The following is a 288,358-nucleotide window of genomic DNA, read 5'->3' on the forward strand; positions in this document are numbered from 1 at the left end:
ACTCTTAGTCATTCCTCCTTAATATCAGGTTTTCTACATATCACCATAAAGGGCTATGGTCCATAAGAAAAGTCTTGATTTAAATATGAATTATTATATGAGCATGTGTGTCTTATTGATTTCACAAAACGATGTCCGAATTCTTCTATTTCCCGAGCAAGATTGAGGGTAATACATGAATTCTTGCACAAATTGCGTAAAATCAGTATGACAGACATGTGAGTGTAATATTTTTGAATTACTGTATTCAACATAATAAGTTTCTAGGGCGCTCTGAAAATAAGAAAAAGGGGGCTCTTTTTAGCATATAATTTTGGTGAAAAAAAACAGATCGTAAATTTCTACGTTTGTGTACCTGAAATGATACAAAAGTCTGTGCATATTTTACATGACAGATATATTTTTTCAGAATTTAATAGCCCATAATTAAGGATGAATATAACAAACGAGTGTGCATTATACACGAATAATCACAGCAAATATCACAGTGGGCATATATTAGAGCGGGGCGCTTATTATGTCGAATACGGAACCCATTATTTCTTAATCCTATTGAGCCCCGCTCTAAAGAAGGTAGCCATCTTGTTTTTAGAAACCTGTTCAGAATATTGTTTTCCTTATTAAGAATTTAATGAAAGACTGATTTTTTGTGAGGAACGGATGAGGAGGTTCAGTAACGGCAGCTACCATGAAGTGATGTGAATGCTTGTATTATACTGACGAAAGCAATGCATCTTGACAAGAATGACTCAGCATACAGTTGCAGCACTAGCTGCAGTAATGATCCAACTGTTAGCATTATTTATTTACATGAAGGAAAAGGTCAATGGTGTCAAGAAATGGGTTAGATGCTTCATGGGTAATGTTGAGCATACAAGGTGTGACCATATAAGGTTGGATCATATAAGATGTGACCATATAAGGTCAGATCATATAAGATGTGACCATATAAGGTCGGATCATACAAGGTGTGACCATATAAGGTCGGATCATTCAAGGTGTGACCATATACGGTCGGATCATATTAGGAGTGACCATATAAGGTCGGATCATACAAGGTGTGACCATATAAGGTCGGATCATACAAGGTGTGACCATATAAGGTCATGTAAGGTAGACTGTCGTCTAAGGCGCCGTGACTCGCTGTGCAGAGTTGCGACCCTTAGGCACGCCAGAAACCTATGATTGTGGGTTCGAATGCCGGTTCGCCCCGATTATGTTGCTAGGTTTGTCAGCACCATACCCGTGCTCGTGGGTTTCACCGAATTGGTAAACGTCTTAAGACCTGCATCACTTCAGGCTTTCCTCCCACATTAAGTTGACACGCCGTGATATGACTGGAATGCTGTTAAAAGCGGCGTTAAACCAAACTCACTCACTCACTCACTTAATACTGATGATGTCACATAAACGATAACACCCGGATTACCAGCTGTATGTCACCGCACCCTGCCACTTGCTAATCTAGACATCAGCAGCCCTCTATATGTTACTCTGAACAACTTGGTGCATTTTAACATGTTGTATGTTGTATGAAGTGTCCAGTGTGAGGTTTTTGCCTCTCTGCAGCAGGTGTGGTATCGTGTTTGTCAACCGGCAGTCAGCGTGGTGTGAGATTGACCAGTTGCAAGACATGCCCTATTTTTGCTAGTCTGGTTTGTTTATTTATGTTTTTACTGTTTTGTGCATCTATGAAGTCTTTTCAGCAACACAGCCCTTATTATTATTATTTATATTATTATGATGATGATGATGATGATGATGATGATGATGATGATGATGATGATGATTAAATTAGTGATGAAAATTAACCACATACATCTACTAGCTCAAATTGGGATAACATACAGCAATACCCCAAAAATATTGGAAATTCTACTGGCCCTTAGGATACCTCGTTCACAAACATGGTCCAGGCAAGCGGGCTAGTTTTAATTTACATCCCTGTTTCGTCCCTATTGTCTTTGCAGACCGTGTCATCCCATCACTTGTTTTGGCTCACTTCCCGACTTGGGTACTGTGTGAGCCCCTTTTTTACAATCCTCGAACCCCTTTTTTAAAAAAAATCCCCTTTTTTACAATCCTCAAACTCCTGTTTACCTCCTCCATGATAAGGATGTAGGCGAGTTGAATATCTTGGCCCTGCTGTTCGAAGGTGTTGTGTTGCTGAGAAGGCCCCATGCATTGTCAGCCATGAGAGGCTTGCTTCCTATAAGACTGTGATATCTTCTGTTTTGTTATGTATATATTGTCAGATTCTTGTTTGTTATTTTATCATTAGTATGTGTATTCCAGCAATTGCAGCAGCAGTTAGGTGATGGCGGAGGCCAGTAATGTGTCGTCATGGTGATCTGTTACCATGGTTACATATGTTCCTACAATTCTGCTGTTAAGTGCTGGCAGCTTGCAGAAGTTATTGACAGTTTAAAGCACTGATCAACATGTTCGCGATAATTAATGGGTATGACAAATACTGTTCTTATTTTGTGTCAATTTTTTTAAGCATGGCATTCTTGCCAGATTGAAAGTGACATCTCTGAATGATGGAAGAGTTCGTTCGGATTATACATGTTAAATGATTATTGATGTACGAATGACGTCAGCCAGTCAACAGACTAATACATAATAAGACTTCTTTTATGATATTTTAAAGGAAGACTTTGTCCCCATCTATCATTTAGCAAAGTCTGCATTCAATCTCATCATAATCAACCTCTCTACTTGAAGACATAACAACCCTCCATGGAGTGTCGTGTCAGATGAACCCGGAGTAAGTTTTGACCAGGCAATTTCAGAGAAGGATTTGGAAGTTCTTGATCTAATTTTGATGTCTGCTCTCTGAAATGATTTTGCTTGATATTGCTACCACTTTGAGTGATTTTTGTGATTTTTAGCAATAAAATGTTCCAATGATGTACTCCATTTTTGGTTACATGACATGGCTCTCAGAAACAAGAGTGGTATATAATATCCACAACAATATAATGGTTTGGCCTTTATTATTGACATTTGGAACTTGATGTTTGACTTTGTTTTCAAGACAGAGAAATATTCCTATGATGTACTCCCTTTTTGGTTACATGACATGGCTCTCAGAAACAAGAGGGTTATATAATATCCACAACAATATAATGGTTTGGCCCTTATTATTGACATTTGGAACTTGATGTTTAACTCTCTTTTTTAAGATCGAGAAATCAGATATGCTGGTCTAAATATTTCACTTACTTCTACTGAAAATTTAGAAAGGGGAGCTAATTGAGATTGTTCACTATCCAATATATTAGAAAATATTGCCGTGGGCGCTTATTAGAGTGGGGCGCTTATTACGTCGAATACGGTATATTAATATTCTTACAGAGATTTTACTATAGAACAGTTAGTAATATTTCATTAGCAAAAAATATGATTGCGACTAGTTACTAATTGTGGACTATTGAGGTTTTGCTGATGTTTTTGTATGAATAAAGAAATGGCATTTGTCAAAAGAGATATTTGTGGCTTCGGACCAAAGACCACCAGCTCAGTGTATGTTGTAGATTCAGGTTGTGTTTGGTCATGTTTTCATCCTCCTGAGGCAAGGGATTATTATTCATGTTTCGGTGGACTTTTATAGTCAGTTGACGCCCTTGCCTTTGGAAGATGGTGTTATATAGCATGATAGCACCTGCTGCCTGACAGTCATAGACAGCAGGGTCTAAATAGTAGTTAACTTATTTTAGTATTCCATTAGTAGATTTGCCCAATACTCGTGTAATGTAGAAGTTGGAAAATGTATATAGGTGTTCCATATTTCTTATCCATAATAATTCAGGTACAATTCACTCATAATATCTTGTAGTTTTGTGTTGAGGCTGTCAGAGAATGGGTAACACTAGTTACCTCCCTTTACAGTACATTTTATGAGTTACCTCCCTTTATAGTAGATTTCAAATTTTGAAGTTCTTAGGTTTTTAATTTTTACCTGTTGCATTATTTAGAAACTTTCAGGAATGGTAGCATTGACTTTGATACTTTTTTAAAGAGTTTACCTTTGATTTTTGATGTGATCAGTATTATTATTATTCAGTATTAATCCTCAAGCACCGCCATATAGAGGTAAGCTTCACTGCCCATTGCGTCAGTAATGTCTAGACCACATGCAGAGATAATTACAAACGACTCCACCTTTTGCACTTCACTGTAATAGGTAATTAATGTTGGGTCAGGACCTTGGGCTATTCTCACATACCAGAACAAAGTGGAGCCCTTAATTTGCATGTCAAGTTCGAAGACCTTGGTTTAGTTAATTTATAAATATTTTGGCCTTAAACTCAATGAAGGCCTGACAAATTCAATATTTTTCAAAATTTGAACTCCCAAATTGACATTAACAAATTTTATGAGTGGCAGTGCTGCTGGTAGAGCAGGACATGCTTACCCTTATCTGTAACACCTGGTGTCATCACTGATTTTCAGTGATCCATTCATACTTTTTTCACCGCTATTTTGCCTTTGACGCCCGAATGGAATCTGTTTTAGTGGATAATTGAACCCGATTATTCTCTGGCGTTGACATTTTATGTTTTCTTATAAATAAAAAAATCAATTAAGTTAATCTAGTGCTGTTAGTCGATGGTTTGACATTTTTCTCTACAGATCTTTGTATACACCCAGAAATAATTGTAGGAGAGCATCAATTGTTGTTACAGTCAGAGTTTTGATTGCCCACTCAGGATATCTGGAGCAAGCAGTTAGTAAATGGTAGTGACTTCAATTAGAACTGTGTGTAAATGCAGGCATTAGACTTACATTTATTCCCAGAAATAAAGTCTTCATATTTGAATATATATATAATAAGAAACAAAATCCAAATAGAGCCCAGAACAATGCTTAGCACACACGATCATAGGTTTCTGGCGTGCCTAAGGGACGTAACTCTTCACAGCAAATTGCAGCGCCTTTGACAACTGGTCAACCCATGGCCCCCTTTTCAGTCAGAACTGTGTGTAACGTTAAGGTTACAGATGTGATATATTTAGGCTGTCTGTAGGTATAGGGATCAGTGCTGGATTGGAGAAAAATGAACAATGTGAATAACTGAATAAACAATATTTCTATAATAATCAACTTGTTGCGTCTTGTTTGCTTTAGCAGAATCATGACAATGGATAGATTGTCAACAATACTAATTTAGTGTTCTTACTTTTGCCTAGAGACCTTGTGTGCACAGCTATTCACTAAGGCGCCACGATTCGCTGTGTGTTCCTCCCTCAAGCCCGTAAGGGGGTGAGGACTGTGTGTATGTGTTGACCGACAGGAACTCCCAGAGACCGGAAGTCACGGAGGCACAAGCCAGAGAGACCGGCTTGGAGGTGTTTGTCGTCAGGATCAGCAATATTCCAACTGTATGAGGTCGGCCTGATGATAATCGAACAAACCAGTGATTGATAGTATGAGCAACTACACACGACGTCGGGGTACTTTGTCAAGCAATGAAATCACTGTCTGAGCGAGTTAGTTGGGTTTAACGCTGCTTTTAACAGTGTTTCATGTACATCACAGCGTGTTAGCTTAATGCGGCTTCCGCTTAATTGCTCTGTTTTTCCTCAATCTTGTCAATCAGTGTCAAAAGGGACAGAAAATTCAATAGTATGCATGATTTCATTGGATTTGTCAAAAAGGACAACATCAGGTTTGTTGGCCTGGATACGTCTGAGGCTGTATACGGGCCTATTCCAAAGGATTTTGTATGTTTCATTTTCCATGACGCCCTATACATATTCCGGGTCCGTACCATGGATGGACCTCACAACCACAAGCATGGCGAAGACGACAATAAAATGATCGAGCCACGCCATCATGTCGCTTAAGATAATGTGTTTGTGCCAAAGCTGGGCATCCACTGACAATGTGTTGGACAGTTTCATTAAAGTGTGAAGTGACTGGTCCTGGCAGCAAACAGAAAACGTTCTTTTTCACTTTTCAGGCCAGACGACTTCATCCAAGCAAAGGACTCAGCAGGATTGTTGATCTTCTCAGCACACTGCACATAGACTCGATGCAGTGGTCGTTCGTGAACACATACCCTCTCCTTGAAATACTGAGTCAGGGCTGACTTGATATGGCACTTCGCTTGGTTGACACTCATTTCTGTACCGTCCAGTAGTACAGAACCATCAACAAAACCAACACTGACATTGATTTTATGTCCCACATCCTTGGCTGGTTTTAGAAAAATGTGGAATGCCTTATTTTCATCACGAGTCTTGACATGCTTCACAAGATGATCATCAGACAAATAAATCCTTATTATTATTATGTGAACAATATGACATACCTACAAATGTAGACTCTGCTACAACCTGTGCTGGTGATGATTGCCGACAGCTGCATATCTTTTTTGCAAACACAGGGCATAACGGGAACAAGATATTTAGCATGAGAGAAAAGCGTTTTTATTACCACCGAATGTTTATGTCCTCGACATGAAAAATAAAGTTCCTCACCCAAGAATGTCCGAAATCGTGAGATGTGTATAACAGCCGGCAATCTGGGCAAAGAGAGGCAGCGAGTGAGAACAATTGTCTTGCTACATCAGTGCGTGTCAATTTGGGGGAGGAAAACCAGACGGAATGAGGGTCTTAGAAGCTTGCCACTTCAGTGAAGCCCACGATCATGAACGAGTCTAGGAACCTAATCACGTCGAATCTGAGATTCGAACCCAGAATCAGAGGTTTCATGCACACCAGGGACCACTTGCACAAAGCGATCTTAGCGCTAAGACGATCTTTACTCAAGTACTTTAACATACGCTTACAATAGTCGTAGCGCTAAGATCGCTTAGTGCAAGTGGGCCCTGAACTGCGGCTCCTCATACGACTTGGTCACCCCTGCCCCTAGAAAGAGCACATAGTTTTTATGACTGAATTATGTGGCCATAAACGCCAAGTGCCATTTTTTTAGTTGGCTGAATCCATATTTTTACCACGACAGGAAATATTAAAATCATCCACGAATAAAGATCCATCAATGGAATCGTTTAAAACCTTAGACAGGCTATTTATTTTTATACTAAACAGTGTGACAGACAAAAAACTGCTTTGTGGGACACCCTGATCCTGAGTATAATGACCAGGCAGGGTAGAACCCACACGGACCTGAAATTGTCTGTCAGTTAAAAACTTGGATACAAATTGAGGCAAACGGCCTCGCAATCCAAAGTCATGTAAATCTTTTAAAATGCCATGCTTCCATGTAGTGTCGTATGCTTTTTCCAGATCGAAAAAGATAGACACTGCATGCTGTTTGTTAACAATTGCATTCTTAACGAATGACTCCAATCTAACTAAATGGTCAATGGTACTGCGATTTTTACGGAATCCACATTGAATATTTGTAATTAAATTATTGGATTCTAAGTACCATGTTAATCTATTATTGACCATGCGTTCCATGGTTTTGCAAACGCAACTAGTCAAGGAAATTGGTCTATAATTTGATGGATCGGTATGATCCCGTCCAGGTTTCGGTATAGGAACAACAATGGCATCACGCCACGAAGAAGGAAATTTTCCAGATGTCCATATATCATCAAATATGAAAAGTAAGGTTTCCAAACATGATTCTGGTAAATGTTTTAAGAGTTGATAATGTATGTTATCAGCCCCTGAAGCAGTATCATGAGCTTGCCCAAGGGCAGTATGGAACTCATGACTTCATTATAACCTTCACCGTTATCTGAATTAAAATTAATAGGTTTCTTTTCCTGCTGCTTTTTATATTTTTGAAATTTAGGTACATAGTTAGACGAGGAGGAATGCTCAGCTAGAGTTTCACCCAGTTTGTTTGCAATATCAGATTTATCAGTTAACAACTGATCGCCATTTTTAAGATGATGTATGCTTGATTTATTACCCTTACCTTTAATTTTCTGAATCATGTTCTACACCTTGGACATCGGCGTACGTGAATTAATTTTGGACACATAATTTTGCCAAGATTGGCGTTTGTTTTGTTTAAAAGTACGCCTGGTTTTAGCATTGACAATTTTGAATTTATTTAGATTATGGGCCATAGGATGGCGTCGGAAGTACTTTTCAGCCTTTTTCCTTGCCTTCCTAGCTTGTTTGCAGTCGTTGGTAAACCATGGTTTACGAATGTGAGGATTTGCGGAGGACTTCGGGATACATTCTTCAGCTATTTTATTCAGTTCGTCAGAGAAAAGTTGTATAGGGTCGGGAACATTGAGAAACCTTTCAGGTTTTAGTGTGGTAGTACAAAGTATTTCATATGAAGCCCAGTTGGCCTTAGTAAAATTCCATCTCGATGACGGAGGTACATCAGATGGTGTCACAGATTTTAAGACGTTTTTTTCACAAAGGTCATCGTGGACTGACCATTCAAATTCACTTAGTAAATCAGAATCGACAATTGACAAGTCCAGACAAGAATACTTTCCAGTTGCAGGATGGAGATACGTTTCAGAACCATCATTGAAAATACGTAAGTCGTTATTAATGAAAAAATCCTCCAATAATTTACCTTTTGAATTGCTGTCATTACTACCCCAAAGTGGGTTATGGCCATTCAAATCTCCCATGAGAACACAGGGCTTAGGGAGTTGGTCATACAGTGCCTGAAGATCAGACTGCCGTAGAGAGTACGTTGGAGGGACATACAAAGAACACAAAGTAAAAACAATATTCAATGTTATTACGTACTGAAGAAGAAGTCTTTATTTGTACCAAGGCCACTGGCCCATATACAATACATACATTTGAAATAGTGTGGTACATGAAAAAAGGTAATGCCAGGTACAAATTTACAGGTTTACAGGCTTTTCATAATTACGTCTTCTTTCATAGCTGTAATACAGGTATTTACATAGTTTTCCAAGTAATTGTTTACACGAAGATGACAGTAGCGTTTTAAATTTATGCATATTTGGATTATTGCAAAATGTTGTTGGTAAATACAGATGTCTAATATCGTTGTAATATTCACATTCTAAAGTAAAATGATATTCATTCTCTATACTTGTTTCACATATGGGGCAGAGTCGTAAACGTAAGTCAATATCAGCCCATCTACCTTCGTTTACCTTAAGTCTTAGTAGCCCGGCTCTAAGCCTTATCAAAACATTTCGATATTTTATTTCAGTAATAATGGAAAGGTATTTTTCTGGTTCCAGGAGACTTTTAAATTCTTTATACAGAATGTACCTAGAACTAGCCTTGATAGTACTATTCCATGATTGGTAAAACATATTTATCAAAACGTTTTTAAAACTATTCATGAATGATGGTTTGTCGCCAACAGCTTGACTGAGCCAAACTACTCCGAATCCGTGAGAAAATAATATGGAACGAATAGAAGAAGCATAGTTATGACGACCACACTTGTCGTTATATACAAGCATATTATAAGATTTTCTTGGTATCCTATCTTCGTCCATTTCAATCAGTTTTAGCCAATACTTTACAGAACGACACACAGCATTTACATGTAATGGGTACCGACCGCATTCCCCATACACAATAGCATTTGGGGTTTGCAAACCAACGTTAAGAAACTTCTTACAAGCCATAATATGCACTTGTTCTATTTTTTCAAATCTGTCTACACCCCATATTTCCGCACCATATAAAAGAATAGGTTGAATCTGAGTATCAAATATTTTAAAGAAAACTGAAGTGTCAACAAAACCAATCTTCCGTAAATTGCGAAATATTTCCATTAAAGCTCGTTTACCCCTTGATGCTAGATCTGAAACACATTGGTTCATCTTTGATGTATATGAGAATACAAACCCAAGATATCTATAGGAGTTGGCGGTTGAAATACGTTTGCCTTTATAGAACCATTTCTCATGAACAGATAACCGCTGCTACTGCTACAGCCTGAAGAGGGGTATGGAGAGGAACAGGACTGTGAATGATGCCCTGTCTCACCATAACAGAAGATCCCCCAGTTGCTTTATCCCCTGTAGGGGAAAAGCCATGGTAGGAATCATATTGTCGTAAATCAAAATTATCTGTAGTTTTAAGGAACGTTTCTTGCTAACAAAAGGCCGATGGTTTAAAATCTTGAACTAAGAGCTGAAGGTCATTAAAACTGGTCCGAAGTCCTCTACAATTCCACTGGATTAAATTGGGAGAGCAACTCATGGCGGCTCAATTGGAGATCGTGAGCATGGAGAAGGTCCTTTACGCTGTAATGACAGCGATGGAGTGTCCTCCATATCTAAAGGTTCAAAGATTTTGAACCTCCAGAGGGAATGTCAAGGTTGAAGGCACCTTAATATGTTTAAGGGCCTTAGATTCTTTTTTCCTTTGTTGCTTTCTTTCTTTTCTGGTTTGGGTCGCATCCTTTTTTTGGTCACTTTTAAGGTACAGGTGGGGTATCAGGTAGAGATTGAGTGAGTGGGAGAGGTTCATTTGCCGGCAGACGTTCCGTTTGTGAAGGTGTTGAAGTGGATTGGGGGGAAGTGGTGATATCTTCAGCATCAATTTGAAACAACATGGTTCGTTCATTTGACACCCAGCTAATAGCTGTTTGGCATCCGTTATCCACTTTGATAGCAGAGGAGACAGCAGCAGAGGAGACTGCAGCAGAGTAGGTCAGTGGATGGGTGGAAGAGGTTGATTCAATCTGAAGCAGTTTCTTAGCATCTGAGAATGAGATATCATTAGTATATTTTAATTTGAGTATTTTTGTCTGAATCACAAAGGAAGGGCATGATTTAGATGACGACATGTGGTCACCACTGCAGTTTGAACATATCTACCGTCAGTGCTATCATGTTTCTTACTGCAGCGGGAGCAAACTGCTGAGTTGCGACAGGATTTAGCTCCATGCCCGAACTGCTGACATTTAAAACAACGGAGTGGATTTGGTATATACACATCCACTCCGATGTTGAAATATCCGGCCTTGATTGATGAAGGGATCCTTGAAAGGGCAAAAGTAAAAAAGGTACGTGTTTGTCTTCACAAATATTTCACCATCTTTTCTACTGAACCGTTTGACAGATGTAACACCCTGAGGCTTCATTTCTGCTACAATCTCCTCTTCCGACATGTCTGAGAGGCAATTTGCACGATCGCGTACAATGCCTCTACATGAATTCAGAGGTTTATGTGCTGAGACAACAATCTCTGTATTTGCAAAATGATGTGCTTGTAAAAATTTGAGAGATTGTTGTCTCTAGGCGCATTCCACAAGCAGGGAACCAGACCGGAGACGAATGACGTTTTTTACTGTACCACGTATCCCTTGGATAGATTTTGAAACCACAAAGGGGTTGATTCTGAGAGGCTCTCCATCAACTCCTTCGACAACCAGAAATCGTGGCCACGATTCTACATTAAGTAAAGATTCATCATCAGACGACACGACACTATCTGTATCGAGATGCCTTCTTTTCGTTTTTGAACGAGAACCAGTGAGCTGTGAGGTAGCCATTATGAAAGGAAAAGATTCGACACCCCTGTTCCCCACCCACCATGGAGCGTCAACAAGGACAGTGTTGAAGTGGAAACCGACTACCAACACCAGGGCTACAGGGGTGCTATACTCCAGCAAAAAAGATGCAGGTAGCTAAAAATGTCAAACAGGGTAAAAGTCAGGCTGGTTCTGCCCTAGACAGAAACCTTAAGACAAAAAGAACCCGGAGGTCAATAATGCCAGATTGGCCCATGAGCCACCGCCTTCTGGCATAGGACTCTAGGCAAAACATATTACAGAACATGATATTTAAGATTTGTAGATGTCCTGATCAAAACCATTGCATAACATTGGAACTAAGTTGTCCATGCATAGGGCATGGCGTGACCAGCCGATTGATAGAATCGGGCCCATTCTACCACCCGTCTAGGTGACGTTAGGGTCAAAGTGGTGTGTTGGGCAAAAGGTACACTGATCCTGGCTCCAGTGCCCTCAACCACCAGACTCCCTTCCTCCACCGACACAGGGGCGCAACCCACGGCAAACAGGCTGCCCACTTTGGTCGCCTCTTACGACCAGCAATGGGGTGCTGTGGAAATATTCTGCCCCGGTTCCACACGGGGGAAGAGCTATTAGCGCTACCCAGCACTCACCGCGAGGAGGTTGCTCTTCACGAGTGCCCACAGTGACAGAGACTATGATAGAGACAGAATGAGCGAAAATGAGAACGAAGGATACTGCATATCTCGTTTACTCAATGGCTATATAATCTGCAGTATTGCACACAACGCAGATCATATAGCTATGGAGTAAACGAGACATGCATTATCCCACACAACGCAGATCATATAGCTATGGAGTAAACGAGATATGCTTTAATCCACCTAACGCAGATCATATAGCCAGAGATTAAACGAGACATATAGTACCCTACACAACGCAGATCGATCATAAAGTTATGGAGTATACGAGACATGCAGTACCGCACACAACGCAGATCATATAGGCATTGAGTATACGAGACATGCAGTACCCCACACAACGCAGATCATATAGCCATCGAGTATACGAGACATGCAGTACCGCACACAAAGAAGATCATATAGGCATCGAGTATACGAGACATGCAGTACCGCACACAACGCAGATCATATAGGCATTGAGTATACGACAGCGCAGTACTCCCCACAGCGTAGTACTCCCCACAGCGTAGTACTCCCCACAGCGCAGATCATTTACGTATGGAGTACATGAGACATGCAATACCCCACACAACGCAGATCAAGCAACCTTTGTGTGATGAACCTGAATCGTGTCTAAGCAGTCATCACCGGTAACCTTACCAAAACATTCCTAGGCGATGGCAGGCACATTTCTATCATTACATATCTGTGTTTTTGGAAGACAGGTTGTTGTCAGTGTTCATGTAGTTACAAAAAGGGGCCTAAGCTCGGACAAGTTGTCTGTCGTAGCAAGTTTGTTTACAGTTGTACAAACACCACTGAATACTCTGATTGTATGATGTGTCAATTTGGCAGTAGACGATGGCTTCAGTTACCCAGAGATATTTCCATGTTTCACATATGGCACGAATTACTACGTTCAGATTTTGACTGAAAATGGACAACAGACTACGAAGCGATGCCACCTCCCATGCTCGCTCGAACTAGCACAAAGGTACACGTGTTTGATACAAGCATGGTGTCTGAAGCTAGCAAAAAGGTGTACGTGCTTGACACAGCCATGTTGGCTGGAGCTTTCACAAATGTATTCGTGCTGCCGCAACCATGTTGGCTGGAGCTTTCACAAATGTATTCGTGCTGCCGCAACCATTTTGGCTGGAGATTTCACAAATGTATTCGTGCTGACGCAACCATGTTGGCTGGAGCTAGCACAAATGTTCACGTGCTTGACACAACCATGTTGGTTGGAGCTAGCACAAATGTTCACGTGCTTGACACATCCATGTTGGTTGGAGCTAGCACAAATGTGTACGTGCTTGACACAACCATGTTGGCTGGAGCTTTCACAAAAGAATAGGGGGCACGGGTGGCCAAGTCGTCTAAGGCGCCGCGATTCGCTGTGCAGAGTTGCGTCCCTTGGGCACGCCAGAGACCTATGATTGTGGGTTCGAATCCCGGTTCGCCCCGATTATGTTTCTAGGTTTGTCAGCACCATACCCGTGCTTGTGGGTTTCACCGAACTGGTAAACGTCTGAGACTTGCATCACTTCGGGCTTTCCTCCCACATTAAGCTGACACGCCGCGATATAACTGGAATACTAATAAAAACGGCGTTAAACCAAACTCACTCACTCACTTGACAAAACCATGGTAGTGAAGCTGGCACAGGCAGGCTTTCTGAAACTACCATGATGTATATAGGCGCGTGACATAACCATGACGACTACAACAAGAAACAGACAAGGTAACAGTATGCGATGCATTTTATTGATCACTGACGTGAATGCCGACTGCTCTTGGTATACAGCTGCCCGATATATCTGCCACTTCATACCGTTAGGATGGACAATCAGATTCATTGACTGAAAGAACAAGGTGGGTCATAAGCTCATATAGTTCCATATGGACACAATACACATAGCAATAGCTTTACTCAGGGTGTAACCCGAAGCAACAGATCCACTCGCGATGAATACACTGACATCATCAAAATAGTTCAAGATCACAGAACACATACAGTGGAATCGCTCTAAATCGGTTTTTTGTTTTATGCGATCATGCACAGTAGAATCTGTCCAAACCGGATTTGCATGGGGTAATGAACGTTTTCCTGTTCTGAGATATCCTGATTAGTTATGTCCCTTGCTGTTTAAAAAAGTTAAAAGTTTAAAAAGAAACCACTTGATTTGAGCACATTTACATGGGATCTGATGAATGATTCGTAAGACTTTACTTGTGAGATATGAACGTAGGGACCGTACAATTGGTTCGGTTTTCACAGCAGTTCCGGGGGCGGTCGGGTAGCCTAGTGGTTAAAGCGTTCGCTCTTCACGCCGACGACCAGGGTTCGATTCCCCACATGGGTACAGTGTGTGAAGCCCATTTCTGGTGTCTCCCGCCGTGATATTGCTGGAATATTGCTAAAAGCGGCGTAAAACTATACTCACTCACTACAGCGGTTCGGATAAGATCTGTGTATACTCTAAAATGTTAGGAAATGTATTGAAAATGTTCTCTGATGTATATTGGTAGCCTAGTGGTTAAAGCGTTCGCTCTTCACGCCGAAGACCCGGGTTCGATTCCCCAAATGAGTACAATGTGTTAAGCCCATTTCTGGTCCCCATCACGGGGGCGCCGTGATATTGCTGGAATATTGCTTAATGCGGCGTAAAAATACTCACTAACTCACTCTGATGTATGCCAAGTGAGTGAGTGAGTATGGTTTTACGCCGCTTTTAGCAATATTCCAGCAATATCACGGCGGGGGACACCAGAAATGTACTTCACACATTGTACCCATATCGGGAATCGAACCCGGGTTTTCGGCGTGACGAGCGAACCCTTTATCCACTAGGCTACCCGACCGCCCCTGATGTATGCCAAGGGAGACTTAGCGATTGACCATTTGATTGTCCAAGAAAATGCTTAAACAAAACACAATGCTTCAGGCTGCCTCAATAAATATTGTTGCAAGATGTATTTTTTAAAAACATCTAGGCTCAAAGTTTTAATTAAAACAATAACTGGTTTTATTTGGTAGGGTCTTACGAAAAGCAAGAAATCTATTTGCTCTGGGTTTTACAGTCATATCAAACCTACCAAGTTCACATATCTTGTTATCCAGAATGTCAAGGATGGTGCTCAAGGCACCATAGCTTGTGGTCCTAACCACATTAGCCGAGTTTCCAGCTATGTTTCGCAGCTCTGTTATCTGGATTCTGTTTCCAACACCGATAGCGAACATGTTGATGTCGTCATCTCGAGCCAGAGCTGCTTCTGTGCGTGTTTTCTGTGGTTCATGGGAGTCACCGTCGGTCATTACAATGGCGATATGGGTAGCACTGGGTCGTCTGTGAGCCAACATTTGTTCCACTCGCATGAAGGCAATTCCGAGACCTGTGTCAGTTCGGCCGCCAGCTGCGAAGGGAACAGCAGATATGGCGTCCAGGACGCCCTGTTTGTTGTTGTGGGTGTTGAAGTAGAAGGCGGAGTTGTTATAGGTGCCGTGCGCAAAGGTGATGAGGGAAAAACGCGCCTGCTCTGGAGATACGTTGAACTTTCTGACAAAGTCCTTGGCGAACTGCAGACTCTGGTTGAAGATGGCATAACTCCCGATGCTCCGTGATGCATCAAGGATAAATGAGATGTCGATAGGCCTGTCTCGGCACACTGTGGAGGAAGTAATATTGTTACACATGGACATATATCGTCCGTTAAGATAAACCTGCAATTCCAACATGTCAGGTTTCTACTTTTAACTCGTGGTCACAATGATCAGTAATATTATGTGAGACATAGAAAATAATTGCAAATGGTGAGGTGAGAAGGGGTGAAATTGGGTTTAACGTCGCGTCTAAGATTATTGCACTTATATAGCGGTGTGTGTTTGTGTGTGTGTGTTTGTGTGTGTGTGGCTGCTTGTATTGGTCCGGACTGATGCCGAATTATAGTGCTAGCCCACAGAGATACCATGCCGCAGTTTAACATGAATACCCCACACAGACACAGTATACTGACTCCGAGCCGACCAGTCCTTGCTTTAGCCCCTTAATGCCGAGCGCAGACAGGGTAACAACAAGTACCATCTTTTAACGTCTTTTGGTATGACGCAGCCGGGGATCGAACCCCGGACCTTCCGCTCTCCGGGGGCGCTCCACTGAGGCGGTCAGCATATGCTTAGACTTACATCAGAGAAACAGAATGCGGATTACATTCCACGGGATTAAAATTTGAATCCCTTAAGTCTCGAACTCTGGATTTTCTGCATGAATTATAATCTAAGCAACTGATTAGAAAATCGTCAAATGTTCACCTACCCACCACTGGCGGATCAACTGCAAAATAACAATGTCATGACTTAGAAACAGTTTTGAAAGGCATATGTTCGCAGTCTAAATGTATAAATGACCAAGCATAACATTATCTTTGTGTTGAATTAGACAAGGCACGTAGCTGAATTTAGACAAGTTCATGAATTTATCAACTCGGTGGAAGTAAGGAAAACAATCTTAACCTCAACAACAATCAAGTCAACGTACCATGACATGTTTCGTTGGCAAGCTGTTCTTTGATGGTGTTCAGGGAATTGTAGTTGGAGACGGAGAACACGTTGCTCTCGTCGCCGGCAATGTTCCTCAGCTCCTGTCGGGACACACTGCCGACCCCTATGGCAATCATCTCCATCCCAGCCGCTCGGGTAAGGTTGGCTTCTCGATGTGTCTTCCTTCCTTCCTGGGAGTTGCCGTCAGTCAGCACGATACACACTTTCTTCACCCCAGCGCGGGCTTGAGGGAGGAACGTGTCCCTTACGTACTTGATTGCATTGCCGGTACCTGTGTTCCCAAATCTTTGCCGAATCGCAGTGATTCCTTGTTGCAAGCTGGCTAGGTTGGTGTGTTCAGCAAAACCAAAATCATCCTGCGTGAATACATTGTCAGCAAAGGCAACAGCAGCAACTCGTGCCTGATCCGGCCTGATGTTCAAAAGGGCAACAAACTCCTTCACGAATGTTATCCCCCTTGTAAAATCATCTCTACGTATGCTTGTTGAACCGTCGATGACAAAGGCTACGTCGAGTGGCGTGTGCCTGCATGCTGAAAGATATTAACGTGCCAGAATGTATGCGAGTACCGAAGCTAAACCGAGAAGGACATTAGAAACTCTCAGTTGATTTTATTAAATGTTTGATTTTCAATTGAAAATATCTGAAGGTAGCAATATTATTATATGAATGTTTGCATGATACACAACTGCTGTTGGCTATTTTTACATCATTTCTTTGACAATCAATAAATTTCTTTTTTCGGTTCAAATGTACAACATTTCAAACATGGTAGGGGTCACGTGGTTGCTAATTCATTTCTAACCCCTCCATTGAACAAATGTATTTTGACACAACATTACCCAACCGCAGATTACTTTGTACAAGCTGTTGTAGGAATGAGTGATATTTAAATAGACATAATTAGATTTAACAACTGCTGCGTTAATTTTCAATTACAAACAAAACAAAGTAGGTAGACTTTCTTTTATCCGTCAGTTTGTATCCGTCAAGCTATGAAGAAACATTCTCAAGCCTTTTAAACCAGGGATGACTGCATGGTGAGTGAGTGAGTCTGGTTTTACGCCGCCTTTAGCAATATACCAACAATATCACGGCAGGGAAAACTAAAAACGTCCTTCACACATTGTACCCATGTGGGGAATCGAACCAGGGTTTTCAGCGTGGCGTGCAAACACGTAACCCACTAGGCTACCCCACTGGGCTGGTGGTATCGGCAAGGATGCCAGAGCAGGCTGATACTTTAGTTAAGCCACACGTTGTTCCCACCCGTTCAACACGAGTACGGCCTTTAAGAAAAGTATGAGGTTCTGTAGAAACATGATTATATGATAGTTGGATGTTCCACAACTACAATAGTTTTATTCTTTTAAGCATTTTCGGATGGTTGTAAATGTGACATATATACAAAACATAGTGTATTTCTTCTACCATGTGTCAAGTATTGTAATACTCTCATTTTCAAACCAAAATTTACACGATATATATCTACATCACAACAAAGTCACCAAAGCAGAGGCAAAAGTACTGTATGAACAAGAAACCGTCGTTGATGGTGTTCAGGGAATTGTAGTTGGAGACGGTGAACACGTTGCTCTCGTCGCCGGGACACACTGCCGACCCCTATGGCAATCATCTCCATCCCAGCCGCTCGGGTAAGGTTGGCTTCTCGATGTGTCTTCCTTCCTTCCTGGGAGTTGCCGTCAGTCAGCACGACACACACTTTCTTCACCCCAGCGCGGGCTTGAGGGAGGAACGTGTCCCTTACGTACTTGATTGCCTTCTCGGTCTCTGTGTAACCGTCGTTGTCAAAAGGACGGTTGTGTAGTAATTTCAAATTTGGTTCAAATGCTCACCCTGGGCCTTATTCAGATACACTGGTTCATGTCGCCCCTTTCATATTTAGATCTATTCATAAGATCCAGAGAAACAACACACTATCTACAAGATTGTATGACAAGAGGATGGTTCAACATTCCAGTTATCAACTTTCCATTTCTATCGATCAATATTCCAACAGCTCCAGCCTTTGGTGCCCACATTTCACAACTTTTGAGGTACAGTCGAACACGTTCTTTCCAGGAAGATTTCAAAGAGTGGCATACGGCACTCGCTCCAAAGTTGTTGGATCAGGGTTACAGCATGACAGGCCTTAGAAAAGCTTTCAAAATTTTTATGGAGAGACCATTTGTGAATGTGACGAATCAGTTGCCAAAATGATGTCCGATGCAGTTCCCTATTTTGACTTGTACCACATGGGTTCGTGTTTTTCTCTGATGAACTTTTGACTTGCCTTTGCATGTGTTTTTATGGGTGCCACCTTTTTGGCATAAACACATGCTCATGACATAGTCGGAATCGTACAAAAGTTTCTGCTTTTATCTTGTGACTATAGAAATGGTTTTGTCCTTGTTTATTCGGAATGTGTAGGCGTCCCTATTGCTACTTACCGGGGTTGCAGAAGCTGTAAAATACAATGAATAACAAATATTCAGTGAGCACAGCAGTAGGTGTTTAAGTACTTATTACATCAGAAACAGCACTGACGTCTGACTCAAGAACAATTTCTCTAATTAGCCATAAAGAATGTTAATGTTCATCAAACAATATATTATACTTTTACGGAAGCGTAGTAGGGCCACGTTGAAATTTTTGTTTGTCTAAGTATCTCCTACGTAGGACTTATCTCCTACGTAGGACTTATTATCTCCTACGTAGGCCTTATTATCCCCTACGTAGGCCTTAGTATCTCCTACGTAGGACTTACTATCTCCTACGTAAGAGATAGTAAGTCCTACGTAGGAGATACTAAGGCCTACGTAGGAGATACTAAGTCCTACGAAGGAGATACTCAGACAAAAAAACATTTCACCGTGGCCCCACTACGCATCCGCATATTTTGATATAACCCGGAGGTAATATAGTTTTGTTTGTTTGTTTCCTTTTTAACGCCACACTCAGCAATATTCCAGCTATATGACGGCGGTGTGTAAATAATCGAGTCTGGACCAGACAATCCAGTGACTGACATCATGAGCACAGATCTACGCGACTGAGATACGATGACATGCGTCAACCAAGTCAGCGAGCCTGACCACCCGATCACGTAAGTCGCTTCTTACGACAAGCATAGTCGCTTTTTACGGCAAGCATGGGTTGCTGAAGACCTAATCTAACCTGATCTTCACAGGTGTTTTCGTACTCTTATTTGGCCGATAGGAAATGTCATGGAACCACCTCCAGAATTTGGAGGAAAAGAGTAAAAACGCCAAGGAAAAAGTCCTTAGTTTGTTGCGGTCGATAACGGAGGATCCATTTTTCTTGACAATACGTTCTCCGAAGCATATTAATCAAAAATGGGTAAATACAACAACAAAAGGGGGATAAACTCGCCTCAGAAGGAACTAGGGCATTATGGTGATCGAAAACCCTTTGGTCGAAATTTCAGGGAAGATAATTTGGGCGTTTGTGGCGAAATTACACCCCTGTGCTCCACTGTTACTCGGGGTCAGGGGAAATACAGGAAAGAAGAGGACATCTGGTACTCACTCTGTGCTTGTGGTGGTGCCCTGTTGCCAGGAGACGGCGACCTGGGAACATAAATTGTGTGGTCTTTGATAGCAATTTTAAAAATTGATTCCTGCAGACACCGGCCGTATTGATTTCAATTTCTGTATTCTCGATTACAACATTTCAAGGCTACTTTTTGTTCCTTAATCGGGTGGACGATCCCTTCATCGGGTGGACGATCCCTTCATCGGGAAGACGATCACTTCATCTGGTGGATGATGCCATTATCGTGTGGACGATCACTTCGTCGAGTGGATGATGCCTTTATCGGATGGACGATCACTTCATCGGGTGGATGATTTCTTTATAGGGTGGATGCTTTCTTTATAGGGTGGATGATCCCTTTATCGGGTGGACGATCACTTCGGCGGGTGGATGATGCCTTTATCGGATGGATGATCACTTCATCGGGTGGATGATTTCTTTTTTGGGTGGATGATCCCTTTATCGGGTGGACGATCACTTCGGCGGGTGGACGATCACTTCATCGGCTGGATGATCCCTTCATCGGGTGGACAAGAAGTAGCCTCGAAACATTATGAATCATTAATACAGAAGGTGACATCCAAAACATATATATATGCTGTGTTCAGAAGAGTTGAGAATCTGAATGAGTGAGTATGGTTTTATACCGCTTTGGCGATATTCCAGCAATATTACAACGGGGTAAACGAGACACATCGTTCCCATGTAGGGAAGTCGACACACAGGGAGATACAAGGCAGTCGACACCTAGATATTAACCATGCAGGGAACAGGAAACTATACTCACACAACCAGCAAGAATGATGAATGTTTCCCAGAGACCCATGGTCAGGTAGCTTGTGGCGGTGTCCAAGTGGTAGAGACGAGGCTTGGTCGAACAGAGAACGTTATAAGTCAGTAATATAGCATGTCATTGACAGCGAATGGGACTTCTCCCAGGAAGCGCTGCCTAGTCAAACCCACCCAAAACATTTCGGAGAATGTGAAGACTCCCCAACACTGCAGCCTTCTGTATTACCCAGATTGTCAGAAGGGCTGTATTCCATGAGATGGCAAATGACATTACATACTTAAATCCATCATATAATACATTATCATAAAAAAACGCAGTAAATTCATACGCCTTTACATCGAGGCTTGTTATCCATGATTATGAGAGCGTCTCCAGCTAACAAGTTAACGAGTGAAATGCGACCAAAATACTAAAATACATAGATACATACTGGACATAACCTCGGAGACATACCTACCAGTGGCAGAGTGAGTGAGTGAGTGAGCGGTTATATGTCATGGCTAGACACGGTCTGGTTCCCTGCCCTTTGCCTCCTCCACTTGAAGCTCGGCGAGGAACGCAAGGCTCTGGAGCCAGCAAACTAGTCTAATATCACGGTGTGTTGGCTAAGTGTGGGAGATCATCATCATATTGCCAACAGTCGTCAATGGTGTACACGACTTTGAAACTGAGGTAATCGGCGCTGGCTAGGTGTCATGTTTTCAGATGAGTCCCAATTCACTTTCCTCTTCCTTTGTAGGCGTGGTTGTGTCTGGCGAGGTCGAAATGAACGCCAAGCCAATGTTAACATGAGACCTCATGACAGATTTGCCGGTGGATTTGTTATGGTGTGGTGTTGCATCACCATAACTGAGCGAAACCCACCCCACATTGTGCAGGAAGGGTCACTGGACAGTACTATCGGTACAACATACACCCGTTTGCAAGGCGCGTACGTCGACGTTTTGTCTCTCAGGACGACAACGTCCGTGCTCACCGTGCACGAATCGTCAATGTCCACCTCCAGCAGCACATCATCCATAGAATGCCATGGCCAGCAATGAGCCCAGACCTTTTCCCCCACTGAACACGCCTGGGCATGATGGGGAGACGTGTGCGTCAAAGTAACAGGCCGTCGACTACGTTGGCTGAACGTGGCCAGGCGCTGCAAGAGGAGTGGAACAGACACCCTACTACCGCCATTGGGAGACCCGTACGCAGTAATACTCGTCGAGTGAATGAATGTTGACCAACCCGTGGCGGTATTACGCGCTACTGATCCAAAAACGTCAACTTTGAAATTTCCCATCTTACCCTCCGTTGGCGTCTACTATTATACATCACCACAACTCGCTCATCATTACCATACTATCACTGGAAACAAACATCAATACAATTACAATCTTATCTTACAATGTTAGAAATATATAGTTATTTCCGAGTGTCCCCTACTAAGGGTATATATTACCGCCATGTTCATGATTTATCCCAACGTGAAAAGTGAGATTCGAAGCATTTGATTATGGCCATAATGCCACGTGAGCTTCAAGACGACAATTTGTTTAAATGTTTAGACTTTGAACATCACGTACACGAAACGTCAATGGCACTATACAGCGCGCTTGAACGTTTCGCTGCAAGGAGCTGGAATTTCGCAGATTATGGAGGTAGGTTAATATATGTTCAAATGACAACAGACTGTAGTTGGGTGCATGGAAATTTACCAAAAAAATTTCAAGTACCTGGGCACGGGTAGCCAAGTAGTCTAAGGCGCCGCAATCAGATATTGCAGAACTGCGGTCCTTGGACCTATGATCGTGCGTTCGAATCCCAGTTCGTTCCTAGTATGTTTCTAGGTTTATCAGCACCATACCCGTGCTCGTGGTACCCGAAGTGGTAAACGTCTGAGACCTGCATCACAAAGGGTTTTCCTCCCACATCAAGCTGACACGCCATGCTATAACTAGCATACAGTTTAAAGCGGCGTTAAACCCAACTCACTCACTCACTCAAGTTTTTTACATACGAACAAACATAAAATGTCTTACCTACTGTCTGAACATCAACCAAGGTTCACAGTCAGAGGAATGAGAAATGAAGCTAAACTAAATATTGTTTATATAATGTGCATGGCAAAACCATTAACATTGTTACTTGCACGTAATTAAATTTGAAATGAAGATCTCACAAAGATTAGGCAGGAACTACTCATTATGAAAGTGTGACAATACGTTTGTAGATGCACCGGCTGCTGTTATTGTATAACCGAACATAATTTGATCTTGTCTTGATGGCAATCTCAGTTTTTGGCCAGTTTGCAAAATATCTGTGGTTGTAACAGCCGAAACTCGCTTAAATGCTTACTACTGAAAACACTGTAAAGTTAAGGTCCGACATACAACCAGTATCAAATCGAATAACCATGTTTAGCCACCATCAGACATGGGTGTATTCACTCTTTTGCCCGTCAGTCTAATTCACAACACTGAATGCCATTTCTCGCCTGCCTCGACGTATCCATCTAAAGGTTAGTGCGGTGTGTATGTTGTGTTGTGTTGTGTTGTGTTATGTTGTGTTGTGGTGCTTCATATGGTTGGTTAAGTAGATGATGTGTTGGAATACTAGCGTCAGACACTGGAAACATCTGTCCTGAAGATGAACAGGCCTCCGTAGAACATTCAGCTCTCTTGTGCTGAGATCCGGGTTATAACTGATCTTCAGCAACCCATGACTGTTTCCTGTGAAGATACGGGTTATTATTAGTCTTCAGCAACCCATGGTTGTCCCCCGTGAGGATAAGGGTTATTAGTAGTCTTCAACAACCCATACTTGTCACCCATTAAGATCCGGGTTAGAATTGGTCTTCAGCAACCCATGTTTGTCTTCCGTGAAGATCCTGGTTAGAATTGGTCTTCAGCAATCCATGCATGTCTCCCATGAAAATCCGTGTTAGAATTGGCCTTCGGCAACCCACGTTTGTCACCCGTAAAGATCCTGGTTAGAATTGGCCTTCAGCAACCCATGCTTGTCTTCCGTGAAGATCCTGGTTAGAATTGGCCTTCGGCAATCCATGCTTGTGTTCCGTGAAGATCCTGTTTAGAATTGGCCTTCGGCAACCCACGTTTGTCACCCGTGAAGATCCTGGTTAGAATTGGCCTTCAGCAACCCATGCTTGTCTTCCGTGAAGATCCTGGTTAGAATTGGCCTTCGGCAACCCATGCTTGTCTTCCGTGAAGATCCTGTTTAGAATTGGTCTTCAGCAACCCATGCTTGTCTTCCGTGAAGATCCTGGTTAGAATTGGCCTTCGGCAACCCATGCTTGTCTTCCGTGAAGATCCTGTTTAGAATTGGTCTTCAGCAACCCATGCTTATCTTCCGTGAAGATCCTGTTTAGAATTGGTCTGCAGCAACCCATACCTGTCTTCCGTGAAGATCCTGTTTAGAATTGGTCTTCAGCAACCCATGTCTATCTTACGTGAAGATCCTGGTTAGAATTGATCTGCAGCAACCCATGCTTGTCACCCGTGAAGATCCTGGTTAGAATAGGTCTTCAGTAACCCATACTTGTCTTCCGTGAAGATCCTGGTTAGAATTGGCCTTCGGCAACCCATGCTTGTCTTCCGTGAAGAGCCTGGTTAGAATTGGTCGTCAGCAACCATACTTGTCTTCCGTGAAGAACCATGTTAAAATTGGTCTTCAGCAACCCATGCTTGTGGTAACAAGCGACTAACGGGATCGGGCGGTCAGACTCGCGGACTGGGTTGATGCATGTCATCGTAACTAAGTTGCACAGATCGATACTCATGATGTCAATCACTTGATTGTCTTGCCCAGACACGACTATTTACAGATGGCCGTGATAAAGATGGAATACTGTTCGACGTTGAACAATAAACAATTATTAAGCTCTCTGCTTCACAGAACCAACGGCATAGAAAGTATTCCATTCCATTTCCGTTTGTAAACACACTAGTTTAATGCACAACAATATGTGAAACCACGTTAATACGGACGCTTCCGTTCCTTGCGAAATCGATGGATCGATCCCATGGCATCGTCATACCAAAATACATAAAATGGAAACAGTTGTTACCCTTCCTTCCGCTCGGAACTAAGGGGATAAAACAAGGCTGTGGCATCTTAGCTCAGTGGCCTAGCACTATGAAACCGGCATTTGTCCGGACTAGTACAAGCAGCCACACACACGCGCACGCACGAACGCACGTGCATGCACGCCTTATGAGTTTAAGAATCTTGAAGGTAATGTTAAACCCAATTTCAACCCAAGATTTGGCAATATCGTTCGGTTTAATAAATTTCCGTATTAAAGATGTAGCTAGACGTAGACTAACTGTGTTTCACTGGATATATACATATGATATATGTTGTAACATGTAACATATGTTGTGATATATTGTATGTTTTTCCTTATTATATATGCTCTTTCATTTAGTATGTTATCGTGATAACATGTTAGGAGAAGGTACAGTGAGCCAAGGTGATATGTACGCAACTCTAAAATGTTGCAAATAAATTTAATTTTAATCAACAGCAATTTGAAATTAGTACAACCACAAATGGTCTCTTTTTACATTGTTTTACAAATTATTAAATCAAATGTATAAACGTAGTTGCGTAGCAAATATAGAAACCATTTTAAACTTTCTTCTTGTGGATACAGCCTCAAATACATGTAGCTGGTCACTTGCTATTGCCGTGGACTATTATCATATTTCGTTCTTCCCCCTCCATTAACTAACACATCTTTCCTTTTGTCAAAATCGTAACGATAATATCAAGTATATCATTATCCCCCGCCCCAACGAAGTTGGCGGGGTATATTGAAATGGGTTATGTCCGTCCGTCCGTCCGTCCGTCCGTGCGTGTGTGCGTGCGTCCCGAAATCGCTTCCGGGGCATAACTCAGAAACCGTTAAATATTTCTCTACGAAACTTTGCATGTCTATCAGACTCACGCTGAACTGGTGCCTTTTGCTTTTTAGGAATTTTTTATTTTTTATTTTTTTACGTTTCCATGGCAACAAGTTGGACTTAGGTTCTATAAGGGTGGTGTTCATTTCCGGAGCGTAACTGTTCAATACTTTCTTAAAAACTTTGCATGTCTATCAGGCATATACTGAACAGGTGTCTTTTGCTATTTAGGAATTTTAGGAATTGGTATTGTTTATGTTTCCATGACAACATGTTGGATTTAAGTTTTAATATAGGGTGGGTTTACTAATTGAGTATAACAAATATACTGTTAAATATTTCCTTGCCAAACATTGCATGTCTATATATAAAGCACATACTGAACTGGTGCCATTGGATATTAAGGAGTTTTTGAAATTCATTGCAGCTATTGTGACATGGGCTAAGAGAAATGTTGGGGCAGTTACCTGGTTTGTGACCATAAAATGGGCGGGGCATATAGATGACTTCGTCGACTATACGCTTGTTACCTTTTGAAACTGTTTTGGTTAGTAGTGAGCACATTATTAGACAACAATCAAATAAACATCAGATCGTTTTCCCAGTGTGCTGTGGTTTCTGTGTGTGCTAACACTATTCTGTACAATAGGAGCGAAGGGCATGATGGCACTGCAGCTGTATCCAACATATGTCGACACTGAGTGAGTAAGTGAGTTGTGTTTAACGCCACTTTTAACAGTATTCCAGTTATATCACGGCGTGTCAGCTTGATGTGCGAGGAAAGCCCGAAGTGATGCAGGTCTCAGACGTTTACCACTTCGGTGAAACCCATGAGCACGGGTATGGTACTGACAAACCTAGAAACATAATCGGGGCGAACCGGGATTCGAACCCACAATCATAGGTTTCTGGCGTACCCAAGGGACGCAACTCTGCACAGCGAATCGGGGCGCCTTAGACGACTGGGCCACCCGTGCCCCCGATGACGACACTGAGTGAAGAACTACGCTAGTTACGTGTTCCAATAAGTGTCTGTTTGAACATCATTTCTGCTCTTCAAAATAAGGGGCGATTCTGATTGGTCAATCAGAGGTTATTGAATGACAATTAACCCCCTCTGATTTACACAGCCGATTTGACCACTGCACCACCGAGGAAGTTAACATTGTGTAACAACACTTTCAGTTATTGTCGGTAGGCATTATGAAATAATTACATGTACAATTATAAACCTCGATGTGTGTTACATTCCCATAGGGGAATTTAAATAGATACAAAAGAATTAGCTTCTGGCTCCCCGGCCTTCATCAGGCATACGATTTTGGCTTAGCAGGACATTATTCGAGATACCTTCATTGCTGTAACTGAATTAAGCTATGACGTCATTACTAACTGCGACCTACTTTTTTCATATTTTGGGGATGGAGTGTGAACATGCTGGCTGTCCTGAAAAAAAATCGTGAAAGAAAATGTTGGACTCACCTTTCAGAAAAAGAAAATTAATGTATGTTTTTGAGCAGTGGGCGAAAATATACTATACAAAAGGATATCTGGTTTTGAGTTGAAACTACAGGAAAATACACCAATGTCTGGCAACGAAAGTACGTGATTTATGTGGCGAGAATATTTCCGAAGACATCAAGCTCCCAAACACAACATTGTGAGAGTCATGAAGCACGTGACCTCGGACAGCACGTGCAAGTGCTGGTATGTCAGATTTACTATTGTCTCTCAGATGTTGTCAGATGCATATTGTGTATTTGGAACCAAACGCTAATAGACACTTTTTGGAACAACGTGAGTCGGGTTTGCATTGGTCGTCTATCAGAAGCACGCCTAGAAGAATTCATACTTGCCTGGAAAAAATCGCTGACTTTGGTGGCGATTAGGTGCCTCATTCTGGCAGTGTGGGTTCGAATCCCGTACTGGACTCAACCCAAAAAAGTACGAGAATCTATACTTTACAAGGAAAGTGTTATCCCAAAAATAACATTCGTTGCATTGGTAAATGATATTCACTGCTTTGCTCCGTGCATGATATAGCAACCACCACCTCCGCTAGGGGGCGCGCGCAACCTATCTCCTGCTTCCGGTTTCAAGCTGACCTGGCAGACGAAGCAATTTCATAGTGATGATGATAATACAACAACAACCGGTATTCCATCATGTGTTTTTTATTTACTGATTTACTACAGCAGAGTTTCAACATACCCTTGACGTATGTACATTATATACAAATTACATGTCTTTACATGTCTCAACGTGCAATTTCGGTCGACTAAAGGATCTGCAAATCATGTGTACCGCCAAGCGTCGACAGATATTTTGCAAATATTTTCATGTTTTAATCAAGATGGTCAAGTAATTTGATGCACTTCGCGGGGTAAGACTCGTCTATTACAATATATATCTTGATTATCGACCAGATCGTCGTGACTGGGCGCTGCCATTTTGATTGATGGCTGACAGGTATAGTGAGTGAGTGAATGAGTGAGTTGGGTTTACGCCGTTTTTAACAGTATTTCAGTTATATCACGCGTGTCAGCTTAATGTGGGAGGAAAGCCCGAAGTGATGCAGGTCTCAGACGTTTACCACTTCGGTGAAACCCACGAGCACGGGTATGGTGCTGACAAACCTAGAAACATAATCGGGGCGAACCGGGATTCGAGCCCACAATCATAGGTTTCTGGCGTGCCCAAGGGACGCAACTCTGCACAGCGAATCGCGGCGCCTTAGACGACTGGGCCACCCGTGCCCCCCTGACAGGTATAGACTGCACTTGGACCACCCTCAACCACAGCCAGCTGGCCGATCTTTTTGTCATCGACCGTATGCATCCGTGCTTACATTGAGTCCGCCATGGCAAATAATCTTGTTGGCATCACACATCAATATACTGATTCAAGGTCAAAGGCGATATATAAACTGATTGAATCGGAATCGTAAATCTACACCTATATATTTGTTAAAAGCCTTAAGATAAGTATAAACAATATATATTAAAGTAACCTTATAAAGGTGTCATTGGGAGAAAGAAAAGAAATGTGAAGGAGGCAAGTGAGACTAATGTCTACCCAAAGAAACTTTTGCAAATACTTATCGAAGAAACGCGAAAATATGTAAAATATGGTCAGTTTAAAATGGAAGTATGTACAAAATAACAATAAACTGCATGAGACACTACAGGAGACAAGTTATTTAATGTTGTCTGAGAGCGTCCAGACTCATCTGTCCGGCTGAAATGAGGAAATGGCGTGGGAATGATACTGCATGGAGACTGGGACGGGCACACGAAGCCTCAAGTCTCTCCCGTGTTTAATATTCCGTGTCCTAATGCTTGACAACAACACTGTTACTCTACCAGCCTTTAATATACTAGTTAAGTGAACACTCCTTTTAACGGACGTCTCTGTGTATTGTCCATTCATTCAGCAACGATCAGTGAAAAGGAACATAAACGTACATATATAATGTATAATTATGTTTCCAGGTACTTGGTAACCTTCATTTATGCCTTGGATGATGATCAGGATGTCAGTTGTAGAGGATGTCATCACTGCTGTCTCAGTTGCAGAGCTGTTGCTGTGTTAGTTGCAGAGCTGTTGCTTTCTTGTTTGCAGAGCTGTTGCTGTCTCAGTAGCAGAGCTGTTGCTGTGTTAGTTGCAGAGCTGTTGCTGTCTCAGTTGCAGAGCTGTTTCTTTCTTGTTGGCAGAGCTGTTGCTGTCCCAGTGGCAGGGCTGTTGCTGTCTCAGTTGCAGAGCTGTTTCTTTCTTGTTTTCAGAGTTGTTGCTGTCTCGGTTGCAGAGCTGTTGCTGTCTCAGTTGCAGAGCTGTTTCTTTCTTGTTTGCCGTGCTGTTGCTGTCCCAGTTGCAGAGCTGTTGCTTTCTTGGTTGCAGAGCTGTTGCGGTCTCGGTTCCAGAGCTGTTGCTGTCCCAGTTGCAGAGCTGTTGCTGTCTCAGTTGCAGAGCTGTTGGTGTGTTAGTTGCAGAGCTGTTGCTTTCTTGGTTGCAGAGCTATTGCTGTCTCGGTTCCAGAGCTGTTGCTGTCTCAGTTGCAGAGCTGTTGCTTTCTTGGTTGCAGAGATGTACAATGAGTTTGCCACTACGCATTCTCCATACCACAAGGCTGTATGAGTATCGTTATAATGCGGTCGTGTGTTCCCAATTGTAAGTTTCAGGGGACGTCTTAACCTGTGACTGAAAACAATAACATATGACATACATCGATAAAGAATCATATTTACAATTCCCTGAAATAGGTAAGCGGTCCGCAATATTTAATGTTATGGTATTGATAGATTGTTTGATAGACCTTACCTATATGATGAGGGATGACAAAGCAGACACAATTTATGGATAACAACTTCTTTATTTACTGTGAATGCGGCGTTTTTTGGTATAGATCCCAGATCGTTGTCGGGGCGGTCGGGTAGCTTAGTGGTTAAAGCGTTCGCTCGTAACGCCGAAGACCCGGGTTCGATTTCCGACATGGGTACAATGTGCGAAGACCATTTATGGTGTCCCCTGCCGTGATATTGCTGGAATATTGCTAAAAGCGGCGTAAAACCATACTTACTCACTTACTCAATTATACCGTTGTCAAGTAAGGCTGGTAGTGAATATATACAGACGTTAACAGTGACAACGATTGCATACCTGAGAGATTAACATGAGTAGGTTAATTACTGACAGCAGGAGGATAATACTGTAACAACATGATGGACAGAGAATACATGATGAGGAAGCCAGTTAAATAGGCTTCAGTATACATAAGTTGGTAGAGGATACATCACGCCCCATCAAAATGAAAGAGCTGCAAATTTAAACCATCAAATTGGACAGTAATTCAGCCACCTCGGACCATATCAGCAACTGCCCCTATCACAACATCAACGTCGAAAACGTCCACATTCTCTCCAACAACCTTCATGATTTTACTATAAGAAAAATAACTGAAGCAGTCCACATTCGCCACCACAAGCTTTCTATCAACAGAGACCGCCTCCGTGGTCTAGTGGTAGAGCGTCCGCCCGGAGAGAGGAAGCTCCGGGGTTCGATACCAAAAGACATTAAAAATGGTACTTGTTGTTACCCTGCCTGGCGCTCGGCATTAAGAGGCTAAAACAAGGACTGGGAGTCGGAGTCAGAATACTGTGTCTGAGTGGGGTATTCATGTTAAACTGAGTGGGCTAGCACTATAAAATCGGTATTAGTCCGGACTAGTACAAATAGTCACACACACGTGCATACACGTCGCTATGTAAGTGCAATAATATTGAACGCGACCTTGAACCCCATTTCACCTCATCTCATGTTAACATGTAATTTGTGCCTCACGTGATTATATAGCTAAAATATTGCTAAAAGCGGCCTAAAATCCTATTTACTCTCTCATTTACAATCCCCCATGCAGTCACCTAGCACATGTGTCCCTGGACGGATTACCTGTAGAAGTTTGAGATTTTCCTGGAGTAGGTTGACAAGAGTCTCCTGGACAGAGGTGAGTTTGTCCAGCCGGTGTAAGCTGCCTGCATACGCCTCTTCCAGCGTTGCCTAGAAACAGATACATACTAAGGCATGATTAATCACCACATATTTACAATTAATGGTTTAATGTTGCAATTGGAGCTAACACAACCCACTAAAGTACAAACATACCATGGGGCTTTCCTCGACTTCATCACAATGTGACGGTTGAATGTTTATAATATTTACATACAATTACGATCGTCGCGACCTTCTTCCACGATAATCTCTGCTACCCTACTTTAAGCGGACAGCTGAATGTTGTTCGTCAAGTAGTCCACGATAATCTCTGAGACCCTACAATTTAGGGAACAGTTAACTGATGTTCTATAAGTATTTCACAATAATCTCTGCGACCCTACAATTAGGGAAAGTTAACTGATGTTTTATAAGTATTCCACAATAATCTCTGCGATCCTTCAATTAGGGAACAGTTAACTAATGTTCTATAAGTATTCCACAATAATCTCTGCCACCCTGCAATTAGGGAACAGTTAACGGATGTTCTATAAGTATTGCACAATAATCTGTGCGATCCTTCAATTAGGGAACAGTTAACTGATGTTGTATAAGTATTCCACAATAATCTCTGCGACCCTACAATTAGGGAACAGTTAACTGATGTTCTTCAAGTAGTCCACGATAATCTCTGCCACCCTGCAATTAGGGAACAGTTAACTGATGTTTTATAAGTATTCCACAATAATCTCTGCGACCCTACAATTAGGGAACAGTTAACTGATGTTCTACAAGTATGCCACAATAATCGCTGCCACCCTACAATTAGGGAACAGTTAACTGATGTTCTATAAGTATTGCACAATAATCTGTGCGATCCTTCAATTAGGGAACAGTTAAATGATGTTGTATAAGTATTCCACAATAATCTCTGCGACCCTACAATTTAGGGAACAGTTAACTGATGTTCTATAAGTATTCCACAATAATCTCTGCGACCCTACAATTAGGGAACAGTTAACTGATGTTCTATAAGTATTCCACAATAATCTCTGCGACCCTACAATTAGGGAACAGTTAACTGATGTTCTGCAAGTATTCCACAATAATCTCTGCCACCCTACAATTAGGGAACAGTTAACTGATGTTCTATAACTATTCCACAATAATCTCTGCCACCCAACAATTAGGGAACAGTTAATTGATGTACTTTAAGTATTCCACAATAATCTCTTCGACCCTACAATTAGGTAACAGTTAACTGATGTACTTTAAGTACTCCACAATAATGTCTGCGACCCTACAATTAGGGAACAGTTAATTGATGTTCTATAAGTATTCCACAATAATCTCTGCCTCCCTACAATTAGGGAACAGTTAACTGATGTTCTACAAGTATTCCACGATAATTTCTGGGATCCTACAATAAGGAAACAATTGAAATAAGAGATTAAAATACTGTCTTTTCAATGTAGCGGATTTTACCGCGCTGAATTGAATTTGGAACCGAACACGCAGCGTGAGTGAGTGAGTGAGTATGAATTTACGCCGTTTTTAGCAATATTCCAGCAATATCACGGCGGGGGACACCAGAAACGGGCTTCACACATTGTACCCATGTCTGGATTCGAACCCGGGTCTTCGGCGTGACGAGCGAACGCTTTAACCACTAGGCTACCCGACCGTCCACACGCAGCGTGATATAATGCCACAGTCGAATATAGAAAAGTGCCAATTTCCAAGCTCTCTGTTGTCCAAAAACTTCCCTTTGAAGATTTCTATCGTCTTTTCTGCACGATAAGCATTGCACACATCTTTTGCATATTGCGGTAACCGCCACATTTTGTAACCATTAATTGTAGATATGATAATTAAAATATGCCCATCGAAAATGAATAGAAAAAGGACCATTCTATGAATACAAGCATGTGATGCAGTCATCAAATCGGCTGTTTCAATCAGAGGGGGTTTATTGTGATTTGACAACCCCTGATTGAACAATCAGAATCGAGTAATTTTCAAATTCATTGGAAAATGTTTAATCTTCCTACCATTTTGGTGTCCACGACCTTGGTGAGTTCCTCAACCTGACCACCCAGGCGGTGCATGTCGGCGAACGCCGAGTACGGTGACGTCACAGACAGACTTGAGCTGTGCCTATGCAGCATTGGGTTCAATCGGGCGTCGGTTATATCCACAGAGTGGCGTTTACTGGAGAAAGAAGAGGCAAAAGTGCCATCGTCCATGCATAACTTCATGTAACATGTGCATGCCAAACGTCGTTTCAACAGAATACGATATGGCCTTAAATTTACAATTACTGTGATTGAGACGAGGCCTTATCTGGGGTTGTATTGGTTAGTTTGATAGCCAAACACTTATATTGCATTAGTTACCGGTAGGTTGAAAAAGGTGTTGCCACTAACTAACAAGGTAATATTAGTAGATCAGTTTTCAAGGCTTAAACACAATAAAACATACAGGCAATTTCTTCTTCCTCCATTTTCTGATAAATGAGCTGATGCAACATCATCAAAACAGGAGCTGTCTTTCCTGTGAATAAAAGCAGTACACAACTTTATTGAGTTGATATTTCTAATACATTGGGTTTGCATAATGTCCATAATCGGTTGAAAACCATCATAAAAAATCACTTTTAATAAAATAGGATAAGACGAGGACGTGTTAGTTTAAACAAGAGTCCATGTTTTCCACTGAATTTTGGTTTTATCTTTTTGTTATTGATGTTAGTAAAAAAGAAATAAATGTCAGAAATGACCCTGTGAAAGCAGAGCAAAACAAAATGTCAAAATGTTCTAAATGCGACACCAGTGAAGATGTTATGCCAATCCGCACGCCTCTGTTTCTGATACTTTTGGATAAGTGATCAATTTCTTACACCAGATATTCAACTTTATCTGGAAAGCTTTCTTACTGATTCATGCTGAAGAAAGGAGCCAAACTATTTTATTGGAACCCATCGGGCCAAATTTAAATCTCCTCACCTCCAAAATGGTAGGTCAGTATTAATGGGCGTTACGATCGTCATATCACTATGCCCGCTTTCTAGAATGAGGCCCTGGTTGTTAAGAGAGAGAGAGAGAAAACTATGTCTTCACTGGCATCAGCGATAGAGGGCAATCTCAGTAAAATATAGTCTTTATTCCGATACGATACCTCACTCCAGAACATAGCGCGTCGGGAGAACTTTCTAATCAGCCAATCAGCGTAGAGGCTTTTATATTCGGTACGAGTGAGCGAAGCATTCAAACCATCATTTATGATTTCTATATCTCGAAAACGAATGTCTCTCGTAGTTCCGAAAGTAGAAAGTACAGCGGCGCCCATATAACCTTATCACATACATCCTGGCGTAATACAGCGCCCTGGTATCGGCACCCAAAAGAGAGTACCATAGGACTATTTAGGTTCTGTTTGGGTTTCGATTTAACCAAATCGAAATTTCAGAATCGAGTTGGTAAAGAACGAAGCCGAATCATTTCAGAAAGCTGACAGCTGACCAAATTGGCCTAAGGACCCATGCTGTCTTCCTTTAGATTGCTTGGTTAAAGTTCGCTCATTGTTGAACAAGCGTGACCTGTGGAGGTGCCTTCAGGCATACACCCAGAGGGGTATCGTATGAGAGTCAAAGAATTTGATTTTAATGAGGTTGCGAAAGAGGTTGAAGTTAGTATCTACCTTGGCGACAGTTGGCCAGAGTCACACGAAGTCTTATCTGCGTCGCAGGTGTAAGTGTTGATAGACTTAGCAGGAGGTGGGGTTAGTATACTGTAAGCTGGGTTAGAAGACGCCAGAGGGGGAGTAGAGATATGCGCAACGTAGTCCCTTGGCGGTGAACTCAGGCGAAGTGCGAGGCGAGAGTTATCTCTCATTATTAATTCTGAAGCAGAAGAGCTTTTGCATCTTGGTATGTCAAATTTCTTGACATTATCAACAGGAGGAGGAGTGTATTGTCTTTGTCTCAGAAGGTTCGCGCTCGGAGGGGGCGTGAACTCGCGCGAATTTGATTGTTTCGCGGAAGGAGGAGGCGTGAATTCTCTAGAACTACTTTTGTTGGCTGTTGGAGATGGAGTGCAATCTCTGGAAGATGAAAGGTTGCCCGGTAAAGGTGGAGGCGTGTATTCCTTCTGACTACGGAGTGTTTTCTCATCCGATATTTCTTTGGCTTTTAATTGTTTCAGCTTCCCTGCTTGGGTCAGGTCAATAATTTGGTTGTCTTTCGTGTCGGACAATTTGTCGTCTTCACTGTCAAAGGACTCCTGGTCATCAGTCCTCACTGCCATATAACCAGGCCGTTTCTTCGACTGAAGAGTACTTTTAAACACTTGGGATAGTTTAGACATTTTCACTGACCCCTGCGCATCCTTATCAGGAGCAATATCCTGAACGGAGGACGTCGGGTCCTCACTGGTCCCTCGGTTGTCCATAGTGATCCCGTCCTCACGTTTCTGCCTCTTAACCTTCCTATGAAATAAACGCCTTAAATTACCACAAACCGTTTCAAAAAGCCCACTACTTTGAGAATATTTCACTTCTGAATCAAAAGGACCATCTTCAGAATTAAACGAAAAGCCCATATTTTTCAAACTGTTCGCTTTACTGAACCTTGGAGATGAGGGCGACTGCTCGTGGCGCCTCAGTTTCGGGGACATACTCCGGATGGTCATGAGAAGGGAGTTCTTCACCCCGTGAAGCCCCTCTGCTGTGTCCTCCCGTTGTAGCGGCTTCACCTTCTGGCGATGGGCTTCTATCTCCCGAAGACGGCGTTGTCCATAGTCTCGGATGATCGACTGAAAGAAGGAGTGAGTGAGTTAGTTGGGTTTAACGACGCTTTTAATGTTATTCCAGTTACATCAAGGCGTGTCAGCATGATGTGGGAGAAAATCTCGAAGGTCTCAGACGTTTACGACTTTGGTGAAACTGATGCTGTCAAACCGAGAAACATGATCGGGGCAAACCTTGATTCGAACTACAATCACAGGTTTCTGGTGTTCACAAGGGACGTAACTCTGCACAGCGAATTGCTGCCCTTAGACGACTGGGCAAACCGCCCCCTACTGAAAGACGGGAGACGGGTAGACTGACGTTGCAAAACAACCGAATTTATTGTTCTTCGAAGTGTCAATTTTCTGACCATAAACAGATGTTTTGAGTGGTTACTTCAAGGCCCACCTTGCTGAGAATCTGCCGTATAACATAGCCCGGCAGGACCTCTACCCTAAGTGTGGGAAGAAGTAATTCCCACAACATGGACAAGTGAGATACAATGGGGGGCAAAGAAACCCCTCAGTTGATTTTTTTGTCTGATTTTCAGTTGCAACTGTCTTACGTTAGCGACATTCTATCCAAATAATTAAATGTAATTGTATTAGTCAACACTCAAAAAATACTTCAACATGTTTTTTTCTTTTATAAATATAAATTGATTTTAAACTTTTAAGGATAATTTTTTTTTTCGCAAAATAGACAACTGCTTATGGTTATCTTAGACATCTTGAAAATCAGTGCAATTGCTTTTTCGGCACAAATCTACAACATGTCAAACATGGCAGGGGCATGTGGTTGCTAATTCATTCCAAGCAAATTCAGTCTTCATTGAACCAATTTATTTTGTACGCAGACTTACCCAGCCACAGATTACATTTTACAAAATGTTGCAGGTAGGAGTGATGGTTAAATAGACATAATGAAATTTAACAACAATTCCTTAACTTTCAATTATTACAACAACAAAAAACTCAGTATGCATCCCGCCCCGCCCTAGGCTTAGTACATAACAATATGTATTGTCAACAACCATAACAATAATGACGACGATGATGATTATGATGATGACGAGCATAATAACGGGCGAACGGAAACAATATTTTCGAAAATGTAAAATTCCCCCTAAAACCAAAGCAAAATATTCTATATGGCTTAAGTCCAAATGATAAAATTGTTAAACCATTTTAAAGGGCTGAACTTGAAGTATTTAAAATCCAACAGTGTGTATTGCAGGATCAAACCTCGTATTAATAGTGTGAAGTGAGACTCCACATGTTTCAAACCAGTGTGTGCTCCACATCTATTTCAAGGATGGCGACAGAACAATGATTTTACCTCCGCATCAGGATGATCTTTTAAGGCCCCTAGTACATCTTCCCTGGACAGCACAAACAGCTCGGAGTAGCCAACAGAGCGAACGTCAGCTGTGCGTCTAGACGGGTAGACAGGGGGAGAGACAGTGAAACAAGTGAGTGAGTGAGTGAGTTGGGTTAACGCCGCTTTGAACAGTAGTTTCTAGTTACAGTAAAGTTCGGTTAAAACGAACTCAAAGGGACTACTAATTTTAGTTCGTTATAACCGTAGTTCGTTATAAGCATATATACAGTATAACAACAGCAAATAGTCGGGACCAAAAAAGTAAGTTCGTTATATCCGTCAGTTCGTTATAAGCGTGTTCGTTATAACCGTAGTTTACTGTACTAGTAAATCATGGCGTGTCAGCTTCAAGTGGGAAGAAAACCCGAAGTGATACAGGTCTCAGAAACCACTTGGTGAAATCACGAGCACGGATAAGGTGATGACAAACCAAGGGCGAACCGGGATTGGCTTATGTCTCGCCTAAGCACCATTTATTCACATTAAATAGACGGACGAACCTCCCGTGCCCATTTGCAGTATCAGAGCACCTTGGTGTATGGTCTTTATTAGAAATATGTTATTTTATTCCAGTATGTATCCTAATTTTTCTTTGACCGTACGAAACATCAGGATATACTCACACGGGCTAACTATTTGTTGTGTTCTTGTGCCAACCAAGCACTTTTCTGAAACTATGTAATGACATTTTGCAGTAGCCTTACGTTGTACAAATAATACCTGTTTATGCCGCCATCAAGATTGAGAATTCCTATTTCTCCAAAGAAGTCGCCCGCTGCCATTCGTTTCAGTACTGTGCCTGTTTCACTGGAACATAATAAACCATTTGTCTCACGCTGGCCTATAAATCAAACGTCATTTTCATCTCAATCAGAGGTCAAGGACTTCCTCTTTAAAGAATGAACGTGTTTCCTCTCAACGTAAGACTCGTCACGATATGGCTGAAATACTGCCGATGTGACGTTAAATATTAAATCACTCACTCACTCAACGTAAGAGTGAGTGAGTGAGTCTGTGAGTGGGGTTTATCGCCGCTTTGAGCATAATCCAGTCCGAAATAGCAGTATCAGAAACGGGCTTCACACATCGAGCATTCGGCGTGACGAGCGAACGCTTTAACCATCAAGTTACCCTAACGTTCTATCTTGAGAAAGATCATCGTGGTATATATTACATAATTGTAGTTCTGAAAAGACTCATAAACCGATATAAAATCGCAATCTGTTGACATAGCTGTATAATCCGCGAAAAAAAGTGCATGACACTCATACCTGATGACTTCGACAACGCCATCTGCAACAATGAACATCTCTCTGGCGACCTCCCCCCTCCGGCAGATGAGGTCCCCGGGGGTGAAGATGTATGCTCGCATTTTGAGGACAAGGTCGTGAAGAAACTCGGGCTGACATTCCTGGAAGATCGTCACCTAGACAACAATCATGAACCTAGTGAGTACAGACGTGACACGTCACCTAGACAACAATCATGAACCTAGTGAGTACATCCGTGAAACGTTACCTAGACAACAATCATGAACCTAGTGAGTACAGACGTGACACTTTACCAAGACAACAATCATGAACCTAGTGAGTACAGACGTGACACGTCACCTAGACAACAATCATGAACCTAGTGAGTACAGACGTGACACGTCACCTAGACAACAATCATGAACCTAGTGAGTACAGACGTGACACGTTACCTAGACAATAATCATGAACCTAGTGAATACAAACGTGACACGTCACCTTGACAACAATCATGAACCTAGTGAATACAGACGTGATACGTTACCTAGAAAACAATCATGAACATAGTGAATACAGACGTGACACGTTACCTAGAAAACAATTATGAACCTAGTGAATAAAGACGTGAAGCGTTACCTGGACAACAATCATAAACCTAGTGAATTCAGACGTGACACGTTACCTGGACAACAATCATGAACCTAGTGAATACAGACGTGACACGTTACCTAGACAACAATCATGAACCTAGTGAATTCAGACGTGACACGTTACCTAGACAACAATCATGAACCTAGTGAGTACAGACGTGACACGTCACCTAGACAACAATCATGAACCTAGTGAGTACAGACGTGACACATTACCTAGACAACAATCATGAACCTAGTGAGTACAGACGTGACACATTACCTAGACAACAATCATGAACCTAGTGAATACAGACGTGACACGTTACCTAGACAACAATCATGAACCTAGTGAATACAGACGTGACACTTTACCAAGACAACAATCATGAACCTAGTGAAGACAGATGTAACACGTTACCTAGACAACAGCCATGAACAAAGGAAAAAGCAGATGTGACATGTCACTGGACAACACTTTTGTTCATTAATTTATTTTATCATGCGTGCATGTTATTAATTTAAGACCGTTTATGTTCAGTAAATACAAGACAAGTTTCAGATAAGCTTTTCAAACGTTTTTTCCTGATTTTTACCCAGACGTCTAGATTACCCACCTTTTTCAGCGTTTCAAGATTGACATGTATGGCGAGTTCTGTTTTTAGCTTGTCTGGCAGAAGCCCAAGAGAGTTGATGTCGCAGCCGTTAAGGCGACCCCTGCAACAGGAAGAGGAAGTAACAACATGCATCCTAACATCCTCTCGAGGGAATTATTTAATGATATTTGACATACCTTGTTTCTAGTATACCCGGGGCGGTCGGGTAGCCAAGTGGTTAAAGCGTCCGCTCGTCACGCCGAAGACCCGGGTTCGATTCCCGACATGGGTACAATGTGTGAAGCCAATTTCTGGTGTCCCCCGCCGCGATATTGCTGGAATATTGCTAAAAACGGCGTAAAATCAAACTCACTCACTCACTCACTCACGCTAGTATGCCCCTTGGTATTTGGCTCGGTGATGCAGTGTTTATATCTTCACTACTGTTCACCTTCTACCGAGATATTTACATCAACTTCGAGTTGCTTTTCAGTATTTTGGCCTCTTGGCCCAGAGTGAAATTCAGTTCAACGTTCAACAATTCGCATCCTGAAATATGTAACGTCAACACAAGAAAATAATCAGTTTCCATCATCTAGAGAAACAGATTCCATAGGAGTGAGTGAGTGAGTATGGTACGCCGCTTTTAGCAATATTCCAGCAATATCATGGGCTTCACACATTGTACCCATGTCGGGAATCGAACCCGGGTCTTCGGCGTGACGAGTGAACGCTTTAACCACGAGACTATCCGACCGCCCCGATTCCATAGGACGTAAAAGGCAAAATAGTGATGAAAATTATATGATTGGATCACTGAAAATCATTGATGACACCAGGTGGGGCGTGAAAAGTGTAAGCACACCCTGCTCTATCCGTAGCACACACGTCATGCATAAGGAACACACCAAGAGACGTTATAATGATAATACTGTCATACTTAAACAGGTTGATTATGGACCACTGGATACTCTTAATGGCAGGAAGTATAAAATATGAATACTTTTCTAATTTGAGAAGTTAACACTGACATAACATGGGCGCAAATAAGAAACTTATCAATCAGCAGACTTACTTTTCAGGTACTTTACATGAACAATCACGAAACAATTTAAATATAAGCCTTTGCGTGTGTTTGTGCCAAATGGTTTGGTCAGGATAGGCTCACCTTTTCGCGAACACCTGGTATCATCACCATTTGATTGCGTGAGTGAGTGAGTGAGTATGGTTTTACGCCGCTTTTAGCAATATTCCAGCAATATCACGGCGGGGGACACCAGAGATGGGCTTCACACATTATACCCATGTCGGGAATCGAACCCGGGTCTTCGGCGTGACGAGCGAATGCTTTAACCACTAGGCTACCCGACCGCCCCATTTGTTTGCGATTTATTGACACATGCTTATGATACAGTCGGAATCGTACACTGGACTTTGTTCAAATCAAAGATTTATTATGATTCTGGAATGGGTTTTGTCGTTTTAATACATTGGCAGGTACTTAGAAGTTGGAAAAACATGAACATATAAAACGTTTATGGATAACAACTTTTGTATTGTTTATGAGGACGTTTCAGGGAAAATTCTTGTCTTTTCATCAGGTCATAACAGAGTAAACATATTCAGTTAATGTATATATACTACTCAAAAGAAGTTAAGGATCACCTGATTCTTTCATATTACTATAGTTAATCTCTCATATAATGACAGATTAACTTTACCATTATGAAAGAATCGGGTGATCCTTAACTTCTTTTGAGTAGTATACATGCTCATACGTTTACACAAGGTAGGATTGATGTATAGATAACAAGAGGAAACCAAAAGGTTTAACGAGTCAGAAGCCAACTAAGTACAGCGAAAGTGGAGTTTGGACTTTGGGTGTGATGAGCTGTCTCGGGTAGCACCATAACAATAAGAAAATCGAGATTGTCCATTGTACTGATGTCCATTGAGGGTACGGATTGGCTACATAAGAGAATCCTTTTTTGTTTTCGAATTCAAATTGCATGATGAATATCTACCTGGCACTTCATGATTACCCTAATCACACACAGACAATGCAATGTCCAAGATTGAAACAATTCATGAATTACTGCGTCTAGACGTGGCACGAAAATGGGCTTCTCCTTTAATCAGTTTAATTACTTTAATTTGTTTAATTATTTTAAGTTGAGGACATGCAATCTTCGGGTAACGCTCGCTTTCATCGAGTGTTTGAAGGGTGGAGACTTCTTTCGACTACAATTCACTCCGTCTACAGTCAGTTCGACCACAGTAATTTTGGTACGGTGGGGTGATTCGACTACACTCGGTTTGTCCCATCCTTTACTTGATGATGGACAGATCCAGATTCCATAATTCCAGAGACAAAAACCTAAATACAAGTCGAATTTGAAATAAGCCGAATAATTTGAAATACCTACTCATGTGCCAGGGATTTATACAGACCTTCTCAGGGGCCGATATTCGACCCCAAGTCTGAGGCAAATGTCAATACAAAATCCAAATTTCGAACTAAACATTTTCCAATTCATGTTACACTGTGTTAATATATAAAACTAATAACTAATGTTATGGCTTTGTAAAACTATGAACAGGTTTTAATGCTTTAAATTGATTTCGTTAATTTATATCACATGCAATCACAAATTACCTCTGAATTGAAGATGATATGAACTTTTAAAAAGTCCCAGGGGCATTCAAGTATTCAAGATAAATATATCCAACGCTTTCTCTCTGGTGCATAACTTTATTTTGATAGCACTGTAGACGAGAGCGGGCAACCCCATTGGAAGCATATTTCCAACACCTGAGACACTTTAAGAAAAATGCTTCAGCTTTTGCAATATCATCGTTTGAAGTCTTTGATAGGCATTTAGAAGTTAAAAGAAGAACATGAATATAGGACTTATGGATAGCAACTTCTCTTATATTTGTCCAGACGTTTCAGAGCTACTTCTTGCTCCTTCATCAGTTGAATGCTGAGTAGGTGCTCAGTTGCTATCCATACAAAATGTAATGTATTAATGTCATCGTTGTATTTCCCACCCTCATCTCATACCTTTCGTACCTCAATCATCATCAGTAATACCGCTTCTGTTGCTACTGAATTAATTCTACATCACACATTACTTCTCCAGCATTATTCGAATGAGTATACACTACTACTACCTGCACAACAACCGCCACTGTTGCCTCATCTACTACAACTACCCAGAGACTGTATATCAGACTGTACATCTGCTTGTGTGTCGGACTGTATGTCTGTGTGTCTGGTTGTGTGTCTGGTTGTGTATCTGATTGAATGTCTGTGTGTCTGGTTGTGTGTCTGATTGTGTGTCTGATTGAATGTCTGTGTGTCTGGTTGTGTGTCTGATTGAATGTCTGTGTGTCTGATTATGTGTCTGATTGTGTGTCTGATTGAATGTCTGTGTGTCTGATTATGTCACTGGTTGTGTGTCTGATTGAATGTCTGTGTGTCTGGTTGTATGTCTGATTGAATGTCTGTGTGTCTGATTAAGTGTCTGGTTGTGTGTCTGATTGTGTGTCTGATTGTGTGTCTGATTGAATGTCTGTGTGTCTGGTTGTGTGTCTGATTGAAAGTCTGTGTATCTGATTATGTGTCTGGTTGTGTGTCTGATTGAATGTCTGTATGTCTGATTATGTGTCTGGTTGTGTGTCTGATTGAAAGTCTGTGTATCTGATTATGTGTCTGGTTGTGTGTCTGATTGAATGTCTGTGTGTCTGATTATGTGTCTGGTTGTGTGTCTGATTGAATGTCTGTGTGTCTGGTTGTATGTCTGATTGAATGTCTGTGTGTCTGATTAAGTGTCTGGTTGTGTGTCTGATTGTGTGTCTGATTGTGTGTCTGATTGAATGTCTGTGTGTCTGGTTGTGTGTCTGATTGAAAGTCTGTGTATCTGATTATGTGTCTGGTTGTGTGTCTGATTGAATGTCTGTATGTCTGATTATGTGTCTGGTTGTGTGTCTGATTGAAAGTCTGTGTATCTGATTATGTGTCTGGTTGTGTGTCTGATTGAATGTCTGTGTGTCTGATTATGTGTCTGGTTGTGTGTCTGATTGAATGTCTGTGTGTCTGGTTGTATGTCTGATTGAATGTCTGTGTGTCTGATTAAGTGTCTGGTTGTGTGTCTGATTGTGTGTCTGATTGTGTGTCTGATTGAATGTCTGTGTGTCTGGTTGTGTGTCTGATTGAAAGTCTGTGTATCTGATTATGTGTCTGGTTGTGTGTCTGATTGAATGTCTGTATGTCTGATTATGTGTCTGGTTGTGTGTCTGATTGAAAGTCTGTGTATCTGATTATGTGTCTGGTTGTGTGTCTGATTGAATGTCTGTGTGTCTGATTATGTGTCTGGTTGTGTGTCTGATTGAATGTCTGTGTGTCTGGTTGTGTGTCTGATTGAATGTCTGTGGGTCTGATTAAGTGTCTGGTTGTGTGTCTGATTGAATGTCTGTGTGTCTGGTTGTGTGTCTGATTGAAGGTCTGTTTGTCTGATTAAGTGTCTGGTTGTGTGTCTGATTGAATGTCTGTGTGTCTGATTGTATGTCTGAGTGTGTGTCAAATTGTATGACCGATTCCGGGTATGTGTGTCTGATTGTATGTATGTGTGTCTGATTGTGTGTCTGATTCTATGACTGGTTGTATGTCTAATTATATGACCGATGACAATGACTACCTATGCAATTACATGTATATAAAACAAGTGAGTGAGTAAATCTGGTTTAACGCCGCATTGAATAGCATTACGTGTCACCTTGATGTGAGGGGAAAGCCCGAAGTAATATAGGCCTCAGATGTCTACCACTTCAATGACGCCCACGAGCACGGGTATGGAGCTGACGAACCTAGAAACGTCACCGGGATTCGAACCCACCAAGGTTTCTGGTGTGCCAAAGGGACGCAGCTGTGCACCGGGATTCGAATCCACCAAGGTTTCTGGTGTGCCAAAGGGACGCACCTGTGCACAGCGAAGTGCGACTGGGCTAGCTGTGGGATTCACCCAAGTGGTAAACGTCAAAGACCTGCATCACTTCGGACTGTCCTCCCATATTAATTTGACATAATAGTGATATATATATATATATATATCCAGTGATATAACTGGAATATGGCCAGAGCGTCGTTAAACCCAACTCACTCACTTCTATTAGCTTAAAATTGGGTGAGTGAGTTAAAATTTGACATCGCATCGGCAATATTGCAGCCATATTGCGATTATTAGCTTATAAAACTGACCAATATACAAATATATGAGTGAGTGAGTGAGTGAGTGTGGTTTTACGCCGCTTTTAGCCATATTCCAGCAATATCACGGCGGGGGCCAAGAAAACGGGTAAAATGACATAAAAAATATTTTCAAGAATAAGATTAAGTGAAACAACTGGAATACTGTTCAAACAGGCGTTAAACCTAACTCACTCTAACAAGTCAGGGTACGCACCTGGACCACACATAGTCGTACCAGCGTTGAACGCGTTTCTGCAGGTCTGGAGGTACGTTATGAGTTTGCATATACAGTTTAGCGCCATCCTGAAAATACAGACAAAACTCAATTAAAAAATGGTCAGAGTGTGCGAATATTCATAGTATAATGCAGATGTAAAACATATTTCCATATGCTCGCCTTAAAAACCGCTCAGTATTAACTTTTTAAATAACTCAGATGTAACATGCATTTCGTAACGAGAATTTTATCGGGGAAAGGAAAAATGATTAAAAATACCACGTTTAATTTACTATAAATAGACGACCCGATTTACATCGTGTGAAGACAGCTCGCACAATACAAAAACTCATTACCATTGAATTCTCTTTTCGTCTCTATCAAACCGAACTCTGAAACTATCTGTGGCTTTTTCCAAGCAGTCTGACAGATATAAACATAATACGATGTCAACCCGTAAGCAAAGCGTGTCAAACGATTTCTAATTCATTAGTACGGCCAATTACACTTAATCAGATAAAGTTTCTGAGACCGAATAGCTATCAAACGTTGCAATTAGTAGGTTCAGGTAGCAGTCTCAAGTCCGGTTAATCATCTAGGCTGACTCTTTGTGAGCTGTGACAGATCCTGGCTAAAGACATGAGCTGAAATATTAGTTCCTGGGTGTTAGTCCAATGGAGATCGATTGGTTGCCTACCATATCTGCGGTATAGACGTCAGAGATGGATTGACGCTAACTTTGCTCACAACACAAGAAGACCCTGGTCCCCGAATCTTTTCATAAAGGACAAATCTACAAAGTGAAATTGATGTGCATTCCATCACCCCTTATATACAGTAGAATTGCAAGACCATGTTCACTTGCAAACACAATTTACTTTGCTTAAGTCTGTCGTGTACAAATGTTAGCCGAGAACCTTGGTAATGATAAAACGTGCGCATTATGGAATCAAGCTCGTACTGTTCATATAACGCTTGAACTCCTTAATTACTGAGCTACCAACAACACTGTGACTATTATGAAGGAATCAAGGATATACATCATAATAAACCAGTATTGACATTCGCCGTGGAAAGCTGAGCTTCAAAGCCATCATTATCGACGAAAGCATCTACCTAATTATTGGAGTATATTCAGTCAATGCACACGATCCCGAGTGGCTGTTTAGGTCAATTCGTACAAAGGGAAATATCGCGAATAAGGCACGAGAAACCCTTGTATGCACAACCTTTATTGATAAACGTTTTCAACAGCGTTACACGCTGACTAACAACTGGTTGGAAGGTCGGCAGGTCGACAGAGCTCATCATCGCGAGAAAACCTTTGATTAAATTTCCTCTCCCTTCAAGAGCTTTCATATTGACAATGCGGGTTCCATGTGATTGCGCAAAGACAACTCGATACAGGGATGTATTCGCTGGATAGGAGGCCATTCATCATGGTGGGATCCAAACTGACAGCGTCCAGGCAGACCGACAGACCTTGGTCTCGTTTCCGTAACGACAGCAACTGCTCCTATAGTGTTCCAACGCCGGGCAAATGACTGGAAATAGCTATTGAATAATCCAGTAGACTTGAATAGTTTGGTTAGTGGGTCTAATGGTTTGATGGAGGTACCATTCATTTTGTCAGATTTAGGTCGAACTAACGTGTAGGTACACAGCGGGTATCCAATCATCCAATTAAGAATCAGCGTACTAGTGCTTGTATAAATGAGAAATGAAATGATCAGGGTCTGGCTGTGCGAGAAAACCCATCCCATCAGCCGATTGTCACAGGCAATGTCAAAAGCCTGTCTACGTTACAGTTGGTAAATTAATGTATAACCTATTCTCATATAAAGCTTTTGACCAAAACAAATCACAATGTTTTCCCAAAAGGTATTGGCTCATTTCTCCTTTCCATATTGTCATGAATATTGGATAAATCAAACTAACCAAGAAACTGAGGAAACAATGGAAGACAGTGTTGATGAGCAATGGAATGTCGGAAAGTTCCAGTACTTACCAGCAATCTCTCAAATTCCTGTCTGCTGGCATTTCTGTTTGTTATCACATTGCCGACCTGTCCTGAAATTAAGAAAATTATTAAGTTACAGAAGATGTACAAACACACGCACGCACGCACGCACACACAAAAACACACGCCTACATTATTCTCAGTAACTGTAGTAGTCTTGCTTTGTGTAAACTATATGTGACACGGTGCAGTTTCTCAGAGATGAACATGTTTCGAGAGTTCTGATGACATTACCAATCGTCATCAGATACAGATACAGAACAAGAAACAGAAAACCAACCAGACAAAAACTGTCTCTCCATACTTAATCAGCTTGGAAATGACATTTATATCAGATGCACGCTGTGATATACCTGGAATACTGTTCAAAGCGGCGTTAAGCTAATATAAATGAACCATAGACAGAGTAAACACATTGTTGCCTTGGCAGACACCAGACTCACCTACGATTGTAGCGAATATAAAGACTCCAATGAGGTAACTCACGATAACAAAAACATATCTGAAAACATAAAGAAACAACCAAAAGTCAGTGTTATGAGCAACACGTTTAAGTAAACATACATGACATAATGCAAGATGTAACAGCTGGTCTCAACGAGAGGGACTCAAGCTCCACTGTAAATAAATGGAAGGCCATGGAATACGACTCTTTAATAGAAGTATTTATTGTACATAAAAATCTTCAACATTTGGATCTGCACTGTTAGACTTGTCCTTAGTGCCTCCTATATGTCAGGTAATGTAAGGGACTAACATTTTGCAGATATCCTCAAAAACTGTTTCCCTTTATGCAGAATTAATGCCAATAATGCACACGTACGTACATGTATCATACTCTTCATTAGGAAAATGCTTGATGTGTCTGTTATACTTTCTGTAATTTGCAACTCCCTGCGTGAGTATTACATATCTAGGATTGTCAGCGCCATGCTCGTGGGTTTCACGAAAGAGGTAAACGTCTAAGAAATACATCACTTCGGCTTGTCCTGTCACATCAAGATGACATACCGTGTTCGAAGCAGAGTCAAATCAAATCACTCCCTTTTATGTGAGTTCCCTAGCCTATCTTAGCCATGATAATAGCAGTAATCATATTTTTGTGGAACAATCTGCAAAATGTTAATCCATTGATATGACCATTTTGACTATAGGATGCAGCGTAGAAATTCCTTAGTGGACAGGCAGGAGTGAGCGTGTACTATTATGTGTGTCAGTAATTGATTACGATAGAAAAGAGTTGTCTTCCTACGATAAATTCTGAAGTTGAGTTCATAACCAGGATGAAGGAAAACAATCATGCACGTTACCATTGACAACACCGACGTGTATAACAGACCACTCAATCACCATTACCACCAATACAACCAACACAACAACATCGAACTGACTTCTTTCAAGAATACATTGGCATCAATAGTTCGAATTCAAGTACTAAATAATGAACACCCAATACATTTCTTTTACCATGCTGATTGGATATCGATCATACAAACTACAGCCATACCAGAACATGCACCATACATCTCTGCCCACAAACACACATCTAATAAGCATGCTGCTCCTTCTTGCGATGACGAGGAGTGATGAGAGTCCTTCTTACCCAGCCACAAATGCCAAATGTCAAGAGTCGTAATTTTTGTTTCGAAAGTTAATGACAATAATGCTGTGTCTTGTATCTATCCTTATTCCGTTTAAACATTTGCACACTTTGACATATTTCAGGTATGACAGAAGAGTAGGTAAAATGTGTCCAAAAGGACGAGGGATACGGTTTTCGTTATATTTATACACTATGTGAACAGATAGACAAGACAACCAGTTGGTTTTGAGAAGAAGCACTATAAAGTCCTCTAGATGTGAGCTGGATTGTTGCTATCAATAAATTACGTCAACTGTGTACATTTCAGTGATTTTGGCACATCATAGCTATACAGATGTGACTGATGTTGCTAGACGACATTTTAAATTGAAAACAAAACATTATTAATTGACAGTCACCTTAATAACAAGTTTTTCCATTTGGAATTTGGAATGGAAATGAGTCACAATTGACCTTATCGGGTAAGCCGTTTGCATTAGTATATACTACGTATTCCGTCAATAAAGTAACTATATATTTAGAATTAGATATGACGTAAGATAGGCGACAATTAGGAAAGATATTCACACACAGTAAACTACGGTTATAACGAACTCAAAGGGACAACTATTGTTAGTTCGTAATAACCGTAGTTCGTTGTAAGCACATATACAGCATAATTACATCAAATAACCGGGACCAAAAATAAGTTCGTTATATCCGTCAGTTCGTTATAAGCGTGTTCGTTATAAACGTAGTTTACTGTATGTTTACTGTCTCAGACTATTGGACTGCAAGTTGTTTAGTTGATGGTTTGACAAAAAATGACAAAAAACAAGAACAATACGTCTTCGGCCTGTGCTGCCTTCTGTTTTAGATAAATAAACACTTTAGCAGGGAATATCAACCAAATATGTCGATGAAATGTCAGTGAATACAGGTTCTAATGAGTTGCTCGCGAAACTTGACGTGATGCGTTTGGAAATGTCATTACTTGTGGTAAAATGATCTTTTGTGTTCTACTTGGAGAAATTTTAGACTGTAAAACTGTATGGGCAGTGCGTTCTCACCTTCAGTGCGTCTCCGTAACCTGATTAGGACATATGTCAGGCTCTAACTACACTCTACTATAAGGGAGCAGTGTTTATAGGTGGGTAGATAGGTATTCAAATTACCAGTATTAATGCAAGTATAGCTATGGATATCAGATTATATCTACATTAAAATGTCACTTAGAAGACACTTTATGACAAGAATCTAAACATGTAGTTTTGTTTGAGGGGCTCATGTTTGGATATTCTAAATGTATGAGCTTTCGAACGTTGTTTCGAACGTTGTATAAGGTGAGGATGGTTGCTTAAACATTATCACGATAAAAGCTTTACACCCTGTGTCCTTGAATGTCAACAGTTCCATCAGTTACATAATTTGTTTTTAAAAGGGAATTTTATTTCAGCAAAGAAATACAGAATTGTCATATACAATGTGCTGGTAATATCGTTGCGGCTGCCAAGACTTTCTAGAAGTGGATGATATTCGTGCTGTGTTATAAAACATCACAAGGAAAGCGTAAAGGTTAGACTATTTACAAGAGGATACAATCCTCGATCTTTAGATCAGATATATACGACAGTACTTTCAGACCAATGAAAATATAAGCGAAAAAAACATTTCCATAATCATAAGAAATTTCTGCTGAAGCATGTTCAGTCTGCCGCGTTTTAATTAATCTGCAAGTCTCTTTTGGCAAGGCTGACAGATCGTGGAGTTATTTGACACATACATGTTGGCAGCTTGGAAGATTGGACGGGCGAAACTGAAAATGCACTAACGTAGCAGCACGTTATTTTAGAGGTGGAGCGTTGAAACAAAGGGAGGCACATGAATTGAATTAAATACGGAAATTCCCAAGGCCTTAACTTTCATCTGAGTATTCCATCTTAAAGAGAAGATATCCTCATCTGAATAACATAAACTACTCACAAGAAGTTAAGAATCACCCATTTCGTTCATATTACAATATTTAATGTCATGATAGATTAAATATAGTAATATAAAACGAATTCAGATTGTCCTTATCGTCAATAGAGTAGTATATGTGGCTACATACGCCTCTATTTATACTCTATTGCACATCGTAAACAAACCAGATACCTGTACCTTTGTATAGTGCAAGTATTACCTGTTTCTATGCGTTCAATCATGCGATCATAGTGACAGAAAGCATGTTGCGTGTGACCTTCCTATGAAGCTCAGAAGCAAATACATGCACACAGCTAGCGTATACATATACATGCACCATACATGCACATAGCGGGAATACGTGCAGATGCATGCATGGGGCATGATATGTGTAAAATGCATATATAAAACATGTATGCGTGTGAGTGAGTGTATTGCGTGTGAGCATTGATAAGGTGTATATACCATGCATGTATGCCTTTAAGAAGTTTATATAGCGCATTTATGCTTAAGGTGTAGATATGATGAAACTGATCTTGTTTTGTTTTGTGTTTCTTTTTTAATGTCACTATATTCCAGCTTTATGACGTCGGCCTGTAATTAAATATTGTGAGCGACGTCCCACGCTGTCGAGCTGCGAAGAATGAGTGAGTGAGTTGGGTTCAACGCCGCTCAAACATTTTTCCAGTTATATCACGGCGTGTCAGCTTAATGTGGGAGGAAAGCCCGATATGATGCAGGTCTCAGACGTTTACCACTTCGGTGAAACCCACGAGCACGGGTATGGTGCTGACGATCCGGGATTCGAACCCACAATCATAGGTTTCTGGCGTTCTAAAGGGACGCAACTCTGCACAGTGAATCCTTTCGCCTAAGACGACTGGGCCAGCTGTGCCCCCGAGCTGAACAAACATCCAGATAACAAACAACCAAGCCATCAAGCCTGATCTCAGATCTTTTTTGTCGCCTCTTATGGTTTCTGGGGGCATTTTCTAATCAGGAATCCCCACAAGAGGCAGTGTACGTGAGGTGGTGCGTGCAAAGTGTGTGCAGAGTGTATATATAATGCACGTGTGGGTAAGATGCACATATGATGCGTGCATGTGTGTAAGATGATATGGGTAAGTGGAAGGTACACGTGGGATGCATATTTATGTGTAATATGCACACATGATTCGTGCATGTGTGTAAGATGGTATATGGTTAAAATGTAAGTGGAAGGTATATGTGGGATGCATATTTATGTGTAATATGCACACATGATTCGTGCATGCATGTAAGATGGTATATGGTTAATATGTAAGTGGAAGGTATATGTGGGATGCATATTTATGTGTAATATGCACACATGATTCGTGCATGCGTGTAAAGCGGTATATGGTTAATATGTAAGTGGAAGGTATATGTGTGATGCATTTTTATGTGTAATATGCACATATATGATTCGTGCATGCCTGTAAGATGGTGTATGGTTAATATGTAAGTGGAAGGTATATGTGTGATGCATATTTATGTGTAATATGCACACATGATTCGTGCATGCGTGTAAGATGGTGTATGGTTAATATGTAATTGGAAGGTATATGTGTGATGCATATTTATGTGTTATATGCACACATGATTCATAACATGATTCAGATTTATGTGTAAGATGCACTATCAGATGCATTTATGTTTGCAAGGTGTGTATAAGGTGATTGTTCGCATGTGAAATGTAACTATGATACAAACATGCGGGTACACATATATTACATGCAATAGTGTAAGATGCATGTATGATGCATGCATATGTAAAGACACACACCTGGTGCGTGAGTGTTTTTAAGGTGTACATGTTTATATGATGCATGTTAAATGTACACATGTTCGTGAGCATACAAGAGAATGCATCAAATCGCTTGTGCATATGTATGTAAATGTATCGGAATATACCCATATATATACTCGGAATATATGCATCTAAAGTGAGTACGTATATTTTCAAGTTAGGACTGATACACTGTCGAATGCACCGAGGATGGGTGCATAGATGTGCATGTGTATTTGGTGCAAGTACATTTGTGTGGCCTTTTATGCTACATACCATGCATACACGTTTGCAGCATGTTTGCTGAATGACGGCTCGACTTTCAAAATACAACTATTTACCCTGAAGATTATTCTAATCGAAATACCCATAGTTTGCTAAAGCGGGGCTGCTCAAGTATCATCCATGGCCCATTCACAAAGTATCCTTTAAAAAGCGCAAAATCTTATTTATGCAAGTTGAAACTCCTTTGCGTGAAACCTTGTAACCAGGTGACACATTTTTTTCACAATTTCCTGCATACAAAATGCAACTAAATGTTCCGGCAATTTCAATAGTTGAACCAACACAGGGAGTAACCAAAGCATGACGACGTGCACAATGGTGAATGACAAGATGAAATGAGTGACAGAGACAGGTTTAACTACACAGTAGCGTGTCAGACACAAAGGGGCGTGGTCAACACAAAACTGCCGGCCCTGGGCGATCTCCCATTACTTACGCAACGTTTGACATTTGCCAGCTGCAACAAAAAAATTAGTGCTCAGCAACTCGGTACGGGCATAGTAGAGTTATCTAAGAGGGTTCTACAAGCTAAATCAGAGCTGGAAGAAGGGTGAGATCAATGCACCTATAGCTACACTTAATCAACACAGAACAGACACTAGCCCGGTAAAGACAGATTGTCACAGATGTTCATGTCACATCTTGTTAATTATTTATTACATATTGTTGTTTTCTTACACCAACGAAAACTGTTATCGTAAAGGTAAAAGATGCATTGATAGTGTCCTACAAATTGGCACAGACTACATTTATTATCAAACATTCAGATCAACGTCAGTTTGTTACCCTTCTTTTTGAATGACGATCTTGTAGGAAAGATTTATTCTTTTAAAAGGCTTCCAAATTTTACATACATTTATTATCATTTCATTCCAATTTTAAAGGATTCGGAAATCCTTGTATTTCGAAACCCTCGTTTGTCAACTAGTTGACCCATCTATGCAGTATTGATTCTGATAATACTTGTAGTGGTATATGTGTCGATGCACATGCTTAAAATATGAAAGGTGTATAAGAAAAAGTGCTTGGTCTACATCTTGGCATATATAAACTTTTATCCGTTATCAACTATGTGCATTATTCCATTCACTAGGAAACTACAACAAAAAGCGTTTAACTATTTTCATTCAGCCAGTACAACAGATATATTGGACTTTTGACAAGGTGTCGTTAGTTCATCAGATTAAATTTATTCTTTACCCATTTTATACTTACTATTTTAATGTAGTTTTCGCAATACAGTTACTGATGATATCACTCTATTTAATAAACATACATATTTATAATTTATAATGGACACTTGAATCAATCAAGAGGGTTATTTAAAAAACCCAAGCTGCAATGGAGTCATACATGTCATTTTTGTTGCGTGATATGAAACTGTAATATTATCATACAAAAATACTTTCAATTGATTCTGTTGGTTAGAGATTTCTGTTTTGATCGAAAAAACGTATATAGATAAATATATGCCTGTAACATACCCATGCAAGGAGAAGGGCACCAACTGACATAAACCAAGATGGCATAAGCACTATCAACGGTTAGTATCTATGAGCAAAGAAACACCAATATAAGAATCAGTTCGTCTTCTACGTAGCGGGCACACTGTGCAGGTCCTTGGGGAGTGAGTGACTGCGTCACAGACGAAGAAACGTAATGTAATCAGGTTAATGTAAATAATTCACCTGTTGGGACATAATCCACAGATCATCAACACTCCTGACGGAACAAAACGAATAGAAAGGTCATATGTTGAAATAACAGCCACATTATTTTGATATTACTTCACAACGCATGACCTCGTTTAATTGTGGAAATGTGGAAAATGTGGAAATGTACATGTATAGTTATTTTTAACGGAAGCGATATGCCTGTGGTGTCAGGTCTTCAGAATGAAAGTGAGGTGAGGTGAAATGGGGTTTAACGTCGCGTCCAAGATTATTGCACTTATATAGCGACGTGCATGCACATGTGTGTGTGTGTGGCTGCTTGTACTAGTCCAAACTGATGCCGATTTATAGTGCTAGCACACTGGGATGCCATGCCGCAGTTTAACATGAATACCCCACTCAGACACAGTATATTGACTCCGAGCCGTCCAGTCCCTGTTTTAGCCCCTTTATGCCGAGCGCCAGACAAGGTAACATCAAGTACCATCTTTACGTCTTTTGGTATGACGCGGCTGGATAGCGAACCCCGGACGTTCCGCTCTCCGGGCGGACGCTCTACCACTAGACCACGGAGGCGGTCTCTTCAGATTGAATGTTGATGCGACACTTTTATCTGTTTCTCGTTGTATTTGGATCTGTACGAAGACATATAGTGGATCATTCGACCATTGAGAAGTAATAATTAGTAGTTGGGATGCACTTTTTTGTTCTACTAATTTAACATAATGTCAATATGAATTGAATTTGAGCAACGGTTCATTGTTTTTGAACAAGGTACATTACAAGTCGGAACTTAAAATGTAGATATTTGGCATGCTAGGAAATGATAAACGGAACTATGGAAGTCAGGTTGAACTTTCATACTTGATTGTACCATTGGGTATGATCGACTGTATTCAACCCCTGTTAATCCGGACAGAACTGTTTCTAGTTTAACGAATCAAGGATAGGAAGCGGTATCCATGTAATTATATCTCCACGTTGCTACAGTAATATGCTGGCTTGTGGATTGTGTATCAACGAGGGTCGTGACATCGATGTTTCATTGTACGCATTCTTATTTCTAGTATGAATTTTGATATGTTGCAGAGAACAAACTTAACGCGCGCGTGCGTGGGTGTGTGGATGATCCCGCCAAGAGATAAGGCCACAGTTCAACATGAATACCCCACGCAGACACAGTATACTGACTCCCAGCCGACCATTCCTTGTTTTAACCCACTCATGCCGAGCGCCAGGCAGGGTAACAACAAGTACCATATTTTAACGTCTTTTGGTATGACGCGGGCGGGGATCAAACTTTGGACCCACCGCTCTCCGGGCGGACGCTCTACCAGTAGACCACGGAGGCGGTCTCCAGCTATATGACGTCACGCAGAATATGCTGTGCAAAGTTGCGTCCTTTGGGCACGTCTGCAACCTATGATTAGCGTCCGAATTTAATGTACCGTGGATCGAACCAACGACCTTCCGCTCTCCGGGCAGACGTTCTATCCACTACACTATCGGGACTAAGTGTACTTAAGGAACTGTGTTATGGTTCAAAGAGGTCAATTTCTTTGATATCATGTCACGAACAACCAAAATGTATCCATATATAAAAAATGGGGAAAAAATAAGATAAAAATAAATGTCAAAGGTCGTAGTTGTTTTTTGAATGTAAATTTGAAACTTTTTAATTGTAAAAATGTTTTTAATGGAATTAAGTGTTTTATTAATAAATAAAAACAATTGTATCAAATGTAAATAAATGTTGCCAATGTAAGACACTGTACTTGACATTGAATTTGTCTGTTCCACTAATTACATGTTATTTTCTAAATAATAAGGAAACATTCCCGTATCGAGTGCACGTACATACTGAGTTAAGCAAGCATCTAAGATATCAATTCCCAGGTCCTACACATATACATCATACATGAAATGAAGAAATTGATCTCATGCAATTACCATCCATATTATCGCTTTACTGCGGAATCATTAATATAGTTTTGAAGTACACAATGTAATGTCATGTAATCATGTGTAGGTTACAAAATAACATTTCGCACATGCTCATGCTTATAATATTTAAGGTTATATCTGAATTGTAATAATACAAAATAGCTTGGTTGATATTCATGTTTAAAGTGGAGTGTGAAAATGAAAGTATTGATAACACATACTGAAATAAAAGTTAGGGGACAAGAATATTTTTGGGGATATTTTCATGAAATTGTGTGCTCAGTCTACTGCAATAAATATCTCCCAAAATATTCTTAAATAAACTTCTTTTGTTCAGTATACTTAAGGGTGGAGAAGGCTCGAGTCAGGGGGCAGTCCTTGCAAGTCTGAAATAGGTCATTGTAATATCACTTAATCCTATACTAACGTTTTCTCATCCAGATCAATCTACCATTAAACGAGGGCGATGAGATAGCTTGGTGCTTAAAGCGTTCGCTCGTCACGCCGAAGACACGGGTTCGATTCCCCTCATGGGGACATTGTGTGAATCTCATTTCTGGTATCCCCCGCTGTGAATATTGCTAAAAGCTGCGTAAACCCGTACTCACACAGATATTAAAAAGCTAGCTTTATTACTGATAGAAATAATGCCTCAAGACACACACTACAGCATCTGGTTCCGCATTTATTCAGCTTTTATATGGCACGCGAGAAAGCTAGACATTAGCTGACTTAAGCATAAGAAATAGTTGGTGTCTAAGTGTTGAATTTTGAACGGCATACATTCTTACACACGTTTCATATAATCCACTGCCAATTATCCATCGAAAGAAACATTAGCAGCCATAACACAGCATTATTCCTATGTGTTAAACATACAATCATAATTACGCCCTGATGTTCAATAAACAACCTGTATATTCTGTTGATTAAAAGACACAACGTACACGCTATGTATTGATATAATATGAGTAGACATTCGTCCTATAGCATAATCTGTCATAAAATTTAGTTTATATTGTGTCAGTAATTACCGAACTACTATTCTGGTTTTATGTTTTGTGTTTAACACCGCACTCAACAGTATTCCAGCTATATGGCGGTGGTCTGTAAATAATCGAATCTGGACCAGACAATCCAGTAATTGGCATCATGAGCTTCGATCCACGCAATTGGGATACAATTACATGCAACAACCATATCAGCAAGCCTGATCACCCGATCCCGTTCGTCGCCTCTTACAACAAGCATGGGTTGCTGAAGACTTATTGTACCCTGGATCTTCACGGCTCTGGTTTTATGTAGTCAGACCACCAAGCTTTTTCGACAGTCTTGGTTACAAGGGGCCTTCTTACCCGGAATCTCCATGGGTGTCTGTCATGCTTGCATAACCCTTTTCGCGAACACCTGGTGTCATCACTGATTTTCAATGGTCTAAAATCTCATTTTCACAATTATTTTGCCTTTTAAGCCAGTCTGGTTCGGTGTATAAGCAAGACTGGTTATTAAGAAAAACGTACAACTTTATGGATAACAACTTCTGGTTTATTGCAAAAAGCGAAGGTTCGATGTAGATTCTACACCGTTACCAAGCTGGATAATGGTGTAAGAATCTACATCGAAACGTGACTAAATGCAATAACCCAGAAGTTGCTCTCCATAAAGTCGTACGTTTTTCTGACTCATTTTGCAAACATCTACAATGCCAATCAAACAGTTAGGACTGGTTATTCTCTCGCGTTAAAGTTTTACATTATCCTTCCAGGATGTACCAGTAGGTCAGTGTTCTGTCAGTTTACACACGCAGTATCTTTAATTATATACAATGTCAGTATTGTCTCAAGGTGTACCTACCAAGGTATCTTAACAGCATCACCGTGCACATGTCAGTATTTCGCATCATGTACGACGTCAATCATATTGCATTATGTACATGTACCACGTCAGTAGGATGTCTTAAGTGTACATGTTCTGCCACACGATACGTGGATAATGTCATATCTTCTGGTATTTGTATTAGCGATAAGGTTCGTGAAAATAATTTGTTTCTCATGGCCCATCTGTTCCTAATTTATTTATCACTTTTATGCACTGATTATTATGATGTGCCCCTGACTTAATACATTTTGCACCAGAGCTGCAGGAAACCTGGCCCAAAGACGACACCAGGTAGATAAATAGAGTCACAAGTTTTCTTTCACAAATGTGTAACCTATTTTAAAATGAATATAACAAGATAAAGTATCCCTACCCTGTCAATTTTGAAAAGTCAAGGAACACTATTTTTAAAAACCTCATAAAAACCTATACAAACATCTACACATCCATAAGCTCTTACGTATAAGCGCTTCAATGAGCATATTCTAATGGTTACATCTAATAGGTATAATGCATGCATGCAACCGTTTGCATTCAAGAACATTCATGCACGTATATTTAAATGTAAATGCAGCATCAAGAAAATGGCGTTTTTATAGTATGGTTCCGCGGAGTACTGTGTTTGATCCAGAAAAGATACCAAAGATTGCTTAATATTGGTAATAGAATAAACATAGAAATATTTCTGTATTGGAATGATCTATCTGCACGTTCAGCATGTAATATATAGATATAAGGCACATTACCCATCGGAAATCAACGCTCCTAAAAAATAGCCTACATACACCTCACGCCATACATACATCTTTTCCTATCCTTTAACAAAAATGTAACCAACTTTTTGACAACTGTTTACATGTATGTTCTAACCGTACCGTCAGGGGAATATTGTATTTGCTGCTCTCTGTACATATTGTGACATAGTACACATATAGTCAGCGTGACAGACAGACCTTTTATCTTCTTTCCTGTTGCAGACAAATAAACTTTTTAGGTAATTTCTTTAGATCCCCATATGCCGGGAGACAAATTTAAACTGGCCGGTCCATAATGAATGGTTACATACATTACTTGAGAGAACACAGAGAAGTATATAAAATGTAACTATATCCAAATTGTAATGTGAATCGTGAATATCATTCATGCAATACGGAGGTAGAGATGTTAGATACATGCATCACAGAAGAAAAAGAGGAGAAACGTGAATAATGCTCGATACTTACTCCCAGTTGGTATCTGGAGGTGGAAGGTCACCTATTGTTGTCAAGGTTAAGGTCGACCAGAAAAGCGAAGCTAAGTACTTCCGGGTCACTGACGCGTATTCCCCTTCGGGTCTTGGGTAGGACCATCCACCGACGAAACCTTCTGCTTCAGATATTAGGTAATAAAATGCTGCAAACCAGTGTGCGCCAAGGAATAACATATGTGACAAATTGGCCACACGGAAAAAATTGGGATAGGCTGACTTCGATTCCAGCATATGAATGAAACGGAAGGTTCTATACACTTTTAGGAATCTTGGGAATCGAACCATTGGGTGAATCCCTATATAAAACTGAATCAGATCCGTAGGTACAAGACATAATGTGTCAAAGTATATGGTGCGCGACTTCAAGTAACGCCTAGCTAGCTTTTTGGAATCGTAGACCATGAGTCCTTGATCTAGGTATCCTGTTCTAAATTGAACTAGGACGTCCAAAAGGTAAAGAAGATCTACGAAAGCATCCATGGTGAACCAACAATAATTGCATCCAGACTGAATTTCCCTGAAAGCTTCTCTGGCTATGCACGTCCACATGTTGTACAGAACGGCCACAGTCATCACACCGAGCCAATAAAACATAAACTTTCCGTCATGTTGAATAACAAAATGACGCCGAGACTTTGCCGGACGCCAATAACTTGGTTTTTTATCCTCGTCATCCGAACAATCATCCACTCGCTGATTCCTTGTAGAGAATTTCCTCAGAAACGAATCCTGTCTCTCCAATGCTCCTTTCTTTTTCTGGGTCTGCATCTCGCTCGACGCTTTAATCGTGGCCCGCAACCGACGCCAATTACTGTTATTCGGTAATATGCTTGCTCCTTTACGGGACAGTTTTTTAAGTCTTGATTTCTTACTGGAACTGCTTGAATCTGAACTAGACCTTTGGGACCGTGACGCCCCTTCCTCTTCAGGACTTCTGCAGGGGCCATTGGGCAAGTGTTCGGTCCCTTGGTCTTGAACGTTATGTAGGACAATTTCGTCCTGAGTTGACTGGTGATGATCAACCATCATCCTTTGGGGATGCAGGAAGACCAGCCATTGGCAAAGGTAGTCTTTGTTATATTCACACTTCTCTCGGCTTTAGATCTTCTAGACATTTCCCTAATGTGATCAAATTAGTACCTTTCAATCGCATTACACTGGAAGCAGCACTGGGAGCGGGTTGGTTTAATGCGTGTTTGTCTATAATTAACAACTTAAAGACGCACTGAACGTTAATCCTTCGAATATACTGGAGTCAGTCTTGAAACATCCTTGCTGTGAATGTACGTTTGCTAGGGTGCCGTGGTTAATTGCAGATATCCTGAAAAACAAACGAACGAATATGTATTAAATGTCTCTTATAACACAGGCAATAGCGATATATGGACAGATATGGATATGGGAATATTTTGGACTCGCTATATCCAGGTTTGATAGTGAGTGAGTATGGTTTTACGCCGCTTTTAGCAATATTTCAGCAATATCACGGCGGGGGACACCAGAAATGGGCTTCACACATTGTACCCATGTCGGGAATCGAACCCGGGTCTTCGGCGTGACGAGCGAACGCTTTAACCACCAGGCTACCCGACCGCCCCCCAGATTTAATAAACTGATAGGAAAGTAAAGTAAACATATATCTATATCCCTTCCTTTCACATCATGAGTAGGTACTAGTAGGTAAATGTGTGTCAAACGATCGCGTATGATTGCGACACTCGTTAACAACAAACAGCTGTAAACAATAAACACTTAACAACATATGTTGTTCTATGGAGATATACGCTTGTCCGGTGTATGAAAGTTCCCATGCAACAGCAGCTAGGATAAAGGGAGCATTTGCTTTTATTGAATAGCTTTGATTTCATAATATTCTATGACCAACTGTGCAACTCTTAATTTAGCCTTTAATACACTACGCTGTAGGATCCTGTCAATTTGTGACAGATGTGCCGATATCTGCATGATGTATATGGTGCTTATCATATCGTTCTGGTTGGGAAGAGTAAGAGCGAAATGAAGGAATATCCCCATACTGAGAATATACTCAAACATTTTAGAAAGGCAATTAGAAAGTTTGTCTTTATATAACCGAGTAATTATTATAATTTGAGTTGGAAATATTGATGAAAAGTGTTTATAATGTTTACATGTTGTATATATATGACATTAAACAAGTGATACGTAGACAAATAACTGCTGATTATAGCTGATGCGGCTAAAAGCAGTAATTACTCACTCACTCACTCACTCTCATTGTGTCACGTGACACTTTCCGCGATTTGTCCCTTATATTATAGTAGCATAAAGAAACTTAAAATCAAAATAACTTCAAATAATATTTGGAAATACGTTTACTTGTTTCAGCGATACCATACAACACTCCCTTTATTACATCATACAATTATATTATCGACCCTGATTATGCCACTACCAAGTAAATGAGAAATTCGCATTAAAGAAGTGGCATGGGTGCCACCTGGTAAAAGCGACAAAACCCTTCCATATCCAATAGAAATCTCTGCATAGAGCAGTCGACTGTACAATTCCGACTATATCATGAGTATGTGTTTATGAATCAATATCTAATAGTAATGATACCAGGTGTTTGTGAAAAGGTAGGCGTATCCTGTCCCACCGGTGGCACCCGTCACAAACACATGCAAAGGCAACTCAATTGTTCATCGGAAAAAATATGGGAATATATGGTACAAGTCAAAATAGAAAATTGCATCGGACATAATTTTTGCCACCGATGCGTCAAATTTGGAAATTTCCACCACATGTCTACCATAAAACTTTTTGAAAGCTTTACTGAGGCCTTGAACGTTGTAACCTTGATCAAACAACTTCTGAGCAAGAGTCGTATGGCGCTCTTTATGTCTCGAAATATATGTGGAGTTCCGAACTCTACGTTACCCAATACAAGAGCATTTAGTCAACTCGTCAACTGGGTTGATGTACGTGATAATATTTGCCACATGCTGGATAAAGGGGGCGTAACCAACAACTGTTTTTAGCTAGGTTTATACGAAAAAAGTTGAAATGAAAGTATATAGATCGAAATGAGCCTAGATTATTAAAAAATCACCCGATGATAAAATAAATGGAGTTAGCCACGTTTCCGGCCGGATGTTATAGGGTTTTGGGTATTCAATAGTCAGCTATTTGAAATGGGTATGACGAAAATCGTTTAAAGTAGTATTGAATCCTAGAAGGGACATTGTCGCGTTGTCGCATTGTGGCGCTTTGGTTAATTTTGACACTTTTTGCTTGTTTTTGTAAAGGCGACAATGCGACAACACGACGATGTCCCGCCTAGGATTCCATATTATTGACCAACCATGAATATTTAAACACAAGCCATGTGCTTACATGACGTTCCCTACGCTTCCATATTACTCTGACATGAACGAACACTTGTTTATAGATAAGCATGAGAGACACATTTCCTCGAAGTTGTATGGATATATGAGGACTGCCGTGGCCAGATAAAATTCTGATGGTAATCGACACCCAATTGCAAGCTATTGACATTTAAAACACATCTGAACAAACTCCTCAGTGCCAATATATAGATACCGATAAACAGAGTGAGTTGGGTTTAACGCCGCTTTGAGCAAGATTCCAGTTATATCTCGGCGTATGAGCTTGAAATGGGAGGAAAGCCCGAAGTGATGCAGGTCTCAGACGTTTACCACTTCAGTGAAACCCACAAATACGGGTTTGGTGCTGACAAACGCAGAACCATAAGCGGGGCGAACCGGGATTCGAACCCACGATCACAAATTTCTTGAATATCCAAGGGACATAACTCTACACATTGCGGCGCCTTAGACGAAAATGCCCCATGCCCCTGAATAAACAGAATATAATGTACAAAGTTATTTCCATAATCATAATCATCTCTGCTAAAAGTCAATTGTAAGATTCCGACTGTATCATAAGCACGCGTTTATGAATCACTGTCAAATAAGCTGCCTAATTGTGTTCCTCATAATATAGAATTTGACATCCATAAATTCTCTTCTTCACTATCAAATAGTTATGGCACCAGGTTGATCGAATCCTGTCCCGTCGTTTGCACCTGTCAAAGACAAAGGCAAGTAAAGCGTTCACCCGAACGTATACGGGAACATCGGTGGCACCCGTCACAAACACATGCAAAGGCAAGTCAACTGTTCACCCGAACGCATACGGGAACATATTGTACAAGTCAAAATAAGGTATTTGCATTGGACATAACTTTGGTCACTTATGAGTCAAACTTGGACAGGCATCCTTATGCCCAAAATGAAACCTTTTGAAGGATTTACAAAAGCCTTAAATGTAGTAACCCTGATCAAACAATTTTAACAAGAATATAGCAAGGAAAAGTTGACTATTGGACAGTTGAAGACATCCTCTTGTCATACAGTCTTGTGAAATGTTGTCACTCTGAACCATTTCCTAGATCTAAATATGGTGAGGTGAAATGGGGTTTAAGATTATTGCACTTATATAGTGACGTGCATGTACGTGTGTGTGTTTGGGTGGCTGCTTGTACTACTCCGGACTGATGCCGATTTATAGTGCTAGCTCACTGAGATACCATGCCGCAGTTTAACATGAATACCCCACTCCGACACAGTATACTGATTCCGAGCCGACCAGTCCTTGTTTTAGCCCCTTAATGCCGAGTGCCAGACAGGGTAACAACAAGTACCATCTTTTAACGTCTTTTGGTATGACGCGGCCGGGGATCGAACCCCGGACCCGCTCTCCGAGGCGGACGCTCTACCACTAGACCACAGAGGCGGTCAGATCTAAATATGAAACAGATAGGACGGTTCCATTGGTCTCTTTTATTAAACTACGCATTTCAGCGAGACATATACCGGAACCATAAAATGTTTAATGAACAAAACCAACAGAAAGTAAAAAGGATATCGTAAAACATAAACATTCAATAAACAAGGTGTTGAATTGATACAGACCTCATCATTGGGAATACAATGATAACAGTATACAGTGGCGTAATACACGAACATCAAAAACAGTTTCAAGGTCCTTTTGAATGATACGCTTAGGCATCTGTCACCCAGTAGGTTGATGCAAATCCATGGAACGCGCAGTATCACAGCTGGATGCCCAGTTCAATTTAATTTGACATTAGTTTTATACAGAACTTTCCATTTCGCGCCTCATTGGTTTGGTATTTTTCCTGTTAATGTTCAATACCGTATTCGACGTAATAAGCGCCCACGGCGCTCTCAAAATTAGAAATAGGGGGCTGTAATTAGAATTATTATACTATTTTGGTGAAAAACACCAGAGTTGAAAGATCGTAAATTTCGTGGTTTATGCTGACAGCCTGAAATGTTTATATACGACAGATTTATTTTTTCCAGTATTTAATTGGCCATAATTGAGAGACATATAACACAAGTGCGTATTATACACGAATAAATAAGTTTTGTGAACATTGATCAGTCGGAAGGGGTGCTAATTGGGATTGTTCACTAGCCAATGTATAAGCAAATATCGCCGTGGGCGCTGTAACACACATATATATCAAAAGCCATCAAATTGCTGCGTAATTATTTATGATTATATTTGATCATAGAAAAATAGCATCCATATTGATTCGGACATCTTGCATATTAACGCACAGTCGACAAAATGCTTTCAACATGTGGTTATGGGAGAGACACGTGTTTCGAATTTGGAGATTGTATTTAAACCTATTTCTAAGAATACACGAATACATTAGATCTAAATCTCAGTGTACCCTTTTCTCTGTCGGTCTCTAACAAGCGTTTTTATGTGAACTAATACCATGTAATTACGGATTCCGCCCTGATCGGAAAACCAGAAGATTCGGCTAATCCTTCGCAGCTAACACAGAGAAACCGTCATTTAATGTTCCAATTATAGGAATTTTTTCTTTGGATCAAATGCACGTGTGAAACCTGCAAAATATATAGTCGCGTTTAAAGCTTTTTGGTTTGGTTTAATTTGTTGTTTCATGACGCACTCAGCAATATATATCCCAGCTATATGACGGCGGCTTGTAAATAATCGAGGCTGGACCAGACAATCCATGCAATTGGGATCGATGACATACATCAATCAAGTCAGCGAGCCTGACCACCCGATCCCGTTAGTCGCCTCTTACGACAAGCATAGTCGCCTTTTACGGCAAGCATGGGTTACTGAAGACCTATTCTGCTTACTATTGTGATGGAATGCTTGTACAATAGTTGCATGGTTTGAAGGATGAAAGAGGGATTAACCTTGATTATGTAGATTATGAAGAGTGTGAATTCTCAGTAAACATGTCTCCTTTGTATTTTATACTGTGGATGGAATTCTCAAGTTTTCGCTCACGAGAACCTGAGAACGCGAGAATGTCCCTTACAGTATTCCATACTTTGTGTTAAAGTAATGTCTGTCAGTGGACGGCGTGCGTTTACTCCGTGTTTAACCAAATTCAACAAAACGGCCATCCTCGCGAATATGCTTCATGCATTGTACCGACATGAGGAATCAAACCCAGAGCATCTGGCGTGAAAAACTACCACTTTAACCACTGAGCCTTCTGATGCTTGCGAGAAGTCGGACGGTGACACGACGAGCGGCCGCCTAAGGTATCGTTTTGTTGTTTAAATATATGTAGCGTAAACAAAAAAGGATGAGTGATTATATTTCTTTGTCTTCTTGATACAACCGTGAACAGTTCATGTAAAAATCGTGATTAGTTTTCAGGGAAGTAAACATTTTATGAAACCTTTATTGAGCAGTTTGAAAATAATGAGTTTAGCGGTGGCCACTTATGGGGAAACTTGTGGAAGTGCCTGCTCTTTATTTGTTGGTTTGACGTGACTGATTACATCGCTTGCATATGCTGTCTTGGGCGTCCGTCATCTGCACCGCATTTCCTTTCAAATTAGCCGTACGGCTTAAAATTCGTTAAAGTAATTAGGTTTTTCTGCAAACTATTTGAAAACGATTACGCGTAAACTCAAGACATTACTTGTCAAAGCAATCTTTGTTATTGTTTCAATCCGAGGAGAAACGTGCACATTTATTTATACTTAAAAATGCAATCTTAAACATACTTTGGATTTAACATGTATCGCAAACTGTTTAGGTAAAATATGCGAGAGTGAAGAAAGGTTTACCAACTGCATATATGACTCTGGATATGAACTTAATGGATCGTTAAAATGATGGGTGTAAATCCGTTTTAGCTGAGCAACATCACTTGATATATGTATCCGTACGTACATTCCAATACATGAAGAGAAAACGGTTGGAATGACATATTGTACCAAATCGGGATATCCCACCAGTATCATCAATAGATGCATACATAAGTTTAATATCAACAGGCGAAAACAAGCTTTGTGTCATTAATAGATGCACATATAGCATATCAAGACACCAAAACAAGCTTTGTATCGTCAACTGATGCATATATAAGTACATCAACATATCACGACAAGCCTTGCATGGTCAACTGATGCATATGAAGGTATATCAACACACCAAGACAAGATTTGTATCGTCAACTGATGCATATATAAGTACATCAACACATCACGACAAGCCTTACATGGTCAACTGATGCATATATAAGTACATCAACACATCACGACAAGCCTTACATGGTCAACTGATGCATATATAAGTACATCAACACATCACGACAAGCCTTACATGGTCAACTGGTGCATATGAAAGTATATCAACACACCAAAACAAGCTTTGTATCGTCAACTGGTGCACATTAAGTACATCAACACACCAAGAGAAACTTGTATCGTCAACTGATGCATATGTAAGTACATCAACACAACATGAGAAACCTTGTATCGTCAACTGATGCATATATAAAACACCAAGACAAGCTTTGCATCGTCAACTGATGCATATGTAAGTACATCAACACACTGACACAAGCTTTGTATCGTCTACTGATTCATATATAAGACACCAAGACAAGCTACACGGTACGATCCGAGCGTCTGTCACGTGCCACATGATGCTATTTGGCACAAAGAAGCAGCAATACATGTACAGTTAGGTCCTACTTTCCTGAAAGCTTCTTAAAGCTCTAAATTATCTATTCACACCAGAGGTGATAAATCCTTGAATATGTAAATATGGCACAATATTCAACATGACATGACACATAAAAAGTAATTCAATCAACGTGACCACATGATAAAACTGTAGTTCAACTATTTTCTCACACAAAATACATTTCCATGAACGATCATTTTAATGTTGCCGAAATTCGTTTTTTCAAAGCATTTCTTTCACATCTGAAATAGAAATCCGAGGTATAACACATCTACTTTTTGTAACTATCCTCTTTCTATGAAACCTGCGTTTGGTTAAAACTGGTAGAAACTTTCAAGATAGCAGTACCGACGTAGTCATCCCCTCAATGCCGTACAGTAAACCGGATGAAATCGTAATGTAAACTGAATGAAACCCGTTCCACATGGCAATGGCAATCTAGTCATCACGTTAACAGAGCCGTACAGAGAACAGATACAACCCCTTCCAGATAACAGCATCGGTATAGTCATTCTGTTTACAGTTTCACACAGATACCTTGCATAATTGTTACGTATTAACCATTTGGTCGTTCTTTGCAATATTTCATACATAGATGTCTTAAGACGTCAATGTCATTTTTTACTATCTGTAGATCGAGTTACAATTACGTTTAAGCAAGAGATTATAAAACATATCAAATTATAGAAATAAAGCAAATATCAAACGCCTTTGGAGTGGGTGTGTACAGATTTATGCAGTGTCCAGCAAGTATCCAGGAAGAAGACAGGGGAGGCCAGAAATGGTTTTCACACGGTGTACCCATGTGGTGCTTTTTGGAAAGAGGGTTACTTCAAATACATGTAGAATGCTAGCACATAGTTCGGGCAACAACCTGTGTCCGTTAGCCTTAGATTAGTCAATTAATGAAGACTTTGAAAGGCATTAGGGACAGAATTTATGGATGTCAACTTCTTATTATGAGGAACACAACGTTTCGGAGTATATACTTACTCCTTCATCAGGTGAATGATGAAGGAGTAAGTATATACTCCGAAACGTTGTGTTCCTCATAATAATAGGTTGACATCCATAAATTCTCTTCCTTACTAATTCAATTGTTAGTATATTTGAATTATATTATTTTTATACTTCCACATGATTAATATGCTTTGACAACTAAGGGGTGGGAACATAGACCCCTGCATTACTATACCCATGGATCCGCGTAGGAGGATTAGAGCAAACATTTTGTGAAACACGTACTCACTGTTGTGAAATCTGTTTCCAAACATAGAATCACGGAGTCATGATTGTGTGGAGAAAACGTTGATGTGAACCATTAGCACTGGTGTTTATGTACTTCAAACCAGACTTCTCACTGAGTGCTTTAAACACCAGGATCGAAGTACACAACGCGCCCGACGTCCCTGAACGAACAGGTGGGGACTGTGTGGGACTTTGAATTTATTGCAAATTCTCTCAATTGTATAATTTTGGATCAGTCCCCGGTTACCGCCATAATTTAACATGTGACCACCAATTTGTATGACCCACCATTTTCTCTTATTCAGACATATGAAAACATTATTTGAATAGATAGCTACTTGTCTTTGTGGGACCGGGGGTACTTTATTATCGAATGATAACCGTCGATAGGACGGGAAGTATTAACCGGCAACCGTTGACAGAGCCTTTGAATGACATGACCTCCATGCGTTTGACTTGCTCAAAAGCGGGGCTATTGTGCGGGTGGGTATAAATTCGTGATCGCCTGTAAGCGCACATAAAACGGATAGCTGATTCCTAAGTGGATACGTAGCTAAATCTCAGTAATGATTAGTACAGTGCGAGTGTAAATCAGAGTGTTTTCTTCTGAAACGTCACGGTCTTGTTTATGGAATATTGTCAGTATGGTTGATTTACTATTGAAACTCAGGTTGATGAAGTTAGTGCTGAAGATCTAGGTTTATGTCATCTTATTTGTAGTGTTATAATTAGTGTGGGGCCATTACCCGGCGAAAGCTCTCACGTGGAAAACAGAAAATGATAAATGCATTGCAAATGATTGTAACAGCTGTAGGTTTTATTGAGCCAATAAATATTTATACACGTACGACATTTCCAATTATTGTACCAGATCATTGTTAAATGATTTACCAGAGCGTAAATTCAAAGCGACAAAAACATTTCCATAATCATAAAAATCTCTGCTAAAAACAGTCCCTTGTACAATTCTGACCTTATCACGAACATGTGGTTATGAGTCATCATCAAATAATGATGATACCAATTGTCCGCGAAACAGTAAGCGTATCCTGCCCCATCTGTGTTACCCGTTACAAACACATGCAAAGTCAAATCAATTGTTCACCTGAAAAAGCAAGGGAACATGTAGTACAAGTGAAAATAGGGAATTGTATCAGACATCATTTTTGTTTCTGATATGTCAGATTTGAAAGGTAATCAAACATCTAACTTAAGGTTTTATGACCTAAGGATCTGGTACTATTGTCCCATCAAAGCGTATTTCCATAACAGTCAAGATCATTTAAGGGATACTTGTCCAATGGTGACAGATTCATTAAGCTGCATTGTGTAACACAACTAGCCATTGCAACATATTTGTAAACGGATCCTCAAAAGGTTAATGAATTATTACGGACGTGCGAGAAAAATAAGACACAGGCGTTCTTTAACCATGGGTGTCATGTCGTTTATCTGGTGCGCAACACAATCTTTAGCTTGTCAGTTTCTACTGAGGTGAAGCACGCATCAAACAAATACAAGTCGTTGCCTGTTTTCTTGATAAATGTAACTTCTCAACAAGTGGAAGAAGCGCTCTTTTAAAGGCATCGATTATTTTCTTTGTTGGGAAACATTCCACCATCAACAGAACGAACTTAACTACTTTCTGAACTTGAGATGGATACATCGCTACTTGTCCCCATCACTACATTGTTATCACCACTGCATTAGGATAATAACTGCTTCTCTATCAACATTGCGTTGTGATAATTGACAGGTTGTCGCAATCACTACGTTGTGATAATTGTTACACTGTCATTAACACATGTTCAACAATACGACAGCGCCATCTCCCACGTATTGTGAGGAATCTTAACTACATTTTCACAAATTCTGCATGATCAAAACACTGATCAGCACAACACTGTTATCAGCACATTATCATCAGCACTACATTGTCACCAACACTACATTGTCATGAATACTACATTGTCACAACACTAAATTGTCATCAGCACAATATTGTCATCAGCACTACATTGTCATCAGCAACACATTGTCATCAGCACAACATTGTCACCAACACTACATTGTCAAAACATTCTGCATGATCAAAACACTGATCAGCACAACAATGTAATCAGCACAACACTGTTATCAGCACATTATCATCAGCACTACGTTGTCACCAACACTACATTGTCATGAATACTACATTGTCACAACACTAAATTGTCATCAGCACAACATTGTCATCAGCACTACAATGTCATCAGCAACACATTGTCATCAGCACAACATTGTCACCAACACTACATTGTCATCATCACACCATTATCATCAACACTACATTGTCACCAACACTACATTGTTATCAGCACAACATTATCATCAGCACTACATTGTCATGAATACTACATTGTCACAACACTAAATTGTCAACAGCACAACATTGTGATCAGCACCACATTGTCATTACAACTACGGTGTCACCATTACCAAATTATCAGCAGCAAAACATTGTCATCAGTACCATATTGTCATCAGCACAACACTATCATCAGCACTACATTGTCATGAATACTACATTGTCATCAGCACAACAATGTTACCAACACTACATTGTCATCAGCACAACATTATCATCATCACTTCATTGTCATCAGCAACACATTGTCATCAACATCAAATTGTCATCAGCACTACATTTTCACCATTACCAAATTATCGTCATCCCCACATTGTCGTCAGCACAACATTATCATCAGCACAATATTGTCACAGCACCACATTGTGATCAGCACCGCAGTGTCACAGCACTACATTGTTATAAACGCTACATTGTCATCAACATCAAATTGTCATCACACAACATTGTCATCACCACTACAGTGTCACCATTACCAAATTATCGTCATCACCACATTGTCGTCAGCACAACATTATCATCAGCACTACATTGTTACCAGCACCACATTGTCATCAAACCAAATTGTCATCACCACTGAAGTGTCACCATTACCAAATTATCATCAGTACTAAATTGCCACCAGCACCACATTGTGATCAGCACCGCATTGTCACCAGCACTACATTGTTATAAACGCTACATTGTCATCAACACCACATTGTCATCAGCACTACACAGTCATAAAACCAAATTATCATCAGCACCACATTGTCACCAGCGCCACATTGCCATCAAACCACATTGTGATCAGCGCCACATTGCCATCAAACCACATTGTCATCAACACCACATTGTCATCAGCACCACATTGTCATCAGCACCACATTGTGATCAGCACCACGTTGTCATCAACACCACATTGTCATCAGCACCACATTGTCATCAGCACTACACAGTCATCATTAGCACAGCGCCCTCCACACCACATTGTCATCAATGCTACATTTGATCATTGGTACGTTGTCATTATGACTACAATGTCATATTAGCTACATTGCCATCAACACCAAATTATCATAATCACTACAGTGTCATCATCGCTACATTGTCACCATCACTCCATTGTCACCATCACTTCCGTGTCATCTCCCCAGCATTGTCATTATAACTACAGTGCAATCATCACCTCACTGTCATCATCACTTTATTGTTTAATGTTGAACTGTTTGCTTGAAGGAGATCACATGGTCGTGCTGACTTTAGTTTTTGGATACAATTTGTACATAGTTGCAGGTTATACATCAATCAAAGCATTTTATAACCGTTACTATTCACTAGCATCTACCTAGAAGGGCATTGTATGTCTATATTTGTTATCTGCTTTTGAGGGCGGTCGGGTAGCCTTGTGGTTAAAGCGTTCGCTCGTCACGCCGAAGACTCGGGTTCGATTCCTTACATGGGTACAATGTGTGAAGCCCATTTCTGGTGTCCCCACCGTGATATTGCTGGAATATTGCTAAAAGCGGCGTAAAACCATCCTCACTCACTCACCATATGCTTTTGGTTACTTACAGAACATTTATGATTTGACTTAATAAAGAATGTCTGTCTGTCATTGCACCAGCGCCACATTATAATTGTCAAACAAACTACACGAAAATGAAATACATTGTAATAAAATGATTTAATTGATAAAGGTAAGATAAGATAAAGATAAGATAATATTTTATTTCGGTGTCACGCATTCAAAGTATATGACAAAATATAAAATATACCACCCGGCCAGTTGGCCTATGAGGCACGAGAGATAAAAAATAACTCAGTTTTATGTAAAGAGATTATACTAGCATCGTTTAGTGAGATACAAATGCAAAATATATACGAACGCGTGGTAACAGAACTATTTCATAAATACTTATTTGAAAATGTCCCATTGTTAATATCTTTTGTAACTGTTGAGGAATCCTTTAAGGAAGAATACCATTAAAACTGAATATATTTAGACTTTTATAAACATGTGGTTAAATCCATAAGGAAGAATAACAATTACTTATGAATCAGAAGTGCACTATTTACAATGCAAGTTGAAATGTTCTTCTTTCATACATAGCAGTAACAACTGCGGCTAGGGGAATAGCTAAACTATCATTCTGCATAACATATATAAATTGGTCTTCTGAGGTTAAACATCTTAGACAAGTAGGTATTGGAGGAAACAAATGAGAATAGTCATATCGTAGATCAGAGTAGTATTCACATTCTGTGAGGAAATGTACTTCGTGTTCGACACACTGGCGGTCACATAACCTACATAAACGGAGGTGTAGTGGTGATAAATCAAGGCGTCATAACCGATAAAATACAGGGCATGAAGGAGAAGGGGAGGATGGTGGGGGAGGGGTGTGTGTACCCGTCCTGCACGTGCTGTCCACGGCGAGACCCTTCTTACAGTATCATACATCTTCATCCCTTAGGATGATCAGTCTTCTTAACAAAGGAACATAATCGATTCCTGAGTGGCTAAAGTGTTGCGTAATCCTGTTCCATTAGGATCTGTTCCCTGAGGATGTGAATGTTGAGAACAGAGGAGGTTCGAGAACAAGGTGACACTTTATCAACACGTGTCGACACTGATGTGATTTCGCACGCCTGCAGGTAGTCACTACTGGAAACTAATGCCAAAGGGTAACGTGCTTCAATCGTCCCCTCATCTCTGAAGTTTGCCGCGACGACTAAACGATATTAATGTTGATAGAGTTTCGCTTTGTACATTCGTGTCGTTGCATGTTTCTCTGTGTGGCATATGACAATGGAGGCGCGCCTGAGGAGACGCAGCATGTATGTGAAATTACGGAGTAACTGATACGGTAGTTTATTTGCTAAGAGCAACTGCCTCTTATCGGATACACAAATGAAAGGGCTATGAACATCTTAAATCCAGGTTTACGGGCACGAGTGGCCTTGCTTCCAAAGCGGATCGGGGGCACGGGTGGCCCAGTCGTCAAAGGCGCCGCGATTCGCTGTGTATAGTTGCGTCCCTTGGGCACGCCAGAAACCTATGATTGTCGGTTCGAATCCCGGTTCGCCCCGATTATGTTTCTAGGTTTGTCAGCACTATACCCGTGCTCTTAGGTTTCACCGAAGTGGTAAACGTCTGAGACCTGCATCACTTCGGGCTTTCCTCCCACATTAAGCCGACACGCCGCGATATAACTGGAATAATATTAAAAGCGGCGTTTAACCTAACTCACTCACTCACTCACTCACTCACTCCAAAGCGGATCAATTTTGTGTGCAGAGTTCTGTCCCTTAGGCGTGTCAGAAATCGTGGGTTCGAATCCCAGATTCGCCCTGATTATTTTTCAAGATTTTGTCAGATCCTCACCCGTGCTCGTGAGTGTGAAGTGAACTGAAGTGGTGAACAAACCCATTGGGGTCCAAATTTGACTCATTATTGAAAACATCATTCTTCGATGCAATTCCCTATTTTGACCTGTACCAAATGTGTACATAAATGTTGTGGCGCACACCTGGTATGATCACTATCTGATTGTGATTCTTAAACACATGTTGTAGTTGGAATCGTACAACGAACTTTTCGTTCAATTATGAAATGGGCTTTATCTCTTTTTTTCCTTCCATCTAGCTGAACAGAAATATTGTTCAAAACGGAGCTAACCCAAATTCGCTCAATTAAAGGTGAATGAGTTATTTCAAGGACAGTTTGGTAACGCCGCTTTTAACAGTATTCCAGTTATATTACGGCGTGTCAACTTAATGTGGGAGGAAAGCCCAAAGTGATGCAGGCCTCAGACCATTATCACTTCGGTGAAACCCACGAGCACGGGTATGGTGCTGACAAACCTAGAAACATAATCGGGGCGAACCTGGATTCGAGCCAACAATCATAGGTTTCTGGCGTGCCCAAGGGACGCAACTCTGCACAGCGAATCGCGGCGCCTTAGACGACTGGGCCACCCGTGTCCCCGTATATTATCAGGGCTCGCAATTCAGTAAACCTTCACGCATGTGAATCCGGTCCCATGATATAAGCACGTAGCACAGACACGTGTAAACTGCTGACAAAAAAATAATTCACTTGACAATTGTATTTGACTCCAAAATTACAAAACTTATCAAAACGTATTAGACTGAAAACAGTCACCGAAACCTTGCAAACTTAAGGTCCAAAATACAACTATGAAAATACAACAAGTACATCACCATCGACTTACCATTTCTTGTTTACCTTCATTTTTAGCACCATCAATCGTGGATGCGTAAGTACTTTCTACTGCACGGAAGTCTGTATGCACATGTGGGGTTTCATTAATATATTATTGCTGTTCGCATTTAGATTGCTTGTATGGCCCTGAGACACTTGGGCACATATTTTGGTTGATGGCACTGCATGTGATATAAGAATCGTTTCCACAGCACTTGATGCAATTGGTCACTTAATGCACACACGCCGTGAACATAACTGATGCATTTCCACATCGCAATACACAAACAAAGGAATATACTTCAAATCATGAAAAAATGCACGCAGGAAATTAATGCGGACTATGTCACTGTTTACATCAATAAAGTGATGCATTTTAATTTTGACACGTTGGAATATATTGCCATTTCAGATTCTTTGCAAAGGTCGGAAACAATGTCATATAACACAAATTTAGACAGTGATTCTCACCAACTTCCGCGTCAAGTGTGGTTGCGACAGCCACCAGCATTGTTTAACGGTGTCGGTAATTGTTAAATCTATATACACATATACATGTACTAAAAGATGATGAGTACAATAAATTGCACATAGAAAAAATATATTTGAACATTTGAATCCAAAGAGTATTTAATATATGCACCTACCTCGTAGCCAGAGTTTTGCCATACACAAGGTTGCACGTACTATGATGGTATAACAAGATAAGGCAGATGATAAACTCGATGGGAAATATGCAACAGGTGGGGTGACAGCTGATGGGGAATATAGATACAATCCAGATGCTACAACTGACGGACAAAGACCGGCCGTATTGATTAAACGCCCTGTTTGTCAGTCAGCGGCAATCAATTTCAAGTTTATTAAGTCAATAGATTAATCGATATTAGGTATGGGAAAGATTGAAATCGCAATAACTCAATTCATACGCATTCAACTGCAATATCGAGCGGTTTGTTTTTCAGTATCTCAGGTAAAGTGTCTGATCGACCGGCGTCGATAAATTGTCCATTGTCCAGTTGATTGTTTAACCTTTGAAGAAACTTGTGAAACAAATAAAACAATGTTGAGGTGACAGGTTATAATATAACACAGACAAGGCTCAGTGTGAGTGAGTGAGTGAGTGAGTGGGTGGGTGTGTTGATGGGATTTAAGTGGGTGAGTGAGTGAGTGAGTGAGTGAGTGAGTGAGTGAGTGAGTGAGTGGGTGGGTGTGTTGATGGGATTTAAGTGAGTGAGTGAGTGAGTGAGTGAGTGAGTGGGTGGGTGAGTGAGTGAGTGAGTGAGTGAGTGAGTGTAATATATGTCTCTGGCACCACTAAGCCACACAATTCTGCAGCACCTTAACGGATTGGGCCCTCCGTACCCCCGGCATTGCATAAAACTAGCGTTCATGATGAAGTGACTTCACCTATGTTTTCCAACAGTTGACGATGTTGCGTATATATATATATATATATATATATATATATATATATATAAACATACATCAATCGACCCAGACATCTACGATATACAGTATATAGCCTCATTTGATGCATCAATGGCCAACAACAACAGTTTCAGAACACTTCCAGTTTTATCCATGAGCTAGATAGACCATGACGTCAATTCTTGAATACCTATTACCATAGCAACCGTTCGGAAACGCATCACTGGTGACAGTATATAAAACAAATATTCACCAGCAAGTTATTCTATGCCATGACAAAGTCGACGCACAATCGTAACCTAAGCATTTCGTTTAAAGGCTGACACGTTAATCTCGCTTCATTATCGCCATGTGTCTGTAACTTTGAAGACATAAGCCCCTGTGGCAGAAACTGTTTGTTAAGAAGGTGAACTTCATTAAGTGAATAAATTACTGAACACGATTCAATATTACTTTACCTTGAACAGCCCCTGTAGCAGAAACTGGCAAAGCGAAAAGTTTGAAATGAGCCCGTATGAACAAGTTTACTGGTGAGTGGTGAGTCACAACTGATGTAGACAGCTAGACAATCACCACTATGTGACGGGCGTTGTGTGGTGAGTCACAACTGATGTAGACAGCTAGACATTCACCACTGTGCGTTGTGTGGTGAGTCACATCTGGTGTAGACAGCTAGACATTCACCTCTACGTGGTGGGCGTTATGTGGCGAGTCACAACTGGTGAACACAACTAGACATTCACCACTATGTGGTGGGCGTTATGTGGTGTGTCACAGCTGATGTAGACAACTAGACATTCACCTCTATGTGGTGGGCGTTATGTGGTGAGTCACAACTGGTGAACACAGCTAGACATTCAACACTATGTGACGGGCGTTGTGTGGTGAGTCACAACTGATGTAGACAGCTAGACATTCAACACTATGTGACGGGCGTTGTGTGGTGAGTCACAAGTGATGTAGACAGCTAGACATTCATCCCCATGTGAAGGGCGTTGTGTGGTGATTCACAACCGATGTAGACAGCTAGACATTCACTACTATGTGGTGACTCATAACCGAGGTAGACAGCTAGACATTCACCACTATGTGGTAACTCATAACCGACGTAGACAGCTAGACATTCACTTCTATTTGGTGACTCATAACCGACGTAGACAGCTAGACATTTACTACTATGTGGTGACTCATAACCGACGTAGACAGCTAGACATTCACTACTATGTGGTTGACGTTGTGTGGTGATTCAAAACTGATGTAGACAGCTAGACATTCATCACTATGTGGTGACTCATAACCGACGTAGACAGCTAGACATTCACCACTATGTGATGACTCACAACCGATGTAGACAGCTAGACAGTGGCCAGTATGTGGTGACTCACAACCGACGTAGACAGCTAGACATTCATCACTATGTGGTGGACATTGTGTGGTGATTCATAACCGACGTAGACAGCTAGACATTCATCAGTATGTGGTGACTCACAACCGATGTAGACAGATAGACAGTCATCACTATGTGGTGACTCACAACCGATGTAGACAGCTAGACAGTGGCCAGTATGTGGTGACTCACAACCGATGTAGACAGCTAGACAGTCATCACTATGTGGTGACTCACAACCGACGTAGACAGCTAGACATTCACCACTATGTGATGACTCACAACCGATGTAGACAGCTAGACAGTGGCCAGTATGTGGTGACTCACAACCGATGTAGACAGCTAGACAGTGGCCAGTATGTGGTGACTCACAACAGATGTAGACAGCTAGACATTCATCACTATATGGTGACTCATAACCGACGTAGACAGCTAGACATTCACCACTATGTGATGACTCACAACCGATGTAGACAGCTAGACAGTGGCCAGTATGTGGTGACTCACAACCGACGTAGACAGCTAGACATTCATCACTATGTGGTGGACGTTGTGTGGTGATTCATAACCGACGTAGACAGCTAGACATTCATCAGTATGTGGTGACTCACAACCGATGTAGACAGATAGACAGTCATCACTATGTGGTGACTCACAACCGATGTAGACAGCTAGACAGTGGCCAGTATGTGGTGACTCACAACCGATGTAGACAGCTAGACAGTCATCACTATGTGGTGACTCACAACCGATGTAGACAGCTAGACATTAATCACTATGTGACGGGCGTTGTGTGGTGACTCACAACCGATATAGACAGCTAGACAGTGGCCACTATGCGGTGACTCATAACCGACGTAGACAGCTAGACATTCATCACTATGTGGTGGACGTTGGTTGGTGATTCATAACCGACGTAGACAGCTAGACATTCATCAGTATGTGGTGACTCACAACCGATGTAGACAGATAGACAGTCATCACTATGTGGTGACTCACAACCGATGTAGACAGCTAGACAGTGGCCAGTATGTGGTGACTCACAACCGATGTAGACAGATAGACAGTCATCACTATGTGGTGACTCACAACCGATGTAGACAGCTAGACATTAATCACTATGTGACGGGCGTTGTGTGGTGACTCACAACCGATGTAGACAGCTAGACAGTGGCCACTATGCGGTGACTCATAACCGACGTAGACAGCTAGACATTCATCACTATGTGGTGGACGTTGGTTGGTGATTCATAACCGACGTAGACAGCTAGACATTCATCACTATGTGGTGACTCACAACCGATGTAGACAGCTAGACATTCACCACTATGTGATGACTCACAACCGATGTAGACAGCTAGACAGTGGCCAGTATGTGGTGACTCACAACCGATGTAGACAGCTAGACAGTCATCAGTATGTGGTGACTCACAACCGATGTAGACAGCTAGACATTAATCACTATGTGACGGGCGTTGTGTGGTGACTCACAACCGATGTAGACAGCTAGACAGTGGCCACTATGCGGTGACTCATAACCGACGTAGACAGCTAGACATTCATCACTATGTGGTGGACGTTGGTTGGTGATTCATAACCGACGTAGACAGCTAGACATTCATCACTATGTGGTGACTCACAACCGATGTAGACAGCTAGACATTCACCACTATGTGATGACTCACAACCGATGTAGACAGCTAGACAGTGGCCAATGAGTCGTGTGTCAGCTGATGTCGGCGAAGTATTGGGTTTCTGTTTGTATATGGTCACCGGTAACTGCTATTTGTTTTGAGGAAGACAGTTTGTAATAACCAGAAGGAGGTATTCACACTGACGACAATACCTCTCGCCCATACATCGTCGTTCTGTTTCAACTGTCTAATTAATCCTGTATCATATTCCCCGCCAATAACACAAGCCATGTATCTTGAGAATGAGTGCGTAGTGTTTGCTGCTAGTGATAACGACAATTTTCAAAGGCATTGCTTGTGTTTAGCAAATAACGAACGTCAGCCATGATATGCATGAAGGCTGACGGGTGTCTAGCCGGGAGAGCCACATTTCAGAAATGGCTATTGCCGGTAGAGCCACATTTTCAGCTGAGTGCATTTCACCTATTCTAGCGGGTAATTACTTAATCCGATTACCGATACCTTTATATGAGTGTCCCACATTTAAATTATTAAGCGTGGTGTTCTTTAGAGATACCTTTAAATGAGTGTCCCACATTTAAATTATTAAGCGTGGTGTTCTTTAGAGATACCTTTAAATGAGTGTCCCACATTAGTTGGACTTTGAACGTGCAGCTCACAATGCCGTGACTGATGTATTTCCTGGGACATTAGTTAGAGGGTGTTTCTTTCACTTCACCCAATGTTATTCAAGTTTCTTGTTATGCAATTTAAACTATAATGTAATTCAGAGACATTACGCATGCCTGCACACTTAGAATGTTATTCAAGCTTCTTGTTATGCAATTTAAACTATAATGTAATTCAGAGAAATTACGCATGCCTGCACACTTTGACGAAAACAACTGCACATACACAGCCCGGATGTGATGCAGTGAGGCTGCAACGTTCCCACAACTACTTGTGTGCAACGACTTCGGTATGTGCTACCCCCCAGAGATAACATTAACATACACACTTAAACTCACTATAAACTCATAGACACCAACAGGCATTTATCATGAAACATACAACTGCGCAGTTGGTGATCATGAAACGTAAACGATACCCAAAATTGTTTAAGCTGAAAACGCCCAGCCGACAGGTAGCAAACAAAGTAACGATTTAAGCTTATTTCTCAGAAAAAACACCTGTTTGACCACCCGATCCCGTTAGTCGCCTCTTACGACAAGCATAGTCGCCTTTTTCGGCAAGCATGGGTTGCTGAAGACCATTTCTACCCCGGATCTTCAGATGTGACATGTCTGGGACTTAGCTACTTACCGGGCCAGTCCAATGTCCGTATACCTTCTCGTCTGCCTCCTTGGAGGCATTTCAGCGTGTGCTTAGCTCAAGGCAGGCAAACAAATAACCTTCTTGTGGATACCCGCCCACGTAGGAATATACGGTAATGAAAACGCCGTTAAAGCAGCTAAACTATCCCTCAAAATCCCAGAAATAAGCTTAAACTTACCCATCTCAAAATCAGAAATTAAAAGTGTAAACAAGCAAAAAATCACAAAAAATGGCATAACCTATATCTAAACTCAAATAGCCAAATCATAAAAGTGCTCAGCAAACCACTAACCAAACCAAAAATTCTCCATCCATCCAAAAAAATCGACAGAGTAATCACTAAACTCCAAACAGGACACACCAACCTAAATAACCACCTAAAAAAATTAAAAAAACACACTACAGGTAACTGCCCACACAAGGTCTGGTGATGGACTATAAGGAAGATGACGAGGTGAAGAAGCTGGTGAGAAGAGCTGCTGCCCTCCCTCTACTACCTCGTGACAAAGTGGATGATGTGTGGCTTGATGCCATTGCTGACTCTCCTGCTGGCCCTAAAGTGACTGCCTTCATGGACTACGTGACAACCAGTTGGGTTCAAGGAGGGGCCTTCATGCCAGAGATTTTGAACCATTTCGAAAACCAAGGCCACCGTACCAACAATCACCTTGAAGTGTGGCACAACAAGATAAAGAAACTTGCCAAGAAGTGCCACCCGAACATCTAGGAGGTAGTGAAGCTATTTCAGCGAGAGCAGTCACTCAAAGAGGTTGCAGTCCTGAGACTCTCTCACCAGTGGTCAGAACCTTCACGAAGAAAGAAGTACAAGGCAATCGATGCACGTATTGCGTCCCTCAAGATCCAGCTCCTGAACCAACACCTGAGTGAGATGGAATATGCTGACCACGTGGGCGACCTCCTTCATCTGCAGTAATGACATTAAATGCATTATGATATTCATATGCTATTCATATTCATCAATGTAAAGTTTTGATGAATATGTTATCCTTGTTGAATAAAAAATGAGAAAACAAGACTTGTTTTGTTATATACGGTAACCTGTTGGAATCACAAAGCATGTTTTGACAGCATAGCCGCGAGAGCCACATTATACAATCACGCAACCATAACCATTGCCGCGAGAGCCACATCAATTTGGGCTATCTATTTTCGAAATGTGGCTTTGCCGGCCTGTAACCGGCTGACGGCAGCTGGTTGTATACAAGCAGATAAATTCACCACTTAATTAACAAAAACAAACATTTCAAATGTAACACCTGTAATTTTCTAGGGGAATTAAACAGTCCATAACATTCCTGGAATTACTCTTATATTTTGGAAGGATTCATTAAAATATTTAATGTATCTTGATCAATTAGATGTAGGTTTAAGAGATAGTTTTAACGGACATTGATTTATTGGGACCACACTTACATTCTTGAAAGGTAGTGAGATATCGATTGTGTGAGACAGTATATGTTAAGGAGTAAGCAATGGCTGTGTCATACAACTGATATGTCCTGGCGTTTTGCGCAGAAATTATTTGCTGAAGATGCATTTGTTACAGGAGTACAAAGGAAATCTAAAACGCTCGACGCAAGTGAAAAAACAGTCTCCATTATGTGCCAAAACACATTCCGACCCGTGAAGGTCCGGGGTAGAATAGGTCTTCAGCAACCCATGCTTTCCGTAAAAGGCGACTATGCTTGTCGTAAGAGGCGACAAACAGGATCGGGTGGTCAGGCTCGCTGACTTGGTTTATGCATATCATCGATCCCAATTGCGTGGATTGATGCTCATGATGTCAATCACTGGATTGTCTGGTCCAGACTCGATTATTTACAGACCGCCGTTATATAGTTGGAATATTGCTGAGTGCGGCGTTAAACAACAAACAAACAAACAAACATAAAATATTTAGTATTAGGTTAAAACTATATGGATTTTGAATAGATAACACCTTTCATGTTTATAATACGAATACTCCTCATTCCGGTATGACCCACTCTTGAGACTTTTCCGAAATGTTCCAAATTTTATGATTGTTCATAGGACCAGACAATATATAGCATCTATGGTCTGCGAAAGTGTTAGATGCCACAAAAATCAAACAGAACGTTTATGAAAAAGCTTATTGCAACAAACAGTAACAGCGGGCAGTTTAGGTTTCAACGGTCTGGAAACATGTCTGTATTAATGAGAAGCAGACATCTTGATCATAGGCGTTATTAAAGGAAGGTAGCGAGCGATAACCAAAGGCTATAAGAAATAAAAGGACACGTGACCTAAATACATCTGCACGCGACACTCGTGTTGCACAACAGTTCAGACAGACGTGTAAAAAAAGTGATGCTAAAAATATCATGATAATGTAACCATCGTTTCGGGTGTAAGCAGCGCGTGGAATGGACGCTTGATGATTACCTTTATTGAGAGAAACACGTGTTACTTTCTCGAGATAACTTGAGGTCGTTTATTGTCAGTTCAATTCACATTTGTCATGGGAATTATTAGAATGACCAGTCTCGGTTAACTGGGTAAGCAGATTCCAGGAGTAAAAAGCAAAGTAGTGGTGAAAATGATGTGAATGGATCATTGAAAATGATGTGAATGGATAATTGAAAATGATGTGAATGGATCATTGAAGATGATGTGAATGGATCATTGAAAATGATGTGAATGGATAATTGAAAATGATGTGAATGGATCATTGAAAATGATGTGAATGGATAATTGAAAATGAGCGGTGACACACCAAGTGGTCGAGAATAGTATACCTACCGGTGTCACTGGCCATGGCCACTCACACAATATGCATTCTTATTACAAAAGAATATGTCCACATATGTCTTGTTTGACATACACATGTCACAATGCATCTAACTGGAACAACGGGAAAAAACATTTTGGGTTTCTTGGTTTTAGCCTTTGGGTTATAATTACGAACGTACTCTTGTGAATCTTGGACTTCAAGGATGTGTTCCCCAAGGCAATTAAATAGGTAAATGTGGTCAAATGGCAGTGAATCATTACACATGCTGCTTTCCGAAATTGGTAGGAAAATGTGTTACATGTGGTTATCAATTCCACATTTCAGTCATCCTTATCAATTAATGGTAATCCGATAATCTATATAGAACCAAATAACCACTGATCATTAAATCCATCAGTTCCTTCTTCATCCGCCTGCCAATCCATCTATTCCCATCTCGCAGCCTCCCCCACTCAATCAATTAATCCATTCGTTGATTCAGAGGAGGGCGACATCGGTACTTACAGGGTGCATCCTCTTCAATAACGGTGTGCCTGATTGTCGTGATCACTGGTACCGGGTCATGACATCAAGCGTGTCAAAGAAATGGCATTCTACACTGTTCCATTTACTGAGACACACTGCTTCCCATCTGGAATGTATCTTGATCAATTAGATGTAGGTTTAAGAGATAGTTTTAACGGACATTGATTTATTGGGAACACACTTACATTCTTGAAAGGTAGTGAGATATCGATTGTGTACTGGGACAGAATATGTTAAGTAGTAAGCAATGGCTGTGTCATACAACTGATATGTCCAGGCGTTATGCGCAGAAATTATTTGCTAAAGATGTATTTGTTACAGGGGTACAACGGAAATCTAGAACACTCGACGCCAGAGGAAAATCAGTCTCCATTATGTGCCAAAACACATTCCGACCCGTGAAGATTCCGGAGTAGAATAGGTCTTCAGCATGCTTGCGTCTTGAGGCCTTCGCCCAAGTATTTCTTCAACAGGACACTTGATAACAAGGAAGACATAGTTGTTGATATTACATCTTCACGAAGCAAGGGCATTAACTGACTGTAAAAGTCCAGTTTCCATCCTTGCTGGAATAGGCGGGAAATTCCGGAGTTACATTTTGGCTGGACTAACGAGTCTATGCATAGTCCAATCAAATCGCGTGTGGAACTAGACGTCCGGTTCGCAAACAACATGGATTTCAACCTGCAGAGTTCGGTCGACTGCAGGGTTTGCAAAGCATGTGTAACGCCAACTGGGCGTCGACAGTTATTTTGCAAATCTTTTCATGTTTTTAATGATGGTGCTCACTTGATTTGATGCACTTCGCGAGGTAAGACCAGTTTCCTTACAATACAGATCTTGATTATCGATCAGATCGTCTTGACTGGGCGCTGCAAGTTGGTTTGAAGCAGATGCAAGTGATATTAGAGGTGGACCCAGTTTCTGGAGTGCCCAAGGGACGCAACTTTTCACAGCGCATTGCGGCGTCTTAGGCGACTGAGCACCCGTTCAATCTTATGTAAGCTATAAGCGTACACACGCCGAAGACCCGGGTTCGATTCCCGACATAGGTACAATTTGTGAAGCCCATTTCTGGTGTCCCCCGTCGTGATATTGCTGGAATATTGCTAAAAACGGCGTAAAACCATACTCACTAACTATTAGTGAACAGTGGTCACTCACTTTTATTAAAGAGCTTTTATAACCGATAACCTCTTAGATACAGGTGAATATGTGTCTAAGTGCTTATAGCAGTATTTCAGAAATATGACGGCGACGAGATTTGGTATCCAAATATAGTACTCGAGCGCAGAGTTGAACTCTGGCGATCCTCGCTTTGTCCATGGGACTACCCATTGTCCTTTAAAACAAAATATTTAAAAAATAAATTTCAACACATGTCCATGTCGTGCTCAGTGTTTATCTCGCCAGTAATGTTGAATTTTTGATTTCCTGTTGTATTGTTATGCATAAGATTAAGGGGTAAGAAATGTTGTATGTAACTTTGTTTATCAACTCAATCTAAACCATGTCCTAATGTAATTGGCTCTTTACTCAACAGGAGGAAATTAGTGCCGTAAATATCATATAATACATATAAATCAAATCACCAGTCATATTCAGCTGTAAAAGAGTTATAATATTGGAGTTGCGAACTATACAGCCAGTCTTTTTCAGTCAAAGAAAAAGGGACAGTTGTCATTCATTTAAAATGTAAAAAATAAATTTTATAATAACATTATAAAGTTTTACGTAACTTTACCCTTTTCCATTTCATTTCCCCTGGGCCACAACTGTCAAATAGGTTCTGTATGAGAGCGAAAAATGGACGCGCAATTACCAAAAACAACGGCTTGGATGCAGGGATTATATAATTATGAACACGCGAAGATGTCTCTTCTTTCGGCTTTCAGTTTAGAATAACAATTATAATACCAGAATTGGAAATCACAACAAAACTAATATGCACAGGCGGAGTGTGTGAGAGGTGTTCATGTCCCCTTCCAAAGGAACAGTGAAGACCAGAGAGCTTCCATTTCATCCATGAACAGATGACAAGCATTCCGCATCAAAACGAAAAGCTGAGACAAGTTGTCGCGATTGAGAACTTACAGAGCAAGGAGATTAGTAACACGAGCTGCCCTGAGCTTTATTCAGATCACGTGGTCACACACGTGAGACGCACCTGTCATTTTCAATCTTTCACTGTCAATGTAGGTATTGTAAGACTGAAAACACATCTGTATAACTTGAAATATCAACCGTCTTGCTGTCATTTTTTAACTTGTCAACTAGCTAATGGGGTCAAACGAACAGTTTGGTTATCGGATTGTGTAACATCTTGTATGGATTTCATATAATAAAATAATCAAATTTGGGAACAACAACGAGTTATGTATTTTTCAGTCAGTGAAAGCAGAAAAGTCCAATGGTTATTCGGAAGCATCCTGGAAATATGAATGGTTTTAGTTTGTGACTGGCGATCTATAGCTCATTTTTAACTTGTATTGTTACTTATGGTGTTATATTTTAATGGTTATCTGCTAGTTTTAAATAAAATCTGTGATAAATCTAGTTGTTTTACTGTCCTTCGACGACAGGTTTTTATAGTCTAAATATACCCATTTTGAATATAGTACTTTTTCTCGTCATGATGTGACGTTAAATGTCAACTCATTCACTCACTCACTAGTTCTGGATACATTCCAACCATGTCCCTGAATTCATTACTTTGTTGGCTATGACATTGTTGATACAGCCAGATCAGGGTGTAGGAGTGGCAGATATTGTTATCGTCGTGGAATCAGCTTCATGATTTAGTGCACTTGGCAATTTATGATGTCTGTACTGCTTGTCCAAGAAGGTACCATCCACAGTCAATATGGTGGAGATGTTACATCTTCATCCTTTTTAACCAGATGTGCCGTTGTCCATTTTGGACCAACTGCTTGATATTCTGGCTGAGGGCGAGGTTGGTTCGGGTAATATTTTGAAAATATATTTTGTTCCAGTAATAAATAATTTTGCCTCAGGTTTAGAAACAACAAGAAAAAGTATTCGTTGGACATGCTGGATGTAATAAAGAAAATGAAAGACACAACATTGTTCGTTTCTTTTCAGAGACAAATATGTATGCTTTTGAAGCATTGAGCGAAAACATTTCCCGTCCCAGGCCCAAGGGATATTAAGTGATCAGTCCCTGAACAACCACAGATATACATTGTCACTGAACGAGGGGTCACTATTGTTCCTTAATGTACCAACATTCTATCACAAGCAAACATCCTATTGAATAATAAATAATGTCAGCTTAATTTTCATGCCCTTTCTGGGAATATTTATTGTTTTTAAAAAATAGAGAATCACCGAAACACAGAACTTTGTCTTGTGACATTGTTCTTGCTATTAGAGATGCAAGTATGCTGAAAGAATCAGCATCACAAACCTATCAGAATCCCGCCTCGATTTCCAATATTGTATCTTCGCTCTACTGTCATAAATAAACCCATCCGTGAACTAAGCTTCACTTCCCCACCATCGCAATCACTCTTATCTCCAGCTTTGCACAGAATCTCTCCCGCCCATAAGCTTAAACTCAACAACCAATCAAAATTACACTTCTGGGCGAAAGTTCTCCATACATCTTATTTCAAAATTGTCTCGTACGAGCGAGTTCTTATACATTTTAAATAATCTGAATATAGTGATGAATCTTTTAGGGAGTAAAAATATTTCCTGATTATAATGAAACGGTGAGTGAAAGTATTATGCTATCAGGCATTCCCGAACGAACGAACGTACGAACGAATTAGTTTTCTCCAGAGAACTGAAGAGTTTGAAGGGGTACGCAAGAAAACGACTCCAGTACTGATGATATCGCCTCTTGTGTCAATCCTGAAAGAACAGGGTATTTAGATTGGATAGCTGTTGTTCAAACCGAACTCAACACTGAACTATTGGGGCGAATGGATCCAGGGTATTTATGAAATTAGAATGGAGATATAATACCCTGAATAACCGAGGATGCTGACTCCTAAATAGTCATCAACAGATCGGCCAAGCGGTAAAGTCGACTCGCACGTTTCTATGGTCTAAAAAGGACCGATTGGTAACTGTTACCGTTGAGAATTCGGTGGCCGTCCAAAACATAAAATATCTCAGTTCGAATTATTATATTTCACGTAGATCTCTCTCTCTCTCTCTCTCTCTCTCTCTCTCTCTCCTCTCTCTCTCTCTCTCTCTCTCTTTAGTGATCCATGCATACAATTTTCACCTCTAATGCGCCTTTAATGTCCAAAGGGGTCTGGAATTATTATATTTCACGTAGCTCTCTCTCTCTCTTTAGTGATCCATGCATACAATTTTCACCTCTAATGCGCCTTTAATGCCCAAAGGGTCCTGGAATTATTATATTTCACGTATCTCTCTCTCTCTCTCTCTCTCTCTCTTTTTTTTTTTTTAGTGATCCATGCATACAATTTTCACCACTAATGCGCCTTTAATGCCCAAAGGGTTCTGTTTATGGCAGACAATCGAGACTGACTATTCTCTGGCCTTGACGTATTATACATACGAAAATAGACCTTGTTCAAAATAATAATACCTACTGCCACATCAGGAGTTAGTCGGCCAGGATTAGACTTCCAGACACGTATATATCTACATAATGGGTTTTGTTGTTCTGCGTAGGAAGCTTTCTCCTTAACTGATCAAAGAATTCCTATGTACATAAAATCTATTAAAATCATTCTACCGTTAAAGTTGAAAATAGCCTCTAGTTTTTGATAAGTTATGACGAAATATACTCATTGGCATTTCAAATGTTTCGCTCAGAAAAAGCACTAAAATAGCAATCGTTATTGGCAAGATTATACTGACTATCGTATAATTGGCATTGGCAGAAGAACCTGATTTCTGTCACACGTAAACTCACTGACATTGATTGCTGTACGAATCTTCGATGTAAATTTCCTTTCCCAGAAGTTAACACAGGTCAAGCCAAGCGCTAAAACCAATTCTTTCTACACAGAAACTACATTAATACACAAGATCATTTGCCTTAATTTCGGCCACTTTTCTCGTTGCTTCTTGTTAATGAATAATCCTTCAATATTCCAGAATCTCTGATTCTTGGTCACTTTTTCAACTCTTGTCCAATTTGCACAGTTTTCACAAAAGCTTGGATCGATGGAAATATTTATGGTTGATTTTCTCAATATGAAAATCTGAAGATGGAGTAATTTTTAAAAATTATGCTGTCGGTTCAATCGAGTTTTTGGCTGGAGTAAATGCCCCGCTGTTTGATGTTGCCCCGAATCATGGCTTATGATTTAGACTGAGTTATGATCAAACACAATCTGCTTTGGGACACTCTTTTCCAAGTTGAATGAGGATACAGGCGGTACTGACTGCACGTATTCACAAGGAAGGTCGTCTTCTCTGTATGAATTGTCTGGCAAATGCAGACAGCGTACTGATTACTCACAACTCTGAAACATTCTTCAAAGAACTCATAGAAGACAAAGAACATTGGAGTAGGCTTGTCTTAAACGTGACAAACTGTACACATATTATGAGTTGGTATTATTTGAATAGAAAAGTTAGTTTCCTTCGTGATCAGATGACCGCGTTCTACAAAAACAACCATCTCTTCAAATATTATACAACGGCAATCCAACGGGTTCACAAGAAATAACACTTCAGATAATGTTGACCCTCGAATCATTCTGGTGATACTAGGCGCTTGGGGAGATATCTCGGGTGTACGAACCATCAAAGCAGCGCTGCGAAGCATAGCTCAACTTCGTGTTTGACAAGCTAACATCCCAAGCCACAAGTGCCACGATTATATTTTGCATCTTTTTAAATAAATATTTAGTTGCCTAGGTTTTACACCAACTGCCTTTGATCTTCAAGAAACTGCATTGTATGCAAAATATACGTCTTACCAGATTGTCTTAAAGCCACGTGAAGACTAGTTTAGTCATCGATAAATAAATCAATATTATATCAATATGTTAATCCTTCTAAGGGTTAACAAAATACGTCATATCAATATAAATCTTTCTAAGGGTTACCTATAAAAAAGACGTGAAATCAATGTATAAATCCCTCTAAGGGTTAAATGTAAACGAACGCCATTATCAAAATATATATCCTTCTAAGGGTTAGATGTAAACAAACGCCATTATCAAAATATATATCCTTCTAATGGTTACCTATAAAAATACGTCATTATCAATATATAAATCCTTCTAAGGGGTACCTATAAAAAGACGTCATTATCAATATATAAATCCTTCTAAGGGGTACCTATAAAAATACGTCATTATCAATGTATAAATCCTACTAAGGGGTACCTATAAAAAGACGTCATTATCAATATATATATCATTCTAAGGGTTACCTCCACATTACCATTTGACGTCATTATACAGGCAGCTTCAATGGAAGTGCCCACAGGGTAATCGAATCCGAATCTTAACTAGGGATGACGAGCAAATGCTTCGTCCGATAGGCAACACCATCAACCTTAAAGCAGGTGCATTACATGACTGAACACATCAGCGTCAAATATGAACTGAGGTGCACGGTTCTTCACAAATGAAGCCAACATGTCTGCGGACTTCAGATGTATTGTGACTCAAAGCAATAGACGTCAGTCAGACATACAAGGACAAAATGATGTACAGCGGTCATTGAGCCCTTATCGACTTTTACAAGAACATTACGCCGGATAACTATTTAATGAGTGTTTTCGAACACACAAAACATCAATGTGTATTGACTATACACATTCAAAGACTAACGTCTTTGATCTCCCAAGTGTAAAATTCTTCTCATTGTTCTCTTCTTCTGTAAACATCTCTTGAAGGCTCTGTAACCACCTTGTCAATAAGCACAACTCGAAGAAAAAGGAAGTAATTGATAACGAGTGCGTGAGGCACTTTTGCAAGGTCTCTCTTATTGGAAATCAATATCATATTTGGTGTTCTACAGGGTGTGCTATACAGATTTCATCGTTAACTTCATATGCAACCGCTGGCATGAAAAGAAAGCAAGGACACTCAAATGAACCTTTGTCTTTAACCACTAAACCCTTTTTGATGCTCAAATTCTTTTCAAGATTTTGATATTATAACTTTTTAAGGGAATACTGCTTTTTTCTTGTCATCGAAGTAATTTTGAGCATGAATTGTTTACAGACACTACTGACAAAACTACGTCAGCACGACGGTGATCACCGTATACAGCCATACTGACAACACCGTCTACAGACACTACTGACAACACCGTACACATACACTACTGACAACACCGTATAATACAACTATCTCAGATGCAGACAGGGCACTAGCCCTTAACACCGGGGACCAAATAAGCACTAGTATGTGATTCTATTTGTATTGCCTAAGTAGGAATCCGTGAACCAGCCTCTATTTACAGAGAAAGGAAAAAAACACAATTCACAATCCCAGTTCTAATTATATTATAATAATATTTGTTTTTTAGCCGTGTTTCAACAATATCACGGCGTTGGACACCAGAAATCGGATTCACACATTGTACCCATGCGAGGAAACAAACCCCGGCATTGGCGTGATGAGCAAACGCTTTCACCACTTGGCTTCTTTACCGCCCCCAAAAGAAGAACTTATGTAATAAACCCACCTTTTCAGATATGCTTATTATTTCGTGCACTATGTATATTCTTTACCTTAGTGACACTAAACCGAATATCTGGTATTATTTTACGTTATGCATTATACGCCATAAGAGTAGTTATGCGGACCCTTGAAGATCCGGGGTAGAATAGGTCTTCAGCAACCTATGCTTGTCGTGAAGGGCGACTATGCTTGTCGTAAGAGGCGACTAACGGGATCGGATGCTCAGGCTCGCTGACTTGGTCGATGCATGTCATTATAGCCCACTTGCGTGGATTGATGTTCATGATGTCAATCAGTGGACTGACTGGTCAAGACTCGATTATTTACATACCGCCGTCGTAAAGCTTGATTATTGCCGAGTGCGGCGTTAAACAACAAAGTAGTTATGCAAGTACCCTACCTGACATGACAATGTCGGTAATATGAATATGAATATCCCCCGTATATCTTCTGAGACGTATAACAGACACATCCAGTTAATAATAGTCTGGATCCATGCAGTGTAAACTCTGTGATTTCTCTTAGCTTGCTGTGTTGCTCCGACCTTTTAATCAGGCTGACCGGAAGTTCTACTGCTAGGGAGAATTCATTATTTTCTTTGAAACTAGAAGCCCAGCCACGTGACATCGCATCGAACTCCTAATGAATACTGCACTGGCGGCCTCACATCTAGTCACATCTAGTCACATGTTTGACAATACAGGCACAAACTAACAGTGTTATAGGAAATATTTCTGTTGCATTGCACCAGCTCGGTGAAAATAATGAATTCTCCCTAGCAGTAGAACACCCTGAAGCAATGCCGAATTAAAGATGGCGTCAAGTGGGGAAATGTCGATTCGTAGAGTAAAGGAGCAGATAACTATTTTGGCGATGGGAGTTTTAATTACACCATGCCCTGTCCACGAATTATTGGCAATGTCGACCTAGATACTGAATGGCAGTGAGAAGAGATCATTTCACGGTGTACACGTCTTGGTGTCCCAAGACTCTATTGCTGCTCATGTTGAATATCCGTCATTATCTTACCTCATTAGGTGGAAGTGACAAATCAATACAGTCAATAGTTCTTAACGTGATTTCCAAGCACCCCTCGCCAGTACACACCGTAGAAGAAATAGAGCAGGCTTAGCAATGTACTGAAAGTAGTGATGAAATTGAGAAAAATGAAACTCGTGTGGATTGAGTTTCAGGGGATGTTTGATTTGTTCTCGGTGGCGTCGATGTCCGGAATAATGGGATTACGGATTAGCGAGGTTCCGAAATAATGAGTTGGAGGTGAGGTGAAATAGTGTTTAACGTCGTATGCAAGGTTATTGTGCGTATATAGCTACGTGCACGTGTGTGTATGCTGTCTCCGAGCCGTGCAGTCCTTGTGAAGAGAGGTGTGTGTGTGTGTGTGCGCTCGCGTGTACTCGTCCAGGCCCATGCTGGTTCAATAGTGTTCGCCCACTGAGATACCATGTTACAGTTTCACATCGATAACACACTCAGACACAGTGTACTGACCAGTCCTTGTTTTAGCCCCTTAAAGTCCAGCGTTTCAAACACAAATATATCAGATTTGGAACAAGCAGCTTAACGTTTCTACGATTTAATTCAACATTTCTCTACATGACAAAGCTAAAAGTATCCCCCCCCCAAAAAAAAAATATATAAAAAAATAATTTGAAACCATTGTCTCAATATACAGTTGAAAAAAACAGTGTTTATGTTTATGATGATGGTTAAACAGTCAACCCTCGCTATAAGCTCATGTTCTGTTTGTTGATTAACGTTGCTCTCAGAAAAAACCATGCATTACAGATTGCATGTAATCGCGTCTAGACCAGACAAACAAGTGATTGACATCATTAATGTGACCACAGGTGATCAACCAAATCACGGAGCCTGACCACTCGACCCACGTGATCGCCTCGTAATGTTACTGGTAATGGTTCAAGGCATGAAACTGACCAAATACTATTGATCTCTTTAGAAACAATAGCCTATGCTGTCTTCATGTCCCTCATATGTGATTTGTTTGCTTGTATGTTGTTTGACGCCGCACTCAGATGTTTGTGATGGATACAACCGGTGGGACAGGATGCGCTCACCTTTTACCTGGTATCATAATTATTTGATGGTGATTCATAAACGCAGCTCGGAACCGTACAATGGACTCTGTTTTAGTACAGATTATTTCAGATTTCTGCTTTCGGCAGGGGGCACGGGCGCCTTGATTCGCTGTGTGGGGTTGTCCCTTGGGCACACCAGAAACCTATGATTGTGGGTTCGAATCCCGGTTTGCCCCGATTATGTTTCTAGTTTTTTTCGCCACCATACCCGTGCTCGTGGGTTTCTCCGAAGTGGTAAACGTCTGAGATCTGCATCACATCGGGCTTTCTTCCCACATTAAGCTGACACGCCGTGATATGACTGGAATACTGTTAAAAGCGTCGTCAAACCCAACTCACTAACTCACTCACTCTGCTTTCGGCACATATTTCTTAGGAATAGAGAAAGGGTTTTGTAGCATTTATTATTTTGCTGCTTTCATTTCAAACTATGTTTGATAATTGAATATATTACACCGTTAGGGGGCACGGGTGGCCCAGTCGTCTAAGGCGCCGCGATTCGCTGATGCGTTAAACCCAACTCACTCACTCACTATTACAACGTTATACACAGATGGCAGTTTCCCCCGCACCGGCATGCACTGTGTTGATGTCTATGGTTGTAACATTCCCATTCCTCGCAGTGTCTTCTTCCCAGCGGAAAACAATCGGCCAGTAACCTTGATTAATTAATTTGAGAAAAAACCAATCACGTCGCGGGCTCATACATCGAAATACGAAATATCAACATCAGAGAATATTAGTCATTATTATAAGGAATTTATTACCATTTTCCAACGAAACATATCCTCTGAGCGCAAACGTTAAAATAGTGGTGAAAATTATATGAATGCATCACTGAAAATCACCAGGTGTTCGAGAATAGAGCAAGCATGCCCTGCCCCACCGATAGCATCCATCACTCACATATGTAATTTGCATAAAAACCTTGTACCACACAGCAGTATATGGGCCTGCCATGCAACGCTAGCCTGTTAGCAAACCAGATGATATTGTGATGGACCAGAAATCCCGTTATAAACCTTTGCATATGCATTGATATTGCTTCTGGATTGTGTAGGGTCTTATCTCTAAAATATGTTTCAGTTTATAACTCTGTCTTGTCGAACCATCAAATACGCTCATAAGATCCTTTTAGAACATATATCACCGGTTTTATAGTTTTTGAAGGTTTTTTGACACTGTGAGTACGTGTTCTGTCATAAGGTCTTCAGGTATCATTTTATCTGCCAAGGCTTCTTATTTCAGAAGACGTGCATATGCATCATAAAATTGCAGCTGACGGGAACTCTGTTTGCAGCCTTGCCAGACTCTCTGGAAATGCAGATACTGGTGTCTGTTTTGTCGTTAAGCGCTGAAAGGGAACCATATGCTTCTTGTTGTCAAACTAAACTGATACACAAAAAAGACAAAAACCCTTTCGATAATCATAAGAAATCCAACCATGGGTCCATTTTTCTACACAAACTATAAACACGTATTCATAAATCAATATCAAATAGTAATGATAATAGGGGTTCGCGAAAAGGTGAGCGTATACGGTCCCATAGGTGGTACCCGTCACAAACACATGCAAAGGCAAATCAATTGTTCACATGCAAAAATACGGGAACATATGGTACAAGGAAATTAGGGAATGGACATTTTTATGGACAAACGTTGAAGTGTCCTTCAAATGTCTACCATTGAATATTTTGAATGCTTTACTGGGGCCTTGATTATTGTAACCCTGTTCAAACGACATCAAGATGCTCCAATCTACCTGAAAAGTTTTGAAATGTAAACATAAAATCCTGATAATGATGGCAACAGAAACCGATGATCAGCGAAGATTGAGTCTTTTGAAAATATATTCTGGTCTGAAAAAATGAGCTTTGAACATCCCCTCAATCTAATTGTGGACAGCACCCATCTACCGAGGTTGACCTGGGAGCATTCATAAAGCTATCTATTGACAGAAGATTACATGAAACTGATGAGTAATGGACACTACTGCAGCCCTTTTGGAAAATCAATAGATTGTGAAATCCGCATGCAATGAACAAGTTGGTATTAGAAACCGTTGCATTTCTGTAACATCCATCTTGTCTGATGCTTGCTCGTTTCTTATCTGCCCATGCAGTGCAGTGTCAAGCATTCATCAGATAGGAATCCTAATATATGTCATAGGTGATAACTAATTTTTCTGTTATATATTGGGGATTGTATCTTTGATTGATAGTCATGTCAATATGTCGTTACAAAGCTACACATACGGTTGATAACGTATTCATCTTCATATTCATTTACAAGTGCTTAAACATATTGCGGAAGTGATAAATAACTGTTAAATTCACATCAAACATTTCCTGCATGTGTCATCGGTTCAGTTGATAATTTTGTGTTGACGGCATGTAACGTCATCCATTAATTGTACCTAACAACACATAAGTGTGGAGGATGTGAAATATTTACTACGTTGGTACTTATTTAAAGTATCTGTTTGAGAAGGTGGCCTTCGAGGCCGGTTTCACCCCAAGCTTGTACAAATCATTGATTTTATTATACATACGTGACTTATCACTTCGAATCTCAGTTTATTTCTGTCTGGTCAAGGAGATTATTTTTTTTTCCTGTTGACTTGAAATTAAACCTTACATATGTTTACAAACGTAAGAAGGTTCTGTTGATAAAAAGATACTTTCTTTACCGCAGTTTTCTCGGAGATGCCCTGCCAGTCCCAATCTCCTTCATCAGTAGTACTGTAGTGTGATCAATCACTGGTGGAAACGACCAGTCTCGGTCTTTATAGATGTAGATAAGAAAGGACTTTTCATGGTTATTGCAAATTCCCGATCAGTCAATCGAGGAAACAATTAACTGAAGTTTACGTAACGTTAGGTGGTGAGGTTTAAACCATGTAAGATTATTGCAGTTATATAGCGACGTCCTTACACGTGTGTATGTGTGTGTGTGTGTGTGTGTGTGTGTGTGTGTGTGTGTGTGAGAGAGAGAGAGTGTGTGTGTGTGTGTGTGTGTGTGTGTGTGTGTGCGGCTGCTTGTACTAGTCCGAACTGATGCTGATATATAGTCCTAGCACACTGAGATACCATGCCGCAGTTTAACATGACTACCCCAGTCAGACACAGAGTAAACTGACTCCGAACCGACCAGTATCAATAAGTACATAGTAATGATTAATAATTTGTTTGACCTTCTGTCCTCAGTATATCCATCTTTTTATCCACCCATTCCTTCATCGATCGGATGACGTCATTCGTGATTCAAGTGACTCCCAGTAACTGTTGATGCGAACGCTGAGTGAAATAAAAGCGTTGAGTTTTCGGGTTCCATGACAGGAAGATGGCCAAATATCACATCAAGAAATTCAACTCCAATGATCTTGACACTGAGCATCCTCTGCGTAGACTGCAGCCGCCGATTTTCCGCATTATTGCTTCAGTGGTTATGTCACTGTAAGCCTGCAATCGAGTTACATACATTTCTCAGACGTCCTCGATCAAAGACGTCGGTGGATGTGATTTTTAACTAGCTTGAAACTGACCTGAAATCGACACGGACTATCTGTATGGTAATCAACAGGCATCTGTGCAACGCATGACGTAAACCTAGTGATCAGCAATGACATTATTCATGGCCTGCTTTAGTGGAAAGTCTGCTGGCAGGTTACGTGTCTGTTTCAGTGGTCAGGTGTCATTGTCTTGTCAATTTGTAATCGACATCGTTTAACTTGCGTCTTTCAACCTGATTATTAAGTAGAAAGGGGTCTTAAGCTGCAACTTATTACATCAAATTGCGGGACCAAGCTCGACACTAGCACCATACATCAAGTACCTGCTAGCTTAGTGAAACCAACAAGGGGGAATTGGATAATGCCATAGAAGTTCATTCCTACATCTCCAAAAGAGAACTGAAGCATATTTATTCATATCTGATATGTACAGACACAGTGTTCGTTAGTCTTACAACTTGCTATTAGTCTGATATAAACACAGCTTCTCAATTCAGGATTTAACAGCGTCCACAATCAATGCTTAACTGTCTCCAAATTGTAAAATGTTGGTTTAAAAGCACAAATCATTTTCATATTATATTCATATTATATCCGTAGGTCTGTCACTTAATCAAGTACATGAAGCATCTCGTAAGGAAATGTTTGAATCGGAAACAAACACGGAACATAAAAGGCACACAAACACTGCAGGCAGTGGTACATAACAGCTATTGCTTGCAATCAGTATCATGTATTATATTATATAACCGTTGCCCTTTACGTCAGATCTTCAAACACCGAATCCTCAGAGTAATTAGAAGTCTAATCAAATCACCTGTGATATAAGCTCATTTCAACACGAGCAGGATACACCCCTAGTATTGCCACAGTGACAAATGTCAACAGATTAGGAAAGGCGATCAGGCAGATATTATTCGGTTTGTTAGCATCCTGCGGTCTTTCTCCATCCTCGGAGGCTGCTTACATGGCTGGGGTCATTAGCGTGGGATTAATCAAATATCTGTCCGCTTCCCTCAAACAAACTGACTTGTCCTTCTCGTAGCTGTTCAGAGGCCACCATCGATTGACCATGTCCAGAATAGGTCTCATGGGACTGAGATGTGTTCGTATGCTGGTTCAGTAACTACCGTGACCACTTTATGGTCTTTTCAAGTGTTTACGTCTCCGGAATGCATTTACAGTGGTGTTGATTTGTAGTTTAAATCTGTAAATGATTCTCCACGCCAGCGGGAACCTTTTTCCCGCAAGTAAATAGACTGTTTGCTTGTTTCTATCTGATTACAAGTTGGCACTTAACTAGGATGGCAGATATGAAGTGTTGTTTGATTAATGCTTACAGTGCATTTGGGTTTCATGTCGTAACTATAGGCATATATATTGCAACAGATAGTCACACTTGCTGTAGGGGCGGTAGGGTAGTCTAGTAGTTAAAGCGTTCGCTCCTAACGTCGAAGACCCGGGTTCGATTCCCTACATGGGTACAATGTGTGAAGCCCATTTCTGGTGTCGCCCGTCGTGATATTGCTGGCTGCGGCGTGGAAGTCTAGTGGTAAAAGCATTCGCTCGTTACGCTGAGAGCCCGGGTTCGATTCCCCACATGGGTACAAGGCGTGAAGCTCATTTCTGATGTCGCCCGACCTGATATTCCTGGAATATTGTTGAAAGCGGCGTAAAACCATAATCACTCACTCACGTGATATGGCTGGAATATTTGCGAAAAGCAGCGGAAAACAATATTTACTCACTCACTTGTTTAAGTGTCACGTAGGGTTGTCTAAGGCGCCGCGATTCGCTGTGCAGAGTTGCGTCCCTTGGGCACGCCAGAAACCTTTGATTGTGGGTTCGAATCCTGGTTCGCCCTGATTATGTTTCTAGGTTTGTCAGCACCATACCCGTGCACCGAAGTGGTAAACGTCTGAAACCTGCATCACTTCGGGCTTTCCTCCCACATTAAGCTGACACGCCGTGATATAACTAGAATAATGTTAAAAGCGGCGATAAACCCAAACTCACTCACTCACTTAAGTCTCACGTAAACGTAGCTTCTCAATTCTGGATGTAATAGCGTCATAAACGTCATATATCAATACTTAACTGTATAAAGATGTAAAACATTGGTCTAAAAACACGCATCCACATTCAATATTATATTTCCGTATGTCTGTCACTTAATCAAGTATATGGAAACATCTCGCAGAAAACTGCAAGATGAAGGAACCATGCTGAACGACCACTCCAACACTGCAAGCACCGGTACATAACATTTGCAGCTTGTGATCAATATCACGTTGTTATATTATTTAACTGTTGCCCTTTACATACATCTCACCTAAAACGTTGTGTAATTAAAAGTCTAGTTAAACCACATGTGAACAATAGTATGAAAAGTATTGAAAAGTAAAATCGATCATAAATGGTTCTGTAGGTATGTAAAATTGTTTTATGGCAACAGTTATTCCAGACATATAAACTGGTCTTTTGTGCCTGAAACATCTTGTAACTGGATCCTGGTCGTGCCATTAATGTTTTTTCTTGTCTAATATGACAACGTAAAGTAGGGTAGTTCTATTAAAGCTTACCATGCAATTTGATTACTCTGTGAAGAAGTTAGTATACCGTCATATAAAGATTCTCACATTTCATGCTAATAACGCGCGTTCATTACTTGGAATCCTGACCATTAAGACCCACGAGTCATGTTACTGGACCGATTTCTCTCCTGGGCATTTCCGATCGTGCACACCCACCTTTCTTCCAATCTCCTGCTCAACACTGCAACCTCATGGGACGACAAGGCATTAATCAGTTGTGTTGACACTAGTACATCATTCGACTCTCCCGCTAGCATTTATGAATCTCCTAACGTATTTGGGATATACGAGATAAAATGTTATTATCACAACAACTGTTAACGTGACTTGAGTGGAACAGAAATACTAGCTGCAGTGTGGACTTTATTATTATTGTCGACCGATTGACGGCTTTTGCTTTTTATTAATTCCAAGTCATTATTTAGTATCCTGTTGTCATTATAAAACGTTTACGTGAAGCCCAGTACTAACATAACGAAATGAATGCAATTTCGTATTTTCGCTCTTTAATATTTAACACGTAATACAGTTCTATTAAATTGCTTTTCTTTCAACCCATATTCGTCCTGAAGTTTGAAATTATCGTACAACGCAAATGTTATTTAGCAATCAATCGGTTTCAATACCAACTACTGCACACTCCCTAAGACTACATTGAGGAGAGAATCAGAAAGTCCCAGGCTCATGGTTATCGGTCCTTAACTTTTCATGTCCTTAATTTGTGAAACGCCTCTGCAAACCAACAGGCTCCGTCAGCATGCAGCACCAGCCGGGAATGTCTCGTTTGATGATCTCGCGAGACTTGACGTCATTTGGCTGTTCACCACGTTACAATTGCAATCACTGAGTAAGTTTGTCATGCACCATAATAGTCCAAAACATTTTTTAAGATGTCATGTAAAAATACATTCGTTTGATCTTTGATAAAAAGAAACGTAATTAAGACATTATGGCATGATGGCGACTTGTCACGAGATGGAGATGGACGAGCAAGTGTGAAGACATGCTCCCAGGAGTTGACTTTATGAGATTTGAAATGGAAAAGAAGTTTGCCGGGATAGGAGGGAAGTACTCAGATGGTGAGACTGACGTGAACACCCCAGTATTGCGGACTGCTAAGTAAGTGCTTATCAAGCCACGGAACATACACGACCAAGCTGTACCAATCTCGTGAGGTGTCTTCGGTGTGAAAACATGGAGCTCATCGAGGGGAGACAATCTTCACATAGCAAGCTCGCGTCCCACTAAACATAAATCTAGCCATAAACGAAAACCTCAGTCAGCCTTTCCAAAACTTTGTTTGATTGACAACCATGGTTGTTGAAGACCAATTACAACCCGGATCTTCACGGGCTTTTCCAAAAATATGATCATTAGAAACGTTAAGGGAATCTGTGATGAAATTAATTGGAAGTATATTCTGTGACTATGACTTTATAGGCACCTTCATGTATTAAGGACCGCCTCAGTGGTCTCATGGCAGAATGTCCGCCCGGAGAGCGGAACTTGCGGGGTTCGATCCCCGGACGCGTCATACCAAAGTACGTTAAAAGATGGTACTTGTTGTTACCCTTCCTGGCGCTCGGCATTAAGGGGCTAAAACAAGGACAGGTCGGCTGGGAGTCAGTATACTGTGTCTGAGTGGGGTATTCATGTTAAACTGCGGTATAGTTTCTCAGTGGGTTTGCACTATAAATTCGGCATCAGTCCGGACTAGTAGAAGCAGCCACACACACACACATTTGCATACACGTCGCTATATAAGTGCAATAATCTTGGACGCAACGCTAAACCTCATTTCATTTCACCTCAACTCAAGTATGGGATAACTATGACAGGTAAGGTAGTTCAACTAATGTCCATCTCATCGATGTGGAAAAAGCAGCGAGGCGAACTAATGGTTGTCTTCTGGGCAGATCTGTCTACAACGTTGCACAAGGACCTACATAGTGGGACAAGGTCGGTGGGAAGTGCTGTTGAATTCGTGGCCAATTCGATTTAACTGTCTGAGAACTGGAACCATCGCTCTGGATATTATTCCTGAAAGGCGATTTGTCTGGAACCAGAGTTTCTTATGCATTTTAACAGTCAGTGCAGTACAGCCAAATAAAGTCTGATTCCAATACTATTGCAAGGGCGGATCCAGCTCTTGTAAAAGGAAGGATCCAAAATATCTAACTCCCCTCTCAGATAATTTTACTGCCCACAACATACTATATTTGGTTTTCCAAAAAGGGGTGAGGGGCCCCTGGCCCTCCCTCTGGATCCGCCTGTGTATTACGTTGAGAAAGGGGCGGTTCGGTAGCCGAGTGGTTAAAGCGTTCGCTCGTCACGCCGAAGACCCGAGTTCGATTCCCAACATGGGTACAATGTGCCAAGCCCATTTCCGGTGTCCCCTTCCGTGATATTGCTGGAATATTGCTAAAGCGGCGTAAAAACATACTCACTCACTCACTTCGTTGATAACGTTCGGCACATAACGATCGCCACGCCATAAGCAGTGTATTACAGTAAACACACGTTAATTACACTGGTACACAATCAAATAATATTTTTCTTATTTTAAATCGGATAATGGTAATCATTTCCAATGCTCCACGGAATTAGATAACGAGCAGTGTGAACTAGGCATGGCCCTACGTCTATCGTCAACTCACAGCCTGGGTCACCGCCGGTAATACATCTTATTGGAAAAAGCAACAACAACTGGCAAATCTTAAAATCGATTTCAAGATATCCCAGGCAGGCAATTAAAACCAGCTTATGGTATAAGGAATCCTAATGACTGATCGCTAATGGGGTGTTTTTCTTACCCATATTCTACGTTTCATATAAATCCCTTCCCGATCGTGACATTAAACGCATTAGGATTCTGAGGCTATACCCCTGGCGATTGAACTCCTTTAGGTTTGGAGTTTTTACAGAAACATTATTCAGTTCATGAAGTCCACCCGCAGAACACCAAAAACATAACGGTCATGATATAATTGTCTCGGTTTCTTGTCCACGTCTTACTTTGAATGCTAATAGAAGGTTTCAGTTTGACTAATATCATTGTCGATGCCAATGTACCGCGCTCAAGGGTTCCAGTCGCCCATGTTTTCTTTTGCGATCTCTATTCAAGTACTGGCGAGGTGAAGTGAAATTGGGTTTAACGTCGCGTCCAAGATTATTGCACTTTTATAGCGACGTGCATGCACGTTTGTGTGAATGTGTTTGCTTGTACTAGTCAGGACTGATGCCGATTTATAGTGCTAGCTCACTGAGATACCATGCCGCAGTTTAACATGAATATCCCACTCAGACACAGTATACTGACTCCGAGTCGACCAGTCCTTGTTTTAGCCCCTTAAAGCCGAGCGCCAGACAGGGTAACAAGTACCATCTTTTAACGTCTATTGGTATGACGCGGCCGGGGATCGAACCTTCCGCTCACCGGGCGGACGCTCTACCACTAGACCACGGAGGCGGTCTGGTGCGTGTGCGATGTTACAGGAAGACAAACAATCGAATCAGCCAAAGTCAGCTAATTTCTTGAATAATTTATTCCTGTCCCTAGCGAACTAATTAGTAACGAGGGGGCGTGTGTGAGAACATGCTACGGCAATGTGTCAGGGTAGACACTAAGTCTGAATCGAAGCAGAGTACAGTAAACTACGGTTATAACGAACTCGAAGGGACCACTAACTTTAGTTTGTTATAACCGTAGTTCATTATAAGCATATATACAGCATAACTATAGCAAATAGTCGGGACAAAAAAATCAGTTCGTTATATCCGTCAGTTCGTTTTAAGCGTGTTCGTTATAAACGTACTTCACTGTAGTTTGAATGACAAGGGATCGCACACATCACATGGCAAAACCCTCGCTGCTTATGTGAATCGGGAGAAGGCCTGCTCAACTAGTACCCAAAAGCGACAAAAGAATGGAAAAAAATATGTCATAATGATAAAAAAATCTCAACTAAAAGCAGATTCAATTGTACGATTCCGACTTTATCATATAAGCATGTGTCTATGAATGACTATCAAATAGTGATGACACCAGGTGTTCGGGGAAAGGAGAGCGTATCATACCCCAATGGCGGCACCATCACAAACACATGCAAAGGCAAGTCAACATACGGAACTGTACACACCCCATCTCGTATGTCATGCCCAACGAAATGGATGTAATCTGTAAACCTTTTCTATTCTCTGAAATATGCTTAGCCCTTGATAATGCTACTGTAAGTTTGTGATTTACCCCCTAAAATCTTTGTACCCTCGATCGCTCGTCTTGTCTGATATTATGTCCAAAAGGTCGAGTGCGTTGTGTTTTGCGTCGTTTTTCGCGCTGTGACTCCTGAAATGGTCTTCCCACATTTTGCTCATTTTGAAATTGAACCCGGAACCACTGTATGAGTGAGTGAGTGAGTGAGTGAGTAGGGTTTTACGCCGCTTTTAGCAATATTCCAGCAATATCACGGCGGGGGACAGCAGAAATGGGCTTCACGCATTGTATCGAATCCGGGTGTTCGTCGCGAACGCTTTAACCCCTAGGTTACCCGAACGCCCTAATCATTAGGCCAACAGACCGCGACCACGTAAATGCAAAATTCTATGACAGGTTTTCATTTCAAAGCTAATTTGACCGCCTCTGTGGTTTTGTATTAAAGCGTTTGTCCGAAGCGTGAAATTCGGCGGTTCAATCCCCGGTCGCGTCATGCCAAAAGACATTAAGGATGGTACCATGATTTTCGCTCGGCATTAAGGGAATAAAACAGGGATTGTACGGTTCAGAGTCAGTATACTCTGGCATGGTATCTCAATGGGCTAGCACTGTAAAACCGGTTTTATTCCGGACTAGTACAAGCAGCCACACACACATGTTCATGCGTGTCGCTATATAAGTGCAATAATCCTGAACGCTACGTGAACTCAAGTTTGCATCAGCTAACCTCAAAGGTAATTCGCATTATGGCGAATCTTAATTAAACAAATAGATTCTGCAGCACATGCTGATATGACATGCGAGATCAAAGGATTACCTGCGCATCCCTGGAACAATGCCGGCGAGTCTTATAGTGTTTTCATCTCCAAGGAGAACCTTTCCACACGTTCACAAAAAAGTGCTGCTCCGATTTGATAACGCGGAGTTTTACATCACCCACTCTAGAAAACACACTATCCCCACGTCTTGAATTTACATCAGCACGCAGGCACGATATTAAAAAAAACATCAACTGAGGAGAAATGCCTTAAAAAGTGGAAAGTTCACAGTTCAAAAATCATTGAGGGTGCTTCCACGGGGCAGTGTTAGAAATGAATGAAATAAAACATGTTCGTGCATTGCCTCGGACGTCATTGCCAAATATATATGTGATTCTTTGATTCTCCAGCATTGAAAACGTTCATTGTCGGGATATATGTGTTTTTCTTCATCGACTTCGTGATAGGTGGGCATGTTTGTGGTACATTATCTATCGATGGTTTAACTCAAACATTCTGACGTGGCAGTATGTACTTACTTACTCATACTTAAAATGAAGTAGCCACCAGCAGGATATTGGTGGAAGGATGCTTGGATGTTTACGTGTTGACATCGGATGAGGAGGCTGAAGGAGCTTGCCATCCGCCAGTGTTGGGATAGCGTGTGTGGCTGATGATGGGTAAACATGATTCAGATAGAAACATCAGGCAGGTTGCAGTTAAGTTGCCAAATAATCAATGCCGGAAAAATGGCAGTGACAATGTTACTTTTGATGACATAAGTGGTGTTATATTAGTGAGTGAGTTGGGTTTAAAGTTGTTTTGAGTGAGTGAGTATGGTTTTACGCCGCTTTTAGCAATATTCCAGCAATATCACGGCGGGGGACACCAGAAATGGGCTTCACACATTGTTCCTATGTCGGGAATCGAACCCGGGTCTTCGGCGTGACGAGCTAACGCTTTAACCACTAGGCTACCCGACCGCCCCTAAAGCTGTTTTGAACAGTATTTCAGTTATATCACGGCGTGTCAGGTTAGTGTTAGAAGAAAGCCTGAAGTGATGCAGGTTTTAGACGGTACGACTTCGGTGAGATCAACGAGCACGGATATGGAGCTGGCAAACCTAGAAACACAATCAGGTCGAATCTGGGATACGAACCTGCGATTTTAGGATTCTGGTACGTCGAATACAGAACAACATATCATGTTTTTTTTAATAGGGTTTGTCACCAGAGATAAGGTGAGCTGAGGTGAAGTGGGGCTTAACGCCGCGTCCAAGATTATTGTACTTATATAGCGACGTGCATGGACGTGTGTGTGTGTGTGTGTGTGTGGCTGCTTGTACTAGTCCGGACTGATGCCTATTTATAGTGCTGGCCAACTGAGATACCATGACGCAGTTTAACATGGATACCTGACTCCGAGCCAACCAGTCCTTGTTTAAGTCCCCAAATGCCCAGCGCCAGACAGATAACAATAAGTTCCATCTTTTAACGTCTTTTTGTATGACGCGGGCGGGTATCGAACCCCGGACTTTCCGCTCTCGGGGCGAACGCTCTACCACTAGACCACTGAGGCGGTTTACCAAAGATGAAGAATCGGGGATGTATCACGTGAAAGGTGGAGGAAACATGATTAAACGCAAAATCTTTATCCAGCAGCATGTATACGGGGCGCATCAAACTACACACACGCCGACTCATTTATAGTTCGCAGTGTACTTTAACATTTCAGTCACGGCGTGTCAGCTTGGTGTGGGAGGAAAGCCCGAAGTAATGCAGGACTCCGATATCAGATTCCCCTGCGGTACATGTCTGAGGCCTTCATCACTCTCGGCTTTCCTCCCACATAACGCTGACATTACGTATCAAACAGTTAAAATCAACATTAATACTCATCCACTCACTGTATCAATAAGGACAACTGTACGACCCCTTTGGGAGAGTTAATCTGTAAATGTATTGTAGACTCTTCATGTTATTATCTACGTTTATAAAACGTTCTGGAGAGCCAATATCGCGTGGGGTAATGGTTGATAGACTGGTGGTGATTCGGTACAAAGCCAACGCAATTTTAGACTGGGATACCAACAAGGGTTTATTACCCTAGGGCCACTTACACAAATCAATCTGAGCGCTAAGACTTTTGTTAGTCTATGCTAAAATACAGGCGTTACAGACCGCCTCCGTGGTCTAGGGGTAGAGCGTCCGCCCGGGGAGCGGAAGGTACGGGGTCCGATCCCCGGCGCATCATACCAAAATACGTTAAAAGATGCTACTTGTTGTTACCCTGCCTGGCGATCGGTATTAAGTGGCTAAAACAAGGGCTGGTCGGCTAGTATGTAGGTTGTCATCAAATGGAATAAATATTTCTGATTACGGCGTTGAGCAACAAACAAAAACTGAAAATGTATTTCCAGGGATGAGAATTTTCTGCAGATCTACTGAATTCTGTGGATCTGTCAGTGGTAACATGGTACATGAATTTCGCCTTTGCGGCCTAGTGGTAGAGCGTCCACCTGGAGAGAGGAAGGTCCGGGGTTCGATCCTGGGCCACGTCATACAAAAAGACGTCAAAAGATGGTACTTGGTGTTACCCTGCCTGGCGCTGGGAATTAAGGGGCTTAAACAAGGACTGGTCGGCTCGGAGTTAGAATACTGTGTCTATGTGGGGTATTCATGTTAAATTGCGGCATGGTATCTCAGTGAGCTAGCACTATAAATCAGCATCAGTCCTGACCAGTAGAAGCAGCCACAAACACATAATAATCTTGAACGCGACGTTAGGCCCCATTTCACCTCCTCACTGGAGTTACAACGGTCTTAGTGCTAAGGTCGTTTTGTGCAAGCGGGTCTTGGAAATTTGTTACAAGCGTTAGAAATGGTCCCCACCTGTGTCAAGGTCTCTCAACAAGCTTGGTGAAAAACAATCAACATTTCTGTGCCATAAAACAGATGGCCGTGACCAGGGGAAAATCTAAGCTGCTCTTTGTCAGCACAAATCGGCGATAGAACCATAGCGGAGTATAACTACTGTGTCTATTGACTTTTCACGGTAGCTTAGTCTGTAGGTTAATGTCACATCAATACGAACTCAATACATTCTCGCTGTCCTATTGATTCCATATGGTAATCCATTGCATAACAATAGAAACTAACAATGTCTTTTTCTCAACAAAAGCTTGGACGTCAATCAAACACTGTCGCGTACATTTCACAGAAGCTGAGAGGAATTGGAATTTCGGGACGAACATGGCAGAGGTTGTGAATCCGTGACAGAGAAGACATGTTCATGAATATCATGAGGATAGGGACACGTGAACCTTTCTGCGAGACATTCTCCTCTAGGAGAAACAGTGCATTCGGCGTGTACATATCACTGACGACGGAAATTAGCGTACGCCTAAGACACGGAGCGGGCGAATGGACAGTGTTCAATATTCAAAGACTGTCACATTTCAGTAGATAACCCTTATGGTTGGACAAGGGCATTATTTTATGAAATTGATTGGATCGTATATGCAATTACAATTCATCCAACATGTGTCATGCTTTGAACTCGGATTTAGATGTTGAATCATTTGTCACGGTAGATGGTACTCGCTCGATAGATGCTACGGTGGATGTTACGGTCGATGCTAGTATGCGTGTAACATGGCCCTTGTAACGTAGAAAAATTGAGTCGAATGATATTGGAATCGCTTTATCTAAAAAAAATAATAAAAAATTGTGATGTAGAAAAATTGGGTTGAAAGATTTTGGAATCGCTTTATTTTAAAAAATAATAACAAAAAAGTGTGATGTAGAAAAATTGGGTTGAAAGATTTTGGAATCGCTTTATTTAAAAAAAAAAAAATAAAAACCTGATATGTAGAAAAATTGGGTTGAAAGATTTTGGAATCGCTTATTTATAAAAATACTATTTGTTATGTAGAAAAAATGAGTTGAAAGAATTTGGAAGCGCTTTTCTGCTTTGGTGCTTCGTGGAATTTGTTGAATGTTTCTAAATCAAGCAAACAACCAGAAACCTTATTCAGCGTTTCCAACACTTTGTTTGTCTGTTTGTTGTTTAACGCCGCACTCAGCAATTTTCCAGATACAAAGGAAGCGGTTTGTAAATAATGGAAACTGGACCACATATTCTAGTGATCGACATTATGAGCACCGACCTACCCAATTGGGATACGATGACATGCATCAACCATGCCAATGAGCCGGACCACCGGATCCCCTTAGTCGCCTTTTATGACACGCATGGGTTGCTGAAGACCAATTCCAACACGGATCTTCACGGGTATTTTTGAAAGTACAAATATTGACGTATATTTTAGGCTTGAATTATTCAACATCGCTGACATATCACAATGACAACAGCGCTTTATTCATTCTCTGTATAGATTCAGATAATCTGTGAGTCTGCAGTGATAATCAATAAATCCGCGACACTTATCTCTGAATAATGTCTACAGCGGAGAGCTATGTTATGTCAAGAACAATATAGAAAATATAGATAAATACACGCTAGTAAATACCTCCAGCCATTTGCTGTCGGTGTTCAAATGTCCGCTATGAAAGTATGGGATTTACGTCTTTGTCGTAGATAAAAAGCAATTTAGATCTGGTTATTTTGAGACACTGGTCTGGAATGTCATTGTTAGGAATTATGGGTTTTCTTTGAACACATTCCCCTGAGAAAGGACGCCATTTTGTTGCAGTGATTGAGGAAACAGATGCCATGTTTCATATTGTGAGAAATCTATAGCATATGACATTGGTTCATGTAGTCTTATGACAAGCTATATTTAATACCCAGGGGACCGGTCTATTATTGTAAAGAGTAGATGGAATCAGGGGAGGGTCACCAAATGATAGGACAGTCTCTTGGAAAGGGTAATAGATAATAACGTACAAATTAAGGGAGGGCCATGAATAAATGGAAATGTAATAAAAAATATAGAGTTTTGTATTTTGTCTTTTCAGGGAAGGTCACGAAATAAATTTAGAAAGACATGGGGGATATGGGGTGAGGTGAAATGGGGTTTAACGTCAGGTTCAAGATTATTGCACTTATATAGCGACGTGCATGCACATGTGTGTGTGTGTGTGTGTGTGTGTGTGTGTGTGTGTGTGTGTGTGTGTGTGTGTGTGTGTGCTTGTACTAGTCCGGACTGATGCTGGTATATAGTGCTAGCACACTGCGATACCATGTCGCAGTTTAACATGACTACCCCAGTCAGACAGAGTAAACTGACTCCGAACCGATCAGTAACAATAAGTATAATGTGTTTACGTCTTTTGGTACATGTGGGATAAACAACATGACTAGCATATAGGGGAAGGTCATGCCCCCCCCCCCCCCCCCCCCCTCCCTCTAACTGACATCCTCGTAAAAATAAGTATTGACCTGTCCATGTCAGTGTTATTCTGTTGGATCATTGTATACGTTGTACTGAAATCCCATCCCTACAGAAACATTAACGAGCACATGTGTAGGGTTCATGTTAGAGGATTTTTCATGGCGAGTCATGATAGCAGCATTTGATACATTGAAAGGAATGTTTACAGTTGTTGTAAAATGTAATTTGCGCCAGCACATAGCTGTGGTGTAACACATCGGGCCTGCAGTCGACTTAGTCTAGATTCTATTATCATTCACTGAATGTTTGATGCTTAGGAGATTGAACATGAAACGAAAGCGTACATCATCAGTATCAAACAAAAAACTCATCCCAGCTATCAATTTGATTAACATGTTGAATTTCATGACAGCTTTTCCGTTTTTAGATAAACCCAACACGACCAGGATGCATTCAATTGCCTCTGTGCAGGTGAACAGGTTGCAAATTGTCGGTGTATTTGAAGTCGTGTCAAAAGAACGCATCGTGGAATGGCTGCTGAGGGAATAGTTGAAATCCACTTGTCGCAACATAAAAACTATCAATCGACAGGTGTAATAGGCACCATTGGTGTGGGCATTTATACTCGTCCTGGAAACTCGAGTCTTTACAACTGTACTATCATATGTCCACGTAACATGAAGTATTCGACCTAATTTGTCTGTTTTAGCGCGACCACATCCGTGGTCTAGTGGTAGAGCGTCCACCCGGAGAGCGGAATGTCAAGGGTTCGATCCCCGACCGCGTCATACCAAAATACGTTAAAAGATGGTACTTGTTGTTACCCTGCCTGGCGCTCGGCATTAAGGGGCTAAACCAAGGACTGGTCGGCTCGGTGTCAGTTTACCGTGTCTGAGACATTTTAAACTGCTGCATGGTATCTCAGTGGACTAGCACTATAAATCTGCATCAGTCTTACTAGTACTTACTCGTACAAGCACACACACACACACACACACACACACTTCACCTCACCTCTGTTTTAGCGAGATGACAGCTCCGTGTTCGTGTGATTTTCACGATGTGCTATTTACACGTATCGTGCTCCGCCCGAGATCCCAATCAGACGTTATCTAACTCTATAGGGACATTACATGGGGAACGTAATGGATGACTCCCCTCGTTATAGCTTGAATGAAACTTACATGCGATGAGATCCATTCAAGTTTAAGAATCCACTTCAAGCTGAGGGTATGTGGTGCAATGTACAAGGCGGCTGTGAAATAGGTTCCCTGGGGTGACTGGTCACGATTTCCATATATATGCATGGCTTGCTTTAAATACAACTCCTAAATTGACAGAATCTGGATCAAGGAATTCCTCAATGTGCACGGGTTTGGCTGGTACAGAAGTTGGAATTAGTTTCCTATTGTTCTGTTACATAAACATCGTAACTGATTACATGTAATTAAAGCCTTGTAAACATCGCTATGGAAAAGTCATTGATTGATAGAGAAGATGGTCTCATACAATGGACTGGGGTAGCGCAGCACGATTTGTAGACAGACTCAGTCAGAATGTAATCAGCACTTTGGCAACTCCTATCATACGGGTAGTTCCAGAGGGGTTTCTGATGTTATCCAGCTCTGGGGCCGACCACTAAGTAGTTTTCTTTTTTTGTCTTTTCTCCCTTTTTATATTTTGGTGTGGCGTGGCGTGGCGTGGCGTGGCGTGGCGTGGCGTGGCGTGGTGTGGCGTGGCGTGGTGTGGCGTGGTGTGGTGTGGTGTGGTGTGGTGTGGTGTGGTGTGGTGTGGTGTGGTGTGGTGTGGTGTGGTGTGGTGTGGTGTATGTGGTGTATGTGGTGTGGTGTGGTGTGTGGATTTGGGTGGTGTGTTTTTTAAGGTGTGGTTTTGTGTGTATGTGGTGTGCGTGGTTTGTGTGGTGTGGTGTGGTTTTATGTGGTGTGCTGTGGTTTTGTGTGTCATGTGGGGTATTGTGGTGTGTGTATGTGGTGTGGTGTGGTTTTGTGTGGTGCCAGAACATTTTTCGATTATTGCATCAAGAACAGAGATTCGTGTATTTTGGTGTTTTTTCTCTGGTGAACCACTATGCCCCGGTATCTGTTTCATGGCTGCATAACCTGAGGCAAACTTATATAATCTGTAACAAATAAAACAGCTCGCACCCCCACCAAACCCCACCAGTATATAACCACCAGCATATATAATCAGTGGGCTAGCACTATAAAACCGCACGAGACCGGACTAGTACAAGCAGCCATACACACACAAACACAGACAGACATACATACAGCCAGACAGCCAGTGAGCCAGCACTATAAATCGGCGTCAGCCCAGACTAGTACAAGCAGCCACACACACATGTACATGCACGTCGCCATATAAGTGCAATAATCTTACATGGGTTAAACCCCACTTCACATCACTACCTAACGTTACGTGAACTTCAGTTAATTGTTTCCTCGATTGATTGATCGGGAAATTGCAATAACCATGAAAAGTCCTTTCTTATCTACATCTATAAAGACCGAGACTGGCCGTTTCCACCAGTGATTGATCACACTACAGCACTACTGATGAAGGAGATGGGGAATGGTAGGGCATCTCCCAGAAAACTGCGGTGAAGAAAGTATCTTTTTTATCAACAGAATCCCTTAACTTTTGTAAACTTTGCATACGTTAGGTTTGATTTAAAGTCAATTGGAAAAGAACAAAAATGTGGTCCAGACAGAAAATAAACTGAGAGTGGTAGTGATTACCAAAAGAAAACTAACAGAAGCAGTCCACATTCGCCGCCACAAGCCATCAATCAACAAAGATCAAGGCTATTTCATCCCATCCGCCTACTATGAACTCATCAAACAATAATCACCTGTTTATTGGCTTCATGCCCCATTGGCTTCTAGCTATGTGTTTTCTGTCCATCGTGTTGTGATAGCATCATCCTTTGTTGTCACACCTACCTAGGTTATCCCACTCATGTATGCCCTTGTTGTTACTGTTAATCCTCTACTGTTAATCCTCCACTTGCTATATATATTCTGCACTATGTCCCTCATTCAGTCTTGCTTGACAACGGTATAAGGATCTATACCGAAACGTCGCTTTTCACAGTATCAAAGAAGTTGTTATCCATAAAAATTGTGTCTATCAAGTCACGTATATGTAATAAAATCAATGACCTGTAGTAGCTTTGGGTGAAACTGGCCTCGGAGGCCACCATCTCATTCAGATCCCTAAAATAAGTACACGAAGAAAATCTTTTATATCCACGCGGTAGAACTGCTAAATTATTTTCCTGGTTATACTAAATTACACACGATGGAAAGATTTAATTCTTTCGTTCGAAAAGTAGAGCTTAAAATTGAATGACGTCTGGAGCTTTATTAATGGCAACACTGTCTGAATGTCAATTTGTCTGGATGATGAAGTTGTTTAACGTCTACGTCGTGATTACTATTTCTTATGTAGGTCACTCTGTAATTAGCAAACAAACAACTGCGTATGATGAATAGTGATTTCAGAGTAGCCACGGAAATGAGAAAATAATCGGCGATATAATCATTGGTTGTTTCGGAATGATAACTGTGCGTTGAAGATGGGTTAGGTGAGGTGAAATGGGGTTTAACGCAGCGGTTAAGATCATTGCACTTATTAAAGCGACGTGCATGCACGTGTGTGTGGATGCTTGCTCAAGTCCGGACGAATGCAGGTTTTATTGTGCTGGCCAACATGAATACCCCCCTCAGACACAGTGTACTAACTCCAAGTATGCTAGGCAGGGTACACGTACTTGGTATTATTGTTTCAAGACAGAGTATTTATGAAAAATTAGTCAAAGGCCATTAGTTTTCAAAATCATATTTTAGTGACCCTGGAGGGCTGAACAAATAAGGTCCCCAAAGTTTTACTCCTACATATGGCTGTTGCGTGTTTATATAACATCTGACAAGGTACATATAGTTTTTGCATCAACACGGTGGCAAACGCTTTGTTCATCAGATTAAAAATAAAATAAAACAATATCAACAAAATATTTAATTAACAATGATTTGTTAAAAACAACATGAACAATTTTGTTTAACTGTTTTACATATCGAACCATGTGTTTGGCTACCATGCTATTACCCCCATACATTCTGATTTTCACAAACAAATCAATTATGTCTTTCCACAGTAAATGAGCGCTGTTGCCTAGTCGGGCCGAAACAAGGTGAAGCCGCATTCTGCATGTTATAAAACTTGATAAAACACACAATGATAAGTCTCCTGCATCTCGATAAAACACCCAATGATCGATCCGATGCATCTCGATAAAACATCCAATTATTGGTCTGATGCATCTTGATTAAACATCCTATGATCGGTCTCATGCATATTGACAAAACACCCAATGATAAGTCTCATGCATCTTGATAAAATACACAATGATCGATCCGATGCATCTCGATTAAACATCCAGTGATTGGTCTGATGCATCTTGATAAAACATCCAATGATTTGTCTGATGCATCTTGATGAAACATCCAATAATCGGTTTGATGCATCTCGATAAAACACCCAATGATAAGTCTCATGCAACTCGATAAAACACCCAATGATCGATCCGATACATCTCGATAAAACATCCAATGATTGGTCTGATGCATCTTGATAAAACACCGCATGATTAGTCTCATGCATCTCGATAAAACATCCAATGATCGGTCTGATGCATCTTTATAAAACACCCAATGATCGGTCTCTTTAGGTTTTCCTCCCACATGTAGTCGATGCGTCTTGATCTCCAAAGGTTGGTCCCATAATAATGTCTTCAAGCGACGACTATTTCAAATGAGTATGCGAGATTAAATAAAATGTGGAGATTGAACTTCAAAGGATGCACTTTGGCAATCAGGCAACATACTTCATCAGTGGAATCTACATGTACGTTGAGGGAATTCCGTAAAACAGGGATGATGAAACTGCATCGAAGTGTCAATAAATGATATTCCCGAGTCTCAAAGTTTGTAATTAACAGGTACTCGCCAACGTTTGTAGGAACATTATTACCGTCAACTCTTCCCAAGTTCACAACCAAATAATCAAACGCAGCCATCACACCAAGCTTAACCTATACGTATCAGCAATATCCTATAGGCCACGACTCAAGTAGTAATATGTACAAATCCGCAAGCACCTTTTCATCCTCCACAGTCAAGAAATAGTCCCATTAAACATCAATCGCAATTGGAAGGAAATTCGACTTATTCGGGTTTCGTCTATCTGATTAATCAACAGTCTGAGTGCATTCCCTGACTGTCAAATGAGACAGATTAAAGGGACATTATTTCTGAAGCACAGCTATCTGTCTTACTCACCATAGCTTGGTCAACATTAGTTGTAGTATCACCAGTTCGGGTTGATATTGATAAGGGGTGATAGGATAGCCTAGTGGTTAAAGCGTTTGCTCGTCACGCCGAAGACCTGGGTTCGATTCCAGTTGGGTAGGGTGTTTTCAAGCCCAGTTATTGTGCCCAAACAGGTACTGCTAACAGCTTGTAAAACCATACTCACCGGTTGGTGTTAATGCGGTGCAGGTCATGTATCAATAACCTTGTTTTAAAAAGCTCATGGTGCTCATGTGACAAGCTGGTGGCCCATACTAAGTCTAAGTCCCCACCATTCGCTCTGTGGAAGAACCAAGATCCTTTGGTCGTATTTCCTGTTTATGATTCTTGGTTTGTCAGCCCAACATCTGGTAAATATCTGAGACATGCATCATTTCGGGCTTTGCCCCAACATAAGGGGCGATGGGATAACCTAGTAGTTAAAGCGTTCGCTCGTCACGCCGGAAACCCCGATTCGATTCCCCACATGGGTACAATGTTTTGAGCTCATTTCTGTTGTCCGCCGCCGTGATATTGCTTTAAAACATATTCAGTCACTTACTCCTCCAACATGGAGCTGGCAGCCCTGATAGTACGGAAATACTTTCCAAAGTGGCGTTAAACCCTAACCCATAGAATTAACTGTGTCTTGACTACTGAGTAGTGTCATTGATGAGACTCAACTATGTGTAGTGTCATCGATGCCTTCTGTTAACCGCAGCCTTGATACATGACTGACTAGATGCTGTCGACACCGATGTATCTACGATGTTGCCGACAAGAACGTCAGCAGTACATATTTACATACTGCTGTTTCAAGATTCTAAGAATGTCCCCGGTGGCATATGACGTTTACGTTTGTAGATAGTGGCGTCATCAAGAAGGTGAACCAATCAGAGAGCTCTCTGTTTACGTACAAGCCATCTGATCGACTGACCTCCTCAATGGGCCAAATATGGGCATTGACAGACAAATATGTATGTCAATATCTGCAATTAGGAATATAATACTGTACATAGAACCACCATAACACTTTTCCAAAACAATAACAAGAATGTGCTTCAAGCAGAGTCCATTGTACGATTCCAACAATATCATAACCATGGGTGTTACAGAATCATTATATAATAGTGACGATACCAGGTGTTCGCCAAAAGGTAGCGGATCCTGCCCCACCGATGGCAGTCCTTGTTTTATCCCCTTAATGCCGAGCGCCATGCAGGGTAACAACAAGTGCCATCTTTTAACGTCATTTGACGTGACACGGCCGTAGATCGTACCCACGATCTTCCGCTCTCTATGCAGACGCTCTATCCACTAGACCATGGGGGCGGTCTCGCAGTTAGACTCCGAGCAGGTTTGTCCTTTTTTATCCCGCTAATGCCGAGCGCCAGGCAGGGTAACAACAAGTACCATGTTTAACGTCATCTTGAAAGGCGCAGCTAGGTGATCAAACCACCAATGCTCCACAACGCCATGAAGGCAACAAGAAAGCTGCCTCTGGAATGCTTGGAATTCATAACATTTACTTTTCGTGCGTCTACAACAGTGAGTGGTCACTTCGTGCAAAACCACTGGTCATCAGTCAGAACCAGTGTACCTTCATGGTCGTTTCATCTCAACTGACCCGAGTGACATTCATATAGCGTACAATACAAGTGGTAACGCTTGATCGTTAAACGCTCTGGTTGAGGAGTGGGCGTATTTCCATCAACCCAACAAGAACTATTTCCTTCTTTTAATAATCAAAACATGTGTTATATTTTGAATTCATAACGTCCTATTGATGTCAAACAACGTGTTTCTGGTGTCTTCCGATTCGCACAAACGCACTAAGACATGCAGAATCGAACGCGAAGATCATCGATTCTTCTCAACCTCCAATCTAATCTTGGTCTCCTTCAAGCCAGTAGTAGTTACACACACGAACTGCCAATTTGAACCGAATGTTCAGGAATAGTTAATGTTGTCAACACATATAGAATTTCTAGTGTAATCAATTTCAGGTTCCATATTCATATATAATTAAATTTCGATCTATCCAAAACTTCTTCCGCATCTCATTCTAGGACCATGGCGTAGACACAAGACCAGCGATAGATCGTCATCCATCATTTCAGCTGCTTAATTATCTTTGAACTCGGCAGTAAGTTTATAATTCGGTGACATTTATACGTTGGTCGGTCTGAAGATATCACTGCAGGCTATCCATCTAGCGACTGACCGTGTCTAACGAGTGGTCAGATGTGAACGAGGTGCAGAGGAATCTTGTGGTCACTCGGAAGCCATTAAACCTTGTATGACTGCTGTTGGAGGATCAGGTTCATCAGTGTCTGTTCAACTTCAGTATGTATATATATAATACGTGCAGTGCCGACGAAGGCCCTTAATGGCCAACGCTCTACAACGTTATTCCATAAATCATGACTAGCTATGTATAATGATTTAACACATGCACTACGGTTAAGGTGAGGTGAGGTAAAATGGGGTTTAACGTCGCGTCCAAGATTATTGCACTTATATAGCGATGTGCATGCACGTATATGTGTGTGTGTGTGTGGCTGCTTGTACTAGTCCGGACTGATGACGATTTATAGTGCTAGCACACTGAGATACCATGCTGCAGTTTAACATGAATACCCCACTCAGACACAGTATACTGACTCCGAGCAGACCAGTCCTTGTTTTAGCCCCTTAATGCCGAGCGCCAGACAGGGTAACCACAAGTACCATCTTTTAACTTCTTTTGGTATGACGCGGCTGGGGATCGAACCCCGGACCTTCCGCTCTCCGGGCGGACGCTCTACCATTAGACCACGGAGGCGGTCTTCTACGGTTAAGGGAATGCAATGACGTCCGCATGGTAACATTCGGTGCTCATGAATCATCCTATACAACGTAACCATGTGTAGTTAGTAACACGTGGTGACACACAAGAATAATATTTGTTCACATATATCGCACAGGAGAAGCAAACAAGGATCAAATCAGGTTATCAATAACACGTTATTGATTGAATCTTTCAGTACTCATGCGCCTACATACAACTATGATAGACGGCGTGGGGAATCTATGAATTCAGTTGGTCGGTGGGGAAACCTGCTTAAAGCTTCGTAGTCCCAACAAAGGTACAACTAGTCTTGTCTCCCAGACCCTGGAGAATAAATGATAGAAGAATCCCATTCATACCTTCAATGGTTTGGCAAGTGAATTAAGAAGTGTTCTGGGGTCCATTTTGTTTATATATATATTATATTATATTTAAGGGGATATAAATATGTATATAAGGGGATATAAATATAAATACATATATATATACATACATACATACATACATACATACCTACCTACCTACATACATACATACATACATACATACATACATACATACATACATACATACATACATACATACATACATACATACATACATACATACATACATACATACATACATACATACATACATCATACATACATACATACATATATATATATTATATCCCCTTAAATATATCTTATTTAATCTTAAGTTAAAGCGTTTCTTATCTTATTTAATATTTATATACATATACATATAACTATTTACATATATAAAACAAGATAAGAAACGCTTTAATCTAAGATTAAATAAGATATTTTTAAATCTGTGACTAAATGTTAGCCTAGGGTATTTTGAATTATATATATATTCTAAATAAGATATTTTTAATTCTGTGACTATATGTTAGCCTAGGGTATTTTGTATAATATATATATTCTAAATAAAATATTTTTAATTCTGTGAGTATATGTTAGCCTAGGGTATTTTGTATAATATATATATTCTAAATGAGATATTTTTAAATCTGTGACTATATTGTTAGCCTGGGGTACAACGCATGAAGTCTGATTCTCATCTTCCCACAGTCGTGTTACAAGGACTTTTACCTAAAAGCGGGGTAAAACCATACTCACTCACTCACTCACTCACTCACCACGTGTCTGCCGTATCTACTGAATCTCAAATGATGTTGTCGCTGCTGTTTGATGGATTGATGGGCAAACATGAGACAGATGGAGAGCTTGATTCGTTTTTCACGGCTTCATGTCAACTGTGCAACATGTGTTTAATTAACAGTAGTTCGTCGAACGTATGCAATTCCTTTCTCTATAATGATAATAAATATTTGATGTTATCACGTGAATACGTTCTGAGAAATAAATTATACTAACTTGATGACATTACATTATGTATCTGTTGATATTATATGTATTCTAAATACTTTATCAGATTTCTATAAGGCCTTCGATAGTCTTCGTGGAGGCACGTTGGATTGTTAATCGCGTATTATATAGTGAGTGAGTTCAGTTTAACGCCGTTTTTAACAGTATTCCACATTCGTCACCACTCGCCCCTTTCCGTAACCTGCAAGAAGACTCGTCCCCCTATCGATGAATGTTTTATGAGCGAAAATACGACAAACCAATCAGAATGCGCGTATGATTCAAGTACTTCGTCAAAGAATCCCTCAGAAATAGTTTTTGATTTTACATATGTCTTGCATCTAAAAATATACCCAAGACACAGTTAAATGTGTTCAGTCATACTGTATAATTCCGCATGTCCCGATGTGCTTTAAATTGCATCTGAAATATATATAATATTTGTGGAATATATGTGAACCATTACGCAACGAATTGACATTTGTCTTAGGTATGCAAAAATGGCCACGAGAGGGACACGAGTCGCTGTTCGGCTTGTCCCGGAATAACACGAGTTGGTCACAAATGAGTATTCCAGTTATACCACGGAGGAAATGACGGAGGAAAGCCCGAAGTGAGGCAGGTCTCAGACGTTTACCACTTCGGTGAAACCCATGAGCACGGGTATGGTGCTGACAAACCTAGAAACATAATCGGGGACTTGGGACTTAGTATCTCCTACATAGGACTAACTATCTCTTACGTAAGTCTTAGTATGGCCTAGAATCACGACTTACTATCACAAAAAAAAATATTCACCGTGGCCCTACTACGCCTCCGTAGAAAATCAGTGATGACACCAGGAATTCGCGAAAACGTTAAACAATGCCTTGATCTGCCTCTACATCCATCTCACTGTGTGTTGCATGACGATTACGCCTTTACTAATTCAACCCTTAAGCTTTGTTAACATGGAGTAAAGTAGAAAAGCTGGACTCAATCTCCCACAGATACACGCACCGCGAGTTTAAGCAAACAACTAATAATTAAATGACTGTGATGAGGATGCTGCCGTTACCACAGTTAAGATCTCCATCCTTGCACACGGCCGTTTCATCCAGCTACACCCTGTAGTCATTGAGCACGGGAAACGGTTATGCTGGTTACGAGGGCATAGAGCATCACGGCTGGTTAAGCTTCCCATATGGTCAGCCCCCTCATCTGCCTCGCCCAAGGCAGGTGGTCAGCTATATACACAACACATGTAAACAGTAAACACAGGGGCATGCAGTTTATTGTTGTGAAATCATGTGATTGACGGGACCGCCTCCGCGGCCTAGAGGTAGAACATTCGCCCGGAGAGCGGAAGATCCGGGGTTTGATACCCAGCCGCGTCATACCAAAAGACGTTAAAAGCTGGTACTTATTGTTACCTGCCTGGCGCTCGGCATTAAGCACAATGACTGATCGGCTCGGAGTCAATATTCTGTGTCTGAGTGGGGTATTCAGTTTAAACTGCGGCAAGGTATCTCGGTTGGCTAACACTATAAAATCGGCATTAGTCGGGTCTAGTAAAAGCAGCCACACACACAAACGTGCATACAAGTACAATAATCTTGGAAGTGATGTTAAACCCCATTTCACCTCACCTGATATATGGACTGATAACACGGCGCTCGTTACACAGTACTGAAGACAAAGCTATGAATCAAGAATCAACAATTGCTATTGTACAGAGCACCCTAATAGGGCCGGGTAAAACCTAACTATGTGGTGATAGAATGTTCACAGGCGGAGCCAGGATCTAGAAAGTTCCAAATTTGTAAATTCCCCGCTCTTTTATCCTTTTACAAAGTTCCATTCTGTTTAATTTAATCTCCTTTTGTCCCGGATTTATTACCACATACATTTTGTATACAAGCCAAAATTTCCTTATTATCCCTAACAAGCCTATGCGGTTCGAGTTTACTAGGGCTTTGTAATTCGGAGATGTAAGATGAAGAGAAGAGAAGAGAAGAGAAGAGAAGAAAAGTAGAAATGAAAGAAAAGTAGAAGAGTGAGAAAGAGAGACGAGGGAGAGATAAATTTGATCACACATGTTATCCAGTTACGCAACGAACTGTTTGTCGCCAAACAATGTATGTCATTTCGACAGTGTGGGATCGTGTTTATTTACTTTCGTTTTTGTATTTAGTTAGATGTTATTTAACATACCATGGTCAAATATAGAGCTGGAAATTGCTAGTGAAATAAGTGTGAATACATGTACATATTACATAATTATGTCATATGGCTAATATAAGTACGTATGACATAAATATGTCACGTACTATAAGGCTAATACACGTAATATTGCATAATTATGTCACGTACCATAAGGATAATGCACGTACATATTACATATTATGTCACGTACTACAAGGCTAATACACGTACATATTACATATTATGTCATGTACTACAAGGTTAATACACGTACATATTACATATTATGTCACGTAATATAATGCTAATACAAGTTCATGAACGTATGACATTGTTATGTCACGTATTAAAAGGCTAATACATGTATAGTTCACCTATTGACGGAATACAAATGGATCTAACTGCATCGCACTTTCCCAGATCCTGTGGTAATACATACATTGATTCCTCTGGGAAAACCATCAATTGTTGAGAAATGAAAACCATTCCCCAAGGAGGGTACGTGTATTTGCAATATTTCAAAATTCAATTGCATCAAATATTCAGGAATCTGGGGAAATGTATAATCAGCCTGATATCTCACAGGAATAAAATACCATTTCAATAAAAATAGCCTTCACTCAATATCAAAACGAGAGTATTCAATACTTGGGGCTTAAAACGAAACAAAAAATTCGAGCAAACAACGTTAATATTTAATCAGGTTTGCCACGTTCAATGGCTCCCTTTTGCAAGGAGTTTTACAAAAATCATATTTACTTCAGCTGGTTCTGCTTATGAAGGTTTCACCGACTGTGATAACGTTTCAATGTACATTTGACTTGGCCTTGCATGTGTTTATGACAGGATAAGGTGACGTTTTCGTGTACTCTTTATAATCCGTATTTGATTGTGATTCATAAACACATGCTTATGATATAGTTGAGTCGTACAATCGACTATGCTTTTGTTAGAGATTTCTCATGATTATGGAATGTTTTTTGTTGCTTTTATTTTCACGGCTGCCGTGCCATTCTGAAACGATGTTGTCACAGTGTCACTTGAGAACATGACAAACATGAAGCAGTTTCTACCACTCACTTGTCCATTAGATATATAACGTTCTGTCAACACACGCGGTTATTTGTAAAAAATATGAATTCATATTTGAAAACATAAAATTGTTTGCTAACATTCTTTTGATTTGACATTAAAACGATTCCCATTACTACTGCAAATGGGATTATACATGTGTTTGTGCAAATCAATACTCTCTTTGTATTTTTTGTCTCATACATCTGGGTAACTGATTCAGTGCGTTATTTCACAACACTATCATTATTTGCATTAAAACAATGAAGGGTGATACAAATATTAATTGATGATGATGATGATGTTGATGAATATAATAATAATATTTAGAATCATAATAATAACGTCTGACACAAGTGTATTACACTTGCATATTATTCAATATCATGGACTTCAACAAACCGCTATGAATTATGAATTGTGATATTGAAGATATCGATTAAACTAATTAACAGTATGAAGTTCTTGAGTGAGTGAGTTCTTGAGTGAGTGAGTTCTTGAGTGAGTGTGTTCTTTAGTTCTTGATTGAGTGATTGAGTTCTTGAGTGATTGAGTTCTTAAGTGCGTTCTCGTGTTCTTGAGATTTTGAGTTCTTGAGATTTTGAGTTCTTGAGATTTTGAGTTCCTGAGTGAGTGAGTACTTGAGTGAGTGAGTTCTTTAGTTCTTGAGTGAGTTCTTGAGTGAGTTCTTGAGTGAGTTCTTGAGTGAGTTCTTGAGTGAGTTCTTGAGTGAGTTCTTGAGTTCTTGAGTGAGTTCTTGAGTGAGTTCTTGAGTGAGTGAGTGAGTGAGATTGGTTTAATGGATTCGAAGAAAATAAACATCGGTATCACAGCAGTCACCATGTACTGACAATGACACTTTCGAAAGCAATATAAAGAATACCCCAAAAGGTCATGATGAATTAGAAGTGGATTGAAGGCATAGTAAGTACTAATCGATAGTCTGACATTTATGTACAAAAGTAACATAGTCTTTGATCTGTGAGATAATTCAGTATGTGCCCATGTAATCCATGTATGCGTGAGCACATCTATGACGTGAAAAAAACGCATGGGCGTCAAACCGTGCGTGGCCCACTTTATTATGCGTTTTAAGACTTTGTAGGAATTAGTACCTAACAAACACTCCATATATCAGATAAAATCAAGCTATTAAACGTGTAAAAGCATTGAGTAATAGCTCTGGTTACTTCGATCCGGTAATTTCATTGTCTTGCTGTTTGAAGAAGCGAGTATAAAATACGCCCCGATTCTAGTTTCGTATTGCTTAGGCTTTTAATTGGGATCTGCAGGTAGCAATTCATTTTTTTTCAAACTATTTGTGGATCTTGGGCAATCTTGAAAGTTGCTTTCAACAGTTTGCCTCAAATGAATTGTTCTTGGTTTTGTAAAAGCTTGCGCAGTCACATCAAGCTGACACACAGTGATATTATACTGTTCCAAGCGGCGTTAACCCAAACTCACGTTTTCACTCGGTGTGACCCTAATAAGGGATGGCTAAAGGTAACCCTACAGCTTCATCTGATTGATGCATCACAATCATTGATGGAAGTAGTAATGATAAAAGGTCACTCAAGGATATATAACAGCCCCTTTAAGCAAATAGGATACGTACAGTGCACTCACGATTATCGGGAAGGGAATATTAACACATTTGAGACGACAGACTAATCACGCGTAACTAACTCTTATTAATGTGTCCAGAAATAAAATATGTAATGCAATATTTCCAAAAATAGAATCATCAATAAATGTCCTTTATCCCGAATGTATGTGAATCTTTAACATTGAATTCCTCATGAAGGCAACTAGGTTCAGACAAATTAATGCAAATCTAGAAGTATATCAAACTTGCTAATTCATCTCTTGCTAAAGGGTCGTTATCGTAGCAAACCACACCGATAAATCCGTTTGTAAAACTAGGACCTGTCTAGACAGTGTAGCGTTCGGGAATGCACCTGGCGGTGCCAATTAGATTAATCAGATCATATGCTCGATAATAATCTTGAGATTATAATGGTCATGTGCGTATTGTTATAATGGTGTGTCAGACTTTCCTTGGGCCAGATAGAAGGTCTTCAGATCTGTATCCTTCGACCTAGCTCTGAAATCGATAGTAAAGATTGGATACAAGCCTGTTTGGTACTCACTTCGACCATTTAAAGATCCACGTTTATTTGCTGAAACATCTTTCCTTTAATTAACAATACGGATAAGTGCACTTTGGGCATAGAAAATATACGACACTATTCTGTAATCAAACTGTTGTTTCATCAAACGCATATACTATCGTAGAAGGCCTTGCAGATAACCAGAAAACGTACCATTCAAGTAAGGATTTATTTACAAGTATCAAATTTTCCAAACCATCGCTTACTTGCTAAAATTAAAATTGTTCATAGTGGACTCTTGGAGGAGTTGTTTGTTGTTTTACGCCGCACTCAGCAATATTGCACTTATGTAACGGTTGTAAATAATCGAGCCTGACCAGATAATCCAGTGATGGACATCATGAGAATCGTGGCGTAGGACACACTATTGCATCTAGCTGAGAATTTTTTTTTTAAATTTGACTTTACGTCCAGCAGTATCTTTTTTCAACGACCGTCTTCCTGGTCTAGTGGACAGACCTTGCCATCTGCCCGGAGAGCGGAGGTTCGATCCTCTGCCCGCGTCGTACAGAATTGGGATACGATGAAATGCATCAACTAGGTTTAGCGAGCCTAACCACCAAACCCCTTAGTCACCTCTTACGAGAAGGATGGTTTGCTGAATACCAATTCTTACCCGGATCTTCACGGATAGGATGAATTCCTAACGGTATGTTATACATTGAACTTGTAATGCTGTTAACTACAATATGTGAAGCCCATTTCTGGTGTCCCCCGCCGTGATAATGCTGGAATATTGCTAAAAGTGGCGTAAAACAATACTCACTCACTCACTCACTCACTAATGCTGTTAACAATGATCACGTAATCTTCCTTCGTCAAACAATTTGAGACCGTGTCAGTTTTAGCATGGCGAACGCCATACACTACCAAGAATTGAACCACATCACACTCATAGTCGACTAAGCACATATTGAACTTGGTGTGAAAATTCGACAAAAAATCCAAGTATCACTTAAAAGCTGTGTAATATTTTATTCAATTTTGTTATGTGATAATAATGCAGGAATCTCTCCGAAACTTGGATTGTATCGATCTCAAAGGCAATTTGTTATGTCTTCCTCTCTTTGGAAACCTAAATGTCGGGAAATAAATAACATATTTTATTTTGAGCGTCGCACCTAATCCACGCTCACTTGCCATTACAAAGATATCCCACTGATTCTCCTCGCACTGTCTACCCAGACAACATAAACGTCTTCCTACTGCTCATCACCAAATCATAATCAGTCTATGCGCCAGTAATTCCATTTACCACATTCATCAGCCATCCATTTTCAGGAATCGTCTCGCAAAGAACGAGCTTCCACAAAACAAATTCACGGTTTATCTGCCAGTACCGATTAATTACATAGGTTCTCCTGAAAACACATCAATCAAGCCCCTTCGAGCCGTGAATTTGATTGAATTTACCAACAAAAAGGCCGAAATGATAATAGGCAGGAGTGCTTAGGCTTCGCGGCGTTCTCGACTAGAAACTTGCGTTCTTGAACTAAAGGCCTCCTTTCATTCCAATTCGATAACGAATTTATGACAGATAACCATTACCAGGGCTGATCATTAAAGTGACAGAGCCCTTTTTGTGCATATGTATCAGACAGCCCGGTCATGTTGGTTGCCGTTCGCTGCAACATGGCTGTTGTCTTTGCCGCACACTGGGTGCAAAAAGCTACCCTCAATTAAGCTGATTATTTCGTCTCTTCAACTTCGGTTCGAGGTTCCTTTTACTTTCGAAATCCCTGAACATATTTGCAAACATGCTTCAATCCGTGCAAAAACAGTTCAAACTCTGAATGCATGTGACGATGTTTGTTGGGATCTATTTCTTAAAAAGGTTTGGAATAAGGAAGATGATTTTTTATACCTATTGATAAATTGATTTCAAAAGATCTTTTTTAAGATCTTTCTGGTCTTGTTGTAATGGAATGTGTTGTGGAATGTGAATGTGGTGCAGCCCTAGTCTGTTAGGGTTGGAGGTGAGGTGAGGTGAGGTGAGGTGAGGTGAGGTGAGGTGAGGTGAGGTGAGGTGAGGTGGGGTCTAACGTCGCGCCCAAGATTATTGCACTTATATAGCGACGTGCATGCACGTGTATGTGTGTGTGGCTGCTTGTACTAGTCCGGACTGATGACGATTTATAGTGCTAGCACACTGAGATACCATGCCGCAGTTTAACATGAATACCCCACTCAGTCACAGTATACTGACTCCAAGCAGACCAGTCCTTGTTTTAGCCCCTTAATGCCGAGCGCCAGACGGGGTAACAACAAGTACCATCTTTTAACGTCTTTTGGTATGACCCCCGGACCTTCCGCTCTCCGGGCGGACGCTCTACCATTAGACCACGGAGACGGTCATTGTTAGGGTTGGAAGGGGATGGATAACGCAGATGTCCTTAGAAAAGTGACTATACGCCTACATCCACGGCATTATTTCTCCAATCAGCCATTCATGTTCACATTGACACGTCAAAAGAGCCTTTATGTAACACCGCTAATTAACACCTTTTTACGACTTTTTACCTTTGATAATCGAGACTGGGAACCATCTGGTATTGGTGTATATATTGTAACATAACACCAAGTAAACATGGTATCTTGGTAAACAAAAGACACTTTATTAGATGTGATATGGAATACAGTAAACTACGGTTATAACGAATTCAAAGGGACCACTAATGTGAGTTTGTTATAACCTTAGTTCGTAATAAGTACATATACAGCATATATACAAGAAATGGTCGCGACAAAAAACAGTTCGTTATATACCCGTCAGTTCGTTATATAACGAACATGGGCAATTCTTAAGTGACACCAAGCTTCTGCAATATTTCACTTACGCGTATATTGAGTTGTCTGCAATATCAAAGTGCCGTCGTAGTTTACTGCAATATATCTGTCGATTCCAGGTCTCTCTGCAATATCTAAATGACCTCGAGTTTTCAATATCGAAGCGACGACAAGGATTTCGTCGACTGTTGCCGTCATGTATGTCTGGTATATTTCTGCAACTTTGAGACTGTAATTCAGTGACCTGGAGGTTCCCTGGGGTGAGGATATTGTGGTCTGAAGCAAGTAGACTAGTGGCTAACTTGTAGCCCGCCGTCGGAGTGAGAGGTCACACCAATGCCTGAAGCTGAAAGGTTCCTCAAATTGGCCCTTCCGTCTACCAGTAGCTATTGTCAACGACACTGTCCCTGGTCTCGTGGTAGAGCGCCTGTCCAAAGGAGAGCGGAAGGTCGGTGGTTCGATCCCCCGGTCGCGTCATGCCACAAGACGTTATAAAACATGGAACTTGTTGTTAACCTGCCTGGCGTTTGGCATTAAAGAGATTACACAAGGACTGTTCGTCTCGGAGTCAGTATACAGTGTGTGAATAGGGGTGTCCGTGTTAATCTGTGGTATGGGATTTCAGTGGGCCAGCGCTATACATAAAAGCGACAAAACCCTTTCCAACTCGTATGAGTGTTTATAAATCACTGATACCAGCTGTAATCGAAAAGGTTAGCCTATCCTGCTTCATCGGTGGCACCCATCACAAACACCCGCAAAGGCAAGTCAATTGTTCGGAACAAACACGGGAACATATGGTACAAGTCAAAAAAGGGAATTGCTTCGGACATCATTGTTATCATTGATCGGGCAAATTTTAAAACATTCTCCATTAAACGTTTTGAAAGCTTTACTTGGGGCTTGAATGTTGTAACCCTGATCAAACAACATTTGAGCAAGAGGCTATTTGCAGTTTTGGTAGAAAGAGCATGCTCGATTGCATCTCAAAATTTGTGAAATGCAGACACTAAAAGCTGGTAATGCTGCAGTATTGCTTAATATTAAGGGCATGTTGACCATTGGTAAGTTAAATTTACCCCTCTTGTCAAACAGTTGCGTGGATATGTCTGTGTCACCCTGAATCATAATGCAAAGATCTAAATGTGGAATATACGTTTCACTGGTCTCTTTTCGTGGAAGCAGCGGAAGGGAATTGTTTATTGTACCATTATTCAACATTATGTTTTCATTTATATAACTGAAGCTAAAATTAAAACCTTGTTTTGATTTTGCCAAACCCAAATTTGGACTCAGATCAGAAACAAATCAGCACAGGGGAGCACGGTTGGTGCCCATGGGGATGCACACTTCAAGCCTAAATGTTTTTTCACATAGATGTGGGACGGTGGGTTAGCCTAGTGGTTAAAGCGTTCGCTCGTCACGCCGAAGGCCCCGGTTCGATGTCCAATTCTGGTGTTCCTCGCCGTGATATTGCTGGAATATTGCAAAACGCGGCGTAAAACAATACCCACCCACTCACCCACATGGATGTAATCAACGAGAAAGCCCCGCGTTTCACAAATTGTTTTCTCACTTAACTACTCATGGCATTTGCTTTAATTTTTGACAAATAGTCTTGTGACAAACTTTTCAGACAAATCTAATGATACACAAAGGCTCCTGGACATGGGTGCTTCACCAGGATTCGAACCCGCAGTCATAGGTTCCTGGCGTGCCCAAGGGACGCTACTCTGCACAGCGAATTGCAACGCCTCAGACTGGCTCACCCAAGCCCCGCCATGTAACGGAACCATAGAGAGAGGATTATTCATATCAAGAATGTCACCAGTAATAATGACGATAGAAGTATCTGATACACAGTGATATTGATTAAGTGATTTATCGGTATAAGCAAAAATGTCAAAAGTTAGCTGCAACATGTCTCTTGAACGCTTGTGAAACACGTCGAGGTGTTTTAAAATGAACACAATTCTTTATCACGTGCTGTGCAAACCTTGGTAAGAAACACAGAGATTAATTTTTTAAAAATGTCCTCACTTGAAATGATAGGAAGACCTTTAGGTACTGTGCATCCCACTAAAGACCTACCACAACAGGTTCGAATTCCCATGCGTTATTGACCTGCGACAGAGCGGCGGTAGATCACGTCTTTAATCACATCCTTCCGAGACAAGAGGATGTTCAGTTGTCGTCTTTGATTTTAACGGTCGGTAACGTTTCTTGCGCCACGTTACCCACAAGATACGCCTTGATAGCCTCAAATAGCCGCGTTTAACATTCAAAAGATTCCTCTTCTGAGATTTCAGAAATCAACCGAGGTTGTTTATGGTAGCCTGGCCAATGACGGAGCAAGATGGCTGATGGAATATGCGAGAGATATAAAAGTTGTTTTTTGTGTGTTTCTGAAAACAATTATTCATGCGAATACGTAAAGAAAATTTATAAGAACATGTACTGCGTCAGATGCGGTTCTACTGCCAATGGAACGGTTATTGGGTTCGGGGCACTGATGATTTAGACCAACTGAAATGTCAAACGTTTGTTCAATACACCAAGGATTAATTATGTGTCCAAAACACCCCAGTTTTGTTAAATTTACAACTATACTACTTCACGTTGGATAGGGACACACAAACATTATTCTCAAAATATGTCAAGTGTAGATCTAATTATCCCTTTCAAATGTTGAGTAGTATATTTTTGTTTATTGCGAGGAACAATTAAACCGTGATATATAAGAAGAATATCTGATTCTGATTGGCTTAAAAGTGATATCATTTTTCCAACTGATACCTCTTTTAAATCAAGCCTTTTCACACAAAAACCGTGCGTATGAAACATCCACATATCGACAGCCACGGCATCGATGTATATAATAATGGCTGCTGATAACCCATTGCATATTTCACACTTTCGATATAAGAACAACAACTTATGAAATATGATGATATTTATTTCAGAACACACACAATTAAGTAAAACACACACTAACCACACAAATTTGTAACTGTCATTGCCACCGTGAACACTTATTTTGGCAGTCGACCCGTGGAGATCCGGGGTAAAATAGGTCTTCAGCAACCCATGCTTGCTGAAAAAGGCGACTATGCGGGATCGGGTGGTCAGGCGCGCTGACTTGGTTGATGCATGTCATCGTATTCCAGCTGCGTGGATGCTCATGATGTCAATCAAAGGACTGTCTGGTCAAGACTCGATTATTTACAGACCGTCGTCATATAGCTGGAATATTGCTGAGTGCGGCGTTAAACACCAAACAAACAAACACCAAACAATATTTTGGCAGCCAAGGACAGCGACGGTTAACACAAAAAAGTCAAAAACTGTTAAGTTCAGGCAGGTTGAAGTTTTGGGTAAGGAGATATTCATTAGAAATATGTATTACTGATGGGGAATTATTTCAAACTAAAAGCCACTTAGTACAACTCCAACGTAACTAAAACCCGGTTATTTAATAAAGTTTGTTGGAGAAATATATTCGTTTTGCATGTTTTCCACCATTTCTACAACCTGTCACCGCTATAATAGGCGATACCATTTTGAAATGGCTTGGTTGAGTCCAAAAAGAGCAAATATCGAACAGGTTGCTATGGAATTAAAATATGTATGGAGGCTTATTTAACACAAACTGTTAGTGAACCATGACCATGAGCATTTAAATTTTGGATTTTAGTAATATTTGTCATATTAATAACTACCTGTGACCCCTTTTCGTAATGTTCAAATAAAACGGCCCTTTGAACCAAAGTGTAATTAGGTGTTCTAAATCAAAATAAAAGGTATCCAATCTACAGTGCGACTCCATCAAATTTCAAAACTCATAACTCTAAACTCACATCGGTCGGTTGAATTGTACAACCCCTCACATAGCTACAGTTGTTCAATCAAAGAGGCTGATTCATGACAGAATGTAATAATATCCCAATCTATACTCCATAATGAAAATCGTGATGTCTTTGATATCACAAGGAGATCTCGTTTCACCGATGGTTGTTTTTCGCTGTATGCCGCGAGACAGTCTCGTCACTGAGGAGAACGCGGCTTCGTTGTGTGGACAAATCATTTGCTGTGTCAGTAGCAGATACCGTGATGCTAGACCATTAGACTACAACCACAAGTCGTATGACAATGCACAATGATGCATGTTATATTCGAATGATATCGAAAATCAGCTTGTAGTAAGTAACAAGAACTACTCATCACCTGAGCCAGGGCATTCAAAGTACCATAGGCCATGTAATTAACTACGTATCCGATGGGTGAATAGTAGGCAGATATTAATATAATTCGTACTGTGTGATATTAACTTCGGATGTCTGAAGGGTTTGTAAGGTACACATTCTGATTGGAGGCGTCTTCATAAATTAAACGCCTGACAAAACCCAGCCTAACCACCCCAACTCACTCATAAACATGGACACGCAGGCACACGCATACTCACACATTAAAACACATGTGTACACACATATGGACGCACAAACACATATTAATGTCGTCGTGTGTGTACTCATTTATCCCTATATCACATATATAGGTTTTAGGTCAGGAAGACACCGAGTTGTTTATAACTATTCTATTAACAAAAGCCAGCTGACCTCGCCCACCCCAGCACACACACACAGAGGCAAACGCATGTTTAGTAGGTCAAGACATGTGATCAATCATGGTCGCCTGGTTCCAGTATGTATAAACACCTTAAATGAATACAATCCTGTACACATTAGGAGCCATTGCATGCGATCCATTTATGCGTTGGGGTATAAATCCTTCAGCAGTAGTTCCAAACGTAAAGAAAAGAGAATGGCACAACTCCTGTGCCATTCAGTACATGTGTCGTATACAGATCGTTACTCGAGATCAGAACATAAGCGACGAGCTCTATGAAACCTTACGGTGTTTATTGGCTTCACCGGAGGGCTTGGCCCTGGCAATATAATAGTAATTACTATAATATTAGTGTATTTTCAAGGGGTTTCTTTCAAACAAACAGTGTGGTCAATAAAACAGAGCTGACTGACAACGTCGCACCGAGGGTTTACTGTGACCTTTGTAAACTAGTTCCTGTAAATAACACGGCGTGAGGGATTACTCATGGTGTTACATTGACGAACAAATCTGTCACGATTCTTGGAGTGTCAGAGCAGATACAGGAACACAAACACCGAGGGAAAACTTAATTTTCCTGTGTAGTCGAAGTCGATTAGCTGGACCTGCATCCCACCTTTTGTTTCATGGCTTAGATTTGACCTTGGGTTAGGATTCCGTACTAATGCAACGGAAACAGTTCAGATGACCAGCGCGGTCATGAAAATCTTCATCAAAGGAACCAGCGTGGTCATCTTCATCAAAGGAAACAGCATCCTCCTCTGATACCTATTTGGCAATACCCGTGATGAACCGCAAGCTTCTGAAGACTCTCATTGGTTTTGTGTTGGTTTTGCGTTGTCTTCAGTCGCTTGTCTTCTTCAATGGCCAGAGTTCAGAACTTTTGACACGGAAGTAATCTGTCTTGGAAGTCTTACAAGGACAATTGCTGTCTCTTGGCTTTCGTTGTATCCTGGTTATTAAAGTCAGGGGAGGGAGTGAATATTGGTTTACGCTCCAAGTATCAATATTTCAACTATATTCTGACTATAAAGTGACCAGGCCAGTGACTGACAGAATGACACATAGTCAGGCCCATTGTACCTGTTTGATGTTCTTTAGACGGTTTAGCACAAGATAATACAAGCAAAACTAAAGACGCTCCATGTTCAGAAATATTTTACAAAATTGAACATGTTAATAATTTAAACATGTTAATGATCTACAGGGCTTAGAGGAAAAAACTGCGTACGCTTGAGTTTTGTAGCGAGAACCAAGTCCCTCACATGTGGTTTATTCCTAAACCTTTTCAGATAAAACACGCAAAACCTAGAACAGATCTAGCATGTTTAATATACAAACACATTTTGTAAAGTGTGAGATAGCTCTTGAGACTAGTACACATACGTTCCAAGAGAAACTGTCAACTTCTATTCCAGGTAACACATTGATGGATGATGAAGTGACGGAGACCACGCAGAAGGTTCAACTATGTTGATAATACCAGAAACTGACTTACTCCTACTTAATCTCCAGTCATCAGTAATAACAGTCCAAGCATCACTATTAAGAAAGCGAGTGCTTTGCAGGTAATCCAATCTACTTTCCATATATGACAATCAAACATTGACATATACTCCAGCGAAGCGATGACTTAAAGTGACACTCGAGTCAGTCGGTTGCCCAACAAAGTTTGAATAAAAACCTTTACGCAACCTTTTACCCGTCTGTTAACAGAGTTTTTTTTATTATTTAGATCAATTAATACACACTTACCCTCATTACCTAGAAATATATAATGCCTCAGTTTCATAGAAGGCACACATTCTTACGACTAGGCCTATACTGAAAGTGCCTCCATTTCACAGAAGATACAAGGTTTAACACCCAGACTTACACCTACTATTTTATGTGTTGTGATGTTTCTCAATGTAATTCAACATTTCATCTTGATATTTAGCTTGTAAATATAAATTGTCAATGCCAGAGAATAACCAGCCTAGATTTCAAAAAATGATTCCATTTGGCGTAAAGGGCAAAATACCTTTGGAAATTCTATGAATAGACCACTGAAAATCAGTGATGACACCAGGTGTTCGCGAGAAGGGTGAACATGTCCTGCCCTACCTGTAGCATCCGCCATTCATACAATTTGCATAGAATAGTAAGAATTTATTGACAGATGCCGTACAGCAGTACTCCTGTATTTCCTGAGAAACGAGATGGTGATGTAGATACCACTTACTACTTACACAAATCATTTAGATGCTCCAGGGGTACCCACAGTAGGTTGCCAACTATTGACTTTACATGAATATTTTAACCCCTTAATTGTGTTCGGGAAAGGAAGGATGAGGATGGCTGCAAGGGAATGTGGGCCACGTCAGCATCTCAAGATGACCAGGGAGGTACTCAACCGAAGTGGAAATGCCCATCACACATATCAGGGAAGCAGATGTACTGCAAATGTAATTGATCTCAGTCATCAATGGTATCGATAAATCACTACTATGGATCAATGATTACACACGGGTAGTAATCAGTTTTGACATATCTACCTTCTCCTCACAGAGTGATGTAGACTAATACCCATTTAATCCCATATCAACATCAGTACGAAGTTGTGATGGTTAAAGGTTTTGTATTATATTTGAAATTAAACGTAAATGCAATTAACGTCCTAGCTTCAAGACTGGGAAGAACGTTTGTAATCTATAAACCGATCGTTAGTCTTTCTGATTTAGGATTGCTGATGCAAATAAAACGCAACAGGCATTATCTAAAAGTAGTGCTATCACTTTTGACTTGTGGAATCGACATGGTAATCATTCTTGACAAAAACCAACAAAATGGGATTAATTTCGTACAAGTCAATATTTGTGGTTCCAGACGATGACCATTAAGCGGTCTTCGGGAATGGGGTAATCAGAAACTGGTGCTAAAATAGCCACAGTTAGCGAACTGGTTTAGTCCGTTTCTGTGGTGTTTTGCGAGAGGTCAGTGGATTTGTTTATACCTAACTAGCAGCTACGGGCATCGGATGTAGATAAATATTCCATAAAACTGACAGTTGGGTTTGATATTTGGATTTATAAAAATAAAAAAATATAATAAATTGCCGGGGAAAAGAAAGTATACTTCCATCCTTGATGGTGACTTAAAATGGAACGAACAGGAAATGATCATTTGATGGTGATGCATTTTATATGGGTATCTAGGCGATGTGACATGGAAGATATCAATGAGTATCTCACACCAGGGGCTATCGAGATTACGTTAAGATAAGGTTTGTACTGGTTTGGTTCAATCCATTTTTCAAGCGTATACTTTATTTTTCCCGACAGTTCAGAGAAACAAGGTGAAAGTAGATCCCCGGGAATAGTAAATGTTTTTTTCTGCATGGTTTTACACCATCCCTATGTACGTAAAACATGCCGTTGCTGATCAATATTCCATCTGTCTACTACCCGGGTAGTTCTGTCTATTGTATAGTCTTAATGGCAATATAGTCACTTTGTAAGGACCAGACCCAAGGGGTCACACAGGTTGTGGTTATTGTTCATGTTTACGAGGTGAGGTCGGGTAGCCTAATGGTTAAAGCGTTCGCTCATCACGCTGAAGGCCCGGGTTCGATTCCCGACATAAGTACAATGTGTGAGGACCATTTCGGGTGTCCCCCGCCGTCATATTGCTGGGATATTGCTAAAAGCACCGTCATACTCACTCACTTATGTTTACTTCTTCTTTGATTTGAAAATATCCCTTCCACATATCGCTGAGTTTGTTAACACTGACCAAGAGGGAATATTCTAGTTGTATAATGGCAACTTGCAAATAACAGAGTCTGGACCAGATATACCAGTAATTGATGGCCAAAGCGACGATTTACTTCGACCATCGAGAAAGTCCTTCGTCGTAAAGATTATCTTTAATATGCGTTGCAGTATTTTCCCAGAAAGTACATCTAAGAATCAAGGCGCTTTGAGACATATCGATTGGCTTTCCTCGTGAAAATACTACATGATGAATTATTAATCAAAATGTTTACTTATACATAACTCTATACTTTTGTCAACGATTACCTGAATTAATACAATTTCATTTGTCCTCCACTCATTCCACTCTAGACACTGATCAATATTGACATTGTAGCGAAGTAGGTTGTCCTTTGAAAACATTATCAGTATAATTAGGTGGAAATTGACTGGTGGAGTTGCAGTATACACACTTGGTCGCCCTGAGAAGCGAACAATGTCAAGAGATCGGTTTTAACTGTTTGCAATTACTCAATACATTGATTACTAACCCAGTTGTGTTGCTTGAAAAGAAAGGAAATATAAAATTCATGGAAGTAGTTAATTGTGATCGAAAAAAACGTTTATCTCAAGAATGAGTATGTAAGCGAAGAAAACACCTTTGATATCAAGAGTGAGTGAGTGAGTGAGTGAGTGAGTGAGTGAGTGAGTGAGTGAGTGAGTGAAGTACAGTGGTTAGAAGAGTTCGCTACGGTTGGGAACCGAACCGTATCGACCTCCTGTTACCACAAGACTTCACTCATGGGCAATAAAGAGTGAAGCCCATTTCTGGTATCCCCCGCTGTGATATTTCTAGCATATTCCCAAAAAGCAGCATAAAACAGCACTCACACTTTCTCACTCACTATTGAACATTACACTTTTCCCTTTATATGCATACACTGGTTTGGAAGCGCCTCCGTGGCCTAGTGGTAGAGCGTCCGCCCGGAGAGCGGAAGGTCCGGGGTTCTATCCCAAGCCGCGTCATACCAAAAGACGTTAAAAGATGGTACTTGTTGTTACCCTGTCTGACGCTCGACATTAAGGGGCTAAAACAAGCACTGGACGGCTCGGAGTCAGTATACTGTGTGTGAGTGGGGTATTCATGTTAAACTGCAGCATGGTATCTCAGTGAGCTAGCACTATAAATCGGCATCAGTCCCGACTCATTTCTTGCACATTACAGTTTTCCTTTGATATATTGGTGAGGCACAGAATGAAGTATGGCTTCCTCAAGAAAATGTCATAACAGTTAAGAACAAGTCTTACGTTGATTCATGACATTGCAGTTAGGAGCAAATTAATTAATTCCAGTGAATGATTCCGAGTTCAATTAACCTCAGTATATCCAAGTGTAATATGTCTGCAACGTTACATACAAATTAGAATCTACTCATCGTTGAGTTTGTATTAACTGTTTTTCATGTCTGCACATTTAAACGTATTTTACATCATTAACTACAGATGAACAACAGTCGACATAGGAAATATGGATCAGTCGTAGATCAAACTAGCTCTATTCAGCTTTCCTGAACACTTTGAAAACGCCAGAAAAATAATCTAACCATTGCGCGCCATCGACCTGGTCAGATATGACTAACGAGATACGTTCCTCTAAGAAAGGCATGACGGCACCAATTAACAACAAGGTCTTAACTGCGTTCCCTGTGAGAAAACCTAAATCATTGTTGTGGAGTATTTTGGAAGATCAAATACAAAGTCACATTGAAGGACCAGCGTTGTGAAAATCATTAAGAAATTGATTAATCATGAAAAACAGACATGTTTATTCATAAAGGGAGCGATAAACCAAGAGAGGTTAACAGTTAATTGATGTGAAACTCCTTGGCCTTTCACTATGGTATTCCCTTCATCTTCGGTCCAAGTAATTCACTGGTGTTTAACCTTTTGTGTTTTCGAATCCTCTGATTTGGGTTATTTTAGTTTGATTTTATGCTTCTTTTGAAAAATGCTTTGGACCGTGATCTCACAATTACACTAGGAAAGCGAAAAGGGACACCGGCAGTCAGAATCTTAACGCGGGCTCATTAAGAATGTGACTTGTATCTTGCAAAAATGGGTGTAGTGGTTTATGGCTGAATAATAAAATGTAAATTGTTATACTGGGTACATTAAAGGATATTAATCAAGATTTGGATGATGGCAGTGAGATGTTAATTATGTGTTGAGCCTGGTTTGTTTGTTTGTTTGTTTGTTTGTTGTTTAACGCCGCACTAAGCAAAATTCCAGCTATATGACGGCGGTCTGTAAATATTCGCGTCCTGACCAGACAATCCAGTGATTGACATCATGACATCATCAATCTACGCAATTGGGATACGACAACATGCATGAACTAAGTCAGCGAGCATGACAACCCGATCCCGTTAGACGCCTCTTACGCCAAGCTTGGGTTGCTGAAGGTCAGACGTTGAGCCTGGTAGCAAACGGGAACCAGAAAGATTTATCACATTTTGAAAGTACGGGGACTCGTTTCGAAATGCAATGGCCAATCACAAATATGACTAATATCTAAACATATGCCTAATGTTTCAAACCTGATTGTTAAAAGTAACTAATTATACAAAGTACACTAAACTCAGGAGCAGCAGAAAGTGTACCGAAATTGTTAAGAAAGAACTGTTGTCGAGTTTGATTATGTCTTTTAAAACCATCACACATTTCTGCAACAGTTTGTAAAACGTAATCTAAAATAAATTGGTTCAATAAAGTTTGGGGTAAGAAATGAGTTCGCAACCACATGACCTCTACCATGTTTGAAATATTGTAAATTTGTGTAAAAACATTATTTTTACAAAAAATACCCATCATCTGTTGTGTATAATGCGATTTGTAAGATGTTCAAATCAAATTATATTTAAAATAATACATAAACCATCTAGAAGTATTCTTTTAGTTATAGAAAATTGTTTGGATATGATATATTGGACGTCAGTAGGGTTTTAGACGATCTTAATCGACGAGTACAAACATGAACGATAAGGGTAGGTGTACGAATCGTGTCCAGTTGTATTTAGCCTGAAATGTAAGGCTAGGCAAGACTGTGGCATTTCCCTGTGAGCTCTTGTCATCAGCCATCACCATGCGCATTGTCTCAGGCTATAGAAGTTGACACAGGCAACTCATAAGCAATATGCTCATTTTGTCCAATTATTCGCTTTTCGCGAAATGTAACCATTTTGAAAATTGATTTTTAGTTACGTCAGATATGACCTTATCGTATTACCAAATGTAAATTTACAGCTTTGATCGATTGCGTTGCTTCTGAGGAACTTGCAAATGTTTCCTATATTCTGCGTTACTGTCGGTATTCACGAATACCAGTTTCCTTCCTGCCATATTATTTTAAAGAATGCATTAATCACCTTTTGTATGACCTGGATACGCAACGTATTTCAAATTAAAACACAATAAACCGTCAGTGAGGATTATTAGAAAATAATACGATGGAACTTAAAGATAACGATTACGCACCGACCACAGCTAAAATGAAAGGGCTTTGGGGTAGTCGTTGAGCAATTATAGTGTTTGCAGAAATGTGTATATCGTGAAAAGCACGGCTCAAGTGCTTGCAGAAATGTGTATATCGTGAAAAGCACGGATCTAGTGCTTGTAGAAATGTGTATAACGTGTCAAGCACGGATCTAGTGTTTGTAGAAATGTGTATATCGTGAAAAGCACGGATCTAGTGCTTTGAGAAATGTGTATAACGTGTCAAGCACGGATCTAGTGCTTGTAGAAATGTGTATAACGTGTCAAGCACGGATCTAGTGCTTTGAGAAATGTGTATAACATGTAAAGCACGGATCTAGTGCTTGTAGAAATGTGTATAACATGTAAAGCACGGATCTAGTGCTTTGAGAAATGTGTATAACGTGTCAAGCACGGATCTAGTGCTTGTAGAAATGTGTATAAGGTGTAAAGCACGGATCTAGTTCTTGTAGAAATGTGTATAAGGTGTAAAGCACGGATCTAGTGCTTGTAGAAATGTGTATAAGGTGTAAAGCACGGATCTAGTGCTTGTAGAAATGTGTATAACGTGTCAAGCACGGATCTAGTGCTTGTAGAAATGTGTATAAGGTGTAAAGCACGGATCTAGTGCTTGTAGAAATGTGTATAAGGTGTAAAGCACGGATCTAGTGCTTGCAGAAATGTGTATAACGTGTCAAGCACGGATCTAGTGCTTGTAGAAATGTGTATAACGTGTCAAGCACGGATCTAGTGCTTTGAGAAATGTGTATAACATGTAAAGCACGGATCTAGTGCTTGTAGAAATGTGTATAACATGTAAAGCACGGATCTAGTGCTTGTAGAAATGTGTATAACGTGTCAAGCACGGATCTAGTGCTTGTAGAAATGTGTATAAGGTGTAAAGCACGGATCTAGTGCTTGTAGAAATGTGTATAAGGTGTAAAGCACGGATCTAGTGCTTGTAGAAATGTGTATAAGGTGTAAAGCACGGATCTAGTGCTTGTAGAAATGTGTATAACGTGTCAAGCACGGATCTAGTGCTTGTAGAAATGTGTATAACGTGTCAAGCACGGATCTAGTGCTTGTGGAAATGTGTATAACGTGTAAAGCACGGATCTAGTGCTTTGAGAAATGTGTATAACGTGTAAAGCACGGATCTAGTGCTTGTAGAAATGTGTATAACGTGTCAAGCACGGATCTTTTGTTTGCAGAAACATGTTCATCGTGAAAAGCATGGATCTAGTGTTTGCAGAAATGTGTATACCGTGAAAAGCACGGATCTATTATTTGTAGAAATATGTATATCGTGTTCAGCGCGAATCTCGTGTTTGTAAAATGTGTATATCCTGAAAAGCGCAGATCTGCTCTTTGCAGAAATGTGTATATCGTGAAAAACATTGATCTATTGTTTGCAGAAAAGTGTATATCGTGGAAAACATGCATCTGTTGTTTGTAGAAATCCCATGCACAAACATTACGGAGATCATGACTGTGATTTAAATCTGTCAGTGAACAGGAACGGCATCGAATGACCAGACACATTAAGGAATATTGATTTCACACGCCACACAACCGTCAATAAGATCAGTTTGATAGTGACAGTAAACTTATACCAGATCTAACTTAATAGATTCTACTGACAAGAGGTCAGACATGGTTGACTGGTCGACTTTAAACAATGTTAATTCCAAGGGTCAGTGCCTGTGGAATCAATATCCTACACCAAACGTAAAAACAAACTGATTGAAAACCTGATTGATGTCTTTTTTTCTACACGTTTCTCATCTGCCGTGTATGATAGTATAGCATATTAACTGCCTGCTGTAGTGTTTATGGCATTTCATCTGTTCTCTAGTGGAGGATAACTATGAGTTACATATCACTTTGGCCGCTAAGAGACACATATTTGTCAAAAGTATAAACAAATAAACGACAGAGTCCGACTACTTTGTCAAAATACGTATGGGTATATACAAAGAAGAAACAAGTAACTTCACCAATTGTTTTCCCTCTATCCATCAATCCTTCCATCCATTTTAAACGTTCTTTATTTATTCCATGTATTATATATTTTGCTAATCTAAAACATCTGCAGCTTCATTGCAGCCATCATCATTGGAATACATTAAAATGTAATTCGTCAATAAAAAATGAAAATACAAAGTTTAAAAAAACCAAACAAAATATGAGGAAGGTGGTGATTCTATATAGGTTTTCTGTATGCGTCGGGGGGCATTGGTCTCACCTCTTTGTTATTGAGGAGGAAACTATGCCAATTCGTATGCGATCCCCGTCTTTGTAGTATCTCGAATGGTACTGATGCTGCTTATATTCTCTATTATCGCGTGTGTCGTGCTCCCCTTGAAGACGACCTGGCAACGGCGATTCGAAAGAGATGGGAAGTGTGAATAATCCTCTTAGCAGTGGTCGATGTTTCCACTTTAATTCAGTTTCTTTCAGAACAAATATAAGAGGATAAGGGATGGATGGACCAAATTGTTTCAACACGGGGTTATTGAATATACCCTGAAAATGTAACTAACGCAGTTCACAGATAGAGCATTTCGGATTAAAAACCGAACCGAGGTTAGTAGGTTAAACGTAGATATGTACAGATACTTAAACAATTATAGTTTAAGCTGTTTGTAGATAATCTGATCGACCCATCCCAAACATCTATTGTTAGATAAGTGTTAGAGACGACATGACACGTTGAGCGTCCAGACCATTGTGGGTTTATATGAGTAACTACTTCAAGTATCTAGCTATGCAGGACTCATACATTGACATTTTAACTTTAAACTGTATTTACTTTTCATCAATTATTTCATACAATAATTTTTTTCGTGTGTCTTAAAAAACAAAAAAGAATAGCCTGCCTGACTCCCCATCCCAGAAAAATAAATTACTTCCAAAAAGGAATATTACACGACTACCATCCCCGAATATCAAATGATCATTCTAGCTCCTAACGGGTTTTTTTTACTTTTCTTTCATGTGGTGAATGAAAACACCCTCCTTAAATGTGCTAATGATCGTATTAAGCTACACCAGAAACATCAGCGCGTAACATGAACTGCAAGAGAAGACCTCTTTCGTAACCCACCCAAAGTGTTTATAAAACACTGCTTCGAGTCATGAAACAAACCAAGTACACAAGACGAACACACTGCACGAGCGGAGTCTAATGAATTGAATGGTGTTTAATCCTAAATTCAAGAGGCACTGTTCCCAGTACTTCAACCGACGGTAATCTATTTTGTGTAATGCTGAAACGCCTTACATTTTCAGTAGATTATACTGTTTTCAACGTGACTAATTTTCATCAAGAGGACGCTTTCTTTTCGTTTGCCTGATTTCTGATAGAAGAAGTCATTTAAGCTCTGTTTGTACACGAATAGTTATTAGCATAACGCGAAAAAATCCCCCATTATCCTGTAATTTCTTGCTGAGGGATGGAGATGCAGAGAAAGGACTCGTGCAGCGGAATATAATGTGGAAGATACTTGATAAATCTAGTTGTTAAATTCAATATTAAAAAAAGGGTCTTGAAATCTTTGATGGACTTCCATTTGATTTCCTGTTAAATCAACTAAAAGGGTTCATAAGAGGAAAGTCATTTGACTCCTTCAACGTTGGAAAGGAAAGCTGTCGTCAAAATAGCATCAAACTTCAAGATTGAGAGCAATAAAAAGCTCATTTCATGACCATGAAAGCAAATTGTACATAGATGGCGTTTGCTATGCGTTGGGTTCTTTTCTGATTGTGTGTTGATATAATTGTGTTATTTCATATTGTTATTTACTTGTCAGTATGATTAAATGCACTGGAGACACAGAATCAAAGGTTCAACAGATAAGTGTTTTATGTTTCCAAGGAAATGAAAATGCGCGCGTCTTTTTAAGAGATTGGACAATTCGTGGAATAGTAAGAAAGTATTATGTTTTGAGTAGAGATTCTGAACAGTAAAGACTTTCCTATCAGACACAATGTCCCTGGAGCTGTTTTACCGTAACATGAAAGATATTGAATATTTCATTAACAATTCAGAATGGGAGGAAGCGCCCTAGGCATCAAGCATTTGCTACTCGCTTGCCCAAAACAGCTCTTCGTTATGGAATACAATGTCGATCTTATTACTACCTTGTATGTACTTCAGATCACTGGGAGGCGCGAGACTCAACGGGATAGAGGTTTTTTTGCAAGAACCGACATTCGTTCATTCTAACTATTTCCATATTGAAATACCTTACATGTGGTATGGCTGTAAATATTTCTTTAACGATAGAAGCTTAAAAGTTTCTCAATTTATATATAATGAAATAGGTGTTCAGGGAGCCATCGCGTTATTCTCTTTTCAAAGATAAGTTTATGTTACAAGGGACTTTTTACACCTCATGCAATTGTCATTGCAAAATAATATTGAAAAACAAAACGATTACATTTCTGTTGTCATGGAAATGTATGAGTTTCTAATATGTCCTTGAAGGCCGAGACACATAAAACATCCTTGGGATACATTCTAGCAATGTATCAAATCTTAATACTCACAAAACAACAAAGAGGGACCTTATATTCACTGGAATTTACAAAGAGAAACCCTATTTAAGTATGCCTGTTCTTTTTATACTTCACGGAAAGCAGCCTTTGAGTTTGTAACATGATGTAACTACGGAAGGTGAAGCATAAGCAACGAGTCGCTCCCATCGTTCGACTGAAATAAAATTGATTGCTTGTATTAGTATTCACAGACAAACAAATAAGAAAAACAATACACTAAACATAAACTGAAGTCTACAAACAATGCTCAAACGGTATGAATTACATTAAACATTCCAAGGTAGTATTAATAATGTGATGTAATAATATATTTAATCCATGATATTATTGGCAATTCGACGTTTGAAAATATTACAATAAGTCACAGTTCAGAGTTCAGAGAATATGACCTTTTCAATATTTAACCAATGCTCAATCTTGGCTTAAAATAAAAAGTCCAATCTCATATCGATAATATCATACCATTAATAACATGAAAGGGAACTGGATATTGGAAAATATTGCAATATGTCACACTGCAGAGTTGTCCGTGGCAGGGTGTATGAGTGTAATCTATTCAATATATGTTTCCGTCCCGATGACCATCTGCGTTCCCGGCAAGATGCATCATCTCTGACCTGTGCATCACAAAGAGGATTAAGATAACCCGACCTTCACATTTCCTCTACGGATACAATGTTGAATGCAAACACAGCGTGATTGTGCTGTGACATTAAGTCCATATATGCTCTCTGATAATTATCATCCCCGACTTCAGCATTCATAGTGAGGTTGGTTTGACGCTGCTGTGAACATTATTCCAGTTATATCGCTGCGTGAGAGATGGAGGAAAGTCTGAAGTGATGTAGGTTTCAGACGTTTACCACTTTGGTGAAACCCACGAGCAATCGTATGGTTCTGACAAACCCAGCAACATAATCAGTGAGTGAGTTGGGTTTAACGCCGCTTTTAACAGTAATCCAGTTATATCGTGGCGTGTCAGCTTCATGTGGGAGGAAAGCCCGAAGTGATGCAGGTCTCAGACGTTTACCACTTCGGTGAATAAAACGAGCACGGTTATGGTGCTGACAAACCTAAAAACATGATCGGGGCGAACTGGGAATCGAACCCACAATAGGTTTCTGGCGTGCCCAAGGGACGCAACTCTGCACAGCGAATCGCGGCGCCTTAGACGACTGGGCCATCCGTGCCCCAGAAACATAATCAAGAACAGAAGACTAGATATATGCAGTTCAGCAACACTTACAGTTTGTCACAAGAATGAACACGACCCATGTGTCCTCATCAAATGGTTTGTCAAAATTAATTGTGAAAACATGTAATTAAAGGGAACTTGACATCGGACATTTCTTAAATATGTATTTTTCTCCCCTTCCATATTCATTCCAAGCCGCGAGATCTGATCATTAGCGCAACCAGTAACAAGACGTGATAGTTGTATTCATAATCGGTGTCAACACTGTCAATGTATTGATAACCCATTAAGGACAGGATCTCCTAAATTTCAAGAATCATGAGAAATGATTTGTCTTACAGAGACCTAGACTAAAAGTAAAAAGTACGTATTTTGAGGACTGTATTTATAACAAGCGAATCTTACGACAAGCATAGTGACCTTTTACGGCAAGCATGGGTTGCTGAAGACCTATCCTACCCCGTATCTTCACGGGTCCGTCGTTGAAAGAAAGTGTCTATTTTAATCCTTTAATCCCACTTTAATTACAGAGGTAGCTTGCGCGAGTATGCGTGTAATTGTGGAAGTATTTTCCTCCAACAAGACCATGGATAGAGCCTCTGTATATAAACTTTCCGCCTCCACTGTATTGTCGTTTCATCCTTTAAATGTAATAGACAGGACAAAAGTGCAAATAAACCTCATGGACGTGCTACTTCCGATGTGTTGAATACCATATTTGCATTAACGATGCTATCCGGATCTCAAAAGTTGTATATTCCTATGAGGCTTGGACTTTTAGTGGACCACTTTTGTCCAATCTCACATTGTGTCAATAAAATATGTTTAAACTAACAGTGTAGTTTGACCACGAAATCATAAAACTTTCTCGCAATTTGCATGGATTTTATGCATCGCTTGATTTGATGCATCACATGGACACTCCATCCTTTTAATTTTCATCTTGTCCCCAGAGAAGATCCCGATTAGAATTGGTCTTCAGCAACCCATGCTTGTCGATAGAGGCGACTAACCGGTCGTATGGTAAAACTCGCTGACTTGGTCAATGCATGTCATCGTATCCAGTTGCGTAGATCGATGGTCATAATGTCAATCACTGGTTGTCTGGTCCAGTCTCGATTACATACAGACTGCCGTCATATAGATGGAATATTGCTGAGTGCTGCGTTAAACGAGATACAAGTGACATTGACTGGTCAAATTAACTTGTCTGTATCACTTGCTGAATATTATATAATACTGTTCGGCTGTCGGGAACGAAGATGACTTCATAACTTCCTTGATAACTTTGCTGTATTCCTATCTCATGGCATTGACTTTACCACACCTGAGTGCTTTGGGCAATTGCCGATAACCTCGTATTTTTAAGTGGATTATTTGTACTGAACGTAATACAAATAATCATGAAAAATATAAATCCTGCAACTGGAACTGAATTAAACATTATATCAACATAAAAAATATATTGCTTCAGGCAAAAAGGATATTCAGTGCTCTCAACCTGGCACTTGCATGTTGCATGTTCATTACAAAGAGATTTTAGAACATTTTCTTCATCGCGGTTTGAACCTCTAGTAACACGGTCGGAAAATAAAATAAATATCAGTTTATTCCTCGAATTTCATGAAAAACTTTTATCGCTGATTGGCACGTGTCACGCATCTGGAGGATTAGATTGATGTTTAAAAGGTCCGCGTCATAGAGCTGTCAATGTTATGATCAGCAGAGTGAAAACCCCAGTGTAAGCCTGTTATTGACTTACTGAAAAATAGACGTGAATAGGATGCCGGTATCGAAAAAAGAGATCAGTTGAAATCTTTGAATTATATGGTGTATCACACTGGAAGTAGCTCAAAATGACGACCAGTACTTTCTAATGATGCAACTTTAAGACAATTGCATACTTGACGACTGGCTTAGTGTCAGTTAAGAAGGATATACAGACTGAGACGCGTATGCTGCGGTATCATATTTCTAAGTATTGACTTAAACAGGGTCTCGTCTAAGGACGGGATCTTAACACTGGGCATGTGGGAATACACAATTGTGAAGGATCTTCCTTGATCAGTAGCGTTGCGCGAATGACAGCTTTGCGGAAACGTCTTTGTTAATTCTGCAGATTAAAATATATATAAGACGATGTGAAAAAGGCTTTGATGTCGAAATTTATGTCATATCCTGCTTACGGCTGAAATCTCAACCATAGCTAACGTTCAATCTGATTTGATGCATATGTTACATATGGTACTTAAAGTTCGATCGATCTGTCGTTTGAGTTAAGAACTAATCGCACAATTGTGTGTGTGACAAGATTGCTGAAGTTAAATAATTAAATACAGCCGTAGAGTATAACCTTGGCGTATGCCGATGTTGGTCAACCTTGTTAAGAGGATAGAGTAAACCAATTTTGAAGTCGCGTGAGTATCCTCATCCCCTCGTGATCATCACATTCAGCGGACAGCAATAATGGACTTCTCACACTGTACCCATGCGGGGCATTCACTTGTCTTGCCAATGCCTCAACCCTTAGACGACCTCAACGGCCATGTTTACACGAAGGAACTTAACACTTCACATCGTAGATGTATCAAAGTAGATCCAAATTTGAACAGTTGTAATATCCTGTGCAAGAGTAAGCCTTAAAGACCAGCACATTTGTAAGAAAGTAGTCAACATTAATGGACAACAACTTCTTCAGTTTACTGTAATGGGGACGTTTCGGTATAGACCCTTGCTTGACAAGGGTATGAGAATATAAGCCAAAACGTTCCATTACAGTAAACTGAAGAAGTTGTTATCCATAAAGTGTGTCTACTTTGTCATCCGTCAACTTCTAAGGAATGCCTATCAAATAATTTGTTAGAAACGTCCCCTTTCAAATAACATATATTTATAAGGATACATTTGGTATTGTTATTTATAAGTTTACAATTAAGGCGAAATCAGTATTCATACAACGCCAACATACATGAGATCTGACAAAACGTCTCATACCTAATCCCCTCCCCCGTATAGATCCAGGATAGTATTGATCTTCAGCAACCTATGCTTGACGTAAGAGACGACTCGCGACATTGGCTGTTGAGACTCGCTTAATTGCAATTTGTAATCACTCGATTGTCTGGTCTTGACTTTTTACAGCCCTGAAATAGTTCTGCGTGTGACTAAAACAACACACAAAACAAACAAAGATGTGCACCTAAATTCACATTCAATTTTTCAAATAATAATTAGTAGCTGGATCAAAACGTATCAAACTTACAATCCGAGTTAGGGGCGGTAGGGTAGCCTAGCGGTTTAAACTGTTCGCTCGTCACGCCGAAGACCCGGGTTCGATTCCCGACATGGGTACAATGTGTGAAGACCATTTATGGTGTCCCCCACCGTGATATTGCTGGAATATTGTTGAAAGCGGCGTAAAACCATACTCGGTCACTACAAATCGAGTTAGCATAAACACAATATTTAAACCTGTCACCAACCATCTTCACTAGTGTTACCTGCAGTTTGGAGTATCATCATCTAACCAGATCCTGAGTCACTAACAATCCAAAGTTCCTCATGTTGACCCTAACAAGGCTCTATTGAAACAGTCTTTGCACGATCGTATCACGTCATCGTAATGGGCTCCCGGTGCACCTGCTGCAGACAAGCAGCGGTGTGTGCACTGTTTACACACTGTGGATCATGACACAACACCGCGAGTGATGTATGGCCAGAGCAGGATGAAGTTCACATGGATTTTGTCTCTCTAACATATGATTAAGCATCTGTAAAACTTAAATTTATGAATATGCACAAAAAGTGAATGATATGTTAAACAAAGTTTTATAAAGATGTCAATTTGGAACTGGTAAATCCATTTCCGTCGAGGGTAGGAGGTATTTCTTATGAATACTATTATGGAAAATCTATGTCAAATTTAGGGATGGAGAATACACAACATGAAGACATGCAGATCGAATTATTTTTGCTCTTTGTTAGCTTTGTAAGACGACTTTTTATCTTCACAACTGTGTTGCTAGCTGCTTGCATAATCTACACTACCAAGACGTTGCAGTGCATGACGTCAGGCTTGTCCGCTGTTTCATCTGACCTTGACCGTGCCGTATTAGAAAGGACCCTGCTTGGTTCCACGGTGCAATGATGTGGTTTCCAATAACTGAGTATTATCCCGTGCTGGACGTCTCAGGTCGTTATCCTTATTTACAGCTGTTTGATTGATTGGTGATTCTCACGTTGTTATTTACCAGTAACAGGTGCTAGCTACAGTGGGAATCTGCAACAATCTGGGAATATGAGGAATATATTTTGCTTTCAAGTTTCTTATGATATCCGTAACCTTTTAGCATTTCGAACATCTAAATGATTTCTGCCTGTAGCGACTGGCCGTTTGAATGGTTTCCTCTGGTATGCCTTATTATATTTTATTATTACCTTTTATTTATCAAACAAAACTTTCGCACCGATCGATTTTCAATCTGGTATAACTTTTTCAAGTATGAAAGAAGTTTCGCCAAATGAAAAATAAATGTATGCTTATAAATGATGTGACGCCAAAAGGCGAAAACAGCCTGAGTGGGAAACGTTTTTGAACACCTAAATGCTAAACAAGTGCAAGCTGTTTTCATGTAAATGCACTGCAGAATGTACTGTAAAGTAACAGAAAAAGCTCTGGTTTTCTGAGTGTTCTTTTGAGCAGAGCACAGCGTGAGAATGGGAACCAGACTGCGTTACTTCAAACAATCAATGCTTCATTAGAGCATTTCTACTTGCAGGTGTACTGGTGGCAAGTGTTTCTGTTTTTCAAGGTTGTTCGCCATGGGCAGTGGTTAAAAGTACACGGCATTAGGTTTGTATTAAAAGCGTGGCACACATAAATGAACATAACTGTAAATATGGAAATAAATGCAACTTATACATTCCTGCAACGAACTGTGGTTATAAAGCAATGAATAAAATATTTGTTAAGCTTACCAATAGTCATGGTGACTGAATATTAATAAACGCCAAACAGCTGGATTAAAAAAGAACAGTGCCTGGATTACTTGTTTTTTCGTCAAAATGTTGACTATAAAAACAAGTACAGCACAGATGGTGTCATTGTACTCGGAATAATTTTGTCAGTGCATCTTTTCTGGCCAAATACACAGTTAAGTCACTTAAACTGACTAAATTCAGAAGGTTTTAATCATTGACAAATATCCACTTAATGTTCACACTGAGGCAAACCTTAACACCAGAGAGCTTTAGATCTTTCTACGTTGGGTGTAATCAGGCATTGCAACGTCCAACTCAACGACTGTAGCAGCATTGCCGTCGAGCACAAAGACTCACTTTTGAATAGATCGTAATTGGACCTTGCTAAATAATAATTCTAAACATCGATTCATTAGAAGTATTATCAGATGGCTATTCCAGTAACCAGAAGTCCAGACTGACAATTTTCTGACGGTGGTAAACCTCTCGTTTAGCATAAGGAATCGGTGACAGCTTGGCATGCAGAAGTCGGTAAAATACACTCTCTAAATGTCGAAATGAGTCCCAGAGGATGCGCAAAGCCATCAATGCAAATGAAACCATTCAAAGGTTGCTTCTACAAATATCCAACAATAGTCTGTATCATATGATACGAAATTTGCTTTGCGCCTCCGGCTCATGTATCGTGTAACCGATATTCAACTTTCCAGCGATCATATCAATGAACACATCTTCAACAGCTACCTGCTAATGTCATCGATTTGATACATAGGATTGCTGTCATTACAATATCAGGTGAGTAATTCAACGCTGCAACGTTATTGGCTTTAAAAAAATCTATTAACAGCGGTTAATTTTACAAACATTGAAATAATTTTGGTAAGTTGGTTTGACAATATGCACGGAAGCACGTCGTAGCAAGTCCATACTCTTTCTATACTTAGATATAACAATAACAAATCGTCGCGGCTCCCGACCCCCATTAGAAAGTACTGTTAGTCGATTAGCTTGTGTAAAGCTAGTTACATTTTATGTTTACTTTTGAGACAGAATCAACATGTGTGTTCAGGGCAGCATCTTGCATTGGGCTTGATATCCGTTAGAAATTGACATTTGCTTGTAGATTTCAACCTAGCATCGACCGTGCATACGGAGTTGTGTTTATAGTACGTGAACCGTCCTCGTCAAAATGCTGGCCTCTAGAACTAACTATCAATGGCTTAGTGTATCTTAACCAAACATCTCCGAGCTCGTATTATATTCACAATAGAAATAAAGATACCCATTTGGCTATTTATTTTGTCCTATTATCAAAGATAGTCATTTAATCATAATGAAAGACTGGAAGAACAAAAGTAACACGTGGCATAAATGCGTCACAACGAATTTCCATTTCTGCACACATGAACAGTACAACATCTGATTAACGATCTTGCAAAATATAAACCTAATTGAGTAACTATCATGAAGTGCCGTTTGTTTTTCGTGTAATGTCTCTCTTCTTTCGGTCTACTGGATTGAGCGCTTGGTACTGGTACTATCTCCGACCACCCCACACCAAAAGAAGGTACTTGTTGTTACCCTGCCTGACGCTCGACATTAAGAGGATAACATAAGGACTGGTCGGGTCGGAAGTCCGCACACTGAGTGGGGTATCCCTGTTAAACTTCGACAGCCATTGGGCCGGACCAGTACTTCACGTTAGTGTGCACGTGACATACATTGTTTGAATATTATGGTTTCAAAGAAAATGCGTCTGAGATGAATCATAAAGAAAAGAAAATAGTTCGGTAAATATTATCTTGATAATTGATCAATTGCAATCATCACTCATCGAGACTATGACATCCATATGCATATTTTGAACTTCCTGTATAATGTTTACTGAAGTGATTGAACAGCCTAATATGCAGTCTGTAATTTAATGCTTCATTTATGGCGCATTTCACAGGTCCAAGAATAGGCTAATGACGGTCAAATACCATAACGTTTGTTTTCAAACTTCTTGTAATATCGTTTCTCTTGTTATAACACATCAAGTCCTCCTTTTCATTAGAGGTATGTTGTGTGATTTGATACCTCTGATTTACCCATCAGCTGCAGGTTCCCGTTACAACTCTCGTTGTACCAACGTTGTACCAACGTTGTACCCTGTACCAAATTGGTTGCTTAGCCTGACTTTTATGAACTCTAGTGGACTCTCAGTAATACATTTTGGGGGGATATAATACATGTTGGATATAATACATGTTGGATATAATACATGTAGGAGGTCCATGAATATAATACATTTTTGGGGTACATGAATATATCACATTTTTGGAGTCAATGAATACAATACATTTGGGGTGGGGGGTCCATGAATATAATACATATTGGGAGTTCATGAATACAATACATGGGGGGGGGGGGGGGGGGGGGGGGGCATGAATATGATACCTTTTGGGAGTCCATGAATGTAATACATTTTAGGAGTCCATGGATATGAAGCATTTTTGGGTCTATGAATATAGCACAATTTGGGATTCCATAAATATGGGGTGTCAGACTGGCGATCGGTGGCACGCTTCTCTTGATTTCCAATTTTTCAAAGTATAATCGTGCACATGATATCTGACTGAAGAAAGTCAACCATTTACACCATGAACAGTTGAGTGTATTTCTTACGAGAAACGAACTGTATTGAGTGACATGAAGTTCATATTTCTTAAATAAATATGATTCAAACATCAATACCTTCTTGCGTCCAGACAAGACCCACGGTTTAAATAATGTAAACATTTGTCCTTTTACAATTTTTATGCATCATACTGAGTCGGGTAAAACCCTGACTGACGATAGTCGTAGCGTTCAGATCGGAGTGCTGAACGATGCTCAGATACGAGTAGTCTCCAAAGACAGGAGATTACACTATGACCAGGATACCGTACCATCCAATTGTTATGAAACTTTTGGAATTATGACAATTACTCTACCTCAAATCTAATGGTAAATCAGATTCTATTTCATTCATTTTCCAGTGTTTAAGAAAAAAAATTTTTTTTTCGAAAACATGCAATAAATATTTGAGATAAAACGCAGTGTAACTGTGTTTGTGTAAATGTTATCCCTTTGTGAGACCATCTAGAACTACAACGTAACATGCTCAATAATTTAAAATTTAACCGTTTCAGATTTTACTAATTGATGTAGATCTTAACTACAGTTGTCAATAAAATGATCGAATTCCAATTCTATTTTGTTGACTGAAATATACATAGAGATATTATAATCTGTTTCTGCAGGTAATAACTGATTATTCTCCGGCGTTGACGCATTATTTGTTGGTTTTAAACACATTCTTGACATGCTGTTTCTCTAAACGTATTTTGAATTGGTTTCAACGGTAAAACGGTATTGTCTTAAATTTATAAGCAAACCCCATCATCCAGGCATTTGGAGGCTTAAACATGTCCAGAATTGTGTTGACATCTAAACCTGTTTAAGTTCCCGATATGATAGCAGTTTCAAGTCTTTCAGCGATCACTCATAATCATATTTCAATATAGTCCGGTCCATATGCAGGATGCTGGACTCACTGTTGGATTCATTTCGATTGGTTATATATATGCAAGAGTCATGCATTGTAGAGGGGTACTTATTTGAACTGACATGTTTTAATTTGAAAGAACTTGGTTTTGAGTGTCCCTTTGTTACGCTAATACTGACTACCATTCCTTGTCTTCTGCACCACCGTCGAGGCTTTGTATAGATACAATTAGTGGAAAAAGTGCAAAATCTTGATTCTCGGGACATGTTGAGTATTCTAACCCTGTTTAGGTATTCACACAAATTTTAGGCATGTTCAGTGGATCAGTATAGTTAGGCCTTTAAACGCAATAAAGTCATGGTGCAAAAATTGTGTGCATGTGTGTGTTTAGAATATATACACTTACTTTAACAGTGCAACCTCTTCACACTCGGTAGTCAACCACATGCATGGCCACATCCATGCAAACGATGTATGCACCCTTAAATGCTTCATTGAACAAATGTAAAGAAATACAATATTTGAGATGTTTTTACCATCAATTTAACTTTAAGACATAAAGGCTGTGAAGCCATCCTTCCCATTGTCACATCTGTTGAGTAGAGTTAAATCGTCAATGACAAGGGGTCGCGAAGAGGACGCTTTTGACGCGTCTGAAATTGACAAGAAATTGACAAGTTCCTGCCGAGCTACTTGTCAGTCACAGAAACCGATTTCGCAATGACAAAATTCTCCAGAGTTCATCCATGTTGGTGTTATTCAATATTTGAAGGGCGGTGAAGTAGGAAATACGAGAATGATCAATACATATCACAGTGGAGCAATTTTTTCATCATAGGCTCCATTTTTCTCGAAGATCGTTTTTTGTTTTGCAAAGGTTATTGTCATTGTCGTGGAATTGATGTTTGATTTACATGACTATAATAGTGGCGGCTGTGATGTACTCGTAACCCAATGATTCTCCGAGGCCACGCGCCGATCAATGATATGTTTGCAAGAATAATGACCATAGTATTGACTGAATAATATAAATGATTATGATGGAAAACAAACTTCCAGACAACTTGAAATGAACACGTTGTCATTTCCATGCGTGCATATGTAGTTGACTGATAACTAAAACAGCTGAAGATAAAAGTCTCCAAAACACAATATTGAAAATGGTAATGATCACATTTTTGCACCTGCAGCAAGCTTTATTGGAATTTATCGGAGCTTCAATAATTTACTGAATTAATAAACAAATTGCGTCTTGTGGGCTGTGAATAGAGTTTGCACAATACCCACATGTTGGAACCGCTGGAAATTGAGAAAGTAAGGAAACTTATAGGTTATTGATATTTTAGATTAATATAAAAATTATGTGATTTTAACAAACTTACCTTGTTTGAGAACGGAACTTTACCGGCATGTTGGGTTTGCTTTGCAACATAATGTCAGCTTGAAATTGACATCATCCGAGCGAAACTGACAACCTCAATCCTCCACAACGTCAGTCATAGTCTGGTTATATACATCCATCAGGGTAATAGCCTCCACAACATTGAAAATGATTGTTTTGCTGCCGGTACCTCGTTTAATGCAACAACACAATCAAACACTGCTAAATCACCATTTAAAACTTACTGTAATCATACACTAAAGCTAGCAGTGCCACTTATCGTTACAATATTTTATCGCCTCGTAAATGAATTGCAAATCCAGCGGAATTAGGTACCATGGCTGATCTACAGAGGCCGGTGCGGGGAAACTCTCATTGGTACACAGAGCCTCGCCTTGGATCTATTTTGTGTCAATACCGGCTAGCGTGCCGTCCAACTATTCGCGCAGGAATACATTGATTCTCCGGTGATTCCACCTCTGCATAGACCAGATGGAGTTAAAATCCCTTCGCAGCGCAGTTTCTGTAGATTATTGCCTGGTTCGCGTTACTGGTGTGAACGAAAGCGCTGCCCTCGAGTTAACAGCTTTGAGCGAGTGCTTTTATGGTGCCGCTTACACCAACAAACGAGATCTTAAAAGGAAAAGGTGGCGTATCGGTATTTCGCTGTTACTTAACAGAGGAAATCGCTTAAGATGATAGAATCGACAGTCTACTCCGCGTTCATTATTGCAGAATAGCTTGATGAATATATAAATCGAAATGATGGATCTTTGGTTTGTGATGTTAATAGAATTTGTACATTAATATAGTCGATTGTAGATTTATCAGACCAGTGAACAAACAGTGCTTTCACAAGATAAAGAATCTTACCACAATCCACAGACTACAAATATTTGCCACCGATAACGATTATATGACATATATCCTAATTTATAACATGACTACAGAGAGAGGTATATCGGTGATATATTTATACGGAAAATGGATCGTCAAAAGCACACATACGGGTTGTTGCATATGCTTAACAAGCGGCCGCTTTATCAGTTATCTATGGAAGGCGGAACGGAAAGTAATTCGGGAATTTCGACAAATTGAATGTCATGAGTTTAAAAGCAAGTGTGTCTTCAACGCAACTGTTGCTTTCTCTTCATTTTCAGGCTAAGCAACTTGGACATGGCATAAGCAACAAACATAAATATATAAGTTGTTATCGTAAGAAGTCTTTGAAAGGCATTTAGAAGTGATACACATAAGGAAGAGAATTTATAGATAACTAAAGGCGGAAACTTAACAAGGAAAGTAGCGCTAATTATCTGTTGGCTTCCCTTGTTAAGTTTCCAGCTTTTGTTATCTGATTGCTTTTGTTGTCCTTACATGTACATACATACATGTATGCTCTCTGCCTCATGGCATCCATTCACCTTATGAAGGAGTAAGCAGATAGTCCAAAACGTTGTGTTCCTGATAAAAAAGAAGTTGACATCCATATATTCTCTTCCTTATCGTAATATGTTATAAACCCGTGAAGATTCCGGGGTAGAATAGGTCTTCAGCAACCCATGCTTGCCGTAAAAGGTGACTATGCTTGTCGTAAAAGGCCACTAACGGGATCGGGTGGTCAGGCTCGCTGACTTGGTTGATGCATGTCATCGATCCCAATTGCGTGGATCGATGCTCATGATATATATCACTGGATTGTCTGGTCCAGACTCGATTATTTACAAACCGCCGTCATATAGCTGGAATATTGCTGAGTGCGGCGTTAAACAACAAACCAACCAACCGATATGTTATAAGTCCTATTTATGTGCTTGTTGTTATATTTGTGCTTATTTCGGTTATCTACGGATAAATCGTTGAGCCGTGTGAGTATCTGTACTGTATACGACAACAGTGTAGTTTGACTACGAAAATTAATAAAACACCTGCCACTCAGTTTCCATGGTATTACCATTGCTAGATTACACATTAGCATTCATTGTGTAAAAATACCAGACTATTGATTCTAATGATATCGTCCTCAATGAAGATCCGGGTTCAGTAACCCATGCCTGTCGTAGGAGGTCTTTAACTGGTCAGGCTCACTGACTTGGTTGATACACGTCATCGTATCCCAGTTGCGTAGTTCACTGGATTGTCGGACCCGTGAAGGTGACTATGCTTGTCGTAAAAGGCGACTCACGGGATCGGGTGGTCAGGCTCGCTGACTTGGTTGATGCATGTCATCAATCCCAATTTCGTGGATCGATGCTCATGATATTAATCACTGGATTGTCTGGTCCAGACTCGATTATTTACAGACCGCCGTCATATAGCTGGAAGATTGCTGAGTGCGGCGTTAAACAACAAACCAACCACTGGATTGTCGCATTTGCAGACCGCAGCCATATAACTGGAACATTGTTCTGCTTTCAACATGTTAAACAAGAAAGTATTGTCGTCTTCAAGATTCATGACGTCATGACTTTAGATTGACTGTAATTGTTGCTCGTAGTTTCTCGTTTATTAACGTAGATTTATAGTGCTGTCTTAATAATAGTCAACAAAACAGAAAGTATACACCTTGTGTTGTTATGTACTGCAGTGGAGACAAGGGATGTCGCAAATCTCATATAAACATACAAAGCTGATACAATGGGGTTGAGGTCTGTATATTCTTCATCCTATAACAAAGCGACTAAGCTTGTCGTCAGAGGCGACTAACGGGATCGGGTGGTCAGGCTCACTGACTTGGTTGATGCATTCCATCGTATCCCAATTTCGTGGATCGATGCTCATGATGTCAATCACTGGATTGTCTGGTCCAGATTATGTACAGCCCGCCGTCATATAGCTGGAACATTGCTGAGTGCGGCGTTAAACAACATAGTTGGTACAGACTCGAGCAACACGGGAAAGTGCATGGTCGTTATATTGCATGGCCTCGTGCTGGGACGGGATGCAAGAGATGAGATGAAATTGGGTTTAACGTCGCGTCCAAGATTATTGGACTTATAATAGCGACGTGCATGTACGTGTGTATGTGTGTGTGGCTGCTTGTACTAGTCCGGACTGATGCCGATTTATAGTGCTAGCCCACTGAGATACCATGCCGCAGTTTAACATGAATACCCCACGCAGACACAGTATACTGACTCCGAGCCGACCAGTCCTTGTTTTAGCCCCTTAATGCCGAGCGCCAGACATGGTAACAACAAGTACCATCTTTTAACGTCTTTTGGTATGACGCGGTCGGGGATCGAACCCCGGACCTTCCGCTCTCCGGGCGGACGCTCTACCACTAGACCACGGAGGCGGTCTCGGGATGCAAGAAAAGGAACGACAAGCCATATAAGGATGTCTGTAGGTTCCCCATCCCGATTAAAGGTAAGTTCGATTACAACCGGATATGGCAGCCCGACCGTGATGATTGCTCCCAGAACCCAAACACGTCCGTCACACAGCAATCTTGCGTTCACGGAGCCTAGGGAAGACCTAGAGCTAAGTGTCAGTGACATCCACACGAAATGTAAGATTCGTATGTAAAATACACATTACGCCATTGCAATCTGCTCAATCTGAGATGTTGGCATGACTACTGAAGGCGTGCATGATGGGTCGGAATTGGACTCCTTACGGGAAGATGAGCCCGGATGTTGTGGTACCGCTCTCGGTTCCGAACGGTCTGACGTCAAGCGACGTCCGCAACAGGTCTCCCCGAGGTGAACATACCTACCGCTTTCATACGCCTGATTTGTGTTAAGCGGGGCGTTGCTATTGAACTCAATACTTCAAAATTTGATTTCCTTCAGGACAGGAATGTTTTTCAGTGTGATTTTTGGGTTGTGATATGGCGCTGTTCTCTCGTTTTGTCATTAGACAAAATCACTTGCATGTGGGACACATTTGTAGGAACAATCGTAACACGTATACTGATACTGTTTTTGTATTTATTATGGGCTCAACAAGAATAGACACAAGACACAGTCAGTATCTTCGTAAATGGCTTTGTCATGGCTTTGGTGGTTACTTCATCTGGGTTCCGTGCCACAAAGCGATCTTAGGGCCAAAGCGATCGTAAATCCCGTACAATAACATTGACAGTCACAGCGCTAAGATCACTTTGTGGGACGAGGCTCTGGAATATTCAATCTACCTCTGATTTAAGAAAATGAAATCATAATATAAAAAAATATTTAAACACAGTGCTTTGTCTTTGAGTATATATGCTTACAGTAAGATCGTGAAACTAAGGATTTTGTGAAAGCCCGTCGTGGTCAAATATTTCATGTAATCCCTAAATTAATCAGGGATTTCACGAATTCACTGAATATAATGATCCGTGTTTTCAGGAAATCCCTGAATTTCTTTTGATAACTTGTTCAATGACATTTTGATCAGTTCATTACATACATTAACGTTGTTAATAAAGCGACAAAACCTTTCCATATCCAATAGAAATCTCTGCATAACGCATATTTGTTGAACAAATAATCGATAACTAAAACAAATTTAAGTATAATTCCATATTCTGCCTGAATCAACTCATGTCTACATCTCAATACGTAGAATACTAAACGTGTATTTATCATCCAAAACTGGCTCCCACAAGAGATATCGCTTTCGTGAGGACAAGCGATATCTACATTGTAGGTATCTCTACAATGACAGTTCATCACAATGCATTGCAGACCATTGTGACGTCATTGTTACAATGACGTTACAATCAAATGAAATCACTAATGGCTCTGCTACTGAAGCTGTTAGCAGTACTTTTTACACCTGTGACACTGCTTGATACTATCTACAAACTGAAATCATGTAGGATGATAAATAAAATCTCACCCTCGTGTCTTTTGATATCAAATATATCAAGACACATTGATAAAAGTGGAAAACCTCCTCAGCAAGCCTCAGAGTTTTTCCACATTTTGCAGCTCGTGCTGATATATTTTATATCAAAAGACACGAGGGTGAGATTCTCTATTTATTGCAACAGTTGAAGTTGTTAAGCTTCAATTATCCTTTGTCATCGTGTTCATGCTAAAGTAAAGACACAGATTAAAAGATGTCTATTTATTGCAACAGTTGAGACTGTGGTGGCATGGCGAGTTCCACTTTAATTTTGCCTTGAAGCACTTGCAGCGAGTTGTCTTGCAAGGCTTGGCACCATTGCAGTAAATGAAGCATTGGCCACCAGGTGTTTAGCTAAGTATTCCGCAAGTACTCAGCCAGGCTCCCTTTGCACAACTGCTTGGTTTTGTTTAGGCAGCATCTGTACACAATTTGTACAACAGTGTATATCTAAGTCATAACGATTCTCATTCCTTTATACGACGTTAACGACATGTTGGTTGTATTCTTATTGAGTTATCAATATTAGCATTGTGTATCTGTCTATGATTCATTATTTAGGGCAATCAATGTCATTGTTAGAAACTATTGAATTATCTTGTATATCCAAAGAACGCCATACGACTCTTGCTCAAAAGCTGTTTCAACAGGATTACAATTCAATGTTATAGTAAAGATAATAGCTTTCAAACCGTTTTATGGTAGACATGCGGAGGTCATTTTCAAAACTGATGCACTGTGAGTTCATTGGATCAAAAACCTTCATAGAGTGTATGGTAGTCGGAGGGTGCGAATTCTTATATTTTTAAACAATATTTCTTACCTCGAAGGATGCAGGCCTAGATATAAACACATGTTTATTTAGAACGTGTGACTTACACTGACAGCCATACCACAACCAGCTGTATCGCGGAATAAAACAGTTCCTCAAAAAGAGAGGTAACTGGAGCGTTTTTACGCTTAACTTGCTCTACAGTGACATCTGTTGTAGTTTGTTTACAACAAATGTATTGAAATGATATCATCTGTGGATGCGAAGTTCTGTTACGATCTACCTCAGTAGGGTAGTCACAATGACAGCACGTCGTAACACATTCAGGAGACGTCAAAATGGCCGACACGTTAAACGTGACGTGAGAGATTTCCTTAGTTAGTTCGTCATCTAAGCTTAAATAGCTGATCATTGAGAGGTGATTATGAGGCAAATGCATCGATTGCCGTAGACTGTCACTGTCAGTCTGTATGATGCTCGTGGTGTTGTTGGAATCATTAAATGGATTCTGCTTTCAGCAGAGTTTTCTCATGGTTACGAACAGATATTTTCGCGTTTATTATACTTCTTATGCAACTATTACAGCTACGGTATTACGTCTAATGCAAATATCACTGATTCTAATGCAACCGTGCGACAGTGTTACTTCTTCTACTATAGGGCCCGTAAATAGGTCACGGCCTAACGTTGTTTAGTACTTCCGGTAACAAACAACGTCTCGCGGCAATGGCGACAGTAGTGTTTCGTCGGACAGGGCCAGGTTTATCACATTCGGAGCACTCTGGTGTAACTTAGAAAAACATGACATTGTCACAGGCATTAAAACACTCGAGTTAGGTAGCATGAATAGCAAGTGTTGGCTAGTCAAAGAAGTTGATGAAACGACGTCTTATGATCGATGTCAAACGGGCTGCTACCCATTCATAAATAATGAGGTAGGTTTCCACTTTTCTCACACTTCTGATAGGCTGGTGTAATTGTCAGTGTTAATAAGTCAATACTGATTAGTTAATTATCACAAGTACAGTGATTATGGCGTCGAAATATGAGCATAAACACTCGTGCTGCGACCCGTTTGATTGAATTTGTTGTTATTTGTTGTCCAAAAGAAAGAAGGTATTTGCAATATGCTCCCGGTTTATGCATCAAATGGTGTTATTGCAAATTTCGATTACGTCTATCCTGAGCCTTTTTCCAATATTAAATGTTCAGCTCTGATAAGGAACGTCACAGAATTATATTTATGGGTCCAGGGGAGATGACACAAACTATAATCATACGAAGGCCTGTTATGTGCATGCTGGCAATGTAAATTGTTGTCAATTTTTTGTCAACGCTTGTAATATCACTGAGTAATAATGTTGTACAAAGAGACTTACAGGGATGTCTGTGTTAATAAAAAAATATGTGCCAATATCATGATGATAATGCTATGTGCACTAAAAATCAGATTTTATTCACAAGCAAACTATTAATCTAATTTGTGAGTAATGATGATTAAATCCTTGCAATGTTTGTTTTTAAGATCTCTGAACAGTTACCTCACACGCATTCTGTATGATGTGAAAAGACTTGGTCATTACAATCCCATTTAGCATCTGTTTAGCTTATCCAGTTGAATATACAATATACATGCTTAATGTATTAATTATATCTTGATGTGGGCATTCTAAGAAATTGTTGTTAATTTAGAAGTATATATTATGTTCTCATAAGTGTTATGCATCTTTTGCAGTTTGACCAGATTTCCATGTTTGAGGGGAGAAAGAATTCCTACTCTTACTCACGAGTAGATGCATATGTATCACCAGAAATAACTTTAGTGACAAGCATAACTGTAACTCAAGAGCATCTCGGACTGTAACAGATCTTCAGATGTCCTTGAATATTATGTGGTCAAGCAATACATTGCCTATGAAAGAACAACTCTTATTGTGTTAACAATTGTAAACATAGTAAAGTCCTATCTGAAGTACTGGTTCTGCTATGATGTCTGTGACCATCAGAACACACCATGTACACTGGACACTTGCTGGAGTAGGACCTACTTGTCATCAACAAGGTGTTGCAGAACATCATGGGACGCTCACATAAAGTCCAGTGTGCATCATTTGTATGTTTGAGACTTATGTGAAAACAGTTGTAAACATATTAAAAAGTCCTATCTGAAGTACTGGTTCTGCTATGATGTCTGTGACCATCAGAACACACCATGGACACTGGACACTTGCTGGAGTAGGACCTACTTGTCATCAACAAGGTGTTGCAGAACATCATGGGACACTCACATAAAGTCCAGTGTGATTCTAGATAGTGACACTGTGCATGCTGTTTAAAATATTCGAATTCCCACTGGCACAGTTATTTGTTCAGGCTTGGCTTTCAGGAATATTTGACAAGAATGTTTAATATTTTGAGAGTAATCATGATCTGGGAATAAAATTGCTGAATAAAACTGAAGCTTACTTATTATTATAAGTTTGGATAATGCCATACAAAAGAGAGGTTTTTTAGAATAGTTCTGGTATCAGCCATGCTACTGAATTGATATTGTATATATTCTCATAACGATGCACATTGAATGTATGTTAATAGATTTTCAGCTTATGGGTCAAAACCTTCCTAGAAAGTACACCAGATGCTGACCAATGAAAAGAAAACTTAACCAATTGCATCGCAGTTGTTGCTTTATGAAATTAATTCTTAAATATCAACATGTCTTGTTTTGGCATCGGCAATATATGGTTTCAGTATGCAAATAAACTGATTCTCAGGACAACAGCCAATAAACATTATTCTTGACCAGTAATATTAAAACGGATTTTTCCAAATGGATAGCGGGAACTATGAAATGTCAGTTACCTCATTAGTTTAACCTGGCTTTATTGGCAGAATATTTTAAATACACAAATATATGGAAAATTGGTGCAATTGTTTCTAGCTCTGCAACATAACCAATATCGTTGTACTATATTATGTTCATCAGTGTTCACTGAGTGATAAATTGAATGTATTAATGTTTTGGACTTCTGGCATTTTTTTTACTTCGATCGTTTGAGCCTCACAACCAGAAATATTAATAAAAACACGAACGTTCATCACAATTTGATCTTGCCCATGCTATCAATCACAGTCTGCAGTGTTTTAACAATGATATTGCTGACGACGTGTAACACACTTTTTATTTCTTTCCTCAGATAACATTACACTTCATTTATTAGTAAGTATCTTGCTTTATGTTGGGCATGTCAATCGGTGATCGCTTGCATAATTTCAGTGTATTTGTCATGCATGTGGCCACTTTTGACTTGAAGTTGCTGTATGCCGGATGCTGCTTCATCTTTTGGTTGCTGTACAGCAGAAATTCACACCTGCATAACCAAGAAAAAAAACCATTCATGTGCTGAACATGGTTCACGAAGAAACAACATAGAACTAGACACCAAGAACACACAGAGTAAAAAGTTACCATTGTCCATCACTCGTTTTATTCATCAATAATAAGGCAGGGTCTTCCATGACACTGCTCATGCTGTCAGATACCAGAATACCATGGTAAGTTGAGTAATGTGGCCTAGCTATTAGTAGTTACATCTTCATGAATAATCTTTTACAGAAACATGTGACACATCCTCCGTAGTCATAAAACACTGTCCACTGATAGTATAAATACACGTCTGAACGCACTGATTGTCAAAATTATTTTAAAGGTTAATAGAAGAACAGAGTGAACTTTGGCGGTCGCGCATTTCGAAAGCAGAACTAGTTCAAGAATACAGGCATGTCACCGGAAATGCTGGTACCAGAAGTAGCGCTTCGCGTGACTTACGGGCCCTACTGCAAATGTAACTTCTAATGCTACTGCGACTGTAAAATTTCGTGGTACTACGAATGCCACGGGCATAGATACTCATCCTCTCCCTTGTGTCTCCGCTACCTATTACTGCCACTTCAGCTGGCACTAATAACTGTTCTTTCTTGTCTGGCCCTCCATACCTACGTATTTCTGTGCAGTAACAAGTACTTTTAAAAGCAAATTATTACCTAAACAGTAATAAATCGAAAAATGAGTCTACATGTTTAATGCCATGTACCCTCTAATAAATATGAATTGAAGCTTGGGAATTGAATTTTTGTGTTCCGAAGACATTGTAGTTTAAAATATAATGAAAGGTCAAAATGTGATTTTTCACCCATTAGTTCCCTTGTTATGATTGGTCACATATACATTTGTTTAGCGCTAATTCCGCACAACGCATTCTCAAATTCGTCAAATTATCAATTGGGTCATCCGATCCGTGTACAATCCGCATTATCAGCTCCCTGGGGAGTATTCAGTCCAAGATGCCTATTTGGAACCAGAAGTTGATGTACATGTATTCATATCATCATACTGATTACCCTACTGCCAATGTAACTTATGATGCTACTGCTACTGTCAATGTAACTTCTGATGCTACTGCTACTGCCAATGTTACTTCTGATGCTATTGCTACTGACAATGTAACTTCTGGTGCTGCTCCTACTGTCAATATAAATTGTGATGCTATTGCTACTGACAATGTAACTTCTGATGCTACTGCTACTTTCAATGTAACTTCTAATGCTACTGCTACTGCCAATGTAATTTCTGATGCTATTGCTACTGCCAATGTAATTTCTGATGCTACTGTTACTGCCAATATAAATTCTGGTGCTACTGCTACTGCCATGGTACTACTAATGCTAGTGGCATAGTTACTAATCCTCTTTCTTGCAGCTACGCTACAGCCACGAACGCTACTCCATCTACCAATGCCGTGTTTTTACCATACCTATTACTGCCACTTCAGCTGGTACCAAAAGTCTTCTATCTTATCTGGCCTACCATTGTCCTACCTACGTAGTTCTGTGAGGTAACAAATACTAATAAAAGCAAACGTTGGCTGCTCAAATAGTTGAGGTATTCTTCAAAGTGTGCGTCACAAATGACTTTGACCGGAATGCAGGATAACACGTACATATATCACATAAATTAGAACTTGAAATAAGGCGACGTAACGCTGTAGAATGATAGTAGTGAGTAAGGATTTACCCCTCTTTTAGCAATATTCCAGCAACATCACGCCAGGGGACGCCAGAAATGGTTTAACACATTGTACCCATGTGGGGAATCGAAACCCGGTCTTTGGCGTGACGAGCGAACGCTTTAACCACTAGGCTACCACACCACCCTAGAGTGATAGGACGTCACAACAGTTGTTTGTGCCAGTAGTCGTATACGTTTCCTCCTCCATTATATCTTAAGATCCGGAATATGAGCCACAGATTATCCCTGATTATGATCCTTGCTTTGTCAACCAAACGTCTAATACCGGCATCATGTCGGACCTCCCTCCAATACTGTGCATATGAAGCTGACATGATATAACTGAAATAGTTTTCATAGCGCCGTAAAACACAACCCTCTCATCATTCATAATAGTTTTTTGCCCATAAAAATTGATATTTCCTCAATGTGTCCCTATTGAATAGCTTTGGTAAACATAATGCATGCCTCTTGTTCACAATAGTTTTGAATATTGACTATTAAACATTATATCGTATATTATACTACTACGCTTGCATCCCAAGTACCAAGTCGTCCGACTCTGCATTGTTTGGTACCTCCCAATTTGTTGACTGACATTTGGAGAGTATCCGGGTTTGTTACCAGGAATACAGCCCTTCTGACAATCTGGGTAAAGCAGAAGGCTGCAATGTTGGGAAGTCTTCACATTCTCCGAAAAGTTCTGGGTGGGTTTGACTAGGCAGCGATAGAAGATAGAAGTCCCATTCGCTGTCTTGGCTGCGTGTAGAGGGGGCAAGGACCCTGAGCTGATGATGACCCTAACCAGCCTGACTGTGCAAGGATCACCCAAACCCTCTTTGCTGCATTTTTTATTTTAATCTGTAAATAATAATAATAATAATAATAATAATAATAATAATAATAATCAGTGTACAATCTGTGGTATCAGCTCCCTGGGGAGTATTGAGTCCAAGCTGCCAGAGTGAAGCCAGAAGTTTATGTATTCACATAACATATCATCATACCTATTACCCATTTGGAACAAGGCACAAACATATTTATAACCCGTATTTCTGTGTGTTGCCAGTTCAAACCCTAGAAATAATGAGTGTCAAGCTTGCTGAACGCTTCACAAACCCATCTACTCTCCGCCGGCGGCGTTCCTCAACTACACCTTTCAATGTGAATCGCTTTGCACATGATCACCATACACAATCTATTAATCATAAACTAACGGGCAAAAGAAACGCCACCAAACAATTGTCTGGTCTTTAACAAAACAGACGCAAAATTTAGTGACAGTTTATTATAAAAACAACAATTATTCAAAAACAGTATTTGAAAAAGATAAAAAACCATGTACTTTAAGTTCTGCAGACACGTTCAGCATGCTGGTTACACTTCCCAGTATTCGATCACACCAGCAGAATCAACGTCGATCTCTTTTAAAGTCCCATGCTTTACACATATCTCAGTATCGGATGTGACGATGCAGGCCCTAACACGACGTCCAACAGAGTACACGAGTCTCCTGACATCTTGATTAGGGATCCTAGGCCGTTCGTCCTGCAGGGCAATTGTCAAGGCATCCCTCGTCAATGGCGGCTGTTGGCGTTTCCGAATCCTGCGTCCAAGTTGGTCCAGGGTGATCTATGGGCGACAGGTCTGGTGAACTGGCTGGCCACTGTAATACGGTCACGTTGTTGGCGTTCAGAAAGTCGCTAGTGACTCTAGCTGTGTGAGGGGTGGCGTTGTCTTGCTGAAACAGCGTCCGTGGGTGTCGTTGCACGAAAGGCAGTACCACAGGCCGCAAAACCAAATCAATGTAACGACGTGCAGTTTTCCGTCGATATTGACCAGATCAGTCTTCTGGTCCCCGCAGATGCCACCCCAGACCATTAAACTACCATCTCCATAAGGCTCCACTTCGCGGACGGAACAACGTGCCGTCCGTTCACCACGTCGTCGGTAGATTCGAACCCGCCCATGAAACTTGGAGATCTGGCACCTACTCTCATCGCTGAAGAGCACTCTCCCCCAATTTCTCTGCTGCCACTGCTTTACAGTCCTGGTCCATCTCAGCCTGTGACGTCGGTGTAGAAACGCTAACGTCACGCTCTTGAAAGGTCGATAGACCATACAGCCGGCGTCGTCTAGCAACAGTCCTTTTGCCGACTGGATGTCAAAGGCTGTTTGCGGATGATGACGTCACAGTTAGAAATCTGGACCTTAGGTGAAGCACCCGTAAATACCGGTCTTCCAGTTGGGTCGTGACCTTGGGTCTTCCACTCCTCGGTATGTCTGCAGTACTGCCAGTTTGCCTGTGTCGTGTGACAAGTGCGATGGTGCACTTGAACCAGCCCATGATCCTGGCAATGTGCTCCTGCGTCGCCCCCATTTGCAACATACCGATGGCTCTCTCGGCTCTCCAAACAGTTCCATGTGATGAGAAAGTACAATCCTGCTCATGTTTTATAAAAGAATCTCATACGGATAACTTTGTGCACATTTTGCATTTTTTAGTGATTAAATTAACTTTTCTCGCAAATCACGTGAAGCACATGCACATGTTCACATGGAATAGATAAGTTGCATTCCAGCTCCTTCCAAACTGTTTTCGTGCAGTTAGGCCAATTTGTTGAAAACTGACGACCACTATTTATTTGGTGGCGTTTGCCCGCTAGTTCAGTCATGGAGAACCTGCTCAAGACAAGACTCATCGGGGATTTGATCCCTCGGAATTATCCATTTGAAAACTCATTCTGAAATACTCGTCATGTCAATGATTCAGTTACATTAAACGTGAATAGATAGTGTTATATGGGAGTGTAATTTATTGTTAAACAATGATTGTAACGGTATTACATTGGACAATGATTAGTTGTCAGGAAAGTAGTACTATTTAATATAAGCTGTTGTAAGGAAGTTAATTTATTTAGATGCTCGTCTTATCTGTAAACTTCCGGAATAGCATGGATGGATGTCAAGCGTTATAGAAACATGTGGAATATTTTGTGATGTTTAAGTAACACTGTGCTGGTCTGACACTGTGTAGAAAGATTTTTGTTTGTTTGTTTTTCTTATTTAACGCCGTACCCAGCAGTATTCCAGCTATATGACGGCGGTCTGTAAATGATCGAGTCTGGACCAGACAACCCTGTGATTGATATCATGCGCATCGATCTACGCAATTGGGATACGATTACATGTACCAACAAAGTCAGCGAGCCTGAGCATCCGATCCGTGTAGAAAGAGGTGGAAGCTGCTTAGGCTATATAAGTGAAGCGGACGCGTCCCTGTCTCATCTTACATTTCATCTCACATTGCATCAAGACTAGTTTTTATGTGAAGATCACTTCACTCCGGATTCCCAGCCTAGGCCTATCTCGGAAAATTGACTTCTGTGACGGAATATTATTATCACTGAACTTTTTGATATCCCCACACCCATCATACTATGAATTTGATACTGCCACTGAATGTTGTACTATCACTCTATTGTGTACTGGCATTGTAATTGCTGTGCAGTAATTTGTATTGAGACTAATTTGCACAGTGCTTGTTTCTAAACCTTATTAATAACGGTTTGATTGCATACCATTTGTTGTTTGTTTGTTGGTTTCACACCTATTTTACGTACATATTTCTGCGTTAACTGCTGGTTTCAATTTGGGAAGCGACACGTAACAACATTTTGTTGTAAAAACAATTTAAATTTGCAGCTATATACATATTTACTAAACTTTGTACAAGAAAACCATTACACGTGTGTTTGTTCAGAACGTTTATTTGTCAAACTCATGATTTTACATATGTCTATAAATACAACCCAAACATGTCCATCGCTTATTCATATTTACGAAGAAATACAACATATATACATGCACATATTAATGGCTAAAAACATAAAACAGGGTTTATGGTATGACAATTTTAACCATGGATTAGAAATGATTACATTGAGGAGTAGATATATGTGCAGTTAATTCTAATGTTGCCAGTTAATACAAACAAATGTTCAAATATACATATGAGAAAAGTTCTGTCTCCACCTTGAATATGACGGGCATCTTATAAATGAGATTAGAACAATATCAACAAATACCCAGTGTGCAGAGCGAACATCTAACACCAGGCCAAGCTATACTCCAAAAAACATTCAAAATTTTGCCAGTTTCGTCTCGAAACGGCTGGACTCATCAATATGTTGTCATGAGGGTCGAGGATAGACCACAATACTCATCAGTCTCCAGGCCGCTATATTGGCTCCATGTTGGCAAACATCACTACAAGTTTGTCCACTTATGAAGGACCGTGAAAAAGGAAACTGACCCATAAATCCTCTATCTGAAAGAGTCTGTTGCTAATTAAACATTGCTCATAACTACGTTAAAAGGTACATTCTAGTGAAATATGAAGCGTATAAAGGACTGGTGTCAGGGCTGTATGGCGATGCTTAACAACGTTGTGTTCCTCAATCATCATCTCGATGAAGTGCAAGGTCGATATCTGCGTTAATATGACATGTTGAGGTAACTATAGCCATATTGAAGTCATTGGAGACATACTAAATGCACGAGCTGTGTATATCATGTAAATGCAAACAGATTGAAGTGAATCATGAAACTGAATACACAGAATCAAGTCGGGGACCTTTCAGAGGAAGTGAACTGATCAGAAAAGTCTGAATCAGATGGCCATAAACGCACGACATTACGAAGTACCAACTGATCCTTTAATTGGGCTTAGCCATTCATGACAGGGCGTTACATGCCGATTTGAATTTAATCCATCAAGACTGAATGCAGAGCTACTGAGTGAAACTTGAGCTGCCTCTGTGCCATTGAGAACGTGTGTATTAGTTTATTATGGCGTGACAAGATAGGTTTGGCTGGGACGGGAATTCAAGTTGTAACGATTATGAATGTGGACATAGGTCTATATCGCTCACCAAAGGGATGCTCAGAATAAGGGAATGCTGCTTCACGCCACGCCCAGTCCAGTTATGTTCAAGCTATGACTTTGTAGTCTGTAAATATTCGAGCCGGTTTTAATCCCCTGATCCAAAAGAGGTGCCAAGCATGGAGTACATCTGACCGATTCTGTCCTGAAATCCCCAAGAGGTGACAATAATGGGGTACTTCTGACCTATTCTGTCCTGAAATCCCCAAGAGGTGACAACCATGGGGTACTTCTGACATATTCTGTTCTGCAATCCCCAAGTGGTGACAACCATGTGGTACTGCTGACATATTCTGTCTTGAAATCGCCAAGAGACGACAACCATGATGTACTGCTGACCTATTCTGTTCTGATATCCCAAGAGGTGACAACCATGGCGTACTGCTGACCAATTTTGTACTGGCATCCCAAAGGGGTGACAATCATAGGGTACATCTGACCTATCCTGTTCTGAAATCCCCAAGGGGTGACAACCATGGAGTACTGCTGACATATTCTGTCTTGAAATCGCCAAGAGACGACAACCATGATGTACTGCTGACCTATTCTGTTCTGATATCCCAAGAGGTGACAACCATGGTGTACTGCTGACCTGTTCTGTTCTGATATCCCAAGAGGTGACAACCATGGTGTACTGCTGACCTGTTCTGTCCTGGTATCCCAAGAGGTGACAACCATGGTGTACTGCTGGCCTATTCTGTTCTGATGTCCCAAGAGGTGACAAACATGATGTACTGCTGACCTGTTCTGTTCTGATATCCCAAGAGGTGACAACCATGGTGTACTGCTGACCATTTCTGTTGTGATATCCCAAGAGGTGACAACCATGGTGTACTGCTGACCTGTTCTGTTCTGATATCCCAAGAGGTGACAACCATGGTGTACTGCTGGCCTATTCTGTTCTGATATCCCAAGAGGTGACAACCATGATGTACTGCTGACCTATTCTGTTCTGATATCCCAAGAGGTGACAACCATGGTGTACTGCTGACCTTTTCTGTTCTGATATCCCAAGAGGTGACAACCATGGTGTACTGCTGACCTGTTCTGTTCTGATATCCCAAGAGGTGACAAGCATGGGGTACAAATGACCTGTTCTGTTCTGATATCCCAAGAGGTGACAAGCATGGGGTACAAATGACCTGTTCTGTTATTATAACCCAAGAGGTGACAAGCATGGGGTACAAATGACCTGTTTTGTAATAGAACTCCCTCGACGTGATAAGCATGAGGTACCATTGAAGTATTCTGTCCCGGAATCCCCAAGAGGTCAAGCATTGGGTACTGTAGACCTATTCTTTTCCTGGAATCCCCAGGAGGCGAACACATACTGTGCTTGCGACCTGCCTCACCTGACACGTCGTTACGTTCACACAAAAGTAGTTATGAGAAACAGTTATGTTAACTTAGAAGGATGAGAATGTAGCGATGTTTGTCGATCGTGTTGGTCTGTGTAAAGAGGATGTGCCAACAGACAGCGATTATGGCGTTATTTCAATGTTTGCTCATGAGGCTTAAATATTGCTTTTAAAATGAAACCTTAACAATTAAACCTTTTTTTGTTGGACAACACCAGCGTATCGACATATGATACGAAGTCATTTCCGACATTTTGTGTGGTTTTCATTTACGCTCTCGTTGCCAGGGAACAACACGAGACAATCTCGTATTTTAGAGCAAGCAACATTATATAAATACATACATATGTAATTAACCTTTACCATAGGCAATTCGGAGATGGATGTAAAGAGCAACGAATACAAAAAATGATAAAGCTGTTCCCCACAGCAAGGTTGACTGACTGAAACATGACCGTTTAAACAACAATAAATGTTATATGTATGGTGGTCTTAAGAAAGATTGATGTTGTGATATTTTGACAAAGGATAACTATACTTAGCAACTTAATTATCTTCGTCCACAAGAGATATCTTGCAAAAATGTATACGGCAAAAAACACCACCTCCACTGAAGACCAAACGAAAGAACCTTAAATCAATACTAACTCAAAAATCGTGCATAGCAAAATTTGAGCTTAGAAAACTTTCGTTGGCGCAGTTGGCCAAAATCTTCGGTCCTCCCCACATTGAGGTGTAAGACATAGTGACTTGCAGCAACATTCACCAATCCAGCCTGTTGTGTTGGTATCTGATAGCGAGAGTGTAAATTCAAACCTTCTGGTGTAAATTATTCAAATCTTCTGATAACTAATTTCGGTCTGGTTGGCAGATTCCTGGATTCCTAGAGCTTATTCAAAGTGGATACAATGACATATTATTACAGTATTCTTGTATAAACATGCAGTGAAATACTATTTACTGTTGCTATTGAAAGCAGGGCGGGACAACTTCGGAATGGCCAGGAGTCCGAACTTGACCACACAGAAGGAAGCGAGCTACAAAAACATGTTTTATATCACTGGAAAGATCTCGAGGAGACGAATCCAAATAATGTGTGACCCGGTGTGTTCACAAGTTCATAAGCTCAAAAATTGGCTCAGGAAATGCATTACTGCAGAAATTTCTGGCAAAACATTTTTCTACCAGAAATAAACCAAAAATATATTCTGCCAGAAATTTCTGTAGAAAAGAAAATTCTGCCAGACATTTCTGGTAGTTACTTTAAAATGACCTTTTCCCCCCAAACAAACATTTTTAGTTCACATGATTACAAGCAAAGAAAACAAAACTAATTTCGTGAGATTGTTAAAAAAATTTTTTATTCACATGCTATATTACAAGACATTTCCTTGGGCGACTTTGCACTATGTCTCATGAATGAGGGGGCGGTCGGGTAGCCCAGTGGTTAAAGCGTTCGCTCGTCACGCCGAAGACCCGGGTTCGATTCCCGACATGGGTACAATGTGTGAAGCCCATTTCTGGTGTCCCCCGCCGTGATATTGCTGGAATATTGCTAAAAGCAGCGTAAAAAACCATACTCACTCACTCATGAATGAATGAATGAGTCATATTTTCTTGGGTGAGGCGATGTTTTCAGAGATGGGTCCTGTCACAGGAGAAAACAGATGTATAGATGAGTGGATCCATATTGTCTAATAAAGCATCAGATAAATTTCAGCCTATACGCAGCTAAAGTTTACAATAGAGCCTATGGCATAAAATGTATTATGAATGTAAATAGTCTGATTTACTTACGTTTTGTTCTCAACATACTTGAAATGAATTCTTTTTTTCGTCTGGTCATTGAAAGCGATGTGCACGTATTCTGAAAAGATCTGAAAAAAACATTAAAATGCTTTTCATTTCAGTAATAAACACATTCCACAAGCTTTAGACACAATGTAACATAGGTGAAGGTGAGTTTAAATTGGGTTTAAAGTCGCGTCCAAGATTATTTCACATATATAACGACGTGCATGTGTGTGTGTGTGTGTGTGTGTGTGTGTGTGTGTGTGTGTGTGTGTGTGTGTGTCTGCTTGTACTAGTCCGGACTGATGCCGATGTATAGTGCTAGCCCACTAAAATACCATGCCGCAGTTTCACATGAATACCCAACCCAGACACAGTACACTGACTCCAAGCTGACCAGTCCTTGTTTTAACCCCTTAATGCCGAGCGCCAGACAGGGTAACAACAAGTACCATCTTTTAACGTCTTTTGGTATGACGAGGCCAGGGATCGACAATGTAAGACTAAAGACTGGAATTTGAATCACAGCATATTTAAAGTTCATGGTCACATAGCATACATACAATTCAAGGGTTATAAGCTATTTAAATATTCTTAGAATTACCTCGATCAATGCGCTCAACATGACAATGGTACCTATCTGCTCTGTGCACCAGCCATGGGGCCTCTACTTCGTCACCTTTCTTTAACCAAATCAGATATAAAACATGTATATTAATTCCAGTAACCTGCATATTAATTCTTGTAACATGAATATCAATTCTTGAAGGCTTAAAAAAGTCACAGTGGAAAGTTTTAGACAATACAAATATGTAAATAGTCATCAACTCCGAAGATAAATGAGATGTAAAAATTCAGATTAAAAGCTATGAGAAATTATTGGTGGTATGTAAGAAGATCATTAATCATGTTGTAATCTGTGTGAAAACTATTATAACTGATTATGTTGATGCTCTATCTTTGTCTTCTACATACCTCTAACCTAATCTTGTTTGTTGATAGCCACTCGTCTAGGTTGTAGCCAGTCCAATGTATGTTCACTTTCTCCATTTGGACCGATAATATTTTAGCTTTATTATCTGTATTTGTTTTATATTAAAGATGAAAAATGAATCATGATATAATGAAGGATAACATGAATTTCTATTTTCACTGTTTTGTAAATAACTTTTGCTCCACAGACATTTTCCAAGAATCTGTGAAGTACTTGACACTTTTGTCAGTAACTGTAACCATGAACTGGACTTCAAAGAGAACATCAAATTATAAGAATTGTACTACTCCGATGTTACTTACATGTGTTAATCTGCATGTCATTACATAAAATGTTTCAAAAGATATGAAAACTGGAGTTACTTGGCATAGGTAGTAGCTGGGTAACAGATGGGAATGATCAGACAGAAAAGACATTATGTTATTCAGCATAAACTGCGGAAATGGTTCAATAATGAACACAAATGTCATTTTCACTTCTGCCACAATGCATCAGATTTAATACCTCGTATGAAAAAGGGGTGGGACAGAAAATTTATTTTCAGTCAGGAAAGTTAAAACAATTAATAAATAAGAAATAATATATATTGATACATAAGGAAGATCATGATCCATCAGTATCTTAGCAAATCATTGCAATCTGAAAATAATCATAAAAAATACTTGTGTGAAACGTGATGAAAACAATTCAATATATGAAATTTCCTTCAACAATGTAAACAGTAATTACGTACCAAAAGCCATCCTCCTCCAATGCCTCCACAACCATATCAGATTGTTTGAACAGGATACTGATATTTCTTATCTTATACCAGAAGCTGTATGGCAAATAAGCCAAATAAGGGAAGAAAGATTCATAAATACAACCCAAATTGTATCAACCTAGTGCCTGTGCCTGTGTTATTTTCTAGTTTTTCACAATACTGATCTTGCTATAGGAAATGTGGTGATTATCATATTGATAAGGCAGTGAATCATCGTCATTAGCTCTCATCTGAATGAAACCCATGTGGATAGTAATGTTGCCAAGGATCATAATCAGGGTGAGTCATCAATTTCAGTTATAGACATGCACATGAGAAATCTCTGCCAAACATAGAGTCGATTCTACGATTCTGACTCTGTCATGGGTATGTGTTCATGAATCACTTTCAAATAGTGATGATACGAGGTGTTCGCGAAAAGGTGAGCGTGTTCTGCCCCACCAGTGGTACCTTCATAAACGCATGCAAAGGCAATTGTTCACTAGTAAAAAGAGTGAGTAAGTGAGTGAGTTGGGTTTAACGCCGCTTTTAACAGTATTCCAGTTATATCACGGCGTGTCAGCTTAATGTGGGAAGAAAGCCCGAAGTGATGCAGGTCTCTGACGTTTACCACTTCGGTGAAACCCACGAGCACGGGTATGGTGCTGACAAACCTAGAAACATAATCGGGGCGAACCGGGATTCGAACCCACAATCATAGGTTTCTGGCGTGCCCAAGGGTCGCAACTCTGCACAGCGAATCGCGGCGCCTTAGACGACTGGGCCACCCGTGCCCCCACACCAGTAAAAGAACAGGGACATATGAAACAAGTCAAAATAGGAAATTGCATAGGACATAATTTTTTGTAATTGATGCATCAAATTTGGAAATGTCATCTTCATGTCTACCATAAAACTTGTTGAAAACTTTACTGAGACATTGGATGTTGTAACCTTGATCAAACAAGTTCTGAGCAAGAGTTGTATAATTCTCTTTGAATCTTGTTAGAGAGCGCATGCTTAATTGTACCTCATAAGTTGTGCGATGTAGACACCAAGTTCTGGAGCTGCAGGAATATATCTCGACATAAACGGAAAGTTGATTTTGGGAAAGTTGAAGTCATCCCTCTTGCCTTACATTCTTCTGGAGGGAGTTTTGTCCCTCCGAATCTTTATGAACATATCTAAATATGAAACAGATGAAGCAGTTTCAATGGAAGGAAATTTGCAATATTTGCATACGTGATGATATACCTGAAGCTTAAGTTAAACCTCTGGGCCAAATTACTTTGTTTTGAATTTGTCATTCCGCGCAGAAATTCTGATTCATATGCACAAAGAAACAGATCTGCAAGAAGGGGGCGCAATGAGTAAAATCATTCGATGAGATTAGCATGTTATCTGAAAATAAAATGAAACAATCCTCCATATATCACAAATGAAGACCACCAGTTCCTATAACTCTATCATTATTATAACACCCACATGGGAATATTCTCATAGATGATAAACTAAATTTGTAATAATACAAACTGCACTTTCCATTCAGGGTTGCTCAAATTAGTTTCCGATGTCCGATACAGTTTGTAGTTTGCATTGTGCCATAGCTTCCTATGATGTTTGATCGAAGAATGGACCTGCCTTGTCCTGTCCGATGCAACTTCCCAGTTTGATTTTTGCCATTTGTTTCCATGTTGTTTAGCGGAAGAATGGACCTGCCTTGTCCTGTCCGATGCAACTTTCCAGTTCAATTTTTGCCATTTGTTCCCATGTTGTTTAGCCGAAGAATGGACCTGCCTTGTCCTGTCCGATGTAACTTTCCAGTTCAATTTTTGCCATGTGTTCCCATGTTGTTTAGTGGAAGAAAGGACTTGTCCGAGGCAATTTCGCAGAGGAAAGGACCTGCCTTGTTCTCTGTTTACGACGGGTGCCGCAAGTGGGGCATCAACTACATCTCTCATGGTCAATGAGATGTTGCTGTGTCTGTTGCGCATGACACGAGATTCGTACGTATCACTCATTTCTATTATTTGTACGTGCGGAAAAAAAACACTAGTTGTATTAAAAAAAATTAATAAGAGATTACACACACAAAAAAAGACAAAACTATTTCCTTTGTTTTCCTATTCATAATCATAGGAAATCTCTGCTACAAGCAGAGTCCGTTGTACGATTCCAGTAACTGTTATTTTTTAAACATTTGTTTACCAGAGGTCCATTAACACCACTCGTCAGCCATTGTAGTTTCAGCATGAAGAGCAAGGTATTCATGTGTAAGAGAACACTTCGTGACTTTATCTACGATGATGTGAGTCTTGCGTTCCCAACGCCGTAGCAGTCAAGTGCATGAGATGAACTGCTCCTGTGCCCAGAGCTACGATAAAATCTGCACTTACTTACATCGACACGAAACAAGCGACCAGGTGTGGTGAACTAAAATCGGAACTCGATTAGTGACGACTAGATCGATAACTGATCTTTATTAAAACATCTCAAGTTCACTTGGTGGCGTCTTTAGGTCGCGAATGACTTACAGACAATCACACAATGGAGCGACTGTGTACGTGACAGAACGAGATGGAAAGGGATAATGCGATGGGAAGCGAGACTTCAGTGACATACGGCTGTTTTAATTAACGTGTCCCATTTCAGATACTGAAGCATTTCGAACATAGAGACACTGCTAGAGCGTTGGTTATGTAATTTCCTTTGAGTGAGTGTGTTACATTTTACATTGCATCGGCAATATTGCAGCCAAATCGCAATGTAATTACCGTATTCGACGTAATAATCGCCCCGCTCTAATAAGCGCCCACGGCGATATTTACTAATATATCCCAATTAGCATCCCTTCCGATTGATCAATGTACACAAGACTTATTTATTCGTGTATAATACGCACTCGTGTGTTATATGCACCCTTAATATTAGGCAATTAAATTCTGGAAAAATATATCTGTCGTATATAAACAGTTCAAAACCGTCAGCATAAACCACGAAATTTATCTTTCAACTCTGTTTTTTTCCACCAAAATAATATTCTAATAAGAGCCCCCTCTTTCTAATTTTTAGAGCGCCCTGGGCGCTTGTTACATTGAATACGCTACATCTGATGTATGATTGTTGTGAGAGGAAACCAAGAATGGACACAGGTTTACTACTTTGGTACAGAACCTGTGAAGATTCCGGGGTAGAATAGGTCTTAAGCAACCCATGCTAAGTCGACTATGCTTGTCGTAAAAGGCGACTAACGGGATCGGGTGGTCAGGCTCGCTGACTTGGTTGATACATGTCATCGATCCTAATTGCGTAGATCGATGCTCATGATATCAATCACTGGATCGTCTGGTCCAGACTCGATCATTTACAAGTATGCTGACAAACATACAAATAAAATTAGGGCGAATCTGGAACGCTCAGCTCTGCGTCATGGCCATTCCTGCCCCGAGATACAAGAATCTTAGACGATATGATATGCTTCTTCAGCATGACTGTTGTTTATTTCGCGTGTCTGTTAGGAATCAGATTTAGTAGCAGCAACACCATCATTGATACACAGAAACATTTTGTTCGTTTTAAACAGAAACGCGCGTTTCAGGTGAATACTTCACATGAAGCCAACAAATACAATATTGCCTCTTATCTTCAGCTGAGCATTTTAATGTTCGGACTTCTTCTGCCAGTTATGTTGGCTGCATCGAGCGCGAGGAACACAATTAGGAGAAACAAAAAGGCTTAAGGGCCTTCGAGTGCTATGATGGTTCCTCTGGAGACCAGAGTTAGATTGTGTGTGTTTTGATGGGGCAATAGCACGCAGGGAATAGTGCGGCTCCTAGTATTAACTCTCGATAAAATCCTACTTGGTTCAAGGGTGAGTGTCTGTGAGTAATTAAACAAGAAAGGGACCTTTGATGCAACAGTGAACACTTCTACAAAACGCACCTTACAGATAGCAATACAGTACACTTACTCTAGGTCGTGTGGCCAATGTACTTGGACGGAACTGAACTTCACGTACACTGCATGGGCACTGTGGCATATGTGAACAAATTAAATAAAACCTAATAAATAATCATGATAAATCTCTGTTAAACATCGAGTCCATTGTTCGATTCCGCCTATATCATAATCATTTGGATATGAATTATTATTTACTAGTGAAGATAACAGGTGTTCGCGAATAGATGTCGCCGCACCTGTGGAACCGGTCACATGACAAGTCAAGTCAATTGTACACTTGAAAAACAAACATGGGAACATAAGTCATAGAAGGGACTTGCTTCGAACATCAATCATTGTGAAAGTAACGGTTGTACCAGCAGCAACCTCCATCATTGTAAAAGTAGTTGTGGTTCTAACACCGTAAACATTCATCATTGTAAGAGTTGCCGCGAATTGAAAACTGACAACATCCATCATTGTAAAAGTAGCTGCGGATTGAAAACCGACAACATCCATCATTGTAAAAGTAGCTGCGGATTGAAAACCGACAACATCCATCATTGTAAAAGTAGCTGCGGATTGAAAACTAACAACATCCATCATTGTAAAAGTAGCTGCGGATTTAACATCGTCAACATCCATCATTGTAAAAGTAGCTGCGGATTTAACTTCGTCAACAACCGTTATTGTAAAAGTAGCTGCGGATATAACACAGTAAACATTCATCATTGTAAAAGTTGCCACGGTGAACAATTAACTCCGGATCCCTTGTCATGTTTTTGTGACGTGTGCCACCGGTGTGTCAGGATACGCTCACCCATTTGCAAAACACCTGGTATTACCACTATTTGATGATGATTCATAAGCAATAGGCTCATAAAACAGTGGGAATTGAACAATCGACTTTACTTTCAGCAGATATTTTCTTGTGGCCATGGAACGGGTTTGTCGCTTTTATTCAATCAAAGCCAACAAAATGACAAAGTCGTCGATATCCCCCACCATCCCTTATGCTTAACATTGTGAAATATTAACCTTGTATGTTTATAAAAATGATAGGCGACAAACCAATCCTTTATGAAATATTTCATGGAGAAGTAACGATTGTATATGAAACAACCATATGGTGGAAATAAATCCTACTCTCAATTAGAGCCCTACATGCTAACATGTTAAAGGCAAATAGTGAAATTTATAAAAAATGCCGGATGTAAAAAAGGACATTATTTCATGTCATGCCTGATGTGAATACAAATCAGCACAAATAAAGGTCGGACGATTTACGAGTTATGCTCCGGAAATGGACCCTGCCTTCATTTGAAGGGACTAATTTTGAAGTCCATTTCGTTGCCTGGAAAACATAAACAAATATTTCATAATATCATGAACACACTTCAGCACTTGCCAAATGCGCATATAAATGTTCACAAAGAGTTATTAAACAGTTTACGAGTTACACCCCGACGTTTGGGCAAGGTATGAACAGTTCACTTCAGTAAAAATGAAGGTGGATTGATAAGTTATTCTCACCAAAGGTTATACCATTGATAAGTTCAGTGTGATCCACGTCTTAGACGTTTACATTTTTCATGAAGGGTGCCACTGGTGGGGCAGGATAGGCTCAGCTTCCCGCAAACACCTGGTATCGTCACTATTAAACAGTGTTTCCTAAACACATGCGTGAGATAACTCGTACTATTAGTAGATATGTTTTATGATTAGGGAAAGATTTTTATTGCTATGTGCAGAATGCTCCAAACTAAGAACATAACCGGATTGGATCTTTGATCTGACCCGTGTAGATTCCAGAGTAGAATAGGTCTTCAGCAACCCAAACTTGTCGTAAAAGGCGACTAACGGGATCGGGTAGTCAGGCTCGCTGACTTGGTTGATACATGTCATCGATCCCAATTGTGTGGATCGATGCTCATGATATTAATCACTGGATTGTCTGGTCCAGACTCGATTATTTACAAACCGCCGTCATATAGCTGGAATATTGTGCGGCAAACCAACCAACCAACCAACGATCTTGGATCTCAACGGATTACCTCCTGTTCCTGCCCACGGGTTCTCTCGGGCTACCTCTAACTTGATTGGTTCGATCAGTAAAATTTACAAAGTCTTCAACTTCCCTGGCGTGTTGAAATGCTGTAAATGAATTAAAATGACATAATCGAATGTGTTGGGAGCTAATCAGCTGTAAGTTCTCCTTATTTAATGTGGCAGGTTGATCAACCTAATAAATGGGTGCCGATAATGATTAGATCATTTAGCACTGATTTCAAGGTTATGTTTTCAAGTTGATTTTCTGAGCTGATTAATGTTACATTAAAATCACATATTTTTCTCGTCAGAAACGGTAACTTTATTACACTCAAGGCCATGTTCAGGATTTACTGAAGATCAGAGTTATAATGGAGACGAGAATATTTACTTGAATGTATTCATTATTATTTTACAATATGTGGCTAGTTTCTTCATTAAGATATGATTTGTAAATTGAAAAAGCTGGATATATTCATACATTGGATGACAATTGTCATTTAAAGGTATGTACAGCTGTCAAGTGGAATTAAACATTTACATTTAAATAAAAAAGTGAAATTCCTCAGTAATGTCCTGACTATTGAGTGAAGTGCATTTTCAATCCACTGAAAGTGTACTGTTCAGGCTTTCACATTTGATGGGTAAATGATAACACGACGTTCTAAACAATAACAGACGTATGTACAGTTTTTTGGGTAAGTCCACGTGTTTCCAATGCAATTGTTGTTGTCTTGACCTTCTCGTAAATTATGTTGTACTCAGGGTAAATAAAGTCTAGCGTCTTTACATTGTGTCGTAATTTGAGAACTTCACTTATCACTTTGAAAACGATTTCCGGCATATCGCTGAGAAGCGTTGGGCAAGATTGATATTTTGTGGTCTTGACATATCATAATTCATCAATGTTTTCAGCTATTTCCATGTGAGAGACGTTTTTATCTCCGTGGTCCAATGTACAGGAGAAGCGTCAAGCGCACTGATCAGGAAGTCGTCTGCTAATGAATTCGATGTGCAGCAGACGACAGGCGGATGAAACATGGAGGGAATCGTGAATAACTTTGAGGAATAGTAATAACATCTCAAACTGATGACAAGTTAACTGGAAATAGATACATTATGAGACCTGCCAAGATCTCACCAAACGTACCTCTTTGTATTTGTATGACTAGATATTTTCTGTGAGTATTCATTAAGTAAAATACCCACCTCTCTGAACGATGGAGCGAGAACTGACGTAATTGAACCAATTAATCACATGATGATTTAAACCACTTGTGGATCTTCGGGTTTGGTATTACTATTGCTGGTTGGTTTCACCAAAGTGGTGAATATGTCTACGTCACCGTGTACTTCTCCTATATAAAGCTGACACAAGGCTCCATAGTTGGTTTTCTGAGCTGAATAAACTTTATTACACTCAAGTCTATGTTCAGGTTTTACAGATTATGACGACCAAAATATTTGCCTGAAAGTATCCATATCTATTTTACAATATAATGCTAGTATTTTCATTAAGATATGTTTTTAACATTTATAAAGATGGATAAGTCTACATCAGAATGATGAAATGGAAACTATACATACATTGGCATGCAAGCGCTTTCTAGGTGTCAAATCGTCAACATCAAACAACATGTTTCGAGGTAAATGTGGGCGGAATCCATTATATCTTTATGCATACAAAAGAGTTATTGGTTATTGGATAAGGTTATTGAGTATGTCCGATTGTCGCTTTCCAAAGAAATGTTATTATATGATGCTTAAGGCAGAAAGTAATGGTAAAATTAATTGGGTCTCAAAATGTAAATCTTTATTGTTCGGTTTGGGGTTTTGGCTCTGTATGGGAAAACCAGTGTATAAGTCATCCTCATTCGTTTTTGACAGAATTTATGTCGCGTCTGAAATGTAGTTATGAACAGGATTGGCATCGTCTTCTGGAAAAGGGTAGTAAATCTTTCTCTTATTCTCTATTCAAGGTATGAGTTGTATCTTAGCTGTGTGACAGTCAGTAAATTGAGAGTGGCGCTAGCTCGGTTTAGATGTTTTTCACATCAGTTGTGTGTTGAAACTGGGAGATACGCTGATATCCCACGTAACAGAAGACTATGTTGTGTTTGTGATGCTGGGTATGTGGAGGACGAGTATCATTTTTGGTTCCGGCTATAACAAGCTAAGCGTGGATCACTTACCACAGAAATATTGTGAATATCCGACCAAACAAAAATTTAATATCATTATGTCTACAACTGATTGTAAATTAATTGAACGTCTAGCTATCTATATCTACATGTATCAATGTCACTTCGCAGTACATTATTGTCAGAACAATAACAGCTGTGTACATCACGTCCATTGTAATACAAATGTAACACTGGGCCGATGGCCTACACTTACAGAATAGACCGAATTGAAATTGATAAGTGTACACTTCTGCCCAACAATTTCTCTCTTGTTTTCCACAGTTAGTTCACTAAACGTATCCGCGGTAATTTCGCAAACGCTTTTGCGGATTTACGGAATGACGGAATTATGAGTTATTGAATATTACCGCTGTCGTTTCACAAACAATTCACGAACGTTTCTCCGAAAGAGGTGGAATGGGGTGACCAGAATCAGCTGATGAACATACGATTTTCACATTCGCCTCTTTGATGTCAATTCACACGCCAGTAACATTCATGTTCACGCGTCAATGAGTGCCACCAAACGGGTAAACTAAATAATTATTGAAATAATGTTCATAACGGCGTTATAACGTAATCACTAACTCAGAACGTTGACCACCTCCTTACCGTACGACATTCACGACATCATCAAATGCATTATGTCTATCAACGACTTCTCGCACCTGCTCACAAGTACTAAATCACCCAATCAATCACAAACACAAAACCAACTCCTCTTTGAAAAGACGTTTGCTGCCTTTTGGTAGATACCTACAAATTGGTTTTAATCATCGTTGTCCACGCGATTTGCATCCGATGGATTATTGATGTCAAAGACCTTTGATGAAGGGGAAACATGAGATATGTCATCACGTTCATCTGATCACATCAATCATGTATCTGCTATCCAGGCTTAACCTACGATAACATATCTTCAACTAAGTGCTCAACGATCGTGAATTATGTTTCAAGTTGCATGTATAAGGTCGGTCCTAGTTGCATGGATGTTCAATTTCTTACTAATCTTGTATAGGAAGCCAAGTGGTTTTGTTAAATTTCTATTTCGTGTTAACTATCGAGGCGTTGTCGATGCCAATTTCTTAGCAGTAATATCAGTTTCATGCTCAACATGAATGTAAATACACTTAACAAAGACGTCCGTCGGACTTTGCCGAATGGTGATGGAAACAATTAATTTGGAGGGGAGCAGCGCGGTCATTAGACCGTGACTAGACGGGTTTTGTGATATGGTGGCATTGTTAAAGGCCGCACTCAGCAATATTGATATAACTATATGATAGCAGTCAGTACCAGACACTCAGTTAAAACAGCGAGTCTGACTATCCGATCCCTTTTGTCGCCTCTTACAAGCATTGGATTTCTAAAGATTTAATTCTTATGGGTTATATTTTGGACATGAAAACGAGCACATAACATGATGCAGGTAACGCGCATATATAGCTTAGAATGCTTTGAATAAACTGACTAACTAGATTAATATAGAAAAAAGATTGCAAAACTTACTTAAGTACAAATGAAATGTAAGCGGATAGCCGACAACAGCCGGAGTTCCGTCTAATTGGAAACTGACCCTGAAACTGAGTCTATTGCCATTTAAGGCTATTGCCTATCACTAGGTTAAAAGGTATATTCCATTGAAACATGAAGCATATTTAGGAATGGTGTCAGGGCTGTATGGCGATGCTTAACAAAGAAGCTATGGAGATATTAAAATTATTGAAGATATTTCAAATGCACGTCCTGTGTACACCGCGGAACAGCTGTGAAGTGAATCATTAAACTGAATACACTGAATCAAGTCGAGACCTTTCAGAGGAAATGAACTAATCTTGAAAGTCTGAATCAGATGACCATAAACGCTCGATATTATGAAGTTACAACTAAGTCTTTAATTGAGTCCTATGATTCATGACAGGGCGTTACATGTTGATTTGAATTTAATCCATCAAGACTGAATCAAAGGCAAGACAAGACTGAATTGTCGAGCTGTCACAATATCGCCACTGTGCCCTGGACCACGTGTGTGTTAGTTTATGATGGGGTGAGAAGATAGGCTTTGTTGGGGAGAGAAATCAAGTTGTAAAGATTGTGTAAATGGACATAGGTATATATCGCTTAGTAAAGAGATGTTCAGAATGAGTGAATGTTGTATTACTGCGCAGGCAACAATATTCAAGCTATAACACAGTGGTCTGTAAATAATCGAGCCGTTGATTGGAAGCACGTGTAACAAACCAAGTAGGTGTACGACAGCATGTAACAAACGGGATAATTCAATGTTCATGACCACCCGATCCTCATTAGTATATCTTAGGCAATCATGGGCAGGTGCGCAGCTCATGGAATCATGACCTCATGCATACCTTTTCTGTCACGGAAAAATCTCCATGGGGTGAGAAGCATGACGTCCCGCACGCCCATTCTATGGTATGAATATTTTAACCATGGATGAGAAATAATTACAGTGAGGAGTAGATATATATGCAATTAATAAAAAGATTCCCAGTTAATAAAAAAAAGAGTTCAAATACACATATGAGAAAAGTTTTGTCTCCATCTTGAATATGACCAACATCTTTGAAATGAGATTAGAACAATATCCGCAAATACCCAGTGAGCAGAGCGAACATCTAACACCAGGCCAAGCTATGCTCCAACAAAATTCAAAATTTTGCTAGTTTCGTCTCGAAACAGCTGGACTCATCAATATGTTGACATGAGTATCCACGCGGCTTGATCCAATATTTCCTTGACATTGCATTGAACAATACCTCCACGGCTACAACTCCACAAATGTAACTGCCATGAATACCACAGGAGCACATTCGTTAAGTTCACACAAGAGAAGTTAAGTTCACACAAGAAACAGTTATATTGACTATGTGATGGGAGATGTTTGGCGAAGGTGTAGTCATGAACGCCCACGCTTGTATAGAGGATGTGCCAACAGACAGCGATAGTGATATTTCAAAGTTTGCTCATGATGCTTAAACATTGCTTGCAAATTGGAAAACGACATAACACTTTTTTCATTGACAACACCAGCCTATCTACATATGACACGAAGTCAATGCTGATATTTTCTGTGGTTTTGATTTACACTCCCGCTGCCAGGGAACACATGACATAATCTCGTATTCTAAAGCAAGCAACTTTATATAACTACATAGATATGTAATGAACATTTACCATAGGCAAATTTGATATGTTTGTAAAGAGCAACGAATACAAAAAGGACAAAGCTGTTCCCAACAGTAAGGTTTACTGATTGAAACATGCCCGTTTAACCAATAATAAATGTTATATGTATGGTGGTCTTAAGAACGATTTATGCTTTGGTATTTTGGCGAAGGGTAACTATATACTTAGCAACTTAATGATCTACGTCTCCTACATAGAACTTTCAAAAAAAAATATATATATAAGAAATATAAAACGTCAACGCCACAGAATAATCCTTTCATATCACTTTCAAAAATGCATTCGGCAAATATAATCCCTGAACTGAAAACCAACACAAATCACAAGTATTAAATCAATACACACTGTCATGGGAACATATCTAAATCTTTCAATCTTTGTAATCAATATACCTTGTATATACCTTACGAGGTGTTGAACGTTTGGCTGGCCATGGCGATAGCAGACCTCCCACATAATGCTCCCGTTCATCTTGTTCACTTGGCGTGTTTACTCATCCCGGTGGTTACGTTGACTGCGGATTGAGGGAGGAGGAATGACCTCAAACATGGAAATGAATACAGTCCATATTTCATAGGAAGTCTGAATTTACTCGTGCGAGGGATAATGTAGCTAAATTTCATAGAAATATAAAACGTCAAGGACACAGAATAATCCCTATGGCCACTTTCTTCTCATCCATGTTCATATATAAGTTGATAACCTAATAAGAATAAGTATATTTTCGTAGTATACCAGAAATGTACGGGTCCCAATGACGACGATCACCAACCATGATCGCAGTTGGCCCAGGTTTTCGGTCCTCCTCACACCGAAACTCAGGAATAAGATGTGGTATTTCGTTGGCAAGTGAATTGCAGGACATTCCTATTGTGTGGATAGATGCTTGCGACAGCGTAACCTCAAACCTCCTGTGTAAATTATTCAAATATTCTAGTACTCACAGGGAACTTATTTGCGGCCAGATTGGCAGGTTCCTAAGAGGGTATTCAATGTGGAATGGACAGTTGTACAGTAATATGCTATTCTAGTATAAACCACATTGTAATACCATTTGCTATTGTGAAATTTAAACTAATATATTGCGATTGGGATTGAGTCTTGTGAGCATATTTACAAATGGCCCACAATCAATTGCTCAACAATGAACACATGAAAAAATAAAACCTTATCAAGTGTGTGTGTTGTTTAACAGCGCAGTTAGCAATATCCAAGCTATATGACGGCGCTCTGTAAATAATCGAAAATGGACCAGACATTCCAGTGATTGACATCGTGAACATTGATCTACGAAACAGGGATACAATGCCATGCATCAACAAAGTCGGGCGAGCCTGAAAACCGATCCCGTTATTCGCCCCTTACGACGAGCACGGGTTCCTGAATCTTCACGGGGCATTTATCAAGTCACTCGATGAGATTACAATGCTATTTGAATAGAAAATACCAATATTCTTCAGTTATCACAACTAAAGAACATATCATATGAGTCCAATAATATTATGAGTATTTGGACAAGAGGTCCGTTACAGCAGTCGTCAGCTGTTGTAGTCCCATCATGTAGAGCAAGGCACTTCATGTTTAAGAGAGTGCCTCGTGACTTAATCCCACGATGATGAACGTATTGTGTCCCAAACGCCGTAGCAGCAAAGTGCATGAGATGAACTGTCCCAGTGCCCAGCTCTACGATAAAATCTGCACTTACTTACATCGACACGTAACAAGCGACCAGGTGTGGCGAACAGAAATCGGAACTCGACTTGTGACGACTAGATCGTTAACTGATCTTTATTAAAACATCTGGAGAGCACTAGGTGGCGTCTTAAGGTCGCAAATGACTTACAGACAATCACACAATGGAGCGACTGTGTACGTGACAGTACGAGATGGAACTGGATAATGCGATGGGAAGCGAGGCTTCAGAGACATATTCACGGCTGTTTTAATTAACGTGTCCCATTTCAGATACTGAAGCATTTCGACCAGAGACACACTGCTGGAACGTTGGTTATGTAATTACCTTTGAGTTAGTGTGTTACATTTTACATTGCATCGGCAATATTGCAGCCAAATCGCAACGTAATTATATCTGATGTACATGTTCAGTGCTCAGCTTGCATATTCGTATGAGTAAACTGAGATCAATAGTAAGAAAAACTTGGAACGTTCATTAGAGTACTTGTTACTTGCAACTGATGCTGGTCCATACTCAACGGTTTATAGTCCGCCGACATATAGTTGGTATATTGCTGAGTTTCCAATGTTTCCAATGTAGAGCTAGGTTACCTCTATATTTAACCGCGCTAAACTGAATTTGGAACCTGCACGTGCAGAAGGGCATGTAGCACGGCAGCTTCGTAAGCTAATATGAGGTGGGCATCCTAAAAGAATACAAAACAAGCCTTTCGTTCTTCACCACACTTTAACCACTGGGCCACCATATTATCGTACTCGTTATGTTTCAGTGTATGTATGTGTGTAACGTAACCTATACCTGGATGTGTGAACATCTACCACAAGTTCAATCACTGTGCAGCAATAAAAGCGACCAAACCCTTTCAATATTCATAAGAAATCTTAGTTGAAAGCCTTTTCAATTGCACGATTCCGACCACATCATGAGCATGTGTTTATGAATCAAATAGGGATGATACCAGGTGTTCTCGAAAAGGTGAAGGGCGGTGGGGTATGGTTGTGGTTTGAGCGTTCGCTAGTCACGACGAAGACCCGGGTTTGATTTCCCAGATGGGTACAAAGTGTGAATCCCATTTCTGTTGTTCCCCGCCGTGATTTTGCTGGAATATTACGAAAGGCCGCTTAAAACCATACTCATTGACTCACTGGAAAAGGTGAGCGCATGCTGTCCCATCGGTGACACCCGTCACAAACACATGCAAAGACAAAGTCATTTGTTCATATGAAAACATAAACGGGGACACATGGTACAAATCGAAACAGGGAATTGCATCCGCCACAACTTTCCTCATTGATATGATAATTTTGGAAATGTCTTCCACATGTACACATGTTTGCTTCGCATTTCAAAATGCTTCCATCTAACAGACACGAGTGTGTACCCATGGTTATCGCAGCTTTGGGCGGTAGTTTAGTGACATCACGGCCTGTCAGTTTGTTGTTTGAGGAAACTCAGAACAGACACAGGTTTAGTACTTTGGTTAAACCAACGAGCACGGGTATGGGAGCTGACAAAAATACAAATAAAATTAGGTCGACTCTGGAATTGAAACCCACGATCATTAGTTCCTGGCACGCTTTGCGAATCAACTCTGCGTCCTTGACCATTCCTGCCACGAGATGCATGAATCTTATACGACATGATGTGCTGCTTCAACATGAATGTTGTTTGTTTTGCGTGTCTCTTAAGGATCAGATTAAGTAGGGCTGATAAGAAGCTACACAATCATTGATACACAGAAACATTTTATTCTTATAAACAGAAACGCGCGTTTTAGGTGAATTCTTTAAGCCAACAAATACAATATTGCCTCTTTTCTTCAGCTGAGCATTTTAATGTGCGGACTTCTTCTGCTAGTTATGATGGCTACAACGAGCGCGAGGAACACAATTAGGAGAAACAAAAAAGCCTAAGTGTATTCGAGTGCTAAGATGGTTCCTCTGGAGACCAGAGTTAGATTGTTTTGTTTTTTTTATGGGGTAATACCACGCAGAGAATAGTGGTGCTCCTAGTATTAACTCTCGATAAAATCCTTCTCGGTTCAAGGGTGAGTATGTGTGAGTAATTAAACAAGAAAGGGACCATTGATGAAACAGTGAAAACTGCTGCAAAAAACACCTAACAGATATCAGGAAGGTGCACGTATTCTAGATTTTGTGGCATTTGTACTTTTGCGAACATTTGTGAACAAACTACATAAAATGTTTTTATGCTGATAAGAAATCTCTGCTAAAACCTGAGTCCATTGTTCGAGTCCACCTATATCATAAGCATGTGGAGACGAATCATTACTTTATAGTGAAGATAACAGGTGTTCGCGAATAGGTGAGCGTACGTTGCCACACCTGTGGAACCAGTCGTAAAAGTCAAGTCAATCTGAAAAAGGCATGGGAACATACGTCGTAGTAGGGAATTTCTTCAGACATCAATCATTGTAAAAGTACTTATGTTTGTTGCACCGTCAAACATACACTGTACTCAACCATTTTCAAACATACTCATTACTGTGAAAAGAGATGAAAGTATATCAACAACCATATCACTTATTGTGTCATACTATTTTGATGCAGCAGTAACCACCAGTCCATTAGTACTCTAATTTTGTTTATTTCTCTAAAATCCGCAGTCAGCAATTTTTCCAGCTATATGACTGCAGTCTCCAAATAATCGAATCTGGACCAGACATTGTAGTGATTGATATCATGAGCATCGATCCACGTGATTGGGATACGATATTACTCTTTGTCATAAGATTTAAGCATACAAATAATCATGGTCATTATTGTCTTTTAATTTAAAAATACAAAACACCAGAAGGCTCCTTCGAAATTTCGATTATCCGCTGAAACAGATTTCATTGGAAAAGGACATTAGTGATGACATTATATAAATAGATCATTGAAAATCAGTGATGACACCAAAAGGCTCTGCCATTATACCATTATGCGGAATGGAACGGTTGGGAACCCTAGTTGTTCACGTTGGTAACACTGAAGGTATAAGGATCTATACCGAAACGTCGCTTTTCACAGTATTCAAGAAGTTGTTATCCATAAAATTGTGTCTGTATTACCTTTATGATGAAGCGTTAACATACGACAAGGTCATGGCAAGCTGTTTATTTTGCAGAACGTCAAGTAGATTAGGGCACGCCAGGAACCTTTGTTCGAATCCCGGTTCACATCGGTTGTTTCTAGGTTTGTCCATGTAATCAAGCTACCTCCTTTCCACTATCTCAAAGTAACCACCATGGTGCAGCATTGGCCGATCAAGTGTTCACAGCAGAACATAGGTTTCAAAGGTAAAGATACATGTATCTATTTACATGTTTTTTTTAAGTTTGATATCTTGACACTTTGCCTGTTTCGAAGATGCCTTCCGAAAGACCCAGACACAACTGACTTAATGAGACAATATAATTGACTTCTACATGTACCTGAAATAGGTGTATGGAGCTGATACACTATGACACATATATCTGTCGGGAGGTGATGGACGTTGGTGGTCATTGTATTTCTGCCTTTTACTTATATTTTATATGCATGTCTGGATGGCTGGCTTCGGATGACTCATTTCTACGAAGATCTCAAAGAGCGTCATACAACTTATACGGTAGGATACGGTCACCCTTTTGCAAACAGCACTATTTAATTGTGATTCATAAACACAATCTCATTAAACAGCCGGAATCGTACACACGACCATGCTTTTAGCAGGGATGTCTTGTTACTATGGAACAAGTTTTGTTACTTTAATTCAATATGCTCGTTGGAATTGTTAGTTTAAAGCCAATATGAAGAAAAAGTCATAGCTACCTTCCACCATCCCTTATACTTGTGAATTATTAGCCTTGTATTTCCCTGAAAATGATAGGCAGCAGTCCAATCCTTCATGCACTATTTCATGGAGAAGTAACGTTTGTAAAACAATCCCATGCTAGAAATAAATCCTTATCTAAATTGCAGCCCTCCATGCTAACATGTTAAAGGCAAATATTGAAATTTTAAAAAGAATTGCTGAATGGCAAAAAAGAGACTATATCTCATCTCATGTTAATACAAATTGGCACAAATGAAGATCGAACGATTTACGAGTTATGCTCCGGACACGGTACCAGCCTTCATTTGAAGGGCCTCATTTTGGAGTTGATTTTGTTGCCTGGAAAACGAAAGGAATAAAATATTTAATAATGAATAGGAAAAGGGCCAATTTCAGCACTTGCCTGATGTGCATACAAATGTTCAAGAGGAATTATTGAACAGTTTACGAGTTATACAACGACGTTTAGGCAAGGGATAAACAATTCTATATGTCCTTGGTATAAAAGTAGGTGGACTGATAAGTTATTCTCATCAAAGTTTATACTATTGATTAGTTCAATGTGACCCACGGCTTAGACGTTTACCACCTTCATGACGTGTGCCAGTGGTCGGGCAGGACACGCTCTCCTATCCGCGAACACCTGGTATTGTCACTATTCGATAGTGTTTCCCAAACACATGCGTCTGATAAAGTCGAAATCGTACAATGGACTTTAAAGTAGAGATTATTAAATGATTAGGGAAATTATTTTTTTGCTTCCAAACTAACATCATAACCGGACTCGATCTTGCATCTGAACAGTTGACTCGATGTATCTGTCTTCTACAGGGTCTCCTTGGCTACCTCTAAATGTGTGGGTTCGATCAGTGAGATTTTCAAAGTCTTCAACTTCCCTGGCGTGTTGAAATGCTGTAACTGAATTAAAATGACATAATCGAATGTATTTGGGAGCTAATCAACTTTAAGTTCTCATTATTAAATGTAGCAGGTTGATCAACCTAGTAAATGGGTGCCGAAATTGATCAGATCATTTACTACTGATTTCAAGGTTATGTATTCAAGTTGATTTTCTGAGCTGATTAATGTTACATTAAAATCACATATTTTTCTTGTCAGAAACAATAAACTGTCAGAACAGTAACTTTATTACACAAAAGGCCATGTTCAGGATTTACAGAAGATCAGAGTTATAATGGCAATGAGAATATTTACTTGAATGTATCCATCATTGTGTTACAATATGTGCCTAGTTCTTCATTAAGATATGATTTGTACATTGAAAAAGCTGGATATATTTATACATTGATGGATGAACATTGTCATTTTAATGGTATGTACAGCTGTCATGTGGAATTAAAACATTTACAATTAAATTTAAAAAGTGAAATTCGTCAACAATGTCCTGACTATTGAGTGAAGTGCCTTTTCAGTCCACTGAATTGTACTCTTCAGGCTTTCACATTTGATGGGTAAATGATTACACGACATTTAAACAATAACAGTTGTATGTACAGTTTTTTGGGTAAGTCCACGTGTTTCCAATGTAACTTTTTTTATTTACCTGAAAGTATCTATATCTATTTTACAATATAAGGCTAGTATTTTTATTAAGATATGTTTTTAACATTTATAAAGCTGGATAAGTGTACACTACTGCCCAACAATTTCTCACTTAAGTTCCCTACACGTATCCGCGGTATTTTCGCAAACAGTTTAGCGGATTTATGGAATGATGGTATTATGAGTTATTGAATCTTACCGCTGTCGTTTCACAAACAGTTCACGAACGTTTCTCCGAAAGAGGTGGAATGGGGTGACAAGAATCAGCAAATGAACATTCGAATTTCATATTTGCCCCGTTGATGTCAATTCACATGCCAGTAACATTCGTGTTCACGTGTCCATGAGTGTCACCACACGGGTAAACTAAAAAATATATTGAAATATTGTTCATAACGGCGTTATAACCTAAACACTAACTCAGAACGTTGACCACCTCCTCACTGTACGACATTCACGACATCACCCAATGCTTCATGTCCAACTACGGCTTCTCGCACGTTTTCAGAAGTACTAGACCACCCAATCGATCACGAACACAAAACCAACTCCTCTTTGAAAAGACGTTAGCTGCCTTTTGGTAGCTACTTACAAATGCGTTTGAATCATCGTTGTCCACGCGATTTGCATCCGATGGGTTATTTGCTGCCAAAGGTCTTTGATGAAGGGGAAACATGGTCTATATCATCACGTTCATCTGATCACATCAATCATGTATCTGCTATCCAGGCTTAACCTAAGATAACATATCTTAAACCAAGGGCTCAACGATCGTGATTTTCTTTTTAACTTGCATGTATTAAGTTGGTCTTAGTTGCATGTATGTTCTATTTCTTACCAATCTTTTATAGGAAGCCAAATGGTTTTGTTAAATTACTATTTCGTGTTAACTATCGAGGCGTTGTCAATGCCAATTTCTTATCAGTAATATCAGTTTTATGCTCCACATGTCAGTCGTTTTCTAAAGACGTAATTATACCGGGTGATACTTTGGACATGAAAACGAGCACATAACATGATGCAGCTAACGTGTATATAATGCCTAGTAGATTAATCTTTGAATTAAACAAACTGATTGACTAGATTTATATATATAAAAAAACCATTGCAAAACGTACTTAAAAACAAATGAAAAGTAAGCGTAAAGCCGACAACAGCCAAAGTACCGTCTAACAGGAAACTGACCGATAACTCAACTATCTGAAAGAGTCTATTGCCAAATAAGCATCGCTACCAGTGGATTAAAAGGTATATTCTAGTGAAATATGAAGCATATTAAGGAATGGTGTCAGGGCTGTATGGCGATGCTCAACAAAGATGTGTTCCTCAATCACCATATGCTCCAGTGGTCAGAATGTGCTCGGATCTGACATGTTGTGGAAGCTTTAGAAATATTGAAGTTATTGGAGATATTTCAAATGCACGTCCTGTGTACACCGTGGAACAGCTTTGAAGTGAATCATTAAACTGAATACACTGAATCAAGTCGAGACCTTTCAGAGGAAATGAACAAATGTTGAAAGTCTGAGTCAGATGGCCATAAACGCACGACATCATGAAGTCTTTAATTGAGTCCTATGATTCATCACAAGACGTTACATGTCGATTTGAATTTAATCCATCAAGACTGGATGCAGAACTCCTGAGCGAAACTTGAGCTGTCACAATATCGCAACTGTGCTCTGGACCACGTGTGTGTTAGTTTGTGATGGGGTGACACGATAGGCTTTGTTGGGGAGAGAAATCAAGTTGTAATGATTGTGTAAGTGGACATAGGTCTATATCGCTCAGCAAAGAGATGTTCAGAATAAGTGAATGTCGCACTACGGCAGAGGCAGCAACATTCAGGCTATAATACAGCGGTCCGTAAATAATCGTGCCGTTGATTGAAGCACGAATAACAACCTATGAAGGTGTACAGTGGCACGTAATCAACAAAGTAAGCCATTGTTCATGACTATCCGATCCTCATTAGTATAGTTCGGGCAATCATGGAGAGATGCGCATCTCATGAAATCCCCGTGACGTCATGCATACCTTTTCTGTCCCTGATTCTCCATGCGGTGAGAAGCGTGACGTCCTGCACGCCCATTCTATCTCGTATTCTACCACAATACTCAACAGTCTCCACGCGGCTATGTTGGCTCTGTGTTGGCAAACATCTCTACTAGTTTGTCCACTAAAGTCGTTAATATGCAGGCCCGCTTAACAGGAAACTGATCCGTAAATCTTCTATCTGAAAGAGACTACTGTCAATTAAGTACAGTTTATACTTAATTCAAGAATCCATATTCTATCCCGGAAAACCCACAAGGTAACAAGCATAGAATACAGCTGACTTAGTCTTTCCTGGAATACCCAAGAGGTGTCAAGCATGGAGTACTTCAGAACTTTACTTTACGGGAATCCCACGAGATGACAAGCATGGTCTACTTCAGACCTATTCTGTCCCTGAATACCCACGCGATGCCAATCATGGGATAATGCTGACCTATTCTGAACCGTAATTTGCATGAAGTGACAAGCATGGCGTTCTGCTGAAGTATTCTGTTCCGAAGTCCCCACCAGGTGACAAGCAAAGGATACTTCAATCCTATTCTGTCCTTGAATCCCCAATATTTCCTTGACATTGCATTGAGCAATACCTCCACGGCTACAACTCCACAATTGTAACTGCCATGAATATTACAGGAGCACATTCGTTAAGTTCACACAAGAGTAGTTATGAGAAACATTTATCTTAACTAAAAGTTTGATGAAAGTTTAGGGTTTTAGTCATGAACACCCACGCTTTGTATAAAGGATGTGCCAATATACAACGATAATGGCGTAATTTCAATGTTTGCTCATGATCATGATGCCTAAAGATTGCTTTCAAATTGGAAAACCGTATTTCTTTGACAACTGCAGCACATCGACATATGATACGAAGTCAGTGCTGACATATTTTGTGGTTTTCATTAACGCTTTCGTTGCCAGGGAACAACACGAGATAATCTCGCATTTTGGAGCAAGCAAATTTATATGAATACATAGATATGTAATTAACCTTTACCATAGACAATTTTGATAAGTTTGTAAAGAGCAATGAATACAAAAAAGACAAAGATGTTCGCCTCAACAAAATTCACTGACTGAAACATGACCGTTTTACCAACAATAAATGTTATATGTATGGTTGTCTTTAGAACGATTTATTCTTTTGTTTTTTGACAAAGGAGAACTATAAACTTAGCAACTTGATTATCTACGTCTCCTACATAGAACTTTTAAAAACATATATTTACTCGCTAGAGGGATTGAGCTCAATTTCATAGAAATATAAAACGTCAACGCCACAGAATAATCCTTATTGAAATTTTCTTCTCTCATCCGTGTTGATAGGCTGATAACAATAAGTATATTTTCGTAGTATACCAGAAGTGCACGGGTCCCAATGACGACGGTCGTAGTCTTAGTTTTATGATCTAGCCTACGACCGAAACTTAGCTAGGTAAAATCTTCACAATTCGAGCTTTGCAAACTAGAATACCAACCATGATCGCGATTGGCCCATGTTTTCGGTTCTCCCCACACCGAAACTCAAGCGGGATATGACGTAGTGTTTCGTTTGCAAGTGACTTGCAGAGACATTCCGCTATTTAACCTGTTGCGTAGATAGCTGATTGCGACAGTGTAACTTCAAACCTACTGTTTAAATTATTCAAATATTCTTGTGCTAACAGGGAATTAATTTAGGCCAGTTTGACACGTTCCAAGAGGGTATTCAATGTATAATGAACAGTTATACATCAATATAATATTCTTGTATTGTAATACCATTTGCTATTGTGATATCTAAATTAATATATTACGATTGGGATTGAGTCTTGTAAGCATATTAACCTATGACCCACAATCAATTGCATGACAATTAACTCATGTTAACATCAACCGTATCAAGTTTGTGTGTTGTTTAACGCCGCAGTGAGCTCTATTCAAGCTATATGACGGCGGTATGTAAATAATCGAATATGGACCAGACAATCCAGTGATTGACATCGTGAACATTGATCTACGAAAAAGTCGGACGAGCCTGAAAACCGATCCCGTTAGTCGCCTCTTACGACGAGCACGGGTTCCCGAATCTTTACAGGGCCTTTATCAAGTCAATCGATGAGATTAACATGCTATTTAAAAATACAATACAAATATCTTTTATTTATCACGACTAAAGACCATATCATAGCAAATCAGAGTCTGCTGTATGATACGAATTATATTATGAGTATTTGGACCGGAGGTCCATCAACAGCACTCGTCAGCCATTGTAGTATCAGCATGTAGAGCAGGCACTTAATGTTTAAGAGAGTGCCTCGTGACTAAATCTCACGATTATGAAAATGAAACAAAGCAAGCCTTTCAAAGATTTCGTTCTTCACCACACGTACAATTTACACACGAACCTCGGATATCGTACTTATGTTTCCGCGTATGTATGTGTGCAACGTAACCTGTACCTGGATGTGTGAACATCTACGTCGAGTACAATTACAGCGCAGCTGTGTTCCTCATAAATAAAAACGACCAAACCCTCTCAATATTCATAAGAAATCTCTGTTTAAAGTCTTGTCAATTGTTAGATTCCGGCCATATCATGAGCATGTGTTTATGAATGACATAGGGATGATACCAGGTGTTCTCGAAAAAGTGAAGGGCGGTGGGTTAGCCTTGTGGTCTAAGAGTCCGCCCGTCAGGCCGAAAACCCCGGTTCGATTCCCCAGATGAGTACAATGTGTGAAGCCCCTTTCTGTGATATTGCTGGAATATTGCTTAAAACGGCATAAAACCATACTCACTCACTCATTGGTGACACCCGTCACAAACACACGCAAAGTCAAAGTCATTTGTTCATAAGAAAACAAACACGAGAACACATGGTACAAATCGAAACAGGGAATTGCATCGGACACAACTTTTGTCATAAATATGTCAATTTTGGAAATGTCCTCTACATGTATACATGTTTACCTCGCATTTTACAATGCCCCTTCTAACAGACACCAGTGAGTAACATTTTGTTTATCGCAGCTTTAATGGACGGTAGTTTGGCGAAATCACAGCCTCAGAACGGACACAGGTTTAGTACTTTGGTTAAACAAACGAGCGCGGGTAGGGGAGCTGACACACATACAAATAAAATTAGGGCGACTCTGGAATTTAAACCCACGATCATTAGTTTCTGGCACACGTTGAGAATCAACACTGCATCCTCGACCATTCCTGCCACGAGATGCAAGAATCTTATACACCATGATGTGCTACTTCAACATAAATTTTGTTTGTTTTGCGTGTCTCTTAAGGATCAGATTAAGTAGGGCTGATAAGTAGCTACACCATCATTGATACACAGAAACATTTTATTCTTATAAACAGAAACGCGCGTTTCAGGTGAATACTTTAAGCCAACAATGCAATATTGCCTCTTTTCTTCAGCTGAGCATTTTAATGTGCGGACTTCTTCTGCTAGTTATGTTGGATGCAACGAGCGCGAGGAACACAATTAGGAGAAACAAAAAGGCTTAAGGGCCTTCGAGTGCTAAGATGGTTCCTCTGGAGACCAGAGTTAGATTGTGTGAGTTTGATGGGGCAATAGCACGCAGGGAATAGTGGTGCTCCTAGTATTAACTCTCGATTAAATCCTCCTTGGTGCAAGGGTGAGTATCTGCGAGTAAAAAAAAAAGAAAGCGACCTTTGATGAAACAGTGAAAACCGCTGAAAAAAACACATATATAAAAACATATATTAGTAAGGTGCACGTATTCTAGATTTTGTGGCATATATACTTAAAACGAGACTTCACGAACACTGCTAAGGCACTGTGTCATTTGCGAACAAATTAAATAAAACGTTTTTACATAACCATAATAAATCTCTGCTAAAACCTGAGTCCATTGTTCGAGTCCACCTATATCATAAGCATGTGGAGACGAATCATAACTTAATAGTGAAGATAACAGGTGTTCGCGAATAGGTGAGCGTACCTTGCCGCATCTGTGGCACCAGTCGTAAACACATGACACATATAAAAATACATAACACCAGAGGGCTCCTTCGAAGTTTCGTTTTTCCACAGAAGCAGATTTCATTGGAAAGGCACATTAGTAATGACATTATACAAATAGATCATTGAAAATCAGTGATGACACCAAAAAGGCCCTGCCATTATGCCATTATGTGGAAAGGAACGGTTGGGAACCCTAGTTGTTCACGTTGGTAACACCGAAGGCCCAGGTTTGATTTTCCACATGAGTACAATGCTTGAAGCCAATGTTGGGTGTCCCCGTAGGGATGGTGCTGGAATATTGCCGAAAGCTCATGTTGAAAGGACCATGGTCACCTTCATGATGAAGTCATGGCCAGCTGTTTATTTTGCAGAACGGCACGTAGATTGGGGTACACCAGGAACCTTGGTTCATGGGTTCGCATCCCGGTTCGCCTCGGGTATGTTTCTAGGTTTGTCCGTGTATTTCACCAAAGTAGTAAATGTTAGAGACCTGCATCACTTTGGATTTTCCACTCACATCAAGCATACACGCCATGGTATAATTGACAGAGTGTTCCAAGCTGCGTTGAAGACAACTCACTCACGTTGACCGAACAAAGTAAAGAGGTTACTCCTCACGTTTGGATAATTGGATCAAGTTACCTCCCTTCCACTATCTCAAAGTAACCACCATGGTGCAGCAAGACCAGAAAGGTTGATAAGAACGCAATGGCCGATCGAATATTTACAGCAGAACATAGGTTTCAAAGGTAAAGAGGAAGTCAATTACATGTATTTATTTACACGTTTTTATAACTTTGATATCTTGACACTTTGTATGCTTCGAAGAAGCCCTCCTTAAAGACCCAGACACAACTGACTTAATGATACCGTATAACTTACTTCAACATCTACTTTACATAGGTGTATGGAACTGATACACTATGACACATATATCTGTCGGGAGGTTCTGGACGTTGGTGGTCATTGTATTTATGCCTTTAACTTATATTTTATATACATATAAGCATGTCTGGCCTCGGATGACTCACTTCTACGAAGATCTCAAAGAGCGTCATACAACTTATACGGCAGGATACGGTCACCCTTTTGCAAACAGCACTTTTTAATTGTGATTCAATAACACATTCTCATTAAAATAGTCGGAATCGTACACTCGACCATGCTTTTAGCAGGGATGTCTTGTTACTACGGAACAAGTTTTGTTGCTTTCATTCAATATGCTCGTTGGAATTGTTAATTTAAAGCCAATATGAAGAAAAAGTCATAGCTACATGTACCTCCCACCAGCCCTTATACTTTATTATTAGCCTTGTATTTCCCTGAAAATGATAGGCAGCAGTCCAATCCTTCATGCAATATTTCATGGAGAAGTAACGTTTGAGAAACAACTCCATGCTGGAAATAAATCCTACTCTAAATTGCAGCCCTTCATGCTAACATGTTAAAGGCAAATATTGAAATTAAACAAAATTGCTGAATGACAAACAAGAGACTATATTTCATCTCATGTTAATACAAAGTGGCAGAAATAAAGATTGAAAGATTTACGAGTTATGCTCCGGACACAGTACCAGCCTTCATTTGAAGGGCCTCATTTTGAAGTCTCTTTTGTTGCCTGGACAACGCAAGAAATAAAATATTTAATAATATCATGAACAGGATAAGGGCCCATTTTGGCACTGGCCGGATGTGCATACAAATGTCCAAGAAGAATTATTGAACAGTTTACGAGTTATACTGCGACGTTTGGGCAAGGGATAAACAGGTCTACATGTTCTTGGTAGAAAGGAAGCTGGAAGTTATTCTCGTCAAAGTTTATACTATTGATAAGTTCGATGTGACCCACGTCTTAGACGTATACCAACTTCACGACGTGTGCCACGCTCTCCTTTCCGCGAACACCTGGTATCGTCACTATTCGATAGTGTTTCCCAAACACATGCGTCTGATAAAGTCCAAATCGTACAATGTACTCTGCTTTTAAGTAGAGCTTATCAAATGATAAAGGAAATTATTTTTTTAATGTGCACACTGCTTCCAAACTAAGATCATAACTGGACTCGATCTTGCATCTGAACAGTTGACTCGATGTACCTGTCTTCTACAGGGTCTCCTTGGCTACCTCTAAATTTGTGGGTTCGATCAGTGAAATTTTCAAAGTCTTCAACTTCCCTGTCGTGTTGAAACGCTGTAACTGAATTAAAATGACATAATCGAATGTATTGGGAGCTAATCAACTGTAAGTTCTCCTTATTAAATGTGGTAGATTGATCAACCTAGTAAATGGGTGCCGAAAATGATCAGATAATTTACCACTGATTTCAAGGTTATGTATTCAATTTGATTTTCTGAACTGATTAATGTTACATTAAAATCACACATTTGTCTTGTCAGAAACAATAACTTGTCAGAACAGTAACTTTATTAAACTCAAGGCCATGTTCAGGATTTACAGAAGATCAGAGTTATAATGGCAACGAGAATACTTACTTGAATGTATCCATTATTCTGTTACAATATGTGGCTAGTTTCTTCATTAAGATATGATTTGTACATTGAAAAAGCTGGATATATTTATACATTGATGGATGAACATTGTCATTGTAATGGTATTTACAGCTGTCATGTGGAATTAAAACATTTACAATTAGATTAAAAAAGTGAAATTCGTCAACAATGTCCTGACTGTTGAGTGGAGTGCATTTTCAATCCACTGAAGGTGTATTGTTCAGGCTTTCGCATTCGATGGGTTAATGATTACCAGACGTTCTAATTATTAACAAAGTTATGTACAGTGTTTGGGCAAGTCCACGTGTTTCCAATGCAATTGCTGTTGTGTTCACCTCGTTGTTGTGAATTATGGTGTACTCAGGGTAAATAAAGTCTAACGTCTTTACACTGTGTCGTAATTTGAGAACTTCATTTATCACTTTGAAAACGATTTCCGGCGTGTCGCTGAGCAGCATTGGGCAAATAAAGATTAATATTTTGTGGTCATGACATATCATAATTCATCAATGTTTGCAGCTATTTCCATGTGACAGACGTTTTTATCCCCGTAGTCCAATGTACAGGAGAAGCATCAAGCGCACTGATCAGGAAGTTGTCTGCTAATGATGTGCAGCAGACGACAGGCGGATGAAAAATGGAGGGAATCGTGAATAACTTTGAGGAATAGTGATAACATCGCAAACTGATGACAAGTTAACTGCAAATAGATACATAATAAGACCTGCAAGTGTAATTCTTTGTATTTGTGTGACTAGATATTTTCTGTGGGTATTCATTAAGCAAAATACCCTCCTCTGTGAACGATGGAGCGACAACTGGCGGAATTTGATCAATGAATCACAAGATGATTACAACCACTTGTGACAATCAGTAAAAATTCTTTATTGATTCATAAATCTGTGACAAAATAAAGTGCTCTGTGCCAAATTGGTCGTATGGGATGTGACTGCTGCAGGCGTGGGTTTAAGCCCATGTGATATGAGATGGAAACCGCAGATGAAATCCATTGGTTTCAGAAGCAGCAGTGTCTGAAATGTGTTGTTGTGAACTGGCCTACCTTTCAATGGCAGTGTTTGTCGCCTGTCTTTGTCTTCCTTGGTGATAGCGCGGTTGAAGGTTATGGACAAATTCACGACGATGAAGCCAGGTAACTGTTGTGACGGAGGTTATGAATCTGGTTTTCTTCACCCTTAACCTAAACGAGTCTCAGCATGATCTACAGGTTTATGATGAGATTCAGATAAGGGATCCTTCATTTTATCATCATTCAACCGGGATAATATATGCAGCTTTGCTTTTATGTTGTGTATTGATGTAGCACCGAAGTAGTCACTAATATATGTACAAATGTACATATGTATGTGTACAAAATGGAATCAAGGATCATTTACAATGATTACTCATTCAACTAGTCAAATAGAATTCAGGCTAATTATTAATTTGTGTAGAATATGGAAGCTGTCTCACAACATAGGATTCTCTATAATGTGTACTATAAACTTCAAAATGAAGTGCCAGATCATGAAAATATATTATCACTGCTAATACACCCTTCAATATCAAAATACATGTATCGAGACAATACCATGTTCATAACTGCCTCAATTTTGTTGTTGTTTGGTTTTACCAAAGTGGTGAACATATCTACGTCACCGTGTACTTCTCCTCTATAAAGCTGACACCCACTAAATAGTTGATTTTCTGAGCTGAGTAAATATTTATTACACTCAAGTCTATGTTCAGGATTTACAGATCATGGCTACCAAAATATTTACCTGAAAGTATCCATATCTATTTTACAATATTTGGCTAGTTTTATCCTTAAGATTTGTTTTTTTACATTTAGAAAGCTGGAAAAGTGTGCACTATTGCCAAACAACTTCTCACTTGTTTTCCGCAGTAAGTTCACTAAACGTATCCTCGAAAAATTCGCTAACACTTTTGCGGATTTACCGAATGACGGAATAATTATGGCATTCAAAGACTTGATACGGAGTTATTGAATATTACCGCTGTCGTTTCACAAACAATTCACGAACGTTTCTCCGAAATAGATGGAGGGAGGTGACCAGAATCAGCTTATGCGCATACGAATTTCCTTTTCGCCCCGTTGATGTCAATTCACATGCCAGTAACATTCATGTTCATGTGTCCATAAGTGCCACCAAACGGGTAGACTAAATAATCATTGAAATATTGTTCATAACGGCGTTATAACCTAATCACTAACTCAGAACGTTGACCACCTCCTTACCGTACGACATTCACGACATCATCAAATGTATCATGTCTATCAACGACTTCTCGCACCTGCTCACAAGTACTAGATCGCCCAATCAATCACAAACACAAAACCAACTCCTCTTTGAAAAGACGTTTGCTGCCTTTTGGTAGATACCTACAAATGGGTTTTAATCATCGTTGTCCACGCGATTTGCATCCAATGGATAATTTGATGCCAAAGACCTTTGATGAAGGGGAAACATGAGATATGTCATCACGTTCATCTGATCACATCAATCATGTATCTGCTATCCAGGCTTAACCTGCGATAACATATCTTGAGGCAAGGGCTCAACGATCGTGAATTCTGTTTTAAGTTGCATGTATTAAGTTGGTCCTAGTTGCATGTATGTTCTATTTCTTACCAATCTTTTATAGGAAGCCAAATGGTTTTGTTAAATTTCTATTTCGTGTTAACTATCGAGGCGTTGTCCATGCCAATTTCTTATCAGTAATATCAGTTTCCTGCTCCACATGAATGTAAATACACTTAACAAAGACGTCCGTCGGACTTTGCCGAACGGTGATAGAAAACAAAAAATTAATTTGGAGGGGAGCAGCGCGGTCATTAGACCGTGACTAGACTGGTTTTGTGATATGGTGGCATTGTTCAAGGCCGCACTTAGCAATATTAATATAACTATATGATAACAGTCAGGACCAGACACTCAAGTGATTGACATCTTGAGCAACCACCTATGCATCAACTAAAACAGCGAGTCTGACTATCCGATCCTGTTAGTCGCCTCTTACAAGCACTGGATTTCTGAAGACTCAATTCTTACGGGTTATATTTTGGACATGAAAACGAGCACATGACATGATGCAGGTAACGCGTATATAATGCTTAGAATGCTTTGAATAAACTGACTGACTAGATTGATATAGAAAAAAGATTGCAAAACGTACATAAGTACAAATGAAATGTAAGCGGATAGCCGACAACAGCCGGAGTTCCGTCTAATTGGAAACTGACCCTGTTGAAAGAGTCTATTGCTGTTTAAGGCCTATCACTAGGTTAAAAGGTATATTTCATTGGAACATGAAGAATATTCAGGAATGGTGTCAGGGCTGTATGGCGATGCTTAACAAAGAAGCTATGGAGATATAAAATTATTGAAGATATTTTAAATGCACGTCCTGTGTACACCGCGGAACAGCTATGAAGTGAATCATTAAACTGAATACACTGAATCAAGTCGAGACCTTTCAGAGGAAATGAACTAATCTTGAAAGTCTAAATCAGATGACCATAAACGCACGATATTATGAAGTTACAACTAAGTATTTAATTGAGTCCTTAGATTCATGACAGGGCGTTACATGTTGATTTGAATTTAATCCATCAAGACTGAATGAAAGGCAAGACCAGACTGAATGACTTGAACTCAGCCCTGTCACAATATCGCCACTGTGCCCTGGACCACGCATGTGTTAGTTTATGATGGGGGGAGAAGATAAGCTTTGTTGGGGAGAGAAGTCAAGTTGTAATGATTGTGTAAGTGGACATAGGTATACAGTAAACTACGGTTATTGCGAACACGCTTATAACGAACTGACGGATATAACGAACTTACTTTTTTGGTCCCGACTATTTGCTGTAGTTATGCTGTATATATGCTTATAACGAACTACGGTTATAACGAACTAAAATTAGTAGTCCTTTTGAGTTCGTTATAACCGTAGTTTACTGTATATCGCTTAGTAAAGAGATGTTCAGAATGTTGTATTACGGCACAGGCAGCAATATTCAAGCTACAACACAGCAGTCTGTAAATAATCGTGCCGTTGGAAGCACGAGTAACAACCCATGTAGGTGTACGAAAGCATGTAACGAACGGGGTAATTCAATGTTCATGACCACCTGATCCTCATTAGTATATCTTAGGCAATCATGGGCAGGGGCGCAGCTCATGGAATCATTACCACATGCATACTTTTTCTGTCACGGATTCTCCATGGGGTGAGAAGCATGGCGTCCTGCATGGTATGAATATTTTAATCATGGATTAGAAATAATTACTTTGAGGAGTAGATATATATGCAATTAATAAAAACATTCCCAGTTGATAAAAAAAATGTTCAAATACACATATGAGAAAAGTTCTGTCTCCTTCTTGAATATGACGAACTTCTTTGAAATGAGATTAGAACAATATCAACAAATACCAAGTGAGCAGGGCGAATATCTAACACCAGGCCAAGCTATGCTCCAACAAAATTCAAAATTTTGCCAGTTTCGTCTCGAAACAGCTGGACTCATCAATATGTTGACATGAGGAACGAGTATAGACCTAAATACTCAACAGTCTCCACGCGGCTATGTTGGCTCTGTTTAGGCAAACAACAGTACCAGTTTGTCCACTTAGGTCGTTTATATGAAGGACCGTCTAACAGGAAACTGACCCGTAAATCGACTATCTGAAAGAGTCTACTGTCAATTAAGTTCAGTTTAAACTTAATCCCAGAATCCATATTCCAAGCATTGGATACAGCTGATATAGCCCTTCCTGGAATAACCAAGAGGTGTCAAACATGGGGTACTTCAGAACTTTACTTTACGGGAATCCCACGAGATCACAAGCATGGGATACTTCAGACCTCTTTTGTACCTGAATACCTACGAGATGACAATCATGGGATTCTGCTCACCTATTCTTTACTGGGATTTGCATGAAGGGACAAGCATGGCGTACTGCAGACATAATCTGTTCCGGAATCCCCACGAGGTGACAAGCATGGGGGTACTTCAGACCTATTCTGTTCCGGAATCCCCATTATTTCCTTGACATTGCATTGAACAATACCTCCACGGCTACAACTCCACAAATGTAACTGCCATGAATATCACAGGAGCACATTCGTTAAGTTCACACAAGAGAAGTTAAGTTCACACAAGAAACAGTTATATTGACTATGTGATGGGAGATGTTTGGCGATGGTGTAGTCATGAACGCCCACGCTTGTATAGAGGATGTGCCAACAGACAGCGATAGTGATATTTCAAAGTTTGCTCATGATGCTTAAACATTGCTTGCAAATTGGAAAAGGACATAACACTTTTTTCATTGACAACACCAGCCTATCTACATATGACACGAAGTCAATGCTGATAGTTTCTGTGGTTTTGATTTACACGCTCGCTGCCAGGGAACACATGACATAATCTCGTATTCTAAAGCAAGCAACTTTATATAACTACATAGATATGTAATGAACATTTACCATAGGCAAATTTGATATGTTTGTAAAGAGCAACGAATACAAAAAGGACAAAGCTGTTCCCAACAGTAAGGTTTACTGATTGAAACATGACCGTTTAACCAATAATAAATGTTATATGTATGGTGGTCTTAAGAACGATTTATGCTTTGGTATTTTGACGAAGGGTAACTATATACTTAGCAACTTTATGATCTACGTCTCCTACATAGAACTTTCAAAAATATATATATAAGAAATATAAAACGTCAACGCCACAGAATAATCCTTTCATATCACTTTCAAAAATGCATACGGCAAATATAATCCCTGAACTGAAAACCAACACAAATCACAAGTATTAAATCAATACACGCTGTCATGGGAACATATCTAAATCTTTCAATCTTTGTAATCAATATACCTCGTATATACCTGACGAGAGGTTGAACGTTTGGCTGGCCATGGCGATAGCAGACCTCCTACACAATGCTCCCGTTCATCTTGTTCACTTGGCGTGTTTACCTCACATATGGAATATGGACATTGTCATTTAATGGTATATACAGCTGTCAAGTGGAATTAAAACATTTACGATGTAATATGTACAGTGTTTAAGTCCACGTGTTTCCAATGCAGTTGCTGTTGTCTTCACCTCCTTTTTGTGAATTATCGTGTACTCAGGGTAAATAAAGTCTAACGTCTTTACACTGTGTCGTAATTTGAGAACTTCTTTATCACTTTGAAAACGATTTCCGGCGTGTCGCTGAGCAGCATTGGGCAAATAAAGATTTATATTTTGTGGTCATGACATATCATAATTCATCAATGTTTTCAGCTATTTCCATGTGAGAGACGTTTTTATCCCCGTGGTCCAATGTACAGGAGAAAAATCAAGCGCACTGATCAGGAAGTCGTCTGCTAATGAATTCGATGTGCAGCAGACGACAGGCGGATGAAACATGGAGGGAATCGTGAATAACTTTGAGGAATAGTAATAACATCTCGAACTGATGACAAGTTAACTGGAAATAGATACACAATGAGACCTGCCACGGTCTCACCGAGTGTAATTCTTTGTATTTGTGTGACAAGAGATTTTCCGTGAGTATTCATTAAGTTAAATACCCTCCTCTGTGAACGATGAAGCGAGAACTGGCGTAATTGGATCGATGAATCACAAGATGATGTTAACCACTTGTGACAATCAGTAAAGATTCCTTATTGATTCATAAATCTGTGACAAAAGGAAGAGCCCCGTGCGCAACTTGGTCATATGGTATGTGACTGCTGCAGGCGTGGGTATAAGCCCAGGTGATATGAGATGGAAACACCAGATGAAATCCATTGGTTTACGAAGCAGCAGTGTGTCAAATGTGTTATGTCTTAATGGCGACTGGCCTACCTTACAATGGCAGTGTCTGTCGCCTGTCTTTGTCTTCTTTGGTGATAGCACGGTTGTAAGTCATGGACAAATTCAAGACGACCAAGTAATGATCTATAGGTTTGTGACGAGATTCAGACAAGGAATCTTTCATTTTATCATCATTCACCCTGGATAATTAATATAGCTCTGATCTTATGGTGTGTATTGATGTAAGTACCACATTAGTCACTTATATATGTCCATACGTGTACGTATGTATATATACTTAATAGAATCAAGGGTCATTTGCAATGATTACACATTCAACTAGTGAAATAGGATTCGGGCTAATTATTAATTTGCGTAGAATATGGAAGTTCTATAATGTGTTCTTTAAACTTCAAAATGAAGTGCCAGATCATTGAAATACAACATCATTGGTATAACATCCTTCAAGATCAATATACATGTATCGAAGAAATACCAGCGTTGCATCCCTTTGTCGTGTCAGGTGTCCTGATCGTGGGTCCAAGCTTCGCCCGTTTCAGATCTTCGGGTTTGGTATTACTTTTGTTGGTTGGTTTCACCAAATTTGTGAACATATCTACATTACCGTGTACTTCTCCTATATAAAGCTGACACCCCGCTAGCTACACAGTTGGTTTTCTAAGCTGAGTAAACTTTATTACACTCAAGCCTATGTTCAGGATTTACAGTTCATGGCGACCAAAATATTAACCTAAAAGTATCCAGGTCTATTTTACAATATAAGGCTAGTATTTCCATTAAGATATGTTTGTTTTACAATTATAAAGCTGGACAAGTGTACACTATTACCAAACTACTTCTCACTTGTTTTCCGCAGTAAGTTCACTAAACGTATCCTCGAAAAATTCGCTAACACTTTTGCGGATTTACCGAATGACGGAATTATTATGGCATTCAAAGACTTGATACAGACTTATTGAATCTTACCGCTGTCGTTTCACAAACAATTCACGAACGTTTCTCCGAAAGAGGTGGAATGAGATGACTAGAATCAGCTAATGAACATACGAATTTCATATTCGCCCCGTTGATGTCAACTAACATGCCAGTAACATTCATGTTCACGTCCTTGAGTGCCACCGATCGGGTAAACTAAATAACTATTGAAATATTGTTCATAACGGCGTTATAACCTAAACACTAACTCAGAACGTTGACCACCTCCTCACTGTACGACATTCACGACTTCACACAATGCTTCATGTCCAACAACGACTTCTCGCACGTTTTCAGAAGTACTAGTCAGCCCAATCAATCACGAACACAAAACCAACTCCTCTTTGAAAAGACGTTAGCTGCCTTTTGGTAGCTACCTACAAATTCGTTTGAATCATCGTTGTCCCCGCGATTTGCATCCGATGGGTTTTTTGCTGCCAAAGGCCTTTGATGAAGGGGAAACATGGTCAATATCATCACGTTCATCTGATCACATCAATCATGTATCTGCTATCCAGGCTTAACCTTGATAACATATCTTAAACCAAGGGCTCAACGATCGTGAATTATGTTTTAAGATGCATGTATTAAGTTGGTCCTAGTTGCATGGATGTTCTATTTCTTACCAAACTTGTATAGAAAGCCAAATGGTTTTGTTAAATTAATATTTCGGGTTAACTATCGAGGCGTTGTCCATGCGGATTTCTACTCAGTAATATCACTTTCATGATATACATGAACGTAAATATATTTCACAAAGACGTGATGCAGCTAACGTGTATATAATGCTTAGTAGATTAATCTTTGAATAAACTGACTGACGAAATTGATATAGAAAAAAGATTGCAAAACGTACTGAAATACAAATGAAAAGTAAGCGGAAAGCTGACAACAGCCAAAGTACCGTCAAACAGGAAACTGACCCATAAATCTACTATCTGAAAGAGTCTATTGCCAATTAAGCATCGCTGACCACAAGGTTAAAAGGTATATTCCAGGGAAATATGAAACACATTAAGGAATGGTGTCAGAGCTGTTTGGCGATGCTTAACAAAGATGTGTTCCTCAGTCACCATACCAATAAAGTGACATGTTGTGGAAGCTTTAGAGATATTGAAGTTATTGGAGATATTTCAAATGCATGTCCTGTGTACACCGTGGAACAGCTGTGAAGTGAATCATTAAACAGAATACACTGAATCAAGTCAAGACCTTTCAGAGGAAATGAACAAATGTTGAAAGTCTGAATCAGATGGCCATAAACGCACGACAGCATGAAGTTACAGCTAAGTTTTTAATTGATTCCTATGATTCATGACAGGGCGTTACATGCTGATTTGAATTTAATCCATCAAGACTGAATGCAAAAACTCCTGAGCGAAACTTGAGCTGTCACAATATCGTCACTGTGCCCTGGACCACGTGTGTGTTAGTTTGTGATGGGATGACACGAATGGCTTTGTTGGGGAGAGAAATCAAGTTGTAATGATTGTGTAAGTGGACATCGGTTTGTATCACTCAGCAAAGGGTTTTACAGAATAAGTGAATGTTCCATTACGGCACAGGCAGCAACATTCAAGCTATAACACAGCAGTCTGTTGACAGTCGTGCCGTTGATTGGAAGCACGAATAACAACCCATGTAGATGTACGGTGGCACGTAATCAACCAAGTAAGCCATTGTGCATGACCACCCGATCATCATTAGTATAGTTCAGGCAATCATGGGAAGGTGTGCAGCTCATGAAATCCTCATGAGGTCATGCATACCTTTTCTGTCCCTGATTCTCCATGCAGTGAGACGCGTGACGTACTGCATACCTAAACTATCTCGTATTCTGCCACAATACTTAACCCATTCTATCCCGGAAGAAACACACAAGGTGACAAGTATGGAATACAGCTGACATAGTCCTTTTTGAAATACACAAGAGGTGTCAAGCATGGAGTACTTCAGACCTATTCTGTCCTGGAATCCCCACGAGGCAACAAGCATGGGGTACTGCTGACCTATTCTGTCCTGGAATCCCCACGAGGCAACAAGCATGGGGTACTGCTGACCTATTCTGTCCTGGAATCCCCAAAAGGCAACAAGCATGGGGCACTGCTGACCTATTCCGTCCTGGAATCCCCACGAGGCAACAAGCATTGGGTACTGCTGACCTATTCTGTTCCGGAATTCCCATTATTATTCATGACATTGCATTGAACAATACCTCCACGGATACAACTCCACAACTCCACAAATGTAACTTCCATGAATATTACAGGAGCACATTTGTTAGGTTCACAAAAGAGTAGTTAAGTTCATATAAGAAACAGTTATATTAACTTTGTGATGAGAGTGTAGAGATGTTTGGCGAAGGTGTAGACATGAACACTAACGCGTTGTGTAGAGGATGTGCCAACAGACAGCGATAATACTATTTCAAAGTTTGCTCATGATGCTTAAAAATTGCTTGCAAATTGGAAAAGGACATAACACTTTTTTCATTGACAGCACCAGCGTATCGACATATGATACAAAGACATTGCTGACAATTTGTGTGGGTTTCATTTACGCTTTCGTTGCCAGGGAACAACAAGAGATAATCTCGTATTTTAGAGCAAGCAACTTTATATATATACATAGATATGTAATGAACATTTACCATAAGCAATTTTGATTCTGTTTTAAAGAGCAACGAATGCAAAATAAAAAAAAGCTGTTCCCCACAATAAGGCTCACTGACTGAAACATGACCGTTTAACCAACAATAAATATCATATGCATGGTGATCTTAAGAAAGAATGATGTGGAATTTTAACAAGGGATAACTATACTTAGCAACAAAATTATCTGCCTGTCCTGTAGATAACTTGCGAAAGTGTATATGGCAAATATAACCCCTCCACTGAAAACCCAAACACGAACCTTATATCAATGCGTCCTTCCATGGGAAAATATCAAAATCGTTCAATCTTTGCAATCAATATACCTTGAATACACCTTGCAAGAGGTTGAATGTTTGGCTGGCAATGCCGATGCCGATCTCCCACACAATAACCGCGTTTATCTTGTTCACTTAGTTGGCGTGTTTCCTCGTCTCGGGCGTTACGTTGACTGTGGATTGTAGGAGGAGGAATGACCTCAAACATCGAAACGAATATATTCCATATTTTATCTTTACATTTAGATTCAAGTCTTAACTTAGTTTCGCTCAGTTTCATTCCTTTGGTAAAACACTTTCTCAGTAAATATAAGATTCTCATACTTATTGTCTATTTACAAGTGACCACTTTCTAAATGGCATTATGTGTATTCGAACACGGGAGCCGTGTCAATTTACACTTGTAAGAGGGGTACACAAAGTACGTGATCTTGACTACAAGGCGTCGGACTTTCATTTTGTGGAAGCCTCTGAGGCTGAATGGGTTAGATCACTGACTTTGTGTGTTGGCTATTAGGTGCCTCAATCTGTGAGTGTGGGTTCGAATCCTGGATGGAATTCAACACACACCCCACCCCACCCCACCCCCCACTCCCCCAATAAATGCCGACTAGATCGATAAAACATCTATATTAAAACACGTTGAGTGCACTAGGTGGCGTCTTCAGGTAGCAAATTACTTACAGACGATCACAAAATGGAGCGACTGAGTATGTGACAGTATAAGATAGAAAGGGATAATGCGATGGAAAGCGAGACTTCAGAAACATATTTACGGCTGTTTTAATTAACGTTTCCCATTTCTCATTTTCAACATAGACACAAGGCTGGAACGTTGGTTATGCCATTACCTTTGCGTTAGTGTGTTATATTTTACTTTACATCGGAAATATTGCGGCCCAATCTCAGTGTAATTACATTGTACATCTGACGTATATGATCAGTGCTCAACATGCGTATCCATTTGAGTAAATTGAGATCTATATTAAGAATGTAATGTTCATTACAGTACTTGTTACTTGCAACCAATGCCGGTACATACTCGATTGTTTATTGATCGACATAATATACTTGGTACAGTGTTGAGTGCGGCTTTAAAAAAAAAAAAATTTGATTTCCGCATTAAGATGAAAATCAAGGATGGAACTTGGGTGTTCAGTACATAGCCTGTCTGCAAGGATATGTAATATATGACTTAGAGCCTGTCAGATTGGGGTGGAACTCAGAATGGTCATATGTTTACTACTTTGGTAAAATCTGGTTAGTCGGGCAAATTTAGGATTCAAACCCACGATCGTTGGTTTCTGGCTCGTTCAGCGACTCAACTCTACGTCTTTGACCACTAGGCCACCCGTGCCTCCGAGATGCAGGAATCTTAAACGATATGATATGCTACTTCAACACAAAAATGTTTGTTTCGCGTGTCTCGTTAGGATCAGATGTAGAGGGGCTGATGAACAGCTACACCATCATTCATTCACAGAAACATTTTGTTCGTTTGAAACAGAACCGCGTGTTTCAACTATAAGCCAACAAATACAATACTGCCTCTAATCTTCAACTGAGCGTTTTAATGCGCGGACGTCTTTTGTCTTCTGCTGGTTATGTTGGCTGCAACGAGCGCGAGGAATATAATCAGGAGAAACAAAAAGGCTTAAGGGCCTTTGAGTACTAACATGGTTCCTCTGGAGACCAGAGTAATGATTGTGTGTGTATTAGTGGGGCAATACTACGCAGGGAATAGTGCTGCTCCTAGTATTAACTCTCGATGAAATCCTTCTTGGTTCAAGGGTGAATGTCTGTGAGTAATTAAAAAAGAAAGAGACCTTTGATGCAACAGTGAATACTGCTACAAAAAAACTTACATATATCAGTACGGTGCACTTACTCTAGGTCGTGTGGCATATGTACTTTAGCATGATGGACTTCACTAACACTGCATAGGCACTGTGTCATTTGTGAACAAATTAATAAAAATCTTCAAAGTGAGGCGAAACCGATTTCATTCGAAACACACAATAGGGATGAAATTATATAAATGGATCACTGAAAACCAGTGATGACGGAAGGTGCTCGCGAAAATTCCCTGCCATTACGCCATTATATGGAAAGGGACGATTGGGAACCTTAGTGGTTCAAGGTCAACACACCGATGTCCCATGTTCCATTGCCCACATGGGCACAATGCGTGATGTCAATTTTGGGTGTTCCTGTCGTGATATAGCTGGAGTGTTGCTGTAAGCGGTGTACAACCAAATCATCCACTCTTTATGTTGAACCAACCATGGTCACTTTTATGATGAAACGTTATATAAAAGACAAGGTCATGGTCATGTGTTTATTTTGCAGAAGGCCAGAAACCTATGATCATGGGTTCGAATCCCGTTTTGTCCCGGTTATGTTTGTAGGTTTGTCAACACCATCCCCGTGTTTCTGTGTTTCACCAAAGTGGTTAACGTCTCAAAGATGCATCACATTGGGTTTTCACTCACACATCAAGCTAACACGCCGTGATATACTTGAAACTGCTCTCTCACGTAGACACAAGGGAGTGAGGTTACTCGTCATGTTTGGATAATCGGGAAGAGAACAAGTTACGTGTACCCCCCTTCTACTATCGCACAGTAACCAACATCGCACAGCAACACCAGCAAGGTTAATACACACGCATTGGCCGACCAAGTGCTCACAGCGGGACATAGGTTTCAAAGGTAAATAGGAAGTCAATTATCTATCACAACGTTTTTAAGTTTGGTATCTTGACACTTTGCGCTTCTGAAGAACCAGACAAAACTGACTTAATGATACCGTATGCTTGCATCTACATGAACATGAAATGAGGTGTGTGGCACTAATACACTATGACAGTATTCAGTGTCATTGTGTTTCTGCCCTCCAAATTATATTCTAAATACATAGAATGTCACATAAGCAAGTCTGGCTTCCGGTGGCTGACATCTACGAAGATTTCAAAGAGCGTCATGCAACTCCTGCTCAAAAGTTGTTTGATCAAGGTTACGCCATTACGCCCCAGTAAAGCTTTCAAAACGTTTCATCGTAGACATGTGTAGGGCGTTTATAAAATTGGAGAAAAATGATGTCCGATGCAATTCCCTATCTTGACTCGAACCATAATTAAGTTTTTCAGGTGAACAATTGACTTCCCTTGTCATGTGTTTGTGACGGGTGCCAATACGCTCACCCTTTCGCAAACACCTGGTATCACCACCATTTGACAGTGATTCATAAAAACATGCTCATCAAACAGTCGAAATCGTAAACTCGATCATGCTTTTAGCAGAAATTTCTTGTTGCTGTGGAACAGGTTTGTCGCTTTAATTCAACACGCTTGACAACATGAAGATAAAATCATTGATATCCGACCCAACCCCTCATGCTTAACATTGTGAATTGTTAAACTTGTATTTCTAGAAAATGATATGCAGCAGATCAGTCCTGTCTAATGTACAATATTTCATGGAAAAGTAACGAAAGGTTATGAAACAACCCCATGCTGGAAATCAATCTTACTCTTAATTGAAGCCCCGAATGCTGACATGAAAAGGCACATATTAGAAAATAAAGATTTCCTGAAAAGCAAATTGTACTATATTTTATAACTTGCCTGATGTGAATATAAATCGAAGTTATGCTCCGGCAACCGACCCAGTCCTCATTTGAGGGTCCTCATTTTGTTGCCTAGAAAACGTAAAAACTATAATCTTTAATATTATCACGAATAGGAAAAGTGTCCATTTCATCCCTTGCATGATGTGCATACAAATGTTCACGACGAATTATTGAACAGTGTACGGGTTATACTCTGACGTTTGGGCGAGGGATAAATGTTCATGGTGAAATGGAAGGTGGGTTGATATGAATATTGGATATTGATAAAGTTTATACTATTTATACTATTAACGTGACATCTACCACCTTCAAGACGTGTGCCACTGGTGGGGCAGGATACGCTTAATTACGTGTTCACGAACACCTAGTAGCATCACTATCCGATAGTGTTTCCTAAACACATGCGTGTGATACAGTCGGAATCGTACAATGGACTCTGCTTTTAAGAAAAGATTATTAAATGATTAGGGAAATGTTTTTTAATGTGCAGAATGCTTACAAACTAAGATCATAACCGGATTCGATCTTGGATCTTAACGGATTACCCGCTGTTCCTGTCTTCAATAGGGTCTCTTCGGCTACCTCCAACTTGGTGGGTTCGATCAGTAAAATATTCAAAGTCTCCAACTTCCCCGGCGTGTTGAAATGCTATAACTGAATTAAAATGACATAATCGAATGTGTTGGGAGCTAATCAACTGTAAGTTCTCCTTATTTAATGTGGCAGGTTGATCAACCCAGTAAATGTGTGCCGATAATGATTAGATCATTTAGCACTGATTTCAAAGTTATGTGTTCGAACTATCAAACAGTTGATTTTCTGAGCTGATTAAAGTTGCATTAAATCACATATTTTGCCTGGACTTGTCAAAGCAGAACGGGACAGAACTTTCTTACACTCAAGGCTATGTTCAGGATTTACAGATCAGAGTTATAATGGAGACCAGAATATCTACTTGAAAGTATCCATTAATGGCTTTCAATTTTGGCAATTCTCTTCATGAAGATATGATTTGTAGATTAAGAGAGCTGGATACGTTTCTACATTGATGGATTGACAGTGTCATTTAATGGTATGTACAGCTGTCAGATGGAATTAGAATATCAGTGTTTAAATAAAATATGAAATTCGTCAGCTACGTCGTGACTGTTGCGTGAAGAGCATTTCCCATCCACTAAGAGCATATAATTCCATCTTCCACATTCGATGGGTAAATTATGACGATATGATCTGAGCAAAAAGAAAGACATCCACAGTTTTGGGGTATTTTTACTAAATATGTCTCCAAGGCAATTGTTGTTGACTTGACCGCCTTGTTGTGAATTATGTTACACAAGGCTAACGGCTTTACTTTATGTCGTAATTTGCCAAATTCATTTATCACTTTGAAAACGGTTTCCGGCATGTTGTTCAGCAGCGTTGGGAAAATAAAGATTAATATTTGGTAGTCTTGACATGTCATAATTCATAAATGATTTCAGTTATTTCCCATGTGAGTGATGTTTTTTACCCGTGGTCCAATGTACAGGAGAAGCATCAAGCGTACTGATCAGTAAGTCGTCTGCTAATAAATTCGGTGTGCAGCAGACGACAGGCGGATGAAAAATGGAGGGAATCGTGAATAACTTTGAGGAATAGTGATAACATCGCAAACTGATGACAAGTTAACTGGAAATGGATACATAATGAGACCTGCCATGGTCTCACCGAGTGTAATTCTTTGTATTTGTGTGACTAGAGATTTTGTGGGAGTATTCATTAAGTAAAATACCCTCCTCTGTGAACGATGGAGCGAGAACTGGCGGAATTGGATCGATGAATCACAAGATGATTATAATCACTTGTGACAATCAGTAAAGATTCCTTATTGGTTGATGAATTGTGACAAAAGGAAGAGCCCCGTGCGCAACTTGGTCATAGGGTATGTGACTGCTGCAGGCGTGGGTATAAGCCCAGGTGATATGATATGGAAACACCAGATGAAATCCATTGGTTTCAGAAGCAGCAGTTTCTGAAATGTGTTATGTCTGGATGAAGACTGGACTACCTTTCAATGGCAGTGTTTGTCGCCTGTCTTTGTCTTCTTTGGTGATAGCGCGGTTGAAGGTCATGGACAATTTCATGACGATCAAGTCGGGTAACTGAGGTGACGGAGGTTATGAATTTGGTTTTTTTCACCCTTAACCTACACTTGTCTCGGCATGATCTAAAGGTTTTTGACGAGATTCCTATAGGGGATCTTTCATTTATCACCCACTGTCATCTGGGATAATATATATATGTGTGTACTGATGTAAGCACCGTATTTGTCAATTATATATATCCACCTGTGTGTATGTATACTAAATGAACACAAATTTCATTTTCAAATGATCACATCTGATGAATTCAACTGATGCGTTGAATATGGAACCTGTTTCAGAACATATTTGTATAATATGTAATTAAAATATCAGGTGAAAGATCATGAAAATAGATGATCACTGTTGACACACACACACACACACACACACACACACACACACATGCACGTCGCTATTTAAGTGCAATAATCTTGGACGTGACGTTAAACCCCATTTCACCACCTCACCTCCCAAGCTTCTTTTCCGCGGTAAAGTTCCGCCATTACCGGAAGTCAGCGGAATCTAACTCCAGTGATTCCTTTAAAAGAGAGGGAATGTTGTGGCCTCGTTGATTACAATTCAACTGCCAACAACACTTTCGTGCACATGTTCATTGCGTTCATCAAACCGGTAACCTAAAGGATGTGATAGTATAATAACTATAACAACTGAAATATTGTTGAAAACAGCGTTATGACAACCTCTCTCAAAGCACTTACGAGCAGCGTTTACTACCTCCTCACCGTACGACATTCACGACATCACACAATGCACCATGTCTATCAACGACTTCCCGCATCTTCTCAGAAGTTCTAGATCGCCCAATCAATAACAAACACAAAACCCACTTCTTTTTAAAAAGATGTTTGCTGCCTTTTGGTAGATACCTGCAAATGAGTTTTATCATCTTTGTCCACGCGATTGGCATCCGAAGACAAGAGTGATTTGATGCCAAAGACCTTGATGATCAGGAAACATGGGAAGATGTGTACACGTTCATCTGATCCGTGGCACATCAATAATGTATCTAGCTACCCAGACTTAGTCTTCGTTAACATATAATCAAAGAAGGGCTCAACGAATGTGAATTGTGTTTGTGATGCAGAGTGTATAAGATTGGTCCAAGTTATACGTTATGTTTCTTACTAATCTTGTGTGGGAAGCTGCTTGCCGTAAAAGTCTTTGTCGTAACAGGCGACTAACGAGATCGGTAGGTCAGGCTCGCTGCCTTGGTTGATGCATGTCATCATTTCCCATTTGCGTAAATCGATGCTCATGCTGTCCATCACTGGATTGGATTGCTCAGGCTAGATTATTCACAGGCCACTGCCAAACAACAAACAAACAAACAAACTATTTGATAGTGATGAAAATACATATGCTTATGACACGTTTCGTCGGAATCGTATAATGTGCTCTCAGATTTCTTATAATTATTGAAGCTGTAATGTCGCGTTGATTGAATGCATTATGAACAACTTTTGACACTGAGTTATTTCTATTTGTGCTTTTTCTAAAGAAATATGTGAACTCGGCGCGGTTTTTGATAAGTGCGAAGAGCCAATTAGAAAGCACTAAATATCCTTTTTTTTTCATTTGGACACATAGACCGAAGTATTTTGATCTTTTTCAAATACCGATTAGAGAAAGTGTGAATTAAGGCAGTGCAGACCAGTCACTAACTAACTAAACTAATTCCGTGTGAATATGGGGTGTAACTGGTCCCACTCAACGTGGGTGATCAGGCTCGGTGACTTGGTTGATAGCATGTCATCGTTCTCTGACGATGTGGGTCAATGCTCATAATATCAGCCACTCGATTATTCACCGGCCGGCGTCATATAGCGGGAACACCGCTGGTTGCGGCATTAAACAAACACACAAACAAACAAACACTAACCAACAGTGTCAGCGTCCATGCATTTAAACCTTAAATACATTGCAAGTCTAATTGTTTGATTCTGAACCGGAGAATCAAGTGACTAACATCATGAGCATCAATCTACGCAATTTTGATACGATGACATGCTTCATACAAGTCAGTGAGCCTGACCACTCGATCCCGTTAGACGCCTTGTACGACAAGCATAGTCGCCATTTACGACAAGCATGAGTTACTGAAGACTTAACTCTAACGGGTTACAATGGCCATGAGGGGCGGTCGGGTAGCTTAGTGGTTAAAGCGTTCGCTCGTCACGCCGAAAACCCGGGTTCGATCCCCGACGTGGGTACAATGTGTGAAGCAGCCGGCACTGATTGAAATGCAAGTGATACGCGGAGGTGAATAGAAATGATGAAAAGTGTTTCACATCAATTATCGCTTGTCAACGTGTTCATCTCAGCTGAAGATACGGTATCCACGTCATCTATTTATTTCAGTGATACACCAGAGCTGAGTTCAACATGAATATAAATTTTGAAGCTGTATAAAGATATACTTATGCATTCGTACACGAAAACCAAGAGCACATGTGTTTGGTCAGAAAATTTATTTGTCTTATTTATGATGGTACGAATATCTATAAATACATTATAGACATGTCTATCGTTTATTCATATTAACGAAGAAATAAAACATCAGGACATAAACATAAAAAAAATGTTTCAGGTATGAATGTATTTGAACCACGGATGATCAGATTGAGGAGAAAATGTATATGCAATAAATTAAAATGTAGCAAGTTAATAAAAATGATCATGAGTATTGAAATATCGCCTGTTGCGACAAGCACATGTTACTTTGGTGAGGTGAGGTGAGGTGAAATGGGGTTTAACGTCGCGTCCAAGATTATTGCACTTATATAGCGATGTGCATGTACGTGTGTGTGTTTGTACTAGTCCAGACTGATGCCGATTTATAGTGCTAACCCACTGAGATACCATGCCGCAGTTTAACATGAATACCCCACTCAGACACAGTATACTGACTCCGAGCCGACCAGTCCAGTCCTCGCCCCTTAATGCCGAGCGCCAGACAGGCTAACGACTAGTACCATCTTTTAACGTCTTTTGGAATGACGCGGCCGGGGATCTAAACCCCGGACCTTCCGCTCTCCGGGCGGACGCTCTACCACTAGACCACGGAGGCGGTCTGTTACTTTGGACATAAAACTGAGATCATAACATGACACAGCTGACGTGGTTCTAATGCTGAGCAGATTAACCATTAAATAGCCTGACTGACTGGATTCAATATTATGAAAAAAATATTGCAAAAGGTACTTAAATACAAATGAATGTAAGAGTAAAGCCGACAACACTCGAACTGGATTGAAATGCAACGACATGCGTACTGTAGCGATGTTGCAAGAAACACATTAGAACTGATGAAAGGATGAACGCCAGCAGTCTTCCACTTTCATCCTTACAGAAAAAAACCCGTTTCAGACACGTTAATGTAACTAACTAGAAGCATTTGTTTTGAATTCCCAAAAAATATGTTTAACCGTGGCTACGTGTTAATGTAATCTCGGAAGAACATTGTGTTTTTTTCAACATTTAAAAACAAACACCCTTCTTCGTCCTGTCATGATGAGATTGGTTCCTCTGACAACATCCACGTTAGATTCACGTCCAACAAGTACGTTAAAGCCGTTTTATATGATTTGTAATCTCAGGTTGAAGTAAGAAATTCTCCAAAATTCCAGCGCGCAGATATTGGAGAGGAAAGAGGGATAATGATAGTTATGCTCTGCATATTAGTCAAGCATCATCACAGCGGAGACAGGAATCAGTCTTTAAACAAAAACACAAGCAACAAAACCCTTTCCATAATTTATAAATGCAAAACGTCAATCAAACATATGCCATTGGTAGCAAAAGATAACATAGCGGTGAACGTTATATGAATGGATCACCCAAAATCCACGATGGCACCAGGTGATAGTATGTCCTGCGATAAGAAATCTCTGCTTAAATCAGACTCCGGTGAACGATTCCGACAGTACCATAAGCATGTGTTTATGAATCACTGTAAAAAAATCATGACACCAGGTGTTCGCTAAAAGGTGAGCGTGTCCTGCACTACCGATGGCATCCGTCACAGACACATGCTAAGTCGAGTGTTCACCAAAAACAGCACGGAAATAACGGTACAAGTCCATCTGGGAAATTGCATCTGACATTATTTTTGTCACTGATGCGTCAAATTTGAAACTGTTCTACACATGGCTAGCATAAAATGAGGTGAAAGCTCTTCTCTAGCCTTGAATGTTGGAAACTGATCAAACAACGTTTGAGCAAGATTCGAATTTGAATTTGAATTCTTCGTACATTTAAAGTTGTACCCATGAAGGGATTGAAGCACTAGGCTACTCATTGTGACACTGTCTCCATAAAAAAACGAGTTGGTAAAGTAGAACCAGCCGATGACTATTTCCTATTCCAAATATAGAGAATAATAATAATAAAGCGACAAACCCCTTTCCATATCCAATAGAAATCTCATCATAAAGCAGGGTTGATTGTACGATTCCGACAGTATCCTGAACATGTGTTTATGAAATGGTTATGAAACCAGGTCTCCGCAAAAAGGTGAGCGTATACTACCCCACTGGTGGCACCCGTCACAAACACATGCGAAGGCAAATCAATTGTTCACCTGAAAAAACCCCACGAGAACATAATGGTACAAGTCAAAATAGGGAATTGCATCGGACATGATTTTTGTCACTGAAGCGTCACATTTGGAAATGTCCTCCACATGACTACCATAAAACATTTTGAAAGCTTAAGCTGAGGCCTTGAACGTTGTAACCTTGATCAAACAACTTCTGAGGAAGAGTCGTATGAACTGACCTTAAGTGAAGAGAGGCAGTCTAAACACAAGAAAATTGCAAAATCGTGATATATTGAACTGGATATCCTTGTGGCCCGACATGCGTAAGCCATGTTGGTAGATATTTATCTATACGACTGAATAAAAGAACTTCCCCCCTCTCCACCCCCCCTCCCCCCCGCCCACCACCCCCCAAGCAACCTGTGCGTCTTGTAACTTAATGGTCCCGGGTGGAAGGCTTTGTGACTTGGTTAGGTCGTTGCTCATTATATCAGTCATACAACTGGTTGGGGTGGAAGGCTCTGTGACTTGGTTTGATCGTTGCTCATAATATCAGTCACTGGATTTGTCTACAGATCGCCGTCATACAACTGGTTCGGGTGGAAGGCTCTGTGACTTGGTTGGATCGTTGCTCATAATATCAGTCACTGGATTTGTCTACAGATCGCCGTCATATAACTGGTTCGGGTGGAAGGCTCTGTGACTTTGTTGGATCGTTGCTCATAATATCAGTCACCGGATTTGTCTACAGATCGCCGTCATGCATCTGGTTCGAGTTGAAGGCTTTGTGACTTGGTTGGCCGAATGGATCGTCTCCTAATATCAGTCACTTGATTATTTACAGACCGCCTTCTTACAACTGGAATATTGCTGAATGCAGCGTTAAACAAAAAACGAACTCAGTCCCATGACATCTCCGAACAATACAAAGAGGAATTCCTTAAATGGACCCTGATTGCCTGTTTGGTGTTTAACTCTGGGATTGGGATACGATCATATGCAATAAATCAGTCCCGAGTAAAAACTTACCGACCCATGTCGCAAGAGGCATAGATTGCTTGGAACCTCAGGGGTCCCAGTGGGTCATACGGACACTGAAAGCGTGGGATACACATGCAACCAGCCATTTATCATACTTGTATTAATAGCAAAGAAGCTATTGTTCATCCAAACTCAATACAGTAAAAAGCATTTGCTGTCTAAGCTATAATGCATTTACCAGAATTAACAATCGCATTATTCATTGCAATGGCACACAAGGGATATATTGAATCAAATCTGACTCCTTTTTTTCTGTAATATTTCATTTCACTTGAGACAAGACGTAGAGAAAGTGTATGCGTTATGTTCGCAATCTGGTTCTGTGACATGGTTTACGGAACAGATTGTAGTTCTTTAATAGATGCTCAGTACTAGTCGGCTGGGTATACAAAATATACCTCACCTTACATAAAAATACTAACTTTTTTAATTGGTTACGGATCGGACAAGTATTTTCCATGTAGCCCGCTCAAATACCCCGCTGAGAAATCAATAACAGCTCATCGAAATAAGCTTGCTTATCTCGCATAAGTATCGTTTTGCTAAAATAAACCGATGTTTTTTTCCCGAATGCTTTCAATTGGATAACGCCAAGTAACTCGATTCGTTTGCGTCGTTTGCATGCTGTCAGAATGGCTGAATTAAAGCGTTTACTCGGTGAAACGTCGGATATATATTCCGGGTCTGTATGAATGAATGTCTCGTGGTAATTAGGCTACATCACACCGTATACCGAGCGAGATCGGTTTTGTTTGTTTGTTGTTAAACGCCCCACCCAGCAATATGCCACCTATATGACGGCGGTCTGTACATAATCGAGCCTGTACCAGACAATCCAGTGATTGACATCATGCGCATCGAGTTTGAGTTACGCGACTGAGTTACGATGACATCCATCAACCAAGTCAGCGAGTCTGACCAGCCGCTCCCGTACACGACACGTCTCTTACGACAAGCATATTCGCCTTTTACAGCAGGCATGGGTTGCTGAAGACCTATTCTACCCCGTATCTACACGAGTGATCGTAGACAATTGATAATGTAACAGGTGTATATTCATGGAAAACCTGATTTTGTTTTATTATTTTGAAAACAAGGACGATTTTTATCAACATTGACAATGGGATGAATAATATTCTGATTGTTGATATTACATAAATAATGAGATTTAGTTTAATCTCAATAGGTATAGTCTGCACCATATCTCATACGTTGACATAAGCTGCATCATATTGTCACAGATTATTGAATTGCTTTATTCTTTCTGTATTGCGTAACATGAACGATTACTTGGGGCTTTCCTTCCAGATCAAGATGACGCCGTGATATAACTGGAACACTACCCCAAGCGGCGTTGAACCCAACATACTTACTCACAAACATGCATGACATGACGAAGCAATAGAGGGTTATAGATTGTGTGAGGAAGTGAAGAGTTTGTACAATAGCGTAGATCTCCACAACACAAATTAAAACTTTTCGCGAACACCTGATTTTCAGTGATCCATTCATATTTTCACCGCTATAATTCCCTTTACTCCCAACTACATAATCCGAAGTAATCCGAGGTAATCCGAGGTAATCCGAGTAAATCCGAGGCAAGCCGAGTCATTCCGAGGTCACCCAAGGCAATCCGGTGTATACTTCCTTCATCATGGAATGCAATCGTAAGAAATCCACTATGGAAAATATTCCTTACCGACGCCTGGAACATTTGTTATTACTTGGCACTCAAACTGAGGAAAGACTAACTTGAGTAATCGTCCATATACACTGTACCATGTTCTTTCACATATTGAAAGTTACTAATTACATTACTTCTAGGCCTTGGCATATTGGGAATATTTTAATTTTGGCATCGCGACCCTTTAATCTTTAACTCAGCTTTTTATCATACATTGGGATAAGTCAGAAAGTTTGATTGCATGCCCGTTCAGGATATCCTCGCTACAACCAATCCTAGAGAACAAAACGAAGAAAAGCACATCCAACTATCGTAGTGTCGACTCGATGCTTGTCTTGACTACAGTGATAGTCTACAGACATCTGTGAATTCACCTTAGTATCTATTGGACACATTTTTACAATCACCTGTCAATGATTGGTCAACTGATCAGTGATGGCTAACACTTGTAATAGCCACAGGTTCATATCGCGTCGGCCATTTGCCGTCTTATACTTGATGTAAATATATTACGACGCGCTGTCATTGTGATTGACTTACTAAGTTAGTTCTTAACAACCCTCTCCCATCTAATGGGGATATTATGTGAATATATTTGTCGTAAAAAACTACAAAAGTGGTTCCTGTAGAATATGTTGAGCATACATACGCTCATGTTACCTCTTGTTTTGAAGAACTATTGTATTCCGCAAAACAGCTGGTTGTTGTATGGCTGTCAGTGTAAACATGAAGTCAAAGATACTTAATATAAGTGTGTATAGAACTAGGCCTACATCCTTTGAGGTAAAAAATAATGATCTAAAAATAATAAGAATTGACTTTTCAGGTTCATACTCCAATGAACTCACACAAAGTGAAAGTCAATCCTTAACTACAGTAAACTACGGTTATAACGAACACGCTTATAACGAGCTGACGGATATAACGAACTTACTTTTTTGGTCCCGACTATTTGCTGTAGTTATGCAGTATATATGCTTATAACGAACTACGGTCATAACGAACTAAAATTAGTAGTCCCTTTTAGTTCGTTATAACCGTAGTTTACTGTAACACAACATGGAAGCCAGACAGAACAAAACCTTTAATTTTGGACCGGCCATATCAGTATCAATGTAAATTAATTAACGGTAATGACGTCAATGCTTTGTGTAATAATTGTAATTGACCCCATATGAAAGTCTGACAGAACAAAAATGTTCATTTTGGACCGGACGGTAACGTCGCATGACTGATAGAGAGTAGGCAAAATGTCACAATGAACAATCATCATAACAACCTTTCAAAAATTATAATGGTTTTGAGGGAGATTTTATGATAATAATATGAAAAATAATACAAGAATCTATGCTCTTATGTTGAAAATGTAGGAATTCGTTTTGTAAGTTAATACTCCTGACGTCAATGCAGTATTGACATTAAAACATATAGTAATACTCATCACCAATATCGGTCGAGTGGCATATAATTCGACATATTCTGTACACACAGATATTTTATTCCATCGTCTAGTTTCAGTCGACATGTAGAAGACTAGTAGTTTCACGAACCAAATAAAAGACACACATTGCATATGTAATACTTTACTTGAAGCCAACGTAGCAGCAATTACGTTCTGCTTGACGATGTAAATTAATATGATGAAAGTGGCAATTTGCGTCAAGAAGATAAAATTAAACAAATGTCTCATTTAATCTGTTTTCGAAATTATTCCATTTTTCAACATTAGAATTAACAGTTAAATATTTGCATGATTTTGCATACTTTTGACCGGAATTTCACATTTAGATAAAAGCAACCAAAGCGTCAATATCATGATCATGTGTTTATGAACCACTATCAAAGAGTGATGATACCATGTGTTTCCTGTCCTACCAGTGGCACCGTTACAAACACACGCAGAGGCAAATCAATTGTTATATCTATAGCATTAGTACGTGTTTATGAATCCCTTTCAAATAGATAATGTATCAAAAATATCAAAACCACAATAAAACAACATTAAGAGTTCTCTTCATGCATGTCACTAATCACAGTGGAAATTCAGGGGTGATGTTCTTCACGCGCAATAGTCTTTTGAGAATGTTAATATGGCCACTTTTGAACATACATTCCATATTCATAATTGGCTATATACAGCCTCGCTCAAACAAAGAAAACTGAGTGTGATGGAGAGGTTCGGACTTGTTCAGGATGATAATTTATGCATACTAGTAGAAAAGTGTAAAGCTTTTACACAGATCATAGACGTAAGGTAAATTAAGTAATAGAGTTACTCTTGTGAACAATTATTATCAAATGACTATATAATCATATATAAGATTCTGTTTGCTGTTTAATGCCAAAGTGAACGTCTGATTCAACGCTGTCTGGGTACGATGGCACACTAACGGAACAGAAACTGAGCCTGACCATACTATGAAGTTAGTGGCCTACCCAAACCTAGAATCACGTGTGATCCATATATTCTGTGGGAATAACAAACAAATGCATGTCTTTTTCTTTATTGTTGCTTGTTTTATATTGTATTGGTAGAAGGCTCGGTTATTTACAGGTCACCATGATAAAGGTAAAGTAGTTCTTATTGTGATATAAACAGCATTCATTTTATTACAAACTGCATCGATAATATTAAAAACTTTATATTTAAAGTACGTAACGCTCATCTCTTTTTTACACTTCCACTGACGAAATGAGAGTACTGTTCACACACTGAAGGGTATTACCCAAATTAGACTAAAGTCCAAGTGCAAGCTACCGTACCCGGCAATCCAACACTTCCAATAAGTCTTCTATAGTGTTGACATTTGGCGATTTGGGGGTCAAGGGGGGGTGGGGGGAATCTGTATATTGTGTAACCGTATGAATGTTGTTGACGAGTGCCACCGATGGTTCATAAACAGAAACAAACATGACGCAGTAAGATTTTTTCACAAAAACTTTGGGCCATGAAGTTACCTTGCACTTCGTTTTTTTCTACAAGGACAACCGCCCACACCATTACGCTGCCGCCGCCAAAAAGTTGAGTTTCGACAAAACGATGGTTACAATGTACCTCTGACAGGTCGGCTGGATCAGAGATCTATCTCATGTTCTGACATCCTTTGAAATCCTGAAACTGCTGGCGATATAGAGGATGCTGTTTGCACACCTTTGCGGAAGCTGATGTTGTCGTATGAAACGGTCCTGGTCATGGGTAGGCGTTGTACCACGATGAGGGTCTGACCTGGGTAAGTTACTTGACGTCTGGACCGCCTCCGTGGTCTAGTGGTAGAGCGTCCGCCCGGAGAGCGGAAGGTCCGGAGTTCGATCCCCGGCCGCATCATACCAAAAGACGTTAAAAGATGGTACTTGTGGTTACCCTGTCTGGCGCTCGGCATTAAGGGTCTAAAACAAGGACTGGTCGGCTCGGAGTCAGTATACTGTTTTTGAGGGGGGTATCATGTTAAATTGAGACATGGTATCTCAGTGGGCTAGCACTATAAATCGGCATCGGTCCGGTTTTGTACAAGCAGCGCCCCCCCCCCCCCCCCCCCCCCCCCCCCCCACACACACACACACACACACATGCACGTCGTTATATAAGTGCAATAATCTTGGACGCGACGTTTAACCCAATTTCACCTCACCTCACTTGACGTCTTATGTTGTTTGTACCGATACCAAAATTAAGACATGACCACATTGGTCACACATAATACCCTGGCGAAAGACGACTGCGATTGTCTTCCTTCTAAACGTCCGACAACCTTGTTCCGTTGTGCTTCAATTTGACGTGACAATAACCGTTGTGACAGCTTGCTGAACGAAAACATTTTGGGAACCAATTCCACCCTGTCCTATTCATGATGTGTTTTCTATATGGTACTCCTTTTCATAATGTTACAGGCTATGTATTTGGTCCTTGTTCCGTTTGACTGAATGCAACAATGACATTATTATTTAGGCAGAAAAAACTATCATTGTCATGCTTCACATATCGTTTATGTGCTTATGTCTTGCACAAAGATATGTTGATATTGTTCAAAGGAAAATTTCATTATCGTCGGATCGAAGGTTTTCCGACATCACACGTTTTCGGACGGCCACGTTTATCACGATTATTCGTACTTTAGCTGGGGATGTAGCCTCATACAGACATTATTGATACTCAGATGATGGCTTGTTTTTTAAGAGAATGTTACAAATTCTTTAAACGTCCGAAAACCAATAACACGGGGATACACTAGACAGTCGAGATACATTCCATCACATCTTGTTTCTGTCTTCAAAAGTGCACACGTTCAATCATGCCTCAGGGATTCTTGTAAGTGAGACAACCCTGGAATGTATGAGGACGCTTGCCCCAATGAGTACTCTCTGAGAATCCAGTCTGAAATGACAGCCGTTGCTTCAGGACCATCAGTGCAACACAAATCATATACTTAGATACGGGACCCGTGAAGATCCGGGGTAGAATAGCTCTTCAGCAACCCATGCTTGCCGTAAAAGGCGACTATGCTTATCGCAAGAGTCTCGATTTTTTACAGACCGCCGTCACATAGCTTGAATAAAATAAATAAATATACAAACAAATCCTTGATCACCGAGTGTTTCATCGTATGCACATTGTTGATAGGTTCGGACAGGTAGGTCTGCCAAGTTCGCCTTTAATGTGCATTCTGCAAATCCTAAGTGAGAATAAGGTTTTCTATGGTACGTCTTCATATTGCAAATGAAAATATGATCCACATCGAGGTCGTTGTTACTGACACATATTAATACCATAGGTTGTAACAATATATACTGAACCGCAAAAGAAACGTCACCCCAAGTTACATTGCATGAAAAGTTGTCGTTTAAATATTTTGGCAAATTTTGTCAAAGTTTCTAAAATGTAACATTAACTTGTCCGCAAAAATGAAATTTGATCATAAAAAAACAAAGCAGATGACAATAAAACCGATCGCCAAAACGCATCACGGCAACGGCCATGGTAACCCGATGTACGTGAGTTCCGTGCAAATTGAAATGCACATGCTTTCCCCCATTTCTTGCCCTATACAAATCCACCCGGATCGGATACCATTCATTCGTTATTGAATTGCTACCACGTGCTAAGATTGACAAGAAATCAACGACATCAAGCCCTTGCAAGATTGCAAGCTGGACAAAGCGCCCGGCATATAGCCAATGCATTTCAAGTGCACGTAAGGACCATATACAGGCTCCAGCAACGGTACAAGACCACCAACACTACAGATGACCGACCACGTAGTGGCACCCGTAGTGGAAGACAAAGGGTCACCACCCGACGTCAGGATCGTCAACAGCATCTTCAAGATCACTTTGTCACTGCTGCGGAAACTGCTCGACAGACCATGGGGGCACACCAGCGACACATTAGTGCGGACACCGGGCGTCGACGATTGACGATCAGATACCTCTACTGTCACAGGCCACACCGAGGACCCATTCTGACACCACGTCATCGCCGGGACCGCCTTCTCAGACGAGAGCCGTTACTGTATCACAACAGCAGATGGCAGAGAGAGAGAGAGGAGAGAGAGAGAGGAGAGAGAGAGAGAGAGAGAGGAGAGAGAGAGAGAGAGAGAGAGAGAGAGAGAGAGAGAGGAGAGAGAGAGAGAGAGAGAGAGAGAGAGAGAGAGAGAGATTCTGACGCCGCCGAGGGAAACGTTATTCGGATGCTTGAGTTGTTGAAACTCGTGGGGTGGTCCGAGCATCATGGTGTGGGGTGGAATTGGTCTTGCACAGAGGGTCGGCCCTGTGGTCTTCAAGAACATCGGTCCAGGGAGAGGCAATAGTGTCACAACAGCTCGATACATTGATACAAGTCTTAAGACCACACGCCATACCTCATTTGGCACGTCCCCGCAACCACGAGTTTCAGCATAATAACACCCGTGCCCACACTGCGAGAGCAACAAAAGACTTCCTCAAACAGAATGGCATCAGAACCATACAGTGGCCTGCCCTCAGTTCCGATTTAAAAACCCATTGAACACCTGTGGGACGAGATTAAAAGACGGCTGAATGACGTCCGACCAAGGCCGACAACTGCAGCTGAACTGCGTTAGTGCCTACGGCCTTTTGGTCTCAAGTGCCTATGGCCTTCATCAACCGCCTCATCCATTCCATGTATCGACGTTGGACGGCAGTCATCAATGCACATTACACACGAGATACTGACTTGTGATGCCATTTTCTCAGAGACTAGAGTTGTGTTTCACTTTAAGAACATTTGACACTTTAATTTCAACCTTGATGATCAGTTTTGCCAAGTTTCATCTTTTTAATATGTCTAAAAGTATGTTTAAAGCGTTTGGACAAATAAAGTTTCTCATATATCTATCCATGCATGGTGACGGTTCAGTATATTCACATAAACGCTTAGTCAGATTTGATGGGGTGGATGTATTGATTATTTATTTGCGGATTGGCTGTGGATTTTTTGTCTGTTCATTGAGATGTTAATTAAAAAAAAAATTCGAATGCGGCTGTTTCAAATGACATGTTTAGTAACCGCAAGATTCCAACATTATATTTTCCTGTGAACTGGTCTCAAGGCACAGTTGGAAGATGCGAGGCAGAAGTGAAACCCGAAGACATGAAACCGAGATTGTGCAATGCCGGTGTTTGTGCGGTGAGACGGTAGTATAGTTTTGTTTCTGGTATGTTTGATACAGAAAACTAACACTATATTAATTGTGATTCGAGGCCTAACACTGTCATGATGATACCGGTGGGAAGGAAGGGAATTCACTCGGCTGTAATTGGAATTCTCCGACCTTCCGTAGCTATAGGTAGTGTTGAAAGTAGTACGCTTCGGTGGGCGTAGCTAATTTTTATATATTCATTAGGAAATGAATACAATAAACAAAGCGACAAAACCCTTTGCATATCTAATAGAACTTTTTAAATATAGTCGAGTCGAGTGTATCATGAGCATATGTTTATGAATCACCAGATGTTCGCGAAAGGGTGAGCGTAACCTGCCCCATCAGTGGGCCCCCATCACAAACACATGCAAAGGCAAGTCAATTGTTCACCTGAAAAACACGGGAACACATGGTACAAGTCCAAATAGGGAATTGCATCGGACATCATTGTTGTCACTGATGCGTCAAATTTGGAAATGTCCTCCACACGTCTACCATTAAACCTTTTGAAAGTTTTACTGATCGACACGAGGCCTTGAATCTTGATCAAACAACTTCTGAGCAAGAGTCGTATGATGCTCTTTGAAATCTTGTAGAAAGAGCATGCTCGATTGTATCAAAGCTGCTGGGAATATTGCTCGACATGAAGGTAAAGGTGACTTTTGGATAGTTCATTGGTTAGGATATAGTCGGAATCATACAACAGATATTTCCTATACATAAACCTATGATTGTGGGTTCGAATCCCGGTTCGCCCCGATTATGTTTCTAGGTTTGTCAGCACCATACCAGTGCTCGTTAGTTTCGCCGAAGTGGTAAACGTCTGAGACCTACATCACTTCGGGCTTTCCTCTCACATTAAGCTGACACGCCGTGATATAACTGGAATACTGTTCAAAGCGGCGTTAAACCAAACCCACTCACTCACTTATGGTTACGAAAATGGCATTGTTGGGATCGCTTGTTGTCGGACACACATACAGGTATATTGATTGTTGGGACAAACGATACTCGGAGTCCTATGTTAACGTTAGCTAAAACGTTCTGCATATTCAGAATCAGGATATTCGTAGACATACTAATTGTAATCTCCTTACATTGGCCATCAATAGTACATTTAGACAAAGACAGATCTTTTCGGATCCAGATAGACGATGTAAATAATTACACATAATTATGTAAATTTATCAAATCCCAAATAATTCAATTTATGTGTGTATTGTGCAAATGAATGCAATCAATTCTAAATCCTACGCAAAGTATTAAATCACTAGCATGTGTTATTGACCAATAAGGCCACCTTCATACCTATAACAAGCTTTCAATAGTCAAATTACCGAAAGAAACGACATTGCCATATTCAATCTATCTTCACTGTTTCATTGCAGAGTCGATGGTCAGTCTCACAGCAACAAGCCCCGACGGCACATGATATTTATGAAGGCTCGAATTCGTAGAATCGCCTGCAGTCACATCACCAGTCCAGTGCTCAGCATGTGTCGGCAAACCGGAATGTTTGATGGAATCTCAGCTCTGTGATCCACATCATGGGTACCATCGGAAACGGCAACTGATCCATCGTACTTTTTCTAAGAAACACAGCAGTGATTAAACTGCAGTTTGTACTGATACATTCCTCAAGAGATCATGGCGTTGGTGTCATTTTCGCAGAATCGTCGAAACGGGTTAGGTTCGAACTAACCCAAAAAAGTGAGCATCTTCAACATGGCCAACATGTTATGAGTGAGTGAGTATGTTTTTTACGCCGCTTTAAGGAATATTCCAGCAATATCACGGCGGGTGGCACCTGAAATGGACTTCACACATTGTACCCAGGTCGGGAATCGAACCCGGGTCTTCGGTGTGACAATCGAACGCTTTAACCACTAGGCTACCCGACCTCCCCTTAAAATGTTATGAAATATTATACAACGTTCTATCATCATGACCAGGGCCCACTTTCACAAAGCGATCTTAGTGCTAAGATGATCGTAACTCCCATACTTTAACATAGGCTTACAATAGTCGTAGCACTAAGATCGCTTTGTGCAAGTGGACCCAGATCTTTGAACCTATGTTGAATCATCGAAATCAACCAGTAGTGACTTACGTGAAATCAACAAACGCTTGAGTCTAAACTTGTCACGCCCACAAACGGGCTAGAATCCAATTCAGAGGGGTACGAGAAAACTATTCTTCATACTAGCTTAATATGTAATTGTTTAAAAATGATGCAGTCATCATGTCTGTCTTGCAGCATATTGGACGGGCATCACTTTGCGGTGAATGAATATTGTTTGATGTCGCACTCACCAATAGTCCAGCGATATCATGGCAGAGTGTAAAACGTCGAGTCTGGGCCGGACAATCCAGTGACTGACATCACGATCATTGGTCCTCGGAATATGTAATCAAGCAAGTCAGCCAGCCAGACCGCCGATTCATGTGGTCGCCTCTTACTACCAGAATAGGTTGATGAGGACCATGTCTAATCCGCAGTCTGTACGGGGGTCACACACATGTATATAAGTAGATACAACAATTTACTCCTTTTAATGAATTTTATTGAAAATGAAATTCAAAAGGAAAACAGCTGTCTGCTTGATAACTTATATTCTCTTCCAGAAATCAATAAACTACATATTTTTGCACTGGGTGAAACTTGATACTTACTTCATATTTACATGTTATGAATATAGATACAAATAAAAAGGGCTAACGTATGTCTCAGATGCAACGGGGCGGCCGGGTAGCCTAGTGGGTATGAGGTTAGCTCGTCACGCCGAAAACCCGGGTTCGATTCCCGACATGGGTACAATGCGTGAAGCCCATTTGTGGTGTCCCCCGCCTTGATATTGCTGGAATATTGCTAAAAACGACCTAAAACCATACTCACTCACTTAGATGCAACGACTTATCCAATATGTAAAATGTAAATGTTTGTTTGCTTGTTGTTCAACTCCGCACTCTGCAATATTCAAGCTACATGATGGCAGTCTGTAAATAATTGAGTCTTGACCAGACAATCCAGTGATTGATATCATGATCATCGATCCACGCAATTGGGATACGATGACATGCATCAACAAAGTCAGCGAGCCTGACCACCCGATCCCATTAGTCGCCTCCAACGACAAACATAGTCGCCTTTTACGGCAAGCATTTGTTGCTGAAGACCTATTCTACCCCGGATCTTCACGGGTCTAAAATGTAAATGAAAGAATACCCTGACATGCATGGGATGACACCGAAAGGCCGAAAGGCCCACAATTTCATTGATAGCAAATAACTGTCTTCATGCAAATACATCATCAGATGTACACTCTCTTCATCTAGAAACTGTTTCATAACTGGTTACCTCACTGATCAATTAACTTCCATGTTTTGATGGCTCGTTTTGATGATGTACACTTAGGTAATGGTACGGAAGCCTTTTAGTGCCATTTGTTTTTTAAATACTATCTCTAAATTTCAAGATAAAAAGTTGAAATTTCAAGAAACTAAGTTGAAATTTCAAGATACTATCTTGAAATATCAAGATACAGAAGTTGAAATTTCAAGATACTATCTTGAAATATCAAGATACGGAAGTTGAAATTTCAAGATATTAAGTGAAATTTCAAGATAAGAAGTTAACATCCTAAGATGTAAAAATACGTGAATAGTGAATAATCTTGAAATATCAAGATCCTACAGAAGCCTTTTAGGGCCATTTGTTTTTTTAATATTTTTTCGATACTATCTTGAAATTTCAACTTCTATACCTTGAAATGTCAACTTAGTATCTTGAAACTTCAACTTAGTATCTTGAAATTTCAACTTCTATATCTTGAAATTTTAAGACAGTATCGAAAAAAACCAAAAAAACCAAATGGCCCTAAAATGCTTCCGTATAATGGAGATCACCTCTTGCGACGTGCATTGCCATCCAGGTCACAGGAACTTTTGTTGTTGAGTATATAACCAACCTTTCTGATATGACACCCAGCACTGTGCACGGTGACATCTTCACAGGAGGCGGGGACATGTGTCAACCATGCCGACATCATAATGTCTTTCGTTGTGTTCACCCACGCCATGATTTGGTAATGCCTGAAGCTTGTCCTTTACGAAATAGATGTCAAACCTGTTTGACACCTGTGTTTATACAATATTTGACAGTTGTTTTTATTCAAAATCAAGATATAAAGTAATCCGAAAGTTATACCGATTCTCAATCTGACCATTTTAATGCTCTCATATTGATACTTGCATCAGAAGTTCGAAATACAAACGCATCACGATCTACGCAGTTGGAATACGACAACAGGCATCAACCAAGTCAGCGAGCCTGATCACCCGATCCCATTAGTCGCCTCTTACGACAAGCATTATCCCCTGGGTTGCTGAAGAGCAAGATTATAAAGTTCCTATGCAAGTTATTCGACAGGAACAAAGAAATTTACGTCAGTAACATTAAAACGAAATTCAAACACTTGTACACAGAAAACGTAAGTTAAAATTAACATGTCGTTTTCAGTTTCAACAAAATACGTAAATTTCTGGTGAATCACTTGATTGTCTGGTTTGTTTACAGACCGCCGTTTCATGGCAGGTGAGGTGAGGTGAAATTGGGTTTAACGTCGCGTCCAAGATTATTGCACTTATATAGCGACGTGCATCCACGTGTGTGTGTGTGGCTGCTTGTACTTGTCCGGACGGATGTTTAACATGAATACCCCAATCAGACACCGTATATTGACTCCGAGCCGACCAGTCCTTGTTTTAGCCCCTTAATGCCGAGCGCCAGACAGGGTAACAACAAGTACCATATTTTCACGTCTTTTTGGTATGACGCGGCCGGGGATCGAACCCCGGACCTTCCGCTCTGCGGGCGGACGCTCTATCACTAGACCACGGAGGCGGTCCATGGCAGGACTACTGCTATGCTGCATAAGTCATCACACTCACTTTGTATGTACATTGTGTGAGTGGCGGTGCTACCGGTAGGGAAGGACACCTAGCGCCATCACAGACTTTCACTGATCCATTCAAGTAATCGTCACCACTAATTATCCTTTTACGCCCAGGGGAATCTGTTTTGGCAGATAATCGAGACTGACTGTTCTCTGACATTGACGTTATATACCAACATGGGTGGCTGTAAAATACATATTAACACTACAAACAAGGCAACACAAGCGTGAGTGAAAACATCACCAAGCAGCATGGCTACAAATGGGTTTCCGAGATAGTGTCAGTCCCTATTATGTTAAAGTGATTGCTCTCTGACGTATGATGTGTAGGGAGTAAAGCAAAGAGTTTGGAGAAGTCGTGCATCAGGCTTGGATGAGAAAACACAAAAAGGTATCTCGAAAGCCCAACGTGTTTGTTTCCAGTAACCCAATATTATAAGCAACATCATTAGGGCTGTAACAGTGGTTAGAATACGATCCAGTTTAAGCTCATTTGAAGCCTCTTTGTACAATGAGGTAGGCTTGTTTGAAGCTATGGCACAACTCTTGTTTCACGCCCAGTGTCACTATCAGATACATTACTGTTGTCCTTGTATATACGTCAGGCAGTTCGTTGTTATACTATATCACATGACGGGTTCACATGCGTGGGCTGAGTGGAATCAGAAAAGATTCACCATCTCAGACTACTGATTTTACTGATTGGAGTGAGTGAGTGAGTTGGGTTTAACGTCGCTTTTAACAATATTCCAGTTATATCTCGGCGTGTCAGCTTAATGTGGGAGGAAAGCCCGAAGTGATGCAGGTGTTAGGCGCTTACCTCTTCGGTGAAACCCACTAGCACGGGTATGGTGCTGACAAACCTAGAAACATAATCGGGGCGAACCGGGATTCGAACCCACAATCATAGGTTTCTGGCGTGACAAGGGACGCATCTCCGCAGCGCCTTAGACGACTTAGCCACTCGTGCCCCCTTCACTGATTGGGATAAATGTTAAAGATTGGTGATATTCTGACACCACGAAAATGAATAAGGTTTTTGACAAAACGTATTGTGATACTAGGCAGCACATTCTTGGATAAACCAGTTACAATGTTACAAAAAATAGAACTTTGCACAAATATGCAACAATTAAACCTGTTTGAATTTTCGCATAACCTTCTTTTCTAAAACTTCGGAAGGGATTTTGAATATTTATATTTCACGAGTACCTACAATATGCACACACTTGTCCGAGGCAATACATATTGGACAGAAAAATCGATAGAAATCAAGCAAGAGCGTGTTTTTCAAATGTCAAGGAAAACAGAGAGCTTGCTTTTTTTCGATGGTGAAGTCATATTTGCTTATCAAGGAACGTTGTTTTGTTCGTGTGTGGCACAGAGCCTAACGTTGCAGTGTTTGTTTCATATGTCCACTTGCTGTCTGCTCACGAAGTAACTCTCCTTGTCATATAAAGATGAGATGAGAGTAAAGGATATTGTTGATGTAAGGATGTTTGTTTGTTTGTTTGTTTGTTTCAGCAATATTCCAGCTATATGACGGCGGTCTGTAAATAATCGAGTCTGGACCAGTAAATCCAGTGATTGACATGATGAGTATCGATCCATGCAATTGGGATCGATGACATACATTTATACCCTGATTAGACATATTTTTTCAACTACGGCCACTAAAACAGTTATTCTTTATTTCAAACTGTGAGGCTTTTCGTTTTTGTACAAGTGTGACTATACTTTTTGGGGATGAAATTCCAAACCCATCCCCCTTCGCCATGAACCATACTTTTTTTAAAGGCGAGTATGTCGTTTCAAAAGAGCATCCTACTCAAAACATTGACCTCAATCCACGCGGTAACACGAAGAAGTTCGTGTTTTATACCGTCATGGACAAATGGGGTTATTACTGTGCTTTCAAAGTAGAGTTTCAAATGTTAATTTTAGAGCCTTCAAATGTGGAGGGACCACAACTATGCATTGTAAATAAAATATTTATATTTCCAAATAACAGATTTTGAATTTAACTCTAGTTAGTGTATCTTCTTACTGATAACAAAGGATAATACTATTAACAAAATCAAATACTCAAATGTCCATCTACATGTTAACATATTTCTCGTAAGTCGGCACAATACACCTCTCGTGAAAACAACTCAGGTTTCTTTGTTTGTTTTTTCTCGCCGTACTTAACAATATTCCAGCTTTACGACGGCGGTCTGTTCATAATCGAGTTTGGACCATCTCGTGATTGACATCATGAGCATCGATCCACGCAATTTGGTTATGATGACATGTATTAACCAAAACAGCGAACTTGGCCACCCGATCCCGTTAGTCGTCTCTTACGACAAGCATAGTTGCCTTTTACGGCAAGCATTGGTTGCTGAAAACCTATTCTGCCCCAGATCTTCACGGGGCGGTAACGGTAGTAGACGTATCAACATGCCACATGCAAGTTTCTCCGTATCTATTATTTGAACCTTTGCTGATCAAGACTTACAATAAGATGTTAGGTTGAGTTTCAAGGCATATATTTCAACGGATAACTGTCAACTTCGACACAGTTGTGTTTGACTGTAAATTAATAAAATACTTAATAAATTATTATTTTAGTGTTATATAGTTTCACGTTCAATTTGGGATACTTCAATGATTTTAGCTCTCATAAATAAAACATATATTAATATGTTACATATGGATGGTATAGATTTAGGCATGATTTTGTAACAATTTCACATAACATTTACAAATTTATTCCATAAATGAAAATACATCCATCGTTGCATTTTGATTGTAGATTTGTTAATGCTTACTTATTTACTGCCGTTTACAACTTTTAACATTTTCAGTTATATTTTTATATTAAGTAGTTTTTTCCTCAAGTATTAAGCGTATAGACACAAGAATTGATCAATGTATTACCTTAGTGCACCTGATCAATCCTTTTCGTTATTATCTTTCATTTTAACACCAATTATGACAAGCTGTGACTGTTTGCTGTCATTATTTCATTTCGGTATTCCATGAATAAATTATTTTTTTGTAACAGAACATGAGATTTTTGTTTGTTTAATCACATTAACTTTGGTGGCATGTTTTGTTGGTGAGGTACCATATATTTATCAGAGAATGCTATCTTTTTAAAGAGGAACAGGAACATATGAACATTGATAGTTCTTGCAGATCTGTTCTGCTGGAGAAACGTACATGGAAAACATCCCACCTTATGTATTTTGGTTCTCACCAATGAAAGAATGTGTAATTAGTCTGTGTGGACTTTCCAGGGCCCACTTGCACAAAACGATCTTAGCGCTAAGACTGTTGTAAGCCTATGTTAAAGTATGGGAGTTAAGATAATCTTAGCACTAAGATCGCTTTGAGCAAGCGGGCCCAGGTTTGTCGCATTGTGCTCAAGTCTCGTACAGAGACGTACATACCCTTAATCGGACATAGGCTGTTGTGGGTAGTGTTCTACAGGTTTTCCTCTATCAGTCAATGTTATGTATAAAAATTCAAAATAAATACAGACCATCACCACCCTTGGGTCTGTCATCGTTGATCATTTCAGGGTTTCAGAATCGCCAGCCAGTATACATGTCGGTCCCTATAGTGTATTCTATATTCTACATGTGTCAGTCTTCTGGCTGGGGTGAGGAGAAATGTCCATGTACACATGATTACCATTGCCAGATGTATGTCTTCCTCTCGGCCACACCCCATGACTTATGTGGTCTCTTTTGCATATACATGTCAGATACAAAATGAATAAGTCGAAAATCATCCAGCATGGAATCGATTACGATTCCGAATTTAGACTTCAAAATTTGATGTTACGCAACGGCAGCGATCACGAAACAATTTGAAACATAGGAGTAAAGACATCCGAAACTGCTATCAGTGTGAATACTTATTATGTAACATGTGAAGATGATTCAATAGCAAATTATGTAATTTCTTTTGAATATGGATCTATGTCGGAATTTTCTCGAATTTTGCATATTTTGCCTCAATGTGTGAGATGCGGTATATGCTTCAGGCTTCAGGAATGAAATTTGCAAGTACTTTGATTATTTGTAATAATCTGCATTATTTTGCTATTGAATCGTTTAGCTAGAATGTAAATAAGATTTTAAGCATCAAATATTTTCAATTAGGCCACGCCAAAACGTATCACGCTTGTCAACAGCAAGTCAACGTCCGAAAGTTTATCAACGAAATCATTTACAAACTCAATAAAAAATAGTGTCTGTGTAATCAGTGTAAGTAATTCTAGAAAATTAAGTTAGATATATCAAAAGGAGCGTAATAGTGTCACGGGATCAACCGCCGTTGCCATGATGGTATAGATTTAATCAAACAGGAAGATGTAACGACCCTGATTGTTTTTAATCAATTACATAGAACGTTTCCAATTTTTATAAATATAGAGGAACTTGAGTGTTTTCTTTTCATCAACTAGCAAAAGATTATGATCGAAAGAAGAAAATGATAATTGCAAAGAAAATATTGGACTGCATTCTGCTCAACTAGAAGTGCCTCAAGTCAACAATGGCCATTTTCCTCGAGGCAAGGGAGTCAACTGAGTATAAAAGTCCAGTTTACACCCTTGCTGAACAAGGCTGGGATTCCGGATTTACATTTTGGCAGGATTAACGAGTCTATGCATAGTCCAATCAAAATCGTGCAACGAACAAGACATCCGGTTCACAAGCAACACTGTTTTCAACGTGCAGATTTCTGTCGACTGTAGGATTTGCAAAGCATGGGTACCGTCAACTGGGCGTCGACAGATATTTTGCAAACATTTCATGTTTTCAATCAAGGTGCTCAAGTGAATTGATGCACTTCGCGGGGTAAGACCCGTCTTATTGCAATATAGATCTTGATTTATCAGATCGTTTTGACTGGGCGCCACCATTTTGTTTGAAGCAATTGCAAGTGATATAAGAGATGGAATCTGATTGGTCAATAGGAGGGACATTAAAGGGACATAACTCGTAATAGACACTGGTGGCACTACGAGCGATCCCAGTCGTTCCAGCCTAGTTCGGCGAGGGTGGAAACTGGGCATTTATAGTCATTTAACTCCCTTGACAATGGCCGTTTCAGGTGGTTGTGTATACGTACCGAGAAATGTGGTCGAAACTTTTTTAACTCGCGATATTTTCTTTTTGCGTTATATAAGCTTTTGAAAGTTTTGATATTTAGCAAGCTGAGCATTTTTGCAGATCATACGTATCTTAAATGATACGCATAGCTTACTCGTCGTATCCAACTTATGCAGATTGCAATTGATGCTCATGATGTCAATGTCAATGTCATGTATGTATGTATGTATGTATGTATGTATGTATGTATGTATGGATGTATGTATGGATGGATGGATGGATGTATGTATGTATGGATGGATGGATGGATGGGTGGATGGTACGAGGGGTGGCTTAAACGCCCCGAGCCTATCTATGATGAACTGCGTTCACGGAGATGGTTTCTAATTATTCTTCAACATAATCCTCTCCGAGGTAACAAACATCTGCATGATACGTCTGGATCCCACTGGTGTAGAAGGCGTCCTCCTGGTGGTGTAAGTGATCCTCTCAGCAGAAATAACGTCGTATCCATTTGTTTAATGCATGCACATTGTTCTTTCTTCAAGTTTGGGACGAGGTGAAAATCTGACGGAACCAAATCTTGAAGATGTTCAATGAGTTCAAAACCACATTTTGGCCTTGATGATCTCACGCATTCTGTTTCATCAAATTACCGCAGTATCATCCAATAATGGTCAGACCGGTAGTCAACCAGTGAAAATCATTTGGAATCCAAGAATACCGTTCTCATGAACGTGTCATTTGTTGAAACATGCTTTGATTCTTCGTCAGAGGAGACGTTATATGTTTCCACTGCTTTGACGGTTGTCTCTGGCTGTTGGTCATGAATCCAAGACTTATCCATGGTTACATATCACTCAACGAAATCAGCTGGATCTACTTAAAAAAACCGACATGCGTACTCACGAGAGAACCGAGTCAGAGTCATGGAATACAGTGTGCTGAAATGTTTGTTCTCAACTCCCTCATAGGAGATGCTTACTGTAGTGGCTTTGTGACGTGGTTTGAGTCGTCGATCATCCATAATCATATAATGTATGTCATCACCATGAAAGTTGAAGGACTTTCTGATCATCGGGGCTCTGTTTTCCCAACTTGAAATCCGCTACCCACCTCGTAACAGGACCCGTGAAGATCCGGGATAGAATAGGTCTTCAGCAACCCGTGCTTGCCGTAAAAGGCGACTAACGGGATCGCGTGGTCAGGCTCGCTGACTTGCTTGAGGCATGTCATCGTATCCCAATTGCATGACATCGATGCTCATGCTGTCAATCACTGGATTGTCTTGTCCAGACTCGATTATTTACAGACTGCCGTCATATAGTTGGAATATGGCTGAGTGCGGCATTAAACAACAACAAACAAACAGACCTCGTAACAGTGACACGGGGAGGAACATCACCCGCTGTAGGTGACACTTTATCCGCATGGATGACTGTTGAAGCCCTTTCAGTTGGAGATACGTGATGACAACGCGGTAGCCAATGTTGTCCATTTTCATCAACCTAGAATACCTCTTCACTTTTATGCCTGGTTTAAAATATGCTGCCTGGTTGTGTATTTAGTTCAAATAAGGCCCGTGAGTATGAAAAGTAGTGAACGTTGAACTACACATCTTTCGTAGTTAGAATCAGAACTCTTCGGCCACTCCTTGATCTGGCATAAAGAAAATCAATAACGTCCCTTACAAACATACATTTACATTATCCCCGGAAGCAGGGAGATACATTCCTTAAGAATTCTAACAATTTGTTAAAATCAAAGATTCATGTTTCGTTCATGTCTTTGTCCATTAGTCATTTTTGCCTAGGGGACATCGCCATTACTATTGAACGAATTGCAATTTTGTTGTGCACTTAGATCAAAAGGAAAGTGTTCTGGTTAATTTTTGTAAAAAAACACGAGGTTGTGATGAAGAGGGAGAAAGACTGCTTTTATTACTTCATGGAAGTTAATCTCAAAACGTTCACATGATTCAGAAATATATTTCCGATAAATATTGTTCAATCGTGTGTTTGTTTGTTTGTTGTTTAACGCATCACTCAGCAATATTCAAGCTTTATTACGGCGTTGGTAAAAATTGCAAATGCACATCCATGTGATTGACCGCATGAGCATCGAACTACGCAATTAGGATATGACATGCATCAACCAAGTCGGCGAGCCTGACCACCCGATCCCATTAGTCGCCTATTACGACAAGCATGGGTTGTTGAAGGCCAGTTCTTCCCCGGATCTTCACGGGTTCTGATAAATATCCAAAGTGTTTTCAAAAGACGGATATTAGGGATGAGTAACAATGATATATATGCACTTTAAAACGATGACGAAATTAACAAAGACTACCAACGTCTTTTTGTTAGAGCAATTCACGATGTGTACACACCAGTCAAATTGCAGAATATATTACACCCTATCCATTTGAGGCGGCGGGGTAGCTTAGTGGTTAAAGCGTTCGCTCGTCACCTGGAGACCCGGGTTCGATTCCCCACATGGGTATAATGAGTGATGTGCATGTCCGGTGTCCCCCGCCGCGATATTGCTGGAATATTGCTAAATTGGGCGTAAAACCATACTGACCCACTCCTAATCCCTTCACTACAGAACAAGACATGACCTTCTGCGCGTGCTCCCGACTGATTATAACGGGATCATCGAGATGTAATAAAAGCCAGTGTCTGGGGACGGTGGTATCAGACCACAGCTGCTGCAGGATCGTTCAACCTTCAGATTCTGGACAAGGGCAGAATCAGCTGGTGACCGCCCACACGTCTTCTTCCATGTGTCCAAGATGGAAAACAAGGGTTTTACACTCACGAAATGTCAATATTCCCGTTATAGGATACAGGTGTAAATTTCCTTGAGGAATCATATTAAAGAACGGATGTAACAGAAGTTAATGTACCGTCTTCGGTTCGAGGGTTTGGTCTTTTTTACCACCACCGCTGTATTAATAGAAATGCTCACAAACAAATTAACCCTCTTGAAAAGTACTTCTTCTCACGTCAGTGGTGACAGTTTTCGTCTTTCTAGCTGCTGTCGTTGCAGCAACGTTAATAGCGCAGCATCCTACACGCAGGGGATTAGGGCATATTTTACCATCTGATATACAATCTTTGACATTTGCAGGACGCATAAAGGATATATTGCAAGATCCAAGTTTCTTCTGTGGGGACCATTCATATAAATGTCAAGGAGGTCCTATGATAAAATGGTATTACGAACGATTATGAAATCGAATATTATATATATATTATAAATTAAAACAATGTTATAAATCGTCATGCCTTCGTTAGGGCCATATCCAGGCACAATATAAAGGTCTCTTCCTAACCAAGTAACAGAGAAAATGATCGATTCACAAGCATGTGAAGTGCTTGTATATGATATGTTTAAAAGCATTTGCAACGTCAACAGAGAAAGACATAAAATAATTTGTAGCCATTCATTTTCTTTACATTGCCATTTTGTGAAAGAGAAACGGAAAACAAAAGTACTTTGTTTTATCATGAGCACGAAATGCAAATACTGCGCCTACAGGTAACAAGCATAAATATGTTTGAGGAGTCAAACATTTCGAAAACATGGCGGAAGAAGAGAATTGTTTCTGCAGCAATGACACGGCAGCCGCTATCAATCGTCACGTTTCAATTGATCCAAATTCAAGTAAACAAACCTAGGTTGGGCCCATGATCATGTCTTTCCGATAAACGTCTCTTTGTATTGTAGTTGCATTAATGATTCAGTGTAGTTGTATTGAATTATAGGTTACGACTGAAGAATACACCATGATTTAATATGTATATGGATAATGGTGTTAGCTATTACTCATAAGCGTGTTCTATGAGGAGTATTATCACTGCATTTCAAAGAGCATCTTTATCTTATTGAAATAAGCAGTTATTGCAAGGCAATTATATTCTTTATCTTTACATTCAGCATAATGCTAGGAAGTGAGTGTAAATAACAGATTCGCCCGTATGGATGAGTATATGATGCCTGGTAAAATAATTTTGATCAGAAGGCGTTATTGTGAGACTTTAATTTTTACAATGTCTTCTCATCAAATATATATGGTAGGTATAGAAGCACCGTGTCAAAACGGAACCAAGTGAACGAAGGGTCACCGGTTTGGGACTTTTTCCACTTTTTCGCGAACACCTTGTATCATCACTAATAGATAGTGACCCGTTAAGATTCCGGGGTAGAATAGGTCTTCAGCAACCAATGCTTGCCGTAAAAGGTGACTATGCTTGTCGTAAAAGGCGATTAACGGGATCGGGTGGTCAGGCTCGCTGACTTGGTTGATGCATGTCATCGATCCCAATTGAGTGGATCGATGCTCATGATGTCAATCACTGGGTTGTCTGGTCCAGACTAGATTATTCACAGACCGCCGTCATATAGCGGGAATATTGCTGAGTGCGGAATCATAATTACATGCTTATAATATAATCAGAATAGAACCATGTACTTTCCTACTGGCAGAGGTTTCTTATGATTATAGGTATGTTTGTTGCCTTTTGTTAACTATTATCAAGCTGTGCCGTGCTCTGACTATCACGATACCATAGCACGGCGAGCACAGCAAGTGTATTTTCTATTAATGTAATTTTCAAATTAATAGGGATAAGTATAATATTCTAACACAAATATGTCTACATTTGATAAATTACATGCATCGATAAATGTTTGAAAATTAATCATTTTTCGATTGACATAACATACTTACAGGCACCCTTTTGATTGAAAATATTACGTCTTATAGCCGCACTTCTCCAAACTCAAACAGTCAGTCGCCGTACTGTTTAATCCTTTCTATGTTTAAGCTCGAGTATCGTTTGACAATTAATATAAGATTATACCTCTCGCAAATTCCAATCAAAATATTTTTCAGCGCTTAAGACAATGTCATCAAATCAACCACACAAGAATCTTCTTCGAATCAATGCATCCAACCGCTGTTCCTGCTCAACCGGATTACTTCTTAATAATGTCATGATTTTAGAAGGCGTTTACAGAAGAACTGGTAACCCACGATACCTCGACACACTGCCTACGTATGGGATTGTACATAGGCCCGTGTACCACCTTACAACAAACACTCCAGATGGCGTCTATCACGTTATTCTCCGGTCCAGTATATTTACCATGGTACTTGATCTTGGTTTAGAGCCGAGTGACGTCTGGCGATAGGAACTGTTCCAACGGTGGATAGCTTTGCAAATGTTGAGCAGTAAGTTGGGAAAAAGTGTTTTACGCCGCGGCTTCTAGCAATATTCCAGCAATATCATGACGGAGACACCAGAAATTTGTTTCGCACATTGTACCCATATGTGGATTCAAACCCGGGATTTTGGTGTGAGGAGCAACATAAAATACAGTTGATATAGATGAATGTCGTTGAACAGAAGATGTCGTATTTTTTCATGGAGGGTGTTTTTACTGGTTTTATTTGTTTTATTCATAACAAATGTAAATATCAGAGCTGATACCTGAATCAGCCGGTTGAGATTCCGGGTTAGAAAAGTTTTGTTTGTTTGTTGTTTAACGCCGCTCTCAGCAATATTCCAGCTATATGACGGCGGTCTGTAAATAATCGAGTATGGACCAGACAATCCAGTGAATAATATCATGAGCATCGATCCACGCAATTGGGATCGATGATATGCATCAACCAAGTCAGCGAGCCTGACCACCCGATCCCGTTAGTCGCCTCTGACGTCAAGCATAGTCGCCTTTTACGGTAAGCATGGTCGCCTTTTACCGCAAGCATGGTTTGCTGAAGACCTATTCTACCCCGGATCTTCACGGGTCGGTTAGAATAGGTCCCTTGCAACCCATGCTGGTCTTTAGAGGCGACTTAATGGATCGGGTGGTCAGGCTCAGCGACTTGGTTGACAGCGTGTCATCGTACCCCGACGGCGGAACGTTACACGCAATATCAATCACTGAATTGTCTTGTGAAGACTGTGCAGATTATATAGACAGCCGTCATAAAAGTTGGGTGCGTCGTTAAACAACTATCAACAAACAAACATCTCGAAATGAGATGTGTTGTGTACAACAACGCAGTCTCTATTTGCCGATATCGTATCGCCGAAACGTAACAATAGCGAACAACTTCTAACAAAAAGATGCATTTAAAATACAAAGTGATTGGAACGACCTGCGCTACAATTCGTCGGTTGCTATGAACAGTTGTTAATGTTGGCTAATTCTTTGATCTGGTCATTCTGTGTTGAGGGATCTGGCATTTGTCAGGGAGTCAAACATCATTTTTCCTGGGCTTCAGGAATGTTGCACTGAGCAGTATATCTGCATTGAAAGACCAAACACGTTGACATCCAGTGGGTACTTCATCTGGTATCAGACTGTTGCTCTAGATTACAAACTGGACCTAAACGGAATCAAACAAATGTTCTATTTGGGATAACGCTTTCTTAGTAAAGTACAGATTCTAGTACTTTTTGGGTTAAGTACGATCCGGGATTCGAACCCACCCAGAGTGAGGCACCTAATCGCCAGCACACAAGGTCAGCGATCTAACCCACTCAGCCGCTGAGTCTTCCACAAAAATGAAAGCCCGACAACTGGTAGTCTAGATCACGTACTTTGCGTACCCTTCGGACAAATGTATATTGGCACGGCTCCTATGGCCGAAAGCTATGAACACACAATGCAATTTAGAAAGTGATCAAGTGTGTTCATGTCTAATCGGAATCTTTTGGAAAATTCAAATTCACTTACATGTACTTTAACACTACTTCTGTATACGTTACATACGCTTACGAGGCAGTTATATAGAAAGACATGTACAATATTTCATAAACTTTCACTTTGCCATCAGTACCATTAGACCAGCAGAACTTATAAGTTATAGAAGAATTGTACCAACAGGTTACACCCTAGCATCTAAATGTTTTTCATTTGCATGTCTAGTAGACTCTAAGGTAAAATATATGTACCAATCCATTGGAATGATATTGGGACTCCCCGCTTTATTGGACTAATACATTTAATCAGCGTGGAAGAGTGGGACAGAGGGGTCAGGTGGCAAGAAGGAAAATCAATATCAACGAAGGTCCGCAGACCAAGTACTCAATGTCAGAGAAAAGGTGAGGTTATTGCTAGAACCCGGCCCCATGAGGCCTGCCACCTTTGGGCTATATCCATTGAGAGACCCATCAAGCTCCATCATCAGATCTCAATGGTTCCCCCATATGAATGATCACTGGCGAACATTCTTGCTTACTGGGCATATATGTGGCGCCAGATCTTTTTGTGTTTCATAACACCTCTTTCCATCATATTATGAAATAACGCCCTTACTATCAGGCTCCTTAAATCGGGTAAATGTCATCGGTTTTCTTCAAAGCTATTTTCTCATTTCCTTAAAGAGACAATTTCCTGACATGATAAGAAGGCCTATTAAGGAGCAGTGAAGGCTAATAAACGAACTCTTATTTGCTGGAAGTCCAAACTTGAGTTTGATTGTACAGCCCTGAGGTTTAAGGAGATAACGTCAAACACCTGTTAGTGGGAATTTCTATAGCAGTCAAGGACTGAATTCTTAAGAATTGTGTATTCTGTTATATACCGGCTTAGGATTGACTTGTTTTATGGCAATATACATTCTTGTACATGTCAAGAACATGATCAGTTTTATTGATAATAATAACATGCTGGTGGTTTAGATATAGTTTTTATGGTATGCTTAAACTAGTATATTAGGCTTGGGGTTGTTGTTAGATAATGTCAGGTTATATCATGGGGTTAGTTACAAGGAAGTGTGACTAGCTATGGCTGAAAGAGGGTGAGTTAATTGGTATAACAATGGGGAGGTTGGCTTCACGAGTTTACGTTGGGCGTAAAGGGCAAATGAGCGGCGAAAATTGTATGAATGGACTTCTATATGTTATGTTTATATAAATAAACTCTTAAAACGGGCATGTACAATACAAGCGACAAAACCCTATCCATCAAAGCAGAGTCCATTGTACGAATCCGACTTTATTATAAGCATGTGTTTATGAATCACCATCAAATAGTGATGGTACCAGTGTTGTAAAATGGTGAACGTATCCTGCCCCGACCTCGAAACTGGTTACCTATACGCGTTGACATACGCTTGAGTCCCCGTACCTGCAGAAAACGTGGACCTCGCATATGCCAGCACACATACAGAAAACAAGGTCCCAGTTCTTGCCAGCACACATACAGGAAACGTGGACCCCGTATTTGCCAGCGCACATACAGAAAACGTGGATCCCGTTCTTGCCAGCACATATACAGAAAACTTTGACCCCGTCCTTGCCAGCACACATACAGAAAACGTGGACCCCGTCCTTGCCAGCACATATACAGAAAACAAGGTTTCCGTTCTTGCCAGCACACATACAGGAAATGTGGACCCCGTATTTGCCAGAACACATACAGGAAACTTTGACCCCGTCCTTGCCAGCACATATACAGAAAACAAGGTCTCATGTTCTTGCCAGCACACATACAGGAAACGTGGACCCCGTATTTGCCAGCACACATACAGGAAACTTTGATCCCGTCCTTGCCAGCACACATACAGAAAACGTGGACCCCGTATTTGCCAGCACACATACAGAAAACGTGGACCCCGTACATGCCAGCACACATATAGAAAACAAGGTCCCTGTACTTGCCAGCACTCATATAGAAAACAAGGGCCCCTTTCCTTGCCAGCACACATATAGAAAACGTGGACCCCGTCCTTGCCAGCACACATACAGAAAACGTGGACCCCGTACATGCCAGCACACATATAGAAAACAAGGTCCCTGTACTTGCCAGCACACATATAGAAAACAAGGCCCCCGTCCTTGTCAGCACACATACAGAAAACGTGGACCCCGTCCTTGCCAGCACACATACAGAAAACGTGAACCCCGTACATGCCAGCACACATATAGAAAACAAGGTCCCTGTACTTGCCAGCACACATATAGAAAACAAGGCCCCCATCCTTGTCAGCACACATACAGAAAACGTGGACCCCGTCCTTGCCAGCACACATACAGAAAACGTGAACCCCGTACATGCCAGCACACATATAGAAAACACGGCCCCCGTCCTTGCCAGCACAAATATAGAACACAAGGCCCCTGTCCTTGCCAGCACACATACAGGAATCAAGGTCCCCGACTAAGCTCAGCTCAGCTCATATACAGATATTTTTGTCCCCGTAATTGCCAGCACATTCAAATGAGGAGTGAGTGACTTAGTTCTAACGCCGCTTTCAACAAACCTAGAAGCATACCCGGGGCGAACTGGGATTCGAACCCACACTCATAGGGTTCTGGCGTGCCCAAGAGACGCAACTCTGCACAGCGAATCGCGGCGCCTTAGACGACTGGGCAACCCGTGCCCCCATGTGAGTACAGATAAAGACGTCGTTTGCAAAACAAAATATAGGACTCCTATATGGTAAAAGAGCTCGACCTTTGTATTGTCCACATCCATACACGAAAAGTTGCCCTCACTCGCCAACACCTAGAACTAACACATGAAGACGCTATCTTTCACATAATGGTGGTATAGAACTTGACACCGCGATCAACAAACGCGTCTATCATTATTCAATGTTGAAGTAAAGACGTAACGTGTGAGAGTTATAAGTGATAGATTCTGTCTGTTGCGGCATGATAAAGTGCTATGATATGTCAGTTACGAATCTCTTGGAGCATTGATTAGATCTACAAACGTGTTAATTCGGACAATCATCGAACCATCTGACGTAACTGGGTTATTCTCATTCATGAAGTACCATCAGTGCAATGTCGTATTTACACTGAAGAAGAAATCGTAGGATTTCAATACATACTTCATTGGATAACTGGCTTGCTTCCAATACATTGACTCCGCGTGAACCGGTGTAAGAAATGTCCAACAACATATATACTGGAGGTACATACGTCTAGATTTGTCTCTTATTGTGTTTCATTGTCATTTGTAATGAATATTATCGTGAGAATACAATGTGTACTGACACTTGAAATTTGACGTCGCATCGGCAGTATCTAAGCCCTGGAGCGTGTAGTTGGCAAGAGGGTTGGCGTTTGGTTTCACGCAACTTTCATCAGTGTCTCAGTTATATCACGGCGTGTCAACTTGATGTGGGAAGAGGGAAGAGGCCCGATGTGATGCAGTTCTAGATGTTTTCACTGTGGTGAAGGCAACGAGCTGACAAACAATGAGACCTCAAGGGCGAATCCAGGATTTGAGTCCACGATCATACATTTCTGGCACTAGTAGTGATTGGGTATGGTTTTATGCCGCTTTTAGTAATATTCCAGAAATAGAACAACGGGGGACACCACAAATGGGCTTCACACATTGTACTCATTTCCGGAATCGAGCCCGGGTCTTCGGCGGGACGAGCGAACGCTTCAACCACTAGACTACCCGAACGCCCCCTGGCACTACTGAGGGACAAACAGAGAACAGAATTGCAACGCTTTAGACGAATTGGCCACCCGAGTCCCCCACCTGTACCTTACGTTATGGGTGTGATTACACCAATGATCCTACATAGTAACTAAGTACTTAAAGTGGGATTAACTTCAAAGAGCAATACCAGACACATACTTCTCCAACAAGAGTTATACAAAGCCGAACATCCGAACTTGTGTAATAAGATGGCTCTTCAAGTTCGAGGTAAAGAGTGTCCCTAAATGAGTGGTTGACAGTTTTGGACCCGCACATTGGACACTGTCACTCTGTGATATCTATAGAAACCCGTATAGTTGTCTGTGTTCATCTTTCAGCGTGACCAAACCCAATCTCGGACTGCCCTCTGGTGATGCTTTCAGGTAAGAGTGACCCCAGGGAAGACATTCCAGTATATTGACTTCCCTTGGATATTAAAACGGATTTGCCGTAGGGCCACAGCAATAATGATCTCTGACCAACGAATGACACCGGCTGGTCATGATTCAATGGTCCCAAACTTATATAAATTCGTATTTTCCATTCTCGTACCGTTGTGGACAATAATTGTAGTGCACGGTGGAAGTGCATATTGCATACACAATCAATAACTTTATTCATTCAATATTGCAGGCCATGGGTTTGTGAGTCCTATCCAGTTGCATTCTTGAACTGCCATAATATTGCTTTTCAATACCATAAACATGGCCAGTCATCTCTTGTTCTGATGTAGTCATACTGCTCTGGATTTCGTGGATAAACTAACAGTCACGGGAACAGTTTCGTTTCTTCACCCCTAATTGTATTCCTTCTCATGGGATCATCAATAAATGTCAAGCGGACACTTACTTCTCTTGCTACATGCATCGTCATCACCCAGCATCTGCACTCTGCATCTGCACTCTGAACCGACCCATGCCTGTGCTGTGTCTGAGTGACAACCATCAACCCCATCCAACCTTATCCACTTTGGCGGGCATCATGCATCTCTCCACAGTCTTTACAAATTCCATGCCCTCCATCTCTTTAACCAAACACTCCACTGTACAGACAAGAAATGGCAGTTTGTTCCAGCCTCTATGCTTACTCGGAAGCGTGAAATCAAGAACTGGCAGCACAATGAATAGGCTTATCCAAATGCAGAGCTATGACTTTCTCATATAACAGATCGATGAGAAATATATATCAGTTCTAAAGGCTTGAAAGTAGCATTTGAAAAAGAATTATTCCTCAGCACATAAAATGAACATTTGAATACAGCGAGGGGCATGACATCAAACATGTGCCATTAGTGGATGTCATACAAATACCTAAATTATTGCATCCTTGGGTCAACTTATAAAGTGCAATAGACATTTGAAAGGATTGCGTTTCTCACAACGGCATTCACTGTATATTTAATGGGAGATATACATGTAATTGATAGAGTACAATTGAATAAGGTGAAGCATTCGGATGTCTCAATCTGTATAGACAATGTGTGACATATAGAGTTGAAAAACACGCATGATTGATGCACGGTAAGGACACAAAACTGATATGAATGCAGTAGGAACAGCTGCATAATGTTAAAATCGTTAACATTGACAACGCTTATGTCGATAAATACACCAGCCACATTTTCCAGGACATATGTACAAGTCGTTTATATCTTGCAATGTTGTGGCAACTATTCATTCTCTGTTGTATCACCAACAATCACACCAGAGTCAACATCCACAGCCGTATCCACATCCATAATCCGCTTCGACATCTACGAACACATACACATCTACACCGACACCGACATCAACACCAACACCGCTGCACGTATATAAACCCAAACCCAACGCCAACTTCCAAAGTCAAATACATCCACTCCTATACACTTGACCACATCATATCCTCTCCTGACCAAACCATCACTTGTCCACATCGACATCACACTTGTCCACTCCCATACTTGTCCACAAGTGTCCACACCCACACTTGCCCACACCAACATCAAACCTCACACCCACACCACCCTTGTCCACACTTGTGCTCCAAATCCACACCACATATGTGCACGCTTACGCTTTTGCGCGCACAAGAACACACGAACGCACGCACGCACGCACGCACACACACACACACATAACCACATAAGTGAGCATACACACCACAATTAGACACAACCACACCAACACCTACACCAACAACCAGACCACACCTGTCCACACACACACCCATAACCACATAATTGTGCTTACCCACACCACAATTAGCCACAACCGTAACCTCATCCACAACCACACCATATCACACTTGACCACAACCACACTTACAACCACACAACAATTGTGCACACCAACACTACAATTAACCAATACCACAACACACTTGTCCACACCCACGACCACACCAACAACCACACACCATTTGTCCACACCCACGACCACACCAACAACCACACAACACTTGTCCACACCCACGACCACACCACACTTGTCCACACCCACGACCACACCAACAACCACACAACACTTGTCCACACCCACGACCACACCAACAACCACACAACACTTGTCCACACCCACGACCACACCAACAATCAAACCACACTTGTCCACACCCACGACCACACCACACTTGTCCACACCCACGACCACACCAACAACCACACCAAACTTGTCCACACCCACGACCACACCAACAATCACACCACACTTGTCCACACCCACGACCACACCAACAACCACACCACACTTGTCCACACCCACGACCACACCAACAACCACACCACACTTGTCCACACACACGACCCACCAACAACCATACAACACTCCAAGTTAGTTTGTTTCAGATCATGCGTATTATTTACAAAGAGAGAGATATGACAACTCACATTCCTCATCCAGTATCGATCATAACACTTCACAAAAGCAATCTTTAAAACGCTATCCTTGTTATACTCACTGGTACGGAATTGGAAAAAAAAATTGGTTTTGCTAAAAAGAATTATGGCTTCCGAAATGTATACACAAAACACAATGTATACGCTTTGATACATATTTATTCAAAGTCATTAATGTCAAGTACTAACTGTGAATAAAAAGGAAACTGGTATCAAATGTTCAAGGGGTACCTTAAGCCTGTTGTAAATGGTTGTGAACCCAATTCATTAGGCAGTTCCTTCTTACAAATGAAGCGTTTATGTAAAGTTTTAAGCAAAGAATGGGGCATTATTAACCGGGTTCGATGCGACCAGGTGTTCGCGAAAAGGACACACACGTTCAGGTCTACCGGAAGCACCCACCCCTCACATACAATTTGCACGTTCTCGTTAATGTCGTCCAGTTTGGACCAGTTCTATACGAAGTCTTCTGTAAACCATCCAGGCATCACAGTGATCAGTGGACCACATGTAAGTGGATCTTGTGCTGGATGATAAAAGCTGGTGTCACGTCCCGGTAACCCTGAGTAAATATGGTGATTGTCCTTTAGCGATCTCATAGATTGCACTGAATTCAGAGTAAACACAGGCAGAGAAAGCAGTGATTTAATGGAAGGAACAATTCTTGTCTCGTGATGGATGCTGATCTACAGCAGTCCGGTGAGAGATGACATTGAACTCTTAAATAAATTTCTCATATTATGTTATATCAGATTTACAGTGGATATAATTATGTTACATGTTCAAGGGAGACAAATTAGCATGCCTGATTACCACAATCAAGTAAACATATTCTCTTTATTGGCGTTATGAAATGTACATCAAACCAATTGAGTATTCGTTAGCACTGAACATCTTTTCATTTATAAAAACACCATATAGTTAATTATGTGACCCAGAATGGTATATGTAGTGAAATAAAAATGATTTAATTGCTGTGCTTTAATTAAGGCAATTTAACAATTGGAAGCTGGATTCTGCTGTTGGAAACACCATAGTACTAATTTGTTTTGCAGGTGGTAGTAGTTATGGAACTGTCACTGAATGTTGAGGTTTGAGATTTGAGAACACATACAATGCAACTACACATACACACCCAAAAACACTACAGTTTAGTAGGTTCCATATTGGTTGGTTGGTTGGTTTGTTGTTTAACGCCACACTCAGCAATGTTCCAGCTATATGCCGGCGATCTGAAAATAATCGGGTCTAGACCAGACAATCCAGTGATTAATATCATGAGCATCGGTCCACGCAAATGGAATCGATGACATGCATCAACCAAGTCAGCGAGCCTGACCACCCGATCCCGGAGGTCGCCTTTTACGACAAGCATAGTCACCTTTTACGGCAAGCGTGGGTTGCTGAAGAACTATTCTACCCTGGAATCTTCACGGGTCGGTTCCATATTGAAGACTGTCATGTCGAAGTTTGGTCGTCAGCGTGAAGTGAAAACTCATTAGAACGTACAACGATGAAGTAATTGATGAAAGCATACGTTAATATAGACGTTAGGGGCGGTCGGGTAGCCTAGTGGTTAAAGCGTCAGCTCGTCACGCCGAAGACCCGGGTTCGATTCCCGACATGGGTACAAGGTGTGAAGCCTATTTCTGGTGTCCCCCGCCGTGATATTGCTGGAATATTGCTAAAAGCGGCGTAAAACCATACTCACTCACTAATATAGACGTTACATGTCCGAAGGCAGCAGCCAGCTTGTTCAGGTATATCATGTGAAGTGGTCGGTTCTCATACTATACTTTTGATTAAGTGAGCATTACCATGTGAACAAAACTCTAAACTCATATCAAAATTATACTGGAGCCATTTAATCAGTATGTCAGTGGATCTTGTTTCCAATCATGTGAGTATGTTATTGGAGGCATGTAACCAAAAGTCAACACGTCCCTAAGAATGTGTAACGACGAGCAAAGGGCATTGTGAGGCTGTAGTGTCCTATGGGTGTAATTACATATTCTTAAAGACGTTGGATACCATTGTTCATGCGCATACCGGACGTGCATGTAACGGCGAGTATTTGTAATGCGGTTACGTCCCTTTCACTCGCGGCTAATTGTACTTCCGCCAAAATAGAACTCATAGAAATGTAAATTTGGGCAAAAGTTACCTCCCCTGATTACTTATTTTAGGGGTTTGCTGTGTTGATTGAAAATAATTTGAATATCCTCTGGTAACATGTTGTTTTTATTTTATAATTTTATTTCCTAATGAATAAACATTAGAAATAAGTCAGTTGGAAAAATATCTTGATTTTGTAAAATGCTTTTTTGACTGATGAATCATTTTTTTGGAAAATGTGCTTTTTTAAGTAAAATAATGTGTAAAATTAAAAATGTTTTGACTTGAATTTTCATTTTTCTGTTTTGTGTCATATCAATACTGTAATATGTCTATTTAAAAACACTCATTTAATAATCAAACTTTAAAATGACCATTTTATTGGCAAAATGATTTTATCATCCGGTGCCTCTAGATGGCGCCACTTATTCAAAAAATGTCATGGTGACTTGGTTTTTTTATTGCGTAATTTTATTCAGGACATATTTTCCCTCAAAATGATACCGAATATACCCATTTCTTGAAAAATAATTTTGGGTATGCAACCTCTTTAATATAGCGTTATACAATATTAACACCTTACAATATTATACTGGGATACAAGGCCAACATCATCTGCATTAGGTTCAAATGTGCACAAACTGTACTTCCTCAATGATTCGTGTAACACGCTGGAGCTGATATCAAGAATGTCTTTGGACTATATGTGTAAATATTCTTGCTCGAACAAAGGAAGCGAAGGCCGTCATTTAATTTACACAGAAGAAATTCTAAGTTAATGCATTGTTTAATTTTAAACATAACTGGTGTACGATTTCTGCACGCTCAGTCGAATTGTGAGATTAGATATGCGCTTCTCAACGGACAGGTTGCTAAATCAAATTAAAGTAACGAATTAGATTACAGTTTGTGACATTAAAGAAATCTTACATTACGTTACGCAAACGAGGAAAGTTTATATCACGTAACCATGCAATCAATAATATGCCTATTTGCCATGTTTAAATATGGATCGTCGTGTTGGGAGTCTATAGTGCCCTTTCCTGTTGTTTCGTTTTGATAACAGTACATTCATCAATCTCACCGTCTGTGTGTAAGATTGCTCCTTTCTATCTTACATCTTCTTATCTTTTGCTGGCTGAATCCGAAACATTAGATACAACTTGCAAAACACGGAAATGATGTTTGATATTCTTATGGAAATTGCTTATTTACACATATTATATAAACATTAAAAGATGGCCTGCTGTAGCAAGCACAAGTGTTATAACATAAGCATTACAACAACCAACGATCAAAGGGATGATAACAATGTTGAATGGCATGGGAAATCATATTGTCACATGTCTTTGAAGCGTCATATAAATCATTAGCAACTCTTATTGATTCTTCTGAGCGTTCACATCAATCTTGGCTGGGGCTGAGGTTTGTACGAAAACATCTTAATGCTGCAGAACTTTTGTTTGTTTGTTGTTTAACGCCGCACTCAGCAATAGTCCAGCTATAGTTTACTCAATGGTAAAAAAAAAAAAAAAGATAGATGCATGAACTTATTGAAAAGATCAAAATCTCAACTAAATCATTATCTAAAATGACAGCCATACAGCATCCGATATTGGCAGGACAGTTGCCACAATTGAAAACAACAACAACAAGCTTTCAACGTAATGGACAAAGGGCACGCACATCTAAAGTCGCTGAAGTTCATGGACACGTCAAGTTAATAGCGTGTGTGACTACCCCCTGCTGCAAGACACGCAAAAACTCGCACATAAAAGTCAGTCCTCTGATGATGTAACGTGGGATACGTCGCCATTCTTTCTTGGAGGACCTGGATCAGTTCTTGTCGGTTGGCTTGAGGACGTGGTCGCTGTCGCTGTCGAACACTATGATCCATGATATCCCAGAGGTGTTCTCTGTGGGACATGTCTGGTGAGCGTGCAGGCAAGGGCAACACGTTGACGTTGTTGGCTGCATGAATAGGACTTAAGGGGGTTTGGCGTCATTAACATGCTAATAAAGGGCACCACGTGGCAGATATTGTAGAAATTGAAGGACTATCGGACGAAGAATGTTATCAATGTAACGCTGAGCTGTCAATTTCCGTAAACTGTGACCCGTGGTGTTCTCTCCTGCCCTCAAATTCCTTCCGGCCCCATACACCCCCTTCACCATACGACACGAACTCCCGGCAGAAACATGCCTCCGTTCGTTCTCCCCTGTCTTTCATCAGCCCTGAACAGACAGAACCTGCTTTCATCAGTGAAACGACGATCTGCAATTCGCGCCGCTGCCAACGGCGTACAATCCGCGCCCATGTCAATGTGTGAAGACGCTAGTACGCCTTCAATAACTGTCTCCTGTAAGCCCTAATTTATTCAGCCCTTCTATACCCTTATTGCACGTGTAGTTTCAGCTGCCCAAACGGCACGTGTTTTTCATTCTTTTCGCTTTTTCTTCAAACATAAAACGTGTCGTGGAAATTAATCATTTTTTGCATAGAGTATTATTATGTTAAGACGATGTGTTTAATTTAAACACGTGTTTTTGATTTTTTGCATTTGTTTTTAAAGTGGAAAAGTTTCGTTTGGCCGCCAGTTCAGATGATATAAACTGACATCAAAAAGAAACTTTACCAACTGAAAATATAAATTTCAGACAAAGTATAAATTATTTTTACATGAAGTCCATCTAAAACACATAACCTAAATACAACAATAGAAAATGTTAATCGTCTGTTACATGTTTGCGAGATAACACGCGAAAAAGTGAAAAACACGTGCACCACGGACAACTGCAAATGCACGTGCGGGTAAGGGTATAAAACGATTGCAACGGGAGCCACCCACGCCCATATTGCACGAACCTTCGGTTGCTCCTGTGTTGCCGTTACCAAATTGATGCAACCTTACAGACAGACAGGACCGCTGACAGGCCAAGAACAGGCAGACCCAGGGTGACCACGCCCCATGATGACCGGTACCTGCGTACCTTGCACCTCCGAAATCGCTTCCTGACAGTGACGTCATCAGCGACGAATGCATTAGGTCACAGGGTTAGTCGACAGACAGTGGCCAGGAGACTCAGGGCTCATGGAATCAGGGATTTTAGACCATACATAGGACAGCTATTGACAGCGCAACATCGTCGTCTGCGATGGAGATGGGCCCGGACTGTACGACGTTTGCATCGACGGGACTGGCAGAGGGTTGTCTTCACTGACGAAAGTCGATTCTGTATGTTTAGGGCTGATGGAAGACAACGTGTTTACCGTCGATGGGGTGAACGAACGGCGGCGTGTTGCGTGCAGGAGGTCGTACCATATGGTTGAGGGAGTGTCATGGTGTGGGGAGGGATCTGTGGGCAGGAGAGGACACCGCTGGTCATCGTTGACGGAAACTTGACAGCTAAGCGGTAACATTCTTCGTCCAGTTGTCCTACCATTTCTCCAACAGCAGCCACGTGGTGTCATGTATCAGCATGGCAACGCTAGAGCCCATACAGCCAGAATTGACACTAACTTCCTCGCAGCCAACAACGTCAACTTCCTGCCGTGGCCTGCACGCTCACCCGACATGTCCCCCATAGAACACCTCTGGGACTTGATGGATCGTCGTGTTCGACAACGACCACACTCTCCAGTCAACAGGCAAGAACTGATCTTGGCCCTTCAAGACGAATGGCGTCAAATCCCACATGACATCATCAGACGACTGACTTTTTCTGTGCGTCGAAGAGTTTTTGCGTGTATTGAGGCATTTGGTGGTCACACACGCTACTAATGACTTGTTATTGAACGTGAGCGATTGTTTATGTACTGGGCCTATTGTCCATGATTCTGAAAGCTCGAGTTTTGTACCACACCCAACTTTGGGGGGCTCTGACGTCATTCTCGGTCGCGGTATGATTGTCATTTTCAGTGTTGATTATGTTGATATATTGATCTTCTCAATACACTTTACTTCATGCATGTATGTTTTGTTGTTTTTGTGCAAGAGTGATTTCAAACTCTGGTAAAGTTTCTTTTGGACGTCAGTTTAGTTAGTGACTGTATCAGTTAGTTTGATATTCAATATGAACACAGGAAAAACAGTTTTTTGCATAACGTTTGTGCAATATATGCATTAGTACGTATATTCTTTTTATTAACTAGTATGTGTGTAACCATTGCATACGCATATATAGTGCATGAGCATGGGGTTCTCTGAAATTCTTGGTTCTTGAAATTTTGACGGAAATTCATATACTAGTAACTTATTGCAAAAAACATAAACTTCTTTTTTTTGTCTGTCAAAACACATGAAAAAAATCATATCTGAAACTATACAGTATCGGTACTGATTTCGTGTAAATTCATGCTCTAAAATCAATAATCTCATAATAATTGGTGTTGATAATGTTAAGATCCCTTGAAACTATAACATTCATGCTCGGGGCATACATGAGAGGTAAGATTTTTAGAAGATGTATCTGTCAATCATCTGCTGAAAAAAATCTGCATTGATGATCTTCACTGAAGATCAACTTGTAGGAGTCCCCTTTGACGTTCATGAAACCGATGTGTAAATACGTGAACTGGAGTCAGAACAAACTCTTCATAGATTCTATGACATCTGACACTTAGTCCTAAAGGCGAATAGGAAAGATGATTTAATATTTCCCGGATCAGAATGCATTCAGTTTCAAAACCGAATACCGTTTGACAGGCAATTTGGAGAGCTGGCGAAAATGTGGTCACAGGTCTTTGCTAAACACGATTGCTGCCAAAAAACGCATGTATTTGTTTTAGGAGTTCCTCTGGCGTGACCAAACTTCATCTTCATCATTCTTTAGATGTGGAAAATGATCTTAAGTGAGACATCGCCTTAAATCTCCTGCCTCTTCCGTTGATGGATGCTGGACTTTAGAGATCCAAAGAGCCAACATGCCTGAAGACTTGTTGGATGCAGAATCTTTTACACTCCCAAAATCCACACATATTTCAGTTGAAGCGTTCCACACAATGTGTTATGTTTTTTTTCCTCTGAAGCAGTTCCAGCAACGGTATAGTTATCTGGTGGTTAAGGATGCAATTAATGTGACATAAGTAGCATAGATTACAGTTGCAAACTAGATTGGGGTGTAGTGTATTCTAACTGCATAGGGTTGTCTCCTATATACCCAGCGGCGATGACCATCAGTCGGTTTAATCAGAGCGTTGCTGTGCTTCCAGACTTACAACCTCTCCGCGTTAAAACATCTGTGAGGAACCGACGACAATACTCACTCTCGTACTGTCCGATCAATGGCCCGCTCTTTACACTGATGCCAAAACACTTCACGGTAAATGCGGGGCTCCTTCGTTTACACCACCGTCTGGCACGATTGAGTCTGTCCTTCGTGCATTAACTTCAGGGCGTGTTTTCAAAATGAATAGATTTCTAGTCCCCTAGGATTACGGGGATCGATCGCTACTATAATGATTTGACTTAGGAATGCTGAAATGTCAGGCCTATCCAATACCACTATTCGTGTAAATAAAACATTTGATAATCACAACTATTTGAATTGCTGGTTGAAGTTCAGATATATGTGCTTGTATCTGTATAGCTAGCCTTAGGGAACATAACGTTTCCATATTTATCAATCTGGTGGAGATAGATAGCTATAGGAATGCCCTGTACCTTTATTACAGAAGTTGTTGATCCCGCATAAACAGTTTTATCATCCAAAACTGGCTCCCACAGGAGATATCGCTTGCATGAGATCAAGCGATATCTACACTGTAGATATCGCTGCAATGAAATTACATCACAATGCTTTGCAGACCATTGTGACATCACTGGTTACCATGACGTCACAATCAAATGACATCACTAATGGCTCTGCTACTGAAGCTGTTTGCAGTACTTTTTACACTGAAGACACTGCTAATTACTGTCTACAAATTTAAAAAGTTGAAAGAATGATGTTGGATGATAAATAAAATCTCACCCTCGTGTCTTTTGATATCAAATATATCAACACTCGTTGATAAAAGTGGCAAAAATCCTCGGCAAGCCTCGGATTTTTCCACTTTTATCAACTCGTGTTGATATATTTGATATCAAAAGACACTCGGGTGAGATTCTCTATATCACAGCAATGATAGGAATAGTGCACAATCTGAAACAGTTATCTGAGACCATGACTTCAGAACTTAATCGAAAAATCACGATAACGTGTAACAGTCCATTTCACTGGTGTTCCATAAGTTAATACTTCATCAAGTGTGGACACGGTATCAACCAATAATGCAAAGGACGCCCGTTTGCAGCTTTATCATGTTATACATACGATAACCCGACGGGCGAATGTTCGATACTTGTGTTTAGATATGGCGCCACGTGGATGCCAAGTATGTAGTAAGCGTGGTTAATAATCTCTCGCATGGGAGAACCCCTTGATCTTTGATGACACAATGTGATATGTTTCTCTCGAGCCACTTCACTCACTTGTCACTACATCATAGAGTATTTATACATCAGGGTTCATTTGTCTGAAATATATTCAATCATAACGCATTTGGTCCTCCATGAACCTTAGAAGATGAGGAACATGTCACACAGCCATGGGATATTGTAAGGGACATTATCGGTTTCTCGCGGCCGACTAATAAATACAAGTAACAAAACTCGTTCTATTATCTAAACGTAGAGGAGTCCATTGCGCTAGTCTAACTATTTTATAAGCGTGTGTTTATGAATCGCTATCAAATAGTGATGAAATCGGGTGTTCGCAAAAAGGTGCGCGTATCCTGATCCATCCGTGGCACCCGTCACAAACACATTCAAGGGAAAGTCAACTGTACAAGTGAAAATGAAAATCCACATGACATGGGAGGAATTTCGGAAGTGATGCAGGTCTTTAGATATTAACCACTTTGGTGAAACCCACAAGCTGGCAAACAATGACAAATTATCAGGGTGAGTCTGGGATTCGAACACACTATCATATGTTACTGGCACGGCTAAGACATGCGAACACCTCTGGTAGAGCGTCCGCCTGGAGAGCGAAAAGCCCGCGGTCCGAATCCAGGCCACGTCGTACCAAAAGACGTTAAACGATTGTTGTTTTCCTGCCTGGTGCTCGGCATTTAGGGGCTAAAACAAGGACTGGTAGGCTCGGAGTCAGTATACTGTGTCTGAGTGGGGTATTCATGATAAACTGCGGCATGGTATCTCTGTGGGTATATAATCGGCATTGATCCGGACTAGTATAAGCAGCCAAATATACATACACACGTGCATGCATATCTCTATAAAAGTGCAATAATCTTGGACGCGACGTTAAACCCTATTTCATCTCACCTCACTTGTGAGATATTGTTGCGCCTTAGAGGATTTAACCATCCGAGTGACCTTGTACAGCAATGTATGGGCATGCTCACACCTACGTGTGTATATGAGTCTATCTACATGTTGGTGTTTCTTCAGAAAGAACGGACATCTTACTTTCGCTTGTCAGAGGCGGCGTTCCTAGTTTCTTTTCTATACAAATATACCACACAACCAATTTAATGCTCATCCCTCTCATTAACAAAGAAAATCTTATCATAGTTCCACTAGGCATCATATAGTTCCAAGAATAAAAGTTTATTTCATATTAATATGTACCTTAGTTCATTTATATTAATAACATTAAAAAAAAATTCAGGAACATAATAACCTTTGTTGTGAGTATTAATCATGGCGATATTGCTTGGTTTTTCATACCTCAGGCCACTATTGCACAGCCTCTAGAGGGTTATCTTTCGCCAAATGGCATTAATTATATGAAACTGAATAAAATATCACATTGAAGGAACCAAACTCTAAAGGGAATCCATGAGTATGTATTCTTCAAAAAAGGTAGAGGATATAAGTCCAACATCCAATGCAAGAACGTTTATGTCTGTAAAACTTAACACCAAAACATATTCGAAAGTTTGCACGTGCAGCACTCAGTAGCGCCGCACACGTGTTAAGGTGTCATTCCTGATTTTTACATTTTCAAGGAAGATCGCTGTGGACCATTCGTTCCGTCAATCGGGTGTTTATGTATGAACTAGCGATGCAGTGTCTGAAACGCGCGGAACCTGGCAGAAGTCAGCATGCAGTGGTCAATACGTTCAATGTTTCACAGTCTGTGATTAGCAGACTATGGATCAGATACCTACAAACCCCAAATATTGACGATCGACCCCGTGCAGTGTGTCCCAGGTCAACAACAAGTGTACATGATCGATTGATCTGAAACCAGGCTCTACGAAATCGAGGTCAAACGTCAAATCAAATTGCTGCAAACTTTCATCAGGCTACTGGAGTATATAATAATCGCTGATGCAGAATTGGTGGAAGATGTCATCCTCATCCTCCGTTTCTCCCCTAACACAATACACCGAAACATATTACATACGCAGTTAATGGTAATGTTCTTTACTAACTGTTAATAACAAAGTCTTTTTATGATCACAAGTGGTATTAAAGTTGCAAGTTGCAGATTAAGCTGGAAGCAAAGTCATTTCTACTGATTGTTCTTCTTACAAAATGAGAGATTATAGGTATAAAACCTGGAAAGTTAGGTTTTGAGGGTTTACCGGTAGGGCAGGACATGCTTACTAGGCTATACCCTTTTCGCGAACACCTGGTACCATCAGCGTACCGTCTTCAGTTATTCATTCCTATCATATTTACAGCTAATTTACCTTTAAAGCTCAAAGGAACCTGTTTCGGCTGATTGGTTATTCTCTGGCGTTGACCATTTATGTTAACGAGGCCAATGACTTTAAAAACCTGAAACACTCACTCACCCACTCGGGTTGAAACGCTGGAGCTGATCCACATGCACTGTACACATTAAGGTGTTCGCAAGGTCAAGGCACGAGCATGCAGTCAGTTAACTTACATGTACGTCCAAACACAACCAAGATCAATTCTCACAAAATGCGATATGTTACATTACAATATTGCTGCATGTGGTCTGTAGGCTCAGTCGAAAGGTCTGATTAGCTTGATGTTTCTCAGCCTACGGTTTGTTAATCAAAATAAAGAAGTGATTAATTAGATTACAGTTTGTTGACATGGAAGACGACACAGAGTACGCTATATAAACATTGTAGCCAATGAAGGCACGTTTATGTCATGTAACCTCGCAATCAATAATATTTTTTGTCGCCATGTATATAAACAGATCGCCGTGTTGGGAATCTATATTCCCTTCTTCGGCTGCCGCTTCCTTCTGATTACATTCATCAATATAACCGCCTATGTTTAAGATTGCTTCTTTCTCCACCGCATCGTAAACGTTTTGCTGACTAAAAGGGCTTTTTTAACTGTTTAGCTTAGGTTTAGAGACACCATCAGCCAGTCAGTGTATGTAAACGGGTAAACGAAAGAAAATTTACCACTTTAAAAATGAAACTGCCAAGATTAAATTCAGACTAAATAAAATGCAAAACACATAGTCTAAACACAACAATGCTCTAAGCATTGTGATACACGGCCACGGCACGTGTTCTTGTAGAAAATGCGTAAATATGAGAAACACGTGCCGCGTGGACACCTGAAACACCACGTGCAATAGGGGTATATAAATAATTCGGGCGGATTGTCAGACACTAACACTGATAACTAACACATAAATGCCATGATTGACACTCGAACAACGCGATCGGGCGCTGGGTATGATACAGATGGGAGCCACCCATGCCCACATTGCTAGAACTTTTGGTTGGTTGTTCCCATGTTGATGTTACCAGCCTGTTGCAACGTTACTGACAGACCAAGAACAGGCGGACCCAGGGTAACTACGCCCAATGAAGACCGGACATTGCCTACTTTGCATCTCCGTAATCGATTTTGACATCAGCGACGAATCCCTTAGGGCATATGGGTAGTCGACAGACATTGGCCAGGCGACTCGGGAATGTAGGAATTGGGGGCTTACAGAGGACAGTTATTGACATCACAACATGGTCGTCAGAGACTTAGATGGGCCTTGACTGTACGTCAGTTGCAGCAATTCGTCTTGAAGAGAGTCGTCTTCACTGATGAAAGCCGTTATTGTCTTTCAGAGCTGATGGAAGACAGCGTGCTTACTGCCTAAGGTGGGGAACGAACTGCAGCATGTTGCGTTCAGGAGGGAGTGTTATGGTGTGGGAAAGAATTTGAGGGCAGGAGAGAACACCACTGGTCATCGTTTACTGACATGTGCCAGCTCACCGTTACATGGATGACATTCTTCGTCAAACTGTCCTTCCCTTTCTACAACAGCTGCCCCGGAATCCTTTATCAGCATGAAAACGCCAGACCCCATACAGCCCGAATCGTGTTGCCGTGGCCTGTACGCTCCCCAGACATTGCCCCGGCCCATATAACACCTCTGGGGTGTCATGGATCATTGTGATCGACAGCGACTACATACTCCAAGCCAACCGACAAGAACTGAACCAGGTCCTCCAAGAAGAATGCCGACGTATCATCAGACGACTGACTTGTTCTTGACGCCGGAGAGTTGTTGCTTGTCATGTGGCAGGGGATGGACACACACGCCGTCACCGTGACCTTTCATTGATCTTCAGATATATTAGATGTGTGTGCCCTTTGTCCATTTCGTTGAAAGCTTGTTTATGCTACCTACCTCACCCTCAGCTGTAACTGTCACGCCAATAGGGATGTATGGCTGTGATTTTGCTTGTTGAATTCGTTGAGATTTTGATCTTTTCAATAAAGTTTACTTCATGCATCTCTCTTTTGTAGGTTTTATACTAGAGCAATTTAAAACTGTGTTACCATTTATTTTAGCTGTCATATCATTTTGAATATACTCTTATAAATCGGTGACTTGATTAACTCGCATAAACATATAAAAAACATGTGTCTTTGTGAAAATGAAACTATGGTTCTTATGTGGTAATAAACTTGCAAAACACAGAAATTGTTTTTGATTTATCTGTGTTTCGTATCTTTTGAAAACATCGAAAGTTAAGCCTACATTGACCCTTGATGTAGTAAGCATACGCGTTATATAATAACAACAGTCGAAGATCAAAGTGATGATAGCTATGTTTTATGGAATGGAAAATCATATTGTGACATGTCTCTGAAGCGTCATAAAAATCATTAGCTACTCTTATTGTTTCTTCAGAGCACAGCTGACGTTTGTACGGAAACATTTCAATGCTACAACAGTAATGGTCATTTTCACAACGACAAATGTTCTTGTATGTTTATGTGAGTTAGCAGAGATTCTGTTATGAAAATGGAAAGAAGTTTGTTGTTCGTATTAATGTCTCATTCAAAATAGTATTACAGGTAGTGATTGTATCAATTCCTTTTGGTGTTCACAGCGTAAAGCAGTGTTTTACAAAGTGTGTTCGAAGATGCATAAGTATACATCTCAATTGGTATTTGTATAAAAGGCATGTGTATGATCCAAACTCAGTTTAGCGTTTGACGTATTTGTGTGAAATTAGGTACTTGATAATTGTGACCCTAACTCATATAATGTATTCTGGATTACTATTTTGATTTTTTTCTGTTTCTTATATTTATGTATTTAGAATAAACTAATGATGAAACAGTAAATATGACAGTTGAAAAAACCGTTATGTCATAAAACAATGCGAATCTATTGTAAAATGTCAAAAGCTTTCCCAGCTTCGCTCAGAAAAAATACTACTGTCTCTGTCTGAAAACTCTTGTCTCAAAAATGTTACAAAAACATAATACCTTATATCTGAGACAATGCCATATGATGTAAAATCGTGTTTCTGAAACCACTGATATGTCAGTTTATGACAGTTAATCATGAGACATGCACGTTTCCCGAAAAAAGAACAACTCACATAAAGGTTCCCTTGAAGCAATACCGTTGAGATGAATGCAAACCCCTTGGGAAACACACCAAATGGGAAGACATTTACAAGATGTGTAAGTGTATTTCCGTCAATCATCTGCAGATGTCAGCAAGTGACGATCTGCTGGGTGGACTCTTCCTAGGCGTCTGTGGAACCCGTGTGTAAAAGTCAGAACCAGTAACAGAACATACGCTCTGTATACCAGTATACCGTATCTCAAACAGTCAGTGTGAAGACCAATTTTCTCGGGATCAGAATGTTTCCAGTGTCAAGTAAACACAGTTGAGAGGCAATTTGGAGACTTTTCGAAAATTGGGTCAAAGGTCTTTGCAAAAACATGATTGCTTCCATAGAAGCCATGTACTTGTTCAAGGACTTCCTCTGGCGTGACCAACCTTCATCTGTATCTTGCTGCGGATGTGAAAAATGATCCCGAAGGGAGACATCGTCTTAAATCTCCTGCCTGTTCCGCTGATGGATGCTGAACTTAAGTTATCCAAAGAGTTAACGTGTCTGAAGACTTGATGGATGCAGAAATTTTACACTCCCGGAAATTTCACATATTCAGTGGAAGCGTTTCCACACAATATGTATTTTCTTCGACTGAAGCAATTCCAGCAACTGGGCTCATGGTTGGAGGATGTAAAGAATGTGAAATAAAGCAGCATACTTTATAGTTGGGAAATAGCGTCAATTGTACATGTTCTATATACTTACTACATTGAATGTTTTCCTGTATGCCGTTGAGCGATGACCATCTTGCCGGTCGGCCACTTTAGTAATTATAAGAACATTATAAGAACATCGCCGTCCTCAGACCTGTTCAGACTTCTGTGTTGAACTGACGATTATTCTCTGTCGCGAACTTTCCGATCAATGGCCCACTGTTCACACTGACGCCCAAACACTTGGGTAAATTCGGGTCTTCTTACTTTACAGCACCGCCCGGGACGAATTAGTATGTTCTTCATGTATTAACTTCAAGACATGGAAAATTGAACATATTTTTACATATGCCCTAGGCGTCCGACGATCGATGGCTGGTATATATGACTAAAGAATGCTGATATGCCAGGCCCATCCTACACCAATTCTTGTATAAATACAGCTTTAGCAATCTTAACTATTTGAATTGCAGGTTGAAGTTTATAAAGTAGCTTGTATAGGTAGCCTTGGCAGGATATAGTTGTAGACATTGGTTTCCTTATTTATAAATCTGGTTGAGATACAGTCGAACATCGTTGTGTCGAACACGTGGGGACCTGATAAATAGTTCGCGTTATCCAGGATTCGAGACAAACAGACATCTTGTGAGATTATATGCCAGGTCCGGAAGCAATACCAAATTGCAGTGCCCAGGCTGCTGGTAGTGCAGGGGATGGCAACTCTGCATTGATTACACTGTTCCTGTCTAGACCGGCGTTATTGCATAAGTCATAGCTCGAATAAAAGATTCACTAACATAATATGTTAGTCAATTGTGTGGCGTTAGTAGAAAGTTGGAAGTATGACGAATTTCGGTGTGTGAGCGTTATTTTTTTATTTTGAACTGTTCGATTCTTCAGGGGAATTGTATGCTAAATTTGGATACTTGGGACTCCCAAATGAGTTCGAGACAACTGGAATTCAACATATCCAGTTTAACAGATCCGAGTATAAATGATGATAAATATACATGGAATTAGCAGAGACCGGCAGGCAATCTCAAAACAACCGGGAATTCGACACATGCAAGTTCGTAACAAAAAGGTTCCACTTTAGATAGGAATCCGATTATATTATTATTGTTGTTTCTGTACGAACAGTTCCCACAACAATACAAATATGAGCAGTATCAAATCGGAAACACTGTTAGCAGTGACATCATGCCCTGAAGTCCACGACGTTAGAACACAATCGAAACATCAAGACGTTGTTAAGCTATTCGACGGTTCACTTAAATGGTGTTCCATGATTTGATACTTGCTCATGTTTTCACACGGTATTAGAAACATTTATGCATATTCAGAAGACATCTGTGTGCAGTATTAACATTGTGCTAGGTTTCCATACACATTAATGCTTATTTCTTTCCGGGAATAACTGTCTGTGTACTTGGCAAAGCATATAAACCAGCATAAACGTAATAACAAACTGACTTTGAATGTCAACGGATTGCATCCTAACAATATAAAGTTGTGTTATTCCTCAAACTACACACATTATGGCGCTCACATGATTCCAAATACAAGATTAAATTTTACATGAATACATCGAATAAAACAAATATTCGCCGAGTTATGCTATATAACTGGAACATTTAACATCGGAATATAGGTTTCTGCTAGGTTTCCATACACAAAGATCCTTACCTGATTAATAAAAAAGTTTATTTTCTTCTTAAAGAGTACCAATCTTGCGAAATGCAAAACAATTCCACTGAATAACTTTTTTTTCTGCGATTTTCCAAGTCATTCTGATTCTGTGCGGTTCTAGTGCATTAACATTTACTGTGGAACGTGATGTTGATTAAAACAGGCTATGACGTGTGTATACGTACTTATGGGCGAATGTTCGATATCTGAGTTTAGATACGGCGCCACATGGTGCCACATACGTAGTAAACATCATCAATAATCTCTCGTATTGGAGAGCCTGTTGATATCTGATCACACAATGTGATGTGTTTCTCTCATATCACTTGTCTCACTTGTCACTACATCATAAGATTATTATTAAATCAGGGTTCGTTGGTCTGAAGTGAATTCAGTAATAACGCATGTGATGGGAAACATGTCACATGTCAAACCGTTATGGAACACTGTAAGGTCACCCTCTCCCTACTTTAGAATATAATTGACAGAGCTCTTTCTATTATTATATGACACTTCCTTGACATAGATGGGAAACATGTAACACAGCTATGGGTTACCGCAAGGGACGTTCTCGCAGTCTCAACATTTGAATATATGAGACAAAACTAGGAAATATCTGATACATGATACTCCAATAACAGTTGTGCATTACAACTGAAGTAGAAGGATCTGGCTTTAAATGTTGAAGGTAAAGGGTGTCCCGAAATGAGTGGCCAACAGTCTTTGACCAGAACACAAGGGCAAACATTGAACAGCATGCCAACCTGTGGCCAGATGTTAGATTGTGATTGCTATAGAAACCTATCAACTATACATGTACCTGTCTAGCGTCGTCCTCTGGACTGATGAACTAATTGTTGACTGTCCTCAGGGGATAGGTTGTCAGAGGAGTGAGCGACAGGAACACCATTCCGTATATTGCCTTCTGTTCGATATTGGTCATTTTAGAACATTGGAGAACAAGACACTGAAAGCGTATATGATATGTTTTAGTTCCAATTCTCATAATATTCTGACCTTCAACTGTGGTACATGATGGGAATGGCATATTTCATACACAACCAATAACTTCTTTATTCTTTTGATATTGCAAGTGATTCCATGTCAGTTGGGCTCTGGAACTTTTCAATACATTGCCATCACCTCTTGTTATCCATATCCATCAAATATCCTTACAAAATTTCGACTGTACGATTCCGACGATATTATGAAGTATTATCCACATGTCTACCATAAAACCCGTTAAAGTCCTGACTGAGGCCTTGATTGTTGTGACCTTGATAAAACAACTTCTGAGCAAGAGTCGAATGACGATATTTGAAATCTTGGAAGACATCTGTAAACATCTGACCATGAACCAGTTATATTTCTCCTCATTAATGTAAGGCAAGCAGACCCTCACTTCTGTTGGTACATGCATCGTCCTCAATCCAAATCTGCACTTATGACCGGCCAATGTCCACCTAGTGCTATGTAGGAATGACAGCCATCACCCATAACCAAGTTTATCCATTCAGCCCAGCCACATAGATCTCTCCCGAGTCTTTATTAATTCCCTGTCCTTCATTCTGTTTGTGCAAACATTCCAGTGCACTGACAATCCCTGGCTGCTTGTTCCAGACTCTATGCCGAGTCAGAGACATGACACCAATAACTGACAAACAAAATGAATGGGCTTGTCCAAATTTAGACCTGTGGTTTCCTCAGATAGATCGATGAGAGTTGTATTTAAGTACTAAACACAAGAGTGTAGTATAAGTTACCATATACCTCAGCATATAAAGAACTTGAATACAGCTAGGGGTGTAATTACATTTAGGTATATCAAACGTGTCAGAAATGAATGTCTGAAGACGAACATCAATATCTGGCTACTTTTATATACTTTGAATGACATTGTATATATACTTGTAACAAGTGCTGCTCAATAAACAGTGATGTGGAATACATAGATGTTTGTTTTCAGCGTATGTCTAAGTTGGTATTTCTGGTATTTTGGTATCCAAAATGTCTTATTGTTGATATAAATGCGATGTTTAATAATGCGAGCAAAGACCCCTCGCGTTTGTCGCATTTAATTCACGCTCGTGTTAATTTCAAGAATTACAGTAGTTCAAACGAATCAATCACACTAATGTCTAAAGACGCCTTACAACGTCTTATAACGATGGTACATATACCAATTTTGACAACAGTTGTTTATAACAGACGTGGCATTGACACCATGCTAAGTTACCAATAACATCTTAAAACGTGCAAGTGGATCTTTAGTATTGTCCAAAGCTGCTATAGCGATCTACAGAAAGAGTGAGTGAGTGAGTTGGGTTTAACGCCGCTTTCAACAGTATTCTAGTTATATCGCGGCTTGTCAGCTTAATGTGGGAGGAAAGCCCGAAGTGATGCAGGTCTCAGACGTTTACCACTTCGGTGAAACCCACGAGCACGGGTATGGTGCTGCCAAACCTACAAACATAATCGGGGCGAACTGGGATTCGAACCCACAATCATAGGTTTCTGGCGTGCCAAAGGGACGCAACTCTGCACAGCGAATCGCGGCGCCTTTGACGACTGGGCCACCCGTGCCCCCACCTACAGAAAGAAGGAGACTCATCACCGTCACCATCTCCTTCCAGTGGCGGCGTTACCTTTTCGTTTATTTTAAGAAATATAGCACATAAATCTGTTGTAATCCACAGTATGCTTAAACCTCTCATCGACGCGGAGCCAACTGTCCATGACACTGCCTGATTCACTAAGCCTTATATGTGGCCAAGAAACAAAGGTTTCTTGTATATAAAATGTACAAAATACAATTTACAATCTAATGTGGTTTTTACTTTAAAAACATTTGCCGTGTCCATATCACATAATGACAATATACTATAATCAATAAACTACGATGATTATCTAAAGTATTATGTTTCTCCCAGCGGCATTAACTATTATTGGACGGGATAAAATAAAACATGATTGACTGCAATCGAATAAGGAAAATCATTCGGATGACCAAGTCTCTATTAAGATACTTTGTTACAGGTATAGTTGATATACACACAGCTTATGGAGATCTTATGCACAAATTGAATGATTGATGCCCCAAGGCGTTACCAATGTGAATGGATACGAATAATGTTAGTTTCAGTTGTTCACCTTGACAATGCAAATTTCGATAAATACAAAATAGGATACTATACAGAAAAGTTGGTACTGATATAGTTAAATCGAATGATCGATGCATGGTAACAACGGTACATCAAAATAAATGAAATATGAATAATGTTAGTTATATCCTTAACCATGACAATACAAACGTCGATAAATACAACACACAAGCTATCATTCCCAGAATATATGACAAGTAACTTTTGACAATCTAATCTCTAAAGAAGAAAGGTGGTCAGTTATGGGCCCAAAAGTGTTGGAATATTCATATCCCATTTCGCCATTTCTGGTGGCAAGAGGTTTAATATTTCTTACATCTGGCAATAATTTGGCAACTATTTATTCCCCGTTGGTTTCAAAAGCCAAAACGATTTCACCAACAACCAGACCTACCCTTTGCAACATCCACTGACCATACCCACACCACATTTGTCGACATCCATGCTTGGCCGACCTGCTGTTCATAAAGAAATAAACGATGAGTGGGGATTGTTTATAGTACAATGAATCACTGCAGGGAGGATAAACCATGAGAGGCGCAGCCCCGAGTAGTTTATTCTCTCTCCAGTGTTTTATTTTCTTATATGATATATCAACATCATGTACAGCCTCTTTGAGGATGATGAAAAAATGTTCATGCTTCAAAAATCTTTACCCGTAAGTAGATAATGATGACTCCCTCAATAGAATCCGACCTTGGCAATGTCGGAAAGTCCATTTTATGCACAGGTTCCCTCACATTCTCACAATCCTCACGTCCATTACCTTTTCTCCCAATACCGATTGAATTATCTCTCCCGCTTACAGATGCAATCGTTCGGCCATCGCGTTTAGGTTACACACAACCAAATGTTTTCCCATAGACTTCTATAGTAACGTTATATTTCTTTTCAAGTTGCGAGCGCATGTTCGAATCTCCAGAAATGACGTCACGATGGAACACTGTTTTCTCATTAAATAAAACGTATTTCGTTCTTCATTGTTCTTGGCGTTTTATCGCGTAGCTGTCTTATATATAGTTATATATTATAACGAGTTGCACAGGTTTCTTTAAATGTCATTATTCTTTGAGAAATCATCCTTGTATCATTTTTAGGAAATATACACTTCGTATTCTACAGAATTCAACAGTTGTATATTGTATTATTCACATTATGTAATGCATAGCATGCCATACGTAGCTAAAAGCTCTTTTGAGATGGTGGGTGTTTCTGCAAAGATTAGATATGTCATCTTACTTTCCTAATCTTGTATAGATCATTACACGTCCTAACTACACGTGATCCCTTCAAACAATTTTTTAACAATAACTAATGCTGAATAGCGTTTCACATGAATATCTTTAAAAGAGAAAAAAAATCACAACTCTTCCGTGTCTCTCACAACACAAAGTACCAAAACATACTACATACTAGTTGTGAATAGAAGCAATTTTCTTTATTATCGTGTATCAACGTTTCAAGTGGCAATTTCAGCCTGTGATTGGAGAGTCAGATAGTTCTTCTTCAATATTGAAAGCCTGTTTATAAACATTGACAGTTAAGTAAAGGGTTTAGTTCGGATCAGTTATAATAGGGACGTTCATGTAAAGTTTCAGCAAAAGAATGATGCATTATAAACCGGTTTCATTGTGACAAACGTAAGCCTCATCCAGAGACGTGATGAAACCATGAAATGTGCATATTCTCATTAAAGTCGTTCTGTATGGACGAGTCCTATACTAACTCTTGCACCAACCATCCAGGCATTACACTAAGCAGGAAAATTGATCTTATGCTGGATGATTAAAGCTGATGTCACGTTTATGTTACATTGTGTAAATACGGTAATTGTCATTTAGAGGTCTCATAGATTCACTGGATGCAGAGTAAACGCAGACATAAAAAGCAATCATTTAATGGAAGGAACATTTCCTGTCTCGTGATTGATGCTGATCTACAGTTGACTTTAAATCATAAATACCATGATCCCTCTTATTGTGCTATATCAAATTTACCGTGAATATAATTATGTTACATATTCATAGGAGACAAACTGTCATGCCTGATTTAAATGCAGACAAAGAAACAATTAAATGTTGCATTCTGCTTTTGGCAATCCCTTGTAGATAATTTGTTAAGCGCCTGAAAATCATTGTGACATTATCACTTTATGTTGACTAACTTGAGAATATTATCCATAACTTTATATTGTGTTAATATCAACTACTTTTCCTATTTACGATGTTTGAAACAATGCCTTTGTACCACAATTAAGTATTTGATGTTTGCAGAAGCATGGTGATACACAATTTTATACCAAAATGGTTTGGAAAGTTGTAAGACTAACTTTATAAAACTTTGGAGCTGATGTTCAGTATTTATGTGTACATATATGAATGTATACGCTACAACAAGGCAAGAGAATGCCATGGGAGAATTTAACTTAAAAACAACTTTGATAATTTAACTTTTACCATAACTGCTGCCCGTTATCTGTATTCTCAGTCGAAATCTCTGATTAGCTTGGTCTTTCTCACCCGGCGGTTATTTACATCAAATTAAAGCAGTGATTAATTAAATTACAGTTTGTTGACGTTAAAGAAGACGCATAAGCCACTACATAAAACTTGTAGCCAAAGAAAGAGCGTTAAATCATGTAACTTAACAATCAATAATGAGCCTTTCCGCAATTTCCATTTATAGATATCCTTCCCGGGAATCTATATCGTCTTCTCCAGTTGTTGTTTCGTTCTGATAACATTGCATCCATCAATCTCTCTGCTTGTGTTTAAGATTGCCTCTCCGACACATTATTGACGCTTTGCTGACTAATACGGACTCAACTGTTCACATGACACATGTCCATCCAGTCAGAGTATGCATATGATAATAAACTTGCAAAACCCTGAAATTATTATTGAAGTCTGTTTTCACATCTTTTGAAAACATCAAATGTTTAGCTGACATTGACCTTTGATGTAGCAAGCATAAACGTTATAAAACTACTACAGAAGACGACGAGAAACATGACCAGCCATTTCGTATATGTACATGGTAATAAACTGAAAAAAAGGTTCCTGATGATCTATTGTGGATTATCATTTTGATTTTGTTCTGTTTTCAATCGTTATGTATTTTACCATCATATGAAATGAAACAATAAATATGCAAGCTGACAAACAAGTTTCGCCATAGATAGTGCTAATCTATAATCTAAAATAATCACAGTATCTTAAGGGACATGATGGAGTGGCCCGATCATTTTATTACCGTCTTCGCCATGCTTGCGGTTTTGACATGGTACGACCCAGAATATGGAGAGGGCGTCTTGGAAAATGATCGATACTAACCTCTTTGGAATAGGCCCGTATACAGCATCAGACGTATCCAGACCAACAAACCTGATCCTGTCCTTTTTGATAGATCCAATAAAATCATTTATATCATTGAGCTTTCTGTCCCTTTTGATACTAATGTGATTGCAAAGATTGAGGAAAAACATGGCAAATATGCAGACCTCGCATTCGAAATGGCACCCTTGCATCCCTGGTACCAGGTTGTCCGACTCCCAAATGTTCTCGGTGCCTTAGGTTTGGTACCTCCCAATCTGGTGACTGACATTGGAAGAGTACCCGGGTTTGCTACAAGGAATACAGCGCTTCTTACAATCTGGGTAATGCTGAAGACTGCAGTGTTGGGGAGTCGTCACATTCTCCGAAAAGTTCTGGGTGGGTTTGACTACGTAGCGCTTCCTGGGAGGAGTCCCATTCGCTGTCTGGGCTGTGTGTAGAGGGGGCACCTGGGCCCTGAGCTGATGATGCGCCTAACCAGCCTGACTGTGCCAGGATCACCCAAATCCGCTTTGCTGCATTTCTTATTTTAATCTGTAAATAATAATAATAATAATAATAATAATAATAATAGCTGTTCCCGGCCTCATTTCTATCCGACTAAATATAACAGTTTGTGTCTGAAAATACTTACAAACACGTAATATCTTATATTTGAGACTATTGGTATCAAGTAAATCATGTTTTTGAAACAATGATGTAACACTGACAGTTTAGGATGATAGTAATGGACGTTGCAGCGATAACGTTGAGGTGAATGCAATTGCCTAGAGAAACACATAAAGTGGGAAGAAAGCTAGACAGTGGCGGGTGCTATCGGTAGGGCAGGACGTGCTAACCCTTTCGTGAACACTTTGTGCCATCACTAATTTTCAGTGGTTCATTCATATCATTTTCAAAGCTATTTTTCCCTTTACGCAAAATGCAATCTGTTTCGGCAGAAAATCATGGGATAGTTATTCTCTTTTATTGACTTTTAATATTTACTTAAATTAGATAAATAATAAGCACACATCTCAATTGCACATCTGATCGACACGGCGCCATTTTACAGTGACGCATGTCAGATCTACTGAGCCTGATATGGACCCAAAACATCAAGTTTATTATATATTGATATGTTTAAAATCAAATTCACAGCCACATGTTTAAGTTTTTTTAAATTATTGAAAACGCAAGAACATTTGTCGTGTGGACATCACATCAAGGCAATATCATACGGATAATCATATGAAAACCTACATTTTCAAATACTTTAGTAACTATATCAACTACACTGGACATCATTAGGATTATCTTGCTCTCAACGGTATTATCTATATTGAATGGGATAAAAAACATACATGATTGACTGCAATTAAAAACGAATACTCATTCTAATGACTCAAAACAGTCAATTTGTTATAGATAGTTGAAATACACACAGCAATGCATGGTTCAACGCTACATTCATATGAATGGAATATAAATAATGATAGTTATATCATTAAACTTGACGGTGCAAACCAATAAATGCAAAACATATCCAGCTGATTGACTTTGGGCCATCTCATCAATTCTAAAGAACAGTGATGATCAGTAATGGGCACGGAAGTGTTGCAAGAATTATGGTGATGGATAGAAGACCTGATAATGAATGAATTGAATAACCAATGTGTCTGGACACGAATGAATCACAACTGTCTAGGTCTTCGTCTTTCGCTCTTTTCCGTGGCATGTGTTTTAATATTCCCTCCTTACATCTGTCAATATTTTGTCCTGCAAATATCACTTGTCCATCGCACACTTGTCCACCGCACATTTGTCCCCACCAACACCCACACCACACTTGTGACTCCTCAGTGTGTACAGCTTCTCAGATCACTACGTACAATTGTGTCCCTTATCCTTGCAAGGAGTCTTCGATTATGATTTCGAATTCATTATTCGACTCGATCATAGTGTTTGGTTTGTCACCACCAAACACACATTCATGGGTTTCACAACAGTGATACACTTCTACCAACCATCATCTTTCCTCCCACACCGAGCTTGCACGTGATAAAACTGGAACACAATTCAAAGAAGCTTTAAGCCTGAATTCAGCGTTTCTCAGTTGACGGTTTGTTAACTTAGCAAAGTAAAGAAGTGATTAATTACATTACAGCTTCAGTTTGTTGACATAGGAGAAGACGCACACCCCCTTCATAATCATTGTTACCAATGACGGAACGTTATGTCATGTAACCTAGCAATCAATAATAAGCCTATTTGCTATGTACATTTATAGAACGTCGTGTTGGGAATCTAACTCGCCTTCTCTTGTTATATCGTTCTGTTAACATTACATCTATCAATCTGACAGCCTGTTCAAGATTGTTTCTTTCTGCATAACATCGCTAACGTTTTGCTGACTAAAAGGGACTATTTAACTGTTTACGTGAGGCATGACCAGTCATTCAGTGTATGATTACGGAAATAAACGTGCCAAACCCAGAAACTATTATTGATTTCTCCTTTTTCACATCTTTTGAAAACATCACAAGTTTAGCTGACATTAACCGTCCATGTAGCTAGCATAAGTGTTATAAAATTACAAACGCTAACGATCAACGTGATGTTAACAATGTTTAATGGTGTGGACAATCATTATCAACTCTTATTGTTCTTTTGAGCGTTATATGTACATGTATGTCTCGGGCAGAAATTATATTTGTACGAAAACTTCTTAATTCTACAATAGTAATGATGTGATCGTCATCTTAACAGAGAAATGGTCTTGTATCTTTATATCAATTTGAATAACATGAAATCACAAGTCTTTCGTCAAACAAGACATTGCAGGAAGTGAACGCATCAATATATTTTTGATATACATAAATACATATAATCACACACACACACACACACACACACACACACACACACACACACACACACACACACACACACACACACACACACACACACACACAAACACACACACACACACACACACACACACACACACCTGTATGTATGCATGTTTGTGAACCAACCACACATAAACTAGGTTCTTTGATAAGTGTGACCGAAATTCGTATAATCGTGGAAGTAATAAACATATTATTCGATTACTATTTTGATAGCTTCTGTCTCCTATCTTCATGTATTTACAACACACGTTTTGCCAAATCTATTGTAGATATCAATAGCTATCCCCGGCTTCATTTCTATTAGAAGCAATACAGTGATCTGTGTCTGAAAGCACGTGTCTCGAACTTGTTCGAAAAAGGTAAAACCTTATATCTGAGACTAAACGATATGCTGTAAAATCATGTTTCTGAAACCAATGATGTAATTATGAGAGTCAGTTGTGTAATGTGCGTTGCCCTAAAAACAATTCGTGTTAAAGCTCCTTTGTAAAGTTGAGCTGGATGCAACTCCCTTGAGAACATATGAGATGGGAAGACATTTTGAAGATGTCTTAAGAGGACTCTCCTTTGGAATTAACGTGTATGCAGAACCCATATCCCACATACAGTCACTGTAAAGATAGTTTTATATTTTCGGGATCGGAGAGCCTTTAGTGTCTCCGAAATACTTGACAGGCAGTTTGGAGAGCTTTCGAAAATATAGTCAGAGGTCTTTGCTGAACACGATAGCTACCAATGAAACCATGTATTTGTTTAAGGCAATCCTCTGGCCCGATCAAACTTCATCAACATGTGTATTTAGATGTGGAAAATGACCTTACGGCAGACATCATCTTAAATCGCTTGCATCTTCCGATGATGAATGCTAGACTTCCGAGGCACAAAGAGCCAGCGTGTCTGAAAACTTGGTGGATGTTGAACCTTTCACTCTCCCGACAACTACACATATTTCAGTTGAAGCGTTTCACACAATTTGTAAAGTTTTCTACAGTCTTCTTCACCCAGGAAGCAACTCATCCAGTGGATTGATGGTGTAATGAATGTGAAATAAAGCAGCATAACGTATAGTTGCAAATTAAAGTTGATTGAACTGTATTCCATCTGCATCTGAAAATCTTATATCTCCCCACCTTGGCGGATCAGCCAGTGTAGTCCGAGCCTTGTCATATATTCATACCGACTGCTTCTCTGTGCAGAACTGACAACAATTCTTTGTCTAGTATTTTCCGATCAATGTCCAAAAATTTACACTGATGCCAAAAAAGTCACGGTAAATGCGGGACTCATTCGTTTATACAGTGTCTGGGATGAATTAGTATATCCTTTGTGTAATAACTTCGGGGCCGGTAATCAAAACGAATAGATTTCTACGAGTGCCCAAGGCTTACGTGAATTGATTGTTAGTATATTTGACTAGCAGCCTTGGGAAACATATATGATATATTAACATCTTTGATTTCCATATTTATCAATATGGTTGAGATAGATAGCTACAGGAATGTCATGTTCTATTTAGTACAGAAGCTGTTGACCCTTCACGCAAAGTGGGAAGAAAATATGAGTAGTGCATAATCTGAAACGCACAGTTACCAGGGAAATCAATGCAGAGAATTCCATCACATCAGAACGCAATAGAAACATCGAGACGTCACGACGCCACTCCAAAGTACAATTCACTGGCATTCCATGATTTGATCCTTGCACATCTATGCACACGCTAAAAAAACCATTGATGTATATACAGAAGACACCTGTATGCAGCCTTAGCATTGCACTATATCCTAGGTTTCGATATACATAAATCTTTATTGATCGTTACCTGATTAAAAGTGAAAGTATATTTTCTTCATAAAGAATAACAATATTGCCCAAAGGCAACACATTTCCATTAAAACGTTTGTTGTGTGATTCTTCCAACTCGTCGTGGTTCTGTGCACTGCTACATTTCTGCAGTAAAATTTACCCAGTAACGTGATTTTGATTAACAGGCTATCGCGTGTGTATACTTACTTGTGAGATAACCCGACTTTCGAATGTTCGATACTTGTGTTTAGATATGGCGCCACGTGGGTGCCAAATATGCAATAAACGTCATCAATAATCTCTCGTATCGGAGAACCCCTTGATCTTGATCACACAATGTGATATGCTTTTTGCGAATCACTTGACTTGTCACTTCATCATAAGAGTAGTTATAAATCAGGGTCCATTTGTCTGAAAGAGATTCAGTGATAACGTATTACTTCCCCCATGACACTTCGAGGATAGATGGGAAACATGTCACATGTCAAACCACTATGGAATACTGTAAGGGTCACTCTCGCACCACTTTAGAATGTAAGTGAAACATCTCTTTCTATTATTATAAGAACTCTCTGTTGAAGGCAGAGCCCGTTGTAATATTCCAACTTTATACATGTGCTTTTTATTCATAAACCCATGCTCATGATTTAGTCAACTATCGACTTATTATTATCGACTTTTTATTGGATGGAAAAGGTTTTGTCACTTTATTTATTTGAATCAACATCAAACATTCATAAAAATATATGTTAGTACAAAGGTGAGCATATCATAAGTCAAATAGTGAATTGCATCCAACATGCGTTTTGTCACTTATACGTTAAATTTAGAAATGTAATCCACATGTCTACCTTTCGATGGTGTTTATAAGGCCTTACATTTGGTAACCCTGATAAAGCAACTTATGAGGTAAAATCGTTTGAAACCTTGCAAACAGAGCATGCTCGATTGCACCTCGAACTTTGTGAAATGTAGACTCCAAACGCTGGAGCTGCTGGAAATACTGCTAGACATAAAAGGGAAAGTTATTGGAAAGTTGAAGTTATACAGTCGTGTGGATAGTTTGTTGTCACCAAGCATATATTTGAAAATGAAAAAGATGGGGAAATTTCACTGGCCTCTTTTATTCCTGGTTCAGGTGGGTAAATGAGTGGAAGAAGCTTCATCAGCATTGAATGTCGGAAGTGATACGGGTGATGCGGGTCTTAAGATATTTATCACTTTGGTGAAACCCACGGGCTGACAAACAATAACACGAAATCAAGGCGAATCTGGAATTCAAACCCACTATCATACGTTCCTTGCACGCTTGAGGGACGCAACTCCGCTCAGTGAATTATGCGCCTTAAAGGACTGGGCCATCCAAGTGCCCTACTTGTACCTCAAACTACAGGTGTGATCACACCTACATATAGGAATCTACAAGTAAGTGTGTTAAATGTGTTCTTCTAACTTAGTAAAAGAAGATGATGTGACCTTAAGCTAGTATCTAGTAGGTATATGCAAAATGTGACGAAGTACTCAAAGGATTAACCTCAACAGGGGCTACTATATGCCTGATAACCAAACAACAATGGTGTAATTCCGAACATTATGAATGAGTAAAGCTGGTACTGTTTATTCAAGGTAGAGGGTGTCCTGAAATGAGTGGCCAACAACCTTGAACCAGCACTCAAGAACAAACATTGAACAGCATGCCAAATGTCACTTTGTGATCGCCACAGAAATCCTTATACTGTACCTGTCTAGATTCATCCTCTGGTGCGATTAACCTAATTGTTGACTGTCCTCGGGGGATGGGTTGTCAGAAGAGTGACCCTCCGGAAAACCATCCAGTATATTGCCTTCTGCTCGATATTGGTCATTTGAGAGAACGGAAATAGATTTGCCGCAAGGCCAGGGCAACACTGACCTGTAACACAAGCCTGATACACTCTGATCTTGGCTCAGTCACTCCAAACTTATTATATGTTTTTAGTGTTTTAGGATTCCAATACCATTCTCTCCTATAACTGTTGTGCACGATGGGAATGGCATATTACATTCACAATCAATAACTTCTATAAAAATATATTTGATATTGAGGGGCACGGGTGGCCCAGTCGTCTAAGGCGTGGTGGCACGTGGTCCTGGTCACAGCGCACAGATTACAAATCAGGTGAAGGGAAGCAACGTCGGCCTCGGAGAGTAGTTGGATTGGTGACCACGTTCAGCAGCTTGACTCCTGAGAGTTTCTAGGGCTTCGATCCTGCCCCACACTGAAGCACATGTACCACATGTGGTGTCTCCTTAGGCAAGTGATTTCGTTCGAAATGTGCCTCTGTTCACCCAGCAGTGAGTGGGTACCCGGTAGGATGAGATGGTAATGTGTCTGTTAACCTTCTAGCGCATCACAGGCAGCTTTGGTTGTATACTCCCCAGGGAGATGAGAAGGAAATCGAGTGCTCACTGATCCATTGACCAGGGTAATAATAGTCTAGCGCTTTGAGAATCCAGTTGGTGAATGGAATCTGGCGCAATATAAATGCACTTATTATTATTATTTATTATTAATTCGCTGTGCAGAGTTGCGTCCCTTGGTCACACCAGAAACTTATGACGGTGGGCTCGAATCCCGGTTCGCCCCGATTATGTTTCTAGGTTTGTCAGCACCATACCCGTGCTCGTGGGTTTCACCGAAGAGGTAAATGTCTGAGACCTGCATCACTTGGGGCTTTCCTCCCACATTAAGCTGACACATCGTCATATGACTGGATACTGTTAAAAGCGGCGTTACACACAACTCACTAACTCACTATTTAATATTGCAGTACATGGACCCGTCATGCCAAGTCAGTTGCCTTCCCATCACATACACCTCGCCAATCGTCTCATGTTCTAAAGGAGCATGAAGCTTCAGGAATAATTTCTGCTCTTCAACCATAAAACCTTTTGAAAATTGGAAGCAATTGTATTTCTCTCATCAAGCAGGCTCTCACTTCTCTTGATGCATGCATCGTCCTC

General features: G+C 40.2%; 5 protein-coding genes across 12 annotated transcripts; 1 reads left to right on the forward strand and 4 right to left on the reverse strand.

Moving 5' to 3' along the window:
• Positions 1-8,708: 8,708 nt before the first annotated feature.
• LOC139455417 (uncharacterized) lies at positions 8,709-9,860 on the reverse strand. Its single transcript, XM_071236973.1, has one exon. It carries the CDS (start codon positions 9,764-9,766, stop codon positions 8,804-8,806), a length of 963 nt encoding a protein of 320 aa, XP_071093074.1. The 5' UTR covers positions 9,767-9,860; the 3' UTR covers positions 8,709-8,803.
• A 4,026-nt stretch (positions 9,861-13,886) lies between these two features.
• On the reverse strand, positions 13,887-21,052 carry LOC139455418 (vitrin-like). Its single transcript, XM_071236974.1, has 7 exons — positions 21,014-21,052; positions 20,221-20,261; positions 19,122-19,135; positions 16,649-17,203; positions 16,427-16,444; positions 15,210-15,779; positions 13,887-13,972 (listed from the first exon to the last, which is right to left on the reverse strand). Exons 1-7 carry the CDS (start codon positions 21,050-21,052, stop codon positions 13,947-13,949), a joined length of 1,263 nt encoding a protein of 420 aa, XP_071093075.1. The 3' UTR covers positions 13,887-13,946.
• Positions 21,053-29,977: 8,925 nt separating this feature from the next.
• Positions 29,978-156,814, reverse strand: LOC139456240 (cyclic nucleotide-gated channel alpha-2-like). Of its 8 annotated transcripts, XM_071237852.1 has the most exons (16): positions 69,238-69,463; positions 59,896-61,242; positions 53,614-53,634; positions 47,985-48,043; positions 47,530-47,591; positions 45,519-45,607; positions 40,075-40,174; positions 38,850-39,004; positions 38,299-38,385; positions 37,537-37,633; positions 36,040-36,224; positions 35,113-35,898; positions 33,895-33,966; positions 33,465-33,624; positions 31,375-31,482; positions 29,978-30,126 (listed from the first exon to the last, which is right to left on the reverse strand). In XM_071237852.1, the coding sequence occupies exons 2-16, from the start codon at positions 60,948-60,950 to the stop codon at positions 30,070-30,072; spliced, it is 3,093 nt and encodes a 1,030-aa protein (XP_071093953.1). In that variant the 5' UTR covers positions 60,951-61,242; positions 69,238-69,463; the 3' UTR covers positions 29,978-30,069. The 8 variants fall into 8 exon arrangements, with proteins under 8 accessions (XP_071093953.1, XP_071093947.1, XP_071093948.1 ...); XM_071237846.1 differs by lacking the exon at positions 69,238-69,463 and adding an exon at positions 156,459-156,814 and having other exon boundaries at positions 35,113-36,224; XM_071237847.1 differs by lacking the exon at positions 69,238-69,463 and adding an exon at positions 81,626-81,720 and having other exon boundaries at positions 35,113-36,224.
• Positions 156,815-252,305: 95,491 nt separating this feature from the next.
• Positions 252,306-253,684, forward strand: LOC139454864 (uncharacterized). The gene is made up of 2 exons (XM_071236481.1): positions 252,306-252,319; positions 253,222-253,684. The coding sequence occupies exons 1-2, from the start codon at positions 252,306-252,308 to the stop codon at positions 253,682-253,684; spliced, it is 477 nt and encodes a 158-aa protein (XP_071092582.1).
• Positions 253,685-256,633: 2,949 nt separating this feature from the next.
• LOC139454865 (uncharacterized) lies at positions 256,634-272,257 on the reverse strand. Its single transcript, XM_071236482.1, has 3 exons — positions 272,207-272,257; positions 257,316-257,729; positions 256,634-256,717 (listed from the first exon to the last, which is right to left on the reverse strand). Exons 1-3 carry the CDS (start codon positions 272,255-272,257, stop codon positions 256,634-256,636), a joined length of 549 nt encoding a protein of 182 aa, XP_071092583.1.
• Positions 272,258-288,358: the final 16,101 nt, after the last annotated feature.

Source organism: Haliotis cracherodii, unplaced genomic scaffold (assembly GCF_022045235.1).
Source record: "Haliotis cracherodii isolate W230 unplaced genomic scaffold, xgHalCrac1.p SCAF_11, whole genome shotgun sequence".
Classification (NCBI taxonomy): domain Eukaryota; kingdom Metazoa; phylum Mollusca; class Gastropoda; order Lepetellida; family Haliotidae; genus Haliotis; species Haliotis cracherodii.

Excerpts from the sequence above, each read along its gene's own strand:
- LOC139455417 (XM_071236973.1), bottom strand. The coding sequence starts at position 9,766 with ATGAACCAATGTGTTTCAGATCTAGCATCAAGGGGTAAACGAGCTTTA.
- LOC139455418 (XM_071236974.1), bottom strand. The coding sequence starts at position 21,052 with ATGGGTCTCTGGGAAACATTCATCATTCTTGCTGGTTGT. Across the intron at positions 20,262-21,013 it reads TCATCATTCTTGCTGGTTGT|GTCGCCGTCTCCTGGCAACA; the intron begins GTGAGTATAGTT and ends TTATGTTCCCAG. Across the intron at positions 13,973-15,209 it reads TAACAAGATATGTGAACTTG|TCAATGAATCTGATTGTCCA; the intron begins GTAGGTTTGATA and ends TTGTTCTTTCAG.
- LOC139456240 (XM_071237846.1), bottom strand. The coding sequence starts at position 60,950 with ATGATGGTTGATCATCACCAGTCAACTCAGGACGAAATTGTCCTACAT. Across the intron at positions 39,005-40,074 it reads ATCTTGAAACGCTGAAAAAG|GTGACGATCTTCCAGGAATG; the intron begins GTGGGTAATCTA and ends ATTGTTGTCTAG. Across the intron at positions 38,386-38,849 it reads GGCGTTGTCGAAGTCATCAG|TGAAACAGGCACAGTACTGA; the intron begins GTATGAGTGTCA and ends ATTATGTTCCAG.
- LOC139454865 (XM_071236482.1), bottom strand. The coding sequence starts at position 272,257 with ATGTCTCCCTTCGGGATCATTTTTCACATCCGCAGCAAGATACAGATG. Across the intron at positions 257,730-272,206 it reads GCAGCAAGATACAGATGAAG|TGTGGTGTGGTTGTTGGTGT; the intron begins GTTGGTCACGCC and ends TGTGTGGACAAG. Across the intron at positions 256,718-257,315 it reads GTGTGGACAAGTGTGTTGTG|ATGTCGAAGCGGATTATGGA; the intron begins GTATTGGTTAAT and ends ATGTGTTCGTAG.